This window comes from Enhydra lutris, unplaced genomic scaffold (genome assembly GCF_002288905.1).
Source record: "Enhydra lutris kenyoni isolate GAN:26980312 unplaced genomic scaffold, ASM228890v2 scaffoldscaffold4, whole genome shotgun sequence".
NCBI lineage: Eukaryota > Metazoa > Chordata > Mammalia > Carnivora > Mustelidae > Enhydra > Enhydra lutris.
The window spans coordinates 10,047,474-10,331,340 of record NW_019154088.1 but is presented as its reverse complement, the minus strand read 5'-3'; the positions used below and the strand labels follow the sequence as shown (position 1 = coordinate 10,331,340).

Below are 283,867 nucleotides of genomic sequence, written 5' to 3'. Positions count from 1 at the left end.
ACACACACACACACACACACACACACACACACACACACACACACACACACACACACACACACACACACACACACACACACACACACACACACACACACACACACACCCGGAGAAGACACAGCACAAAGAAGTTCCTAACGCTAGGACACAAAACCCTGCCCAAAGCAAAATAGGAATGGCTGGGTCCCAGGCAGGACAGGAAGGTTGGGTTCTCCAGCATCCAGGAGGAAAACTAGCTAATGGAAACTGGTCTTCCCAGGACTGGAGGTGACACAGAAAGGAACAAAAGGAAAGAAATTCACATCTGGGTTCAGTCTTCCTGGGGCTTTTGTGTACTCTGGGGTTCTGGCCATGGAAAAATCCTCTTGGTGTATTCCTCTGTGTATACTTCTCCTTTCTGCCCATATAGTATTTGCTTTAAGACAATGATTCTCAAGGGGGTGGAGGGTGGGGAGAAGGCAGAGCAGATCCCTTGAGTAGACAAGAAAGAGTGTAGTGTGCATTCATAGTTTGTAAGATTACCCGGCTAACTCTGATATGTTCCTCCCTCTGCCTCTTTGAGAACCACAGCCCAAGAAGTCACCCAGAGGGAAGAATAAAGCAAGCCGCATTGTAGGGGTCAGTGTGCCTTCTGTTGGTCCACCCAGGGGGGTAGCAAAGGGAATATGGTTTAAATTATTATCTTATCAATGGTGCATCCAATCTGGAATTATCCCAAGCTCTTTCTTAATCCATTCATGTTGTCATAACAGAATACCATAGACTGAGTGGGATCATAAACAATAGAAATCTATTTCTCACAGTTTTGGAAGCTGGGCGTCCAAGGTCAAGGCACCAGCAGATTTAATGTCTGGTGAGGGCTCATTTCTTGGTCCACAGAGAGTCATCTTGCTGTGTCCCATGCTGGCAGGATCAAGGGAGCTTCCTGGAGTCCCTTTTATAAGCACACTAATTCCATTCATAAGGGTTCCACCCCCATGACCAAATCATTTCCCAAAGGCCTCACCTCCAAATACTCTGACATTGAGAATTAGGTTTCAACACAGGAATTTGGGGGAAATACAAACATCCACTCTTCAATCTCAAAATCACTTTAGCACCACCCCCAGGGATTTCATTTTATTTAAGATATGAGTACCTTACAGAGAGATAGTATGATCCAAACCAAATTTTCTCTCCTCCAAAATTAGGATTATTATAAGAAAAAGGTAAAAGATTTGTCCTTGATTCATTAATTCAGGTAGTCAACAAGAATTTATTCAAGACTCTACTAGTTCTCTATTTCTGCTACAACAAATTACCAGAAATGTAGTGGTTTAAACAACACACTTCTGGAGCACTTGGTTGGCTTGGACAGTAGAGTGTGTGATTCTTGATCTTGGGGTTGTGAGTTTGAGCCCCATGTTGGTTATGGAGATTACTTTAAAATAAATAAGTAAATAAAATCTTTAAAATAAAATAAAATGCCACACTTTTATGACCTATAGTTCTGGGGGGTCAGAAGTCCACAGTAGGTCTCACTGAGCCAAAGTCAAGTTAGTAGTGGTGATCTCTTGGAGGCTCTAGGAGGGTATCCAGTTCCTAGTATTTTCCAGTTTCTAGAGGCTGCTCACATTCCTTTGCTCATGGCCCCTTCCATCTTCAAAACCATGTACGGCAAAGTCAGGGAGTCCTTCTCACACCATCTCTGATTTTCCCTCTTCTGCCCTCCCTCTTCTACCCACACAGACTCTCTTATAATCCAGAATAATATGCCCATCTCCAGGGTAGTTGATCAGCAAACTTAATTCCATCTGTAACCTTAATTCCCCTTCTGGCATGCTACCTGACATACTCACAGGTTCCTGAGATTAACAAGTAGACATCTTTGGTGCCATTACCTGGGGGCCACAAACACTTTCACAGTCTGGGTAATATCCCAGGGACTGTTCCAGAGAGTGGAAGTAGGACCAGTAAGTGGCAGTCAAAGTGCTTAGTTTGTTATTGCATGTAAATTATACCTTAACCAAGCCTTAAAAAAGTTAATAGCTTGACATTCAAGGCCCTTCATAATGCTTATAAAGTTATGGGTACTAATTATTAAGAGTTTACCGTGTCTTTTTTTTTTTTTAAAGATTTTATCTACTTGACAGAGAGAGAGAGATCACAAGGAGGCAGAGAGGCAGGCAGAGAGAGAGAGGAGGAAGCAGGCTCCCTGCTGAGCAGAGATCCCGATGCGGGGCTCGATCCCAGGACCCTGAGATCATGACCTGAGCCGAAGGCAGAGGCTTCAACCCACCGAGCCACCCAAGCGCCCCGAGTTTACCGTGTCTTTATGTACATTACCAACAATTATACTCATTATAACCCTCTGAGGCAAGAGATTCTCTTACCTTTCTATAGATGAAACTAAGGCTCAGAAAGGTGAAGTGAACTGTCCAGGCTCACACCTCTAGTCTGTGGCAGAGGCGGGACTGGAACAAAATCTGTGTGAACTCCACAACCTGAGCTCCAACTTCCAGCATCTTCCTTCATTACCTCCTCCACAAAGGCAGCCCATGCTCCAGTTTTAAGGAGCTGTCCCCAAACTGCCATGTCCACTCCCACAACCACATGTCTAAATGACCTGTTCTAAAGCCACGACCTCTGAGGAGCTTTCTTTATCCCCCTCTCTCACAAGCCCTTGCTTCTTCCTGGGGTCTCCAGCTCTACTTATCCCTTCCAATTGATCAGTTGTCAGTCTGTTGTACGGTGGTATGGTCTGGGTCACCCTCTTTCACTAGACTCTTATCTCTTCCAGAGCAGGAGCCTTTCTGATTCAGTTTTTTTTTTAAGATTTTATTTATTTATTTGACAGAGATCACAAGTAGGCAGAGAGGCAGGCAAAGAGAGAGGGGGAAGCAGGATCCCTGCTGAGCAGAGAGCCCGATGCGGGGCTCGATCCCAGGACTCTGGGATCATGACCTGAGCCAAAGGCAGAGGCTTAACCCACTGAGCCACCCAGGTGCCCCGTCTGATTCAATTTTGTGTCCTGGGGGTGCCTTGTCAGTTCATTGTGTATTGTTCATTCAAAACTGTTTTTTTGAGATACTTTGAGTCAAGATGGCTCTCTGAGTTCGCTCTTTTGCCACTCCCTCTGCTGTAAATACATAGCAGGGAGAGATAAAACACCAAAGAAAAAAGAAAACACCAAAATGATAGTGCTGAGTTCAAACACAAGATTATCATCTCTGTGGCCCTGAACTAAATAGAAACATAGCCATGAGCAGGACTGAAGCCTCCTGTGAGGATCCTAGTAGAGATGCAGGGGAGGCAGCCGGCACCTTAGGGGACAAAAAGTTCTTCAGTCCAGGTCAGGAGTTAGAGTCCGGTTCAGCGCTTATAGCCAGGGCTTGCAACAGTTCCTCCACCCGAGGGGAAAGACTGACAAACATAGCTCCTAAAAGCATTCAGAGACCTAGTCTCTTTGGTTTATAAAGGAAATGTGTGTACATAATAAAAGATTTAGAGTTGGAGGATAATAAATGCAATATATGACAATACTAGTGGTGTGAGAGAGGACTACCGAGGCAGCAAAATGCACCTGGGACGGCAAACGGAAAGCTCGTGGATAACAGCGCCACAAATCCGGGTGGCAAGGCATGCCTCTGGATCCACAAATTCAAAGCTGGCAAGGATAAACCCTGTCGGCTACAAGACTCGTGTGGGATCAGAATCTGTGCAGAGGGAGGCAAAGAGAAGGAACTCAGCTTTTGACAACCCTGAGAGCAGGGATACCCACAATCGGCAACTCTTGGTCGAAGCCAGGAGGGGATCCTGCAGGGTCCAGCAGGACTACAAAGATTCAATAAGGTCTCATAGTGATGGGACAGACTGGGTCTTACAAGCTCTTGGAACTATAAACAAAGCTCCTTCCAAGGGACAAAGCTCTTTAGCTCTTCAATGAGGGGTGATTGCTAGGAATGAAACCCCAGGGAGGACAAATAGGAAGAAGGTCCAAATAAAAGGGAGGGAGGCACATCTCAGAAAATCGAAGGCAAATATAAGGCCGACTTGGGGCTTGATCCCACAACCCTGAGATCATGACCTGAGTTGAAACCAAGAATCAGATGCTCAACCAACTGAGCCAGCCAGGCACCCCATAAATATTTTTTTTAAATCATTTTATTTATTTGACAGAGAGAGACACAGAGAGAGGGAACACAAGCAGGGGAGAGGGAGAAGCAGGCTTCCCGCTGGGCAGAGAGCCTGATGCGGGCTCGATCCCAGGTCCCTGGGATCATGACCTGAGCTGAAGGCAGAGGCTTAAAGAGTGAGCCACCCAGGTGCCCACCCCATATTTTTTTTAAAGCCACTATGTGAATACAATAAAAAAGGGAGCTCTACTCTAGAACTTGGAACCATATATTGAAAGAGCATGGCACGTATCTGGGTAAACAGTTCCAGAAAAGCCAATAAATGGTCTCTTGAAACTATTGGACTTGAAAGAAAAATAAATGGTTATTGGCATCCAGGCAAAAAAAAAAAAAAAAAGACCAAGGGGAAAAAATATTACACTTTTTGTTAGTTCACACTTTATCCAGAAAGTAATGGAGTAACATATTTAAGACAAAGACAGAAAATGTGAACCACAGATTCTGTATCCAACCAAACTGAGCTTCAAGTAAAAAGGCTACAGAGAAACTGTTAAGAATACTGCAAACACTCAGAGACTGCTGTTCCCATACGTTCTTTCTGAGAAATCAACCAAAGAAAGACCAGAGGGACACAGACATAAAGACTGGCAGCTGGAGTGCAGTTGCATGAGTAACCACTTTGACCACACCTAAGAGGTCAACACCTTAGGAAAATGTGGGGCAACAAGATAGAGGGAACCTGGACCCCAAATCGGCAGCTGGAACAGAGCTGCCTACAAACCTCAGATACTCTTCACATCCAGACAGCTGGATGAGTGTGAAAGAAACTCAGGTTTGGTTTGAGCCACTCTATTTTGTAGTCTCTTTGTTCTATCAATTTACCTTATAACCTAATAATATAGAAATTGGTACCTGGAAATGGGGCTGCTACCCTAACAATAATCTGAAAGATGGGGTTTTGACTTACTGGTAAGGCAGCCTGTGACAAACAGATTTTGAGAGCTGGATATTTGGTGACACATCAGATTTTGGAAAAACTCTTCCCTGTAAAAACTTGGAAGACACATCTATGGAGCTTTTAGCTCCAGGGAAAATGCTTGGTTGGAAAAAGCCATAATGTTAGTCAGTACAGCCCTTAGACCTGCCAAGTCAGCTCCCTGCCCCAGACATTTCCCTGCCTTGGGGAGTCCATGCTTTGATGTACCTGCCCTTAGTGGCTAGGAATGGCTGGGGCCACAAATGCCAAGCTGGTGGGAAATCCCAGTTTGGAACCAGGTCCCACAAGGGGCTAGGTGACCAGAAATGCCTTCCTCAGAATTTTATAAATCCCCCTCTGATGCCAGGGATTGGCCAGGACCAACAGCACAGTCTAGGTAGTGTGCCTGAGCCCAGACTGGACTTGGGTGGGCCCTAGGAAACATTTCCCCCCTTCAGAGCTCTCTCCAAATCTATATATACCCATCCAGGCTATAGTTGGTTTTTGTTTCGGGGGATTTAAAAAAAATTTTTATTTATTTATTTGACAGAAAGAGACACAGTGAGAGAGGGAACACAAGCAGGGCGAATGGGAGAGGGAGAAGCAGGCTTCCCGGTGGGCAAGGAGCCCCATGCAGGACTCAATCCCAGGACCCCAGGATCATGACCTGAGCCAAAGGCAGACGCTTAACGACTGAGCCACCCAGGTGCCCTGTTTTGTTTCTTTAGTTGAATTATTCTTGTCTGGTCAGTAAATGATGCTGGGGTTAGATATGCATAAGAGAAAAATGAAATTACCTTATACCATTCACAAAGGTAATTCCAGATAAAGACCTTGATTTGAAAAGAAAATCTTCAAAACTTTTAAAAGACTAAAAAGGAGGAGTGCCTGTATGGATCAGTCAGGGGGGCAACTGACTCTTGGTTTCATCTCAGGTCATGATCTCAGGGTCCTGAGATGGAGCCCTGAGTCGGGTTCTGTGCTTAGCTCAGAATTTGCTCTGGACTCTCTCTCCCTCTCCCTCTGCCCCTCCCCACTGCTTTCTCTCTAAAATAAATAAATAAATCTTTAAATATATACATATATACATATACACACATATATATGACCAACTATACGACCTCCAGGGTAGGAAACAATTTCTTTTTCTTTCTTTCTTTTTTTAAAGATTTTATTTATTTATTTGACAGAGAGAGACACAGCAAGAGAGGAAACACAGCAAGGGGAATGGGAGAGGGAGAAGCAGGCTTCCCACAGAGCAGGGAGCCAGACTTGGGGCTCGATCCCAGGACCCTGGATCCCAGGATCCAGGAGCTCCAGGAAGTAATTTCTTTAAAAAGTCACAAAAAGCTATAAAGTAAAATATTAATACATTTGACTACATTGACATTTAGAACTTTTGTACCAAAAAAAAAAAGAGAGAGAGAGACAAGTTGCAACCAGGAGAAGATTGTTTGCCTCATATATAGCTGATATGTGATTAGTCCAAAATACGTGAAGAATTTCTTTCTTTTTTTTTTGAAAGAGAGAGAGAGAGAGAGACAGGGCACACACAAGCATGTGGGAGGGGAGGGGCAGAGGGAGAGAGAGAATCTCAAGCAGGCTCCATGCCCGGGGCAGAGTCAATAGGGACTCCATCTCAAGACCCTGAGATCATGACCTGAGCAGAAATAAAGAGTTGGACACCCAACCTACTGAGCCACCCAGGCGCCCCAAGAATATGTAAAGATTATCTATAATCACTAAGTAAAATAAAACTGAGCCAAGACTATAAACAAAGGCAAGAAAGAAAAACGCAGTGTCCCATAAACATTTGAAAAGATGCTCAGCCTCACGAGTAAGTCTGAAAATAGAAATTAAGGCAGAAATGAGATATCAGGGCTGCCTCGGTGGCTCAGTCAGTTAAGCTTTTGGCAGGCTCAGGTCATGATCCCACAGTCCTGGGATCAAGCCCCCGGTCAGGCTCCCCAGTCAGGCTCCCAGCTCAGCCAGGAGTCAGCTTCTCTCTCTCCCTCTGCTTCTCCCCCAAACCCATCTCTCTCTCAAATAAACAAAATCTTTAAATGTATAAAAAGAAAAAAAAAAAAAAGAAATGGGATATCATTTCACACTCATCAGATTGTTAAAAATTAAAACATCTGACAATACTAAGTATTACTGAGAATGTGAAGCAAAAGGAACTCTCAGTTGCTGCTGGTGAAAATGCTACTTTTATAGCCATTGTGAGAACTTGGCCATATCTAGCAGAGTTGGAGATGTGCATTCCTAAAAACCAGCCTGAAACTCTCTCTCTCTCATATATGAAGGGGACCTAAGCAAGAATGTTCGTTGCAGGGGCGCCTAGGTGGTTTAGTGGATTAAAGCCCCTGCCTTCAGCTCAGGTCATGATCCCAGAGTCCTGGGATCGAGCCCCGCATCAGGCTCTCTGCTCGGTGGGGAGCCTGCTTTCCTTCCTCTCTCTCTGCCTGCCTCTCTGCCCACTTGTGATCTCTGTCTGTCAAATAAATAAATAAAATCCTTAAAAAAAAAAAAAAGTTCGTTGCAAAAATAAATAAATAAAAAGGGAAAAAAATGTTCATTGCAGCACTGTTCAAATTACCAAAAAACAGTAGAAACTAAATGTCCATCAATAGGAAAATGAAAAAAATTCTGTTGTGATCATACTATGAAGAAATAGCAGTTTAAATGATGAACTAGATCTACATATCAAATGTCAATAAAGTTTTTAAAATAAATTGATATATTTACATTTGGTTTATTGATATAGGAGTATAGTAAAAAGTATAAAACATGCAGGGGAAGATAGATATCAATTTCTAATAATGCGTATCTGCAGAGAGAGAATTAGGAATAAAATCGGGGCGTAGTACATGGGGGGCTTCAATTGCATCTACAATGTTTTATTTTTTCAAAAATATCAAAATCAAATACAAAAAGAGATTGAGATTTAGATGGTCTCAAAACTTTTGTGAACATTCAAAGTGTTTTCTAATTTTAAAAAATACTGAGGGAAGGACACCTGGGTGGTTCAGTCAGTTAAGCGTCTGACTCTTGATTTCAGCTCAGGCTATTATCTCCGGGTTGGAGGATCAAGCCCCCTATAAGGCTTGTGTGGTAGGTGTGGGGCCTGCTTGGAATTCTCTCTCTCCCTCTCCCTCTGGTTCCCTCTCTCTCTAAAAAGTAAATAAAATGATGGGGCGCCTGGGTGGCTCGGTCATTAAGCATCTGCCTTCGGCTGGGGTCATAATCCCAGGGTCCTGAGAAGGAGCCCCACAACAGACTCCCTGCTCGGTGGGAAGCCTGCTTCTCCCTCTCCCGCTCCCCTTGCTAGCGTTATCTCTCTCGCTGTGTCTCTGTCAAATGAACAAATAAAATCTTAAAAAAAAAAAAGTAAATAAAATGAAATCTTTTTTTAAAAAGAGGATAATACCCTCCACCCTAATTGTTAACAAGATGAAATATGTTAATAGTATGATTTTTTTTTTTTTAAGATTTTACTCATTTGACAGAGAGATCACAAGTAGGCAGAGAGGCAGGCAGAGAGAGGGGAAAGCAGGCTCCCCACAGAGCAGAGAGCCCGATGCGGGGCTCGATCCCAGGAACTCAGGATCATGACCTGTGCTCAAGGAAGAGGCTTTAACCCACTGAGCCACCCAGGCACCCAGTATGAAGTTTTTTTAAAAAGAAAAACCCCACAAAGTCGAGGCTCCTAGGTGGCTCAGTGAATTAAGTGCTTAAGATTCTCTCTCCCTCTCCCTCTGTGCCTTCCTACTCGCCAACAAAATAAAACAATCACAAAGTAAACAGTTGTGTTCACTAACCAAGCTAAAACATACCATGGCTGAGGATTAAAAATAATAAAGTTTACAAAGGTCCAAGAATACCTGGTATGTAGTACATGCTTGAACAGAGACTGTTAGAACAATAATTCTAAATGTCAAATAGTTTTTAAGTATCAAAAAAGGGGCCACGAGCTGATTAAAAGAATAGTAGGGTTGGAAGAAGGCTGTCCAGTTTCAGTAATATTCGTTGTATTTCTAGAAGACATTATCGATGCACTGCAAAACTCAATCTCCATGAGGTTTGACACTTTCCTCCTTCCAAGTTTGCAACTCAAGAGTACTGTGAGATAGTGCTGGTGAAATACATGCTCCGTTTTACAACGGGAAGTTTCAGCAAGCAGCAAATGATTCTGGCTACCCCCCACCCCGCCATTTGTTTTTTTTCCTCAGTGGCAGGATTAAGGTCCCTCAAGGTCACAAAGAAGAAAGTATTTCCTAACGAAGAAGATTTAAATGTTTGGAGGACCGCATGTTTTCATCCATTTTATATATGGACGTTATACATAATATTTCATTGTAATACAAGATTGCTGCTATGAAACTGAAAAAATACAAAATGAAAACTTGTCTATTGAGCTGGATATTCGTTTCCTTTGGCTTTAGCAGTTTCCTCCGAGTCTTCAGCTACCTTTTCCCCAGTAAGTGTCTGCAGACCTCGCTTCCATGTGGCCTGGCCATCGCTCCAGCCACCTGGCTAGGACACGTTCCAGCCTCCACTCTGCCCAGCTGGCTCCAGCCACCCCTCCCCTCCTCTGCCCTCCCGGGGGCGCGCCTACTGTCCACACTGCTCCTTAGCTCTTTTCTGGACAAACTCGGGGTGCTTTCCCAGAGCCTGAGCTCCCAGGGCGGAAAAACTAGAGCTCACGGTTCTTTTCTGTTCCTCGTGGCCAAGTCAATCCTGGTTGAAAGAAATTTTACCCCTAGAGAGGACAAACTTCGGACAGCTTTAACAAAACCCGCGCGGACCTCCGACGCGGGCGCCCGGTGCAGAGCGGCAGAGGCCCCACCCCGCCGACCCGGAGCTGCACGGCTCCCCCTCCCGGCGGCTCTCAGCGCCCCCGGCCCGGGAAGCGGTCTCCCCACCCGGCCGCGCTTCGCGGCGAGTCTGCAGCTGGGGCCCCTCCGATCCGCGGACAAAGAGGCCTGTGTTCCACCGCCCGGCCCGAGCCTTTCTCCGCCGTGGCCGGGGCGGAGCGAGCCCGCACGTGACCGTGCGCGTGGCCCCGAGTGTGGCGCGGTCCCTCGTGGACCTGCGGAGGCAGCACGTTAGGCGGAGCTAGGCCCCGGCCCCCTTGTCGGAACTCGGGTAGAAGGACCTTCACTCGGGATTTCTGGGAACCCGCCAGCAAAGGTCAGCCCAGGCCGTCTGACTTGAGGCTTTTTGGGTTCTCTGACTTGAAGTCTTTTGGGTTCTCAAGGGTCGAGATGTAAAATTCTTTTCTCCTTTTGAATAATCCTGGGTCCTCCTCCTCTCCTCAGTATCTTAGGGAGGACCCAAACAACTTCTCCCTTTTGCGTTACCCTTTTTTACTGGGAAAAACAGTAATTTGGGGGTAAAGGTGAGAAACTGTGCCTATCATTTACTGAACCTTGGCTAGTACGTGCCAGGCTCTTTTACAGTCCACAGATACTTTGTTTCAGTTAATCCTCAAAAGGATTTGTGAAATAAATTTTTCCCATTCTACTTTTCCATTTTTGTAAAACTGGGGTTAGGATTTTGTGCTGAGGGGCTGGGAATACTGCAATAAATAAAGCAGACAAGATCCTGTGCTCACCCAGCTTCCATGGGGGATAGGGTGGATAATCACAACTAATTAATTACAAAAGGGGAATGAGAGGCCTGCAGATAAATTCCCCAGGTGCCGAGGAATGGAGCTTTATAACCAGGGAGGCGTGAACTGGCCTGGGTTGGGAGAGGTCAGGAAGCTTCCAGAACTGTTGCAGTAGTCTGGGGAACAGGGGAGATCTGAGGATGTTGATGGCAGGAAGAACCCATTCAAAAGAGTGGAATCAATAGGACTTAGAAACCTGTTCATTGTGGGCGGTGACTGAAAAGTCAGTGCAGCCTCTCTACCACCTCTACCCTCCAACTCTGGGACACTGGAAAGATAGAGGAACTAGGTAAATTCCTGGGTTCTGATCCTGATTATGCCCCTTCTTGCTGGGTGACATCATGAGCAAATCACTCTGTAAAGCCTTGGGAGACCTGCATTCCTTCATTAGCCTGTTGGCATGTTATGCCCTATGATGGTGCTCCTTCAACTTTGAGGGAATATTGCAAAAAAAGGGTAAGAGGGATGTGTAGGAAAACTACACCATACATCTACAGTAGTGTAGCAGTGATGGTTCTAGCACATATAAATGGAATAAAGAGCCTAGAAATAAACCCCAATACACATGTGAGCATATGTATGACATATATGACAAACCCTGGAGATACATAGAAATGGATTTTTTAAAAAAGATTTTATTTATTTATTTGACAGAGATCACAAGCAGGCAAAGAGACAGGCAAAGAAGCAGGCAGAGAGAGAGGACGGGAAGCAGGTTCCCCGCTGAGCAGAGAGCCGGACCAGGATCACAACCTGAACCAAAGGCAGAGGCTTTAACCCACTGAACCACCCAGGTGCCCCCATAGAGATGGATTATTAAAGAAGTGTTCAGAAACTATAGATCGGGGGGGCACCTGGGTGGCTCAGTGGGTTAAGCCTCTGCCTTCAGCTCACGTCATGATCTCAGGGTCCTGGAATCCAGCCCCAGGTAGGGCTTTCTGCTCAGCAGGGAGCCTGCTTCCTCCTCTCTCTCTGCCTGCCTCCCTGCCTACTTGTGACCTCTCTCTCTGTCAAATAAATAAATAAAATCTTAAAAAAAAAAAAAGGAAGAAAGAAACTATATAGATCGTTCAACATACAGTGTTGAGACAATGGGTAGTCACCTGGAAAAAAAAAATTGGATCTGTATCTCACTTCTTTTAGACGACTCAAAATCAAACACTGAAAAATAAACTTTAAGAAGCACTAAAAGAAAATACAGGTTTCTAAAAACACCCCTGGAGTGGGGAAATCCTTTCTAAGTATCACATAAAACCTAGAAGCCACACACATAAACACTCACACATAGACATATTTGAACAAGCGCAACAAAAACATCACCTACGCCACATATCACACAGGAATAATTTTCTTTATATAAAATGAGCACTTACAAATTAGTAACAAGGGACCGACAACTTAGTAGAAAAGGATATGACAAACGGTTCACAGTAAAGAAGATCAAAATGGCTCTTAAACATGGAAAGATGCCTCACTTATTAAGAGAAATGGAAACTAAAATTACAATGAAGTATCATTTTCACTTACCAAATAGGCAAAACTCACCTCTGGAAGGCAACCTGGCAATATCAATTTAAAATGCAGATTCCTGGGGCACCTGGGTGGCTCAGTGGGTTAAGGCCTCTGCCTCCGGCTCAGGTCATGGTCTCAGGGTCCTGGGATCGAGCCCCGCGTCAGGCTCTCTGCTCAGCGGGGAGCCTGCTTCCCCCTCTCTCTCTCTGCCTGCCTCTCTGCCTACTTGTGATCTCTCTCTCTCTGTCAAATAAATAAATAAAATCTTTTTTAAAAATGCAGATTCCTCCAGCAACTTTTTAGGCATTTTTCTATGGATACATTCCTATGGATATATGCCTAAAAAATTCATTGCAGCACTATTTGTAATAGCCAAGTATTAGAAACAACCTAAATGTCCACTGATAAGGAACTTGTTAAATTATGACACAGCACATAGAAGACTGGAGATGTAGATGACAGCTAGGAAAAAATCTTCATAATATAGAGGCTCTGGAAGGTGTACTAGATTTGAATTACATCCATAAAATAGAAACAATAATTGTACCTAGTGCACAAGGCTGTTGTGAAAACTATAGTTAAAATACTTAAAGAGGAGCACCTGGGTGGTTCAGTCATTAAGTGTCTGCCTTCAGCTCAGGTCATGATTCCAGGGTCCTGGGATCGAGCCCCAAGTCTGGCTCCCTGCTCAGCGGGAAGCCTGCTACTCTCTCTCCCATTCCCCCTGCTTGTGTTCCCTCTCTTGCTGTGTCTCTGTCAAATAAGTAAATAAAATCTTTTTTAAAAAACAAATAAAATACTGAAAGCACTTAGGGGCGTCTGGGTGGCTCAGTAGGTTAAGCATCTGCCTTCAGCTCAGGTAATGATCCTAGGACCCTAGGATCGAGTCCCACATTGGGCTCCCTGCTCAGCAGGGAGTCTGCTTCTCCCTCTCCCTTTGCCCCTCCTCCCCAGCTCATTCTCTCTCTCTCAAATAAATAAAATCTTAAAAAAAAACACACACCAAAAGCACTTAAAATATTTCAGCTATTTACTTATACATACTGTTTTTTTTAAAGATTTTTTTATTTTTAAATAATCTCTATACTCAATTGGGGCTCGAACTCACAACCCTGAGGTCAAGAGCTGCATGCTGCACTGACTGAGCCAGCCAGGCACCCCACACATACTGTTAATAAAAAGAGCAAAGGGTTAGAACAGCTTGTACATTAACCTACCATGTGTGCAAAAGAAAAATATACAGATTACTGAAAATTTCAATCAAATCAGTAAACAGTGGCTGCCTCTGTAAAGAGAAACTGAGGGGCCAGGGGCAAGGCATTTTCATAGTCTGCCTTCCTTCCCTCCACCCCATCAACCCTCCTGTACTTTTAAAATTTTTTACCATGGGTATTTGACATCTATTCAAAAGATAAATTAATTTATTTATTAAAGATTTTATTCATTTATTTGACCGACAGAGATCACAAGTAGGCAGAGAGGCAGGCACAGAGGAGCAAAGCAGACACCCTGCCAAGCAGAGAGCCCAGATGCGGGGCTCGATCCCAGGACCCTGAGATCATGAGCTGAGCTGAAGGCAGAGACTTAACCTGCTGAGCCACCCAGGAATCCCTGTTATTTTATTTTTTTTAAAGTAGGATCCATACCATGTGGAGCCCAGTACAGGGCTTGAACTCATGTCCCTGAGATTAAGACCGAGACCTGAGCTGAGGTCAAGAGTCGGATGCTCACCCAACTGAGCCATGCTGGCATCCCAATAAACTCATTTTTTTTAAGTAGAAAACTATCAGTCAGATACACATAAAGAAAAAGTAACTACATTTTTAAGATGTAGAAATTAAACTATGCTCTCATGTTCTCCAACAGTGTGATTTTGCTATCATGACCATATATTGGAGGCATTGAATGATTTTTCAAATACATGCTGCACCCTTTCCAATTACTGATGCAGCTTGCACCAGGAAGTGTGGACCAGCAGCAGCAGCAGCAGCAGCAGCAGCAGCAGCAGCTCCTGAGAACTTGTTAGAATGCAGAATCTCAGGCCCCACCCTAGACCTACTGAATAGGAGTCTACATTTTAACAAGATTCTCGGGGGATCTGTCTGGGGGATCTTATTTGAGGCAGGAGAGGCACTGAGCTAGGCACATAATAAAAAAGAAAAATACAAAACAGAACAGAACCACTGTTCTACTCTTGTATTTTTTTTGACCCCCACTTCTCAAAATTGCTACAGTTCAATGATTTTGAAAAACATATTGTGGGATGCAAGAAAGCAAACACAAAATAATCCACCCTATATGACTCTATATGAACTTTGAAAAAAGAGCTACTTTCATCCATGATGTTGTAAGTCAGGAGAGAGGTTACCTTTGGGGAGGTGGGAGGAGGCAGAGGTTGGGAGGGGGCCCCAAGGGTTGTTTCTAGAGTGCTGGTAATATTGTCTCTTGATCTGGTTACTGGTTATTTGGATCTGACTGCTAAAATTCTTAAGGACTGTGTACTTCGGGTTGGTCTATTTTTTTTGACATGTTTCCTATACTTCAAAAAAAGGTTTTCAAAAAGTCTATTATCACCTACCTCAAACTCCTTGACCATGGAGGAGCCAAGATGCTAAGGGAAAAGAGATTGAGCTGAGAAAATTATTGACACAGATTTAATCACTGGTAGGTAACTCCCACTTAAATACTTACACACACACACACACACACACACACACACACACACACACACTCATACTAGAACTCCTTTTTTTGTTTGTTTGTTTGTTTGTTTAAGTAGGCTCCACGCCCAGCATGGAGTCCAATGCCAAGGCTTGAACTCAAAACCCTGAGATCATGACCTGAGCTGAGATCAAGAGTTGGATGCTTAACCGACTGAGTCACCCAGGAGCCTCCTGTACGTTTTAAAAGGTGCCTTCTACTGACCTGCATTCACCCAAAAGATAACGTGATCCTGACAGAGCTGCCTAAGGGTGCCCTCTGGAATGCTGGTGGGAGAGAGAGCCCAGGCTGTGCTCTCTGACTTTGCGGGTTTCAAGCCTGAATTGACCATTCATAGCTATAGAACCTTGGACAAGTTACTAACCCCCATTTCTGTCCGATCCGGGGATGATCATTATGTTGCCATCTTATAGGAATGCTCCCTGTATTAAGTGAGATAATATATATGAAGTGCTTGGTGCAGTGCCTGGCACATAATGGGAAGTCCATTAATTGCAGAGGAGTATTTGAGAGTAAAGCTCTTCTCCATCAGTAATTCTCAAACATTACTTCACAAGTAATCATTACTTGCAGTTAAAGCTAATCACAGCAGGAAACATTCTGAAAACCACTTCCCTGGAAGTGAATTCAGGTCTCACCATCCATGTGGGAACCAGAATCTAGAGTACCAGCACCAGGTTTTTCAGGATATTTGCTTTCAGAAGAACCGGCCCCATTCCATTGCCCTGAGCCAGCAGGGCGATACCTGTGTCCCTCCCTGTCTTCCCACACCCCTCCACAGAGAAAGGCCCAGTTCTCGTACCTCCTGCTACATGTTCCCACGAGCTTGCTCACAGAGCTTCTAAGCTATAGGGTGCCTGGATGGTCAAATAGTTAAGCAATTAGGTGTCTGCCTTCGGCTCCGGTTATGATCCCGGGATCCTGGGATCCAGCCCCACATTCCACATAGGGCTCCCTGCACAGCAGAGAGTCTGCTTCTCCCTCTCTCTCTCTGCCTACCACTCCCCCTGCTTGTGCTCTGGTCAAATAAATAAATAAATAAATAAAGCTTCTAAATTAAAGATTTCAGGTGGAAATAGTTGGAAGCAAACTTCATGGTCTTATTTCTAGCACACTAGAGGCATACATTTTCTCTTTGCCGTTTCCTCCCGGTTTCCCCTGGCTCCCAGCAATGGTATAAAGGTGAGAACAAAGTCTCCACACCCAAGGATAGAAGGAAAGTCTGAAAGAGGAAGAGACAGCCAAAGCTGTCTTTGTCCTTGTTCCAAGATAAAGAACTTTTTCAAAACATTTACGTTTTCAAAAGGTCAAGGGCAGCTTTCTCTAGGTGGTAGAAATACAGGTATTTGGCACTTTTTAAAAAAATGATTTTCTACACTTTCCTTATTGTCTACAATGACCATGTATTATCTTTAATGCAATTACCATTCTTTGGGGTATTCTTTAATTACCAAAGCATTTTGTGCTCTGTGCAGAAAACTTGGAAGGCACAAAGGAAAACAAGTCCCTTTAACTCACATCATGTAAAGATAACAGCTGTTAACATTTTGGCATATGTCTTTCCAGATTTTTCTCTACGCAGAGATGCTTCATTATTGCGATCTGGAAAAAAGTAAACAGTTAAGAGACAAAGCCTTGGGTCTTTAGCTCTCAATTTTATTTCTGTTTTTAAATAGCTTCTAACGGCTTGGAAATATCCCTAACAGCAGGGGCCTGCCCCATGCAATCCGGGGGCTCCCCTAGCCAGGACTGGGGTCTAGGCTCCAGTAACTCCCTCTCACCCACACCAGCCATCAGGCCTATATTCTCTCTGTATCTGGAGACTTGGGACAGAAGAGGGTCTCCAGTGAGAGGGAAAATTGGGACTAAGGGATGCTGCGTGGAAGGATTGAGCTCAGACACAGCTGCCTTTGTTAGTCTTAGGATATTTTGGGATTTGGTAGCATGCTCAGACAGACTGTGGGAGGGCGTAAAGAGGGGCCCCGGGACTCCTCTCTGGCCTCACGCGTTCCTGGGCAGGGCCTACAGCACCCCTTCCTCTTGCCGGGCTGGGTGGACTACCTTTACAGGCTGGGCAAACAGTAGCCTGCAGAAATTCAGCATGCCTTGCTGTGACCTGGTCAGCTGCACATGACTCCTGGCCTAGGCGGGATGGGTCATCAGGAAGGGGACGCAGACTCAGAACTGAGAGTGCCCCACTGCCTCCTACAACAGCACTTGGGACCTGAATGCATCAAACCCTTACCAACTCTCACCTACAGGAGCATAACACAAGGGCATCTCTCTGTGCGCAGAAACAACCCGCACACTTGAACCCCAAGCACAGGCAGGGCTGGGCCCCCGGTGGGGGGCGGTCAGAGACACCTCAATGCATGCACTGAAGCAGCAGGGGCTGCTGGGCCAGAGAGTAGGGGCCCAGAGGGCTGGATCTACCCTCCCCCAACTCCTCTCCACACCCATGGTAACCATGGAAACATAACCACCCCCTCCCGCCAGCTGCCTGGGTTTAGGCAACCAGGCCTGGCCCACCTCCACCCAGCCAAGGCCTGAACTGATGCCAGGCAGGCCAGAGTGGCCGCAGGAAGAACTGGGATTGGGCCATTTGGTCAGTCCAGGCTTCCAGCGCAGCTTGGGAGGACTACCACAGGAGCCTCCACGCCATGCTGCCTGGGCTAGGGTCAGCCGCGGCTTCATCGGCCAGCAGGATGGCCCCGGACACCTGTGGGCTAACAGCTACTGTGGGGCAGTAGCCCTTGTTGCAGCAGCAGCAGCCTCTGGGCCTCACCCACGGGGCTTTCCGGCTGCTGCTCCTCCTGCCTGGGCCGCTCAGCCAGCCCCCCAGGGCTGAGGATGTACCGACAGTCACTACTGGGGGTGCCCCCCACTGCCCCCACACCACTGCCATTCCCAGCCCCGCTGCTGGCCTGGTCCCCGCCAGGCAGCTCCAGGGGGCCTCCCTCGGCCGGCTCCTCGGCTCTCTCCAAGTTGATGTACAAGGGGTCCTGGCTAGTGGACAGCACGGACAGGTGGCCCAGGATGCTTTCCAGCTCCATCCGCAGGCATGTGAAGCTCGGCCGCTGCTTGGGGTCGGCGCTCCAGCACTGGTACATGAGCTCATACCTGGGCAGAAAGAAGCGGGAGGGGAGGCAGTAAGAAACCACAAGGGGAGGCAGAGGCCCCTTAAGCCTACAGAACCAGGATTTGGAAAACTTTTCCTAAACACGCCCATACGGAGCCCACACTTACTGTGTATCAGGCCCTCGTCTAAGTATTTTACATTTACTATTTAATTCTCACCATAACCCTGTGGAATAAATCAGTCCTATTTTATCACTGTGGAAACTGAGGGCCAGAGAGGTTAAGAACCTCAACCAAGGTCACACAGGTGGAAAGTGAGACTAGGCAATGGTGGGGGGGGGGGGCATGAGGAGTGTTTTTGCTTTGCAGAACCCGGCAGGAGTCACTGTTATTTTAATGGCAAGGATCTGAACAGCCGCCCTTTGTCCTAAATCCCCACCCACTCAGGATGACTTAAATCTTCATTGTTCATGGACATCTTTGTATGTAGAAAAGCTTCTAGCCCTCTCCCCTGGGGGAAGGAACACTTTTACACACACTTTCAGGAGCCTTACAGATTCCCTGAGGTCTTATTCCTGTTCCCGGGAACGCCTCAGGCTTAAGGAAAAAAAAAAAAAAAAAGAACTAATGGAAGGGGATTGAGAACAGACGCAGTCAGAGCAAATGCCTGACTCTCTTGTGCCCACAAACAGAAGCCCCAAACACTGTCCCACACATTGGCCCTCCTGACAGAGGCCCCCAGTGATGGGCGGAATGGTGCCAGACATCGAAGAGGCCATGGAAATGGTCCGGGGCCATGGGGATGTGGCCTGGTTGGGCTACATTGTCAAGGCTGTGCTAGGAGCCAATTGGCGCCTGTCCACCAGGCTGGCTGGTACGAGGCCAGCACCCGCCCTATTGACAACACTAGCTCTGGCCCAGGAGGAAGCTGAGCTGGGGCCTGGTCCCTGATGCCCAGTGGAACCTCTGCTGCTCCAGATGCCCAAGCAGGCTGCAACTACAGGGAGACCTGAGCTGTGCTCAATGAGAAGGGGTAGGGTCTGGCTCTCACCCTCAGATCTCCCTCTCACCCACAGTCCAGGATCTCCTTTAAACCTTCAAACTTCAAACCCACGGCTCTAGAGAAAGAGGCCCCCACCATTCAGGCTGGGCCTTCTTGTGCCTGTCCCTGTGTTTGGGCCACAGCAAGAAGTAGGGAGCAGATTCTTTGTCCGGATCACTGTGGACTATCTCCCCCTGGTACTAGCGAAAACGTCCTCCAGGGCCACAGGGAGACTCTGGCTTACACAGGGTGGGAAATACAACACTAGAACGGACAAAGTATGTCTGGCGTCATCGTTAAGAGGCACCTATTCTAAAATCACAGGGATCTAGGTTCACATCCCAACTCAGCTACTTAATAGCTGTGTGACTTTGGCCATGTTACTTAACCTCTTTAATCTTAGTTTCTCATCTACAAAATAGCGATAATGATAGTCTTTTCCTTATAGGGTGAGAAGGGGATTACCTGAAAGAATGCCTGTAAACTACCGAGCTAATGCTAGTCTTCCAGTCATGAGAGGTTTACAACCCTCCCCTGGTTGGGAGCGGGTATCCCGACCCTACCCCGCTCCCAAGGGTTCCGGGCTTTCAGAAAGGAAAGAAGGCAGTTCCCTTCTCCCCAGCATCTTGGGTCTCTCCACTCCCTTAAGAGGAGGCCAGCCTCCCGCACCCCCGCACCCCCCCTTGTCTAGCGGAGGAATGTAATACAGCAGCAGTTTTTTCTTGCCCTGGTGCAGTCTTCTCTGAGGGGGAGGGAGGGCTCAGCCTGGGAGGTTTTCTTAGACTAGCTGGGGACTGAGAAGGAGTGGGGGTGGGAAGAAGGTGACAGAATCGTGCGCTATTGCTCAACCCTGTACCTTCTGCCCTTGGGGGTTCCTGGTTCTTCCTGGAAACTGGAGAAAATAGAGTGTAAGAAAAGGTGGAACAAAAAGATGACAGGATGGGAAAGGGGGAGAGAAAGAAAACAGGGAGGTGGCAGAGGAAGAGGCAGCTTGGGGTGGGGGTTGGTCCTCCCTCTCATGACAAGGACATTAAACAAAGGGTCCAGTTGAGGTTCTGGGCTCCTACTGGACCAGCAGCTGTGGCGGCAGCCAGCACCTGAAACCCCAAATTCCCTCCTCCCCAAATCCCCTTCCCAGGGCACTCACACATCCTCTATACAGTCTGGAGGCTGTTTCAGGCGGTTTCCGCTGATGAGGTAGTTGTAAATCTCAGCATTCTCAATGCCAGCGTACGGCGTCTGCCCGCGAGTCATGATCTCCCACATGGTCACCCCGAAGGCCCACTGGGACGGAAGAAAGTTTGGAGGGGAGATGTCACTAGGTTTCCTGGGCAGGGCAGAGCCCTAAGCCAAACATACCTCAGGGCTCTAAGGGGGCAGCCCAAGCCCAAAGAAGGGACCAGGCTAGGTTCTTGAGGACTCTACAGGGCCGGCCACACTGCCGGCATCCCCACCAGACTTCACTGTGCCACCCAGCTCACCACGTCACTGTGCACAGTATACAGGTTGTCAGCCAGGCTCTCCAGGGCCAGCCACTTGACAGGCAATTTGGAGGCACAGCCCTGGCGATAGTAATCCCCGCTGTAGATCTTCCGGGAGAGCCCGAAATCGGCGACGCACACCGTCATGTCCTCTGCCAGCCTGTGAGGGGTGTTGGAGGATGGAGTCGGCCTTACAGAAACTACGGCATCTTGGCTCCCCAGCTGTCCCCACACACAGCACACACTGTCCCAGGTGAGAGCTGACCATGAGCTAGTCCTCCTGTCACAATCTGCTCCGTCCCCACCCCCCACCCCCCACCCCCAGCCCTCTAGAATTCACATACATGCAATTCCGAGCAGCCAGGTCTCGGTGGATGAAGTTCCGGGAGCTCAGGTACTCCATGCCACAGGCGATGTCCACCATGAACCGGACCAAGGTCTGCAGGGGCAGGTTCTGGTGGGCAGACAGGGCAAGTTCAGGCCTGATTTGCTCACCTACCCAGGCAGGGTAGGATGAAGGGGGTTCCCTGGCCAGAAAGCTTAAAGACTTGGGATTCCTGAAAGGAGGGGACTTAGCGGGGCTTCCCAAGGCAAAGAAGTTTTGGGAGACCTGATAGAGCATCCCAGAGCTCCCAGGGCGGAGCTCCAGAGGTCTCTTCTCCCAGAATGGCCCTGGCCCGGCCTAAAATTCTCAGCAGGGCTTTGTGAGGGAGAAGGAAGCCTTCTAACATCGAAAGGGTCAAAGCCAGGCTGCCTCTCTTCCTAACCAGTTTGGTCGGCCCTGCCCACCAAGCCAAACTCTCTCCCAGGGTCTTTGTCCCTTTGTCCCTTTCCAACTCCCGGCCAGTCCACCCCAGGCACTCACAAAGGGATTCTCCCCAATCCGGGAGGCGAGCAGGAAGGCGTGCAGGTCCCCGTGCTTCATGAAGGGCAAAATGACCATAGGGATGGGGAGACGGCCTTTGGCCCTGCTGCGGAGGCTCACCCCTAGGGACAAGAGAGAGTCAGGAGCAGGCACACAGCAGTCAAGAGACGGCTCAGGGGTCTGCATGAGTCTCCCACCTGCTAGGTCCTACTTCCAGCCCTGACTCTGTTACCTCCCTCTCTGTAGGTCCACAGTGGCCTACCTACTGGTGACCACCTAAGATGTGGCTGCCCCCAGATCTCTGCAGCATCTACTTGTCCCCTCCTTCTCCTCTGTTCACATGAGCAGTCTTTTAGCACAGACCTCTGGTACAGGGCCCACACAATAAACCCCTTACCTGGTGGGGGATCAGAGTTCAGCCAGGACCTTCCTCGCGATTTTGCTCCCTGTTTACTCACCAGCTAAGTCCAAACTTCTCTCCTATAGGCTGCCCTCCCACCTTGGGGGAGCACACTTTTAGCCCTATTGTGTATCTGTTGTCCCTCAGGAAGGAGCTCACCAACAAGCTTGGCCACGTGTGGGTGGTCAAATTCCTTCATGCAAGCCGCTTCCCTGAGGAACTCTTCAATGTCACTTGAAGCAATGATGTCAGCTGGAAGAAAAGGATGGTAGGGAGGAAATAAGGGAGATGTGCCCCCCAATTCTGGTCTAAGCCCGCATGCAGTGGGGCTCTCCAACCATTTCTCCACTTGCTAACAGTCTTCCCTTTGGTTCGGATAGCTGTAATCACCCTGAAGGAGCCCAAAGGACGGTCACTGCTGATGGCAGAAAGCAAAGGCGAGGGCACAAATGTGTGTGGGTTTATGCTTTTGAATTATTCACGTGGCACAGGCGGCATCCTAGTTAGTGCTAACTAACTCTTCTTGGAAAGTCTAGGGGCACAGCAGAGCCTACTTCCGGCTCAGTCACCTTTGCCACACTTCACTCCGTGTCTCCTACTCTCCACTCACCTTTCAGCATCTTGACGGCCACTTTCACAAAGGAGCCATCCTCCTGCTTCAGCTGGGCCTCCCGCACTGAACCGAACTCTCCTAGGAACAGATCCAAACAACGGTGAGGGTCCTTGCCCTACCGCTCCCACCACCCCCTTTTCTCCAAGGTGACCCACCTCAGGGACACAAATCACTAGACTCCGGGGCCACTGCAGGAAGACTCCCTTGTCTGCATCCCCAGCCACCAGTCCCCCAAACAGCCCACACTCAGGAGTCTTCAAGCATATCCTGTTCACAGGAGCTGTCCCAAGCCCACACCCTCAAAGCATGGGGAGCCATCGAAGACAACCTCCACTCAGCTAACCCCCACGCAGCCCCACACACCTTTGCCCAACATCCGGCCCAGGGTGAACTGCTGTTCAGGGATGAGCACGTCCTCCAACTTGTCCTTGAGCTCATCGCTGATGCCCAAGCTGTCCACTGTGGGGAGAGAGAAGGGGGGCCTCCTGGGCTCCTGACCCGCACCCCAGTCTCGGCCCTCAGAGCAGACATGAGCTTCATTTGGCTCTCCCACAGCCAGGATGGTAACCTCCGTGAGGGTAGGTCTGTGTTTCTTTTCACTGTTGTGTGCTCAGGACTCATGGATGCTCAGACACACTGGCCAAACTCATGAGCCAGCAAAAAGAATATAGCTAGGGGCATGAAGGCAGCCCACGTTTCCTAAGATTCCCATACTCACACGTGGCCTCAATGCGCTCAGGCCGCTCTCGATTGAAGGACCGGGCTGCCCGGAAGTGAACGGCTGGCTCCCCCCGGGCCATGACACTGTCAAAGGCTTGCCTAAGGGGAAACCCCAGAGTTGGAGTCAGCTCCAAGATCGTCTGTCACCTTTTGCTTTTCCCTCCTTGTCCTTACCCCCTTACCCGAACCGTGTCTCCTTCCTCCTCTTTCGAAGCAGGATGAGGGCCAAGGCCGCGGCTGTCACCAAGGCTGTCAGCACACCCAGGACCACAGGCACCCAGGATGTGCGGCTGTGGGGAGGACCCTGTTGGCCTATGGGAGGAGAAAGAGCCAGTGGCATGAGCGAGGCTGACAAAAGGAGTCCCTTTAGAACTTTCCAGTGATGGCCATCTGTCCTGGACAAGAGGTTTTCTTGGGTCCATAAAGGTCCTGAGTGGAAAGAAGCCCCAAAGGAAGCCCCAAGAGTTCCTACCCTGTCAGTAACAGGCCCTGGCTGTTGGAACCTACAAATCCACCAGGGAATTCTATGCTAGTGCTGTGGCAGAGGGAGGAGAAGGGCATATAGTTCAAATACCAACCCTGGCCTCAACAGCTGAGTCTTTGGATCTATTAGGAGCAAAGGTTCTGCCCAGCTCCTCCCACCAATCTAGGCTGCCCCTGAAAGCCAAGACCCGTCTGCCCTTCCCCTACAGGCCTCACCTGCATGGTCATGCGAAGGAACCACCAGTGGCTGACTCCAGGGCCCACAGCCAACCGCACTGGAGATGCACACACGCACAGTCAGGTCCTTCTGCGGGTCCCAGCCTGTCAAGTTGGCCCTGGTCCCCTCCACTGTCAGCTCACCCTAGAGCCAGGAAAAGACCCCATCACACATTTGAGTCAGAGAAGGAGGCCTCCAGAGAGGCCTGAATGCAGAAAGTGGTCTAGCTAGGAACCCAGGAGGCAAGGGACACCGTGGGTTCAGGGACCCCAGGAACACAACCTGCTGAGTCATCACATTCCCCTTCCAGGCTGCAGAGGCCTCCCCTGAACACAAACAAGGCTCAGTCCCTGCAGGCAGTGGCGGGGGCTGGGAGGGAACTAGGCTGGGGATAAGAGCCTTATCTGTGCCCTCCCCCAGTTTGTTCAGGAATGAGCTTCCTGCTTTACAAATGAAATGGTCACCACCTGATGCAATTCTAACAGGAGACAATCCAATTAAGGAGAGAAGCCTGCAGGGGAAGGTGGGGAAAAGTGGACTCTCTGGGATGCTGGGAAGCCCGCCCACCGAAGTCCCGGGACCCACCAAGGACAGCCATTTGGAAGCTCTGAAGGTCTTGAGTCCTGAAAGCTCACTCTGATACCCTTGGAGAGTTGAGGTTTATCTCCCCTTACCTGGGTTCCGTTGTCTTGAACCCAGGACAATTTATAAGGTCCCAGGGGGCCTTCCAAAGGGCCCTCAGGGATCACTTCTTCCCACTCCAGGATGAGGCCTGAGTCTGTGCGGATGGCATGGAGGTTCTGGGGAGCGCTGGTTGGGGCTGTACCCAAAGAGAGAATACCACTAAGAGCGCTGCCCTCCCCACCATCACCATCCCGTGCTAGCCTTTGGAACCAACTCTCAAGAGCTACACAGCTCAGACAGCTACAGGTATGGGTTAGAACCGGCCTCCCAGCTCTGACTGCTCTCACCTTTGGTCCTGTGGAGGAGAGGTAACAATGGCAGGCCCCACAGCACCCCACTAGGTACAGTGCTGCTCTTAGTTACTGCCTCAGCAGCATCCTTTACCCTTTCCCCCTCATAGTCCCGCCAACTCTCAGCAATTGCTAAGAGAACTCCAAGCAAGTTCCTTCCACAGGAACTTTGCACTTGCCATGCTGTCTTCCACAGTGATTTCCCCTAGCCCCAGTATGGCTTGTTTCTTATCAAACTTCTCTTTATCGGGGTATGCCTAGACACCCTGGGAGCACTCTTCCTCACCATACTATCAGATCTTTCCTAATTTGCATGTTTGCTCCACCCCCTAGAACTAAAGCTGCAGGGGAAGAGGCTGGATTCGTGTTCATAGGTATGCAGCAGACACTTGGTGTTTGCTGAAGGAGGCAGGACCCTCCCATCAGGTAACCTCTCTCTCCAGCAACTTCCTTCAGAACTGAAACCAACATTGCCTGTTCCCCACTCAGGCCCTGCCCAGCCACTCCGCCCCGTAAGTCCCTTACCTAGGCCCTTTGTCCGAAAGGGCACCCAGTCAGCATATGGAGAAGGCCCCAAGGCATTGGCACAGCGTACCCTGAGGCTGTAGTTGGTGGCAGGTGCCAGGTCCCGGAGGAGGCAGGTAAAAGGTGGCACGGGGACCACCACAGCCAGGACCTCCCAGCCTCCTGGAGCTTGTGTCACCTACAGAAGAGCAGCAAAATAACGATGATGAAGAGGAGGGAGACAGAAGATGGGACAGGCCTGGGTGGGAGCAGGGGGCGCAGGAAGGGGGGTGTATCTTGAGTTAATGCCTCCTCTAAGCCTATCAGCAAACACTTGCAACCCACCCCCTCCCGCCTGCCCCCACTCTAACAACACAAGGATCCTCACCTCCATGCCTTTGCAAATGCTGCTCCCTGGCCTGGAACTGCTCTTCCTAGCAAAGCCCAACTCATCTTTTAAAACTCAGTGCAAACACCACTTTTTCTGCCAAGGACTTTGCCAACTACTCCAGAAAACTCATACGCTTTCTCACTTGGTACATAACTCAGTTAGAAGAGCTCCCATTTATTATAACTACAGGCCAGTGCAAAAGAGTCAGTTTCTCAAGGGCAGAGTAACTGGGAGTCTAGGGGCATCGTGAACCAGGCCTTCACCTCACATTTTTTAGGGCGCCCACCACAAGAGTACAAATGGAAAGCCACGTACCATGTGGCTAAATATTTAAATGTTAGAATCAGAATTATTCTAATGAGAATTATTAAACAAAATATTTCCTATGATGATATATGGACAAATAAAGCTTCAAAACAACCTGGAAGATCAGTTTTGCATTTATAATCCCCTGATCCCTGGGATTCCCAAGCCAGAATGTGGTGGCATAAGAAAAGCCAGCCTGTGGGCCAAGGGTCTATACCCAGGGGAATACCAAATGCTCGGGTGTGGACAGTGCTGCCTGCATACCGATTCCCCTAAGGAATGGACTTGAGGTGCACCAACCATGCCCTCCTAAGGACAGACCAGGGAAGAGGCCTGCACAGGTCCTAGAAGCCGACTGGGGGCCATAGGGAGGAGGTCTTGAGTATCTAGAAAATGGTGTAGGGTGGCAGGTGGGGGAAGTGGGGGCAAGTAGCCTCATGATCTAGACGGGCATATCCCCTAGTCTCTACAGCCTCCTTGCCCAGGGGCAAGGAATGCAGCCAAAGGAGGGCCAGAGTAGGGTCCTCCAAATAGTCCAGCCCAGAGCAGGGGCCTCTCCTGCCTGGGGGAACTGGCTACAACAGTTTCAAAGGCACTCCTTAAATACCTCTGAGTAAAGAGATGAAAATAAACAAGGCTGCATTGCCTCTTGTTTTTGATATCACCTCACCCAGGCTTTCTACTCTCTAGGGCTTCGAACCCCCTCCAATCGCCTTGTTCTCTTTGGCATGAGTCAGGGGATGGGGCACGAGGGTATCAGCTAAATCAAAGGTTTGGGGTTTTGCGGACAGAAGAAACACCCCTCCAGGCATCTCAAATCTGCTCTAGTGATCTGCTTTCCAGCCTGAAGAATGTATGGGTTTGAGCCAATTTGCCCAGTCACTTGGTGGCCAGAGCACCCTGTGGGAAGGGGCAGGTTGGGCTGTTCCTGGTAAAGGGGCAATACCTGGAGAGAGCTAGGGACCCAGCCCTGAGGACAAGTGTAGGTCAATGGGATACCACTTCGAATGAAGCGCCACCGAGGCAGCCACAGAAAGAACATGGCCAGGAGAGCCTGTCCCCCCGCTCCCTACCTGGACTGTACAGGACTGGAGCAGGGCCCGGCCATCAGCACCTGGCGTCCAGGCCACGCTAGCATTGCTGCTGGAGAGCTTTGTCACTGTGATGTTGAAGGGGGCTGCAGGCAGTGCTGTGGACAGGAGTGACAGTCAGCACCCTGGACTTCAGTGCCCAGGAAGGACAGGAAGAAGCAGAAAGCAGGGGCGTCAAGCCTCAAGACCCTCCCTGAGGTCTGGGGGTCCCCCCACACCTGACAATGGCTACTCAGCACTCCCAGAACTACAATCATAAACAAGCCGAGAAGCCAGTGGGGGAGAGCTGCTCATACCAGGGAGTGTGTTGGCTGGCTGTGGGAAGAAGTCGCCTCTCTCTGAATCAGGGCCCCTATCTGACAGGAGTAAGATAAGATAGTGGGTGTGGTGGGGGTGCAGGGGCGGGGGGCACAGTACCTTCACCTTGGGAGAGACAAATGAGAGGCAGCCCCTACAGCCACAACCCATTCCCCCACACACTGGCTCCCTCCCTCCCGTCTTCTCTCCCTTTATGCACATCAACCCTTTGGATCTCCGATATCCTGCTAGGCGGTTTTCCCCAGCCCCATTCCCTCCACTGTGACTGGCAGAAGCAAGGCTGGGCATGAGCCCTGACCATCTCCTGCTGGCTCCCTCTCCACCTCCCTCTCTGCCTCCCTCCCAAGGACTCTGCTTCGTGATGGGAAATCTGCTGTGACGTCAGGTTTCTATTCTCATCTCAGCCATGGCAGGGTCTCAGGTGCTCTCACTAGGGATGGAGCTCTGCCAATTAACCCTTCATCCCTCAGATCCCAGCAGGGCCTCGGGAAGGCGGAACAGGGAACACCAAACGATTCTGTAACTTCATCTGCCGTGCACGCCCCTGCCTCACTCACCCTCCCTCCCGCCAGTCCTCCTACCTTGAAGGCGAACGGTGGCTGGGCGAGAAGAGGCCAGGCCTTTAAGGTTGTGAGCTTCGCAGGAGAACACCGTGCTCTGGGTCACCCCTGATGCCACAAAACCTTAGTCAGCGCCCCCTCCCCCTAGCAGCAATTCCCATTCAGCCTGGGACCAGGGAATGGGGTTTATGCAGGATCTGGATCTGAATATCCTAGAAGTCCCTCCAGCAAGAGGAAGGGGCTAGACACTGGGTACGACCAGGGACTCTGGAGTCTAATGAGCCTGGCTATACCCAGTGCTGGGGCTCTGTCTTATCTCCAGCACTGGGTGAATTGTGCAAACCAAACGAGGGAATTCACCTAAAGTGTGTGGCACACATGAAACACCCAAGAAAGGTTATACTACTCCCCCTGCCTCAATCCCACATATGGCACAAAGCTGCCTCCCCTCTCTGTTCATGCCTATACTGCACATTCCAGAGCCCTTCTCAGTTTGCTCTATACAGCAGCCCTATCATTGTTGATCTGCATTCTTCGCCCTGCAATAGTTCTCAGCTCCTTATGCATGTGTCTTGTCTCCCCAATTACACTAACTCCTTGGGGGCTGGACTGACGGCTTCTATTTCTTTTGTATTCCCGCGATCCCCCGTGGTGCCTAGCACAGTGTGGTGTGTGGAGTAGGAGTTCAGTGAGTGCTTATTATCTCACGGGCTACAGGGGAGAGTCCCAACCACGCACATCTGGAGAGAACTGAACCGAACCTTCCCTCTCATGGGCTCTAACCCAGCACATCATGAACAGACCCCCCAGCCCACCTCTTCTCAAGATTCATATTGGGGACTTGACACATCCAAACGTATCCCTCCCACCATCCAGCATGTGAGACCCAGCTCAGACTCCCAACTTCTTGAGTTAGTTCAAGCCTCGACCAGGAACATTAGCTTCATTTCACAGAGAAGTGAGCCTCACAAGCCTCGTTATATGCCTGAGAGTCTTGGGACCCAGGTGGGTATGCAGGTGTTGCTGCTTTGGGCCTAGCTGCGTGGAGGCATGGATAAATACAGTTGTTTGAGAAAATGTCTAGAAATTTCCGGAAAGGGCCATTAGGAGAAGAGCCTCCTGCTTCTTTGTGCTGCACCTCCTTCCCTTTGCTTCTCCCTGCCATTCCCCACTCTGCAGCCCTAGACTGTTGTCTTCTAGGCAAGTCGGCCAGACACTCCTGCTAGCTCTGAGTGGACTGGTTCCTGGCTCCTTCCCTTTGGAGGGATGGGGGAAATGGGTGCCCCTGGTTTCACATGACTCCTCTCCCAGGGCCAGCTGTGCACGGCCAGAGCTGCCGTGCAGGACAGAAAGAGGCTCCAGTGGCCTCGAGCACACCCAGTAGGATCGCCACTGATCAGCTCACCTGCCCAGCCCTGCACACCTGACTAACCAGCTTAGTAATGGTACAGCTCACGTCCCCAGGCCCCCAGGTGGGCTCCGGATACTCACAACAGCAGACCTGGTGATTTACACAGATTTGCACACTGCCCAGTCTCACCACCCCTACTCAAAGCCCCCTCCTGCGGCTGCTCACCTGTTACATTTAAAACAGAAGGAGAGGGGGCGGGTCCCCCAACCTTCGTGCCTCCTCTCCACCACACAATGGTAACAGGATCGGGGGGACCCACAGCCTCACAAGACAGTTGGAAAGGGGCATTGGGTGGCACTGCCAGATCTTTTGGCTCCACGGTGAAAAATGGCACACCTAAGGAGAAAGGGGGTTGGGGAATGAACCTTGCCCCTTCCTGGTTTCCAACTACCCAAACCACAAGTTTGCTACCATTTACAGTCCTCTATGCAGAAGGTCCTACAGGCCCCCTTAGGATTGGGTCAACCGCCAAACAGGTGGTTAGCTTGACGGGGGAGCTTCTCTTCTTTGGGCACCTTAGGAATACCCTTTATGCTGTCCCCTTGGACTCTTCCCAGACCAGCTCCAAAAACCTTCTCAGAGCAAGGGAGGAGGCAGAGGGTGGGAAGCTGGGGGAGGGTCAGAAAGGGAGGGGGAGTGGGTGGAAGCCTTAGCAGAGTTCCCAGATCCTGTTCGGGCCCTTTGTTACTTTCTTAGTCACTTTGTTTTCCTGGGCTGAACAGCTCTGAGCTCCCACAGCTGCGGATCCTTCCTCCCCTCCCCCATCCCTCCTCCCTCTCCTGGCCTTGCCACTTGGCAGAACAGGGTCCAGCCCCAGATGGGTGCTTAGGCTTGCGGCTCAGACAACTGAAACTTACTGCACCCCATAGATTGGAGGTCCTTACTGCCCCCTTAGCTGTGAAATACCCAGACTCCAGTAAGTGGGGTCTTCCGATGTCTGGGGTCGGCCTGGAGCCTGGTGCAGTCAGGCCCCAGAGGGCAATGGGGCAAATCAACTTCCACTGAGCTTTCTTCCGCACAGGTGTGGTCACTAGCAGCACATGCATCAGAGCGACATGCCCACCCATGTCTCTGCTTCCTCACCTTCTACCGTGAGCCACACTGGCTGGGAGGTCTCCATTTCACCCCCATCCTCCACCTGGCACCAGTACCGGCCTGCATCAGAGCGCTCCACTGACTTTAGGCTGTGGGAACAGGATACCAGGCTCACCTCCTAGGGTCAGGGGGTGGGGGGCGCAGCTATGCTGGGCAGACTCAGTGGGTTGAGCCTGCCCCCACTTCTGGAAGTTTTCTTAGGTTGCCAAATTAAAAAAAAAAACAAAAACAAAAACAAAAACCCACACCGCTGGGCATCAGCATTGCCCCCAGCTCCCAAGCCCAAGGAAAAAGCACAACTTGCCCCCAGGCTGGCATGCCACACCCTCCCCACCGTCCTGCACCTGAGGAAGCCAATCCAGTGCTGCTCACTGACTGGGATGTACACCTGATCCACACTCTGGACCACAGCCCCATCCTTCACCCACTGTATCTCCGGCTCCTCCATTCCCTCCACACTGCAGTTGAGCTTCACCGGCTGCCCCTGAGACACTGTCAGCTTCACCGGGGCTCCCATGAGCTTCAGGCCTGAGAGGTGGGAAGGAGAAGGTGTCAGCCCACTTGACAGGGAGACTGTCTCTGGAAATGTCCCCCATCGGCTTCCAGAACCTAGTTTCTGGGTCAGAGGGCTCATCCTCGGCTAATGGTCAAGAAAACAGAGGCTGGACAGTGTGGGCGGTAAGGTGGCCTGGGCCTAGGCTGGGGGAAGGAAAATGATAAGCTCTCCAGGCACCAATTCTGCTACTGCCAAGTTCCCCCCAGCTCTAAGGAAGTGACCTTTTCCCCAAACCTCCTGACTGGGCGATGTGAAGGTCAAGCGCAACCACCAAAAAGCCAGGCTAAAAAGGTGGGGCCCTCTTATACACGTGGGGCAGGTACTGCCCTGGGAATGACAGCTGCACCCATGGAGATCAACAGGCGGCCAGCTCTCTGCCGGCCCAGGGTGTCTGGCCAGACTTCACACTGCTGCTGGCATCGCGCTGTACCCCACCCGGGCAAATGAAAGGAGGCTGAGGAAGAGAAGGAGGGGGTGCTCCCCTGAAGTGGAGAACATATGGCTGCAGAACCACGTCAGATCAAACACATGGCAGCCTTCCTGGCAGCCATCCGCTCTATTAATACCTGAATGTGTGCAGGGGCGGGTGCTAGGGAGGTGGGAGGGAAGAGGGAGGGGAGGGGCCCTGAGCAGGGAGCCCAAGACCCCTGAGCTACTGTCACACCAACAGGAACCACCTTGTGGAACACTACCCTCTGTGTGCTGACAGACAGACACACATGCACACACACACACACCCCTCTCCTGATCTCCCGGTGTGTTTTTAAGCAGAGGGGCAGGTGAACTATCCAGATAGCTGAATCCAGTCCTGCTTCATCCTGCCCGTTGCTGTGAGACTCTAGGCAAATTCCTGGGCTCTCTGATCCTGAGATACACACCTTTCCCCTCTTGTAAATACTTGTCACTCTCTGCCTTCCCTTCCCTGAGAATCTCATGTGGCAGGGAGTTTGGTCTCAAAACCAGGTGCCAGCTCTGTTGCTGCTGCTTTAGCCTGTGACACAGGGCCGGTCACGGGGCAAGGAGGGATAACCTCACACCCCATACACACCCAACAGTCCCATAGGTGTGTCGTGTGAACTTGGGAGAGGCAGGTGCTGCAAGAAGCACTCGCTCCTACCACGGGCAAATACCTCAGTGGCCACGGGGGAACACAAGGATAACCCCCACAAGGACCGGCCACCTTGCTCCGGCCCATCCTCGCCAGCATTCCTGGGTTCAGGAAGCTCTGACTGAGTACAGGAACTAGCATGTGTCCAGATGTTTTCTGCGACTGGGCACCCTCACAGCCCCTGTGCCCAAATGGTGTAGGTGTGCCTCTTGGGCGCTGAGTCCAGCCCCTGCGGTTTCGGAGTGGGACTTTCCTGTGTAAGGCGGGCAGAATGGGGTCCCCAGGACTGGGAGGGGGGAAGCAAACAACTAGATACGTCGAGGCGGGAACATCCAGTTCCTAACACCGCTCCCCTCCCCCGAACATTCAGCCCACAGCCCCACTCCTTTCCCTTCCACCCTGCCAGAAGAGCCCCGGACGCGAGAAAGTTGGGGGTGGGGCCCCGGCCAGTGAACCAGCAGCGGACGCTGCGCTGCGCCCCCTCCCCCAGCCCCCAAGCCTCGGCCTTCCAGCTTGGGTACCCCCACCCAAGTCTCCCGCCCGCCCAGGCCCGGGGCTCGCTCCGCTGCGGTCCCTGGGCGCCCACCCGGCCGCGCCCCTCCGCAGCCCCCAGCGTTCCGCCGCCTCCCGACCAACCCCTACCTGCGGCCGCGGGCTCCGCGAGCAGCAGAGCGGCCAGACCCGCCAGGAGCAGCAGCGGCGGCGGCGGCGGCGGCGGCGGCAGCGGCAGCGGCGGGAGCCCCGGCCGCCCCATGCTCCGCCTCAGCGCCATCGGCGGCGACGCCGCACCATGCCGGGCCCGGCCCGCGAGCGACAAGGGAGGAGGGAGGAAGGGCGGAGGGGGAGGGACGAGAGAGTAGGGCCGCGGGAGGGGCGGGGGCCGGCCCGGGGGCGGTGCTGGGGCCCGCGCCTCCGAGACCCGCGCCCGCTTCGAGTCGCCCCGGCCGCAGTCAGCAGCGCGGGGTTCCCGGGGCCGCCGCTGGGCCACCGCGGTTCTTCCACAGCCGTCGCCGCCGTCGCCGCCGCCGCTGATTCATGTTCTTCTGCGAGCCGCCGCCTCCCCAGCCCGCCCGCCCGCAAGCCTGAGCTCGTACCGCCCCCCCGCGGAGCCTCGAGCCGCTGGCTCCCAGCGCCTACCCTGCCACCGCCTGCCCGGCCGGCCCCCGCCCGCCGACCTCCCCAGCCGCGGCGGGACCCCGGACCAGATTCCCCAGGGCCGACCCGAGCATCGGCCGGGTGCCCGGGTGGCGCACTCAGCCACGCCCCTCCTTTCCCTTAACACTCTCCAGCATCCTTTCAAACCCAGCACTCCAGATCTTGCTTTCAAATCTCGCTAAAACCTCTCGCACCCCAACTTTTGTCCAGGCTCTGATGCCAGAATCCCGTCCCCCATCTCATGACATGAAGCATCTCAGCCCCCTAAATTCCCAACCGTCAGAGCCCCCGAAATCGTGACTCAAAGCTCCCCCCACTGGACTTACTAACACTCCTTCCTGCCTCTTTCTTTAGTCTTTCACCCAAAATTCCCTTATCCGTGCTCCATTTCCCACCCCTTTTCCTCCAGGATCTTGGGCCTCCATTTCCCACCCCTTTTCCTCCAGGATCTTGGGCCTCGGGTCTCGAGTTTTCCAAGATCTTTTTGGTAGTCCTCACGTTTTATATCTGACATCCCCACTGCTACACCACACAGGCCAAAGCCCCCATGGTCGGTATCTTTGGGGGTTGTCATTCTTCCTAGTTGCTTCCTCTGCTTCTGCTCCCCACCCCCATCCCCTAGGACATGGTGTGAAAGTTGGCTGTGTCCTCACAGTATCCAATAAAACCTCAGCTATTATTAGCAGACCACCTTGCACATAGTAGGCATTCCATAAATAAACAGACAGATGCCTGTTAAATTAATGAATAATTGCCTCAGAGTTTGGCCTGCCCCACAACCAGTAATCACAGGGGTGGCTGTGCCCAAAGACATCCTGTCAGGCAGATGGAGGGCGGGTTCCAAACGCAGCCTACCAACTGTTTCCCCTCCCCTAGCCCTTGCCTCTCTACCTGTCCCCTGAAACCTACTCCCCAGTGCCCTTTCCAGAAGTCCTGGGAAGGGAGGAGGAACGAGCTACTCAGTCCCCTGTTCCCCCACAGCCTCACTGGATCTTTCCAGGGATTCTCATGAGCAGCAGGGGCCTTCCTCTTCCTCCACTTGGCCCCGTCAGTGCATGCTTATTAATTATCCTAATGATAGTAACAACAGCAGTGCCGGTGGCAGCCTCAGACCCAGCTCCAGGCGCCCTCAGGTGGCAACACCGGAAGAGACTCCAGAAGGGCTGTCAGACTTGGATGGCTGGGGCCTGAAGTCTCAGTGTAGCCTGGTGCTCTGCCAGTTTCCTTGGGTGCTGTGGGTGGGCTCCAGGACCCTTTCTTAAAGGAAAAGACTTTTTCTGTTCCAGAATCCACAGAGTTTGGGCTGAGTCGGGTCAGGGCAGGCAGACGGCAGTCTGGGGCTGAAGCCAGGTGCACTGGGGCCCTATTTGCTACTGCGGCAAAGTGGCTGCCGCAGCTCTGCACTTGGGCACTCATCACCCCTTGGGGCCCTCTCCACATCTCTCCCCTCTCCAGGGGACTTCAAGTTTCCAGTGCAAGAAAGCCTTCTCCTATTGACTCTGGTTGACGTTGGAAAGACTCTCTCCCAGAGGATGTTGAACGCAGAGCCCAAACCCAACCTTCCACTTCCCTTCTCCCCTCATTTCTTCCTTCCTTTCCTGAGCTCCAACGGGGAATCCAAGCCTGAGGATGACCCTTAGCTACCAGTCCAAATGGGCTTTTTGGACACGTGGATGCCACCGCTTTCTGCGCTCACAGCCTAGACAAATTCTTATCTCAGTGCAGGCCTCAGGCACATCACTCTTACCCTGGGGCGGCACGCTTTCCTGGTGGGGCCAGGAGCTCTGAGTCTGCTTTCTTTACCCCTGCTTTCGAGTCCTTCTCTATTCTTAGTATTTCTATTTGCAGGAGGAAGGGGAGACTGTGGGGTCCTGGTCTTGTGACTTTCTAGTTCCCACACAGAGTGCTTGCCTTCCTGAGCTGTAGCAACACATTCCTAACCTCTCTCTCTCTCTTTCTCAGCATGGTATAGGAACGTGCTTTAAGGGTATATGAGCAGGTGTGATTCTATGGAAGAAGTGTGTAGGTGGGTGAGAGGGTATGCATTGTGATGTACGAGGGAGGGTGTGCATTTGTGCAAACTCTAAATGTGACTGACACTTTGTGGGTGGATGGGGAGAAAGTAAGTGTGTGTGTGTGTGTGTGTGTGTGTGTGACTGAAGGAGGTTGGCTGCCTGTGCAAATACATGCCTGCAAAATCTTCCTTCCTTTCATAAATGCATTGCTTCGAAGGGAACTAATCAAATCAACAGGAAATGTATTTGACAAAATGTAGGTGCAGCTGTCCCAGGAGGTCCTGTCCTCAGAACAGAACCAGAGCCAGCTATGATCTACCCCAAGGGAGTAAGAAGGGACCACAGTGGAGAGGAAGGGCCAGCAGCAGCCCCTTATTGTATATGGAGCTGAGCTGGGCCCTGGCATCTCCCTTCTTGGGTGAAGTAAGTATCTGCCCACTCTGCCTTTTATGATCCAGGCCTGCCCAAGGAGGCCAAGGATAGAGAGGAGACACAGACAAACCTGGAAAGATAAACCATCTGCCCAGTGGACCCGGGTGGCACAGTCAATTAAGTGTCTAACTCTTGACTTCCAGCTCAGGTCATGATCTCAGGATCCTGAGATCCAACCCCAAGCCATGGTGGCCTCGAGCTGGACATGGAGCTTGTTTGAGATTCTCTCTCCCTCTCCCTCTGCCTCTCCCCACCCCCTCTCTCTAAAACAAACAAACGAACACACAAACAAACAAAAAACCATCTGCCCATAGTAGCAGAATCCCCTGATGGCAATTTCCATCAGTCTCAGGAAGAAGCTGCTTCAGCTTTCCATTCAGGGAAGAGGAGGAATGGACCAAGAGGGAATCAAGGTGAGCCATGAGGTCAACATAGTCTTGCTGCCCTGTGAGCAAGGATCCATTCTTTCTGGACTACTTACTGGTTCAAGAGGTGAGTTGGGACATGCCGCGTCCGGAATGGGCAGGCTGCAGACTGTGCTCCACATCCCTTTAGAAAAAGCCAGGAGGCCACTCCTTCAGGGCTTGGAGGCAAACTGCCTGCTGGTGTGATGGCAGGGGCGCTGGGGATGGCCCTCATGCCTGCCGAACACTGCTTGCCTAAAATTCCTGAGTCCGAATCAGTGCAACGCCTTGCCCAAGTGAAGATGGAGTGGAAAGGTAAATCCCTAGGAAAGACAGAACTTCAATGTACAGTCACTAAGGGACTTTCAAATGCTCAGACTTTTTTCCTAGAAGCAAACCGAGGAGGCTGGAAGAGAACAATAAGTTTGGGGTTTCTGAAACAGCACATGGGTCTGAACACATGAAAGAAAAAAATTGTCCTCTTCAAAATTTCGCCTAGGGATGGCCCTGAGGGCCCTTGTCACCTGGCAAAGGAAATATATGTGTGAGTGTGAGTGTATTTGTTTGAAGGTCTTATATCTAGCTGTCTGTGTTTCCTTTTTTGACCCTTTTTACAGCCTGGCAAGTGATACTTTTCTGGTTCTATTTTTTTTTTTAACTTTTTTTTTTTTTTTTAAGTAGGCTCCATGCTGGATGTGGATCCCAACGTGGAGCTTGAACTTGAGACCCTGAGATCACGACCTGAACTGAGATCAAGACTTGGATGTTTAATCGACTCAGCAGCCCCTAAAAAACTTTCTATTATGAAATATTTTAAGCATAAACAGAAATAGAGAGGAAAGTATAATGAATCATTCTGCTTCAATGATTATCTTAGCTAATTGTCTTCTATTGTCCCATTTCTTGGTGTTTTCCTAGGCTTTTTATTTTATTTTATTTATTAATGTGTGTGTGTGTGAGAGAGAGAGAGAGAGAGAGATAAAGAGAGCGAGAGCACAGATGGGAGAGTGAGAGGGAGAAGCAGACTCTGCTTCTCAGCGAGCCTGTTGTGGGACTCAGTTCCAGGACCCTGGGATCATAACCTGAGCCAAAGGCAGATGCTTAACTGACTAAGACACCCAGACACCCCTTTCTAGAGTTTTTAGAAGCAAGTCTTAGGGGCACATGCATACACACACACACACAGAAGAGGTGGGAGGGCCAGAAGAAGAGAAAGAGAATCTCAAGCAGGCTCCCTGATGATCCAGGCATGCTGGTTCATTAATTCCAACAAATGTAACCTGTTAATATTAGATGTTAAGAACAGGGGAAATGGGTCACCTGGCTGGCTCAGTAGGTTGAGCTGTGATTCTTGATCTTGAGGTCCTGAGTTCAAGCCCCAAATCAGGCATAGAGCTCACTTTAAAAACTGACAAGAGATGAACGGATAAAGAAGATGTGGTATATATATATATACATATATACACACACAATGGAATACTATGCAGCCATCAAAAAACCTCCAAAATCCTGCCATTTGCAACGACGTGGATAGAACTAGAGGGTATTATGCTAAGTGAAATAAGTCAATCAGAGAAAGACAATTATCACATGATCTCCCTGATGTGAGGAATTTGAGAGGCAGGGCAGGGGGTTTGGGAGGTAGGGAAGGAAAAAAAAAACAAGATGGGACCAGGGAGGGAGACAAACCATAAGCAACTCTTAATCTCACAAAATAAACTGAGGGTTGCTGAGGGTGGGAGAGGAGGGATAGGGTGGCTGGGTGATGGACATCAGGGAGGGTATGTGCTATGGTGAGTGCTGTGAATTGTTTAAGCCTGATGATTCACAGACCTGCACCCCTGAAGCAAATAATACACTATATGTCAATAAAAATAAATAAATAAATAATAAAAAATAAGTGGGGGGGGTGCCTGGCTGGTTCAGTCAGAAGAGTATGTGACTCTTGATCTCAGGGTTGTGGGTTCAAGCCCCACTTTGGATGTAGACATTACTCAAATAAATAAACTTTTTTAAAAGATGGGAGGCAAGGCCAACCCTCTCAGGTCCCCTCGCTCTTTGGGAGCTTTGTACTCTATCATTCAATAAACTTTATCCCCCCCCCAAAAAAAAATGGTGCACCTGGGTGGTTCAGTCAGTTAAGCGTTTGCCTTTGGCTCAGCTCATGATCCCAGGGTTCTGGGATTGAGTGGCATCTGCCTCCCTGCTCAGCAGGAGTCTGCTTCTCCCTCTGTCTCTCCCCCACCCTCCCCCCAACTTGTGCTCTCTCTCTCTCTCTCTCAAATAAATAAATAAAATCTTAAAAAAAAAAATGGGGGACACCTGGCTGGCTCAGTCAGTGGAGCTGGTGACTCTTGCTCTTAGGGCTGTGGCTTTGAGCCCCACGTTGGGTGTAGAGAGAGATTACTTAAAAATAAAATCTTTGGAGGTGCTTAGGTGGCTCAGTCAGCTGAGCATCTAACTCCTAATTTCGGCTCAGGTCATGAGCTCCAGTGGTGGGATTGAGCCCTGTGTCAGGCTCTGCTCTGGGCATGAGGCCTGCTTGGGATTTTCTCTCTCCTTTTCCCTCTACCCGCCCTCTCCCCCTACCCTTTATCAAAATAAATAAATAATCTTTTTAAGAAATGGGGAAACTATGTTTGGAGTAAATGGAAACTGTAATTTTCCTATAAATCTAAAACTATTTTAGGGGCTCCTGGCTGGCTCAGTCAGTGGAGCAAGTGATTCTTGATCTTGAGGTCACGAATTTGAGCCCCAGATTGGAGGACAGAGATTATATTTAAAAATAAGTAAATAAAGGGGCACCTGAGTGGTCAGTCACTTAAGCATCTCCCTTCAGCTCAGGTCATGATTGCGGGGTCATGGATCAAGCCCTTCATCAGGATCCCTGCTCAGAGGGGAGTCTGCTTCTCCCTCTCCCTCCTTCAGCTCCTCCCCCTGGCTCATGCTCTCTCTCTCTCAAATAAATTAATTAAATCCTAAAAATAAATAAATAAAATCTTAAAACTATTCCTCTTTCTTTCTTTCTTTTCTTTCTTTCTTTTTTTTTTTTTTTTTTGTCAGAGAGAGAGGTAGAAAGTGAGAGCATGAACAGGGGGAGCAGCAGGCAAAAGGAGAAGCAGGTTCCTCACTGAGCAAGGAGCCTGATGTAGGTCTCGATCCCAGGACACTGGGATCATGACCTGAGCCAAAGAGAGATGAATAACTGACTGAACCACCCAGGCATCCCTTAAAACTATTATAAAATAAAGTTTATTTTTCAAAAAAACCACATCCATAACCAATAATTTTTTTAATCCTTAATATAAAACCCAATTTGTGTTTAGTTTTCCCCAACAGTCTCAAAATAACATCTTCTTACATTAGGCTTATTTGAATCAAGATCCAAACAAGGACCATATATTTAATTGATAGTGTCCCATGTGTTTGTAAATCTGTAAAAGGTCCCCTTCTCTCTAGGACATGAAATTTATAGAAGACACTGGGTCATTTGTAGAATTTTCCACAATTTGGGTTTGGTTAATTGTATTCTTGTGTTATCATTTAACATGTTCCTCTACCACACATATTTCCTGTAGACTAATAGAGCTAGATCCTTCACTAGATTCAAGTTTAATTTCTGGCAGGAAGGTTTACTTGGGAAGTGTTTTATAACTTCCAGTTTCATCGGATCAGGAACACATTATGTCCACTAGTCTCACTTTTAGTGATATTCATAAATTGGCAACCTGATCCATCATATATAAAATCCTCATCAACCTTTTACCTAATAGTTTTATCAGTCATTGATGATCATTGCCTGGAGCAATTATTTCATTAGTGGTTGCAAACAATGATTTTCTACTATCATTCTTCCAGGATTTCTAGCTCCAGCTCCCCTCCCTTACTCCCCGTAACTTCTGACCAGGTACAGTACTATTTTGGAACCCAAGGATGGCTAAAACCTAGTAGCTGAAATTTACTGCTGCAGAGACTGTGAGAACTAAAGAAGGAGGCTATAGAATACCTGGAAACTTAGGAATGCAAATTCTTGGGTGCCTGGGTGGTTCAGTGGGTTAAGTCTCTCTCTGCCTTGGGCTCAGGTCATGATCCCAGGGTCCTGGGATCCAGCCCCTGCATCAGGCTTTCTGCTCAGCAGGGAGCCTATTTCCTTATCTCTCTCTCTGCCTGCCTCTCTGCCTACTTGTGATCTCTCTGTCTGTCAAATAAATAAATAAATTCTTAAAAAAAAAAAAAAGAAAGAAAGAAATCCAAATTCTTGGATCTTGTCCAAGACCTACTGAATCAGAAATTCTTGAGGGTGAGGCCCAGTAGTCTGTTTTTAATAAGCCCCCAAGGTGATTCTCATGCCTGCTAAAGTTTGAGAACCAATGGACTAACACTGGCTGCACTAAGATGGTCTTCAGTCAAGCAATGATTTACTAGGATCCTAAATTCAAGGCAATATGCTGGATGCTGAGTCCTATGGATGCCAAAAAGAAGGCCTGGTGCCCCCAAGGAGCCCACAGTCTATTCAAGAGAACAGCACATATACTTATGAAAGGTGACCCAGCAAGAGCTGATAACTGGCAATGCATTCCACACAAGCCGGCAAGTGGTATGGTGGAAGATTCCATGGAAAGTTCAGTGAATAGGCCTGGTTGGCAGAGATTTTAGGGTTCACTCCAGCTAGGCCTTAAAGGAAGGTAAAGACTATGGGGGTAGGAGGTGGGAGAGAAGAAAGGGAGAATTTCCAAGAAGAGACACTTGAATGAACAAAGGTGGGCTGCTCACGAAGGGGATCACCCCGTGGGCAATTCACCACCGCCATTCTTACAAGAGTTTCTTCATTAAGCCTCAACTTTCCTTTTACATGCTTACCTTCTTGCTCACCCATAAACGCAGTGGGGAGGTCACCTTGGTGTGTGCCGGTTTCTGGGTGCTGCCCACAAGCTTAGGTGCTGGGTTTAGGATGGGATTATCCGGACTGGTGAGTGCAGAGGGATGTCTGAAGTACACGTTGCCTCTGTCACGGGTGTCGTACGTGCAAAAGGGCTTGTGCCTACCGTACATCCAAAGGATGAGTGTTTTCAGTGTCAGCAGAGAGCCTACGTGGTGGGATATGGCAGGGATAGCCCAGTATCTTGGCGCTCAAGGGTTCCGAGTGCAGGGGCGCCTGGCTGGCTCATTCTTAAGAGCATGCGGCTCTCCATCACGGGGTGGAGCTAGGGTCCCACATAGAATGGAAGTCGAGATCACTTAACTAAATAAACTTTTTTTTTAAAGGGGGGGTGTGTGTCCCAGCGCCAAGCTGGCAAACCCCAGAGGGGGTGGAGCCAGACCAGCGAGAGGCGTGGCTGGGGTGCGGGGCGGAAGCTCGAATCCGGCGGCGGCGGAAGCACGGCCCTTGCGGGGCAAGATGGCGGCGCCCAGGCGGTCTTAGAGTAAGTAAGGGGCGACTCTGGAGGGACGGACTTCAGAGTTCCCCGGCTGAGGGCTGGCTACAGAGTATCCGGTTCCTTTGTGGGAGCCTCCCCGAGTGTCCTTGCTCTACATTGAAGTGGCCGCGGCCTCTTTGGTGTGGAGATCCCGGCCACGGCCCTCCATCCTCAGGCTGCATAAACTTGAGACTCGGTGATTTCTCTGTTGATGCGAGTGGTCCAGAAATGTCGGCGACCGCAGACCCCTAGGGGCAGGTGTCAGACCCGACAGTGTACAAGTCTTGTACTTCTTTGGTGAAATTTATTCCTAAGTGTTTTGCTCTTTTTGATGCGATTATAAATGACATTGTTTTTTAAATTTCATTTTTGATTGTTAATTTTGCTGGTGTATAGGAATACAGATGATTTTTATATGTTGATCTTTTATAGTCCAAGTGTTGGTTGGTTGGTTGGTTGGTTTAATAATTTGAACACCTTTAGGCCAGGCATAGTCTCTCTAGTTTGATACAGAATCATTATTCCCTATCTGCCTGGCTCCTGATGTTATTTTTCTTAGATTCCCTACAGTTGTTCCTGAGACTTTTTATCATCCACAGATTGTAAACAATCTTCAGTTGGCAGTAAATATTATTAGGCTGATGACTTCAAGGAGGGCTAAACAGGGAGGGGGTGGCAATAAGGTATGAATGAGAAGGAATGAGTTGATGTGAACCTAAGAAGTGTCTTTTCTGATGCACAATAAAGAAAGTCAGGGTTCAGTTGCAGAGGGCCCATCAACTTTATTGTTTGTAGGGTTGAATGAGAGGCAGTCCCCACACCAAAGCAGTGCTGGAAAGAACTGCAGGAGAGCAGCAGCTAGAGTGTCGAGATGCTGTCGAGACCAAAGCCAGGGGAGTCAGAGGTGGACCTGCTGCGCTTCCAGAGTCAGTTTCTTGCAACTGGTGCAGCTCCAGCAGTACAACTGGTGAAGAAAGGAAGTAGGGGAGGTGGCAACACTAACCTGGACCAGCCTCTGCTGCAGGACCGTCGGGATGTGGTGACACTGGACAGTGAGTGGCGGTGGATGTGAGGCTGAGAAAGAGAGAGGGTGTGGCCTCAGGGTCCTCTTCCTCTCCCTGATGTGGCTGGATTTTTTCCCCATCATTATTTCAAACACTGCATAACCTCTGTTGCTGCAGCCCCATTTTACATATGAAGAAACTGAGGTTCACAGAGGTTAAATATCTTGCCCAGGGTGACACAGCTTGAGCCAGGACCCTACAGCAGCTGCCTTTCTTTCTTTGGTTTCCTCCTGCCCTCAGTCTCTTCCTGGGAAAGAATGACTATCCTCACATCCGGGGTTTTTTTCTTTCTCAGACCTCCCAGATTTGCCCCCAGCTTTGGTCCCTGCTCCCCCGAAGAGAGCTAGACCCAGCCCCGGCTGCCCCCTGCCTGAACATGAGGACCCTGAAGAGAGGCTGAACAGGCATGATCAGCACATCACTGCCGTCTTGACTAAGATTATTGTGCGTCTCACCCTGGTTGAGTGGGATGAGGCATCCTGGGGCAGTGAGGATATTGGGTGGGTATGGTGAGCCATATGAGTAGAGGGTGATTCAGAAAGGTGGGATTTTATCCCCCTGCAGTCAGTTTTGGGCTGCTTTAGAATCACTGTACCCAAAGAAGCAAGGTGCATTCATAACTCCCTAGAGAGATTCCGAGTCATACAGAATTGGGGCTAGTGGGATAGTGTTCAGCCTGGGGAAATCTCAGTACCTTCACTACATTGTGCTTTGTTGCTGCAGGAACGAGATACAAGTTCAGTGGCAGTGAACCTGCCTATGCCCAGTGGTGTTGCTTTCCCTCCTGTGTTTCATCGCTCACAGGAGAGACAGGTAGGCAAGATGCTTAGGTGGTGTTTAGGAGACATTAGGTGAGCCTCATAGTGCCTGTTCTTCAGGCAGATAATCTGAATAATGATAAGCAGTTTCTCTTGTTAAGGCAGCACCATGCTAAGTGCTTTATACACATTACTTAATCCTCATAACAACCCTGTAAGGTAGGTAACATCATCCCCATTTTTCAGATGAGGACACTGAGACCCTGAAAAGATAAGTAACTTGTCCAACACCACATATCTAATAGGTAGAGGAACCAGAAATCCAACCCAAATTTGACAGACTTCAAGACCTGTCCTCCTGTAGAGCCCTGCTTTTTCTGAGGACTAGGGTTGTGATCCTTGGAGACTAAGCAAGTCGTTTTATCTCTTTGTTCCAGTGGCCTTAGTGTAAAGAGGTTGAGAAGAAAAGGGGGTAGTGAGCCATCAGTCTCCTGAGTTTTCTTCTTGTCCCATAGGGGAAGTCTGCAACATCTGGTAAGAGAAGCATCTTCGCCCAAGAAATTGCAGCAAAGAGAGCATCTGAAACCAGTGTCCCACCAGTTAGAGAAGTGTCTACCCTGGATCCACCAGATGGTAAGCTGGGTTTGAAGAGACTTGGGCTTGGCCTTTTTGTAATACACAATCATAGAGTCACCTTAGGGTATAAGTCTACCCTGTGTCAAATATGAAGGCGTATTTAGATGGCATTTGAGCCATCTAAAGAGAAAGCTGTCCATTATCCCCACTTACAGTATTGAGTACCAGTGGCTTGGGTCTACATCCGGATCTTAAGTGCAGGGGAAATGCAGGCCATTATTCGACCCTAGATGAAAGGAAGGAGACAGAGGTGTTTGTCAGAGACTGTAAAATAAAGATGTAAGCTGGAATTCCTATAATGATTTAATTAGCAAAAGAGCTGGGGGCAGGCTTCTGGAGGCAGACGGCTACCTGGACACCCAAGAAAAGAGAAGGTAGGATGTTTCTTAGGGAAGTATCCCTCAGAAAGGGGAAAAATGAGTGGAGAGGTCTCCATCCAATCCAGCCTGTGTTGCCTTACTGGGGGGGGGGGGGGGGGGTAAAGGGATGTCTCTGCTCTGTGCCTGGGAAATCTCTGGGGTCTCCTTCTGTCTCCAGGACTAATGGAGTTAGGGAAGAGGGCCAGAAGGCCTGGCTGGGGCAAGGCAGTGAAACCGATGGTACACTTGTTCCAGGTGCTGCTTCCTGTGAGGCACTCACACCTCGGGAGCAGGGCTCCTGCTGGGGCAGCCGTGGCTTCCAGGGACCCCATCTGGTCACCGGGAAGGGGCTCGGGAGCAAGAATGCTGAGCAGGAAGCCCAGACCATCCATGAAGAGAATATAGCAAAACTGCATGCCATGACCCCTGAGGAGATCCTGCAGGAGCAGCAGCGGTTGCTGGCTCAGCTTGGTATGGCACGCCGGGCTTCCTGCCGGGCCGGGTCTCGGAAGGGACCCCACTCACTGATGAAGGTCTGCTGAGAGGGCCAGACCTTTTGCTGGGTATCTGACTGCATTATTTCATTCTGTCCTCAAATAGGTCCTGGAAGGTAGGTAGTATACTAGTATATACTAGTATACTAGTCATTTACTTAGGGAAAAAACCCGAGCCTCAAAACTTGAAGAAATTCTCCCGTGGTCACATGACTGGTAAGGAGCACAGACGAGATGTAAACCCGGGTGTCTCGGATCTGACAGGCCCTGCTCTAAACCACTATATTGTGTATGCTGTACTACTCTAGGATACGTATGCTGTGTGATAGCTGCACCCTCTCTAGCACAGCTGTGACATGTTCATGGTTTCTGTTCACCCCCACAGTACCACTTGTACTTTGGGCTTGTCCCAAACTGCATACTTAGTGCCTTCATAGAACATACATAGATTAGGTTCCAGTAAATACTTGTGTGTAAATAAATTAGCTGAAAGCAAGAGAAATGGTTCCCTGAAATGCCTTCTCTTGGGCCCTAGTCAGCATTCATTCATTTATTCCACAGCCACTCCCCTTGGGCCTCTGACCTGGGGCCAAGCACAGGGGCGGGCAGGAACCTGGGTGGGCCAGAGGACTGAGAAGAATGGACAGAAGGGTGGGTGGGTAGGTCCTAGTGACAGGTATGGGTCATTGAGGTCCCAGGAGAACCCAGGGGGCTCAGGCCAGATGTGGGAAGGGGCTTGTCCTGGCCTTGGCACCGGCAGACAGGCAGTGTTCAGCAGGTTTCAGGTCTACAGGAGCCTGGGGAGGATCTGTCACCACTCACTCTCTCATCCTTTCCTCTAGATCCCAGCTTGGTTGCCTTCCTGAGGTCTCCCAGCCACACCCATGAGCAAGCAGGAGAGAAGACCACAGAGGAGCAGAGGCCAGGAGGACACTCTGTTGAGGTCACTGGAGAGGAACCCATTGTGCCAACTTTTGCAAGTGAGCCCAGGCAGGAAGATGATCTGGATCCAGGAGCCCCAGGTTTGGACAAAAGGGGACATCTTTGGGGGAATAAAAGCAGAGGAAAGTATCCCTTCTTCTAGGCCTGGCAGATGGGAAAAGAGAATCTTCTCTGTCCTTGCACATCTAACATTAATCTTCATTATTGTCTGGAAATCAGTCTTTATTTGTTGATATGTATGTTTTTCCTTCCTGGGCTTCCTGTTTTCTTGTCCTGTTACTGCTCCTTCTCTCCCTCCCCCAGTAAGTGGCAGCAGGATGTGACGGCTGAACCCTCCCCCAGCAGATCATCTCCACCCACCTTTATGGGAACCACCCCAGCTCTGGCTTTGTCCACCCCACGGTTTTCTGCCTCCACTGTCCATGCTGAGGGGGGAGACGGCAGGGCCCGGTCAATGGAGAAGAGGCTGACGTAGGTCTTACGAACATGCCAGACCTAAAGCAGAGAGGCCAGTGGGAGCACTCATTTCCCAGGACCTGGATTATTTTATTAGTGATTAACCAAAGAAGAAATTAGATTATGAAAGCCAGGAAGCTCCTGCCGCTCAGTGAGCTCCAGGCCAGCTGAGCAGGTCAGGTGAGGGTTGGGGGAGAAAAAGGAGGGTTTCCCAGATGTGTGTTTCTGTATCTTGCCCCACAGAAGCAGGGTCGCTACCCCTCAATGCCCCACTCCCCTGCTTCTTTAGAAGGTCAGTACTGGGGTGCCTGGGTGGCTCAGTGGGTTAAAGCTTCTGCCTTCGGCTCAGGTCATGATGCCAGGGTCCTTGGATCGAGCCCCGCATCGGGCGCTCTGCTCAGCAGGAAGCCTGCTTCCTCCTCTCTCTCTACCTGCCTCTCTGTCTACCTGTGATCTCTGTCAAATAAATGAATTAAAAAAAAAAAAAAGGTCAGTACTAGGCAATAGAGAACTGTGTTTTCCTTGATATATATGGTCCTCCCTTCCTCCTTTGCTCCCTCTCTCTCCTTTTCTTTACCTCCTTCTCTTTCTCTTGCCTCTCCCAGCAAGTACTTGGGGTCAGCAAAGGGTAGAGCCCAGGCCTGGGTGTGTTCTGCCATATCTGAGATATTTGCCCAATTCCCAGGAGTTCCAGCCCCTGGGCTGTGCCACTTAACTCTAGTTAAAGGCAGTGGCTGCCACACCCTTGGGCAGAGGTAGGTGTGGCAGCTGCGGGGTAATGGCTGGGACCCCAGGGGATCAGTGAGCTGAGCTCCTTAGGGAATATCGCTCCACTTCTATCTTCCTAGCTGTGGCCCTGCCTGTGACCCCCCACAAAGAATGGGTGCACATGGACACCGTGGAGCTGGAGAAGCTGCACTGGACCCAGGATCTGCCTCCGCTCCGAAAGAAGCGGACACAGGAGGTGAGGAGGGCCAGCCAGCCTACGAGGTGGGGAGCAGGCTGGGAGTGGCCGTGGAAGCCTTACCCATTGGGACCATATCACTTGTTCTTTCCCCCATGCTCTTGCCCCCAAACTCAGGCCCTTTTCCAAATCCCTGGAGCTTGAGGAACATGTCTCCTTTGCAGTCCTCCTCCTCTCCCATCACCCTGCCTGTCCCCTGGTGTCAAGGGAGTCCTGTTTCCACTCAGGGGTAGAGTCAGGACCCGAGGCCTTGGATGAAAGGTGAAGAGTGGGTGTAGGGAAGTTGCTGTGTCCCCAGCCTACAGTCTTCTTTCTCTTCCCATTAGAGGATGCAAGCCCGATTTAATCTTCAGGGAGAGCTCCTGGCCCCCGACGTGGACCTGCCCACCCATCTGGGGCTACACCACCATGGAGAAGAGGCAGAGGTGATACATGGGCCCAGGGAGGACTGGGCAGCTCTCAGCAAGTGCCTTTATCTGCCGTATGGAAGAGGACCTCTGGTCACTTGCCTTGGGCCTTCTCTGTAGCCTGTTCCATTTCATGGCCTTGCTGTCCATAGGTTCTTAAGCTCAAAATGTTTCTCCTCTTCCCTTCACATTCCAGTCTTGCCCGAACTTGCCAGTTTTATGTCTGTCACCTCCCCTGGTGCTTTCTACAGAAGAGGCTTGCTCCCTCTTACCTGTTCGGTCGCCACATCTTCCCATCCAGCCCTCACAGGGCGGCCATACTGATTCCCTCTGGGCCAACCCAGGCCACACCTTGCCTTGGAAAGTTTCCTGGCTCCCTTCTGACCACGGAATAGTCTTGGCTCGTTAGCCTGGCGAGGCAGCCCTTCGACAGTGTCTCCCTGCTGACCCTCTAGCTCTGCCTTCTCACTCCCGCCTCACCACTGTGGTGCTCTCTCCCCCGCAAACAGGATGTGCTCAGGGACCTCCAGGCTCAGGGCTCCAGGCAATGGAAGCTCCCTCTACCCACTGAGACAACATCACTTTTCCACATTCCGCCCCCCCTGGTTTTTTTTTTTAAGATTTTATTCGTTCATTTGACAGACAGATCACAAGTAGGCAGAGAGGCAGGCAGAGAGAGAGGAGGAAGCTGGCTCCCCGCTGAGCAGAGTCCGATGCGCGGCTCGATCCCAGGACTCCGGGATCATGACCTGAGCCAAAGGCAGAGGCTTTAACCCACTGAGCCACCCAGGCACCCCCACATCCCCCCTTTCTCTCTCTCCTATTCTCTTGTTGCAAGTTAAACACAGATTGCTGCATTTCTCCCTGTCTGCTTTATGCCGTGGTTACTTATGTGCAAATCTTACCTTCTTTACCAGTTTCTCTCCTTGGAGAGACGAGGCAAGAGATAACCACTTACTTAACTTTGTCTTCCCCTTGACAACTAACGCAGTGCCTGGGAATATAAGGGTTTCTGTTTATTGGTTGGGGGTTGCTGCCCCGTGGGTTGGCTTCTTCTGACATCTTGTCCCTGCCCCAGAGAGCAGGGTACTCCCTGCAGGAGCTCTTCCACCTGACGCGCAGCCAGGTGTCCCAGCAGAGAGCATTAGCGCTGCACGTGTTGGCCCAGGTCATCGGCAGGGTGAGTGAACTTCCTGACCCAGTCCTGCCTGCCCCCATGCCTCGCCCCCTACCCCGACCCCAGACTTCCCCACCTCCTTTTCATTCGACCCCAGGAGCCCATATAGCAGCTCTCCTTGGGACAGACTGGGAATGGGACAAACCCAGGGTCATCGGTGGGCAAGTGTAGGGCTTAGGACAAAGACTCTATAACTTCAGCATCCTCAGCCAGGTTTTCCCCTGCCCCCCAGGCCCAGGCTGGTGAGTTCGGGGACCGCCTAGTGGGCAGTGTCCTGCGCCTCCTTTTGGATGCTGGTTTCCTCTTCCTGCTGCGCTTCTCCCTGGATGACAGAGTGGATGGGGTCATTGCAGCTGCAGTCCAGGCTCTTCGGGCTCTGCTGGTGGCTCCTGGAGATGAGGTACACAGGGACAGACACGGAGCTTGGAGGCATCAGGTTCCCTACCCCCTGCTCCTGTGCACACCCTCACTGCAAAGGCTTTGCCCAGCAGAGCAGAGAAGGGGATGGCAGCAGCACTGTCTTCTCCTAAGAGCCCCTACACCCAACAGCCTTGTTTTCTTTTCTTAGTGCAAGGCTTCTGCTGACTACTCCTAGGCCCTTTTGGGGCCTGACTCCTTCCTCTTCTTCCCACCCCCTTCTCTTCCCTATGGCAGGAGCTCCTTGACAGCACCTTCTCCTGGTACCATGGAGCTTTGGTGTTCCCTCTGATGCCCAGCCAGGAAGACGAGGACGATGAGGATGAAGATGAAGAGCCTCCAGCAGAGAAAGTAAAAAGGAAGAGCCCTGAGCAAGGAAACCGGCCTCCATCTGACCTGGCTCGACACGATGTCATCAAGGTAAAGATGCTGGGCAGCTGCATGTGTCCCCCAACCTTGAGGGCGAGCACGTCTTTTGGGGATGGGGGGTGGTGCAGAAAGAGAGAATCCAAGCAGGCTCCATGACCAGAGGAGAGCCCAACATGGTGCTCGATCCCACAACCCTGAGTTCATGACCTGAAGTCAAGAGTTGGACACTCAACAGACTGCTCCACATTAGCGCCCCCACAGGGCAAGCACATCTTGGGCAAGAACGGTCACTGGGGCTTGAGGCCCAGCTGTGTGTGGCACTGGGTTTATCTCTGATCACCAGGGGCTTCTGGCTACCAACCTGCTGCCTCGGCTGCGCTACTTGCTAGAGGTCACCTGCCCAGCACCTTCTGTGGTCCTTGACATCCTAGCTGTGCTCATCCGTCTGGCCCGGCATTCCCTGGAGTCAGCCACAAGGGTGAGAAAGAGGAGAGGAGATGGGGAATGGGCAAAGAACCTAGCTGGGCCTGGGCCTGACCCTCAGCCTCCCTGCCTCCCTTTTCTTCCTGTTCTCCACAGGTCCTAGAGTGCCCTCGGCTAATAGAGACTGTGGTTCGGGAGTTCCTGCCCACCAGCTGGTCCCCCATGGGAGCGGGGCCTGCCCCCAGCCTACACAGAGTGCCCTGTGCCGCTGCCATGAAACTGCTTCGTGTCCTGGCCTCGGCTGGTAGGAACATCGCTACCCGACTGGTGAGCAGGACGAAGGTCCAGAGATGAAGGGCTGATGACAGGGCTGGGCTGGGGGCTAAGCATGGCCTCTGGGCTCTGGGTAACTGGCTCATGCTATCTTCTTCTTCACCTCTGATCCAGTTGCTCTGAAATGCAACAGGAACCACCAGCCGGAAACCTAGTCACTTGGAATGTAGTGTATTCTCTAGGCCCACTGTATTTTCGTTACCTAAAGAGCTCCCTCTTCCCTGACCAGGAGAGCCATGTAGAGATGGGCAGCCATCACCCATAGCCAAGTCGCCCTAGAAAAGGTGTCTAGCAAGTGCTTGCTAGAAAGAAGGAGGGGAGGGAGGGATGGCTGAGGTAGTTTCATCCTGGCCCAGAGCGAAGACCCCGTGGCACAAGAGGGGCCTGGAACAGGGCTGAATTGAGCCCATCGCCATAGCAAGAGAACGTGAGGCCGCTTGGGCCCGCAGCTGAATGGGATGCCAGACTCTGCCCTCTCGCCCTCAGCTGAGCAGCTTTGATCTCCGGAGCCGCCTGAGCCGCTTTCTAGCAGAGGCTCCCCAGGAAATGGCCTTGCCCCCAGAGGAAGCTGAGGCTCTGAACAGCGAGGCCTTCCGTCTGTGGGCTGTGGCTGCCTCCTATGGCCAAGGTGCTGACCTTTACAGGTGAGGAGAGATGGGAGGAGGCTCCCTTGTAGACCCCTCCAGTTGTGTACTTGGGCCTAATCTGATGGCCCAGCCTTGCTCAATGAGTCCAGCTCAGAGGGACGCTGAGAATGAGGAGGAGGGGATTCTGGGAGGAACGAAGGAAGCCTGGGGGCCAGGACTAGCCAGGGGACAGTAGAACAAAGCTGAGGTAACCACATTCTGTGCACGACAGCCTCAGTAGCTTGGTGAAATCCGATTTAAATCCCCTGTGGGAGGAAGCCTGGAAGGTCTACCTCTTTCCCTTCTGCCCCCAGCCTTCCTTCCCTCTGAAGCCTTCCACGAGTACCCAGCTCTGGGGCCTCTGCCTCCGGAACTGCCTTAACCAGCCTACAGATCCCTGGGGGAGCGCCCTGCCTTGTGTCTCCTGTTTCCCCATTCAGGGTCTTCATACACTGACGGATAGTAACTGTTCTCTCCCAGGGAGCTGTACCCAGTGCTGATGCGGGCCCTGCAGGCCGTGCCAGAGGAGCTCAGCACACAGCCCGCTCGGCCCTTGTCCATGCAGCGGATAGCGTCCTTGCTCACTCTCCTTGCCCAGCTGACCCTGGCCACCAGCAGCACCGCCCCTGAACCCAGCAGGTGGGTTATAGATAGCTCTGAGCTCCAGAATGGGGAGAAGCACTCCTTCAGAGGGAGAGGGTGGGTAGAGCTTATGGGGGCCTCGACGCATCCAGACCTTCACTGTGACCCCTTTTGGCACTCCTGTAGTGACAGTGCTGGGGCCAGTGTGTCGGCCACCCCTTCCTCGATCACTTGGACACAGGTGTCCGGGCTCCAGCCTCTTGTGGAGCCCTGTCTAAGACAGACCTTGAAGTTGCTGCCCAGACCTGAGATGTGGCAGGCCCTGGGCCCAGTGCCCACGGCCTGCCTGCTCTTCCTAGATGCACACTACCAGGCCTGGAGCCAGCAGGTGAGTGTGGCCTGCCAGCCTTCCTCTGTGCCCTGCATGCCTGCCTCTGTCTTTACACACCACCCTCCATCTCCCTCTCTGTTTCCACCTCTCCACCCCTACTTCCCCATTCCGCTTTTTCCTGCTCTCCATGTTTTTCCTCCCACCTTTCTTCCTTTTTCCCCCTCCACGTCCGTTGGAACTGCAAAGGAGCTGTGTTGGTGGGGATCAGAGACCCCCAAACAGCAGCTCTGTCTCCCTGGAGGAAGACAGTGGGTGTTGGGACAACCTGGGGGTCTTTTCTCTCCAGAGGGTCAGAAGGCAGAAGCCTCCAAACACTTGACTCTTGGGCTCTTAGAGTAATCGGCTTGGCCTGGGGACCCAGGGTCTAGGAGAATGGGTGTCTTGGGCTCTTAGCTCAATGAGCTCCTTGGTCCCCCAGCCAAGCCTGTGCCCAGGGGATTGGCTACAGGATATGGAGCGCCTGTCAGAGAGCCTGCTGTTACCCTTGCTGCGCACACCCACTCTGGGCAGCCTGTGGGATTCTCTTGGGTATGTACTGTATGTGGGGGTGGAGGTTGGGAAGTGGAGGTAGGGGGGAGGATTATGTACTTTTGGGTATGTACTTTGGTGGGGGGTGTGGTTGGGAAGTGGGAGCAGGGGGGAGGAGGCAGCTCCTTTCCCTGTGGGACTCCTGGGTCTAGCTCCCTCATCCATCCCAAATAGAACCTCTCAGCCAGAGGAAACCTGACTCCCTAGCGGGCAGCACTTGAGGGCTCTGAGGAGTGTGGGTACAGGTCCACATAGCCAGGTTCCTGCTGGCCTTGGTGGCAGACCAAGCAGCTCTTTTCTGGCCTGGCACACATCAGGCCAGAGCCCCTCTCAGCTCCTTCATTCTGCCTCCAGGAGCTGCTCCCCTCTCTGCAACCCGCAGTTCTGTGTTCGGGCCCCTGAAGCTCTCCCCAGCCTCGTGTCACTGGGCAGCACAGGAGGCCACCTTTCTCTCAGTTTGGCTGGCTCAGCCTCACCGTTCCCGTTCCTCACTGCCCTTCTCTGTCTTTTCAACACCTTGGCCCGGATCCACAAGGGGCTGTGTGACCAGGTAAGACCTAGGCGCCTGGTTTGGGGTCAGGCAGGGGGGTGAGGGGCATGGAGTGGCTATACGGCAAGAGTCAGAACAAAAGTTACCACTGGGGGAAGGGAGGTCTCTCCTGCCAGCCCCCATTTCTGTGAGTTTGTCTGGGGAGGGGGCAGCCACCTGAGGAACCCCTATGCCCTTTGAAAGATCAAAGTTCCCTTCAGAACTGAACAAGTTTGCTTTCCTTCAGCTGGCTGCCATATTGGCCACCCCGGGACTCCAGAACTACTTCCTCCAGTGTTTAGCTCCCATGGCCGCCCCACACCTCACGCCCTTCTCTGCGTGGGCCTTGCGCCATGAGTACCACCTGCAGTACCTGGCACTCATCCTGGCGCAGAAAGCGGTAGGTACAGCCCAATCCCCGTACCGCTGTCCTTCCCCCCACCTCCCATTAACCACCACCCCTCCCCACCTTCTTCAGAGCCTGTGCTGCTTCTGGCAGTCCATGCACACCCTCCTCTGCTCTAGACATGCCTAGGATCTGGGCAGCTATTCTCTGTGCACGTATCCTCACATCTCTCTGTTCTGTCCCTCTCATACCCCGCTTCTCTGTTCGTAGGTAACAGTCCAGCCAGATCTGGCCATCAACACCGCCCTCCATCACAGTATGGTCTTGGCCTTGCTGAGCCGACTGCTGCCCGGAAGTGAGCACCTTGCCCATGAGCTCCTGCTGAGCTGTGTATTCCGTCTGGAGTTCCTCCCGTGAGTCCAGGCTTGGTGACATCAACTCGGCCCTTTGAGAGGCTGCTGTGGGTGTTGATGAAGCAGCCCTAAATATGGAGCCAGGGGCCCTGGGTTTAACCCCCTTTCTTCCGTGGATTGTGCTCTCCGTGTCAGAGCTTCTGTTTCTCGTCAGTAAAGTGGGATGAAGATACCCACGCTAGAGAATAACAGTGAGATTCCCGTATGACCGCTCAGCTAAGAAGTGGCGTATAGACTAGCTGTATACATGTAACAGCTAATGGGGACCGAGTGTTTACTCTGTACCTGGCCACTTCTTAAGTACTTCTCTTGTGTTTTCCCTGTACTATGAGATAGGTACTGTTATCCCCATTTTACTGTGAGGAAACTGAGGCACTGAGAAGCCCCGTTAGCCTGTCCCTAGGCAGTGGACTCTGATGCCCACCCTCTTAATTACTACATGCACTACATAGAAAGTGATCAGGGAACAGGAAAGAGCAGGATTGACCTGGAACCTCTGGGAAGCCCTGGAGAGCTGGCATGGTGTCCAGAGCACTGTGGTTCGAGCGGTCACTTTGGGCTTTTGGATTCTGTTGCAGGGAAAGAGCATCAGGGGGTCTGGAGGCAGCCGACTTCTCTGACCGGCTGTCCTTTGGGAACAGCAAGGACTCAGGGTGTGGGCGAGGCGCTCTGCTGGCTCAGGCCTGCCATGACCTCCCCAGCATCCGCAGCTGCTACCTGACCCACTGCTCACTGGCCCGAGCCAGCCTGCTAGCCTCGCAGGCCTCATACCGAGGGGAGCTGCAGCGAGTCCCCAGCCTGCTGCTCCCTGTGCCGAAGGAGTCATTGCTGCCCACCGACTGGCCTTTCCTGCCACTGATCCACCTCTACCACCAGGCCGCAGACACTTCCCTGGGGCTCCCTCCTGCTGACACTATAGGCACGGCTCTGCAGGCTCTGCAGTGGGTGCTGGTCCTGGAGAGCTGGCGCCCTCAGGCCCTCTGGGCCGTGCCTCCCGCCGCCCGCCTGGCACGGCTCATGTGTGTGTTCCTCGTGGACAGTGAACTATTCCGGGAGACCCCAGTACAACATCTGGTGGCCGCGCTCCTGGCCCGGCTCTGCCAGCCTCAAGTTCTGCTGGACCTCAAGCTGGATTGCCCACTTCCCGGCCTGGCGTCTTTCCCTGACCTCTATGCCAGCTTCCTGGAGCACTTTGAGGCTGTCTCTTACGGGGACCACCTCTTTGGAGCCCTGGTTCTCCTTCCCCTGCAGCGCCGGTTCAGCGTCACTCTGCGCCTTGCCCTCTTTGGGGAGCATGTGGGAGCCTTGCGAGCTCTGGGCCTGCCTCTGACCCAGGTACTTTCTCAGGCCAGCAGAACCTATTGTGGCCTTCCTGTGCTGGGCCTGGGAGGGTGTCCTGAGCAGTGGGGAGCTTTGATGGTCCTCAGGTTCCTTACCTTCTGCTGGATTTTGACAAGATTAACAGAATCATGGAAAGGCTTTAACAGGGTATCTGGCATATAGGATGTATTGGTTATTATTAGCAAGCCACAACTCATTACTCAGTGCTACAATCTAGATGAGAGACATAGTAAAACCTAACAGAGTTCTAAGTTATTCACATTTTAGATGTTAGGTCAGGATTCAGGAAAGGAAAAGATCAAAGTGGGCTTCCCATAAGAAGAAAGCTTTGGGGAAGAAGCAGGGATTGACTTGGGTACTGAAGGGTGGGTAGAATTTTATGTTGGGGATAAGGACAGTATGTCCCCAGTGGAACACCATCAGCAAAAGCTCAGAGGCAGGAAAGAATATAACAGGGTGGGAAGGAGAAGGAGCCAGATTTCAGTTTAGGAACTTGTTGGGAACAAGCCTAATAAAGTCTTAGAGAGCCTCAAAAATCAAGCTAAATGGTTAAACTTATATAAGCTGTAGAGAGTTAACTTTCTTAAGGTTTGGGTTTTTTTTTTTTCTTTATAACTTATTCTGGTAAACTTAAAATATAAATATTTTAATAAATACATTTAACATGTATATAAAATAAGTCTTTTATATAAAGAACTAAAGAGAAAACTTAAAAAAAATTTTTAAAGATTTTTATTTATTTGAGAGAGAGATTACAAGTAGGCAGAGAGGCAGGCAGAGAGAGAGAGAGGAGGAAGCAGGCTCCCTGATGAGCAGAGCCTGATGCAGGGCTCGATCCCAGGACCCTGGGATCACGACCTGAGCCAAAGGCAGAGGCTCAACCCACTGGCGCCTGAGCCACCCAGGCGCCCCTACTTCTCCCTCTGCCCTTCCCAGCGACAGTGGTTTTCTAGTTTTTTGCTATTTGAAGTAACACCATGATAAACACCACTGGATATAAACTTTATCTCTTTCTCTCATAATCCTGTCTTTTTTTTTTTTTTTTTTTTTTTTTTTTCAGAGCACAAGCAGGGGGAGCCAGAGAGGGAGAAGCAGACTCCCCACTGAGCAAGGAGCAAGGAGCCTGATGTGGGACTTGATCCCAGGACCCTAGGATCATGACCTGAGCTGAAGGCAGACACTTAACCAACTGAGCCATCCAAGCATCCCTCCTTTTTTTTTTTTTTGAGATTTTATTCTTTAAAATAATCTCTTCACCCAATGTAGGGCTCGAACTTACAACCCCAAGATCAAGCGTTGCATGCTGTACTGAGTGAGCCACCCAGGTGCCCCTCTCATAATCATTTCTGCACGGAATTGAGAGTGATTTTTTTAGAGAGTTACTGGTCCAAAGAAAAGGAACTTTAGAGGGGCACCTGGGTGGCTCAGTGGGTTAAAGCCTCTGCCTTCGGCTCAGGTCATGATCCCAGGGTCCTGGGATCAAGCCCCACATCAGGTTCTCTGCTCGGCAGGGAGCCTGCTTCCTCCTCTCTCTGCCTGCCTCTCTGCCCACTTGTGATCTCTGTCAAATAAATAAATAAAATCTTAAAAAAGAAAAAAAAAGAACCTTAGAAAGGTTTCATAATATACTTGAGCAGTTGAATGTGACATTTTGAAAGTTTAATTTTAAGCAGATTAAACAAGTAGTGGTAGGCAGTAGAAATTTACTACTGCTTCCCAATTTCCCAGTTTTCCCTGCTTCCCAGCTCTTTAGTCTTTAACCTCAGTTCTTATGATAGACAGGAATAGATGTCTGTCCAGGACCTTATCTCTGCCTCACGATTTGGCTCAGGTGACTCTCAGGCCTCCACCCTGTTGTCAGCATGTCTCATTCCCCCTGTCACAGCTGCCTGTGTCCTTGGAGTGCTATACAGAGCCTCCCGAAGACAACCTGGCCCTCCTTCAGCTCTACTTCCGGGCTCTGGTTACCGGTGCCCTCTGTCCACGTTGGTGCCCTGTGCTCTATGCTGTGGCCGTGGCCCATGTCAACAGCTTCATCTTCTCCCAGGACCCCAAGAGCTCAGTAAGTTACATCCCCATCACCAGAGGGTGGAAGAGAGACTGCAACTGAGCTGCCTCTGGGTCAGCTGGGGAGGAGATGAGGGTTGGATGAGGGCAATGATGGGTGTCAGCCCTGGGCCCAGTGCCATCTCTCCCTCCCTGTTCTGCTTCTAGGAGGAGGTCAAAGCTGCCCGCAGAAGCCTGCTGCAGAAAACTTGGCTGCTGGCAGATGAGGTAGGATGGGGCACATCGTGGATGGGGGGAAATAGTAGGTCTTGGGGGACAGATCTCAACAGGATCTCAGTAGCTACTTCATAAAATTTCTTCCCTTTTTGCAGGGTCTCCGGCAGCACCTTCTCCACTATAAGTTCCCTAATTCTGCCCTTCCAGAAGGCTTTGAGCTCTATCCCCAGTTGCCCCCTCTGCGTCAGCAGTATCTCCAGCGACTGACCTCAGGGATGCTCGAAAATGGGGTATCCAAGGCCTAGTACAGTTGCTACAGATGGAGACTTAGATACATTCTCCTGGGGTTCACCAACACGTGCCTGGCCAGACAAAAGGATTCTGTGTCCTTATGGGTGCACAAGAGACAAAGGAACAGAAGGCTTGCCTTCCTGGAAGCAGGCCATTGGAGCTTTTTTGGAGCAGGGTGAGCCCTACCATTATATACTGATGTGTGAAGCTCAGGATCTGGGGCTTCTGAGGGTCTGTACTGGGAGTGAAGGGTGACTTAACTATTTAACCCTCTTTTGGGGACAAGGAAAACTATGGACATCTCTCCTTCCCCTGCCCCAGACCAGGATATATGAATGCTATAGATGTGTACTGAAATAAAAAATTTTTGTATCTCCTAGGAATCTGATTTGGACTAATTTCAGACATGGTAGTTCAGGATTGGTATGGAGGGATGGACTGTCCCAGGGGAGAAGCAGGACTTCTGTGAGAGATGGGGAAGTAAAAACTAAGTCCACATCTGGGACAACTAAAATGTGGGTCCCAGTTCTGGAGGCAAGCCAGGCCAGAGCAATTCTCTTAGGAAGGGGTACTACCTTTTTTTTTTTTTTTTTTTTTTTTTTTTTCAAATTTGACAGAGAGACACAGCAAGAGGGGACACAAGCAGTGGAGAGTGGGAGGGAGAAGCAAGCACCCTGCTGAGCAGGGAGCCTGATGTGGGGCTTGATCCCAGGACCCTGGGATCATGACCCGAGCCAAAAGCAGATGCCCAATGACTAAGCTATCCAGGTGCCCCAGGAAGGGGTACTTCTTAAAGGACTTTCGGCAGTCCATTTGGAGTATAAGTATCCTTAGTGAGGTCAGCATCTTATCTCCATATGGTCCATTAACTGCTATCCTGAGATATGAAGAAAGCAAAAACCAGACTGTGCAATAGTTGTCTGTCTTAATCCGTTGGGGCTGCTGTAACAGAATACCATAGACTGGATGCCTTATAAACAACAGAAGTTCATTTCTAAAATTTCTGGAAGCTGGGAAGTCCAAAATCAAGGCCCCGGCACAGTTGGTCTCCAGTGAGGGCCCACTTCCTGGTTCGTGGACAGCGCTCACATGGTTGAAGGGACATGGGAATCCTCTGCGGCTTTAATAAAGACACTAACCCTGTTCCACCCATGAGGGTGGCACCCTTATGACCCAATCACTTTCTAGAGGCCTTGCCTCCAGATACCCTCACACTGGGTATTAGAGTTCAACATATGAACTTGGTTGGGGGAAGGGGGAGTGGACACAGTCTGTAGCGCTGTCCTACAACTCCCCCTCCATTATGGACTTCAGTGGTGCCAGGGAAGGAAGAGCTGGGAAGGAGTGGATCACCATGAACTCTGGTTCATTGGTTCATCACTTTTGGTACGGTTTTTCGGTTCTTTGTCTAAATTCTAACACTTAAGCTTTCTTACAGTGTCATTTTCTGTGTGGGATCCTCGTGTTTACAGGTCATCGGAGTGAGTGCAGTGTGCCCTGTCCGTAGGTAGAGAGAACCACTTCCCATGAACAGAGCTGCTGGACACAGAATAATACAGTAGGTTTTATAAGCAACTACTGCATCTGCAAACAGATTGGTCCCCAAACCCATGTGACAAAAATTGCGGGAAGAATGTGTTAAAACACACTGCCCAGCCCTTCACCGGTGTTTCTGATTCAGTGGATCTAGGATGAAACCCAAGAATTTGTATCTCTAACAGATTTCCAGGTGGTGCTGTTGGGGCTATCTAAGCCCAAACACACTTGGAGAACCACTGGCTTAGTGGAACATTCGTTACCAAGTAAATTCTGGGATCTCACAGTGGGATACCCATGGAGTTCAATAGAGCATGGGTCTTACAGTGCTTCAGAATCACTGTAGTATCTTTACTTAGCACTATAGTCTTAGACAACCAAATAGCTAACCACTATCACTTCTTTTTTTCCCAGTGCTTTGTATATAGGCCTCAGCCTTTAAAATTAGTATTTCGGACAAAAAAATTAAGGAAGACACAAAACCACCTGCAGGCTGAGGACCTTCACAGTTATAGGGTCCCTTGTGGTTTACAGAGCAATTCCCCTTCATAGGATTTTATAGGTGGGGAAACGGTCTCAGAACAGTGCAACCTGTGCACCATCATTGTTGACTAGAAATACTAGTACTAGTGCTTAGATCTTTGAGATCAGGATCCAGGCTTTTACCCCATTCTTGTAAGAAATTGTGCAAAGGGAGCTCCTGGGTGGCTCAGATGGTTAAGCATGCCTTTGGCTCAGGTCATGATCCCAGGGTCCTAGGATTGAGCGAGCCCCACATCGGGCTCCCTGCTCGGCGGAGAGCCTGCTTTGCCCTCTCCCTCTGCTGCTCCCCGCTGCTCACGCTCTCTCGCGCTCTCTGTCAAATAAATAAATAAAATATTTTTTTAAAAATTGTGCAAAGGGTTAAAACAGACAGTGGAGTTGTATGAGGTGAACCTAAAGACTCATGTTTCTGAGGGTTTGAGGGTTTCTGGAGGTTCAGCCTTTCAGTCACAAAGGTACCAAAAAGACACAAACAATGGCGAGTAATGATGCCTTACTTGGGGCAGTTTAAAAGCACTTGCTGGGGCGCCTGGGTGGCTCAGTCAGTTAAGCTGAAGTGTCTGCCTTTGGCTCAGGTCATGATCCCAGAGCCCTGGGATCGACCCCAGCACCGCAGCATCTGGCTCCTTGCTCATCAGGGAGTCTGCTCCCCCCTCTCCCTCTGCCCCTCCTCCCTGCTTGTGTTCTCTCTCCTCTCAAAAAAATAAAATCTTTTAAAAAAAAGAGAGAGAGAGAGCACTTCCTATGTGTTATTACACATGCCTACACCCCACCACCAATGAACCACTCACTCCATTGCTCCTGATGTGAGAACCAGAAAGACCTAGAAGCCTGAGCAGGATGTCTGGGGTGTGGTTGCCCCTTTTTTCACCTCCTGCCTCAAAAGGGTAGGGGGCACTTTCTCCCCTACCTTGGGATCCAGACAACCCTGGGAGGGGTGCTCACAAGGCTCTTCCAGGAAGCTTAGGGACCTCGCTGCCCACATGCCCCGCCCTTCCCTCCTTCAGCATCCTGGGGTCTGAGGTGGGAGTGGCCAGGCGGGCTTTAGGATGACAGTGTCTAGCAAGCTGCTGGACTCCGCTATAAGGGGCGGTCAGGCGGAAGTGACACGGTCTTAGTCCACAGCCCTAGTTGTGGCAGGCTGAACAAGCCATGGACTGCTCCGGGTCACGGCTGCTGTGGCTTGAAGCAGCAGCTAAGTACCTCCTGTCAGTCAAGGAAACATCTGGCTAGAGGCATCTTTGGAGGCTTGGCAACAGCAGTTGAGACCACTGGGTCCTAGTGGCTCCACCAGAGGCCTGGAGCCCTCAAGGCCAGTGCTTCTTTCTGGGTCAGTGCTGCTGGTGAGTGGGCCCAGAAGCACGGTGCGGGCCTGAATTCAAGGTTCCCCATCACGCAGTGTGGGAAGGAGGGACAGGCCCTAGGGTCTCAGGAGCACCTGGGGGTGAGACCACCTAGCTAGGTCGAGGAAAGGTTGGGGAGCCTGCAAGACCAAACTCAGTGCAGCCCCCCAGGTCATTCACTGGGAAGGACTCCCCAGGGGAGAAACTTAAAGAGGTATCAGTCGGTACCCAGAGGCGCCTCAGCGACTGGATTTTGTCAGGGCTGGCTTCCAGGTGCTGGTGTGCCCTGGCTGGGTGAGTTTAGGAACATGACTGACCACAAGAGACAAGGGCTAGATGTTGAGAGGTTATCTCTTTATCGATCTTTATCTCTTGTCCCCATTTAACCACAGGCCCCCTCTCCCAACCCCGCTGTCTCGCTGTCACATTTCAGGAACCATTCTCTGCTCCAACTCAGGGTCCCAGGCAGCTTTTCTGCCATCCTCGCCCCTGTCACTGCCAGCTTCAAGATGCGAACATCACTGCCCCACCTAGTTGCTTAGAGCCAGTTTCTCCCCTAGTTCCCCCAGGTGAGCTCCAGGCTCTCCCTCCCTTCTCTGCTCACCTTACCAGGCCAGGTCAGATGTTCTATGACTCTTTCCTCCCTCCCCGCTCCAAGACACTGACAGGACTTGGCTGTTTTCATTCCGTGGGCCTGTGGCGGGCAAGGACCCACACAAACAGTGCAACAATGGGTGCCTGGGTGGCTCAGTGGGTTAAAGCCTCTGTCTTCAGCTCAGGTCATGGTCTCAGGGTCCTGGAATCCAGCCCCGCATCGGGCTCTCTGCTCAGCGGGGAGCCTGCTTCCCCTCCTCCTCTCTCTGCCTGCCTCTCTGCCTGCTTGTGATCTCTGTCAAATAAACAAATAAAAATCTTTAAAAAACAAAAACAAACAAACAAAAAAAAGAGTGCAACAAGGCATACACCAGCAGCAGAGTGATGGTGACAGTGGGTACCACCGAGCCTCAGAAAGGCATGCAGGTGTGGTGGGCACCAGCCACCAGCGAGTACCTCTAAGTGTGAAACAGGGGGAGGTGGGTGGTGACCCTGGTGTCTGAAGTTCTAAAGTCAGGGGACAGAAGGCCTCAGGTGACCACATTGTTGTAGGGTATATTCCACAACCCTGTGTGGCCCTAGCGACTTTGTCCCTTCTTCCAGTGGAACCAGGGTCGGTGGTAATGGTCGCCACTGAATTAGCCCGGTACCTAAGAGCCTGTTGCTTGCCACTGGAGAGCCCCTAACCAGCGGCGGCGCCCAGCGGTGGCTTGAGCAACCCCCCCTCCCCAATCTCCATTAAGCCTCCTAAAATAAGTGTAAAATCTAATCTGGCGTGCGGACCTAGTCTCCCCATCTTTTCAAAATCAACCACAGCCTCTTAAGCCCCTCAGATAAATTCTGGAGCCGCTTTTGTCACCAACCTGTGTCCCAAGCGAGCAGCGCTAGGATCGAAGGGCGAGGGCCACGGACTCCGCGCCTGCTTCTGTAGGATCTCAGCTTACGGAGCTGCGGGGGCCGAAGGCGCGGCGAACCACCTGTCGCGGGCGCACGGCGTCTTCGTCTCTGCCTTCTTCTCCCTTGGTCGCGGGGAGCCGCTTTACATCCTAGCTGGGCAGCAGGGAGAAGACGCCTGTCCCGGAGCGAGCGGAGCCGGTGGAATGAGGCGGCTCAAGCTCACCGGGGCTAGGGCCGGGCAGACCGAGGTCGCTCCTCGAGGTCCAGACCGCCGCGCTGTGAGGGGAGCGTCCCGGGCCCCGCCGAATTTGGCGCCCGCTGCCCGCAGGGGAGCCCGGAGAGCCAGCTCGTCAGCCTCGGAGAGTCTCGGGTCGCTGAGGAGCACGCGGCGACGGAGGGGGCCGCAGGGGTCTCGGGGTCACGGCGCTGGACGGGAGGCGGGGATGGCGGGGGTGGCGGGGTACGTGCTGGCCTCGGCGTGGTCAGCTCCCGCCCCCAGCAATCCGCGTTGGGGTCCCAAGCTTTTTGCTGCCGGCGCGTCCACACAAGCTCTTCGTCCCGGCCTTGGGCTCCCTGGAGTCCGTTCCCGTACTCGACGGTCCTCACTCTACGGCTGGCGCGCCGCATACTCCGTAGCCGCACGCCGGCTAGCTACAGCCCCCGGCTGGAGGCGGCCGGAGGAGGCGGGCGGGCCCACCTGCGGCGCCGGGACCGAGGCCGACTTCAGGCCTCACCTGAGACACTGGAGAACCGCTCGGTGGCGCCCGGGAGCAGGGAGAAAGGCGGCGCCGCAGGTGAGGGCGCGGGGGGCGGGGTAGGGGGAGGTGGGCGTGCTCCCCGACCCCGGTGCGGGCCATCACGCTGTCGCCCCGCAGACGGAGGGGGTGGCTGGACGTTGCGGGGGCCCCTTTTCCGCAGACAGGCGGCTCCTTGCAGGAGGGGGTGGAATGCGGCCGGGGCTGCGCGGAGGCCTGGGGTACGCTGCGCGGGGCCGCACTCCGGGGCTCCGGGGGCGGTGGCGGGGCCTGTACTGCGGGTGCAGTAGTTGGCGGCTACCCGGGTAGGTGCGCTCTCAAGGAGGGGAGCTCGGGGGCTCCCAGGGTGAAGTGTCATTGGAACCTTAGAACATGCCCTCTGAAGGACAGCTGGGGAAGGGGTTGAGCCCCGCTCAGGGCCCCAGGACAAGTAGAGTTAAGAGCTCTTGGAAAAGAGATTAAGTAGATGATCCTGGGTGGCTCTGTGGGTTAAGTGTCTGACTCTTCGTTTCAGCTCAGGTCCTGATCTTAAGGATCATGAGACTGAGCCCCACATTGGGCTCCACGCTCAGTGTGGAGTCTGCTTAAGATTCTGCCCCTCCCCCACTGGTGAGCGCGTGCACGCGCGCTCTCTTTCTCTCTCATAAATCTTTTTTTTTTTTTTTTTTAAGATTTTTATTTATTTATTTGACAGAGAGAGATCACAAGTAGACGGAGAGGCAGGCAGAGAGAGAGAGAGAGGGAAGCAGGCTCCCTGCTGAGCAGAGAGCCCGATGCGGGACTCGATCCCAGGACCCTGAGATCATGACCTGCGCCGAAGGCAGCGGCTTAACCCACTGAGCCACCCAGGCGCCCCTCTCTCATAAATCTTAAAAAAGAGAGGGGTGGAGGGATGGATGAGCCTGGTGGTGGATATTAAGGAGGGCACTTATTGCATGGCGCACTGGGTGTGGGCAGCAACAACGAATCTTGGAACACTGAGAAAATTAAATTAAAAAAATATTTTAAAAAAGAAAAGAGCTGCAAATCACACAAGCAGACAGGACTCCCTAGATTTTCATTTAAATCTGGGCCTTTTTATTTTTATGTTATTATTTTTATTTTTATTTTTTATTTTTTTAAATCACAACAGGTCTCCTTGCTCTACAGCAGTCCCAGGAACTTAGAGCTGGTTGAGTTAGCAAACTGAGCAGAGAGGCAGAAAGGCCTGGATAATTTTTTTTTTTTTTTTTTTTTTTTTTTTTAGAGAGAGAGGAGGGGCTGCTGAGGGCAGATAGGGAACCTTATGCAGGCTCCACTCCCAGCACAGAGCGAGTGGTGGGTCTTGCCTGGGGGCTCCACCTGGGTCTCCATTTCAGCACCCTGAGATCATGACTTGAGCCAAAATCAAGAGACCAAGTGTGAAGCAGGGGGAGGTGGGTGGTGATTCCGGTGCCTGATGTTCTATACCTAGTACCCTCTATACCTGAGGTTCAATACCCAACTGACTGAGCCACACAGGTGCCCCAGGCCGGGGTAATTTAAGTTAGTAGTTCTCAAAGTGTGGTTTCTGAACCAGTAACATTAGTACCACCTAAAAATTGGTTAGACATCCACGTTCTCAGCCCCTCTCCAACCTACTGAATCAGAAACTCTAAGGAAGACTCCTATCCTTCTGTGTTTTAATCAATCTTCTGGGTGATTTTAATACACTCCAGAGTTTGGAAATCACTGGTGTAAAGAGCCAAAGCCTTTGGTTCTGTCTAAGCCATCCTGTTCAGAAGTACTTTATACACATCTTCTCCATTCTCACAAAAATGGAACATGTGGATTGGGCCTGTCCCATTCTGTAGCTGAGGACATGAAGTCAGAGGATTTCAGGCAGACAAGGAGGTTGTCCCAGCCAGCCTGAGCCAGGCCTTCAGGCTCCTGCTGATGACTCCCACGCACCTGTCTGGCTCCTGGCTCCCACTCGGAGTGGGGAGCACCTGTGTTGTAATGCTAGTGTAGAAAGGGCCACACTAGTTGCACCTGGAGACAACAGCTTACCCCCATTCATAAGCTCACTTCCCATTTGTGTGCCACTTCCTCCCCCCATTTTGTAGCCAAACCCTCTATCACTTTTCAATTTCCAGGGAGTGATGCCTCAGAGAGTGATATCCTTTGGGTTGATGGAGAAGATGGGGTATCCCTCATACACCCCTGCAGTGAACCCTACCTATAGCCTCTGGCAGGTATTGGCCTCTAACCCTCCCGTCCCCCACCTCTCAGCCTGGCCTAGCCTTATTCCTCAATCCCTGAACCCACTCCCATTTGAGCCACCAACTCTATGCTGTGAATTATCTGTTTCTTGCACACACAGGAGTACTGGAGAACTAGGCTGTCAGTTGTGATGCCAGTATGGGGCATTCTGGGGTACTCTCCTACTCAGGCTCAACCTGTGAGCTCAAGGATCCCAGAAGAGGAAGTATGCAGGCTTGACAGAAGTCCTCCAGACCCTCCCCCCACCTCTTAAATGCCAGGTACTGCTCATTGTTCTAAAGTCCAGGACCAGGGGCACCTGGGTGGCTCAGTTGTTAAGCGTCTGCCTTCGGCTCAGGTCATGATCCCAGGGTCCTGGAGTTGAGCCCCTCATCGGGCTCCCTGCTCCTCGGGAAGCCTGCTTCTCCCTCTCCCACTCCCCCTGCTTGTGTTCCCTCTCTAGCTGTGTCTCTGTCAAATAAATAAACTCTTAAAATAAAATAAAGTCCAGGACTAGAATTCACCACGTGGCTGGAAAAGTGTGTCTGCCACCCTCACCCTGCAATAGCCATTCTTTTACTCAGTCATGGAGAGCCATGGAGAAGTGGAGATCTGATCGCACCTCAGGTCTGGTCATTGCCTTTTGAAAGACTGCCAATGGCAGGCAGGGCTCTGGTTAGCCAAATGCATGTGCCCAGGGGGCACGGAGCTAGCTGCAGATACCTGTCACTTGCGTGGGTAAGTCCCGCCTTTGTCCACTGTCTAGACTCCTGGGGCCTCGGGCTGGGAGGAGCAGAAGGGAACTGGGAGAGATGACTGGTGTGTGCCAGGCACCATTCCCAGGGCTGGGCAGGAGATTAGAGCTTCATCAGCATATGCTTTTCCTTCAAGGAGCATGTAGACTAGTGGTCTAGTATGGAGGGCTGATACCTATCTATATACCTACCTATTTTTCTATCTAGATATGAATCTAGATTTATTTTTTTTAAGATTCTGTTTATTTATTAGAGGGGGTAGAGAACACACATGAGAGAGAGCAAGAGAAGGGGGGAGAGGGATGCCTGGGTGGCTCAGTGGGTTAAGCCTCTGCCTTCAGCTCCGGTCATGATCTCAGGGTCCTGGGATTAAGCCCCGACTCAGGCTCTCTGCTCAGCGGGGAACCTGCTTCCCCCTTTCTTTCTCTCTGCCTGCCTCTCTGCCTACTTGTGATCTCTGTTTGTCAAATAAATAAATAAAATCTTAAAGAAAAAAAAAAAGAGCAGGGGGGAGAGGCAGAGGGAGAGGGAGAAGACTCCCCACTGAGCAGGGAGCCCAATGCAGGGCTCTGTCCCAGGACCCTGGGATCGTGACCTGAGCTGAAGGCAGACACTTAACCCATGCAGCCACCCAGGCACTCAGATATGTATCTAGATTTAGATATAGATATCTATTAACGTGACAATTGTCATGGGAGACTTAAAATGTTTTAGGGTTTCTCAGGAGGGAAAGGTTGCTTTTATCTAGGATCAGTGGGGAAAAAAACATCATGAAAAAGCTAACACTTGGGCTGAATCTTGTGGTATGGGTAAAATTTGGGGAAGAGGACAGAGAGGAGCTTCCCACTGGAGGTGTCTTTCTCCCTAGACCTGCCCACTCTACCAGGCCCTCTGGTTCTGTTGGTGACTGTCATTGTGACCTCTACACTAAGCCTCCTTATGGTGTGTGGGGTCCTGATTCCAGGTAAAGAACATCCAGGAGTAAGGAACATCTTCACTGAGCTGTGTGTGGGGTCCCAGGGACAGACATGGCTGATTTCAAGATCCCTGCTTCCAGCATGGGTTCCTCTGGGATTCTAAGTGTAGAAGCAGCTGTGCAGGCCCAGGGAAGACATTTGCCTTAACGGGTGTCTGGAGAGATGTCCTGGGTGGAGGGGTGGCAAAGCAGGTGGGCCAGATGAGTAGGTAGAGAGTTTGCCCTTCTTCTTCAGTGAACCATAAGAAGTGTCAGGGCCTGTGGGGGACGAGGCTGCCAGGCCCTGAGCTTGAGCTGAGCAATCCTTGAACCTCCATCATCAGGACAGTCCTCAACCCCTACCACTGCTAGGCGGGGTGTGGCTAGACCCAGCCCTGGCCTGCCCCCAGGGCCTACAGAAGTTTCCCCAGCCAATGTCAGCCTGCTTGGTTAAGTTCTTTCCCTCCTCTGAGAACCTATGCCCTCTGAATCCTTCCCACTCCCATCCCGTGCCCTGCTGTGCTAAATTATGGTTCATAGAGAGCATCAGGCCCCAAACCTCTGTGTTTGGGAGGAGACAGAGGTCAGAGAAATTCCAAAAAGTAACCTGTCCAAAGTCAGCTGTCATCCCCAATTCTGGGATGGCGGGGACCCTATGATTCCTTTGGAGCAAGGGTTGTCTCTACCCAGGGTGTCTGCAAGGACATAAGGAAAACCCCATCACAGACCCCCACCTCCACTCTGAGCCCAAACCTTCTCTCTCTTCTGCCCTGGTTCTGTGCCAGCCAACATCGCCTCAGTAGGGCTTGTACTTAGGGAGATGCTGAAAGACTTGAGTCTTCAGATAGGGCCACCTGGGCATGTAGGGGATGGCAAGAAGGGAAAGTAGGCACTAGCCCCTCTAGGACCATTCCCCAGGCCCAGCCACCCACGCCCTTCCAACCTGTTTTCCTACAGAGCCCTGGGCCATGGTACCTTTAGAAAAGTCCATGAGGGACTGGTAATTGGCCTTCCTGGGGACCCCAGCCCCCTGCAGGTGGCTGTCAAGGTGAGAGGGGTGGGACTTCTGAAACAGTTGCTGGAGCTAGGGTCAGCCCACTCTCCTGAAGTGTCTGGGGGAGCCCAGGAACGGTCTTCCTCCCCAGACCCTGCCAGAACTCTGTTCTGGTCAGGATGAGCTGATTTCCTCACGGAGGGCTCACCATTGGTGCGCCTGGGGCTAGCGGCCGGGGCGGAGAGTGGGAGCAGAACTCCCTTTCAGGACAGCTGCTCTTCACCCTGGGGTGAGAGGTAGCAGGTCTAGTGATACAGAACCTGTCTCCAGTTTTATGGAACCTACAGCCTGGTTCCCTCCCTGCTGGCAGCTCGGGTATGTGCACCCCCACCCAGCAAGTTCAGCTGTCAGAACACTGTGCGCTGTTGCGGCTTCGCCTCTGGACTGCCCCTCGCCTAATTCTGCTCCAGTTGATGTCTGGAGAGGATGTAAGGAGTGTCCTGAGGAACAGCCAGCCACACTTGGTAAGACCCTTCTCCCAGCCCACTGAGCCCATCTATACACCCTGTCTGGAGAGTGGGCAGGGGCAGGGCGCCTGGGTAGCTCAGTGGGTTAAGCGTCTGCCTTCAGCTTGGGTCATGATCCCAGGGTCCTAGGATTGAATCCTGTGTTGGGCTCCCTGCTTAGCAGGGAGTCTACTTCTCCCTCTGCACCTTCCTCCCCCAACTCCTGCTCATGCTCTCTTTCTCTCTCTCTAGAAATAAAAATTTAAAAAATAATAATAAAGACCCTGTCCTTGTGTCCTAAAACACACATGGACTAATGCACTCAGCCCTACCCAGGGCCAGCCATTACCTCTGGCCATGCGTGACCTGCTCCATCTGGCCCAAGACAGAGCCCCGGTCTGCCACTACCTGGAAGAAAATCACTTCATCCATACTTTGGGAGTGATCCTGACTCACAGGGTGTTGGGGAGCAGCTCAACCCTCTCCCCAAGGAACTGCTCTTCCATATAACTTTAATGGAAACAGATCAGGGCAAGAGCTTCTGAGTTCTGGTGGTGATGTTTTGCCTGCAAGGATGTTGCCACCAGGAGCTGCCTGCTGAACTGTACTGGGCCCAGCTGAGTGGCCAAGATTGGAGACTTAGGGTTGGAAAGAGATATCTACAGGTGTGGGGTCTAGGGAGGTGGGGAAGGCTGCTGCTCCAAGGGAGTTTACGGGCCCTCCTGTGGCACTTGAGCAGCTCATGGTGCTCCTTCTCCCTTCCCAAAGAGCTGCTTATTACAGAGAGGGCTGCCAGGCAGGTGGATGCCCTAGAGGCCTTCTTGGAGGGCATCTTCACATCCAAAACAAACTCCTGGTGATAACCCACCCAACCCCCTCTCTACCCTTGGGCCACCTCATGTGAGGGAAAGGGGGGGGGCTGTGCCTGATGGGCTTCATTCAGTTTCCCCCACTCATGATGCAGATCTTTTGGGGGTGCTGCTCTGGAAAGTCTCATTAGGCTACATGCCCTAGCCTGGGTGCACCAACCCGGACGTGCTGTACTTCGTTGCTGGAGATGGACGGATGGGCCCTCCCCGGGGCTCTCCAGGGCCTGTGTGGATGTGGAGTGTTGTCCAGGGAGGAAGTTCCTTCGCAGCCATGGGTGGGACGAATTCCTGCCTCTCCCCAGGTACCATATCATGACCCAGGGTTGGCAGCACCAGCCTGAACTCCACCCCAGTTTTGCTGGCATCTCAAAGCATCTCAGATACCGTATTCAGGTGTGGCCCCTGACCCACCTTGACCATGTTGATCTTGAGGGTCAGGAGGGCAGTCACGGAACAACGCTGTGGTCCCCTGCTCTCCTGCCCCGCCATTACAGGACCCTGATGTGCCGAATTCACCCCTGCCAATGGAGCTGGGGCCCATCCTGGAGCAGGAAGGGACTTCTGGGCTGGAGAGCAGGTCTTTGGAGCCCCACACGCCTAGAAACTGAATCTGGAGAGCTTAAAATGCTAGGGAGGGAGGCTCCTTGACCCCTGCCTGCCCTCTAGCCTCAAAACCTCCAAATCCAAGGACTTCCAACCTCAGAGGGGATTCCAAAGGAATCCAGAGGAATCCCCCTATGGCTCTTGGGCCCCAGGGGGCCCTGAAGGTGAGGACTCAGGCGCTGTCGGTAACAGTGATTCCTCCCTGCACTCCTCCTCAGGCTTCTAGGGAGCTTGTTATTCCAGTAGCCTCTGTCCCCTGCAGTCTGTGCTATGTGTCTGGGCCTGTCTCAGGCCAGCCTGGCACCACTAGACCCTCCATCCTGGAAACCAGCTCAGGCTTCCGGGAGAAGAGCTTGGCTCCTCCCAGCCTTTGATCTTTGGGACCAGAGGTTGAAACTGCCTCCTGCGGGAAGCCTTCTCTGGATTACCTTTCCCCCATGAGCATTCTTCATCTGGGCAGCCCCGAGTCCTACAGATGCCTCCAGTAAAGAGCTCTTCTCAAACCCTCCAGTGATCTGAGTGGACATGAGGGATACCAGAGAAGTGAGAAAGAGACCAGAGGAAGGAGGGGAGGAGGCCTGAGTCACCAAAGCTGGTGTTTTTTAGTTTTATTGGGAAAGGCTGTCCATTGTAGTGTGGGAGGTTAGACCAATAGATCTAGTGCCTGCGAAATAAAATTCGTTATCTGGCCTCTCTAAAGAGATATACAGCCCCCTCAGAAGAGCTGGGCCCAGGAAGGAGCCCATTGTCCCGGCCACCCCCCCCCCCCCCCCCCCCCCACCCCCTGTTAATTAGTGCCATCGTTTCCGGGAACTCTGGATCTTGTATGGGGGACAGCCCCCAGCACGTGCAGTGCGTCCCATAGTGGTTGGCACCTGGCCCTGCAGAACAGTGTGAACCGCCCCGCACCGCGGGGTTTCAGTCTCTCGCTGGCATGCATGGCGGGGACCCAGCCGAAGGTCTGTTAGAACGGGGGCTCAGCCTCATCTCTCTGCCAGACTGGCCAGGATGCTAATGAGATTGTCCAGCCCCAGCAAATAGCCGTCCTCGCGGTTGCCCTCCTCCCAGGGCCGCCGGTGGTCCAGGGTCTGGCCGTCGGGGAGGGGCGTGGTCTTGCCGAAGTCGATGAGCCACACACCCGCTCGATGACAGTGATCGTGCACGAAGAGTAGCGAGCTGCCGATCACCTGCCGAGCCCCACATGGTCACGCCGCAGCTCTTTCCTGGAGAAGACCCCCATCCCATTCCCGCTGTAGCCCTCACAGACCACAGGCCCCGTACCTGGACTACCCCCTCTTACCTCGTGCCTCCTAAAGAACTCAGAGACCTCCAGGGTGTCGCGAATCTGCTGCAGGCGGTTCAGATACCTCCTCTGGAGAGGGCAGAATAGGGTAGGAGGGCAGATTTACCAAAAACTAATCGAGCCTCCGCTAGCATCAGGGGCCACGATGCATGCTTGGCTTGGAGGATACCATGGTGAGGAAGACATAAGCCCCCGGGTGCGATAAATGCTACGATGGGGGTGACAGGTGAGGGCACCAGACCGGATGACCTAGGGGGCACCCCTCGGTTTCAGGTTCCCCAACAACTCAGGGTTCTAGAATCCGGCGCTCACCAGCACTTCCGCGTCCCCTTGCACAAACTCCTCGAAGACGCGAATCACCTGTTCCCGGCTTCGCGTGGTCTTAAAGTCAGTGCTGCAGGAGCCGTCGGCTTTCTGAAGGAAGTGGGACAGGAAGTGTCAGTGTCCCCGTGCCTCTCCTCTGCTGGAGGGGAGAGGATCTGGCTAGAGTGGCTGTACCTCCCAGGACGTGGGCTGCCGGGGAAGGCGGGAAGGCCGCCAGAGGAGGCCTCGTGGCGGGGGGTAGGGGTGGGGGGTCCGCAGGGAGGACAGACACCGCGCGGTGGGGTTAGGGCAGGGCGGGGGGCAGGGCGCTGCAGAGCAAAGCGGGCCTGGCCCACCTTGATGCCTTCGATGCGGAAGCCAAGCGTGGTGCTGGAGCTGATGCCTTCTCGCCACTGCATGTAGCGTGGCTTGGTGACCGCTCGCTGCGCGTGCTCCTCCTCGGTTGGAGCCGCGGGGTCTACCGCCAGCATCTTCTTGTACATGTCTTTCCGCAGCTTGGGCCGCTCGCGGGCTTTGGTCAGCTCCTCTTCCAGGTAAGTCCTGCGGAGGGGCAGGCAGTGTGTGTGTGTGTGGGGGGGGAGGCGTAAGGGAACGCAGACCTGGACCCCGTCCCGCGCGGTTCCGGGCACCCGGGAGAGGCAGGGCACGTGTACCTGACGCCCATCTTGCAGTCCAGGACGCAGGGTCCATCGAAGCCGTCGAGCAGGTCCTGCAACTGCAAGTAGCTCTCGCCATCGCGCTCCACCACGCCGTGGAAGGCGGGCACACAGCCGCGCAGCGCGTCCGCCATGAGCCGCGCCAGGCAGTAGCGCTCCGGCTCCGAGCTGCGCTTCAGGATCAGCCCGCTGGTGCCAGCCGCCTTGAAACTCCCTGCGGACTGGCACCAGTTAGCGCTGCCCGGTCCCTTCCTTTCCCGGGCACCCGCCCGCCCCGCCGGCGCCTGCCCTGTGCTCACCCGTGTGCCCAGCCAGCTGCACCCAGGCGTAGCGCCTCTTGAAAGGGCTCATGACGGGCAGATTCACCATGGTCCGGATCTTCTGCCAGTGGCTTTTCTGAAAGCGACAGGGTCCGGGCGTGCACGTTGGCATCTCAGCAATGCACAAGCTTTCCCTCCCTTGGTGTAGGGTCTCCTCCTGCCCCAGCCCACCGCAAGCAGCTAGGGCCCCATGATTCGTTCATTCAATCACTTGCTCATTCAAGGAAAGTGTATTGTGAGCCTGTGCAAAGGATACTGAGACGGGCACAGGGTGATGGCAGACATCCAGCTTCTCCATTTCCTGCGGAAAAGAGCCTGGACTTAATGTCAGAAGGCTCAAGTTTTCACCCCAGGTCTGCTCTCCAGCTGTGTGGGTAAGTTACTAAAGTGTTCTGTCAAGGATTTAGAACTTTCCTGAGCATGAGAATCACCTGATGGTCACCCATGTTCAAAAAAATGCAGACACTCAGGTCTGCCTCAGGGAAATTCTGAGTAGGTCTGGATGAAATTAAAAAAAAAATTGCATTTCTAACAATGCCTCAGGAGATTCTGGGGCCTGAGAAGCCTCTGAGGGTCGGTTTCTTCATCTGTAAAATGGGGAAATAGTCACTCTCACTGGGTTGTTACAAGTAGTACATGAGGCTTTAGAGTGACAGGCTCCCACCCCTGTGCCTCCCTCACGGACCCCATTTGAAGCAGAAGCTGGACAAATCTGGATATTGTTTCATTCATTTTGGACCAGTGGTTACTCTCATTTACAGAGATAAACATGGAAACAAATCTTTGCAAAGGCCCAGGGCAGAGAGGCTAGCCTGACAGGGCCTGGGAAAAGAATGACTGGGGACTTCCCAAGACCCTCTTGCTGTTCCTGGAGACCATCTCCCTCCTCACCAGTTGGCTAGGGCCAGGCTACCCTTGGTCTTCTTAATCCAGACCCAGAAACCTGAGAGCCTGTCATCTCACATGAAACTGTGGAGGAAATGGAGAGTTTGGTGTACCGCTTGCCTCACAAACATTGCTTCTGGCCTCCACCCAATCCTAAGAGGCTCTCAGACTCTGGACTTTTCCTTTGTTCACCCAAGACTCATCGGTCCTGTGCCCAACCTCTGAAGTACACAGGTTCACTCATCCTCGCTGTGTCTGCTGCCTCCTCCCAGGGGTGCTTGTTTAAGAGAAGTTATGTATGCATTGCAAGAGTTACAGGGCTGGAACTCAACTTAGAAATCCAGCCTCCCTGATCAGAGGAAGCTGAATGAGAGAGGGAGAACAGGTACATTGGCCTAAGCAAGGGAAGGCTGTTGACCAGAAAGCCCCTTCCCGTGGGGAGGCGGTGGGGGTTAGTGACAGAGCACTGGAATCTGGTGGCTCTATCACTTTTTAGCTGAGTGAACCAAAGTGAGAAATTCATCCGTGTGAGCCTGTTTCCTCTGGGAGGATAAGAACTGCTGCCATAACACGAGCCACCATTTACTGACCGCCTACTGCCTGCCAGGCGCTTCTCATCTTCTATCAGAAAGCATTGCTCCTGTTTTCCTACTCAAGTTCCTTCATGGCACACTAGGGTGTGATCACATGTCCAACCTCCAGGGATCTGGGGGTGTAGCCAGAAGCAGCCCACTGGAAGCATGACATCTCTTTCAAACTCCTTTTCCTCTTTAAATACATACAAGGTTTCATTCTGCTGCATAATAAATCCAAGTTTTATTATAAAACTCTCCCACCTCCAAATCCTCAAGTAAAATTCCAGGAAGATGTATGTGCCATGTGTATTCAGCGGCAGTCTTATACCCTCTTCCCCCACTTGTGATTTTCAAATTGAGCACATGAACATCAAGTGCCTGCTGTGGTAACATTATTGCCATTTTACAGAAGGAAGTCAAGTCCTGGAGGAGTTCACATCCCCTCACTCCAGGCCTTCAAGCAGCCCAGCCTCTGGCTGAAGTTCTCTCCCAGCCCAACCTCCTCCCCATGTTCCAATTACCCTGGCAGTTTCTGGAATCCATGCTACCGCCCAAACTCCCTTTGGGGGTCAAATGGGACTCTGGGTGAGAAAGAGCTTTGTAGGGGGTGCCTGGGGGTGGCTGAGTTGGATAAGCGTCTGACTCCTAATTTCAGCTCAGGTCATGATCTCAGGGTCAGGAAATCCAGCCACTCTTTCTCTTCGGGCTCTGTGCTGAGCGTGAAGCCTGCTTGGGACTCTCTCTCTCTCTCTCCTTCTCCCTCTGCCCCTCCCAGCTCGTGCTCTTCTTAAAATAATACAAAATAGGGGCATCTGGGTAGCTCAGTTGTTATGCCTCTGCCTTTGGCTCAGGTCATGATCCCAAGGTCCTGGGATCGAGTCCTACATCATTATTTAATACATATAGTAAACTATTTAATAATATAAACAAAAAATAAATTTAATAAATTATTATTATTTTTTAAAAATAAAATAGCTCTGTATAAGGTGAAGCAATTTGCAGCCACAAGGTGGTGTGTCTGCTCTCTCGGGACACACTGAGATCTGCCTGGGGACCCCTCTCTGTTGGATGGATACCTCTGTGTTCATCCAAAGGAATGGGTTTAATGGTAGGGTTTCAGGCAGCTTTAGGGGCCCATTGGCAGAATTCTGGGATCAGTGGGGCCCAAATGTCCTTAGAGGGACATTCGGTTGTTCTGTAGTTACCCCAGTGGAAGAGCGAGACAGCCCTGGGTGAGGTGCAAAGGGAGAACTGCACCGTCCTTTATTCTGGGATCTTGAAGGAGCAGTGTGTGGAGCCAGAAGATGGAAAGTGGGGTCAGTAGAAGAGGATTTAGTTCCTGCAACTATGGCTGGGTCCAGCCCTGCAAATTACAAAGGGCTTTCATCTGAGCCCCTCCCCCCAAGCCACCCCTTGAGGTTGGGAGGACAGGATTTAGCTCCCCTGCCAGCGAATGGATATGGCCAAACCTGGAAGGAGTTAATGCAAGCATCAATGAACTCACCACCACCCATCTTAGGGAGCTACCTCCTCCAGGGAACAGAATGCAGATAAAAATGCATGTATCCAAAAAGGCTCTTTAAGAGTCATTCTTCAGTGGGTGGGGATTTTGGCATACGAACAACAGCAGGGAAGATATTTTTGAGCAGGTAAGGCTTTTATTGTATGGATATCAGAAAGTAGATTTGTTATGTTACAGAGTGAAATTTAGCTGGAAAGAGGGCCAAAGCCCCGACCTCCTGCTGAGCCTGGGTCTGGGAAACCGACTCACAGCCAAGGGCTACCTGGCATCTTGGGGCCAAAAACCCAGGAGAGCTGACTATGTGAGTCTTTGAGGAAGTCACAAGGGCCCCTTCTGGTCTCCACCCCTGGGGCTGCACAGGGGAGCATCTCTCTCTGGGAAGGGCACCGCTGGACACTACCCTCCGACCGCTCCTTTAGCTAAGCTCCGTTTGGAAGGCCTGAGGACTCCTTAAATCACTCCAGATACTTAGTGTATCTTCTGCCGGAATGGACCCTGGTCCCTATACCTCCTGACTCCCACTCCCTACCTCTAACCACTCTATCTCTGGCTGAAGCCCTCTCCCAGCCCAACACCCTCCTCATGTTCCCATTGCCCTATCAAATCAGCACTCCCTGTGGTGGTGGGGTAGTGAGAGCAATCAGTTTAAATTTATAAAATGATTTGCACTAAGGTATAAGTGACCCACGACTTCACCCTCCCAGGGGCATTTGCTTTTTAAAAAGGAAGTCTGTTAACCTAAATTCAGCTCTATAATTAGTGAAAAGTGAAGTGTGGGAGTTCTGGGTCCAGGACAGGATGGCATCGAGGTCTCCTTACCTATCCTGGAGCCCTGAAAGAAGAGAACCAAGGGAAGGGGAGCCAAACACCCTGTCTTCTGCTACACCAACACCCCAACATTGTTTTTTAAGAGGCAGACAAGGCCTAAGAATACAGTCCTGCCAGCTGCTGTTGGGGATAGGCCCCCAACTCCTCTCCTGAAGTGTCTGGGTTTCCCCTGCCCACAACTTTCTCCTCTAGGAGAAGAGGGGCCCCAGGAGGGATGCAGGTTGCCCAGTCCTAACTACTCTTGGGCAGGCGGTGGAGAGGGAGCCCAGCCCCAGGCTCTGGACAGAATGTGCGGTGCTCCTAGGAGACAGAGCCTCTACGTCTTGAGTGAACCCGAGACATAACTCAAGACACCATGTGCCACGTATGACTGTGTGCCAGGCAGAGGCAAGGCAGAGCCTTCTCGGTGGCCTCTCGCTCCGAGCTAGCCCGTTAGGTGCCCAGGCCCGAGTGTGAGTGTAAGGGGCTGGCCAGACGGCAGCTCCCCAGGGCTGCTGCATGACCCTTCTCCCAGGCACATCCTTCACCGCCCTCCCACGGCCTCCGGTTTCTGATCGGGGAAGCCCTAAAGGCAACCTGGGCGGCGCTCTGTGCCTCTCCCGGACCGCCGCGAGGCAAAGTCCGCGCCGGGCCCTTCCACGCGGACGCAGGCAGCCTCTGTCAACAGCTACTGGCTTATCTGCCACCGCCGTGGCTGTTTGCCTTCGGGGAGGCCCCGGCGGGCTGGGGGTTGGGAAGGCCTGGGAGCCGCAGCCTTGGAGCTGGAAGGGCCCTCGGCGGCCATCTGCTCCAGCTCCTGGCCACGCCGGAAGACCGCGGAACTTGGGGAGGGAGAGATCAGCCGAAGACACCCGGGGCACAGCTGCTGACGGGTCCCCGAAGTCTTGACCCCAGCCGGGCTGCCTACGTTGCAGGCAGGCTTGGGCCTCGGGAGCTGCTCCGACTGGGGGCGGAAGAGGGAAGCGGGGGCGGGAGGGGGTGCTGAGATCCTGGCATACTTTCTTCTGCACCCGCTTCTCGGCTTGTCAGAGATCGGACCAGGGCAGTGGTGCACCCAGACCTACTGCTCCGTATTTCGGAGGAGGTGGGAAAGGAGTTCTCTCACTGCCCCACATTCCACCGCCCTGGAAATCCCTCGGTGGCACCCGCATCCCTGTAGGAGCCGGGGTTGTACTAGGAATGATCATGGATCAGGGGTATCCTTGGCTCGGGGGGAGGAGAGGGACTCCCAGCACCCTACACTTGCGGGTGGCGTGTGTGTGTGTGTGTGTGTGTGTGTGTGTGTGTGTGTGTGTGTTTTCCTGCTCTAGGAGACCTTTTTCCCTTATGTCCCTTAAAAATCACGCTGCCCTCTGGGTAATGTAAATTTCAACGGGTAACTGAGTCAGATCACTGCTAGTCGTTACAGGGGCTCCTCCGCCTCGTCCAGTCCGACAGAGCTGTGAAGCCCAGGTTCAGCAGGCGGAGACCGCGTCTCAGGGCTCTCCGCACCGCGCCCAGGCCACCCCAGCGTGCGTCCGCAGCTCTCACCGCCCTTCTGGGCGGGCCGGGAGCCACCAGAGCCTGCGGGGCGCCCTTCGCCTCTCTCTCCGCTCCAGGGACACTTGCATAACGTGGATCTAGAGCAACTCCTTCACGCTGACCGCGGGTAGTTATTTAAAATATTTGGCCTTGGTTAAAAAGAGGGGACAAGATGGCTATCCCAGGCGCTGCACACCCCTAAGGGGCAGGCACTGGGAATTACTTCGCTGCACCCTGACCCGGGTTATCCGGGGGTCAAACCTGGCCCCGAACAGCCAGGTTACCAGAGGCGGCGATTAGCAGGAGGATCCCCCTGCTGTCAGCCTCAGTTTACCTTCTCCCGGCTTTAATTAGGAGCAGTAAAGCGGGGAAGGGCTGCGTTCCACTCCCTGCTGGAGCCCCCAACCCCGAGCCCCTCCCTTCTCTGAGTCCACGCCTCGTGCGGGCGCGGGGAGCAGACGGCGGCAGCTCCCGAGCAGAGCCTGGAGCGCCGCTCCACTCCCACTCAGGAGAGGGAAACCGTGGCAACGGCGGGGGTGGGGCCGCCGCGCGGGAGAGGGGGCGGGGAAAGAGGGAGACTCGTTCGCCCCTCTCTCTCCGAGAGTTCGCCGGGCAAGTCCAAGCCCCTCCGATCTCTCCGGCCCCACTTTCCAGCCCGCAAGTCACGATCTGCACCCCCGCCCCACCTGGTGCCCATGGCCAGTTGCAGACTCCTCCTGCCTCTCCTTCTTAGACGCCCTAGGGCCCGGGCCGCGACCCGCCGATGGAAGCCCGGATTAAACTGCCAAGGCAGGAGGTCGGCCCGACGCCTCCTTGCTACCCCAGTGCCCCCGCTAAGCAGTGAGGGTCAGACCTCGGCGGAGGGAGCTGAGCGCCGGGGTCAGCCCTCCGCCAGCTCGGAGCTGGGTCTGCAGGGCACAGCCCCCGCGCCCCGCTCTGGCCCCGCCCCCGCGGCCCGTACCTGACCCACGTCCTCGCTGGCTTCCAGCTGCACGTTGCCGCGGCTTCGGCTCTCGCTGTCGCTCAGCAGATCGTCCTCTGAGTCCTCAGGCAGCGACGAGGAGCCAGTGGAGGAGAGCGACGAGGTGGAGAGGCGGCGCGGCTGCTGCAGGTGCGAGGAGTCCCCGGCCGGGAGCCAGCCACCCGCCGGCTCCGGCGGCCCGGGGCTGGCCGGGGGCACGTCCGGCTCCTCAGCTGTCACAGTCAGCTGCGGGATCACCGGGGCAGGGGGAGCCCGCGGAAGCCCGTTAGGGACCTGTCCCCCACGCCTCTTGGCCCCGCGGGCCCGGGGCTCCCCTGCGGCGGCGGCGGCAGCGACCGCCGCGCAGCGCGCCTCGAAGAGCAGGCGCAGCTCCCCGACACTCCGGCGCGGGGCCCGCTCCAGCCCCGGGCTGCAGGGCCCCGCGCCTCCCGGCCGCGCCATGCTCGTCGGGCCCCCGGGCAGGGTCATTTCCCTGCACGCGAGCCGCAGCGGAGCCCACCAGCCCGCGCAGCGGCGAGGACTGGAGACGCTCGGCGCCCCCGGCGCGAGACTGCCCCGAGGCGGAGCCTGCGCGGCCTGCCCTCCTGGGCCCCGCCTCGGCCGCGCCCCCCGCCCACTCCTTTCACTTTCAGAGAAAGCGCGGGCCTCCAAGGGCCCTTGCCGGGCCGGGAAGCTCCTTGTCGCTCCTCCAGGTGGCCGGGAAACCCAGACCTCGCGGACACAAAGCAGGGGCCTGGACCGCGCGGGCCCCCTGTGCCCGCCCTCGAGGAGACAGGAGGGGTCGCCCCGCCTCCGGGCCCCACGGTCTTGGAGGTGGTCCCGCTCTCGCTCTCCCGCCCCGTCCCTCCGGCTCCTTTCCGCGTTCCATCCATCCCTGGGCCAAGGCTTCCAGGTTTCCGGGCTTTCCTACGCTCCCGGGGCCCCTTCTGCGCTGAATGCAAGGCCATCAGCTTCCCGAAGAAGCCTCACCCCACGGCGTGCGCCTAAGTGAGGACTCTGTCCCGGGAACGATCTGAGGCCTCTTTTCCCCAAGCTCCCCACTCCCCAGCGGGCAGAGAACAAGGTCAGGGGGCGGGGCCTGAGTCTCTCCGGGTGTCCCGGCGGAGTCCTGGGCAGCATCCTTTGGCTACTGGCGGGCGGGGGCACCGAGCCCTTCTTCCTCCTTCCCCTATGGAGTTCGGAAGCTTGGAGTCCACTGTGTGACCATAAAAGCAAGTTGTCTCACCTCCTTGAACTACTGCTTCTCCTCCTCAAGGCTGTTGTCCATCTCACGGGATTGCTGTGAGAATACAATCAAATGAAAAGATGTAAAATCTAGAAAACCCTGGAATAGTTTTAGTGTGGGTGGTAGAAAGAGCCAGTCTCAGGTTGGTCACACTCTAGATGTGATCTTAAGCAGTCTCTTCCCTTTGTAGATTTAGGAGAACCTCCCCTGACCCAGAGCTATGGCTGTGATGGGAAAAGAGAACCCTGCTCCTGGTCAAGGGTTTCACACACTATGATGTGCTCATGGTGGCATCGGGATGCTCTGGTCTTCAGACATTTGACAAGTTAGTGGTCAGCTAACTGCAAGGCTGCTTTGAGTCGAAGTTTGTATTTCACGATATTTCTTGTCTTCCCCCAAATGCCACTGGTGCAGATCCCTCCTTAGGTGGCCAGTGCCTGTTGGGCGCCCTGTGGCAGGGTGTCCCAGAAGGACTGCTTCTGATACTGATGGAGACCAAAAGGAGACGCTTTCCTTCGCTTATCTCCTCTCAGCCAGATTCAAGGATGGCCCAGGAGGAGAGAAAAGGAGAGTTCAGAGAGAGAATGGGAAGCTCCAACAGAGAAGAAAGGAGAAGATCTTGGGGGAACTGATGAAGAAAGTCAAAGTGTGGAAGGATGAGTGGAGGGGAAGGAGGGAATGCAGGAGTGAAAGAAAGAAGGAAATACAGGAGTTTGAGTATTCAGGTCCTCTGGGGGGTCTAGGAAATCACATGGCGACCTCCTCTGGGACACAGAGGTCTCTGGGAGCCTGGGTGTGTGGGAGGGGTGTAATCTAGAGCTTGAGGGTCCAGAAGGAACCATGTCTCCTGCATTCACCCCCTCCCTCTTTGGAGGCTACCCTGGTCTTCAGTAGGACCCTCCTACTGGGTCAGGGCAGGGGAGGACTGGGGGCAAATCCAGGGTGGAAAGAGCCAGCAAGGAGGGACCATGTTTTGTGCACCTGTCAAAGTTGTTTGCCAGTCAATGTGTGGACAGTACTGGAGGCACAAACAAGGCAGGAGATGGATCTCTGTCCTGGCTGCCAAGAGAAAACTTAGGGGCAACTCCTTTTCTTCTTGTACCAGGCATTTGTCCTAAGCCCAGCAACCAAAGAAGAGCTCTTTGCCATACTGAGGAGGTATCCCACAGTGGAAAGGTGAGGGGAAACCTGGGAATACGTATTGAAATGAGAGTGTATTTCACAGATTTTAGAGTGGGAAAGGCCTTTAGATGCATCCTATTCTTCTCAAAATACAGGATAAGTAACAAAGGAGTTAGATGGCTCAATACCAGAAGGTTAAAATATTTGCACAGGGCCACAGAGCTAGTTGGTGGAAAAGCCAGAGAGTGTCTTGGCTAGGTCCCCTAAGTTCTATTCCTGTGCCATGCATACTTTCTTTTATTAGCATCTTGTAGTTCAGTCTCTAGTTCCTTATCCAATGAAGGGAGAGTCTGCCTCTACCTCCCACAGGCAGAAGGTAGAAGGCAGAAGGGACACCCATTGGGGGACAAGGTGAGGGGGTTCTCCTGTCCTCTTAGTTGAGCCAGAAATGACCTTTCACAACCTGGAATCCTGTTGTTTGTGCCTCAGTTTCCACAGTCTTTGAGGCTGTGAGTAAATGACTCTGCGAAGAACGAAGAACGTAGAAGGCTGTGGAGAAAATCAGACTACTATGTAGATGGAGGAATGCCTCTTCTGAGCTGTAAAAATGGGAAACGGGGGCGGGGGCAGAGAGGAATGTTTCAAGGTTTTGATGGTCATGAGGTGGCTGATCTGAGAGAGGCCATTGGTGTCTGACCTTATCCACAAGGCCAGCTATGTGTATCTGAGGAAAAAAATAATCTTTCTTCTTGTTCTCCATCTCAGTTCATGGATCCTCCTTTACCACCCCCCCCCCCAATGCCTGCTCTCTGGAGTATCTGAGTCTTTCCCCCTCCCCATGGCCTTCAGGATTTATCAGGCCTGGGAGCTACATACCTCCTAGGGGGTAACAACACTGGGCACAAGAGCTGGGAAAAGGGGGAGGGCTGGAAAATGGGGTGTGTGAGGTGAAGGTTTTCTGGGGGCCTGGTTTCATTCCACAGCCTGCCTCGTTTAGCTCTGCTCCTCCTCCCTCCACTCCCAGGACAGCAGGGCATCAGGATAAAGTTATTGCTCACCACCCCTGGCCTGGCAGAGCGCCAGTCTCTTCTTCGCAAGACCCACAGGCAGGGAGGGAAAAAGGATAGAGCTCAGCCTTTGCTTTGAGGGAACTTGAAAGCTTCCCAGGGAGAGCAGAGCCTCTCTGGTACGTGTAGTGTGTGTCTCTGTGTGTTTGTGGGTGGGGAGGGGGAGGAACAGGGTGGTGGCAAATCTTCCGCTGGACTAAGTGGTACAAGGTCTCATTCTGGTCAGCAACTCTGAGAGACATGCTCTGTGGGACTTGGTGTCTTCCAAGGGACTTAACTGACCCGGAGTTTCCAGCGTTTTGTGACGATACCTGTGATTCATTCATTCATTCATTCACAGAGCAAACTTCCACTGGGCAGCTTCCTCAAAGCACGCATTGGGCTAGGTGAAAGGGACGCAGGAATGAGTAGCTCCTATAATGACCTCCCTTCCTTACTTGGGGTGGTGATGTGTCGCTTTACATCATCATCTGGAGGAAGGAAGCCAGAAAGGACCCAACTAGAAAACAGGCCCCTGGATACTAAATGGCTGTTTCCGAGGGACTGTCAGTGAGACCTTGCCCTTTCAGCTGCTCCATGCGTCCCACCCATTCCCTAGCACCCTCAGTCTGATGCCCTTTTCTGCCCAGAGCATACTAGACAGGGCGCTGGAGGGCTGGCCAGAGCCAGGGCCCAATGGCAACTTGGGGGGAGGGAGGTAAGAACTGGAGGTCTCCTTCCTCCAGGATAAGGAGTGAAAGGCTGTTTTCACTTGACAACCCTAGAGCCTTTTCCTTGCTCCTGGGTGTCTCTTCCTTCCCATGCAATCTCTCACCCCATTATTGACAGACCTGGTGGGAATATGCTGGGTTTGCCAGCTAGGACAGTTTAGCAGGGCTAGGGATCCAGCAGCGTTTGCTGACCCTTCACCATCTGAATCACTGGTTTAAAACAAACAAAATGTGCCACCACGCCTGTGTATGCGCAGTAAGAACATTTTCTCTCCTGACACAGTTCAGAAGCAAGGTTTCCCATCCCTCCCAGGAGTCTGTGTTCCTGTGGTTCTCCCTCCTCCCTCTCTCCAGAACTCAGAACCCACAGGTCTCTCCCGATGGCCAAGTGGAGGCAGAGGGGCCCGAGAGCATCTGAGGTCAAGGATGCGGCTGCCGGTCGAAGGGACTGATCTGAGAACTCCCCATACCCCACGTCCCCACTAGGGCACTTCCCGGAATCTTGTACGTATGGCGTGGGTGCCTCCCCTCATTCCACTGGTGATACCTCTGCCGGCCAGACTTCCACGCCGGGTGCCCGGCCACCGAGTCCGCAGAACATCCGGTGGCCAGGAGAAACGAGGAGCCACCGGGGAAGCTGGGAGGGGGGAGCTGGTGCCGCTCCTCCTCCGCGCGGGCCGCGGGAGTTTAAAGCTCGGACCGCGCTCCCAAACCCGGGAAGTCGCCCGCATCCCGCTGGAGGCCACGCCTGGAGGAGCGCGCGCACCTGCAGGCAGCGGGGACCCGGAGTGGGCGAGCGGAGGCCGAGGCTGTAGGTTCGTCCGAGCCCCGCGGCGCACAGGCCCCGGGTGAGCGAGCCGCTGCCATCTGCCTCAGGCGCGTTTCTCGCGGTCTTGGGGCGCACTCAAAGGGTGGGCGGCCTGGGTCCCAGACCCGCGGGCGCTGCGGTCTGGGGGCAGAATGGGAGGGACAAGCCCCAGAACGCAGCGGCTCCGCTGGACAACCACCTTGCCCCGCTTCCTTCCCCTTCCCTCCACCACATTTACTGGGCGTTCTCTAAGTGCCGGGTGGCGCTGAGAGTTGGGGAATACGCGGCAGACACAAGTCACTTCCAGGCTGAGGGTGGAGACTCATAAATACAGTACAGCGTAGTGAGTGCCGCACTAGGGAGAGCCAGCAGAAGATGCTCCCAAACCCGAGTGGGAGGGGAGGTCAAGGAAGGCTTCCGGAGGAGGTGACCTTGGGGCTGAGCGCGGAAGGGTGAGGAGGAGTTCTCAAGGGAAAATAGTTGGAGACAGACGCGTGCATTCCTGGTCAGAGAGGTGAATGTGAGCCGAGCAAGATGCCACCTCCGCGCATTTTGCAAAGCAGGGTCACTGACAGCTAAAAAGAAAAAAAAGAAAAAAAAAAAAAAAAAAAAAGGTTCCGTGGGGCTAGAACTCATGACTCCAAGATCAATAGTTGGTGGCTTAACTAAGTGAGCCACCCAGGTGTCTCATAAAAATTTGATATTTTTTTTAAAGATTTTATTTATTTATTTGACAGAGAGATCACAAGTAGGCAGAGAGGCAGGCAGAGAGAGAGGGGGAAGCAGGCTCCCTGCTGAGCAGAGAGCCCGATGCGGGGCTCGATCCCAGGACTCTGAGATCATGACCTGAGCCGAAGGCAGCAGCTTAACCCACTGAGCCACCCAGGCGCCTCAAAAATTTGATATTTTAAAGAGGGTATTGAGGTTGTCACTGTGGGAAGGATCAGAACATTTTGTTAGTCTTCTTTACACGGATTTTCCGGTCTGGTACTGTTCTGTGTTTTAATGGCTTTTGGTGGGGGTGGGTAGGTGGAACCTCGCCATCCTTCTGATGGGGCGTGGTGAGGTGGGGTGGCCTTCCCAGTCACTTTCAGATTGGCCCGTCTGGAGAGGGCAGGCCGAAAAGCAGCTCTGCTCCTCTGGACTTTCCCCAGGCCCACCTCAGTGCCCACCCATCAGAATCTCAACCTGGAAGCAGAGCTTCTTGGCCCCAGAGGTGGGAGCTGCCTGGAGTTTCCAAGCCAAGCGCTCCAGCTTCTGGCCCGCTGCCCCACTCTGGCTGGTCTCCTGCCGCTTACACCCCCTCCCTCAGCCCCCTGCCCACTCCATGTGGACCCCGACCCCTGCAACTCTGCAGTCTCTCCTTCCAGGCAGCCTCTGCTCTAACCATAGCAGAGGAGAGCATAGCATTTATTGAACCACTTCTGGGGGAAGGTACACTTAATCTTTAACAGGATCCTAACAGATCTTATGTTAAAGACAGGGAAATTTGTGGCTCAGAGGAGTTAACTAGCTCAGCCCTAGGAAGTGAGTGGCTGAACTAGGATATGAACCCTACACTGAGCTTGCAGTGCCTTGTGACTCTTGGGTCTCCCCTGGGCCCAGAGCACCTTCTGGAATCCCTAAATGTGCCTAAGCTGCAGTAGCTAAGACCCCTGTGAGGGCCATGAAAGTCCACCTCCAGGTTCTGCTCAGCCAGGACTGGGGCTGGCCTGGGGAGCCTTACAGAGAAGCCAGGCTGCTCCTTGGCCCTCTTATAGTGGTGCTGTTCCCTCCAGCCCAACACTTCACTCTTCAAGGAACTCAGAGGTCCCCAGGGGTCAGTAACGTCACAGAAAAACTCTGTGCTAAGGGTTGATGGTCTCCTGGGTCCCAAGAATTGCTGGACACTGGAATCTGGGATTACCCAAGAAAAGCCCCCCACACCAAGGCCTTCTCTCCCCTCTGCCTGTGGCAGTCAGTTTTCTTTCTGTTCTGGGCTATGGCTGCCCTAGGGCACTGGATCTTGGGAGATGCACAGATAAGGCTGTCCTCTGGTAAGAATCCCCACTCTTTAGGGCCTAGAGATCCCACTGTTCCCAGCAGTCAGGCAGTGGGAGTGTTACAGAGTTGGGAGAAAACCTCGCTGGCACAGTTGCAGGGTGAACCCCAGGGACCCACCTCTCCCAACACCAGAGGTGGGCTTGGATTGGGCTCCTACCATTGGAATTATCACCTCCCCCACCTTCCCATCTCAAAAGTGCAGTAGATGATCCAGGATGTTGCTTCTTAAACCATGGTCAGAAAGGTTCGAAACACATCCTCCTGTGGGGCCGTGAAGCCCTTACAGAGTTCCCTATCGTGGGAGACTGAGAAAAGGATACTAGTATTTCTTCCATGGCCTCCAATCCCTGGGCTCCCCCTTGGCACTCATGATAAGCTGGGAACAGGAGAGCAAAGGAACTGTGCCCAGGTCACTGAAAGCTGGAAGCAGCAGCCTCTCCTTGGGGTGGGGCAGTATGAGGGTCCTACGAGGTTCTGTTAAAGCTGGTTGGTTCCAAGTTCCAAGCCAACTGGAGGTCTCCCTGGCCCTAGACAGCTTCCAGAGAAGCTTCTGGGGAACCAGGCTGCTGAAGAGCTAAAAAGAGCCACTTTAGGTTAGGGAGGTGTCAAGCTAAGAGAAGGGGAAGAAGGGAAACCAAGCACAAGAGAGGCTCTCTTGGACTTCCAAAACATGACTCTGAGAGTTGCCACTTGGGATGCAATCCTTGGACTAAATCTGATTCCCTTGTTAAAACAGGGTTGAAAGTTTATTTACAAATATCTGTACAGTTTGAGTGACAGGTCAGGACTCCACAGAAACAAAGAAAAAAGCATTTTGAAGGGAAGCTGTAGGCAGTAGAGTTTCCCTGCACCTGTCAGAACCAAGACAGACAAACAGACCTATACATCGTGAGCTAGGCTTATGGGCATTGGCTTTTTTGCTTCTTGGAAGGAAGTGAAAAATGTATAAAACAGCCTTAGGTGCCGCACCCTTCAACACTGAAACCACACGGGAGGTGGGGGGAGGCGTGGAGCAGGGCGCCATGGCAGCAACTCCCCAGCCTAAGAAATACTGAGAACTGCCAAGAAACCCTGCTGGGGGTGGGGGTGGGTGGGAGACCAAGCCAACAGCTTACGTCTGGTCAAGGTCTCGGTTCAGAGGCCCTGCCTCAGTGGAGATTGGAGAGGAGTCCTCAGTCCTGACTCCAACCACCAAGGAGACTCCTCAGGGGGTCCGCTGGGCGGCCTTTCTCCTGGCCCTGTGCTGGCGTCTCAGGAGCCCAAGTTTCCGCAGCTGCATGTGGGGAGTGGGGGTAAAGTGGCTACAGGTGTGATGCAGTTTTAATAAAAATTTTATTACACAGCCATAATGTAATCGACACTTCTCCAAATCCAAATGATACTAAATACAGATCTACATGGTGGATCAGAATGACTGCAGCAAATTAGATGGGTTCTATAATTTCATGTCTCTGAAAACCAGAAAGAGAAAACAGTCCAGGTTCGTCATGATAGGAGAGGTCCCAGCAGCCTCCGGGACTTCGCCGGAGTTCGGGCAACGGTTCGCGATCTGTGATTCCACATTTACACAACAATCTGTAAAGGCTTGCGGCCAATGGACTGTTCAAGTATAGATGATTTTAATGAGTCCACTGCCCACCTCTGCCCAACCGAACTGCAGCACAGCCAGCACAGAGCTGGGTTACAGTCTCAGTTCACCAGGTTTACAGTCACAATACTTTTTTTTTTAAACCATCCATTGCTGCTTCGTTTTCAAATAAAAAAGTGTAAACTAAGTTAAAGCAACACCGAGGCTCCACTAAACCCAGAAGAGTCACCAAGTTCATTTTTCCGTTTACATATAACTGAAGTCCGTGATTTCCCGTCATCCCACTTCCTGACAGAAAAGTAGGGTGAAGAAGTACAGAGCAGAGCCTCTAAGTTCCTCTCCCTCTTGTGGGACTCGGCCGCTCTCAGCTGTTTCTTTAGCTTAGTTCTTGGTATATATAGTCAGCTGTACTTTGTTCTGAAAAGATTTGTTAAATGCCACTTTTATTTACACTTGGAGCTTTACACCTGAGAATGATTATCAAGCCGTCAGCTTATCTCTTTTCAAACATTTCATAAAGACATACACACTTCTTTGCTGGCTTCCCCCTAGCTGCACAACAATATATATGCTTACCATATATATAGGTACACACACACACACACACACACACACACAAAACTGCACATGCTTGTAACATCTGCAACCGAGACCTTTTGGTGTTCGTTCTTGCCACAGTCACGTGGAATACTTTCTCTTCAAAGAAACAAAACGAAATATCATTCCTCCTGAAACAGCAAAACAGAATCACTAGGAAGAGACGAGTACGTGGGGGTGGGGAAAAGACACAGTCTATGTGCATCCAAGAAGCTGTGGGCCGTCCCCATGGTGGGAGCAAGACACGTGCACTGCCCTGTCTGGTACCTGGCTAGGGGGCTTCCCACCTGCCTGCCGGGACACAGCCTACAGGGCAGGGACCACACGGGGGTGGGGGGTGTGAGGAGTGTGTGGCGGGGAGGCTTTCTCTGAGGTGGGAGCGGAGTGGGGAAAGGGCTGTGGGGGAGGGGATGTTACATAGCTACAGCAGTCAGGCCTGTTTAGTAAGAAGAATCACATTTAATGAGTTTCTTTCTTGCAGTTTCAGATGCTCAAGTACAGCTGAAAAATATCTGAAACAGCTATAGACCCATGACAGACTGATACAAAGAGTACTGCATTTTTAAAAAAATGATAAAAAAATCCACACTTACAGACACATACATACACACGCACACACACGCACGCTCACGCTCTCTCTCTCTCAAACAGCCCCCCCCAAATGTACACTTTTTGGAAACTAAATTGGATTTGAAAACCTCTCTTCTGCAGAGATGGGAAGAAGAGAAAGATGAGGAGAGAGGAAGGAGGACTGCAGGTGCCCAGTCCCCACTCCCTCCACAAGGGTCCGGGGCCAAATGGTCAATGGTTGGGTCCGAGGCAGCCCTCGGGGGAGACTGCCTGGTGCTGCTGCTGTCGCCTCCAGGGGCTCCAGCAGGAATCCCAGCTCCACGCTAATACTGAATGTGTGCAGAGTGGCCAATGAACTGTGCTGGTTTGAAAACAAAAACAAAAACAAAAACAAAACAAAACAAAAAAGGGCAAACACAAATCTAAAGACATGGATAAAGCCCGAGAGAGCCCAGGCCCACACTGGGTGAGAGGCCCGGCGGGTGGGTGGGAGATGGTGCAGACAAGGAAGGTCTATACAGCAAATGGTTTATAGTACAGATGACTGGCAGTTCTAGAGTCTCTTCCCAGTTCTACTGCTGCTCCAGCCCAAAGAGGGCAAATCAAAGGAAAAGAGGAAAAGAGGACACTGTGACGGGGCATGCAGGGTCAGAAGCAGCAGGCTGGGTGCGCTCAAATAAGCCCTCGTCGTTTTTTGTAGTCTTCCAAGTTTAGCGATCTCCGTGGAGCCCCATCTTTGGCTGGTGGAGCCTTGGAGGTGATGGCCAAAGCCTTTGACTCTGTGGGAGAGAAGAGCCAATTGGCATCTGAGGAGCCCACCAGATCCTTTTTAGTCTTGCGAGGCACTCCTTCCGGCAGCCTGCCTGCCTGGCCCTGCTCCCTCTCAAACACGCCTGCAGCTGCGCTTACTGAGGCCTCTACAGATACAGACGAGTGGACACCCGCCCTGCTTCCCGAACATCGGACCTCCCTGCTGGCCAAGTCCAGCCCTGATGCCATCTGGTCCTCAGCCAGCTCTGCTCCCCCACCCTCACCTACCCGAGCTGGGAACTTGTAAATCAATCTTCACATCGAAATCATGTACTTTGAACAAATCTTCTGAGAGGTCGCTGGCTGACTTAGAATTCAAATCTTTATCCTTTCCCTGACCCTGCAACGTGAAGAGAAAAACTCATTATAAAAGTATAAATGCAAGCAGACTTCAAGAAGCAGCAGCCACTAACGGTAAAAAAAAAAAAAAGCTTTGGTTCAAGTTCATTAGCTCTCTCTGCGAAGGCCCTTTTCCGATTCCTTCTCTCAGAAGAACAGGAGAGGCCACAGAAGGTTTCTTTTTTGAAGCCTACGACAGGAAAGGGAAGGCTCATGTCAGTGGTGTGGGGGATGTGGGGGAGGCTTAAGACAATAAGCCACCTTCTGACCCAAGATTTCAGAAATTCCTGGGACAGTTTGGGCTCCACAGGAAAAGACCTAACTTAAGTGAAAAACTGCTTCTAAATGGGCAGTTTCTCCATTTAACATTTTAGTTTTCAAAGAGCTTTCACCTCTACAACCATCTGATCCTCATGTGTCATCAGCTTCTCCTAATTATCCCGCAAGACAGCAGAATAGAGTACTACCCCCATTTTACATGTGAGAAAACGTGGTTCAGAGGGCTACGTGTCAGTCACCTAATGCTGTAATCCAGGCCTTACTTAAGTAGTGGCGTTGGGTTTAGCATTTAGGTTGTCCGACTAAAATTCAGTAGTTATTTATCGTATTTGTTAAGAATCAGAACTGAGGGGGCGCCTGGGTGGCTCAGTGGGTTAAGCCGCTGCCTTCGGCTCAGGTCATGATCTCGGGTTCCTGGGATCGAGTCCCACATCGGGCTCTCTGCTCGGCGGGGAGCCTGCTTCCCTCTCTCTCTCTCTGCCTGCCTCTCTGTCTACTTGTGAACTCTGTCAAATAAATAAATAAATAAAATCTTTAAAAAAAAAAAAAAAAAAAAGAATCAGAACTGAGAACGGACTGCAGGTGGGAGGCGATGTTCCTTTGGGTGAGATGAGTCAGGCCTACGCCAGGCCGAGCATCCGGGCCGGCAGCCTTGCTCTGCAGGCCTCTGGGCAGTACCGTACTTGCCTTGCTCATTTCCTTTGGAGCATCTGGTAATACTCCAGAACCGTATTTTGCATTCAGCTGGGCCAAGATGGCAGCTTGAACAGCTGGGTCTCTGGACTGAGAGAGAAATTACATTATTTCAGAGAGTATTTAACACTCACACAGTGCTACGCCAGATTCTTTCACATCAACCACCACTAATATGACAAGCACAACAGTGGACCCATCAGCAGCTCAGTGGGGTTTTCCTCAAGGCAGCAAAGAACAGCAATTAAAGCTCTGAAGCCCAGCCCCAAGCTGGCCTGGCCCTAGGTGGCCCAGCCTCCACATTCCTCATGTCTGCTGCATTGGTAAACCCACCCTGACACTGGCGGGGGCGGGGGTGGGGGTGGGGGCGGACAGAGCAGGGAGTCTGGAGGTGTCTACAAATCCATGCCAGGTTTTCACTCTCTGTACGTCCTACAGCAAGATTTTTAAAAAATTGAAAAGAAAAAAAAAAGAGGTAGCCAGACCTAAGAGTTCGAGCCATGCAAATCCCACTAAGACAACATTATTTTTAACTTCCTTATTAATCTCCTAATGGAATTCATTTTATGTCCTAGAATCTAGGTCCTGACTAAAACGTCCTCTTTTGGCACTCACGTTAGAAACGATGGTAGGTTTGCACTGCCGCCTGGTAAAGGGATCCATCTGTTGGTTTTTCATGTTGTGACTTTCAGCCTAAAACAGACAGCGTGCATTACAGAACTGTGTCTTTTTTTCTCCCCCGCCTTTCATTTATCCTAAACTTACGTATAAATAGCAGTCTTTTCAAGGGCTAAAGAAAGTCAAATGTGGTCTATCATTGTCTTCCCTTCAAGAGTAGAGCAGATATGGGGGCAACAACAGAAAGAACGAAAGCAAAAGTCGATAAAAATGAACACCTGTGGAGTAGAGGCTAAGGGATGGGGAGGGTAAGATGGGCAGGAGACTACTGCTTGTCGTCATCAATTGATCAATCTTATGGGTCTGTGTGTGCACCCAGAGCCCATGTACGGGAAATGTACATGTTAACGTCAGTAATTAGAAAAATAAATGGGAACAAGATGTACAGAAGATTTCCTATCATTTTATTAATTAAAATTGTTTTCAGTGATCTAAATAAAGTTGTCTTACTCACCACAAGGGCCTTCTCAGACTCCACAATGTTCCACTCCCGGTTCCGCTGGTTGATGTAACTGTGGGGGAGTAAGAGGGTGAGTCAGTGGGCTGTAGAAGGAGGGAGGGAAGCCCTCAGCCCTGACCCTGAAGCCACATGGAACCAGCGCTGCGCGTGCAAGGCCACAGGCTGGCCTGATGATTGTGGCAAGATCTGTGGGTTCAGAATGGGAGCCCGAGGTTCTGTAACACACCTAATGGCGGATATGTTCTTGGTCCGCTGGCGGTCCAGGGCCTCTGCCCGCTCCTCCAGCTCATTCAGCTGGTCTTGGATCTGTTTGGCCTTGTCCTGATCCCCCAGGTCCTCAGCCATGGCCTGCACACAGAGAGACGTGTTAGTTTTTGGCTATGAAGGGCCTTGTATCATGTCTCCCCTTACTTCCAGCACAGGCAAGACAGCTCACATGATGAACAAATGACAGGAAATATGAAAGGACACTGAAAACAAACTTTACAAATGCAAGGTATAATTCTTATTATAGTAGTTAACACCCTGCTGTATCCTATCTGGCCCAGGGCCCCTGGTACAGGGATGTGTAACACTGACCTTGGAACTCAGGCCCCGTGGGGCTCACTCACCCTACCAAGGCTCACCCCCCATCCTGATGTGAAAAATGGAAAGCTGCCCACCTCAGCTGGGCTTGGAAGCATCATCTGTTCAGACCTAGTGCTGAGAGGACCCTGGCTTCTGTCTTATTACACACAAAACGAAAGGGACTAGGAAAGTAAAGGGAACGGAACGGACACAATTTACAGAAAGAAAAATGGCCAAGGGATGGTGCCTAGATGCCAGGAAGGCACCGTGTTGCTTCCTCTGGAGCCCAATCCTGCCACCACTAACTGAGCAGGGGATGAACAAGTCTGATTTCCACATCTTACAGGATAAGGAAGGAGATTCAAGTGCAAGTCCTCACCTTTTCCTTTAGCAGCTGAGTCTTCTTCATAGCATAGTTGGGTGGAGCTTTCCTGAACCTTTCCTTCTCTTTCACAATCTGTACCAGAGAGGAGATACCAGCAGTGAGGTATTCCTACACTACTTCTGCAGACAGGGTAAAGGAGCCATTTTGGAGGCTAGCAGCTAGTTAAAAGGGGGCTGCTCTTTCTATAGCAGTGTCAAGCCCCAGAGAGACAGAGCGAGTTCATTTCAAGGGATACCATGCTGCTTCCAGGGTCACAGAGATTCTTCTGGCACAGTCTGAAGGAAAATGCACCAATAAGCAGCAGCAGCCCAAGGACCTGGTACTGTAAGGCTAGCCACTGCCCAAGAGAACAGAGATCAAAGAACTTTACAAAAATGTTCTGGAGAAAGGAAACTCTTGAAGGACCAAGCCTAGCAGAATACAGATCCCTGAACTTGAAGTACACTTCTTTACTCTAGGACTTCAAATGAGAATGTACAGAGAAAATCTGGATGAACTATGAATAAGGTAGTTAATAGCAATATTCTCTCATCCTTCTGCAATAGTAGCATAGATAAAAACGTCTAGATACTGGGAAAGGAAAGAAAGTCACGATCTTCTTGAACACCAGTTCTTACTGAAAATTTCCAGTCTCTGGGGCACTAGGTTTCTTACCTCTTCAATGTCCTGATCATTGAATTTATAATTAAGAGCTTCTTTAATAGACAACTCCTTCTTATTGATTTCATCTAGAGTGGGCAACTGCATGCCAGCAGAGAACATCTAGACCAAAACATGACAAAAGGTCATTAATAAGAGATTCTGGAAACATTCTCAGATTTTTCACAAAGTGCTAGGTGCCATTATCCACTTACCGCTTCTTTCCATTTCATGAATTCGCTTTCAGTGAATTCTTGGTTTGAGACAAATTCTAGGCGGAACACTCGTTGGTCGTTGCCATGCCTACATAAAAAAGAGACAGCATCTCCAAGAATGGGTATGTTACCTGCAGTAGCAGCAAGGCAACCCAACCAGACTGTGAACCACCCATCTCTGTGGTTCTCAACCCTGGCCAGCGTTTAGAATCACCCAGAAAGATCTGTAGAAATTCTAATGTGAAAGCACCACTGTAGTTCAACTGAATCAGAATGATGAAATTAAACAAACAGTACCTCCCAGGCTGTTCTAATGGGCAGCCAGGATAAAGAATCACAGCTAGCATTGGGGAAAAAATGAACCTGGCCAGTGCCTCAAAAGCCCATTTACCATAAAATTTGTCACAGTTATCCGGCATCAAGAGTATGAAATATTATGCAGATACCTGAATGACAAGGAAACTCCATTCCCTTGAGAGAAAGCACACTGTCTTCTGACTGACTCCTATGGTGGCAAAGTTAAGTGAGTCAGTGCCATTCTCCTAGTGACAGTCACTCTCTGCATGTCATGGTCACTGCCTACCCCAACTGGCTCTTTTAAAACAGACCAGGAAAGATAATGGGGACAGGAGAAGGGAATGGAGACCACAGAGACCAAATGAGGCCACGGTACAGCCGAATCCATCAGCTGCTACCTGCAATGATCCTGGCAAACTGCTTCTACTTCTTACACTGGATCTCTAGAATTTTCAGGCTCCAAGAGGACAGGGATTTAAGTGTATCTACTTTATTTTTGCCTCTATCCTGATGCCCAGAACAGTGGCACGTAGCAAGCACTCGTAAGGATCATGTTACTGAAGAGGAAACCAAGTTCTAAAAGGCGGCTTGAACTGTCAAAGGTCAGGTTAGTGAGGGACAGAGCCAGGACCAGAAGCCTCTTGACCATAGTCACCAAGGACATGCCCGCAGGGCTCTGGGTGGCAGGGAGCTCCCAAATAGCCTTCTTCCTTTTCTGTGTCCTCCCACTTCTTGTCCCGGATCTCCCCTACCTTTCCCAGAGGTGAAGGGAGAATAAGCTTCCCTCCAAGTTCCCTCTAATAGGAAATGCCCCACGGGGCAAGTATGACAGCCCCACCAGGCAGTGCCCGTGGGCAGCAGTAGTAGAAGCCGTCCTAGCAGTGCCTTCCCTACCGTAGCTGTAGCCCTTTGTTTGTCCTGGTGCCACCGAGCTGGTAAACTTTGGCGGTTTCCACAACACCTGTGATCTCAGCCACCTAAGTGAAAGGACAGCAAAGCCAGTTAAAAAGAGACCCTTTCAGAGCTCTCCACTGCACTCCCACCTAAGCTGTGGATGAGTGACCCTGCACTGAGAGGACACCATAGCTTCCAAGTGCCCTGGGCCCCTTCCTCAGGTTTAGAACTCAGATGGCCAAGCACCAGGAGCCCTGAACACAGAGTGAGCAAGCGCCAGGAGAGGCGGCAGTTAGCCTGGTGCGGCTGTCAGGAGCGTCCCCTCTGACTTCATTCTACCTTACTAAGGGATGCGCTTCGGATCTCAGAGGTCACTTTTATTAAGCAAGTAAGAAGACCATAGAATTCAGTTTCTGTTTGTCAAGCTTTCTGGGACACAGCATGGCTGCTGGTCCTCACAGAAGGAGGTAAACACATATTAAAACCGTACAACCCAGGCTAAAACAAACAAAAAGAAAAGAAAAAAAAATAATCAAACAGCTATGTTCCAGCCATTCAGATCATAGAGGCAGTGCCAGAACTCACAAAACCACCTCTATTAGGTTGGAGGGTGGTTTTCTGTGTTTTTGTGTTTGTTTTTAAATCTCAATATAATTCTGCTTCAGAAGTCACTCAGTATGTAGCATGGAAATTTTTCATTTATTTATTTTTCAAATGAACAAAGCTTCCAGATTATGTAACTCCCAATGAATACTCCCTAAATGACTCTCTCCTCATTTTTATATGAATGGAAAAATAAAGAGAGTTATTCTAAATCTAAACCCCCCGCCACTGGGCTCCAAAGACTCTTTCTGGCAGCAGGTCATGCACAATCTCTGGTTACCTCAGACTGTCATTATTCTAAAGGCATCTCAATAAGAGTCTATTTTCCCATCAAATGGTAGCAGAAAAGTGACAGACTTGTTCAGCAGCTCCTACTCCCAGTCAAGAATCATTATATTTAAAACACGGACAATTGTCCATGGAAAGAAACACCAACCCGGTAAACTGGTTTGCTGTTGTGGTTTCCAATGCCAATCCGTACAAAACATCCTGTGACCGTTTTAGCAAAGAAGGGCATGTGACACCAACGCTCTAGCTTATGCCGTGATAATCGAACCCGATTCAATTCCTCGGGTAAGGAGACTGGTTGTGATTTGGGAGGGATCTCTTCTTTCCTGTGAGGAATAAAGGGTAATGGGAAAAGTGTTCCTCATAAAAACAGATCAAGGGGTGCCTGGGTGGCTCAGTCGGTTAAGTGTCCCCGACTCTTGATTTTGGCTCAGGTCATGATCTCAAGGTTGCGATATCCAGCCCCATGTTGGGCTCCATACTGGGCATGGAGCCTGCTTAAGATTTTCTCTCTCCCTTCTCAGTCCCTTCCCCACCCCCAGCCTCCGGCATGTGTTCTTTCTGGAAAAACAGAACAAAACAAAAAACCCCACCAACAAACAAAACAACAACAAATCAGATCAAGATACAGAAATACTACCAACTTCTTAACACTTAACCAAAGTACATGTGATTAACTGTAAGAGAAATAAATGAAGTCATAGGAAAGAGTGGTAACAGAACCCTGCTCCTATGAACTGTCTTCAGTGAGGCTGTCATTCCAGATAACCTACCAGAGTAAGAAAAGTAATGGAAACTCCAGGCCAGTCTGAGGGTGACATGAAGTTAGTGCCTACCTGCCAGGCCCAGACAAAACGTCCAGAGGTGCAGGCTAGGAGCCAAAGGCAGGAGCACATGTTTGGACTGCTTTGTTGGGGAACTCAGCTCCACAATTCAGGGTACTGAACCAAGTCGAAGTTCACCACCCAAACAAGAAGACTTTGGAAACTACACTAAGTTTCTCCCCAAAGAACCCACCTATCCTGACCACTAGACCGAAATATACATAAGCTTACTCCTCTTCTTCATCAGATGATGATGTTCGGGATGAGCGGTCTGACTTTTCACTGGACTTGTCATCCTCTTCCTCTTCCTCATCATCAGAGTACACCTCACTGGTTTTCAATGGCTGTTTTTTAGCGAGGAGCTCAGCTAAAAAGAAAGGGGAAATGTTTATCCACATTCTCTCAATAAGAAACTGAAACATCTTCTATGCTTGAAAAAGAACCAGGACACGGGAAGGGACTCAACAGACAGCCCTATCCTCTCTGGACTGCATAGTGATCACCGGGGTTACAGAAAGAACCGAGCTAAACAGGAGTTAAAAACATTCAGGCGGGGCGCCTGGGTGGCTCAGTTGGTTGAGCGACTGCCTTTGGCTCAGGTCATGATCCTGGACTTCCAGGATGGAGTCCTGCATCGGGCTCCCAGCTCCTTGAGGAGTCTGCTTCTCCCTCTGACCTTCTCTCTCATGCTCTCTCTCAAAGAAATAAATAAAATCTTTAAAACAAACAAACAAACAAACAAATTCAGGCACCAACTGTTGAGCTTTAATAGACAAAAAAGGGCTGGAAGTTTATTGCTATGTGGGCAGAAAGGGTTGCCAACTCTAATGAGTTACCTTTATTACACTCCAGATGTTTGAAGATGGGCAAGAAAGATGGGGAAAATTTTTGTGATGTCTTCAGACAGTCTTGGAGAAAAATTTTATTTGCAATTTAAAGTACTATCTGAATTAGCAGAAGACTGAAAACAACGCAAATATCTGCATAGGGGAGTGGCTGAATCACCCCTAGTACATCCACCTAAACAGACTACTATGCAGCTATGGAGGGACCAGGGTCACCTGGGTGGTGTAGTAGGTTCAATGTCTGGCGCTTGGTTTTGGCTCAGGTCATGACCTCACAGTTGTGGGAGAGAGTACCAGGTTGGGCTCTGCACTAAGAGTCTGCTTCAAATTCTCTTTTCCTCTCCCTCCCACGCACACTCTCTAATAAATAAATGAATAAAATCTTTTAAAAGATCTTTATTTTAGCAAGCGAGAGAGAGAGAGACAGCGAGAGAGAGCAAGAGTGGAGAGGAGAGGGAGAAGCAGACCCCCCGTGAGCAAGAAGCCCAACGTGGGGCTCGATCCCAGAACCCTGGGATCATGATCTGAGCCAAAAGCAGATGCTTAACTGACTGAGCCACCCAGGTGCCCCAAAATAAATAAAATCTTTAAAGAAAAGAAAAAAAGGAATGAGTCATTACACTACATCCTGAGTTAGAAAACGCTTTTTTAGAGGAGCGTTCAGTAAATATTTTAGGTTTGGGCTTCACGTGGTCATTATTTCAACTATTCAACTTTGCTGCTATAGATAAAAAGCAGCTACAATTATGAAACAAATGGGCATTGCTGCTTTCCAATAAAATTATATTTCAAAAACAGGTAGTTTAGAGGCGCCTGGCTGGCTCAGTAGGAGAATGCGACTCTTGATCTCCAGTCACGAGTTCAAACGCTACAATGGGTGTAGAGATTACTTAAATAAAATAAAACTTAAAAAAAAAAAATCATCTACCAATCACTATGTTATATAAAAACTAAGGAGTGACCTCTAGGATCTGTGGTTAGTGAAAAAAGCAATGTAGAGAAAAGTATGCATGGTGAGCTACCATTAATCTAAGATGGAAGGTGAATCTGCATCCTTTCATTTAAAAAAAAAAAAAGGATAGGATAGGATAGGATAGGATCTAAAAAATTTTTTTAAAAGGTTGCCTGTTACAGAAGGGAGGCTGGGGATGAAATAGAAAGGTATAGATACTAAATCTCTTTGAATATATCTTCTTTAGGAGCTTTGATTTGGAAACTTTGTTTTGTTTTGTTTCCTTAAGTAAGATTTTTGTTTCCTTAAGTAAGACCTCAGGGTCCAGGGGCGCCTGGGTGGCTCAGTGGGTTAAAGCCTCTGCCTTCAGCTCAGGTCATAATCCCAGGGGTTCTGGGATCGAGCCCCGTATCGGGCTCTCTGCTCAGCAGGGAGCCTGCTTCCTCCTCTCTCTCTCTGCCTGCTTCTCTGCCTACTTGTGATCTCTGTCAAATAAATAAATAAAATCTTTAAAAAAAATATTGTAAGATCTCAGGGTCCATGAGTTCAAGCCCCTTGTTGGGTATATATGCGGGAAATGATAAATCTTTTCAAAAGCAGTGCTGAGAAAACTGAACATACCATGTGAAAACAAAACAAAACAGAACTTAGCCCCTTACTCTATACTGTATATGAATCAAAGACCTAAATGTGGGGCATCTGGTGGCTCAGTCTGTAAAGCGTCTGACCCTTGATTTTGGCTCAGTGATCTCAGGGTTGTGAGATGGAGCCCTGGACAGGGCTCCAAATAAGATTCTCTCTCCCCCTCTCCCTCTGCCCCTCGCCATCCTCTCTGTCTAAAAACCAAACCAAGCCAAATCAAACCAAACAACCAGCCAACCAAAACCAAAAAACAAAGACCTATATGTAAGAGCTAAAACTATGAAACTCTTAGAAGAAAACATAAGGGAAATGCTTCACAACACTGGATTTGGCAATGATTTCTTGGATATGACACCAAAAGCATAAGCAACAAAAGAAAAAACATTAAGCGGGACGCCTGGGTGGCTCAGTTGGTTAAGTGGCTGACTTCGGCTCAGGTCATGATCACAGTGTCCTGGGATCAAGTCCCACATCGGGCTCCCTGCTCAGCAGGGAGCCTGGTTCTCCCTCTGCCTCTGCCTGCCACTCTGCCTGTGCTCACTCACTCTGACAAATAAATAAATAAAATCTTTAAAAAAAAAAAAAAAAAAAAAAAAAATAAGTTAAATTGTACTTCATCAAAATTAAAAACTTTTGATTCCAGAAATGGCGGCTCCACTGGGAGGTATGTTCTCCGGGCAGCCACCTGGACGCCCCGGGGACTCCAGGGGCCAAGCTTCGCTTCTTCAGGCCGTGCCAGGCCCTCCGAGAACTTCTAACAGCACCTTGGTGGATGAGTTGGAGTCTTCTTTTGAAGCTTGCTTTGCTTCTCTTGTGAGTCAGGACTATGTCAATGGCACGGATCAGGAAGAAATTAGAACTGGTGTTGATCAATGTATCCAGAAATTTCTGGATATTGCAAGACAGACGGAATGTTTTTTCCTACAGAAAAGATTGCAGTTATCTGTCCAGAAACCAGAGCAAGTTATCAAAGAGGATGTCTCCGAACTAAGGAATGAGTTACAGCGGAAAGATGCTCTGGTCCAGAAGCACTTGACCAAACTGAGGCATTGGCAGCAGGTGCTGGAAGACATCAACGTGCAGCACAAAAAGCCAGCCGAGATCCCTCAGGGCTCCTTGGCCTACCTCGAGCAGGCATCAGCTAATATCCCTGCACCAATGAAGCAAACCTGAGTCAGAGCTGATCTGAAGGTGATCTGGTGTGTGAGTCAGCCTAAACACAGTCTTGACAGACATCACTTCTTGTGGACATGACATTTTGGAAGAACTCTTTGCCAAAGAATAAGATGATTTTTGTTGATGATCTCACCTAAAATTTTCCCCTTTTTTTATAAGCGTTATTTTTTGAGTACTTTATAAAATGCCTATATAGTTTTGGTAAATCAAGTAAATTTTCCCATTTGTAGCAAAGTTTAGACTGTTAGTGTGATGCCACTTACAGATTTCCTTTTCATGTTCTTTTTTCTGTTTGTACTTTTTGTTTTTGTATGACTTAGTCTCTTTGTGTTTCCAGTTTTAGATTAGCTTGTATGATCTGATCTAAGAATCAGGTGAGGATTTTGTCTGTAGGCCTTTCATGACAATTATCCCTCAGTAGTTGTGCAGAAAAAATAGGTAAATTTGCATGTTTCAAGACTTTAAATTACCTTAAGAAGAAGAATCTAATACAGTGATATTTGTAATGCATCTGAGCTCTCAGAATGAGGATATTTTATAAATAGGTTGAAAGGATTATAATATCCTAAGTTAGTATAGTAATAATGTACAATCCTTAGGTTGATGTTGACTTTTATTTGGACTAACCTTTATATTTTGTGTGGTGTTTTTCCACTTTTTGGAGTGGAGTTGTGTAATAGGAGCAGTAATAAGCTAAGTTGTGTTATGTTCTCCAGTGATGAATCACTGTAAGGGGGCAGACTTTGTTTTCAGTGTGATGCTTGAGGCATATATGCAGTATGAAACATTAAAGCTTGCTATGATCATCTCTTTTCAAAAAAAAAAAAAAAAATTAAAAACTTTTATGCAATGAAAAGATACTAGCAAGAGTGAAACGAAACCTACAGAATGGAAGAAAATATGTGCAAATCATCTATACGATGAGGGATTAATATTCAAAATATTTGAAGAACTCAAAATTCAACAACAAAGAACATAATTTAAAAAATGGGCAAAGACGGTGCCTGGGAGGCTCAGTCAGTTAAGTGACTGCCTTCAGCTCAGGTCATGATCCCAGAGTCCCGGGATCAAGTCCCGCATCGGGATTCCAGCTCCACAGGGAGTCTGCTTATCCCTCTCATGCTCTCTCTCATTCACTCTCTCTTAAATAAATAAATAAAAATCTCTGAAAATACAAAATACAAAATGGGCAAAGAACTTGAACAGACATTTCAGCAAAGATACCCTAATGGTCAATAAGCACATGAAAAGATGCTCAAAGCCACTAATCACTAGGAAGATGCAAATCAAAATCACAAAGAAATACCACTTCATTCCCAGAAAGACAAGTCTTGGTAAAGATGTGGAAAAACTGGAACATTTATACTTTGCTGGTGGGAATGCAAAAAAACCTCTTTGGAAAACAGTCTGGTAGTTTCTTTTGTTTCTTTCCTTTTTAAAGATTTTATTTATTTGAGAAAGAGAGATGACAAGCAGGGAGGAGGGGTAAAGGGAGAAGGGGGCTCCCCAGCGGAAAGGGAGCCCAATGCGGGACTCGATCCCACGACTCTGGGATCATGATCTGAGCCCAAGGCAGATGCTTAACCTACTGAGCCACCCACCAGGTGCCAGTCTTGTAGTTTCTCAAAGGTCAAACACAGAGCTACTATATGCCTCAACAATTTCACTCCTAAGCAAATACTCAAGAGAAATGACAACATATGTCTACCCAATGACTTATATACAAATGGTCACAGCAGCATTATCTGTAATCGTCAAAAACTGGAAACAACCCTAATGTTCACTGGCAGGTGAATGGATAAAATAAACATATAAATCCACTGATGAACTAATATATATTACAACATGAATAAATCTAGGAAATAGCATGTACTTTTTAAAGAAAATATTAAGTGAAATATGAAGTGTCTAGAACAAGCAACTCTAAGGAGACAGAAAGTCAATTACAGGTTGCCTAAGACTGGGGGATGATAGGTCTCGGGTGGGGGGGGGCGGTGATGGCTAAGGGATACAAATTTTCTTTTTGGAGTAATGGAACATTCTAAAATTTACTGAGTTTTATCTCACAGCTTTGTGAATATACTAAAAGCCACTGCCTTTATACTTTAAATGAGTAAAGAGTATACTACCTTTGCCTTTTTCTTTTCTTTCTGTTTAAAGACTTTATTTATTTATTTGTCAGAGAGAGAGATAGCAAGCGAGCAAGCGAGCACACAAGCAGGGGATTCAGCAGGTAGAGGGAGAAGCAGGCTCCTTGCTGAGTAGGGAGCCCAACACAGGATTTAATTCCAGGACCCTGGGATCATGACCTGAGTTGAAGGCAGATGCTTAACTGACTGAGCCACCCAGGCATCCTATTACCTTTGTTTTATCTCAATAATGCTATTATGAAAAACAAAACAAAAACCTTTTCCCTCTGATTCTGAAATGGACTTATCAATATGGAGCTCAAAAGGGTAAAATTTACCCTTAAAAAAGAAAAAAGAAAAAAAAAGCTAGCTGTGTGTACTGAAAAGCTTAGAAGTAGTAGCCAACCCAGTAGCATGAGCCCTCCTTATGTCTAGACTATGGTGTCTAGTAACAGTTTCTCATAAAAAGACTCTTTAGAGAAATGGCAGATTCAAAATCCAGAAAACAAGGAAACTAATGACTACTGAGATCTCACATCAAAAGGACTCAGGCTAGTGACTAAAGATGGTACAATTTGAGAGTCGATAATAACTGAAAGGGATTAAAATACACAAAGGATGTTTAAATCCATGAATTCACATGATATTCAAAATAAGCAAATAGGGGCACCTGAGTGGCTCAGTCACAGTTAAGCCTCTGCCTTCAGCTCAGGTCATGATCCCAGGGTCCTGGGATCCAGCCCAGTGTGGGGCCCCCTGCTCAGTGGTGAGTCTGCTTCTCCCCTCTTCCGCTTGTGCTCTCTCTCTCTCTCTCAAATAAATAGACAAAATCTTTTAAAAAATACATACATATGTACAAACACACACACACAATAAGCAAAGAAACCACAGAGGTCACCTTTGGAATCTGCTAAGGTACTATCTTATTCTTTTGAAAACTAGTAATAAAAGTTTAAAAAAAATCCAGCATTTATTCTGCCTTTTTTATACAAAATGTACCTAATGATAACTAAATAGCTGATGAGAAGTTTCTTTTTATGAAAAGTAGACCAGATAATAAATGAAGAATGAGGGATTAGAATATCACCATTTTGCAACTCATAATGAATTAAATGATCCAGGTAATGATTACCAATGGCTGCTGGGATAGAACATATTACTATTTCCCAATTCTTCATCCTTCTCTGTACCCATGCCCTTTGCCATGTGACTCAGGAGTCCTCCCAGCCATTAACAATGGGCTTGTCATGTGACTACTTTGGCCAATGGAATATGCAAAGAGCTGACACCACACGTGCCAATGTCAAGTTTAGGCCTCAAGAGTTATCTCGCATTTCTGCTTGCCCTACTACCTTCCTACAATCACCAGGAGAAGAATGTGCCCTAGGTATATTGGTCTGAGGAGGGAGAGAGACAGGTGTAACAGGGAGAGAGACTGCTGGTCCCAACCTGCAGCCTGGAGACTATCCCAGCTAACATGCATATGAGGTAACCCACTGCTCAACTGCAGATCCACAAGCAGGAGCAAAGGCGTATTTATGAGTTTGGAGCAGTCTTTTATTTCACGTTACTGCGGCAAAAATAAGTGACAGAGCTGGTAATATCAAAAAATGTGAGACACAGGTATTTTGTGTCTCCTGATGGAAGTATACATCACAACCTAAAACCCGCCACAAAGAAACTGAAACAGAAACAGAACAAATCCGAATATGTCCAATTCCCTAGCTCTAACTACAAATTAGAGGAAATTCAAGATACCAGAGAAACACATTCAGCACCTCTATGGGAGGTAGCCAGCATCAGAGAAACTATAAGACGAAGAACCTCGTTTCTTCAAAATAAGCTGCAAGGGGAAAAAAAGAGATGAACAGGAAAACCTATACAGATTAAGTAACTTTGGGGACATACTAACAAATCACAATGTGTGGATTTTTTTAAGATTCTGATTTGAACAACCAAATTAGTATATTTTAATTATACAACTAGAGATATCTGAACACTGGCTAGATATTTCATAATATTAAGAAAGTCACTGTTACTATTTCTTAGATGTGATAATGATACTGTAGTTACTTTTAAAACAAAAGTGGTTATCTTTTAAAGACACGTACAGAAATATTTATGGCTGAAATACAGTGATGCTGTGATTTACTTCAAAATAACCCAATGAAAGAGGAGAATATAGATTTAACAAGACTGTTTATGACTTGATTGTTGAGGCTGGATGACAGGTTCATGGAGGTTCATTATACTATTCTCTGCATGTGTTTGGAATTACCCATAATAAGGACTTAAAAAAAAAGAGCTTATAAAAGAGGGTGAGAAATGTAAACGGGTACCAGAGCATCAAATCATATGATCATAGAGACAAAGTAGCCATTACATTTTCCCCACTGACCTGTTCTGTTCTTCCGTTTTTCTCGCTCTGCTTTTAGCTCCTCCATGGCTTGAGATTTCTTATCTAGTTTCTCATCCCGTTTGGAACGCCGTTCCTTGTTGTGGGATGTTACCTGGGAAGGGAAAAACATGTAGGATGGCTCTTTTTATTAACAGCCAATGACAACATTCTTCGTACCTAACAATTAATCATTCAGTTTTCCAATGGGAATCTATACAGGCTGCAGAAACTCGAACTTGTTTAGGGGAAGCGAGCATCCTCTAGTGGACAAAGTGGAGAGAGCACAAAGTCAACTCCTGTCTTATCTGGCTAATAAACAGAAAGCCGAAGAATTATAGGAATAAACACTTTCTGGAAGGCGACCCTAGATGGCTCATATTTGTGGATATTTTTAACAAGATTTCTATGATGAATGCAGAGATGACTAATTTTCTCAGCTACATTTATTACCAAGTCCAGGATGACACACACCTGAGTAAACCTCAGAACTAATCCAGCTACCTGGGATAGGATGTTTATCAACTTTCCCTTAAAGAATGCTCACACACCAGTGAGTTGTTTTTTAAAAAGCAGACTTGGAAAAAATTTAAAAAATAAATAAATAAATAAAAAGCAGACTTGGGTGAAGAATTCCTAAGGAATGAGCATGGCTAATGGTGAAATTGTAGGTCCAGAGATTGGTGAGCCTACAAGATAAAGACAGTATGTCTTGCATGAACTGAACTACGCTGATTAATATAAAACCATCTTTTTTTTTTTCCCTAAATAAAACCATCTTTTACACACACACACACACACACACACACACACACTCAAAACTGAGGTTTATTTTTTGGATAACAAGGAACACTGAATTTCCTACCTGAGATTCTTGAATCTGTGTCAGTTTTTTCTTTTCCTGCTCCTCTTCTTGCTTTTTCTTTTTTTCTTTTTTTTCTTTCTTTTTGGCTGTTTTTAGTTTTTTCCTGATTTCAAATCTGGTTAAAAGATATTTGTTTGGTTTTTAGATGACAATGAAGTATTTACAAAAACTGATTTCTATTAGATAGGATAAAGGAAATAAGTAGGGGAAGGAGTTGAATGTCTTGGTTTCCTGCAAGAAACTCCAATTAACCTTATAGGTACATTAAAAATATTGAGCGTAGGGCGCCTGGGTGGCTCAGTGGGTTAGAGCCTCTGCCTTCGGCTCAGGTCATGATCCCAGGGTCCTGGGATCGAGCCCCATGTCGGGCTCTCTGCTCGGCGGGGGGCCTGCTTCCCTTCCTCTCTCTCTGCCTGCCTCTCTGCCTACTTGTGATCTCTGTCAAATAAATAAATAAAATCTTTGAAAAAAAAATATTGAGCGTAAGTATACCAGAAGCACTTGAAAGCATTAAGCTGGAACAGACTTAAAATGAGAGAAAATATTCAAGATACTATTGTACCCTGCTGGTAACACACAGCTCTCCTTCAATCTTCACATAACAGAAAACAGTTGATTTCTGGATTAATTGCAATGATGTTCCATTAGAAACAGAATGAAACTACAGAGAGCCACTGTCCCTTTTTTTTTTTTTAAAGATTTATTTATTTCAGGGAGACAGAGAGACAGAGAGCTAGGGAGAGGGGCAGAGGGAGAGAGAGAGAATCCCAAGAAGACTCTGCTCTGAGCTTGGAGCCTGACATGGATTCGCTCTCACAGCCCTGAGAAGCTCAAATGACTGAGCCACCCATGTGCCCCTACTGTCACATTTTTTAAGGTGGTCAGGACAAAGACTGTGTATCCTAAAAACACCACTCTTGGGATGCCTGGCTGGCTCAGTTGGTACAGCATGTAATTCTTGATCTCCAGGCTATGAGCTTGAGCCCCATGCTGGGTGTAGAGATTGATTGATTGATTGATTGATTGATTATTTATTTATTTATTTTTTAAAGATTTTATTTACTTATTTGACAGAGAGAGATCACAAGTAGGCAGAGAGGCAGGCAGAGAGAGAGGAAGGGAAGCAGGCTTCCCACTAAGCAGGGAGCCCGACGCGGGGCTCGATCCCAGGACCCTGAGATCATGACCCGAGCCGAAGGCAGCGGCCTAACCCACTGAGCCACCCAGGCGCCCCTGTAGAGATTATTAAAAAACAAAATCTTTAAAACAAAAATTTAAAAAACCACCACTCTCCATCTTTCCTCACTAGGAAAAATGCCTCCCCCCTTCACCTCCACACCAGCAAACACAATGAATAAATATGCTGTGGATAAATACACTATTCTCTTCAACAAATGCAATCTAAGCTCCTTCCCTATAACAAAAATCAGGCTCTTATGAAACAAAACTATTTTGGGAGGCATGAATTCAAGGAACATTATGGAAGGAATACAGGAATATAATAAACATTAAACTTTTTTCATAACACTTTAAAATAACCCCAACTATTTTTTTTTTTACTTAATTTTTAACACAGTACACAAGTCTCTTTTGTTATATCCTTTACATTCATAATTAGGGTTGTTAATGAACTTTTGTAATGTGATATAAAGAAGCACTATTAATGAATTTCTTAAAAAAACACATAAAAACATTAAAGAAAAAACACCCACATAAAAACATAGTCCTAAATAACCAATGGGTCAAAGAAGGAACCACAAGGGAAATTAGAAAATAATTTGAGGACTGAAAATGAATGCACAACATAACAAAACTTATAGGATGTAGCTAGAGTAGTGCCTAGAGGGAAATGTATAGCTATAAATGCCTACATTAAAAAGGAAGATAGGGATAGCTGGCTGGCTGGCTGGCTGAGTTGATAGAGCATGTGACTTTTGATCTCAGGGTTGTGAGTTTGAGTCCCATGTTGGGTACAGAGCTTACTTAAAAAATATATATATATATTTTGAATCACTAACTTAACCTCTACCTTAACAGAGTGGAAAAAGAACAGCAAACTAAATATAAAGCAAGCAGAAAAAAAGAATTAATTAGAGCAGGAACTAACAAAAACACAGAATAGCAAAACAATAATCGATGGAACCAGAAATTGCTTCTTTGAAACGATCAACAAAACAGACAAAACTTTGTTTAAACAGGCCAAGAAAAAATGACAGAAGATTCAAATTACTAAAATCAGGTATGAAAGAAGAGACATCACTATGGACCTTACAGAAACATAAAAGATATCATAAGGGAACACCCTGAACAATTATATGGTAACAAAGTAGGTAATTTGGACGGAATGGAAAAAATCTCAAGAAAGCGACAAACCACCAAAACTGACTCAAGAAAAAAAAAAAAAAAAAAAAACCTATAAAAATCTGGATAGACCCATAATAAGAGATTGAAATAGTGGTTTTAAAACTTCCTACAAAGAAAAGCTTATGCCCACATGGCTTCCCTGGAGAATTTTCCTAAACACTTAAGAAAGAAAGAACTAACACCAATTCTTCACAAACTCTTTCAAAAAAGAGAAGAGGAAACACTTCTTAAATTATTCTCTGAGGCCCGTATTATCCTGATAACCAAAACCAGATAATGACATTATGAGAAAAGTAAGTAAAGAAAACGCAACAAAATAGTAGCAAATTAAATCCAGCAACTTATAAAAAACTGGATATACCATCACGAAGTAGGATATATCCAGATATGCAATGTTGGTTCAACATAAGAAAATCAATGTAATATAACTATTATTAATAAAGTACAAAAACCTCAAAACTATCTCAACAGACCCAGAACAAGCATTACACAAAAATCTAACAACTGTCTTGGTAAAAACTCCCAATAAACTAGGAATAGAAAAGAATGGGGCGCCTGGGTGACTCAGTGGGTTAAAGTCTCTGCCTTCGGCTCGGGTCATGTTCCCCGGGTCCTGGGATCAAGCCCCACATCGGGCTCTCTGCCCGGCAGGGGACCTGCTTCCCTTCCTCTCTCTCTGCCTGCCTCTCTGCCTACTTGTGATCTCTGTCAAATAAATAAATAAAATATCTTAAAAAAAAAAAAAGAAGAATAGAAAGGAACTTCTTCAAATGGATAAAATATATCTATGAAAAAACCACAGCTAATGAAACACTGAATGCTTTCCTTCACAGATCAGGAACAAGACAAGGCTACTCTCACCATTTCTATTCAACATCATACTGGAGGACAAGAAAAATAGAAGGAATCCACACTGGAAAGGAAAAAGTAAAATTTGTCTTTCTTGTAGCTCACACGATCTTATGCATAGAAAATCTTAAAGAATCTACTAAAAACTATTAAAACTAATAAATGAGCTCAGCAAGGTTGGAGGGGGCAGGATCAATATACAACAATTAGGTGTATTTCTATATACTTACAATAAACAATCCCAAAAAGAAACAAAGAAAGCAATTCAATTTACAATAGCAACCAAAAGACAAAATATTTAGGAATAAATTTAAAAAGTGCTAGCCTTTTACACCCCAAACTGGAAGACAAGTGTTCAAAGAAATTAAAGAATACCTAAATAAACAGAAAGATAACAGGTTCATGGATTGAAAGACTTTACTGTCAAAGTGGCAATACTCCCAAATTTGATCCACAGATTCAACAATTTCAATAAGAATCTCAAATGCCGGGGCGCCTGGGTGGCTCAGTGGGTTAAAGCCTCTGCCTTTAGCTCAGGTCATGATCCCAAGGTCCTGGGATCGAGCCCCGCGTCAGGCTCTCTGTTTGGCAGGGAGCCTGCTTCTCCCTGTCTCTCTCTCTCTGCCTGCCTCTGACTATTTGTGATCTCTGTCTGTCCAACAAATAAATAAAATCTTAAAAAAAAAAAAATCCCAAATGCCTTTTTTGCTTTTGCAGAAATTGAGAATCTAATACTATTATGCATATGGAAATGTAAAGGGCCCCGCGTAGCCAAAACAATCTTTTTTTTTTTTTTAAAGATTTTATTTATTTATTTTGACAGAGAGAGATCACAAGTAGGCAAAGAGGCAGGCAGAGAGAGTGGTGGAAGCAGGCCCCACACTGAGCAGAGATCCTGAAGCAGGGCTCGATCCCAAGACCCTGAGACCATGACCTGAGCCAAAAGGCAGAGGTTTTCAACCCACTGAGCCACTAGGTGCCCCACCAAAACAATCCTGAAAAAGAAAAACAAAGTTGGAGTACTCACACTTCCTAAGTTAAAACCTGACTATACAGCTATAGTTAACAAAACTGTGTAAGACAAACATATACATAAAAGGAATAGAATTGAGAGTTAACAAATAAGCATAAGTATATAATATGTTTATAATATATATAATTGATTTTTGACAAGTGTGCCAAGACTGCAGAAAGAACAGTCTCTTTAAGAGGCACAGAGACAGGGCGCCTGGGTAGCTCACTCATTAAGCGTCTGCCTTCGGCTCAGGTCTTGATCCCAGGGTCCTGGGATCGGGCCCCACATCAGGCTCCCTGTTCCGCGGGAAGCCTACCTCTCCCTCTCCCACTCCCCCTGCTTGTGTTCCTGCTCTCACGCTCTCTCTCTCTCTCTGTCAAATAAATAAGTTAAAAAAAAAAAAAAAGGCACTGAGACAACTAGATATTGAAATGCCAGTAATAAAGCTGGATCCCTACCTCACAACACATAAAAAAATGATCTCAAAATGGATCAAGGATCTGAAATTTTAAGACTCCTACAAGAAACCATAGCAGTAAATCTTCACGATCTTGGATTTGGCATATTCTCAGATATGACATTAAAAGCTTGAACAAGAGGGGCGCCTGGGTGGCTCAGTGGGTTGGAGCCTCTGCCTTCAGCTCAGGTCATGATCCCAGTGTCCTGGGATCGAGCCCCGCATCAGGCTCTCTGCTCAGCGGGGAGCCTGCTTCCTCCTCTCTCTCTGCCTGCCTCTCTGCCTACTTGTGATCTGTCTGTCAAATAGATAAATAAATCTTAATAAATAAATAAATAAATAAATAAAAGTCTAATGTTTAAAAAATAAATAAATAAAAGCTTGAACAAGAAAGGGAAAAAATTATACTTCATCAAAATTAAATATTTTTGTGTATCAAACAAGACTACCAAGAGAATGAAAAATACAACCTACAGAATTAGAGAAAATATCTGTAAGTCATATATTTGATAAGGGTTTGATAAGCAGACTATACAAAGAACTCTTACCACACAACAGCAAAAAGACAAATACCCCAGTTAAAAAATGGGCAAAGAATTTGAACAGATTTTCTCCAAAGATATAATAATTGCTCAACAAAGAGATCATAAGACGCTCATATCATGAGTCAACAAGAAAATGAAAATAAAGACCACACCGAAATACTACTTTATATCCACCAGGGTAGCTATTATCAAACAGCAGGGAAAATAACAAGTGTGGGCAAGGATGTGGAGATACTAGAACCCATACACAGTGCTGGTAGATGTGCAAAATGGTGCAGCTGCTGTGGACAACAGTTTGATGGTTTCTCAAATAATTAAACATAAAATTACCATATGACCCAGCAATTCCACTCTTAGGTCTATATCCAAAGGAACTGAAAGTAAGTACTCAAACAAATATTTGTACGCAAATGTTCATAGTAGCAAAGGGTGGGAATAACCCAAATGTCAATCAATAGATGAATAAACAAAATGTGGTAGATACATTTTATATACAAAGAAATATTATGTAGCCATAAAAAGGAATGAAGTACTGATGTGCTATGTGGATGAACTACTAAAATGTGCCAAGTGAAAGCAGCCAGTCACAACAGACTACATAGTGTATGATTCCATTTACATAAAATGTCCAGAAATAGCCAAATCTGTAGAGACAGAAAGTAGATTAGTGGTTGCCTAGGGCTGGAAGGCTTGGGAGGAAACAGAGAAATGACTAGTAGTGATATAGGATTTCCCTCCTAGGTATTAAAAATGTTCTGAAATTTATTGAGATAAAGAGCTTTGTGAATATATAAAAGCCACTGAATTTTACACTTTAAATGGGTAGATTATGGTATATGAAATGTATCTCAATGAAGTTATTTTAAAAAGTTAATAGCTTATTATTTACACAATATGCTTACATGTATCATCTCACTCAAGGCTTATAATAATCCCAAGGAAGAAGCTGAGGCAGGAAGAAGGTAAGTGACTTATTCAGATCACCTGTCCAGTGAGTTGTGAACTGAGCCTAGACAAATGTCAGTTTTTTTCACAAACAAACTACCTTTAAAACTACCTGCATCCACCTTAAAATAATTTTTTTAAGTGAAATAAATTTTTTTAGTCTAATAAATTTAAAAATAAGTAAATAAAGCCTTTAGAACTGCCTTCTTAAAAAAAAAAATTTTTATTTATTTGACAGAGAGAAAGAAATCACAAGCAGGCAGAGAGGCAGGCAGAGAGAGAGGGGGAAGCAGGCTCTCTGCTCCGAGGCAGGGCTCGATCCCAGAACCCTGAGACCATGACCTGAGCCGAAGGCAGAGGCTTGACACACTGAACCACCCAGGTGCCATTCTGAGGACTATTTTATTTCTAGAGGAAACAAACATGTTTATTTTTACTGTGAGATTACGTTATGAGATAAGGAAGAAGTCTGGTCATTTAAATATGGCAAAAGTAATTCAGAAAATACTGAAGTGGGGTACTTGGGTGGCTTAGTTGGTTAAGTGTTTACCTTCAGCTCAGGTCATGATCTCAGGGTCCTGGGGTCGAGCCCTGTGTCAGGCTCCCTGCTCAGTGGGGAGCCTGCTTCCCCCTCTCTCTCTGCCTGCCTCTCTGCCTACTTGTGATCTCTGTTTGTCAAATAAATAAATAAAATCTTTAAAAAAAATTAAAAATTAAAAAGAAAAAAAAAAGAAATTTTAAGAAGTTTCAAGTCTTGAATTCTGGGAAGATGGGGCTCTGAATATGAATTTTATCATTAAGGAATTAATTACAACATTACCTTTTTTTCAACACCTCCCTCTTCTCTATGCGGTTGAACAGTTCTTGCTCTCTCTCCTTCTCTGTCATCTGCTCCAGACGGGCCCGGTCTTCCTCATCGCCCATGAGGTCTTCCCCATAGCCATCATGGAATTCTTCATCTTCTGAGGATGAGTCGGAATCTGAACTGGAGGAGGAGCTGTTGCTGTCAGAATCTGACACCTCACCTACAGCAAGGTCCAAACATAAGATTAGACTACGCTACAGAAGCCTGAGGCCACAGAGATGACCCCACAGTGTTGATAATCATTGCCACCCCTCCTTGTATTGAGGTAAGCTCTATGCCCAACACAGGACCTAAACTCGCAGCCCTGAGATCAAGACCTGAGCTGAGATCGAGAGTCAGATGCTCAACGTACTGAGCCACCCAGGCACTCCTCAGGCTCATAATTTCTTAAGTTAACCAATTATTACCATGAGGGTTGAAAAATGGTGACTTTCAACAAGTTCTTCTATATTTATTAGTTGGCATTTAAAATATTCAATGTTTTAATGAGTCATTACACTGGTGAATTCTCAATGAAACTGGATCTTGACAGGATAAAGGATGATGGAAAAAGACAGTATACATTACAAATGAATATTAAGTTAAACCGGCAATTTAACAAGAACTCTGCTTGACTCAATTTAAGCTAACATTCATAGGCAATGTGCTTAAAACCAGGTTTGGCCCATTCTATGCAGGCCAGTTTGTACATAAATGTTATTTCTTAAGAGAAATGTAAAGTTTAACATTCTAGTCCTGGAACAAGTTCACCTTCATCCTAGGTTTAGCAAAAATTCTGGAACTGGTTTCAAAATAAGAACATTTTTCCACTGAGTTTTGTATGTGGTTCAAGAATCTTCCTCTTCAGCCAGATCACGTATGTGTAACCAAGAGGAAGGAAAGAAAATGCAGGGTATTTGTAAAGTGCGTGAAGACTCTAATGCAGGGACTCCTCACAGGTTTGCTGGATGGGCTTTAGGCACCTCACTAACCCTTGGGAACTGTGTATTTCTCTTGCTTCATTCAAATTCTCAAAGGATCCATGACCACTGTGAAGGTTAGGGACCGCTGCAATAAAGATGGAGGCCATGCTGTAATGCAGCCCTGCCCCAAACCTCCTGCCCCAGTTCTGATTCTGTAGCTTCAACCTGACAAGAGTGGGAGCTCACCCCCAGGTCTGGGCCACATGGCTCACCTTCCTCAGGGGCTGAGCTCTCAGCAGAACTGTCTTTATCCGAACTGCCTGAGGAAGCAGTTTTGTTGGCTTGTTTCTTCATGGTTCCTTTCTTCTCTATTTTTCTGGCCTTTCCTTTCTTCTTATTTTTATTGCTCCCAAATGTCCACTACAAGGAGAAAAGAAAGAGGAAAACTGAAACAGGGACTTTATTGGGAAAAGCTGGAAGAGTCAAGAGTCAAATCTCTGATAATCATCAAAATGATTCTAAGAGTCTCTACTGCTTTCAACCCAAAACAAATACACTGTATATGAAGAAAGATGGATTTTTTTTCAAACTTTTGTTCAAAATTTGTTAAGTTCCAGTTTGTAATTTCTTAGAGATGGTAGATAATGGACATAACAAACATAAAATTTAAATAAAGTATTTTTTATCAAAACAGAAAAAACAGGTATGAACCTTATGGCAAGTCAACTGAGCTAACGAACTTAGATGGTACAGAAAATAGCTTCTATGGGAGGCCTGGGTGGCTCAGTGGCTAAGTGTCTGTCTTCGGCTCAGGTCATGATCCAGGGTTCTGGGATCAAGTCCCCTACTGGGTTCCCTGCTCAGCAGAGAGCCTGCTTCTCCCTCTACCTGCAGCTCCCTCTGCTTGTGCTCTCTCTCAAATAAATAAAATCTTAAAAAAAAAAAAAAAAAAAAAAAAGAACACAGCTTCTAATGTTTCTAATGGCATAGAGGGCAGTCATTGCTAAGGGTTAGTATGTCTGGGTTTCAATACACACAGGATGGTTTAGTTCTGAAGAGTCCCAAAAAGGCAGGGGATAAAGCCTGTGAGCAGGAGAGAACTGCAGAAAGCACAGGGAGAAAGGATGAAGGCCAATCTCTGGCATGGATGGTAGCATTGGTACCAAACTCAAGGAGGCAGAGAGTAAACGACATTATTATATATATATATATATATATATATACATATATATATACACACACACATACATGTGTGCATCTTTTTTTTTTTAAACTGCGTATGTAACATGATAACATAATGTTTAAATGTGATCAAAAACAGGAGATCCTACAGACATAAGGAGCTTGCAATTTGGGTTAACAGATAACAGGCAGGCAATGCACAGTTACCTCAAGGCCAATAAGACTGTCTTCATCAAGCACTTGAATTATAGAAACGAAAGATTATATTGGTTGTTTTTAAAATTCACAAGAACTATTTGATTATATTGGGGTGCCTGGGGTGCAGTGGGTTAAGCACCCGACTCTTAGTTTTAGCTCAGGTCGGATCTCAGGGTTGTGAGGGCGAGCCCTGTGTCAAGCTCCCAACCTAGCATCGAGTCTGCTTAAGACTCTTTCTCCCTCTCCCTCTCATTCCCCTCAATTAAATAAATAAATCTTAAAAAAAAAAAAAAAAAAAGACTGTTAAAACTATTTGGTTATATTAAACCATACCTCATTTGATAGTTTAACTTGCCAATTTTAGGAGGATGACTTTAGGTGAAAAGTACTTTACTTGGGCGCTTTATCTTATGTACTACAAAAAATAATCTTCATCTTTCCAGCATCACATTGAATTACAGATCTAGTATTAACAGAAAATTTCTACATCTACTATTTAACAAAAGTACAGTTTTTCCTTTTCCTATAATGAGATGATAAATTAATTTCCTACCTCACAATAGTTAAGATCAGAAGTGAATTTATTTTGGAGGGTTTTTTTGGGGGGTGGTAGAGGGGTAGTTCTGGTGGAGTTTCCATCCTAGAAAGGTCCTTATATGCTATTCTTAAAAGCCCAGTCTGCCAGATTAAAATATTGAAAAATCAAAATATTAAAACTGCTTTCACATTTTAATTTACTCTTAATTTTTAAAAAAGATTTATTTGAGAGTAAGAGAGAGGCAGGAATGTGCACATGTATATGCACATGAGCAGGGGGAGGGGCAGAGAGAGAGGGGGAGAAAAACAAACTCCCTGCTGCGTGGGGAGTCTGATGCAGGGCTCCATCCCAGGACCCAGAGGTAATGACCTGAGCTGAAACCCAGAGATGGACGCTTAACCGACTGAGCCACCCAGGCGCCACTACTCTTAGTTATTTTAATTGCCATTTATTTTTATACATAAAAGCCAGGAAGAAGGGAAAAGTGGAAAAAAAAAAAAAGTCACATGTTCAAGAAAGATGTATTAAATGAGTGAAATTTCTTTATTAGTGAATTTACCTCTCAAACTTTAACATTTCAACACCTCAATTATTATTTAGGAAGAAATCCCAATGCTTCACCTCTGAAGTCTACTCTTCAACCATTTCAAATTTTAATCACTCAAGGAAGATAATTATTAAGTCAGTTTGAAAGAATCCAAAGGGTTCAATTTCTTAGTCAACTGAGCTAAAATGTATCAACTTCCCATGCTGACAATACACATATCTCTACAGGCAATAATGTATAAAACACCTTTGTTACTGGCTTTGGTTACAAGAAATAGCACAACCACACAGGTAGTAAGTAGTCAGCAGTTACTGGTTGGTTATGAAACCTCTTCTAAACAGGGTGTTGTGGCCCTCTGTCCTTCTACATATGAAGCGGCCGAGAGGGTAGAGGTGGAGATCCCAGTGTCATATGTGTGTTAAGAGTGGCTAGGTCTATTTCTGCCTACAGATTTGGGTTTCTCATGGGCAACAGAGTCAATTCTGCACTCCCTAGAAGAGGGACAAAAGTGTCTATGAGAGTAAAAAAGATGAATGTTAAATCAAGTCACACAGGTGAGTCGAATTCAGGAGGTGCCAGGAAGCTCCCTGGCTTCCTTATCCTTCCCCCTCTACCTGCTTCAATCTGCTACTACCAGCCTAGCAACCATCACTCATTTGCAGTCTCCGATGTTTATCCCTTGGGGGAGGAGGAGGAAAGATAAGAGTAAAAATAGAAGAAAATAAAATGCTTTGACTTCAAAAGGGCTTTCCTGGCTGAATCTGAGTGGGAAGGGAACCTCTTTTTTCCTTCCAACAATTTCAGAAGAAATGAGACAATAAAACGACCTCATCTGCCATGATGCTGACTCAATAGGGTCTGCCATGCCACTTCAAACATCCAGCGTCATGTATATGTGACAGGGCTTCAAGGGAATTATAGTGACATAGGTGATTTTACTTTAAAATGCGGATTCTTGGGGCGTCTGGGTGGCTCAGTCGGTTAACCGTCATATTCTTGGTTTTGGCTCAGGCGGTGATCTCAGGATCAATATCAAGCCCCTTGACAGGCTCCATGCCTATTAGCCCAGTCTACTTTAGATTCTCTCTCCCTCTGCCCCTCCTGCTCATGCTCTCTCTCCAAAATAAATAAATCTCAAAAACAAACAAGCAAACTTCTATTTCACCACCCAAAGATAAATAATCACTTGAAATTTGGGGCCAGTCTCAGCAGGAAGCCTGCTTCTCCCTCACCCACTCCCCTTGCTTGTGTTCCCTCTCTCGCTGTGTCTCTCTGTCAAATAAATAAAATCTTTAAAAAATTTGGGGGGCCAGTCCAATTATTATTTACGTGTTACTACTTAATATAGAGAAATACACTCAAATGAGTTCCAATAATCTTCCAAAGATATTTTTTCTGGAGAATAGATCATGCTTATTTTTTGTTTATTTTATTCTATTTTGATTTCAGTATAGTTAATATACAATTATATTAGTTTCAGATCACATTTGTTATATTCTACTTTTACTCCCATAAACTATAGGTTCCTGAATATTTTTGGCCTAAGCACCTATTTTGTTTTATTTTATTTTTTTTAAGATTTTATTTATTTATTTGACAGACAGAGATCACAAGTATGCAGAGAGGCAGGCAGAGAGAGAGAGAGGAAGGGAAGCAGGCTCCCCGCTGAGCAGAGAGCCCAATGCAGGGCCCGATCCCAGGACCCCAGGATCATGACCTGAGCTGAAGGCAGAGGCTTTAACCCCCTGAGCCACCCAGGCGCCCCTAAGCACCTATTTTAAATATTTGCCCAGTATCTCTTCTCCCAAGATCACAGTCTCTGATAAACCATAAAGGACAGGGTCTAAGCTTATGGCAGGCAACATCAATATAGAAATATCTTAATCCAGTTATACAACCCAGAGGTTGCTCCCCAGTCCCTGCAAAAGACTTATTTTGCTGACTTTAAGAGAGAAGGTATATGAATCCTTCTTTCATTGCCAGTGTGTGTTAGTAAATGGAGTCTAAAGAATAAAGGACAGGATTAAAGGAATGCTCTGAGGCTTTCGCCATCCAGCAGAGAGTACAGGAAATGACCAGGCATTTTATTATTTTTTTTTTTAAGAGATTTATTTGTGGGGTATCTGAGTAGCTCAGTCGGTTAAGCGGCTGCCTTCAGCTTGGGTCATGATTCCACGGTCTTGGGATCGAGTCTTTCATTGGGCTTCTTGCTCAGCAGGGCCCTGCTTCTCCCTCTGCCTGCCTCTCCCCCTGTTTGTCTCTCTCTCTCTCTGACAAATGAATAAACAAAATCCTTAAAATAAATAAAAGATTTATTTACCTGAGAGAGAGGATCTTCAAGCAGACTCCCTGGTGAGCAAAGAGCCTATGGCGAGGTTTGATCTCACCAACCAGGAGATCATGACCTGAGCTGAAACCAAGAGTCGGATGCTTAACCAACTGAGCCACCCAGGCACCCAACTGGCATTTAAAAATGTGTTTGGGGAATTGCGACTCTTTTACTGAAAGGCAGGCTCTGTTATGACCTAGTAAGTGCCACACAGAAGGCAAGCATGAGAAGATAAGTGCCTGCGGAAGGGCATCTGCATACAAAGGCCAGAGTGACCCCAGTGAGAGCTGCTCAGAAACAATCTGGGAAAGGGTGAGGATGCGTTGCCAGTCAGGCCTGTCACACACACGACTTCCTGCTTGCCCAGAGATTCTACGTGGAGGCAGGCCCACACACACCACCAGGGAAGCATCATGTAGACAAGCAGTCAAGAAAACCTCAAACAGAGACTGGAAAGAAGATGTGTTGTTTTTTTTTTATTTAAGATTTTTAAAAAAAAATTTATTTATTTGACAGAGATCACAAGCAGGCAGAGAGGCAGGCAGGCAGAGAGGGGCGGAAGCAGGCTCCCTGCCAAGCAGAGAGCCTGATGTGGTGCTTGATCCCAGGACCCTGAGATCATGACCTGAGCCGAAGGCAGAGGCTTAACTCACTGAGCCACCCAGGTGCCCCAGAAGATGTGTTCTTAACTACTAAATTACACAAGAGGAGCACTTTGACTCTCACTGATGTAACAGATACTATAACGGGCAGCATGATCTAATGATACAAGGAGGGTTAGTACTACCCAGCCCTGTGCTAGCTTGAGCATGTGGAGGTGGTCTAAGCAGGTCCTACTCTGGGAAGCAGTTGACCTTACTGGCATCCGGCTGACAGACTGGAGGAACACGGGGTGGCAAGTGGTTGTTCTGGACTTGGGTAGCACTGAGATGCATCCTGGGGCAGAAAAGCAAAGAAACTTCAAGACTTCAGAGAGGTTATCTCTAATGGGCAAGGAAGATCATATTCTAGGTCTCAGGCTCCAGAGTAGAAACTACAGCAGGGCAGTTATTCTGAAATGAGTTTATAAGTAAAATAAAATACATCGAGGTAAGAAGTGTTCAAGAACAGCTGGGCTAGTGATTAAACCACACTGGGATTAGGGGTTAAAAGAACGGGAATATAGCCCAATCCCTTCATCTGAGAGTGTTTCCTTATCTGTAAAGTAGGAATAATAATATTACCTTGATCACCTATCAGGGTAGTTTGAGACTCAAAGGAGACAGAGTAAGAGAAGTACACAGAGCACATCAGAAACCATGAAGTTCTATATAAAGACAGGATACTATTTTATGATGGGAAAAGAAAACCAGAACTTTTATTAACATGTTCTAATATCATATCTGAAATAGGGGGAGTCCACATGATCTCTATGATGCCTTAGATTTTTAAAGTTGTAGGAATCTTCATGAACTGAGTGGTATAATAAGTCAAAACAACTATCAAAAGGATTCTATAGTCATTATTCTAGACTTTGACAGTGGCCAGCAAAGAAGTGTGTGGGAAGGACAGGGTTCCTGATCATGATGTTTTTTTCCCTGAAAGTCAGTGGAGTTAAGAGTAAATGCAATGTAACAGAATATTAAAGAGTATGAAGGATATGAAGAATATGAAGGATAGCTAAAGAATATGAAGGGTAGCTCAGCTTTCTTTGTCCTTCTACTGTCTAATTAAAGTACAATCACGTATCACACACGTGATTACACAATCACGTAATCACACAATCACATATATTTAACTGGAAAATTTGACATCAAATCCCTACATTCAGTCACAAAAACTTACACCCTGACTATGGAGATAAAAACAAAAGTGAAACAGCAGTCATACCCCCACCCCCCAAAAAAGTAAAAGATAATCAGTAACTCCATTCCACTGCATGGCTGAAGTGTCAGAATGTAAACAAGTTTGAGCAAGTGGTCCATGAAAAGGACTTCATTTTTCCCAAATTCTTATGATGAGATTTTATGGTATCTAGACAAATGAGGTGCTACTGTGTGGTTACCTACATAGCCAAGAACCAACATGTGAAAAAAAAATGTCTGTAAGCAATCCACAGAGCTTTTGCTAAAATTAAGTACTCAAACAGAGTATTTGTAGCAGGTCACCTGGGTTCCTAACCCCAGAGATCAGATGCAGGAAGTTAGGAGTAAAGAGACTACCAAAAGAGGAGAACAGTGGCCACTTCTTAACACTCACAAAGGAGAAAGAAAAGGTGTAGAATGCACTACACACAGCTCAGTACTCTGGAAGTCCTTATTTCACAATGCAAGAACTGCCATTCATAGTCATGACTAAATCAGCAAGGAAAACTATATAACAATACCTAGCAAAAAATTTTTCAAGTAGAGTGACTGTCTAGATTTTCAACAGTACTGGGGTAATTCATCTACATGTAACATCTTGTTCTAGAGGTATGGTGTGCACTCCACTAAACCAGTATCCACACAGGAAAATACTAGCTTAGCAAGGGAGGCCTTTCTGAGAGCTCGTGCTAATTAGGTATTATCTGTATGGTAAAGCAATCACAACATGCTCTTGGATATCTAGGTCGACTTCCCCGACAAGTTGTTACTAAATGAATTTATAAGCAAAAGTTGTTATCATTTTCAAAATGTTCTATTAATAAAAATACTGGAACCAGCAAGAGATAAGAGAGTGGGAACAGGAGTGCAACTAGATCCAAGTGAGAGAATCTGAACGATCAGATAAGAAAAAAAGAGAAGAAGCCTCAGAAAGAAAGTAGAGCAAAATGAAAGCGGGGCGGGGGGAAGCAAGAGGAGAGCAATGTCTTCAAAGAGGCGAGTGGCGGCATAATTGCCACCAAGAAGACTGTTGGAAGTTCTGGGGAAGAAAAAACAGGTGTGACAAGTACTATAGGGCTGGGCCAAATGCTTTTATTTCTCAAAAATGTTCAAAACAAGACTATACACGAAACATTAAAAGATAACTCTCGCTTAGGCAGAGGGTATTAGAAGATAATTCAGCTGTTTCTTACTTTGTCTAATGTAGTTTTTTTTGATTCTGAATTAAAAAGGGTTTTGGTTTTTCAATGTGATTTTTACTAGTAACAGGTAAGGAAATTGGGGCCTCCTTCTTATCTAGCTGAAGCTGTTTCTATGAGATCTGCCATGTTTTTGTGTGTGTGGTTTTTTTTTAAGATTTATTTTTTATTTTATTTTTTAAAAGATTTTATTTATTTATTTGACAGAGAAAGATCACAAGTAGGCAGAGAGGCAGGAAGAGAGAGAGAGAGAGAAGCAGGCTCCCCGCCGAGGTAAGAGCCTGATGCGGGGCTCGATCCCAGGACCCCGAGACCACGACCCAAGCCAAAGGCAGAGGCCCAACCCACTGAGCCACCGAGGCGCTCCTAAGATTTTATTTATTTATTTGACAGACAGAGGTCATAAGTAGGCAGACAGGCAGGCAGGGCGTAGGGGAAGCTGAGCAGAGAGCCCAATGTAGGGCTTCCCCAATGTCCATAACTGCCCCCCCCCCCCGCACTGGCAACCCTCAGTTTGTTTTGCAAGATTAAGAATCTCTTATGGTTTGTCTCCCTCCCAATCCCATCTTGCTTCCATTTTCCTCCCCTCCCCCCAATCCCTAGGATCATGACCTGAGCAAAAGGGAGACGCTTAACTGACTGAGCCACCCAGGCATCCCAAGGATTTAAAAAAAATCTTTTTTTATCCTTTTTGGACAGTTTGTTTAACCATCCAAGATAATGAAATATTTACCCTAACTCTGAGGTGCTAAGTTGTAGCCTGGGCCAAAGACTGATATGATAATACAAACCAAAAAGGCACTTTCCATTTTTTTCTTTTTAAGATTTTAATTATTTATTTGACAGAAAGAGTGTGAGCAAAGGCAGGGAGAGCAGCCAGACTCCCCAGTGAGCAGGGAGCCTGATGTGGGACTTGATTTCAGAACCCTGGGACTGTAACTGGAGCCAAAGGCAGATGCCACGCAGGCATCCCAAAAAAGCACCTTTCCGAATGACTGTGTTATAGAGGCTGCTATTCCAAGTCAGGGGTTGGGGGAAGGAGACTGGAGTGGACCCTGGGATCCAGAGGCAGCAGCAAGAGTGAAGAACTCTGTGGGGAAAAGTTCTTCAAAGTCTCATTCCCCACTGAGCCGGGTACAGCTTGTTCTCTAACAAGCACATAAGCAGTTGGGTCACATTCTAAAGTGAAGACATTTAGACTTGGTTGAGTAGCTGTGACTGTTATAAGAGAACTTTATTTATATATTATACATATATAATTTCTATTTATATTAACATATAATGTATTATTTGCCCCAGGGGTACAGGTCTGCGAATCATCAGGCTTACACATTTCACAGCACTCACCATAGCATACACCCTCCCCAGTGTCCATAACCCAACCATCCTCTCCCTATCCCTCCTCCCCCACTGGAACCCTCAGTTTGTTTTGTGAGATTAAGAATCTCTTATGGTTTGTCTCCCTCCCAATCCCATCTTGTTTCATTTTTTCCTCCCCTACCCCCAATCCCCAGCCCTGCCTCTCACATTCCTCATATCAGAGATCATATGATAATTGTCTTTCTCTGATTGACTTATTTTGCTCAGTATGATACCCTTTAGTTCCATCCATGTCGTTGCAAATGGCAAGATTTCATTTCTTTTGATGGCTGCATAGTATTCCATTATGTGTGTGTGTGTGTGTGTGTGTGTGTGTGTGTATAGATACACACACACACACCCCACATCTTCTTTATCCATTCATCTGTTGATGGACATCTAGGTTCTTTACATAGTTTGGCTATTGTGGACATTGCTGCTATCAACATTCAGGTGCATGGGCCCCTTCAGGTCACTATATTTGTATCTTTAGGGTAAATACCCAGTGAGCCTACTGCTTTTCTAAAAGACTGAGTTATTTTATCAATTTGAGAGGAATTATTATTCCTCATTAGTTAATATAGTATATTAAAAATAAAAAAGAAAAAAAACCCACATATTCATTACCTCTTGCTATGGAAAGCAATTTTAAAGATTTTATTTATTTATTTGACAGAGAGAGATCACAAGTAGACAGAGAGGCAGGCAGAGAGAGAGAGAGAGGGAAGCAGGCTCCCTGCTGAGCAGAGAGCCCGATGCGGGACTCGTCCCAGGACCCTGAGATCATGACCTGAGCCGAAGGCAGCGGCTTAACCCACTGAGCCACCCAGGCGCCCCATGGAAAGCAATTTTAGATTAAATTATTTAAGATTAAGAGAACTTCACTACAATCAGAATACAATCATTCCTAATTTGCAGATGCAGGACACTGATAAATATTATTCTAGATGGTAATTAAATTTCATTATAATAAAGACATTTTTTTTTACTTCAGTGGAACTTTTTTTTTTTTTTTTAAAGATTTTATTTACTTATCCAACAGAGAGAGGTCACAAGCAGGCAGAGAGAGGAGGAAGCAGGCTCCCTGCTGAGCAGAGAGCCCTATGCGGGGCTCGATCCCAGGACCCTGAGATCATGACCCGAGCCGAAGGCAGCGGCTTAACCCACTGAGCCACCCAGGCGCCCCAACTTCAGTGGAACTTTAAAACAAAATTAAGTACACTGTTAAAAATATTTTCCTGGGATACCTGAGTGGTTCAGTCACATAAGCGTTTGACTAAATCTTAGCTTGGGTTCTGATCTCAGAGCTGAGTTCAAGCCCCATGCTGGACGTGTGTGTGTGTGTGTGTGTGTGTGTGTGTGTGTGTGTCTCTCTCTCTCTCTCTCTCTCTCTCTCTCTCCCCGTCCCACTCCACCCCCAAGACTTCAGGGTATGAGATTCAAAAGAAAGGTGGTATCTAGCCTCTTTCCAGGAAATTACTCTGCTCAGCAGGGAGCCTGCTTCCTCTTCTCTCTCTGCCTGCCTCTCTGCCTACTTGTGACCTCTGTCTGTCAAATGAATAAATAAAATATTTAAAAATAAATAAATAAATAAAATAATCAAATGAGGAACACATAGGAGGGCTTCAAAGACCTTTCCCTTCATCCCTCTCTTCCATTAAGGTTCTAGAGCTTTTAGGGCCTTGTTTGGTGGTGCACAGTTTGGGAAAGTCACCTTGGTTTAAACAATGAACAGCTGAATTTTCCTCCTAAAAAATTACCACCATCACCCTGAGGCTGTTGATTCAATCTGTCCAAAGAAAGCTTCTTGTCTTTCTAAATTATTTCCCACTAACACCACTAACATATGGCATTCTGGTTTTTGTGTGTGTGTTTTTTTTTTCAATAATTTTATTTATTTATTTATTTATTTAATTTATAGCTTTTTATTTATTTATTTATTTGACAGAGATCACAAGTAGGCAGAGAGAGAGGAAGGGAAGCAGGCTCCCTGCTGAGCAAAAAGCCCGATGCAGGGCTCGATCCCAGGACCCTGGGATCATGACCTGAGCCGAAGGCAGAGGCTTTAACCCACTGAGCCACCCAGGCGCCCCTTATTTATTTATTTTTTAAGCCACAGTGAATATGGGGCTTCAACTCAGGACCCTAACATCAAGAGTTGCATGTTCCACTGACTAAGACAGCCAGCCACCCCAACATAAGGCATTCTCTCTCTCTCTTTTTTTTTAAAGATTTCATTATTTATTTGAGAGAGAGTACTTGCATATGAGTGGGGAGGGGGCGGAGGGAGAGAATCTTCATGCAGACCCCTTGCTGACCACAGAGCCCAGTAGGGGGCTTAATCTTAAGCCCTGAGATCATGACCTGAGGCAAAATCAAGAGTCCAGTGCTTAACTGACTGGCCACCCAGGCATCCCCAGAATTTCTTTTCTAGCATGAGAGTGGAATGAAAACAATGACAAAAAAAAGATAAAATAAAGAGATGAAGACTAACAGGTTGTGCTGCTTCTTTTGCAACAGGGCTGGAAACAAGTGACTAAACGATGGTGGCTAGTGCCATGCAGAGGGACCTACTAGGTAACAGACAGCAGAAGGAAACATAAAAATTCGAGAGCTTTCCTTATATAATTTTTTTGCCCCTAAGAAGTTCTGGTACATCTCAGGCATTAAGGTCTCAGTTTAAGGAAAAGAGGCTGTCAAGAGGGGCGCCTGGGTGGCTCAGTGGGTTGAGCCGCTGCCTTCGGCTCAGGTCATGATCTCGGGGTCCTGGGATCGAGCCCCGCATCGGGCTCTCTGCTCAGCAGGGAGCCTGCTTCCTCCTCTCTCTCTGCCTGCCTCTCTGCCTGCTTGTGATCTCTCTCTGTCAAATAAATAAATAAAATCTTAAAAAAAAAAAAAAAAAAAAGAGGCTGTCAAGAGTCACCAACTCAGGGCCCTCAAATACAACTCAGTCCCCGGGACGATGCCCTCCACACCCACCTCGTCATCACTGTTGGACGTCTCCGAGTCTGAGGAGGCTGCAGGCTGACTCACAGGCGGCTCCTTCTCCTCAGAGTCACTCCGCTTCCGCTTTGCCAGGGACAAGAGCTCCTAACAGGGCAGAAGCAGACACATGAGTTTTTTTCAACACAGAAAAAACATTCAAGAATAGCAAAATGCCCACCATCCCTAGGTCTCTTCTACCTCTTTGTGCTTTCAATCAAAAGACATCATCATGGGAACTTTTATCACACGAGTAGACAGGCTGCCAGTATTCCTAAGCACTAAAGAAATGTTTTCAAAATTTGTCCCTTTCTTCTTAACGGGAAATGTATGTCTCAAATGGGAAAATGACTGGAGAACTGAACTGGAGGTTATTCCCTAATTGCCATCATTTCCTCTATAAGCTACAGAAGTACTGATTCTTCGGAACTGATTTGAGAACCATATTTTCAAAGGTAATTTGCTCACTGTTCTTACTGGTATAGCTAACTAATGCTCCAAGCATCCTCTTAATGTAAATCATGGAGAAACTGGATTTGTGGGACTATACTGAATAAAGCTGACAAACTACAATTTTCTAAGATAATTATTTTTTAAGTGGGTTTCATACCCAACAAGGAGCCCAAAGCGGGGTTTGAACTCCTGACCCTGAGATCAAGACCTGATGTGAGATCAAGAGTCAGATGCTTAACCAACTGAGCCACCCAGGAGCCCTTCTAAGACCATCTTTTATTCTGAATGCTTGAACCACGGGGGGAAATAAGTATATCTTTGGTGTTTAAGATTTCATTTATTTATTTGACAGAGAGAGAGATCACAAGTAGGCAGAGAGGCAGGCGGGGGGCGGGGGGGAAGTAGGTTCCCTGCTGAGCAGAGAGCCCAATGTGGGGCTTGATCCCAGGACCCTGAGATCATGACCTGAGCCAAAGGCAGAGGCTTAACCCACTGAGCCACCCAGGCACCCCTATTTTTGGTGTTTAATCCAGAGCATGAAAACAGCAGTAAGTGTTCTGGCTTCTACATCAGTATCCTAATTGGACAACCCAAATGTTCCCACTCACGACTATGCCTTGTCCTGGTATTTATGACAGATTACAGGGGGAGGGATGTGCCACTAACTGTCATGGCTAGAACCAGACTTTGCTTTCACATGGTTCCTCTCTCCTCTTACTTCTCACCAACTCAGTCCAGTCACTCAAACATGCTACAAAAGGAAACTTCTCTAGTTCCTGCCCTCTGTAATATCAGTACCAGTTTGAAATTATACTGCCCTATCTAACATTTAATCTTTACGACAACCTGAAGGTAAGTATTGTCATCATCCCCATTTGAAGATGAAACTAAGCAGCAGGAAAGGTTAGAAACTTACTCAGGGTAACACAGCTAGTACATGAGAGAGCGAGAATTCAAACCAGGGCAGACAGAACCCTACCTTGTAATTCAGTCATGGTTTACCACTCTAAAACATTTTCCCTTCTGCCAACAAAGAGAAAAATACAACTAATAAATACTAGTAATGTTATTTATTGATGATGATGGTGCTATACAATTACAGGTCAAATGCCAAGATGGATTTTAAAGTAATAGAGTGCTATAAAGTATCTGTTTTCTTCTTCCAGTCTCTTTCTATTTTAGGAGTATACTCCCCTGGCCAGAATGAGAAAATGACCTTCTCAGATTAACAGCTGACCTGCTCTCTTCCTTCATAAGCAGTCAAGAAATGCTACTCTTCTCATTTCACTGAAGAGAGGTACCACACCAACTTCCTCAAAAGGCTGAAGATCATAAGAACACTCAACTTTTTCATTCCAAAATAGTAACTCCTATTGACCAAATGCAAATTACAGCAATAAGTACGTGTGTTTACTGTGTTTTAAAAACTTGAGGAGGCACCTGGCTGGGTTAGTCCATGCAGCATGGCTCTTAATCTTGTGGTTGTGGGCTTGAGTGCCCCCACTGGGTATAGAGATTAAAAATAAAATCTTAGGGCGCCTGGGTGGCTCAGTGGTTAAAGCCTCTGCCTTCGGCTCAGGTCGTGGTCTCAGGGTCCTGGGATCGAGTCCCGCATCGGGCTCTCTGCTCAGCGGGGAGCCTGCCTCCTCCTCCTCTCTCTCTCTGCCTGCCTCTCTGCCTACTTGTGATCTGTCTGTCAAATAAAAAAAAAAAATAAAATAAAAAAAAAAATAAAATCTTAAAAAAATAAAACAAAGGGGCGCCTGGGTGGCTCAGTGGGTTAAAACCTCTGCCTTCGGCTCGGGTCATGATCCCTGGGTCCTGGGATCGAGCCCCACATTGGGCTCTCTGCTCAGCGGGGGCCTGCTTCCTCTTCTCTCTCTGCCTGTCTCTCTGCCTACTTGTTATCTCTGTCTGTCAAATGAATATATAAAATCTTTAAAACAGGAACAAAAACAGGGGCAACTGAGTGGCTCAGTTGGTTATGCATCTGGCTGCAGCTCCGGTTATGATCTTGGGTCCCGGAACTGAGCCCTCCAATAGGCTCTGTGCTCAGTGGAGCATCTGCTTGTCCTTCTCCCTTGTCCCTCCCTCCACCCACGTGCGTAGGCACATGCCCACGCTCTCTCTCTCTGATAAATGAAATCTTTTTTTTTTTTTAAAGATTTTATTTATCGGGACCCAGGCATCCCGATAAATGAAATCTTTAAAAAACATAAATAAATAGGATGCCTGGGTGGCTCAGTCAGTTAAGCAGCTGTCCTCGGCTCAGGTCATGATCCTAAGGTCCTGGGATCAAGTCCCGCATCGGGCTCCTTGCTCTGCAGGGAGCCTGCTTCCCCCACTGCCTGCCACTCCCCCTGCCTGTGCTCACGCTCTCTGAGTAAATAAATAAATAATAAATAAAAATTGAAAAGTTAAAAAAAAAAACCAGGTGTAATTTACATATAGTACATTTTATCCTGTATTATGTATAAATTCTAAGAATTTGACAAATACATACAGTTTAACCATTCCCACAATCAAGATATAGGACAATTCTATCATCCCCACAAATATTGCTATAATTTGCATTTGGTCAAGAGGAGTTATTGTTTCGGTATTAAAAAAAAGTAGAATGTTCTCACGCTCTTTAGCCTTTCCAGGAAGTCAGTGCTCTTTATATCCCTCCTCCATCCTCCGACAACCACAGACCCGTTTTCTGCGCCTAAAGACAGATCTGCCTATTGCAGACCACATAAATAGAATCGTATAGTATGCAGCCTTTTGGTCTGGCTTCTTAGCATAATGCCTTTGAGATTCATCCAAGTGTCAGCACATATTGTAGTTTGTTCCGTTTTCTCGTTAAGTAGTATTCCATTGTGTGGATGTACCATACTTCACCAGCTGAAAAACATCTGGGTTGTTTCCATTTGGAGGCAATTACATCCTCATATGTAGGTTTTTATGTACATGTAGGATTTTTTTATTAAAGATTTATTTTATGGGTGACTCGGTTGGTTAAGCATCGAACTCTTGATTTCAGCTCAGGTCATGATCTCCAGGTTCTGGCTGGGACTAAGCCCGCATCAAGGTTCCTACTCAGAGTTTAGTCTGCTTCAACCTTTCCCTCTCTCTCTGCCCTTCCCCCCATGCTCGTGCTCTCTCCCCTAAATAAATTTCTTAAAAATCTTGGGGCGCCTGGGTGGCTCAGTCTTGGACATCTGCCTTTGGCTTGGGTTGTGGTCCCAGGGTCCTGGGATCGGCCCTGCATCGGGCTCCCTGCTCAGTGGGAAGCCTGCTTCTCCCTCTCCCACTCCCTCTCCCACTCCCTCTCTCACTGTCCCTCTGTGTCAAATAAATAAATAAAGGGGCACCTAGGTGGCTCAGTGGGCTAAGCCTCTGCCTTTGGCTCAGGTCATGACCTCAGGGTCCTGGGATCGAGCTCCTCATCAGGCGCTCTGCTCAGTGTAGAGCCTGCTTCCCTCCCGCTCTCTGCCTACTTGTGAACTCTCTCTCTGTGTGTCAAATAAATAAATAAATAAATAAAATCTTAATAAATAAATAAATAAAATCTTTTAAAAAAAAATCTATTTTAGAAAGAGAGTGCGTGTGGGCAAGATAACTTGAGTTGGGCAGGGGGTGGGTGGCCAGAGGGAGTAGGAGGGAAAAATCCTCATCCCTACTAAGCTTGGAGCCCAATGTGGACCTTGATCCCCAGACCCTGAGATCATGACCTGAGCCAAAATCGTGTCAGATGCTTAACTGCCTGAGCCACCACACAGGCACCCCTAAATATAATTTTTTTTAAAGATTTTATTTATTTATTTGACAGACAGAGATCACAAGTAGGCAGAGAGGCAGGCAGAGAGGAGGAAGCAGACTCCCTGCTGAGCAGAGAGCCTGATGTGGGGCTGGGTCCGGCATCGGGCTCAGTCCCTGGGATCATGACCTGAGTGAAGGCAGAGGCTTTAACCCACTGAGCCACCCAGGTGCCCCTAAATGTAAGTTTTTATTTCACTTGGGTAAATACCTAGAATTGGGATTGCTGGGTTACATGGTAATTGGCATATGGCCTTTACTGTTATCTTTTCCCCTACATTATCTTAATGCAAATTTATAAAATTTAGAAAGATTTCTGGTATGTAATCTCTTTCCTGACCCTTTGAGGTTCACAGATGCACTAGAAATCTATTTTAATACCAACTCATTTTAACAGGGATTTAGATAACTATCAATCAAATCCTATCCTGAAACATTAACTATTAGTAGACATTCATTAAAAGTTACTACAACTTAAGTGTTAAAATGTTAACATTGCCTTCCTGTTAAAGTTCCCCTCTATACTAAAAACCTAACAATGGCTCTCCTTCACCAATGAACAACTGCATCTGATAGACACAGACCTCCTACGACACAAATACCATATTAACCATAGTATGGTGACAGCAAAGAACTTTTTTTTTTTTTTAAGATTTTATTTATTTGTTTGACAGAGAGAGATTACAAATAGGCAGAGAGGCAGGCAGAGGGGCGGGGGAAGCAGGCTCCCTACTGAGCAGAGAGGCCACTGCGGGACTGGATCCCAGGACCCTGAGATCATGACCTGAGCCGAAGGCAGAGGCTTAACCCACTGAGCCACCCAGGTGCCCCAGCAAAGACCTTCTTAACAGTGTGATATAAGCCCTTTCCACAAGTTAAGATTTGTGCAGGAAGTTACTGGGGGAACCCATGTCAAGGTTCTCTTTATAGTCAAGTCTGCTAGTCTACTTAGGGCTTGTAAACAGGTAAACAGAACAACGTGCAACAGAAAGGTCTTTCGAACATGCACATGTGAAAAGACCGTCAGACTGACCACCTGTAGGGGTGACTGATTCAACACCTGGACTTTGAAAGTCAATCTAGAACTGATTCACGCACCGGCTCTCCTGCCAGCTGGATTCAACCGTACCATGCTGTTGAGATAAGTCTGTGTGTCCAGTGGCTCTCTCCCGTCACCATCCCTATTTCATCTCATCCAGTAAAAATCTTCCCTACTTATCTCGGTATTCATCTAAGGGAATGGTAGTCGGGGGTGACAGCATGGCATATAAAATTTAAGCTGAACTACAGATCTGGCTAAATTAAGGCCAATGCCCAACATACTGCAGGTATGGCTGTGTAGGATGCCCCATCTGGCTTCTAGAGTTTCATTAACATTAACGTTGCTCAAAAGCCGTATTTAATATTAAAATACACTGCCAAAATTGAGACCCTAAAATAAAGCAAGTCTCACAGCACTAACGTAATCTTTGTTAAAATAGCATTATTCTGGTTAAGGTTAGACTTCTAATCCCATCAATATGTGAAGATTCATAAACCTTAACATTTAATCCCCCTCCTCATCATTCACAGTATACATTTTGTGATGTCATATCAGGATCAATTGGTAGTAAAGCAACCTAGCTCCCTCTCACTTACTTAAAGGAAATTAAACCTCATCTCTTTAATCAAACCTCCCATGATCACATCAAAGTGGGATAAATATTCTGCACCCCAGAAATGAGACTAAACCCTATGGATAGGCCTCAGAGGTTTTTATGGCTAATTAGCATGCTGAGCTCTTTTTCCCTTATTCATTCCACAAACTAACTACTATAAATAATTTCTACCAGCTAGTATGACCAAACATCTTGGTTTGCTCAGGACTGTCCTGGTTTTAGCACCGAAAGTCCTGAATTCTAGGAAACTCTTCAGTTCCAGGCAAACTGGGATAGATGGTCACCTGACTACCAGCACCTATCATGTACCACCAAGCTCTGGGGAAACAGTCATGAAAAAGGATACATAGTCCTTGACCTCATGAAATTTAAAACTGAGTGAGGGAGACAAATAATAAACAGAAAAAACTCACTACATCTCATGATAAGTGCTAAGAAGAAGAGAATCAAGTGAATGGGGAATGTATCTGAGATACAGTGATCTAAGGAGGCTTCTCTGAGGCAATGACATTTAGGCTGAGACTAGGAACTTTGAAGGAGGGCAGAGAGGTGCAGTTTTCTGGATAGACATCTTCAGATGGAACAGCTAAGGCCCTGAAGCTGGCAACAGCTTGGCTTAGTCAAATAACTAAGAAGAACCAGTGGGACTGGAGCTTGGCAGGCAAGGGGGAGAAGAGCAAAAGGTTGGTTACAGGTAAGAAGAAACCGGATCATTCCAGGGTTTATAAAACAGGACCAGGAGCAAGCATCTTATTTGAAGGCAATGGGAAGTCACCAAATGGTTTTAAGTGGAGTAATCATCCCCAGAGGGTTTTTAAAAGAGCTTTCTGACTGACAGAGGAACAGACCAGAGGGGCCAGAGCAGAAGTGCGGGAAGGAGTCAGAAGGAATCCATAGGAATGTCATCAGAGTGGATGGTGACCTGGACATGAGAAGTAGTCACAAGGACAAAGAGAAGAGGAAGAACTAGAGAGATAATGAGGAAAAGAGTAGAAAGTCACATATGTTTAAATCTGAGATATTAGGGCACCTGGATGGCTCAGTAGGTTAAATGTCTGACTCTTGATTTGGGCTCAGGTCATGATCTCAGGGTTCTGAGACTAAGCCCCATGCTGGGCTCTGCACTGGGCATGGAGCCTGCTTAAGATTCTCCCTTTCAGGGGCGCCTGGGTGGCTCAGTGGGTTAAGCCACTGCCTTCGGCTCAGGTCATGATCTCAGAGTCCTGGGATCGAGCCCCGCATCGGGCTCTCTGCTCTCTAGGGGAGCCTGCTTCCTCCTCTCTCTCTGCCTGCTTGTGATCTCTCTGTCAAATAAATAAATAAAATCTTTAAAAAAAAAAAAGAAAAAAAAAAGATTCTCCCTTTCAGGGCGCCTGGGTGGCTCAGTGAAGCCTCTGCCTTCAGCTCAGGTCATGATCTCAGGGTCCTGCGAATTGAGACCCACAATGGGCTCTCTGCTCAGTGGGGAGCCTTGTTCCCCCTCCCTTTCTCTCTGCTTCTCTGCCTACTTGTGATCTCTCTCTCTCTGTCAAATAAATAAAATCTTTAAAAAAAAAAAGATTCTCCCTCTCCCTCTGCCCTTCCCCATCTCTCTCTCTTTCTCTCCCTCCCCCCACCCTAGAAAAGAAAAGAAAAATTTTTGAGATGTTAATTCCTACTCTTTCTTTCATAACAAAACTATCCATAGAGGAACAGGATTCCAAAGGTGGACACTTGGTTACCTTTTAGGAGTAAGGATTGGAGCCACTGTGTATATGTATGTTTTTGGGATATGGAGGTATTTGTTTTGCTGGAACTGTTTCAACAAGCATCTACTATTTTTATTTTTTTTTAAGATTTTATTTATTTGTCAGAGAGAGAGGGAGAAGGAGAAAGACAGCAGAGGCAGAGGGAGAAGCAGGCTCCCCACCGAGCAGGGAGCCCGACGTGGGACTCGATCCCAAGATCCCAGGATCCATGACCTGGGCTGAAGGTAGACACTCAACCAACTGAGCGCCCAGGTGTCCCACATTAATTTTATTGAGAGAGAGCAATAGAGTGTATGTGCACACAAGTGGGAGAAGGGGGAGAGGGAGAGAAAGGGAGAAAAGCAGACTCCCTGCTGAGCGTAGAACCTGATGTGGGGCTTGGTCCCAGGACCCTGAGATCATGACCTGAGCTGAAATCAAAAGTCGGACGCTTAGGGATTAGGGTTAGGGACTGTTAAGTGTCTGCCGTAGGCTCAGGCCATGATCCCTGGGTCCTGGGATCGAGTTCAACCTTGGCGGGGGGGGGGGCTGCTCAGCAGGGAGTCTGCTTCTCCCTCCCCCTTCTGCTCCCTCTGCTTGTACTCTCTCTCTCTCTCTCTGGAAAAGAAATAAATAAAATCTTAAATTAAAAAAAAAAGAGCTGGACGCTTAAATACTGACCTACCCAGATGCCCCTCCACTATTTTTATTGAAAGAAAATAAATCCAAACAATTAATAGATATATATATATATACACATATGTGTATATATATATATATATATAAGCCCTTCCGACTTAATTCCAAAGTGGCAGTATAACAATCTTTCATATTTCACATGATTGCCACTAAATGTGGCAACTTCCCCTTCAACTCTCCAGCCAAGTAATTATAACTGTAGATAAAATACTGAGTTGTATAAATGCCCACATTACAGAACTGACAGAATCATTTTTCAACCCATTTAAAAGGCACCTAAAATTAAAAAAAAAAAATTCTACTATTGTTACTTGTTTTTACTTGGTTCCCTTTTCTAATATACTTTCTAACTAATGCACATTTCTTCTACCCCTTTAAAGAAGGGGTATCAGTATTACAGTAGAGGGGCTGGAGTCAGAACTCCCAAATTGACACTCTTATCTCTGAGTAAGCCTGCTGTAACCAGAAAAGTCAGAACACTTCCCACCACAGATAGGCCAAGTAGCATTTGCATATTCAACAAAGATTAAGTGCTTACTCCCTGTAGGCATTATTTTTTCTTCTTTTTAATGATTTTATTTATTTATTCCAGAGAGACAGAGAAGCAGAGGGAGAAGGACAAGCAGACTCTGAGCTGAGTGCAGAGCATAATGCAGGGCTGGATCTCAGGACCCCAGGATCATAACCTAAGTAGAAGTCAAGAGTCGGACACTCAACCAACTAACTGAGTCACCCAGGCAGCCCAGGCAGGCATTATTTTCAACTACCCACTCGACATCTCCCCTTAGATCTATCACAGACAACTTTAAACTCTTCACCTTTAAATCTCATCTTCCCCCAAGTTCCCTATCTCATGCCAGGAACAACCAGTCATCAAGTCCTCTCGTTTTATCTTGAATATTCCTTTCCATCCAATCAAAAGTACTTCAGTTGTCTCTGTAAGTACCAAACCAGTCCAAATCAGACATTCATTCAGCAACCACTGACAGGATACCTGCTGCACACCAGGCACTGGCCTAGGTGCAGGGATATTATAGTGAACAAACAGCCTTGCCTGCCTGGAGCTTCCATTCTAGTGGAACTAATGCTTTCCACCATCTCTCACATGGACTCCTCTCTCTGCCACCTAACTGATGTCCCTTCTCCAAATTACTTTCCACATAACAGCCTAAGCAAAGTGTTTTTGTTTTTCTTTATTTTTTTTAAAGATTTTATTTATTTATTTGACAGAGAGAGAGGGAAGCAGGCTTCCCGCTGAGCGGAGAGCACGATGTGGGACTCGATCCCAGGACCCTGATATCATGACCTGAGCCGAAGGCAGAGGCTCAACCCACTGAGCCACCGAGTCATCCCTTTGTTTTTCTTTAGAGAGAGAAAGAGAATGCACACACACAAGGGACAGCACAAGCAGGGCGAGGAGGAGGCTCCTGGCTGAGCAGGGAGCCTGATGTGGGGCTTGATCCCAGGATCTGGGAAGCACAGCCTGAGCTGAACGCACATGCTTAACAGACTGAGCCACCCAGGTGCCCCAAAGCAAACTTTTTAAAAGACAAACCTGACCACCTCTTCAAGCTTAAAAACCTTCAGTGGTTTCTCATTACCCTCAGAATCAAGTCCAAAGTCCTTAACATTGCCAACATGGCCCTACCAATAACTTTAAAACTTTTTAACCCCAGCTCACAGTAAGATCAATTCTACCTCATGAGCCAGTATACTCGTACATGTATATATGCAAAATACAGGTTACAGAAAATAATACTCCTTTTTACTAAGTCTGACCATGATGTTTTCTTTTTTTAAGATCTTTTTTTAAAGTAATCTCTACTCCCAATATGGGGCTCAAACTTACAACCCCAAGATCAAGAGTCACATGCTCTACTGACTGAGCCAGCATCCCTGATGTTTTCTATTTGATTCAATTTCATTTTCATTTTTAATGCTGGTTTTGATTCACTAAACTGACTTTTCCATCTTCAAAGGCTCCAAACAGGGTCTACTAGAGTTTCATTTGTACCTTCTCTTTCCAACCTGTTATACTCCAGTCGCTGTGTGTTTCTTTCAGTTTCATTAGGGTGCTAGGTCCTTCCTGCCTCAATGCTTTTGAGCATGCCAGTCCCTCAACCATGAACACACAACACATCTCTGTACTCTTCATCTCCTAATCTTTTCCTTAACACACATTCCAAATCCGTGTGTTACTCCCTCCGGAGTAGTCTAGGGCCACTTGCCATGCTCTCACAGTATCACTGCTCTTCCCTCACAGCCTCTAATGAAACTGTGATGAAATGACTCTGAGCAATGCCTGCCCCACACTCACCCCCTCCTCTCTGTCTCCTCTAATCTCCTTGAAAGTAGAAACTGTTTCCATTTTGTTGACCCAGTAGCCTCAGTGCCTAACACTGTCTAACACATTTGTTCAAAGATAAACAATCTCTGCCCTTGGGGAACTTACAGTCTAGGAAGGGAGCAATAAATACACCAACAGATCTGGTGTTGAGTTTTTCCTAAAAGCTTCTCTGTTAGAGCTCCTGTTAGACTCAATCTTCCCTGCACAGAAAAGGTGAGTGAAATTAACAAATGAGTTACATCAAGCTGGATGCAACATTAGGACACAAGTTAAAAGCTTCACAAGCAAGGTGCCTGGGTGGCTCAGTCCTTAAATATCTGCCTTTGGCTTGGGTCATGATCCCAGAGTCCTGGGATTGGGTCCCACATCGTGTTCCCTGCTCAGCAAGAAGCCTGCTTCTCCCTCTCCCCTGGCTTGTGTTCACTCTCTCACTAACTCTCTGTCAAATAAATAAATAAAATCTTGAAAAGAAAAAAACCCAAAACCAAAAACTTCATTCTTCTCGCAAGTTTTTCATCCTAGACTTCTACAAAATTCTGCTCTAATATAAAAAAGACCACATGGGTGCCTGGGTGGCTCCGTCAGTTAAGCCACTGCCTTCAGCTCAGGTCAGGATCCTGGAGTCCTGGGATGAGTCCCACATCCAGCTCCGACACCTCTCATGTTCTCCCTCTCTCTCTCCCAGTCCTCTCTCTCACAAATAAATAAAATCTTAAAAAAAAAAAAAAGACTACAAAAGAGGCACAACTTTTAAATTTCCCAATTTAAACTGGCTGCATGGCTTCAGTCAGTTAAGCATCTGCCTTCAGGTCAGGGTCCTGGGATGAGTCCTGTGTTGGGATCCCTGCTCAGCGGGGAGTCTGCTTCTCCCTCTGCCTCTCCCCTGGCTTGTGGTCTCTCTTCCTCTCTCTCTCAAATAAATAGAATCTTTAAAAAAAAAAAAAACTTCCCAACTTTTATAGGGAACGTTTACGGAAGGATACTTTGAAACAATGGTATTTTTTTTTTTTACATATAATATGTAAAAATAACTGCTAGAAAATACTTAGGGGCCTTTTCTTTCTTTCTTTCTTTCTTTTTTTTTAAGATTTTATTTATTTATTTGACACACAGAGAGAGAAATCACAAGTAGGCAGAGAGGCAGGCAGAGGAGGGGGCAGGAAACAGGCTCTCTGCTGAGCAGAGAGCCCAATGCAGGACTCGATCCCAGGATGCTGAGATCATAACCTGAGCCGAAGGCAGAGGCTTAATCCACTGAGCCACCGAGGTGCCCCGGACCTGTTCTTTCAAAGACAAATTTAATTATTGCTACTTCAAGTATATAAGCAGAGAAAAAGAGGACATGACAACATCACCATTTTAAATAAGAGAGGATATTATGAAATAAAGCATTCCAGTACGCAAGTAGCCCAATTTTTTTTCTTAAGGCAGAGTAAAGTTTTCTTAAATACTGAGTTGTATTGATCTGAACAGAGAATGCTATTCCTTTATTATCTTGGATGCTTTTCATTTTATAAGACCCACTGCATAAATATTATTCGTAATGACTCACATCCATTATACCCATGGAAGTACATGACAGGGTAAAAAACAAAAACAAAAACAAAAACAACAAAACCTTAGGTTTGCCTCAAACTCTTTTCCAAGAGGCACCAAAAGCAAGTATCTTGAGGATTTGCAATTTTAAAATGTTCAAGATGGGGCACCTGGGGTGGTGGTGCAGTCAGTTAAGCATCTGACTCTTGGTTTTGGCTCAGGTTGTGATCTCAGGGCCGTGCGATTGAGCCCTGCATCCAGCTCCATGCTGAGTGCAGAATCTGCTTAAGATGCTCTCTCCCGGGGCGCCTGGGTGGCTCAGTGGGTTAAAGCCTCTGCCTTCGGCTCGGGTCATGATCTCAGAGTCCTGGGATCGAGTCCCATGTCAGACTCTCTGCTCGGCAGGGAGCCTGCTTCCTCCTCTCTCTCTGCCTGCCTCTCTGCCTACTTGTGATCTCTGTCTGTCAAATAAATAAATAAAATCTTAAAAAAAAAAAAAAAAGATGCTCTCTCCCTCTGCCTCTGCCCCTCCTGCTAGCTCTCTAAAATAAAGAAATCCTTTAAAAAAATGTTGAAGGGTATGCCCAACATAAAAAATAAGGTCACTAAGAGGTCACATGTAAAAAGAAATCCTTCAAATTCTCAAAGGTCTGAGTTTTTAAAATCTTTCAAAGTTAAAACAATTTAAACTACTCCAATTCAGTTCCTACACACCTCTCTTCAAATCATGAAAGGAAAAAAGGAAATAGGTCTCAATAAAAAGCATCCCAACAATTCAAACAGCTTCGAGATTTAGAATAGCCAAGAACTTTGCTACCTCAAACATCTTTGTCCAGTTTTCTTCCTGTGCACACAGTACAGACAGGACAGAAGGCTATTTCTCTCCCAAACCACACAGAGTGTCTTACCAAAAAGATTAGCTTGCACACAGACAGTAGTCTCAGTCGTTAATATAAATGAGTACCTGGGCTGTATCTGGTAAAAATGCAGAGCCCAGGGCTCTATCCCCTGAGGGTCTGATTCAGTAGGTCTGGGATGGGAGCCCCTGCAAAGTACATTTTAAACAAGCAACCCAGGCAGCTTCTGACACAGACGGTCCTCCTCCCACCACCAGGAAAAATCAGCATAGTAGGTTCACCTGCCTTACCTTCAGCAAGGACTAAGTTGGAAATAATATTTCTAACATAATGACTTTTACTCCCATCTGGAAAACCTGGGAACAAGGACCTCCTTTCTAACTGCTACACTCTTACACTAGACACTCAGATTTCTTATGGTTTTATCTTTTCCACAAGGACCTTACAGTAGACAGCAAATATGATGTTATACCCACAATGAAGACCTAGAACTAGATGGAGCAGCCCAAGGTTGCTTGGTTAGAAAGGCCCAGATGCATTGATTTTATTCTGAGGATTCCAAAGACCCCCAAACCAGCCTGACTTTGATTTTCTCCTAAAGGTCTTTGGTGAAAACTTCTAGAGGGCAGAGATCTTTGTTTTTCACTCCTCTGAGAGGCTGGTGCATTGCTGAAAAGACAGAAGGCACAGGCGCCTCTGTTAGGATGTGCAGGGAAAGGGAGTTTTGATCTGGTTCCCATCTGATAAAAGAATGCCACCTAACCGTGGCTGAAAGGAAGAAAGTTGAAATTGCTGTTAAATTCTATTAGGTATTACTTACAAATTTTATGCTAATTTCTTTTTATAAACAGATAAGAGCAGGGTTTAAAGTTGCAATCCCAGTGTCCACTTTGGAAGAGCTAGCTCTCTGTGGATCAGGTAAAACCTCTCTACCACAAAAGGGAGCTCTGAACTCATTTCATTTGTTAGAATTCTGTGGGCAATCATTACAGACAGAGTAATTTGCAGCTTAGTTCATTCACCATCAGAACAGATGTCTTAGAGTGCTTTACCAAGGAAGCTCCCAAATAATCTTTTTAATTGTTATAACAATTTCCTCTACACTACTGAATGTACTTTACAAACATGAATTCTAGCAACAAGGAAAATGACCACAAAACATCATTCTCATTTTGCACTCTGAAAAATTAAAAGACTAAGAAATTGAGTTGGTATAGTGAAGAGTATGTGCCTTACTATCGTGAAGATTTGGAGTTCAAATTCTAACTCTACCAGTAACAAGTTGTGTGAATCTAGGTAAGTTTCTTCTTCAACCTCCATCTTCCTCATATGTAAAATGGAGAAAATGACACAAAGTTCACCATAATCTGAAAACTTGACAATATAATATAATATAAAACTTGACTAGTTCACCCCAAGCACTACGTAAATGGTAGCTGGTGTTTTTACTGGAAATACCCACATTTCTAAATTAAAAAAAGAAGAAAAAGTTCTAATCCTCATAAGTGCCAATCTAAAATTATCAAACTTTTCCAGCCAAGAATATATTTTTTATATTTTTGTAAATTTCAGGAGCCTTTCATAAATTTCAGGAGCCTTTCAGTGAGAACATTTTCAACTTACCTTTCAATTCCTATCCCCAAACAAGGTTTTCTCCCTTTGATGAAACCCCACTACTTTCCCACCTCATACCATTTTCAAAACAGTCCTCTTTTCTTAAACATATTTCCAGGCCCTTCTTCTTAAAGTCCACCCATTTCACGCCCTAATACTTTAGTCCTGAGACCTGTGGCCTTATACAAAGAACCCCCAAGAAGCCATTTATACAAAAGTCTTAGTTTGCAAGTGTTCATACCAATATTAATTCTTACAAATACTTGATCCTTTTAATAGCCCAATTAGATACTCAAGGCTAATACTGTATCTAGAGTTTACAGTTACAGACAAAAGATACATAGCTAGAAAATAGCACAGCCAGCCTAGAACTCAAAATTTCAGATTCTAAATTCAGTACTCTCTCTTCTTTTTTTTTTTTTAAAGATTTTATTTATTTATTTGAGAGAGAGACAGTGAGAGAGAGCATGAGTGAGGAGAAGGGCAGAGAGAGAAGCAGACTCCCCGTGGAGCTGGGAGCCCGATGCGGGACTCGATCCTGGGACTCCGGGATCATGACCTGGGCCGAAGGCAGTTGTCCAACCAACTGAGCCACCCAGGCATCCCAGTACTCTCTCTTCTTAACTTATAAAGCTACTACCTCTTACATACTCTTTGTATCATTTGTTCACAAAACATGGAGGGGGGGGACTCTCTTTCAATCTTCTAGTATCACTAGAGCACTGCTGTAAAAGACAGCTTCCTCCCTACAATATTTTCTAGAGCATAAAAACAATTCAACCCCAAGACAGTGAGACCAAAAGTTACTTTCAATCCTGCACAATCTTCAAGTAAGAAAGAATTCTGGGATGCTGCATGAAAAGAGCCAAGAAGCCTCAGTCATAGCCCTTCCAAGTTCTCCTATATATTTCTCCACTTTTGGCCTCTTTCCTTCTCCCAAGAGTTTTCTTTGGTCTGACACCTCAACGGGGACCCTTCTCAACCACAAACGACCCTAGTTGCCAAACAGATTTGTGTCCACAGCTAAGTCTTCCTCATCAAGCACGGCACAAGTTCCCCGGAACGTTTAAGGGTGTCTCTCCTCCAGGTCCACACCTCTAGTCTGAAAAACTTCATCTTCCAGAGCCCGCACCATCTCGCCCCCCGCCCCCACCACCCCCACACTCACCCTTGCACCTCCTCCAAAATCTCCCAGCCTCCCGGGTTGGCGGGCGATACTTCCTATCTCTCCGGGCCCGGATCGCCGGGCCTGCAGCCCGCCGCCCCGATCTGACCCCGGCAGATCACGGACCCCTCTGGTCCCCCGAGCCCGAGGCCCACCAGCCTGGTCCCTGCCCCGCCTCCCCGCCCAAGGCGCCAAGTCCTCGGGGTTCCGTCTCCAGGCCCCGGCCGGACTCTGAGGGCCCCTGGTGCTGCGGAGAGGACAAGAAAGAGGTGGCAGCAGAGATCAGGGTACGGGGCGGGCCGGGAGCTCCGGCCGGGAGGCCCCGGGCCCGGCCGGCTCCAGGCTCCCGTGGCCCGGACTCAGCCCTCCCGCTCCGCCGGCCCGCGCCTCCGCGGCCTGCCCTCACCTGATCCAGGTTCTCATCGCTGCCGCTGTCCTCCGTGTCCGAGTCGATCACGACGCGGCCTTTCCGCTTCTTTACCATGGTGGTCCCCCGGCTCCCACGCCGGACGCCGCCCGGACTCCCCTCTTGCCCGCCTGCCAGTGGGACCGCCACTGCCGCCGCCGCCGCCGCCGCTCGACCCACACAAAGGCGACCGCGCATGCGCGCTCCGCTCCGCCCCTGGCCCCGCCCCCCGCTCGTCGCACGCCGTTCGCCGGCGCCCGGTGCCCCGCCCTGCCCCACCCCCGACGCAGCGTGGGAGGTGGGCCCCCGTACAGGGTTGGGTTCCGGACAGTCGACAGCGGTCCTGTACTCTGCTCGGGCCTCTGGAAGCTTTGGGTGTGTCTCCTGTGCGGGGCCGGAACTTGGTGTGCTACGTACCTGTAGTGAACTGGCGCTGCAATCATCTGGGTCTGCTCTGACAAGCCTTACAACTGGCCTGCACTGATGGAGTGTCAAGTGCGCCGTCAGGGGCTTGCTCGCGTGGAAGACACAAGTCGGCTGGACCACGCAGAGGGCACCAGTCAGGGAAAAGCCTGCCTACCTGGGCTGTGCCCGTGACACCTGAGCTGGAACGTGGAGGATGCATCCGAGTTACCCAAAAGAAGAACAGAAGGAAGGTTGTCCCAAGCAGAGAACCGCATGGGCAAAGGCCCGTAGATAATTGAAAAAATTGGGTTCAGGGAACTGAAAGTTCATTATGGAACAGGGAATATGGTGTGTGTGGAGGGACTCAGGGGCCACATCCTTCAGTGCCTAATAAGTTATATTCAGAAGTTTGAACCTCAGTATTGAAAGACTTTAAACTGAAGAACGACGTTATTAGCTTTGTGTTTTAAAAAGATTACTCTGGGTGCAGTGTGGCGAATGAATTAGAAGGAAGGGAGACCAAGGGCAATGAGGCCACTTAAGCTGTTGGTGTCATTACGGCAGGCGATGATGGTGCCCCAAACCAAAGAAGAGGCAATGCAAATGAGGAGAAGTGGATGGATTCTGCATAATTTGGAAGGTAGAATTACCAGGACCTGAATATTATTTGGGAGAGAGTGTAAGGCGAGGTCCCAAGCACAAGTGATCTCTTAGATCTTGGCTTAGGAAGCTGATGGTGAGTGGGCCCTTCATCAATATGAGAAACACAAGTGTAGAGGAGGTTTGGGAAACTGGTGTATGAAGGAAAAAAGTTCAGTTTTTAGCTTGTTGAGGTCAGTTAATTAAAAGAGCAACCTCAGGGGCACCTGGCTAGCTCAGTCTGTAGAGGATATGATTCTTGACTTTGGGGTCATGAGTTTGAGCCCCATGTTGGGCATAGAAATTACTTTAAAAAATAAAGGGCAATTTCGGAGGTGATTTCTTTGTGGGATTTGGAATATAAGGTAGGGAACATTAGCAATAATAATTTGAAAATGTTCTCAAAACTTTTGGGGAGTCATTAATTCTTTGTTCTGCAGTGAACTTGGGAGTTAGATCCCAGTCTTCCCTGGGCATTACTGGATACAGGCAAGCTGATAAGTTTTTTCTCTCTGGCTCCCTTTTTCTTTTCCCCTTTCCTGTCTAAATTTTATTTTCTCCAGTAAGTTATAGTATCATAAGTGTGTATGCCTTAGAATAGTAATAAAAGAATATATCAGACGTAGAGGAATCCCTGGAACTAAACACATATCTAGATATCCAATTTGCTGCCGCATGAAAATGCATTCAGGATTTAGAGAAAATTAAGGCCCAATTCCCTTTTTACTCCAAAAGATTTTTCCTAAGATATAACCCCTTGACCTCTCTCCTCCAACATATTCTTGGAACTGACCCCATGGCAAGAATGACTCAAATGACCAAGCCGGTTTCCCTATTTCTAGCCACCCTGAAGTTTGATGCCTTTCTGTGAGGACCCTCTTTAAATGTGTTAATAGAAAAAGACCAAGGGTCACCTGGGTGGTTCAGTTGGTTAAATAACGACTCTTGATTTCAGCTCAGGTCATAATATCAGGGTTGTGAGAGCCCTGTGTTGGGACTCCACGCTAATGGTGGAGACTGCTTAAGATTCTCTCCCTCTCCTTCTCCCCACCTCCCTTCCCCCTTGCCCACTCTCGAACATGTGCTCTCTCTCTAAAAAAAACTTAAGGGGCACCTGGGTGGCTCAGTGGGCTAAAACCTCTGCCTTCGGCTCAGGTCATGATCCCAGGGTCCTGGGATTGAGCCCCGCATCGGGCTCTCTGCTCAGCAGGGAGCCTGCTTCCACCTCTCTCTCTCTCTGCCTGCCTCTCTGCCTACTTGTGATCTCTTCCTGTCAAATAAATAAATAAATAAATAAATCTTTTTAAAAAACCCAAAACTTAAAAGACCATAGTAGGGGCACCTGTGTGGCTCAGTTGGTTAAGCCTCTGACTCTTGATCTCAGGGTTGTGAGTTCAAGCTCCATGTTAAAAGACTGTAATATTGTCAGTGACCTATGACTGCAATTAAGAAAGATAGGCTTTAGGGCACCTGGCTGGCTCAGTTGGGAGAGTGTGCAACTCTTGATCTTGGGGTTGTGAGTTTGAGACCCATGTTGAGTGTAGAAGTTACTTAAATAAATAAAACCAAAAAAGTATGTTCTTTATTTGATTGAAATCTATTGATTTTGCTCTTTCTTCAAGGAGTCATCAAATGATTCATATACTGAAGTTAGTCCATATTGAGAGTAAACAGTGTCTTTTTTTTTTAGATTTTATTTATTTATTTGACAGAAATCACAAGTAGGCAGAGAGAGGGAGAAGCAGGCTCCCTGCTGAGCAGAGAGCCCAATGCAGGGCTCAATCCCAGGACCCTGGGATCATGACCTGAGCCGAAGGCAGGAGGCTTAACCCTCTGAGCCACCCAGGTGCCCCTGTCTTTTTTTTTTTTAAGATTTTTTTTTTTTAAGATTTATTTATTTATTTGACAGATCACAAGTAGGCAGAGAGGTAGGCAGAGAAAGAGAGGGGGAAGCAGGCTCCCCGCTGAGCAGAGAGCCCGATGCGGGGCTTGATCCCAGGACCCTGGGATCATGACTTGAGCCGAAGGCAGAGGGTTTAACCCACTGAGCCACCCAGGCGCCCCTTTAAGATTTTATTTATTAGAGTGTGCGCACAAGTGTGCACGAGCAGAGTCAAGAGGAGGGTCAGGGGGAGAGGGAGAAGCAAACTCCCTATTGAACAGGGAGCCTGATGCAGGACTCAATCCCAGGACCCTGGGATCATGACCTGAGCCAAAGGCAGACGCTGAGCCACCCTGGTGCCCCGAGAGTAAGCAGTGTCTAGATTGAATGAATAAACATATTATACTCTAAATTTCCTCTTGAGTTGGCTTCCCAGAGAACCCAACCCTTAGTAAAGTGAGGATAATGATTATATCTGTCTCTTTGGGTTGTAATAAGGTTTAGATTAGTTAACATATGTTGAAAAAGTGCTTAGAGTACTTCCTGGCAAAGAGTAAGCACTCAGTAAATGCCAGCTATAATTGTCTAGGGAGGAACTGTAGGAAGAGGGTTGAGATAGGAGATTTTTATTTTTTAATTTTTACACTTTGATGCTTTTGAGCTTTTTACATTGAGTATGAATTTTTTATCATAATTTTTTTATTTTATTTTATTTTTTTAAAGATTTTATTTATGTAACAGACAGAGATCACAAGCAGGCAGAGAGGCAGGCAGAGAGAGAGGTGGAGGCAGGCTCCCTGCGGAGCAGAGAGCCCGATGCGGGGCTCGATCCCAGGACCCTGGGATCATGACCTGAGCTGAAGGCAGAGGCCTAACCCACTGAGCCACCCAGGCACCCCTTATCATAATGATTTTTTTAAAAGATTTTATTTATTTATTTGTCAGAGAGCACAAGCAGAGGGAGTGGCAGGTAGAGAGAGAAGCAGACTCCCTGCTAAGCAGGGATCCCAATGTGGGACTAGGTCCCAGGACCCCAGGATCATGCCCTGAACTGAAGGTGGAGGCTTAGCCGACTGAGCCACCCAGGCATCCCTCATAATGGGTTTTTAACAGTTTTGTGGAAATAGAATTTTTTTTCCCACTATAAAAATTATTCCTACTGGAGCACCTAGCTGGCTCAATTGGTGGAGCGTACAACTCTGGATCCCAAGGTTGTGAGTTCCAGCCCTACAGTGGGTGGAGAAATTACTTAAAAATAAACCTTAGGGGGGAAAAAAAAAGAATGTGGTAATACGTGCGTGTATGTGAACATTGAGAGAAGGTCTGGGGAAACCATTACTGTGTATGTTTACCATGGTTTTTCTGTTTTGTTTTTAAGGTTAGATGGAAATTTTTTTTTAAAGATTTTATTTATTTATTTTAGAGAATGAGAGAGAGCGTGAGATGGGAGAGGTCAGAGGGAGAAGCAGACTCTGAGCAGGAAGCCCAATGTGGTATTCAATCCCGGGACTCCAGGATTATGACCTGAGCCAAAGGCAGTTGCTTAACCAATTGAACCGCTCAGGTGCCCCCCTCCCTTTTTTTAAAAAGTAGGCTCCATGCCCGGCATAGAGCCCAACTGCCTGGATGGCTCAGTGGGTTGGGCGCCTGCCTTTGGCTCTCATCATTGTCTCAGGGTTTTGGTTGGGATTGAGCCCTGCATTGGGTGCCCTGCTTCTCCCTCTGCCTCTCTCTCAATAAATGAATAAATCTTAAAAATAAAAAAAGAGGGGCGCCTGGGTGGCTCAGTGGGTTAAAGCCTCTGCCTTCGGCTCAGGTCATCATCCCGGGGTCCTGGGATCGAGCCCCGCATCGGGTTCTCTGCTCAGCGGGGAGCCTGCTTCCCTTCCTCTCTCTCTGCCTGCCTCTCTGCTTACTTGTGATCCTTGTCTGTCAAATAAATAAATAGAATCTTAAAAAATAAAAAAAAATAAATAAAAATAAAAAAGAGGGGGACACTTAACCAATTGAGCCACCCAGGATGGCTACACGGTCCTACACAGTGTTGCAGGGTCCTTCTTTTGGTTAGCGGACCATTTGCTTATTTATTTTTAAGTTTTTTATTTAAATTCAATTTAATTAATATGTACTGTACTATTAATTTCAGAGGTAGAATTCAGTCATTCATCAGTTGCATACAATACCAGACCTTTTCTTAATTAATGAGTTCAGGGTCTGAAAATTAGCTCAGATGCAAAGGTGGGAGAAGGATGTCACTTTTTATTGGGGCAGCTGCCCTCAGCCGGTTAACCACCCGACCTTGATTTCTTCTGATTGAAAATTAAAGATTAACCCTGTTAGCCCTTGGAGATGCTGTATTCTGTTAACCATCTCCACAAGTCTCTGAGGTTCAGGCAGCCTTGGCTGTCACTCTGCCCTTTCTGCTATTAGAATAATTGTATCTACCTGGCTCCTTAACTACCTGGTAGTTAAGTGCTGCCACCTGGCCTCTTGTTGCGAGTTCTATCACCCCATTACTGTTGTGAGCCTGGTTTTGTAACAGTCTCTCCTACTGTCAGTCCTGGCCTGCATTTTTAGCACGTAGTGAAATTTCAGTGATGCTGTTGCACCTCTTTACCATCTCATTCCCTGTGGCTTTAGTAAGGGGAGTATCCTCTTGATCTTCCCATGGAACGTAATCGTTCGGTGGGAATCCCAGCCTTCCTACAGCACATCTACTTCACTGTGCTTCCCTGAGTTTTTAAATCTGTTCCTACACGATGTGTCCTGGCAGTTTTGACATTTTTTTCCCCTCTTTGTATGGGTTGTAGTTTTTCACACTCCTAAGAGCCATTCTGGTAGCATTTCCTGGGGCCTTGGCAGAGTGATAACTGTTGTATCTCAGGAGAATGTTTCCAAATCAATAAATTCTCCCTAACCCAATTTTATGGTCTGGTTCTCTTGATCAAGCACCTGCAGAATCCAGTCCCTTGTTACTCCCCCAGCTCCTGGCATTTTATGTGTGGCTAGTTCTTGCAGTTCCTTTGGGGGATAGCACCTTAATGAGTCCCAATAAATCCCTCACTGGGTTATGTACCGTTTTAACCCTGGTTATCAGCCTAGTATCCAGCAGGGAAGTAAGAGCAGCCTTTGAGAAGGGTACCTGCAGTCTTACAGGGTCTGGTCTTCTGCATTGTCTACAAAGAAGAGGGAAGCACTAGATGATGGGCCATTTTTGCACATTCAGAGGGTGTAGGAGAAACTGGGAATTCAAGATCTGCAGGGGCACCGATCAGATATCTCCATCCCACATGTCCTATTCCCGTTATTTCCCAACTAGGATCTTTAGCCAGCTTGCCTTACTTGGGAGTTTAACATCATTGGATCTTAGACTATTGTGTTAATTATCCTGGTCCTCAGCTTTCCCTGCCCTCCCACTACAGGTGATGAAGCCCTCTTCATATGCCCTTAAGGGGGCCCTCTGGCTTTCACATTTGGCTTTCAGTCACGGTGACCCAATTTCACTATTCTTATAGTTACTCTGGCCCCTAAATTTATTTTTTTTCTTTTTTTTTTAATTTTTTTTAAAGATTTTATTTATTTATTTGAGAGAGAGACAGTGAGAGAGAGCATGAGCAAGGAGAAGGTCAGAGGGAGAAGCAGACTCCCCGCGGAGCTGGGAGCCCGATGCGGGACTCAATCCTGGAACTCCAGGATCATGACCTGAGCCGAAGGCAGTCGCTTAACCAACTGAGTCACCCAGGTGTCCCTGGCCCCTAAATTTATTTGGTACATCCCACCAATTAGTATGTTCCCTTCTGCCAGTATAGTATCCCCATTCACCAATGATAAAATATTTAACAGTTTAACCAAATCTTCATTTCCAGCTGTGTGTTAAGTGACCTTGTTTCTATACATCCTTTCATTGCCTGCTTTCTTGGATCAATCCTAGTACCAATCATTGTAGGTTGGATTCTCCAAGAAGCAGACTCTGAGATGGAGTTTAGTGTGCAGGATATTTACCAGAGAGTGTCCCTGGGAATTGACAACCACGAAGGAGAGAAAAGTGGGAGAAGTTGAGCTGTAGTGTGTACCTGACAACAGCGTCAACTAATCACATGGGTAATCCGAAGCCAAAATAGATGGTCAGTTGTCCCACACTGCGCTGAAATGTTCAGACCTTTATCGCCCTGCCTCAGTCATTCATTAGATATAGGCCATGTGGGAAGGCTGTGACCTTGAGCACAGGGTCTCTCTGTAGTTAGCTGGACGCCAAAGTATCTGAAAGCTAAAGGCCGTCAGCTGGGCCAGCAAGTCCTCTTTACTGGATGTCACATCTCTGTGTCCTTCTGGACACTGAGGCACAGAGAGGTTCCCAAGGCCACACAGTTAGTAAGTAATGGAACATGTCTGACTCTAGGGTGGCGCTCTTAACTGCTGTCAGCAATTCTGTGCCTCTCCCTGGCAGACAAGCAACTCCAGCCTGCTAACCTGGAGCAACCAGGAACCAGCCGGCAGGAAAGAACTTTAGGGGAAGGCAGGTGCAGCTGACTTTGAGTAGAGAAGAGAGTGGCAGCCTGGGGAGACTCTGAACTCAGTGTTCCCCAGGCATAATACCATGCTTTTCTTGCCCAGCTCCTTCCTTTTTCTCTCTGCCTCTTACCTCTCTGCCTTGGACTGGGTGACTCTACTTTTCAACCCAAAGTCATCCCCTAATGCCCCATTGTGAGTATGAGATCATATTTTCCTACCCACTACTCTCATGTACTTTGTGTTTATTACTACTAGAGGATGGCATGGTAAAACTCCTTTGCTGCACTGTGCTGTTGTTGTGTGGGGTTTTTTGTGGGTTTTTGTTTGTTTGTTTGAAGAGGAGAAGATGGAGAACAGGAAAAAGAAGAGGAGGGAAAAAAGAGGAAAAGATGAAATCAAAAGGAGAGGAAGAAGGTCAACTCCTGCTGTGTGGAGGGCAGAGTTTAAGACCAAGGTTTCTTTCAGCGTCTCCTCTGGGGTCTTTATTCATTCAACAGGTTTGTTTGGGTGCCAGCAAGTGCCATACATTTCTAGATTCTGTTCCCTTGAGTAAAATATAATTTGGAGAGTTGGGTGGAGAATGTGAGGTGCATTTCAATCACTCGCAGGCCCTTTTAAATTTATGTTTTAAAGTACAAAATTAACACATGCCCGTTGTAAATAACAAATCCAAATACAGCAGTGTATTTCCTCCCAAAGAGGAAGCTCTCACCCTCATGCCCCTTCTCTCCCAATCTCACTCCCTAAGAGTAACTGTAGGACCAATTTGATACCTATTGTGCCAGACCTTTTGGGACACATAGGTAAACACATCCAAAACCAGAATTGGGCAATATGTAGTATCCTATAATATAACCTCTCCCAGCAATGTTAGACTGGCTTGACAGACAGCCCTAGGGGTACATGGGGGTCTGAGAAAACACCTTGGGAGACTACAAGGTAATGTCTACCTCATCGGCCTGCATGCATGATTAAGTTGCGCATGTCCAATGGGACCTGGGCTTCCTTGCATGCAGGTGTTCCCTCTGCTAAATGAGAACTGATTTTCAGACGTTATGAAGACAGCCCTATCTCTGGCCTCTCTCAGTATAGCTGCATGATTCATAACCTTTTGTTCCTACCTCAGTACACATAACAGATGCTCTCTATATTTGATATGTACATACCCTGAATTGTCCTCCATAATCAAAACACACACACACACATACACACACACACTTCAAGAAGGCATGTCAGAATCCCAGTGAGTGAACAGGATGTTTCCATAAGGATAATCTTATATCTTTTTTTTTTTTAAGATTTTATTTATTTTGAGAGAGAGTGGGAGAGGGAGCACAAGCGGGGGAGGAGCTGAGGCAGAGGGAGAGAGAGAATCTGAAGCAGATTTTTTGCTGAGTACAGAGCCCAACACAGGGCTCCATCTCACAACCCCGAAATCATGACCTGAACCAGCCAAAACCAAGAGTTGGACACTTAACCAACTAAGCCACCCAGGCTCCCCCAATAACCTTATGTCTTTAAAAATTATTTTTTTTAAAGATTTTATTTATTTATTCGACAGAGAGAGATCACAAGTAGATGGAGAGGCAGGCAGAGAGAGAGAGAGAGAGAGAGAGGGAAGCAGGCACCCTGCTGAGCAGAGAGCCCGATGCGGGACTCAATCCCAGGACCCTGAGATCATGACCTGAGCCGAAGGCAGCGGCTTAATCCACTGAGCCACCCAGGTCCCCTTTAAAAATTATTTTTATAAGTTATTTGGTCACTTTTTAAAGTATGATTATTCATTAATTGAGACCTGTATCAAAACTGATTGTGACACACTCAGAAACACGAACGCAAATGAATTCCGTAATTTATTTTATTTATTTATTTATTTATTTATTTATTTATTTATTTGACAGACAGAGATTACAAGTAGGCAGAGAGGCAGGCAGAGAGAGAGGTGGAGGCAGGCTCCCTGCGGAGCAGAGAGCCCGATGTGGGGCTCGATCCCAGGATCCTGGGATCGTGACCTGAGCTGAAGGCAAAGGCTTAACCCACTGAGCCACCCAGGTGCCCCGAATTCCGTAATTTAAATTCATACTTTATCAAAAGCCAAACTTGTGGTTTATTTAGCAACACAGGATTCCCTGACACATTCAGGCGTCACACATTCAACTGAGCACCTGGTCGATGCCAGGCACTGAGCCGGGTGCCAAGAAACAGAGGTGAACAATGCACCGTCAGTGGTTACGATCTAGTAGAGGGTTATTGAACTTTCCTAAGAAGCACAGCAAAGCTTATTTTCACTCAGGCAAAGTCTGTTACTGTGGCTCTCAGAGATGCTCTAGAACCACGGTCCTCTTCTTGTTGGATTAGCAATGCAGGGGGGTTCAATGTTGTGGCGCATCCTTCTCAATAAATGCTTTCACAATAACTGCAGCAGGGAGAGAGAATATCAGATGGTCTTGAAATTGAAATGAAATGCTCTGGCCTGAAATTGATAAATGTCACTTCTCCTAATCCATTGGCAAGAACTAGTTGAATGATTGCCTAATCATAAGGAGGCAGGGAAGTGTTATCCTCTGATGTACCTGGAGGGAGAGAAAAACTAGATTTTGATGAACACTTGAAAATTCTACCTTGTATTAATAATTATATGACTTGATCATAACACATTTCATTTCCTACTGCGGGTTCCAGTAAAAAACTCTGAGAAAATGCTCAGCCACTTTCTTCTCTCTCTGCCCTCCCCACATCCAGCAGTCACAAGAATTGTGGAGAATTAGCAGACCTGTACTCAGAGGCCAGTTCTGCCACCCCCCTGCTTCTGTGAAAGTCAGGTCACCTAATCTCTCTGAGCTTCACTCTCATCAGACCTCTGAGGGGGGAAATAGTATCGGCCTTACGAGATTGTGGTAAGGCATGAGAGACATGATAGAGTAAATTTCTGGATCCAGGCTTGACGCTGTGTGTGAGTTTGGTCAGTAGAAATTGTCCCCCTTCTGTCAAGAAGAACTCTTACGGGACGCCTGGGTGGCTCAGTTGGTTAAGCAGCTGCCTTCGGCTCAGGTCATGATCCCAGCGTCCTGGGATCGAGTCCCACATCGGGCTCCTTGCTCATCGGGGAGCCTGCTTCTCCCTCTGCCTCTGCCTGCTATTCTGTCTGCCTGTGCTTGCTCTCTCTCCCTCTCTCTCTAAGAAAAAAAAAAAAAAAAAGAAGAACTCTTACACTTTTCTAGATGTAATGTCTGTTGCATAACTCCGTGCCTTTGGGCCTGTGTGCTTCCTTGGGACTGATTTTCCTCCTCTCATCTGCCTGTTAAACCCTTATCTCAGGGGCACCTGGGTGGCTCAGTGGGTTAAAGCCTTTGCCTTCGGCTCAGGTCATGATTCCAGGGTCCTGGGATTGAGCCCTGCATCGGGCTCTCTGCTCAGCAGGGAGCCTGCTTCTTTTCCTCTCTCTCTGCCTACTTGTGATCTCTGTCTGTCAAATAAATAAATAAAATCTTAAAAAAAAAAACTTATCTCAGTACTCAGATCACGTCCTTCTTCTAGGAACTGCTCCCCAAGGTGAGCAAATAAGCAGATAGGATACAGAGGAGTGTGGATAATGAGCAGGTACCCTGTAGAGAGCCTGCAGATATGGTTCGAATCCCAGCTCCACCACTTCATCAGCTATGAAGGCCTGCGAGTAGCAAGTGACTTAACATCTCTAAGACTAAGTTTACTCACCTGTGAAATAGGTAGGATATTCCTACTTACTTCACAGGATCATTGTGAGGATTAAAAGGGAAAATGCCCCCCAGATGTTAAATTCACTGTCTGGGCCCTAAGCGTTCATGACACCCTTCTTTGTGCCACCCCTGTACTTGGTACCTGCCTCTACTGTAATTTCTCTCGCATTGTGCTGCTCTTACTTGTTTGGTGCCATGCCCTGTGCTAGACTATGTACTTGCTGAGCACTGTCCCAGAGTTCAACAATAATATCGAGATTTTTTTCTTAATATCTAGCTTGGGAGTTTTTAAAAAAATCCCAAGCATTATGCTGAACACTTTACATATATTATCTCACTTATTGTTACTTTTTTTTAAAGATTTTATTTATTCATTTAACAGAGAGAGAGAGATCACAGGTAGGCAGAGAGGCAGGCAGAGAGAGGAGGAAGCAGGATCACAACCCTAGCTGAGGGCAGAGGCCTTAACCCACTGAGCCACCCAAGTGCCCCCTGAATGGGTCTTTAATCCTGCCATTACTATTTGTCTCTGTACCTTGATTTTATTTTCTCTTGCTGCAAATCATTTTCCTTCCCAGTGTTACCAGTCAGCTCATGAGTATGTGGTAAATACATACAATGGAATATTAGTCAACCTTGAAAAGGCAGGGAATTCTTTTTTAAATTCTTTTTTAAAATTTTTATTTATCTATTTGAGAGTGAGAGAATACATGAATAGGGGGAGAGGCAGAGGGAGAGGGGCAAGCAGACTCCCGACTAAGTGGAGAGCCCAACATGGGGCTCGATTCCAAGACCCTGAGATCATAATCTGAGCTGAAGGCAGATGCTTAACTAAGCCACCAGTGCCCCAGAAAAGGAAGGGAATTCTTTTTTTTTTTTTAAGATTTTATTTATTTATTTGACAGAGAGAGACACAGCAAGAGAGGGAATAGGCATGGGGAGTGGGAGAGGGAGAAGCAGGCCTCCTGCTGAGCAGGGAGCCGGATGTGGGGCTCAGTCCCAGGACCCTGAGATCACGACCTGAGCCGAAGGCAGAGGCTTAACCCACTGAGCCACCCAGGCCCCCAATAAATAAAATCTTTAAAAAGAAGAAAAGAGGGGGCACCTTGGTGGCTAAGTCATGACCTTGAGATCATGACCTGAGCCAAAGGCAGAGGTCTGAGCCACCAGCCACTGAGCCACCCAGCTGCCACAGAAAAAGTATATTTTAAAGTACATGACAAAAAATCACTACTTTCAAGGTTTTTACCCTCCCGTTCGAGAGAAAAGGCTTGTATGCCTAGAGCAATGAATGAGCACCTTAGTCATGTTTATAATCTAGTTTTCACTTGAACATAAGTGCCGGTGTCACAGTATAAAGCATAAATATTATAGGGTGTCAGAAGGAGAGCAGTCATTATGAGATGAATGCATTAGGGAAAGTTTTTAAGGAGAAGATGGGATTTAAGATGTGTTCAGAATAGATGGAGTCACTGTATCAATTAGCACCTATTGGTTGGAAGTGGTAGAAACCCAACTTAGACTAATTTAGGTAAAAAGAATTTATTGTGCTTAGAAATCAGGGGAAGACTAAAAGCCAAGCCATGGGAAGGTAATAGATGCAGCTGGGCCTCAGGAACTACCGGAACTGGCAATATACATGCTGAATGGGTCTTTTTTTTTTTTTTTTTTTTTTTTAATTTGACAGAGATCACAAGTAGGCAGAGAAGCAGGCAGAGAGAGAGAGAGAGGAGGGGAAGCAGACTCCCCGCGGAGCAGAGAGCCCAATGTGGGGCTCGATCCCAGGACCCTGGGATCACAACCTGAGCTGAGGGCAGAGGCCTTAACCCACTGAGCCACCCAAGTGCCCCCTGAATGGGTCTTTAATCCTGCCATTACTATTTGTCTCTGTACCTTGATTTTATTTTCTCTTGCTGCAAACCATTTTCCTTCCCAGTGTTACCAGTCAGCTCATGAGCTCAGCAGGAGCCATCAGGGTTAAAAGGAGTATTTTCCAGTTTTACTTCAGAAAAACCCTGGGAATAACCTGATCTGCCTGACCACTGGACCAATAAGCTAAAGCAGGAGGAGGAGGGAGTCCTAGAGACCCTTGAGACCAACTGCTGGAGAAGCAGAAAAGGGAGAAATGCTGAGCAGAAACAGTGTTAACTGATTATGAGGAGGAATGAGTGTGGTTTAGGCAGATACCAGTTGGGCTGAGAAATTGAGGGTAAGTACGAGTAACATACATGGAGTAGGGGATTATGGAGGGTTTAGAATTTATGCAGTGGAACATCTAGAGGCCAAAGGAATCTGGTGTTCAGCTCTGGGTGCCACATTTTAAAGTGGAAAAAGATAAACTGTTGTGCCCAGAGCAGGGCAATCACTAGACTGAATGTCCGTTTATATAAGGGCAGTAGCTCTCAGGGTGTATCTGAGTTTGGAGGGAGGGAGTGAAAGCTCGAAAGATAGCAAAGATAGGCTTTAGAGTCAGTGAGAAGAGGTTTAAGAGGTTTTTAAGGCAAGGATTTCCAGCTTAGAAGGATGTGGGCATTTAAAGAAACGGAATGTAAGAGGAGTTAGGGTAAATATGATCCATTCAGATTCAGACATACAGAGTTTGAGATGCCAGTGCTGTATCCCACAGCTGGAACTGCTGTCAAGAGATTGGAAATATATGCTGGGATTTACGGAAGATCAAATTGCGCATAACTCATATCTGAAACTAGAAAAGAGGAAGGCACAGTCTGGGCTCTGGAGACAATCTGCATTTAACGTCGTGGGAAGAGAGTCAGTGGAGGAGGCAGCTGGGGGAAGGTTCGAGAAGGCTAAGGGAACTAGGCAAGTGCGGAGTGTAGAAAAGTCAAAAGCAGGATTTCAAGAAAGAAGAGGTGGTGTGGAAACAAGTGGTGGAGGAAACTTGGAAAAGCCAATTGTGTTTGGTGAGGTCAACCTTGGAAAAGAACGGAGTTAATTGTCATTCAGATATTTGCTGAGAGCTTAATTCCTGCTAGTGCAATGCTAATTGCTAAGGACTGGAGGAAGAGCACCGTTCTGGACCCAAGAAGCGCACGGTGTGGCAGGGGAAGTGAGAAGTGAATGAATACTTAAGATACAATGTTGAAAGTGCTCAAACTGAGGGGTGCTCAAAATACAGAAGTCCTGCGGAGTGGGCGGCCTCCTGAAGGAGGCGGGGTTTGCAGTCCAGGTGCCAGGTGGGTCTCCTGAAATTCCGCGCGATTCTAGGGGATCGGGTCCTTTGAGGCCACGGACAGCTCTTAGGCGGTTGTGGGGAATGGCGGCCCCGGGGAACGCTGGCGCCCGGGGGCGAAAGGATGTTCGCAATATTTGGGTCCTATTTGAAAGGTGCGAGGTGGAGATTGCAGCCTGAAGGAGGAATGCAGAAAGGAAAGGAGAAAAAAAGCTTTTCTAAATTCTCCCCTACTTTCTGGGTAAGCAGAAAAGATCAGGAGGGGTGGAAGCCGAGCCCTTTGGAAGGCTAATCGACCGAAAGCTTCAATTCGCCGGGCTCAGGGAACCTTGTTACTCTTCTCCCGCCTGTACTTCGGCCGGAACCCTAGTGCCCTAAGGCCTAGTTCGACGCCGGACTAGAAAAGCAGATGGACCCACACGAGGAAAACGGAGTACCCGGTCGGGAAAAGCGGGGACCCGGGTGGAAGGCGCTGTCGGGCTCCGGCGGGGAGACCAGCGGACGCCGTCGGTGTGTGGGGAGCAACAGCCCTAGCAGGTGAGGATTGAGGGGGCCGCCTCGCCGCGGCCTGCTCCGGACCGCACCCCTGAATCAGAGCGGGAGTTAAAGACCGGGGCTCCAGAGTTTCGTTTTGCCTGTTACTAGCTGTGTGACCTCGTCATTTATTCTTGGAACCTCCTTTTCTTCGTCTCTGTAATCGGCATAATAACAGAACCTCTCAGGGTTGTTGTGAGGCGTCAGTGAACTATACTTGGAACGGTTCCGGGCGCTTGGTCAGCCCTGGATATACAGTCTGGACGAAGACAGCTCTCTTTTAGCTCCGTGGGTTACGCGGCGGTCAAAAATTACCAATTTCGGCCAGGGGTCATCCAGTTGATGAAAGGTTTTATTTTATGTTTTTTGGTAAAAATACTAAACAAAAATTTATAATTAGCGTTATATTATTAGAGAAGTAACGCACTACTGAGGACTTCGAAGATCCGGTGAATATTATTACTCATAATCCCATCATCCTGCATACGACTTTAAGCCTTCTTTTTTTTCCTCCCTCAAATCTTTTTTTTTGGTACACTTTTATGCTTGTAATATTAGTTTACATGCAATTTTGATTCCTCCTTATTTGCAACTTAGTAGTGTAGCCTACGGATGGGGTTCACAAGAATCATTTTTGATTGTACAAATTCCATTTTATGGATTTATCATTTGTTTCCCAAATTCCTTTATGTGTAGAGATAAAATTAAACACAATCAGTGAGGAAAATTGAAATATTACCTATGATTCCAGGACCTCAGATCAACTTTTTAATTTTCCTAGTTCTCTCCTATTTTTTTTTTTTTTTAAGATTTTATTTATTTATTTGAGAGAAAGAGAGCATGGGGCGGGGGGAAAGCAGAGGGCAGAAGAAGAAGCAGACTCCCTGCTGAGCAAGGAGCCCAGTGAGGGGCTGGATCCCACGACCCTGGGATCATAACCTGAATCAGAGGCAGATGCTTCACCTCCTTGAGCCACCCAGGTGCCCCTATAGTTGGTCTTTTTTTTTTTTTTTTTAAGATTTTTATTTATTTATTTGACAGAGAGAGAGAGATCACAAGCAGACAGAGGGAGAGGGGGAAGCAGACTCCCTGCTGAGCAGAGAGCCTGATGCGGGGCTCCATCCCAGGACCCTGAGACCATGACCTGAGCCAAAGGCAGAGGCTTATCCCACTGAGCCACCCAGGCGCCCCTATAGTTGGTCTTAATAGAGCTGAGGTTATTGGCCATGGATGTGAGTAGAAGGTCAGGGAGTTGGGCCTTGTGCACTATTTTAGGAGTTTGAATTTCTGTGTGTGTGTGGGTGGGGTTATTGATGACTTATTATAAGGGGAGTACAGTCGTATTTAGACAAATTCCTTTTGTTGCCAGTCAAAGGATGGTTTGAGAGAGGTAGAGATCAGAGTCAGGGGTGCTTTGGTACTTAAAGAGTGTCTAATGGGCCAGTGACAAGGGCTTCACCTGGGAGGTTGTTAGAAATGAAGATAAAGGATGTCTGAGCTGAGTTTCAGACATTAGCTAGGCAAATTCCACAGAGGACAGATTGCTGAAAGCAGCAATCTGTCAAGGCCTGAAGCTGAGAGAGGGACTACTGGTTGGCACTTGTTGGACTGCGAGTGTTTGTGAGTATTGGAGTAGAGAATTGGGATGGGACTCAGGTGAGGTTGGGGAGGTGAATTTTTGTTCTTCCTCTCTCCTGGTCTTTGGGCCAAGACAGGAGAAAGACAAATAATTTGACAGTGCATATTTTATTCCTTTTAGGGGTGGCTGGAGTAAGTAGGAGAGAGGACTATTTAGCCAAAGTTGTTATTTTACCAGAGCTATAGAACTTACATTGCTGATGTTTTGTTGTTGTTTTTTAAGGATTTTATGTATTTATTTGAGTGCACGATAGTACACGTGTGAGATAGAGTGAGTGCATGCATGTGTGCCCACGGGCAGGGGTGGGGGGGACAGAGGGAGAGGGAGAAACAGAACCAGGCTCCCCGCTGAGCATGGAGCCTGATGAGGGGCTGGATCTCAGGACTCCGGGATCCTGACCCGAGCCGAAGGCAGACGCTTAACCCAGTGAGCCCCCCAGGTGCCCCTATTGCTGTTGTTTTACATGTAGAGGCAGGAGCATGTAGTAGAAGGGCATAAGACCAGGGTTCTGGTCCCAGCTTCCGTACTGGTGAGCGTTGTGAGCTTCGGCAAATCACTTCACCTGTTGGTGTCTGTTTCTTAGAAGAAGGAAATATCTACCTCACTTGTCCTACAGGATCCTTGTGTGCATTCAGTGAGATAATATGTCAGGTGGTTTGAGATTGTTAAGAATGACATTTAAATGTGATGGTATTAGTGTTATTGTTTAGGTTCTAGATTTGGGGAGCTCAGATAGTGACTCAGAGTCCAACCCTTGCTACTCAAAGTGTGGACCAAAGTGTGGAGCTTTGTAGACATGAAGATTCTTGGGGATGTTACCAGAGAACACTCTTATAGCCATCATTCCATCCGATCTTCAGAAGAATCCCTTAAGGTAGGTAGAGGACACATTAACACAGCCTTACCCCCAAGAAATTAGAGACTTGAAAAGATCAATAGCTTTACCTGAGGATAAAGAAGTTGATTAGGTTTAGCAATCTGAAATTGCCAGTATTCACAATACTCATAACCTAATAAGTGGTCACGTTTTCTGACATACAGTGCACACTGTAGTTCTTCTTTTTGTAGATGAAGTGCTAAAACGTCACTTAGCCTAGGTCTGGAGTGAACTAGTTGAATATCTATTTTAGGAATCAATGATTTCTTTAAAAATCCAGCATAAAAATTTAAGATTGACACAAGTGGGTTGCCTGGATCACTCAGTCATTCAGCATCTGCCTTTGGCTTGGGTCATGATCCCAGGGTCCTGGGATTGAGCCCTATATCGGGCTCCCTGCTCAGTGGGAGGCCTCCTCCTCTCTTTCCCACTCCCCCTGCCTGTGTTCCCTTTCTCACTCTCTCTCTCAAATAAGTCAATAAAATCTTTAAAAAAAAAAAATTTTGACACAACCTTGGGACACCTGCCTTTGGCTCAGGTCATGATCTTGGGGTCCTGGGATCAAGTCCTGCTTCAGGCTTCCCGCTTGGCAGGGAGCCTGCCTCTCTCTCTGCCTCTGCCCCTCCTCCCGGCTTATGTTCTTTCTCTTTCTCTCTGAAAAATAAATAAAATCTCAAAAGAAAAAAAAGATTGACACAACTTTTTGAAGTGCGTAATTGAATTATTTTGGGGTAAATAACTCCATAAAGGAGGCCTATGTTTCTTTCCCTTTTGGCATTTTTTCTCAAGGTAATTAGATGCTTTACATACTCTGCAAACAATATTCTGCTCATAGTAAGGCCCTGGGTAAATGTTTACAGAATTAGAAAATAAGTTCCTGAATTTCACAATACATGATCTGTGTTACATTTGAAATTGTGATGCATTCATTGCTGTCCTGGTAACTGTTCAATGTCTTTTCTGTTTTAGGTGGAATTGGCCCATTTGCTGAAGTTTCTTTCCCTCATAGCCCAGGGAGAAATTTACATTTGGACTTTATCTTACCATGGCTTTGGTTCTCAGGTTTCTGAATGGCGCTTATATTTTCAGACATTGCCCAAAGCCATATGCCTCATGTCCATATTTGGTTACCCGCTTTGCAGACTATTGTTCTAGTAGTCTTCAGAACCCCGTGGCTGCTTCTGGTAGAACCTCCTCTCAGAGGAAATCTGAAGGGGATTTGCAAGGACATCACCAGAGAGAAGTTGCTTTGGATATAGCATCTCCTGAAGAAAAGCCTGAAGTTAGTTTTGATAAAGCAATTAAAGATGAAATAAAGGACCATTTTAGGCGTTTGAAGGATGATATTGTGAATCATTGGATAGGCCCTGAAGGCCGCCCTCTGCATGAGGTCTTGATGGAACAAGCCAAGGTTGTCTGGCAGTTCCGTGGAAAAGAAGATTTGGATAAGTGGGTAGTGACTTCTGATAAGTCTATTGGAGGCAGAAGTGAAGTGTTCCTGAAAATGGGCAAGAATAATCAGAGTGCACTGCTGTATGGAACTCTGAGCTCTGAGGTGCCTAAGGATGGGGAAAGTGGCCGCAGTGGGTACTGTGCAATGATATCCAGGATTCCAAGGGTAAGTGAAGCCTCAGTGCCTCAGTTTTCTAGTGAACTTTGGTGAATTTCACTGTAGCACGAATAGAACCGTAGCATATGGCTTTTGTTTCCGTAAATGAACACACCTGGCAGGTCATCTGTGTATGGCGTTAAGTAACTGTTGGGCACAGGTATAAAGCTGAAGCATAAGGGGGACGTGGTTCCTGAAGAAGGGGTACTTGTTACTAGGCATCACTTTGGGCCAGGGTGGGGCCATTCTTAGTTTGAGGAGTCCTGAGAAGTCAGACGTTTAAACAGTGATTTGGGGAGATTTGCATCTTCTCTAATAGATCACAGATCCTGTGATGGTCAGGGTTCCTTAGAGTAGATGGAGGGTCACCTGTGGCTTTATTTTTTTTAAGTAAACTTTTTATTTTAGAATAGTTTTAGTTTTATACAAGAATTGTACAGAGAGTCCAGAAAGTTCCATGTGTCCCTCACCCATTTTCTCCAACTGTTGCCATCATAACTTGCTGTAGTACACTTATCACAACTAAGAAACCAACATTGGTACATACTATTAACTAATTCTGGATACTATTTGGATTTTACCAGTTTTTCCATTTTTTTGTTCCAGGATCCCACCTGGGACACCACATTACATCCAGTTGTCATGTCTCCTTAGGCTCTTTAGTCTCCTCTCGTTTGTGATAATTTTCTAGTCTTTCCTTATTTTTCATGAGGATGTGAGAAATCCTGGCCTGGCATTTTGTGGAATACCCTTCAATTCGGGATTTTCTGATTTTTTTTTTCTCCTGGTAGGTCTGGGTTGTTGGATTTTTTTAGGAAGAATACTATAGAGTTGAAGTACCCTTCTCATCACTCTTATCAGGGGCTCATGCTAGCAACCTGACTTAACACTGATGGGTTCACAGTGACCACCTGGCCAAGATAGTGTTCCTCCAGTACTCCATTGTTAAATTACTTTTTTTCTTTTTCTTTCCATACACTGTTTGGAAGCAAGTCAGTAGGTGTGTCCTATATTCAAGTCGTGGGGTAGGGCATGGGATTAAGTTGTATCTCTTGAAAGGAGTGGTATTTACACAAAGTATTTGGGATTCTTCAGAAAGGAAGATTGATTTATTCTCCCACATTTATTTATTTAGTCAGGCAGTCATTTTGTGTGGCTCTCAAACTTCCGGTTATAATCCAATACTATGTTATTTACTTTGTTGCTCAAATTGTTTTAGCTTTGGCCATTGGCAGCTCTTTCAGGTTGGGTTTTGTTCCTTTGACATGCCTCTATTTTTTTGTTTTTTAGCACTTTCTTGCACTACAGGATACTCTAAACACATCTTGTATTTTCTCTGTCCCAGCACTAGAATTAGCCATTTCTCAAAGGAGCCCTTGTTTGTTTTTTTGGAGCTGTGGGTGCTTGGGTATACTTGTTGCTACTGGGTTGACATTACTTCCAGGACCTCTTAGTGGACACGGCAGGAAATACAAGGATGTGCACCAGCCCCATCTAGAGATGTGGAAACATGCCTGTAATTATTTCTATATCTGTAGTACACTAAATATGAGTTCATGCTGTGCTCTGACTCTAATCTAGTACTATGTGGTTCATCCTGGGCTTCTCCCTCTTGCCTATCTATAATTTCCCTCTATAATAGTGGGAAACCTGTCTCCCATCCTTACCATCAGTTTACCTATGAATTCAACCCCAGGGTACATGCAAAGCAGTTTTAGAACTTTTATCCCATAACTCTGTGAGAAATAAGCTTACCAACCAGAATACAGTGTTTGTATATAGTTTCTTTTGTCTTTAGCCTTATAGTTTCTAATCACAACACTGTTTTCCACAGTTACTTTGGTTGACTCCTTTGTCTTACCATCAACCTGTGGCTTTTTGCAAATTTGCTGACCAGGTGTTATTCCAGGGCTGCCTGCACAGGCTCCCATGCCTGGCCTTGGCCACAGCCCCTGGATGTTTGCTTGGATATTGTGCTCTAAGGAGAATGGCAAATGTTAGGCATAGTCTTAGGCTTCCTCTATCCAGATAATGATGAGAAAGAAAGATATGTGTTGTTGGAGAGACATATGCTTTCAAAGATTTTTTTTTTTTCCCAGTGCCTGAAATCCACAGAATGGATTTGGTCATTCCACAGTAGAAAATAATTCTGCAGTTAGATACACACTGGGGGGTATTGAAAATAGGTGATAAAATTTATTAAGTGTGCCCTGCCAGTCCTTGCACTACTTTATATATGTTTATATATAAATGTATATAAATATATACATCTATCTATCTATCTGTATCCCTCTCTCTATATATTTACATCCCTTTAATTCCTCCCAACTCTCCTCCAAGGTGTGGTCATCCTCATCATATAGATGAGGGAACTGAGGCTTTGGGAGATTTAGTAACTTGTCTAAGGTTATATAGCTACTTGGGCACCAAGGTGGCTCAGTTGGTAGAGCGACGGACTCTTGGTTTCTGCTCAGATGGTAATCTGAGATTGAGTCCCGTGTGGGACTCCAAGCTCATGTAGAGTCTGCTTGTCCTTCTCCCTTCCCCTCTGCCCCTCTTCCACACACACCCTCTTCATGCTTGGTGTGTGTACCCACTCTCTGTTGTTTTTTTTTTTTTTAAGGTTTTATTTATTTGTCCAAAAGAGAGAGAGAGTGTGCAGCGCACACAAGTAGGGGAGCAGCAGGCAGAGGGAGAGGGAGAAGCAAGCTCCCTGCTGAGCAAGGGGCCCAACTCAGGACTCTATCCTAGGACCCTGGGATCATGACCCATTTAACCCACCAAGTTAACCGACTGAGCCGCTCAGGTGTCCCACTGTCTTTCTCTCTTTAAAATAAACAAATAATACCTTTTAAAAAGTTATATAGCTAGTAAATAATAGTTCATATGTGAGCACTGCTCTTCTTGAAATCAGATTACCTTTGAGATTGGTATGAATAAACACCTTTGTTAATTAACACTACGTTCCACTTTCCCTGCAAGAGATAGTATAGATAGTTGTTAAGAATACAGACTTTGGGGCGCCTGGGTGGCTCAGTGGGTTAAAGCCTCTGCCTTCAACTCAGGTCCTGGTCCCAGGGTCCTGGGATCGAGGCCCGCATCGGGCTCTCTGCTCAGCAGGGAGCCTGCTTCCTCCTCTCTCTCTGACTGCCTCTCTGCCTACTTGTGATCTCTCTGTCAAGTAAATAAATAAAATCTTTAAAAAAAAAAAAAGAATACAGATTTTGGAGTTAAATGGCACTGGATCTGCCACTTCCTAGTTGAGTGCTCAGTTTCTTCATCTGTAAGATGGAGCACAATGATAGTACCTATCTCATAGGGCTATGAGGATGAAATTATGCCCTCAGAGTGAGTGCTTAGGGTAAGGTTTCCATGGATAGTAGCTATTTTTATAAAACAGTAGTTTTAAAACTTCACCTCTTTCATAGGTTTCCTATCTATGGGAAGGCAGCTGTCATGTACACTCAGAATCCATTGCTCCATAGGACCAGGGAAAAAAGGTACATAGTGTCATTCATTTCCATTCATTGATACAATCGAGTGCCTACCACACGTCAACACTGTCCTGGGCCAATCATGTCTTGAACATTACCTTAGAAACAAAACTGTGTCAGTATTTTGTACTAAAATAAGAATCACCAGATTTGTCTGCCTCCTAATGGTGGTAGAAAAGTCAGAAAAATGCCTAGTGGATCCTTTTGATGCTGCAAAAGATAACGACTCACATTTTGCTTTTGGTGGAAAATGAAATGAGTTAATTTTCCTTTCTGTATTGTAGGGCCCTTTTGAGAAAAAGAGGGCTTATGATTGGTCCCAGTTCAACACTCTGTATCTCCGTGTACGTGGAGATGGTCGGCCTTGGATGGTGAATATCCGGGAGGACACGGATATAATCCAGAGGAAGAATCAGATGTACAGTTACTTCATGTTCACCCGTGGGGGGCCCTACTGGCAGGAGGTCAAGGTAACAGTACAAATTCTTACTGTGTATGAAAATGAAGTCTTGAGATCATGGTTACACTGTTGTTTGGTTCATTTGTTTTCCTTATTAATCCTTCTTGGAAGGTGTGGAAAGGGAAAGAAGATAACTGACTTAAGGGTAAGATTTATATAATTGATTTTTTCTTTCATTAATATAAATGCTAGTTTCCTAACCAGTAAATATTTTTTATAAAGTCGTGACTAGGTCCATGCTAAGTCATGGATACATGTCTGCTCTGGGCGCAAGTAGGTGTTTAACTTTCTGCCATATTCTCTCTTCCAGGCAACTCCCTAAGAGCAATAAATGCTTCCTATTTCACAATCATGAAATTTTTATTTATTTCTTGGTAATACAATACTTTGTGAGAAGAAGCTTTGAGAAATTAAAAAACGTTAGCCTGAAGGAAAATAAATAGAAATTCAGGGAATGAATTTCAACTGCCCATTCTTTTCTTCTGCCTACTGAAAGATTTTTAATCCTTAAACTCAAAAGAAAGTCCCCATTTTGCTTATACTTAAACCTAAGGGTCATTCTGGATTCCTTTCTCCCTCATCCCCCATATAGTCTGTTAGCAAATCTTATCACCTATACCTCTGAAATACACCCAGAGTCTGACCATTTCTTGCCCGTCTCTCTCACTGTCATCCCAGTGCCTTTGGATTACTACAGCAGCTGCTTTATTGGTTTCCTTTGCTCTCTTGCCTCCTAAAATCCACTCTCCACATAGCAGCCAGAGTGATCTAACAGCATAGTACAGATTACATCACTCACATGCTTAAAACCCTCTGGTGGCTTCCCCTTACAATCAGATTAAAGCCCAAACTCCTGAACATGGCTTACTGGGCCTATAGTATTGGACCCCTGTCTTTATCCTGCGTCTCCCGCCTACCTCCATACTGGCCCCTTTCCTATGCGTCACACCCAACAAGTTCACCTCCCTCTCAGAGCCTTTGCACTTCTTGTTTATCTCTGGTATGCTCTTCCCCCATAGTCTCACCTGCTTCCTCTTTTCTGTCCTTCACCTGTCAGGTTGAAATTCACCTCAGAGACGTCTGACCCCTGTAGCTAGAGTTGTACCCTGTAACCCAGGTACTTTGAGTGACATTACCCTGTTTTTTTTTCTCTTTTTCCTTTTTTAAGATTTAATGATTTGAGGGGTGCCTGGGTGGCTCAGTCGTTAAGCATCTGCCTTTGGCTCAGGTCATGATCCTGTATGTTTTGTAATATACGTTGTTTACTGAATTTTACATATAACTTTCTGCTGAAATATTTTTACGTTTTTAATTTCTGCTTAAATTACTATATAAACCAACCAGATTTTAGTTATTTCATCCTTTATTATTGTACATTTAGATTGTTTTCAGAATTTTGTACTGTTGTACCAAACTCTGAAGTAGATAACCTTATTTTCTTAGGATATATTCTTAGAAATAACATTCCTAGAATAAATGATTTATTTTTAAGGCATTTGCACATTGCCATATTATTCTATGGTATTACTATTTAATTGTTAATGATTACTTTCTTCCCTGAAAATACATAGAGTCCTAATTTTTGTCTGGAAAGAATAGTTGTTTGCAACAGCTCTCTTTAAATTATTGAGGGAAAGTGATGGGGAAGAGATTTTTCTTTTATTAGAGTATTATTGAAGTACTGTGTTATATTAGTGTCAGGTGTGCAACATAGTGATTCAGCATTTATATATATTACTCAGTGCTCACCATCATTAAGTGTAGTCACATGAGGTTTTTTTTTTTTCTTAAGATTTTAGTTATTATTGGTGCCTAGGTGGCACAGTGGGTTAAGCCTTCGCCTTTGGCTCAGATTATGATCTCAAGGTCCTGGAATCGAGCCCTGTGTCAGGCTTCCTGTTCAGCAGGGAGCCTGCTTCTCCCTCTCTCTCTCTGCCTGCCTCTCTGTCTACTTGTGATCTCTCTGTCAAATAAACAAAATCTTTAAAAAAAATTTTTTAGTTATTATTTAAGAGAGCAAGCCTGCATAGGCAGGGGGAGGGGCAGATGGAGAGGGAGAAGTAGACACCCCAGAGTGGGGAGCCCAATGTCTCTATCCCAAACATTGAAGGCAGATACTTACTGACTAAGCCACTCGGGTGCCCAAGAGGTTTTTGTTTTTTTTAGATTTTATTTATTTATTGACAGAGATGGCACAGGTAGTGGGAGAGGGGAGAGAGAAGCAGACACCCCGCTGAGCAGGGAGTCTGATGTGGGACTCGATCCCATGACCCTGAGATCATGACCTGAGCCGAAGGCAGAGGCCTAACCCACTGAGGCACCCAGACGCTCAAGAGGTTTTTAATTAAATGTTACTAATTGCTGTTCAGTTGTTCATGAATAAGTCTCCTGTAGTAAATAGAAGTGAGATGCTCAAATATTTACTCTGATTATGGAGAGAAAACAGGAAAATGATGGAAAAATTATATAGTTTACTGTCACTTATAGAGAAAGAATTGCGCATCCTTTTCTTTTATACAAGATGTAATGTTCCTTCTTAGCTTTTATCCAGCCAAAAATATCCAGTTCCCTTGGTGTAGACAGTGGTTTTAGAGAATTGTGTCAAAAAGACAGAAGAGATTAGTTTGCGGAATGGTGCAGTATGTGACACATGACACATGATAAGCGGGTAGCCTTGATTCCATTTCTACAATGTTTTGAATAATGAGGTAGTCGAACTGCCAAACTAGGATGCAAAATGAGAAACTGATTGAGGGGGGACCTCTCCAGGTTTGTTTGACAGGAATGAAGGGAGCGGGGGATCTAGGATATGACCATATATATGTATGTATGTATTTATTATTGATTTATGACTTATTTATTTACATTTATTTATTCAGATTTCTTTATTTTAGAGCGAGTGAGCATGAGCGGGAGAGGTAGAGGGAGAGAGAATCTCAAACAGACTCCATGTTGAGCAGGGAGCCTGATGCAGGGCTCCATGCAGCACACCACCCTGAGATCGTGACCTGAGTGGAAACCAGTGCTTAACTGACTGAGCCACCCACATGCCTCTGGATGTGACTGCATTTTAATCTGCTGTGTGACCAGTGTGATCTTGTATAGTGGTGGGTTAGAATCTGAGTTTTTGAGTTTGTTTTTATGTCAACAAGTGCTTTTGGTGATAAATAATCTGAACAGCACATTTTTTTTAAACATTTATATTTTTTGGCTCAAAAATCAAAACCTAAAATGATGTACAGTGAGAAGTCTCACTCCCACTCGTGTCCCCATCCACCCTCTTGCTGCCCACCCTGGGTAGGTAGTCACTTTTCAGTAGTTTCTTGTGTAGCTTGGCAGTTACATTATGCAGATATAAGCAAAAATAAGTACTTACTCCTAGTTTCTCCAATTTTTCCTACTCAAAAATAAAAATAGCACGCTTTGGGCATCTTCTGTGCTTATTTTTAAAATTTAAATCCTAGGGGTGCCTATGTGGCTCAGTGGTTAAGCGACCGACTCTTGTTTTCAGCTCGGGTTGTGATCTCAGGGTCATGAGATTGAATCCAACATCAGGCTCTGTGCTGGGTGTGGAGCCTTCATAGGATTCTATCCCTCTGCACCCCTACCCCTCTAAAAAAATAAATAAAATTTAAATCCCAGAGAGCTTCCATATCAATGTGTAGAGTTATTCTCCTTTTTTTATTATTTTGTTTGGTATTTTTGGTTATATGGAAATCCTATAGTTGATTCCTCTATTAATAGATACTGGGTTGTTCCCAGTTGCTATAAGTTTTTAAAATTTTTTTTTGAGGTGTTATTTTTTTTAAAAAAATTTTATTTTTAAATATTTTATTTATTTATTTGACAGAGAGCAAGAGAGGGAACACAAGCAGGGGAAGTGGGAGAGGGAGAAGCAGACATCCCGCTGAGCAGGGAGCCGGATGCATGGCTCAGTCCCAGGACCCTGGGATCATGACCTAAGCCAAAGGCAGACGGTTAATGACTGAGCCATCAAGACACCCCTTTGAGGTGTTTTTAAAATTTGTGTTTCTACTGTGGATTCTATCTTCTTCACTAATATATAGGTTTTTCCATTGTATCCTGTGTGAATCTGCATTAAGAAAATAGCTGCATAGTGTTAAGTGTATAGATGCACCATAATGTAACCATTCCCCTATTTTTCCTTTTCCTTTTTTTTCTATTAGAAAAAGCTACATCTTTTTTTTTTTTTTAAGATTTTATTTATTTATTTGGCAGAGAGAGAAATCACAAGTAGGCAGAGAGGCAGGCAGAGGGAGAGGGGGAAGTAGGCTCCCTGCTGAGCAGAGAGCCCCGATGCGGGGCTCGATCCCAGGACCCTGAGATCATGACCTGAGCCAAAGGCAGAGGCCTAACCCACTGAGCCACCCAGGCGCCCAGAAAAAGCTATACTTTTATGTATTTGTCAGAGTTTATAACATATATTCCTAAAAGTGAAATTGGTAGGTCAGAGTTACAGCATTTCAAAATTTGCTAAATACTACCATTAGTGGGGCGCCTGGGTGGCTCAGTCGGTGAAGTGTCTGCCTTCAGCTCAGGTCATGATCCCAGAGTCCTGGGATCAAGCCCAACATCGGGCTCCTTTTTTGACAGAGAGCCTTCTTCTCCCTCTGCTTCTGCCTGCTGCTCCCCCTCCTCATGCTCTTTCTGACAAAAAAATAAAATCTTAAAAAAAAAAAATTGCCATTAGTTTTCTACATAAAACATTGCCATAAACTTAGCAGCTTCAAACGGCCCATGTTTATTAGTTCACAGTTCAGTAGGTCATGAGTTGGGGCTTGGTATAGCTGGGTTCAATGCTTGGAGCCTAGAAGGCTAAAATCAAGGTTGTCAACTGGGTTGTATTCCTTTCCGGAGGCTCTGGGGAAGAATCCACTTAAAAGTTCATTGTAGTTTTTGGCCAGATTCAGTTCCTATGATTATAGGACTTTCTGTACTGGCTGTCATCTGAGTGCCAGTCTCAGCTCCTGGAAGCTTCCTGCAATCCTTGTCATTTTGCTTCTGCCCTTTTCAGCCCCAGCAGTGAAGAATCTGCTCCCAAGAGATGCTTTTAACCTCTTTTGCCAGTCCTCCTGTGGGCTCAAGTGATTAAGTTGGGCCTTCAGAGGATAATCTTCCCTATATTAAGGTCAGGTGCTTTGGGACCTTCCTCAGCAGCAGATGTTAGGGTGAATACCTGGAAGGTGTGTGGATACAGAAGGTGGAAATCTTGGGGCCCTCGTAGACTCCTGCCTCCCAGTTTCGGGCTAGTCTCTGAGTCGTGCCAGTCTGTACGCCTACCAGTAGCATACAAGTGTGCCCATTTCTCCCCGTCCCCATGTTTCCATTGATTGTTAAATCTTAGTCACCTGTGAAAGCTTTGTAGATACTAGTTTTTGTCCATAAATGTTGGAAATATTTTTTTCCTAATTTATCTTTTGCCTTTGCTGTCAAAAAATTAAATTGTACTCTTACCATTTTTCCTTTGGGATTTCTGGCTTAGAAAGGTTTTCATCTAACACTATTTCAATTAAAAAAATATATCTATGATCCAAATGCCTGGCCACTTGCCATAACTGTAAATTAGAACTGTAAGATTAGAATCAAAGAATGTTAGAATTAAACTATCACTGCAGTTCCATTACAGATGCCTCAGTTGCTTGTATTTTAGCTCTGAAGTAAATGGTTTCTCTTTTCAGATTCCTTTCTCCAAATTTTTCTTCTCTAATCAAGGAAGAATTCGGGATGCCCAGTACCAGCTTCTGCTTGACAAGGTAGTATTTTCCTAAATATACTTTCACTCAGAGCTGTGATCTTTAGTGAAACAAAACTCCTGTGAGGATTTCAAGTCCATTTTGAGGGTTGGCAATGAATGGCAAATTCTTAACAAGGTCATCCCAGGTATTCCACACACAGACTGACTCAGACCTGTTCTATGAACCAAACCATGCAGGAGGACTTGAAGTGTGGTCATCTTTTCAGCTTGCCTACATTTAATTTAGCTCCAAAATAAGAGAACAGTATTCCAGTTCAGGAGGGCTTCAAGGATCCTCCATTAGATATCCATGCTGTCCTCACCAGTCTTAAGTGGCACTACTTTAAAGAAAGGGAAGAGGAGTAGAAAGAAAATCAGCCCTCCACTTCCTTTTATGATTTGCTACAGCATAGAACTATGGTATACTTGTTAAGGCCTGATAGTGTAAAGACCCAGTTATATTAATCACCTTATGGAACTTAAACTCCAGGAACAGTGTCAGTGTATGAGATTTTGATCAGTTTCTCTATTTTAAATGTAGATCTCTTCTATTGGATTCACCTTGGCTGATAAAGTGGATGGTCCATTCTTCCTGGAAATAGATTTTATTGGAGTGTTTACAGATCCAGCCCACACAGAAGAGTTCGCCTATGAAAATTCTCCAGAGCTTAACCCAAGACTTTTTAAATAGAGATGGTAATTTTGTAGTACCAAACTAAGAGTAGCAGTATCCGTGATGACTGAGACAAATAAAGTATTTAATGGCTTTCATCCAACAGCTGGTATGTATTCCCTGAGCCAAAGGTAAATGCTGTTGCCAAGAGGGGCCACACAGTGAGACGCAGCATGAAACTAGGTTCTAAGCTATAACTTAATGCAAGTCCTGATGTGGAGGTACTATGTAAAGAACTTAACTGTTTTGGGTTAAAATGATTTGTTAGGAACAGTTCCTACACACATACACATTGCCAAAGCAAGCAGCCCTCAAAATGACTGTTGAGGTCCTTCTCCTACTCTGTTCCTTGTAGGTTCTTGTGTTTTTTTTTTTTATTTAAAGATTTTATTTATTTGACAGAGTAGTAGACACAAGTAGGCAGAGAGGCAGGCAGAGAGAGAGGGGGAAGCAGGCTCCCCACTGAGCCAGATGTGGGGCTCGATCCCAGGACTCTGGGATCATGACCTGAGCTGAAAGCAGAGGCTTAACCCACTGAGCCACCCAGCCGCCCCGGTTCTTGTTTTTTTTTTTTTTTTTATTTTTATTAAAAAAAAAATTTTTTTTTAAGATTTATTTATTGGACAGAGAGAGATCACAAGTAGGCAGAGAGGCAGACAGAGAGGGGGAAGCAGGCTCCCCGCTGAGCAGAGAGCCCAATGTGGGGCTCAATCCCAGGACCCTGGGATCACGACCCGAGCCGAAGGCAGAGGCTTCAACCCACTGAACCACTCAGGCGCCCCTGGTTCTTGTGTTTTCTAATCCATCGTTGGAGGAAAGGAGATTGCTAAAGATTGCTATACAATCCAGTGATTTTTAGTATATTCAGACTTGTCGATTTTTATCACAAGCTAATTTTAGAAAATTTCTATCTGCCCTAGAAGTAACCTTAATACCCCTTGGGCAGGCATTCTTTTTTTTTTTTTTAAGATTTTTTTTTTTTTTTTGACAGACAGAGATCACAGGTAGGCAGAGAGGCAGGCAGAGAGAGAGGAGGAAGCAGGCTCCCTGCCGAACAGAGAGCCCGATGCGGGGCTCGATCCCTGGGATCATGACCTGAGCTGAAGGCAGAGGCTTTAACCCACTGAGCCACCCAGGCGCCCCTTGGGCAGGCATTCTTAATTCCCACCCCCTGCCCCAGGTGTCTACTCATCTGCTTTCCCATAGGTTCAGCGTACCTGGATATGTCCCACAAAGACAATTATGTAATATGTAATCTTTTATGTCTGGCTTCTTTTCACTTAGCATAGTGTTTGTGAGATTCATCCATGTTGTAATATTAGGACTTTATTTCCTTTTAAGTGCATCATTTTTAATCTATTAATGGACAACTGGATTTTCTTTATTTTTTGGCTACAATGAATACTACTGTAAATATCAGCCTATAAGTTCTTATGTGGACATGTGCTTCTTTTTCTTGGGTATATACCTAGGAATAGAAGGTCATGTGCCTCTTGTGCTTCAATGTTACACATGCCATTGCTGGGTAATGTAGTAGATTATATATATATGTATATATATAAAAATTTTTTTTTTTTAAAGATTTTTTTTGGTTGAGAGCACAAACAGGGGGAGCAGCAGAGGGAGAGAGAGAAGCAGGCTTCACACCAAGCAGGGAGCCTGATGAGGGGCTCGATCCCAGGAACCTAGGATTGTGACCTGAGCCGAAGGCAGTTGCTTAGCCAACTGAGCCACACAGGCTCCCCTGTGGTAGACATATTTAACTTTAAGAAACTACCAACCTGTTTTCCAAAGTGATTATATCCTTTTACCTTCTTAGCTGTAGTGCATTTGATGGTGATTTAATTGACCTGATTCTGCTTAAGAGCAAAATCTGAGTTTATTCATCACTAGGAGTATGCCAACCTTCTGTGGGCTTGTATATGTTTAACAGTAAGTATAACAGAGTTGGACATGTGCTATGAAAAATACAAGGGGATGACCTGGTCATTTCTCCTTAGGGTGAGAAGAGGTGGTCAGGACAGATGCACAGAGTATAAGTAAGCTTGTTAACCTTAGCTGGTCAACTCAATCATGAAGTAATTTACAAAGAATCTACCACCATGAGAAAACATTTATGAAAATCTTGAACAGTACAAAGCTCAGAAGGTCCACCTCAGTGCAATAAACATGGCTAGGAGGCTAAGCAACTCTAGTCTTTTCCATGAAGTAACTCTGACAGAGCAGACCAATCCTTGAAGCAGCAATCCTCAGATTTCAGTATGGCCCTGTTTATTTTTAAATAAGTCAGGCTAGAATGAACTGTAGAGTTTTTAAGAATATATTGAGTGACAGAGGGCAATTACATCAAGTGATCTGAACAAACTTGCATAGGTAACAAAACACTACTCGAAGTAGAATATGCCATCACTAACCCATTTGGTTCCCTGTTTCATTAAGACTACTTGATTTTCTAGAGGAGGAAGAGGTGGCTTTCTCAGCTTGTTAGTGGTCCAAGTTCTACTAAATCTTGTGGGAGAACTACCTCCCATCAGGTAAATGCTTCTGTCTAGAAGAGGATTCCAGTTCTGTCAGCAGAGGGAACTTGACATTAAAAATCTAGGTCAAGAATCTATAGGATGAGTCACTGGAAAACTGAATTGTACAGAGATAGGTAAAAACCATTTGAAAGCATCTGTGAGCTTTAAGGTTAGTAACATCTTTTCAGGGATGTAGCATGTGAGGAAAACCACCAACACTACATAGATAGTGAACAAAGCAGAAGAATCTTTTGACTAAAGTGGGGAAGACAGTAGAAAAAAAATGTTTACACTAAAGAAAGGGTTCAGAATAAAATACTATTTACAGGATGTTAAAAAATTAATCTTCAGCCATAATGAGGCCTCTCCGAGCTCCTAAAACCTTTGCTTTCTTCTCCTTTCGTCTTTGCTCATGTTGTTTCCGTTGTTCCTCCCTAAAGGGGGGACAGGTACACATTAGGGTCTAGTGAAGCTCCACAAAAGTCCACTTTAAAGCACCTGTCAGACTAGTATCTAAGCTTAAGCTGAAATCCAGTATAGTTGTACAAAACACACTTACAGGACACTGTCCTCTAGCTAGTGCCCTATGGAAACCACAGCTCTATGTCCCTTGTGTTAAAAGGGCTAGGAAAGTGGCATTTTCCTTTTTATGTTAATGCAGCATTCTAAAATTAAGCATGGAACTGGAACAAAAGACACCTCGGTACCTCTGTTTTAAATGAGAAATCTCTGCTTTTGGAAGTCAGAGGTCAGGCTCAAAATCAGTCTGGTGGAAGTACTAGAACTAGGGTCTGCTGATCTAAGCCACTCTGTTTCTGGAAGGGATTGGGGATTGGTAGGAGGGGTTGGGGGAGGCTAGTTTTATGTTAAACTTAAAAAAAAAAAATCATGAAGTAATCGCTACACCTAAGGTGGGGCTCAAACTCACAATCCCAAGATAAAGAGCCACATGCTCTTCCAGCTGAGCCAGCCAAATGCCCCTATGTTAACAATCTTAATAGCAAATATAGGTAGTAAATAAATGTCTTGGTGGGAGCTGGATATAGGCAAGTCAAATGATGGGTAATCCTGTATCAGGATGGTTTTGTTCAGGGAATCAGCTCAGCCAGGACCAGCTAAAACCCACAGCAAGCTTTGGGCTTCAGTTTTCACACAGAAGGAAGCCTCTAAGGATCATCCGGGGATTTCTTCTGGCTAAGGCCTTGAAGCCTAGTAAGCCTGGTTTCCCTGGGACTGAAGAACTTACACCTGTGCACTTGGATCGGCATCTGGGGGGACATCCAGGTACACTGTTGGGGCTGGTAGGTCATGTGAGAGCAGGGTCTCCTTGTGTATCACCTGTCGAGCTTTGGAAACAGTGCAGTTGCTTGGGCCCCTCCTCCCAATTACTGAATTAAAAAACCACTGTGGTGGGCCCTAGGCATGTATATCTTCAAGAAGTCCTATATGTGATCCCACGACTACCTTTTCTTAAACACCACTGTTAATGACACTCTGTACCTCAGAGGCTTTGCTTTTACATACAGTCTTTCAAAATTAAAATTACTGTAGTACTGGGTAATTATGTACTCACCTAGTCTGGAGAGGAGGTTGTTTGTAAGTTTTCTTGTGGAAGCTAACTCTGTTTACATGTTCCTTCAGAGAATTATTTTCTTTAGATTGACCCCATGGTTTCAGTTTGCCTGGTTTAGGAGAGAAAGATTTAAGAAGATTCTATTTATATTACCTGTTTTATTCTCTTCATCTGAGGCTACTTGCTATGAATATTTATACTTCATTTTTATTGACATTTGCCTGTATAATTCCATTAGTTTTAGTTCCTATTCCACAAAATATAAATTGTATTTTTCCCCCTAAAAACAAGGTTTTTTTTTTTTTTGTTTTTTGAAAGATTTATTAAGAGAAAGAGCTCGTGTGCACACATGGCCTGGAGGGGCAAAGAATCTCAAGCAGACTGCTGAGCACAGAGCCTGATGTGGGGCTTAATCTCAGGACCCTGATATCATGTCCTGAACTGAAATCAAGAGTTTGACGCTTAACTCACTGAGCCACCCAGGCACCTAGAGAAGTCTTACTGTTTTTAAAGCAATTCTAGGGACGCTTGGGTAGTTCAGTCGGTTAAGCATCTGCCTTAGGTTCAGGTCATGATCCCAGGGTGCTGGGATCAAGTCCCATGTTGGGCTCCTTGCTCAACAGGGAACCTGCTTCTCCCTCTGCCTGCGGCTCCCCCTGACAAAATTTTTTAAAAAAATATATAAAGCAATTCTGGAATTATGGAAGGACCACATGAAGTATTGGTGGTGGTGGTGGTTAGTATTGGTTTTAAATGGATATATGGATGCTTTAATGTATGCCCAATTTATATGGGCATTTATATAGCCAATAAACGTCCCAGGTTGTTGGGTGGGTGGATTCCAGCCTGGGATCCTTCGAAAGTTTTAAAGAAAACATTCATTTGTCCATAGGCCAATTTCCAAGTTTCTTGATTTTTGCCTGAAATTTTATTTCTTTGCTGTAACACTGATTAGAAGTTATGGCTTTGATTTACAAAAATCTAAGTGAGTTGATTAGTATTTGCTTAGTGGATAGTCTTTTAAATTACGGTCAAGTGGACCCAGGGGGAAGAAATTCTAGGTGGCCAAGTACAGCTTTCCGCTGAGGCATTAGAATTTTCCACATCCTCAGACGTAGAACTGTTTAATCCTACGTCTTTGGCATGTCTCGTATCTCGGAGCATCTGCACGTACCTTTGTGTGGCTCATAGTTGAGGGGACGAGACAGACTTGCTTTGAGATCAAACACTGGCTTCTTGCTGGAGACTGGAGTCTGTGCTGCCTGAGTTGTCAGCCTGAATGGTGTAACAACTACAGAACCAAGGAACAAAACCCCAGGGCTTAATTAGGGGAAAAATAAAAGGCCTATATGGTTTTTTGTTGAAGTACTGTTTCTCAGTCTTAAATATATCATCTCTGTGAACAGTCTCAAACATGTAGTTTTAAAAAGGAAAGGGGGGAAAATAACTAAGGAAAGCTAATCACTGAGGCTTCCCTTGTGAATAGCTCCCCAAATAGTCTCAATATTAGGCTGTTTCCTAGAATCAGCTGGGAGTTGAAAATCCTGTTTAAATAATTGGGTAAATGTTCAGGCTGTGTCCCTCATATTATTTACCCTTCAAAAATATGTTGTTAATAGTTTAGTGGTGATTACAGGGTCAGAGGAAACAGCAGTGCAATCTCTGGGTGCAGGACTATAGACGCTCTTTATATTTTCTTTATAACTTTTTGTATTTTTCAAGTTTTCTATGATGAACACTCATTTTACCTTTCAAAATCAAAGTGAAATGTCTTCGGAAAAAAATGTTAATAGTAACATTTTCATTCACATGGATATAAAGCCTGCAGGAACCTAATCAGATATGGCAGACAAGATTTGTGGCTCTGGTTGTCAGGTAATAGAAGCGGTTATTTCAAAATGTGAATTTTTGTACTGTAAAGTTAATATACTAGAATGGTAAGACTCAGTAAGCCAAATTTTCGCTACAGTTGGGCACCATGTATCAGGCACATTTTATTAATTCTCTCCCATCGCAGGCTGTTGTTGAATGTCAGCACTTGCATGTAAGTATGAATAAGCAACTAAGATTTAGGACCACGCAGTTAAGTGAGAAAAGCACAAAACCCCTCTGCGTTCATCCCGTGGTGTGGCTGTCAGGTGCCAGCAGTGGGGGAACACAGGCCATCCACAGTGCCGAGCAGTTTCAGTAGCTACCATTCAAGCTGGCCAGTATACCCCAGTCCATCTGAGCTCCAGAGAACCGCTCTCATACATACAGGAGACATGGTTAAGAATGGTCATGACACTAAACAAAAGCTGGAAATACCCACATACATACTGCTTCTGGACTCACTTAAAATGTAGCTGTCAGCCTCACGTTCCTGTCTTTAAGGTATGAAGAAACGCTCATAAAGTCTCTACGTAGATTATTAACCGACAGCCTCAGAGGAGTTGGCGAGCCTTTCTATGTGATCATGGCTCTTGGCTGACGTATTCAATGGGACTCTCAGGAGAATTTTGACATAGTTCTAAAACAGGCCTCAATCTCCTGGTTGTAGTTTTTTTTGTTTGTTTGTTTTTTACTTTGTACTGCTACTGCAGTATTCTTTTGAAAACCACCTAGTCCTTTTAGGTGATTAAGTAGACCATGTGTAGAAGAGTGTCCATATGGCTTAGTCTGGCTTACAGAATCTATTAGTCCATTGTGTGGCATTTATTCCACCAACTCTGGGATCCTATTAGTTTCACAATCCTGGAAGGCCAGTCAGAGGCTGTAATGAATACTGTGATCCTCCTTCTAATCCCGGAGTCCGGGAATGGGCTGAATGCTCTTCAGGGAGGGTCACTGTCTTAGGACTCCTTATAGCAAGATGGAGTCCTCAGGCAGATACCTGTTTTTTGTCCGTGTCTCTGGCATTTTCTTCACCCATACAGAATGAAAAATATGCTATGCTCAAATTTTTGCTTTGGATTTATAGTTATGGAGAAGCTTTCAGTAAACAAATACACTTAATAATTTGAGGAAGTTACATGGCTTAAAGATGAACCAGAGTTGTTTTTTTGTTTTACCAGAAGTGGAATTCCCAGTTGTGGTCTTTATCTTGTATATCCCGAGCACAGCCTGGCCTTTTGGGGTACTCCCAGATATGGTCACATGTGGAGACTTTCTGGCTGGAGTCTTGGTCAGTGAACGCTTATGCTCATTATCTTTGGTAGCAGCTGAAAACCTGAACAGGACAGTGGAGTACCAAACATGAGTGTTTGTGTGAAGAGTAACTTGTGTCAAGCATAAAAGCAAAACCACCTGTGAAAGGGCTCAAATATAGACTTGTTACGTGAATGAACCTCTTTTGCAGAATAAACATTTTACAACACTTGATTTGTAAAATATGGTTTTGTATTCACTGCTTTCCTTGCCTTGCCCAGTGACAGGACAAGGTAGAGCTCCAAGGGAATGCCTTTGGGGCTCAAATTACAGTTTAGGAGGTACTTCAACCACTCCCCCTTTTTTCCTCCTGGTGACGGCCTGTCAGGGAACAGGAGACTGCTGTGCCAGATAAGTGATGGGGACAGTCTTCCTAGTAAATGGTCATTCATTTAAATGGTACATAACCCTGTTCTCCTGGCAAATTGCCATAAATTTATTCCACTGATTATGATGCATATTTCTTATGAATTTTAACATCTGAAATTGGGATGTGTTTCATAATTAGTAACACATGATAACTGGCAGTGGGTTTTTTCTTAGTGGTTCATAAAGTAATGAGTCTCCATTTGATGGTGTCTTAGAGTCAGCGAAACTCAAGAAGGACAGACGTAAATATACACGATGGTGGTGGTGGTAGGTTAACAGAAGACAACTTCTGGACTTGCAACTAAGATGTGGCAGTAATCCTGTATCAGCACCCCAAATTATGAGGTATCAGCATTACCTTTCGACCCAGTTAAGACAACTGCGTGTTAGGAGAGGTGCCATGAAGTCCAGGCTGCTGTGAACACTACACTGGAGCAAGGACTCGCCCCGACCATGCTGTTCCTCAGTACTATTAAATACAGTCAGAACTGCCACGTAGAGGTACCTCACGTTCCACACTAACTCAATAGGGTTCCAAACTTCAGGGCATTTTTAAGGTCTAAACACTACATCAGATAACTGCAGGTGTTGGGGAAGTATCACCAGGTACCAACACTATTAGACGCTGCGAACACCCTTTAAAAAGGAGAGAATAGGGGCGCCTGGCTGGCTCAGTTGGTAAGCATGCAACTCTTGACCTCAGAGTTGTGGGTTCGAACTCCACACCAGGTGTGGAGGTTACTTAAAAATAAAATTGGAGGGGCGCCTGGGTGGCTCAGTGGGTTAAGCCGCTGCCTTCGGCTCGGGTTGTGGTCTCAGGGTCCTGGGATCGAGCCCCGCATCAGGCTCTCTGCTCAGCAGGGAGCCTGCTTCCTCCTCTCTCTCTGCCTGCCTCTGACTGCTTGTGATCTCTGTCAAATAAATTAAAAAAAATAAATAAATAAAATAAAATTGGAGTGCCTAGGTGGCTCAGTGGGTTAAGCCTCTGCCTTTGGTTCAGGTCATGATCTCAGGGTCCTGGGATCAAGTCCTGCATCGGGCTCTCTGCTCAACAGGGAGCCTGCTTCCCCCTCTCTCTGCCTACTTGTGATCTCTGTCCAATAAATAAATAAAATCTTTAAAAATAATAAAAATAAAGGAGGCCTGAAGATCTTCATCTCTGGGAAAGTTAAAATGGGGACTACCCTGTGTCAGGGAAAGTACAAAAAGAAAACAGGGGTTAGCGGGGCACAGGGTAACTCACACTGCAGTACCCAGTGGGTTACAAAAGTTACACTTTAGGACTAATCAGTTATTTTCTATAGGTATTTAGCTTCAACTTTACATTTAAGTCAATGGAAAAATTTCTCTTTACATGTCTTTATAGGCATACGTTAAACTAATAAAATGAATATCCATATATACCTTCTATCTTTACTTACAAACCCAATGTGAGCTTAGAGAAGTTTAAGAAAACCCGAGACAAATTTAAAGAAAAAAGATTAGAGCTTATAAAAACCATCCACTTATTTTCCTCTCTCCATTCTGATCCCCTTCTGCCTTCTTTTTCATCAACGTTAAACATACTTGATGTCACCCACCTGAAATGATCAGGAGGCAGTAAAGCTTTGAGACCTCCTACTCGATTACATATTGGAGCTCTTCTTACCTGACGTTCATTTTAGTTGCCGAGAGCATGGAACGCTTGGCAGAGCCCTTCCCACACAAGGTGCTCCTACCCGTAGCGCCCAGTGGCCGGCCCTGTGAGCGGGGCTGGCTGGTGGGAGTGCAAGCCAAGGGGAGCCTTCCCCGGAGAGGAACTGGAGTCACCACTGCGCCCTTGGTGGCCGGCTGCTTCTGCAGAAAGATACCACACCATGTTCAAGTTGGGCTTCTTAGCACTGTCTCTAGAGCAGCTTCGTTCATCCCGTTGTTCCATCCCCACTTTTTTTTTTTTTTAAATTATTTATCTGACAGAGAGAGGGAGAGAGCAAGCACAAGCAGGGGGAATGGAATGGCAGGCAGGGGAGAAGCAGGCTCCCCCGCTCAGCAAGGAGCCCGATATGGGGCTCGATCCCAGGACTGGGGATCATGACCTGAACTGAAGGCAGTTGCTTAACCAACTGAACTACCCAGGGGCCCCTCTATCCCTAATTTTAACCCCACCTGTATCTTTCATTCTCACCGCCTCATCCTTTTCCTCCCTACCAGGTGGGCAGGGCAGTTGCTTGTACCTGTATCGCTATGGCGACCGAATCAGAAATAACTTCTGGTTGTGCTGAGTCCTGTACTACAGAAGCCTTTCCCAGCTGCCATGAACCCAGGTATTTTCTGACTAAAGAATGTGGCTTAAACATGGTTTAAAAGTCCCCTATGGCCAGAAAGGAAGGATAAATAGCTTCTCTTGGATATAATATCTTTGAGAATGTGACAAGCAGTTTATTAAATACAAACTCAAAGAACCACCTATTATGTAATTAACACACAGAATCTACACATAATTTCACTCCTGTCCCCACAGCCCCCCCCACCACGAGTTCTTAAAGTTCTTCAAAACAAAAAACCAGAAACAGAGGGAGGGAGGGAAACCCTCCCTTTGAAATGGCTGGGGAAGGTCCACCTAGGTTATCATTTTTTAGATATTATCAGAGCATAAAGAATAATGATGTCTATCACTGGTTTAAGCTCTTACAAGCAAAAGAAATACAACTTTGTGAAGGGACAACAGTGGTGGGACTACTCCTATTGATGAGGTGAAGCCAAAGACAGAAAAATTCTGATATCCTAGGAAATACAAGCATTCGAGAGAATTATGTCAACTTCTCAACATATAAGCAGAAGAGATTCTAATGTGACACAAAGTTAAAACTTACTAAAATACTTAGTAAACACACATCTATACCATAAGGCCGGAGCCCAGGTTAGCTATATTAAGCACATGGTTCTATTTAATCACACTTTTTATGCTGCCTTCTATCTTTCCCCCAAGATTCCCACTTTCCATGCTGCGTTGCCTCACGGTTCACTTGGTGTCAGGACCATCAACTCTGCTTCTTTGTTCTGAACTACTTATAATGCAGGAATGAGTCTACTAGCCCTTACCCATCTGACTTTTTTTCAGGTAGAATATTAAGCCATTGGTTCTAGTAGTACTAACTCGTTTTGTTAGCAAATATGTAACCAATTCCTCTTTCTTTTAGCAATAAAAACCCCGTTCAATCCTAACAAAGCAAAGAGGTCAATCATACCGTATTTGAAAAAAAAAAAAAAAAAAGTGGGTTAAGGATTAAATATAGGGGAAAATAATAAAAGGAGTACAAACATAAGAACTTATTTTTATGATCTTGGCAGAGGCAGGGTGTGACACATAAAAAACGCAGACCCTTAAAAAGAACAGTTGGATAAATTTAAGAAAAAATCCTTTGCAAGATAAAAGATACCATTAATATAGTTAAAAGATAAACTGAAGGAAAGTATAGTATAGAATATATAGCATTAATATAAATGGCTAACAGATGGGTAAAAATTAAGAAAACACAAATGCACAAAAACATCCCAGCCAATTATATAAACATATGATCAAAGAAAGGTCAACTGGAATTTTTTCATATTAATAGAGATTTTAAAAATTCATCATTCCCACTGTTGGCAAGATAAACAGGCATCTTGGGGCACGAGGTTACTGATGCTTGAAGAGAGCCATCTGGCAACTAAATCAAATAGGTCTCCCTGCCCGAACTGTAAAAATCAAGGAGAAACAGGTTGTGCCCAGGATGATTTTGTCTAGGATCTCTGCTTATTCGTTATTATCCAACACTGTCCAATGATCAATCCCAAAACATGTCAGCTGATAGGAAATTTTTCTTGACAGCTACGGTGACATCACTATAATTGTTTTTTATTTTCCAGTTTCCAAATAGATCATACCAAATAACCCATCTGAGAGATCTATTCCTTACTGGGGAGTGGGGATGAGATTTTAGAACTAAACTCATTCGGGGGGGGGGGGCGGCGGGTAGCTGTAAAAAAATAAGATGACCTACTCATTTATTAAACACATCTTCAGGGCTACACTCAAGTTTAGGGTTGAGATACCTGTTCTGCCCTAATTTTTGCCTGGAAAACTGACTAACCCATATTATGTAGTATAGAAAACTTGTTCAATCAAGTATTTCAGTAGACTCGGCTTCATGGAAGGTGAGGGAATGCCTGCTTGTAGGCGTATGTGCAGCTAGCTTGTTCTCATGCAAAAACAAAAACAAAAAACAAAACTAGAGGTCTACTTCCTGTAAATCATCAGCAAAAGCCAGGTATTCAACTGTCAATGTAGTGATACCTAGCCCTTGCTAATATTTAAGCAAGTGTTATTAGGGGCACACTGAGTATCTCTTTGCTGATTTCCACACCCTGCTGTTGGATCAGTAGGCAGCAATGGAGGCCTTCAAATGCCATGGCTTGGCTTTGTCCCTGTTAGCTGGTTGGGAAATGCTAGGTTAGCAGTGGTTTTATAAAGAGTTCAAATGAATGTTACTCCTTTAGATTCAGCTTCTAGGGTGGCCTGCTTATCCCTCTCCTGCTCCCTGTGCTTGTGGTCCCCCTCTCACGTTCTCTCGCTCTCTGTCAAATAGATAAAATCTTTTTTTTTTTAAGATTTTATTTATCTATTTGACAGACAGAGATCACAAGTAGGCCGAGAGGCAGGCAGAGAGAGAGGGGGAAGCAGGCTCCCTACTGAGCAGAGAGCCCGACGCAGGGCTTGGACGCAGGGCTCGATCCCAGGACCCTGAGATCATGAACCTGAGCCGAAGGCAGAGGCTTAACCCACTGAGCCACCCAGGCACCCCGAAATAGATAAAATCTTAAAAAAAAAAAAAAAAAAAAAGTAGATTCAGCTTCTAAGAAGCTTATGGTGTGTTTTTTGTTTTTTGTTTTTAAATTATGTAGAACTTGTCACCTATTGTGTTTCTGTGTTGGCATTTGTATCAGGAAACTGAAAACTCAACTGACTGACACAGCAGATACTGTCCCTGCTAACAGTACTCATGTTCTGCCCCTTTCCAGTCAACTTTATACTGTTTTGTGTTGAAATACCAAAGACTGCCTCCAATTCCTCTTGAGAAATAAGCACATTGTAGGTATTAATGAAATTCTAAAATAGATGTTCCCCAGTCTTCTGTGTGGCTTCTCTTGACCACCGGAGACCACGTAAAAGAGTAACAGGATATTGTCAACTCACTGCTCTAAGTCAGCCTCGGGGCTGACTTCATCACCTTTTCTAACTCGAAGGGACCTTGAGTTCCCCAGCACCTGGACTAAAGGGATCCCAGGAGCTCAGTTACTAGGGAGGCCATAAGTAAGCCACGGCAACTCAGTCCTTTTTCCTTTACATGAGAGACAGGGAATGAAAATGCCTTCACCCGTAAATCAGCCCATCCTCAACCAAAGTAATAAGCACAATGTGTGAGTGCTGAAAACAGAACAACTTACTGGTGTTTTGAATTAGTTCTTTATAGTGAGGACTTCTGGTTTTATTCTGAGAGTTCTGAAAATTCTTATGGTGGGAGAAGAAATTTCTGATAATAAAGATATATTAAACTCAAATCCATTCCACTGGTAGAACAATAAAAAGCTGGCTGTATTAGCTAAGGTATTGACATGAAAATCAAACAGTTTGGGGCACCTGGTGGCTCAGCGGGTTGAGCATCTGCCTTTGGCTCAGGTCACGATCCTAGGGTCCTGGGATCAAGTCCTGCATCGGGCTCCCTGCTCAGTGGGGAACTTGCTTCTCCCTCTGCCACTCCCCCTGCTTCTGCTTTCTTGGTCTCTCTCTCAAATAAATAAAAACTTTGACAAAGGGACGCCTGGGTGGCTCAGTTGGTTGGACGACTGCCTTCAGCTCAGGCCATGATCCTGGAGTTCCAGGATCGAGTCCCGCATCGGGCTCCCGGCTCTGCGGGGAGTCTGCTTCTCTCTCTGACCTTCTCCTCACTCATGCTCTCTCTCACTGTCTCTCTCTCAAATAAATAAATAAAATCTTAAAAAAAAAAAAAAAAAAAACTTTGACAAAAATAAAAACATAAAGTCAAATAGTCCAGTCCCATTAAGAACATAATTTGGGGGGCACCTGGGTGGCACATCAACTGAGCATATGACTCTTGGTTTTGGCTTAAGTCATGATCTCCAAGTCCTGAGACCAGGCTCTGAGTTGGGCTCCACGCTCAGTGCTGAGTCTGCTTGGGATTCTCTTTCCCTCTCCTTCTACCCCTCCTGCTTGTGCTTGTTCTTTCTCAGATAAATCTTAAAACAACTACAACAACAAAAAAAAAACCCACATAATTTTATCAGCATACCTTCAGTTCATGAAATGCATTGTGTTCTTCAAAATTTTTCTTTTTTCTCTCAATATATTGATCGATGGACTCCATTTCCTTAAAATGAGCCTCGTGAAGCTTCTTAAAGTCTAGAATGTTCCCCCAAATATAATAATTAATAACAAGACAAATCCATTTATTCACCTTTCCTTTGTCTTTCTGTTAACACTTATTCTCTTCTCTGCATCCCTGACATTCAACTTCAACATCATCTTTGCTAAAACTTTAATTTCAAATCTTTCAGTTTTTGTAAACTTAGGGACAAAGTATATTTATCTTATTAACTATTCAACGTATACTGCTCTCCTCTGTCCATTTCATTGTTAACTGACAACTTGGTTTAATCCACAGAACAAGAAAAGAGTAAGATTTTTCATTTCCCCTCACCAGTTAATCAAATGGCCTTTACTTAATCATAAGTATAACATTTTACAATGCTTAGAAAGCTTTATACCAAGGATTGGCAAACCTTTTCTGTTAAGGGTCAGACAGTAAATATTTTATTTAGTCTTTGTGGCCACATATGGTATGATCTCTCTCTCTTTTTTTAAAATACAATCTTTTAAAACTAAAAAACATTCTTAGCTTAAGGGTTTTAAGACAGGCCAGGGCTGGCAGCAATTAGCCTGTCCCTGCTCTGTGCTATTCTGATTAAGAATATTCTTGAGAGGCCTAGCTGGTCAGTCAGAGGAGTGCGTGACTCTTGATCTTGGGGTTTGGGTTCAAGCCCATGTTGGGTATAGAGATTACTTTAAAAAAACAATAAATATAAAAAAAAATTTAAAAATTAAAATTCTAATTAACTATGAAGTATATATCTTTAATATCTTTTTTTTTTTAAGATTTTATTTATTTATTTGACAGAGACCACAAGTAGGCAGAGAGGCAGGCAGAGAGAGAGGGAGGAAGGAAGCAGACTCCCTGCCGAGCAGAGAGCCCGATACAGGGCTCGATCCTAGGACCCCGAGACCATGACCTGAGCTGAAGGCAGAGGCCTTAACCCACTGAGGCACCCAGGTGCCCCAAGTATATATATTTCTAATATGTGCTGAGCAGCATTCTAAGTACTATAAATACACAATACCTCAACATGCTATGTACCACGCAATAGATAACAAGCAATTACACTTTTAGATATGGAATCCCTTAAACTTATTACTGAAAAAAAATTTAGGGGTGCCTGATTGGCTCAGTCAATAGAGCATTTGACTCTTGATCTTGGGATCGTGCATTCAAACCCCATTTTGGAGGTAGAGAGATTACTTAAAAAATTTTAAGAAACATAATTACAAGGTGGACATTGTACAAAGTACTTTAGAGACATTCATTTGCAGAGATTTACTGACTACCTGCCATGTGCTAGGTGCTATGCTAGGTCATCAGAGGTAGAAAACTAGTCTCAATCTATATATAAACATATCTTGTTTTACGGCACTTTGAGATACTGGGTTTTTTGTTTCTTTTTACAAATTGAAGGTTTCTCACAACCCTCTCAAGAGCCAGCTTTCTAACTGTACTGGCTCACTTCATGTCTCTGCATTACCTTTTGGTAATTACTGCAGAATTTTCACCTTTTTCATTATTGTTAAGTATTTGTTCTGGTGATCTGTGATCAGCGATCTTTGATTTTATTATTGTAACTGTTTTGGGGCACAGCAAGCAATGCCCCTATAAGACCACAAACTTAAATGTTGTGTGTTCATTTGCTCCCATGGTGGCCTCGAGGTTTTCAGGTGAAATAGCCTCATTGCTGATACAGAGAAAGGCTGAGTGGCCTGGGTTAGAAGACCAAACCAGCCACAGCGCTCTCTTACACCAAATCCTAATCCAGAGCAAGTCCCTAATGCCCTTCCATTTTGTGAAGGCTGAGGAAGTTGGGAAACTTCGGAAGAAAGGCTGGAAGCTAGCAGAGGTCAGTTCGTGAGGTTCATGTCTCTCCCAGGACATAGAAGTACAAAGTGAAGCAGCAAATGTCCATGTAGGAGCTGCAGCACATGAGCCAGGAGAGCTAGAGCAGTAATGGAGGTGGCGGCTGTATGAACACTAGAGTTTCAATGTAGCTGAGACAGCCTTCTATTTCCAGATGACATCTAGAACTTTCACAGCTACAGAAGTCAATGTCTGGCTTCAAAGGACAGGCTGACTCTTGAAAGGGACTAATGCAGCTGGTGACTTGAAGTTGAAGCCAATGCTCATTTACCGTCTGACAATCCTAGTGCCTTTAAGAATTATATACTGCACCTACTCTGCCTGTGCTCTAGAAATCAAATAACAAAGCTTGGAATGCACATGTTTACAACATAATTTACTGAATATTTTAAGCCCAATGTTGAGATCTACTGCTCAGAAAACAGATTACTTTCAAAATATGGCTGCTCGTTGACAATGCACCTGGTCACCCCAGGGCTCAGTGGGAGATGTAGGAAATTAATGTTGTTTTCATGCTAACACAGCATCCATTCTGCAGCCATAAATCAAGGAGTCATTTAGACTTTCAAGTCCTATTTGAGAAATAGACTTTGGAAACTATAGCTGCCATGGACAGTAATTCCTCTGATGGGCCTGGGCAAAAGTGAAAACCTTCTGGAAATGATGTGCTGTTCTAGATGCCATTAAGAATATTTGTGATTCATGTCAAGAAACCAAGGGGTGCCTGGGTGGCTCAGTCAGTTAAGTGTCTGCCTTCGGCTTGGGTTGTGATCTCAGGTCCTGGGATCGAGCCCCACATTGGGCTCTCTGCTCAGCAGGGAGTCTGCTTCCCCCAGGGTCTCTCTGCCTACTTGTGATCTCTGCCTGTCAAATAAATAAATAAAATCTTAAAAAAAAAAAGAAAAGAAAGAAACCAAAATATCAGCACAAATAGAAGTTTGGAAGGAGCTGATTCCAGCCCTCAAGGATGACTTTGAGGAGCTCAAGACTTCAGCGGAGGAAGTAACTACATTGTGGTGGGAATAGCAAGAGAACTAGAACGAGGAGTGGAGCCTAAAGATGTGACTGACTTGGTGCCATCTCATGATACAACTCATGGATGAGGAGTTGCCTCTTACAGATGGGCAAAGACAGTGGTTTCTTGCGATGGAATCTACTCCTGGCGAAGACGCTGCGAAGACTGTTGAAATGACAACAAAGGGTTTAGAATATTCTAGAATATTTAGAATATTTAGAATAAATTCAGTTGATAAAGCAGCAGCAGGGTTTGAGAAGATGGACTCCAGTTTTGGATGAAGTTCTACTGGGAGTAAAATACTATCAACAGTACTGCACTCTATAGAGAAATCATTTGTTAAAGGAAGTCAGTGGTTGGGGCAAACTTCACTGTGGCCTTGTTCTTAGAAACTGTCGCAGCCCCCCGCCGCCCCGACCTTCAGCAACCACCATCCTTCTCCCTCGTTCAGAGCCATGCACACTGAGACAAGACCCTTGGCCAGCAAAAAAGATGACCACTTTGCTGCAAGTTCACATGGTGGCTAGCATTCTTTAGCAATGAATTATTTAATTAAAATACATGCATTGTTCTTTGAGACGTAACACTTATCACACACTTAAACTATAGTACAGCATAAACAGAACTTTTCCATCCCGAGGACACAAACCCATTGGATTCCCTTTACTGCAGTCACGGCTTTAGGCGGGGATCTAGAACTGGAGGGCCAACTTCATCGACCTGACAAAATAGGTAGTATATGCACTCCCACTGGAAAGTGAGGAAGTGGGTTTACCGAGGCTAAGAGGCCCCTGGTCTCAGAGCTAGAAAATGAGAGAAGATGGATGGCAGGCCCAATTCCAGCATTCAGGCCTTCAGCTGTCCCTGCACACTGCGTATTTGGCGTTAGCCCAAAGGCGCCAACTATTACTTTGTTTCTGTGTGTGTAAAACTTACTTGGAGTTGTGCTTATAGTTCTTTTGCTTTTTCCAGGTTTGGAAAACCCATCTGTGTAGAGAGACTTCTTTCCTTCTGAAGGTACCTTCGAATCTTCATTACCTAAATCTAAAGAAACAGAACTAATCAAAGATTTCGAAACAAGTTCTCCCTATTAAGAAACGTCTAGAAGCTGGGGGCGTCTGGCTGGCTCAGTCAGAGTGTATGAGTCTTGATCTCAGGGTTGTAATTTCAGCTCCCATGCTGGGTGTAGAGATCACTAAAATAAATAAAGCTTAAAAGAAAAAAAAAAAAAGGTCTCGGGATGCCTGGGTGGCTCAGTGGGTTAAAGCCTCTGCCTTTGGCTCGGGTCATGGTCCCAGGGTCCTGGGATCGAGCCCCACATCGGGCTCTCTGCTCAGCAGGGAGCCTGCCTCCTCCTCTCTCTCTGCCTACTTGTGATCTCTGTCAAATAAATAAAATCTTTAAAAAAAAAAAAAAAGGGTCTAGAAGTTAACATGGCACTTTCTTGTGATGGGGTGTGCTAAGATGGTGGGAAAAATGAGCACAAAGAAGTAGTTGTAGCATCACTACAATTTTAGCTCATACACTTCAAGTAGGAAGAAATTTTATGCTTCCTTGTATAGAAGTTATGTAAATAGATCAGAAATTTAATGGGCGCCTGGGTGGCTCAGTGGGTTAAGCATCTGCCTTCAACCCTGGTTATGATCCCAGGGTCCTGGGATTGAGGCTTGATTGGCCTCCCTGCTCAGTGCTGAGTCTGCTTCTCTCTCTGCTCATGCTCTCTCTCAAATAATTAATTAATAATTTAAGAAAACTTTTTCAAAACTTTTGCTATGAACAGATTATTGTAACTCAAACAGTAAAAATCCCACAATCCTAGGATGGCTGGCTGGTTCAGTTGGTAGAGTGTGTGACTCTTGATCTCAGGGTTGTAAGTTTAATCACCAAATTAGACAAATAGGTGTAGAGATTTCTTAAAAATCAAATCTTAAAAACACACCCACACACCCCCCCACACAATCCCACCAACCTAAGAAACATCCTTACCCATGAGCATTTCGGCCTATTTCCTCAGGTCCTCCTCTTTCCTACTAGTTTTTATTCTTTAAATCCTGTTGAAATCAGGGTGTATGTATTGGCCATTTTCCCTTCACTTATGACCACATTCTGTTATCTTTTCCAACTTGAGGCAATCTACTTAAAAATATCCAAATGGATTTTCAAGAACTACTATGTATAATCATGTCCCTCAGACGGGAGGTTTCCCAGTGCATCCATAAGACATCAAAGAGTGCCGGGGTAGGGCAGGAGGGCCTGCAGAGGCTTCTGCTTGGAGCTGGCCTCTAAAACCAGAAAGGTAACGTTCCATGCACAACAGGATATTTATGGAGTCAGAGTCACTCCTCGCCAGATACTACAAATGGGAAAAAAAAAAAAAAAGCCACTTCACAAAGGGGCAACTTCTTAAGGTCATCACAAGCCACCATCTGTGCCTTCTGGGAGCAGTGACTGAGGATTACTCTGTGGGATCCTGCCGCATGTCCAGCTTCTAAATTTTTTTTTTTTTTTCTCCAGCATCTAAATCTAAACCTCAGCACTTACTAGACAAACCAAGGCCAAGGACCCAACAAAACTGGCCTGTATTAAAAAATGTAAACATCCAAAATAAACAAAAATCCTCAAAGACGAAGGAACATCTGAAGATGTTCCAGATTAAAGTAGACTAAAGAGATAGGACACTGAATTCCCAGAACCAAGATTTTCCTTTGCTTTAATGGGCATGACTAGAATAACTCATGAAACCTAAATGACGTCATCTCTAGAACAGCGTTGCAATTCTTGCACTTCTAGTCTCAGGATCGTGTTAGACTCTTAGAAATTATGAAGGACTCCCCCTATTTTTGTTTACATTCTATCAGTATGTGCCAGTAGATATTACAATTAAAACATTAAAATATTTGATACACTAAAAAATGTACTTGTTATAGGTTAACAAAAACATTTACGAAAAATGGCTAAAATTTCTAAGACAAAAATAGCGAGAAGATGGTATATTTTCACCATTTACCAAATGTCTGACTTTAAAGACAGCTGGATTCTCTTATCTGCTTTTGCATACGCTATATTATGATGTATTTTTTTGTTTGAAGTACATATGAAAACAAATCTTGCCACAAACAGGTGTTTGAAAGGGGAGAGTATTGTAATATTAAGCCTTTTCAGAGAACAGTGAATAGTCTTTTCTGATACAATGCTAAGTACCACTTGACAAACAGTTTCTCCCCCCCACCCAAAGATTTTATTTATTTGACAGAGAGATCACAAGTAGGCAGAGAGGCAGGCAGAGAGAGAGGGGGAAGCAGGCTCCCCACTGAGCAGAGAGCCCGATGCGGGCCTCAATCCCAGGACTGAGAGATCATGACCCAAGCCGAAGGCAGAGTCTCAACCCACTGAGCCACCCAGGCGCCCAACAACAGTAGTTTCTTAAAGGTTAGTTGCATACGTGGAATATGAACCCCTTCCAATGAGCTTTTTGTACTCCATACACTTGTACGAGAAAATCCTGTGTTTGTTTTATTTTAAGCTCTAAGCCCAACGTGGGGCTCGAACTCACAACACTGAGATCAAGAGCTGCATGTTCTACCAACTCAGCCAGCCAGGCAGGTGCCCCTAAAGCCTAAAGGAACACTTTTCTGCATCTGACTCTCAGGGAACAAAATGTAGACAATACCTACATGGATGTATATGTGTATAGAAATATAAATAGAGAAGGACCAAAGGAAATGCTGCAAAATGTTAACATTTTGGAGATCAAGAACATAGCAACACTTGGTACTGTTCTGAAATTATGTCAAAATAAAAAGTCAAAAAAAAAAAAGTTCTTACCAGAAACTATGTGATCCTATTTTTGTTCTCCCTATTGCATGTGTTTCATTAGGGGAACTTAATGTGTCCCCCCGTTTCTCCATGCTCTTGAAACCAGGTCCTGCAGCTAAATTTCCCTGACAAAAAGATGGGGTGGATGCTGGTAATTCCACCCCCACTTTTGACTCTTGGTCACATTTCTTTATATCTTGCTCTAAATCATGATTTTTTTTTTATAATTTTTAAAATTTATTTATTTGACAGAGATCACAAGCAGGCAGAGAGGCAGGCAGAGAGAGAGGAGGAAGCAAGCTCCCCGCCGAGCAGAGAGCCCGATGTGGGGCTCGATCCCAGGACCTGGGATCATGACCTGAGCCGAAGGCAGAGGCCTCAACCCACTGAGCCACCCAGGCGCCCCTAAATCATGATTTTAAACTGGGCTTAGGAGGCATATGCATCTTAATTCCCCAGGGTGTTGATTAAAAAATTGCAGGCTTGGGGCGCCTGGGTGGCTCAGTGGGTTAAGCCTCTGCCTTCGGCTCAGGTCATGATCCCGGGGTTCTGGGATTGAGCCCCGCATCGGGCTCTCTGCTCAGCAGGCAGCGTGCTTCTTCCTCTCTGCCTATTGTGATCTCTGTTAAATAAATAAATAAATAAAATCTTAAAAAAAAAAAAAAAATTGCAGGCTCCCAGTCTCAGTCAGAATCAGCAGCTCTACCTCCAGGAACTGTCGACATTTAGTAAGACAGTCCAAATTCTGGGGAAGGAAGAACGGGTTAGCATTAGAAATTCTGCACATCACTGCATGGAGGGCATGGGAGTGGGTCGCCTTCTCTCTCCCCCTCCATCAGGCCCTGCCCTGCGGCGCAGACAGGGCTGCTGCGGGGAAGCGAACATGAGACACCGCGCAGTGGGCAGGTTTCCCGGGCAAGGAACTCATGAAGCCCCCGGTCCTGTTGGGTTTGGAGGAACTCAAGGTTTCTGGTCTCCTTGAAACAAACTTTTAGTTGACACAGTTTGGGGAAGAGGTTTTTAGAAGGTTAGAAACTAAGGAAAGTATACATTTACCAAAATAAAAGCACCCCCCCTCCACTAAAGGGAGACTCTGAGGTTCCCCTTCAGGAGTCGTGGGGGAGCAGGCACGCACACAGCTCCGTGCACTGGTATCTGGAGCAGGCCTGAAGGAGCTGGTGGGGAGGAGGAGAGCCCACATTTTATCTGCATAGATATCAACTTGCCTAAACTGTCCAGCTACCACTATTACCCTGGTTTTTCCACAACAGTACTGAAGAGGACCTGATGGTCGACTGTGTTTAGTTTTCACTTCGGCTGTCACTGTAGAACACTTAGTTTTACAGCATGGCGTTCTGGTTTGAATTGTGTTCTTCAGAACAGTATGTGCAAGTCTTAACCTTTAGTGACCCTGACAGGACCTGAGGACAAAGTGTCTGGTTTGGGGGTACTTTGTTAGGTCAGTCCTAGGAAATGAATGCACAGGGATACCCCTGGAATCTCAGGCTTTCGGTTTGGTTTTCCTTATTTGGCATACCATTTCTTCTTCTTTTTCCTGAGGAAACGGCATTCTCCTCTCCTTGGCTCTCATCTGGTGGTGAAGGCACTTCTGCAACTGTTCTGAGATCCTGGTGTTCCTGCTTCTCTTGATTCTGGAATTCAGTGTGATCACTTACTTTTATCTCTGAATGATCCTGCCACAAATATTAAAAGGGAAGAAAGGATTTAAATGATGAAAAGTCACCACTGCCTTCCAAAGATCGGCACCCACATTGGAAAGGGGCTAAAGGAAGAAAAGTAGGAGAGAATTAGATTTCTGAGTGGCAGAGATGGGAAGAGGACCTACTAGGGCCCAGTGAAAAGCTTAAATAGCAAGATAAGCTCTTCTACGAGACCAGTGCTCTAACCCCTGAGCTACGGAGCCCCGCTAAGATAAGCTCTTCTAGGGGTAAATGGATAGTCTAATGGCTGAGGGACTCTATGGGGCTAGAAAATAAAAATTAGGACTATGTCCTGTAAAGTTACATTTGAATGAGAGAATAAAAAGTAAAATCAGAGTCTTCTCCAAGTAACTGAGGGAAGGCTCTGGCTAATCCCAGGACCATTCTGCTGAATGACCAACAGAAGAGTGATCACTAGGTCTGAGGCCAGTTGGGAAAAAAAAAAAAAAAAAAAAAAAAAAAAAATCCTACTAATGTTGGTTTCTCTTTCCTTCTTACCAGCCCTCACTTAGGGGAGCACTTCCCTCACTTTCATATTTCCTAAACCCATATTGAATTTGTTCTTACTCCTCAGTGAGTACTTCCCACGTGCCAGCACCCAGGGTGTGACGACCCGTCTAGACTTGGGTCTGTGCTTTCACGGAGCTCACAGCACAGAGTTTACAACCGTTTGGTATCATAAGGAAATTCAAAGAGAAAGTTTCCCAAGAATATACCAATTTTGGCACAGGTGGTGGTCAGAATTTGCACACGTCCATTCACCTGAGTGTCAGGGTTCCTGAGGACTGTCCTGCACCTTCTCCTGGTTTTGGTGCCATGACCAAGCGGCTCCCTCTCAGTTTGTTCCTGGCCATGGCTCTGCAGCTCTGCCTCCTCACAGGACGATGCAGAGGTCTGACTTCCATCGTGGAAAGAAAGATATTCATCTGCCACGTCCTATTTTTAGGGTTACAGTGTTCAGGAAGAATCAGAATTTAAACTGAATAGAAAACATATTTTCAAAAGTTAATTTTAAAACGCTCTTGTACTAAAGTATAGGCCAGGACACGAATTTGAGAGCCTTTGGAAAGAAACAATCAGGGATCCCCGGGTGGCTCAGTAGGTTAGGCATCTGCCTGCAGCTGAGGTCATGATCCCAGGGTCCTGAGATCGAGTCCTGCGTTGGGCTCCCTGCTCAGTGGGGAGCCTGCTTCTCCTTCTGCCTGCCGCTCTCCCCACTTGTGCTCTTTCTCTCAGACAAATAAAGTTTTTTTTTTTTTAAGATTTTATTTATTTGACTGAGAGAGACAACGAGAGAGGGAACACAAGCAGGGGAGTGGGAGAGGGAGAAGCAGGCTTCCCGCTGAGCAGGGAGCCCGATGCAGGACTCAATCCCAGGATCCTGGGATCATGACCCGAGCCAAAGGCAAACGCTTAACGACTGAGCCACCCAGGTGCCCCAAAAAATAAAATCTCAAAAAGAAAAAACGATCACACTTAATAACCCCAGCTTAAAAACTAGGCTAAGGGGGCACCTGGGTGGCTCAGTGGTTAAGCCTCTGCCTTCAGCTCGGGTCATGATCTCAGTGTCCTGGGATCAAGCCCCGCGTCGGGCTCTCTGCTGAGCGGGGAGCCTGCTTCCTCCTCTCTCTCTGCCTGCCTCTCTGCCTACTTGTGATCTCTGTCAAATAAATAAATAAAACCTTTAAAAAAAAAAAAAACTAGGCTAGGAAAGAATTCAAAGTTTTCTTAATATGAGTAAGTAAGCAAATTAGCATTAATTTTCTTTTGAATATACACAAAGCAGAGTACTAGGCAGTATGTTCCAATAATTACAGCTAATATCACAACTTCATTGGGATATTTACATGGGTTATCTTACTTATTCCTCAAAGACTATAAGATATGCATTAACATTATCCCCAGTTCACAGAGAGGCAAATTGAGGCTTAGAGAGTCTAAAGTAACTTGTCCAAGGCCAGAATAAGAGAGGAAGGTAAGAATGACACCTGTACTAACAGAAACTAAAAGAGCTCCATTATTAGAACAGAGTGGTACAAGGATCAGATTATCCCAAATAGACTTGCTTATGTAAGAACACATTGTTTGATAATAGTTACACTTTATAATAATGGGGGGCGGGGGAAGACTAGATTCATGATTCAACGCATGATGCAGAGAAAATTAACTCTGCTTATCTTTTTGATGGGGAGGGAAATGAAACCTGATTGTTTTTTCACACACAAATGCAATCTGGATGGGTCAAAGTTTTTTTTTTTTTTTTTTTTAAGATTTTATTTATTCACTTCAGATACAGAAAGATCATGAGCAGGAGGAGAGGCAGAGGGAGAAGCAGGCTCCTCACTAAGCAGGGAGCCCAATGTGGGGCTCAATCCCAGGAACCAGAGATCATGACTTGGACCAAAGGCAGATGCTTAACCAACTGACTGAGCCACCCAGACACCCCTGGGTAAAAGATTTAAATGTAAAAATGAAACTATGGAAGCACTAGGAAAAAAAGTAAGCGAGAAATGATCATGAGTATGAGGAAGGCCTGTCTTCAGCAGAAGACAGAAGACAGCAGAAGGCCTGTCTTCTTACCTACACAGTATAAAGGAGAGGTTTGATTTGCTTCTGGTGTTTTTGTTTTTACACTAAATTCTAATTAGGAGCTGATCTGAAATACACCTGTGGCTAAAAAAAAAAGAAGTACTGAAGAGATTCTAATGGAAAGCAGTTGCTTCTCCACCCCAGCCCTCCCATTTCTAGGGCTTCCTTCACTTTAGGTGGTCACTTAAAGATCACATGGGGTTTGCCGGGGTCGGGGGGTGCCTATGCATTTGTGGCTGCAGCAGCTGTTTTCAGTGTCTATCATGGGCTACAGTTTAGCTCACTGGTCCCACGCTCCTCTCCCATCTTCCTCCCAAGAGCAATGTACCCCTTCACTCTATTACCTTTGCTCCGCTAAGGACTCTGAAACCTTTACATCTTGTCCCACACCTACACAAAGCCTCCTGTAAAATCTAAGTACAGAATCCTTATACTTCCCTTCACCTCTTGTCCTTTTTTGCTCAATGTCATCTATTCTCTAACTTGTTAACATTTATAGCTTGTTATATAACCTTAATTGAATCATCTGTGCCGTGTCTGTGTAGCTTGATTCTAGTTGATAAATCATTTAGTTCTTGAAAGGCTTTTTTTCTTAGACCTTTTTGTTTGTTTTCTGGGTCATCTGGGTCTCCGTTAGGGTCTTCTTTTAGGGAGAGGATCCTCTTTTAGGGAGAGAGGTGCTCTCTCCCACTGCAGCCTTCCCCTCAAATGTCTGGTGACTGTTGGCTGTCTATCCTATTTCAAAAAAACAAGGCAGACCTCATCAGAGGCTTGGATGTGTGGCAGGGCCTTATCTGGCAGGACCTGATCCACTAGGGTCCTTACTCGAGGAGGAGGCTGTTATGCAAGGGAACCACTGAATGCCAGAAGACAGAAGCCAGAGCTTGATGCCATCAAATTTCCTTGCAGAGAAGCCTTCCAATATTCTACCTGGTCCTGACACCTGGTGCTCTGTGTGTGGCAGGGGTGGGTAGAGTGCTTTGTATCCTATTTTTACTCCACTGCACAGGGCTGCCTGGACCCCACCCTCTGAGAGCTGACTGAGCGGGCCTGGAGTATGATGAGTGCTATCTACCACTATTTGTAAAAATCTCCTCAAATGACTCACCCATATATCCTGTAATAAGAACCACAATATAAAATAAATGTGGGAGTCCAAGAATAATGAGGCTTAGAGAGCAACGGCAGATTTTAGACAGAAGTAAAATAATGCAGAAGTGACACAGTTGCAAGTGATGCAAGGTCTAGGATGAAGAATGGCAAGGAAAGGTACAGGAGCTAAGGAATGAGAAGAGCGTGGTACAGCACACCAAGCTGCACCTGTGAATTCATTGCAAGTGACAGGTGAAAACATCAGTTCAAAGGTGGGGATACAGGAGAGGAGAAAGATGCTATCTGGATCCTGCTTCCCAACTCCCTGGAGAGGCATGGTGAAGAAAAAGAAGCTGCTTCCACTATACAAGTGACACCCTCAGGTTACTCGTACCGTTGGACTACAGGGACACTTTTAAAATGCTTATTTAGCCCTCCTGCAGGGACTCCCTATTAGAAGAGGGCAGGACAGGTCCAGAACTGTCCTGTTTAGATGTCTGTTAGCACAGTCCTGAACATCGCTGGTTTTAATCCCATGCACCTTAAACACAGGCTAGTCTGGGAGGCGGACAGTGATCAGGGAGGTGTTCATTCCCAATGCACCATGATGCACCTGTAACAGATTTGCCTAACTCCGAGACTGACGGAGGACTCGTGGTCAGCAGTCCTTGGAACACAGCCAAACGAATCCACATACCAAGCTGCTCCAACTCCTACAGTTAAGGCTGACCCGAAGTACAAGAATAAGTCTTCCATAAGGAGTGATGTCCCACTCACTCAGATAGGACCAACACCTGTGCATTCCCTACGGGAGGATTTGGGGGGGGGTCTGGAAGTTTACACATCTGTCATTGGTAGCATCAATGATCTCTTTGCTGTGCACTTGGGCTGTGTTGACTCCCCCTGCAGCTTTAGAAAAACCAACTCTTTTTTGTATCAGGTCTTCTCATCTAAGCTCACTATTGAGGGGCACTTGGGTGGCTCAGTTGTTTGAGCAGCCGGCTCTTGAATTCAGCTCAGGTCACAATCTCGGGGGGCCCTGGGACTGAGTGCTGCTTATTGGGAAATCTGCTTAAGGATTCTCTTTCCCGATCTCTAACTCAGCCCCTGCACACGCTTATGCACACGTTTCTCCCTAAAAATAAATAAACCTTTAAGCTCACTTTTTTTTTTTTTTAAAGATTTTATTTGAGAGAGAGACAACATGAGTGAGAGGGCACAAGCCAGGGGTGGGGAGTACAGAAGGAGAGGGAGAAGCAGACTCCCCACTGAAAGGAGGACTGTGGGATTGCAGGACCGTGGTATCATGATCCCAGCTGAAGGCAGACGCTTAACTGGCTGAGCCACCCAGGCGCCCTAAGCTTACTATTTAGATTCAACACTTAGGAGTTCTTTATCTAACTGAATTTGGACTATCATCATGCTTTTGTGAATTTTTTTCAAAATGGAATGGCCCCTAAGATGTTAAATTTGAAATATGATAGATATGGGATGATTTTACTCTATTAACTACTAATTAACTATTAATTACTCTATTAACTACCATCCAAACTAAAGTCTTGATTTCCAATGGTACTAATCATCTTATTTTTTTTAATTCATTTGAGAGAGATACAGAGACAGAGCACAAGCAGGGGGAGAGGCAGAGGCAGACTCCCGCTGAGCAGTGAACCGGACATGAGGCTCTATCCTAGGACCTGCAGATCATGACCTGAGCTGAAGACAGACACTTAACCATCTGAGCCACCCAGGCACTCCTTAATTATGTATTTTTTTTTTAAAGATTTATTTATTTATTTGACAGATGGAGATCACAATAGGCCAGAGAGGCAGGCAGAGAAAGAGAGGAGGAAGCAGGCTCCCTGCTGAGCAGAGAGCTTGACTCAGGGCTCAATCCCAGGACCCCGGGATCATGACCTGAGCCAAAGGCAGAGGCTTTAACCCACAGAGCCACCCAGGTGCCTCTTAATCATGTATTTTTTTTTTTTTTAAGATTTTATTTATTTATTTGACAGAGAGAGATCACAAGTAGACGGAGAGGCAGGCAGAGAGAGAGAGAGAGGGAAGCAGGCTTCCTGCTGAGCAGAGAGCCCGATGCGGGACTCGATCCCAGGACCCTGAGATCATGACCTGAGCCGAAGGCAGCGGCCCAACCCACTGAGCCACCCAGGCGCCCCATTAATCATGTATTCTTAATCATTAAGAGAGTTATATATAAAAAGAGGGATGGAGATTTAGTTGATGTAAAATCTTAAAGCTAGAATTCAAAATTGATCTTTTTGTTGTCTATTTTAAGTTAATTAAACCTGGAATCACAAGAATTTTGCTGTACATTTTTAATTTTTACTTATGTTTATTTTTTAAGTAGGCTCCACACCCAGCATGAAGCCCAGTGCAGGGCTTGGAAACATGACCCTGGGATGAAGACCTGAGCTGAGATCAAGAGCTGGATGCTCAACTGACTGAGCCACACAGGCACCCCAAAAGAATTTTGAGTACTGGCAGTTTTAAATGTTTATAACTTGGAATATAAAGTTGATAAAGACAGGGGGAGTTAGTAGCTAGGATTCTCAATTCATATTTACATTTATCTCCATTTCCAGATAGATAATGCTCTTCAAAGCACAGGGCCTTAAGGCCTTTCTGGATTTTCCGCTCTCTCAAGTTTAGAATCCTCACCCTAACGCAGCATCTGTGGACTAGGTCAGGCCCTGTCAAAACCTTCGGTCTGAAGCAGCCATGACGGCCCCTCTCCCACCACTCTGGTTTCCGGAGCACCACAGACCACTCTCACAGGCCCTACTTCATTTCATTTTCATAACATTCAATTCAGTAGAGCAGGTACTATCTCCATTGTAAAGAACAGGAAACTAGGAATAAAGGCATTTCAGTTTTTCAAGATCACATAAAAAGAAATGACAGAACTGCTACTTAACATGGATTTTTTGGGCTTCAAATCCTGTTCCTTCCTTGCTCATACCAAGCTAGCTCTTGTAAGGTTTGGCAACTAGTAATTCATAACCCTTGCATTTTTATGAGAACATCTTATTCAGCAGGTTACTCACTACTAGGCAGGTTTTTTTTTTTTTAATAGCAAATAGTTATTATCAAAGGATTTATTATTACTTAAAACGATCTCTTTGGGGATAAATAGCATGTCATCACTGGTTGTGTTTACTGCTAATTAAATATAATGGTCTTAGTATTTAATAGGTGGTAAAAAAAATATATATTACTTACCTGATTCTCATTTTCTTTTTTTGCCTCATGTTTAAGGTGGGCTTTCAAGGCTTTTAGCAACTTGTCTGCCTGCAGGAGAGTTCGAGACTTTATCAGTAGGGCCAAAAAAAAGTAAGCAAAAAAGATAGGTTATTAACTTTCCCGTTTTTGAGGATAATTATTCTCCTATTCTAGTATTCCTCAAATGTCCTCTGGGCAGGCTCCGCAGAAGAATGGGGAAGTGAGACAGGTTAAGAGGCAATGACAACAGATACCCTGGGCTAAGCACCAACATAAGGATACCCACGCTGTTGTGCACGAGACAGCTGGGCTCGGCCAAGGTCTAGACAGCCGGGATAGACTTGAGCAGGTAACTGGACACACCAGTTCTAAGATGAAGACATGATGTTTGCGGCTGCTGAGGTCTGAAGGATAAATGGGGCAGAGGTGGCCACAGGGAAGGGGTAAATTGCCTGCGAATGAAAGAAGGAGGGTGGAGTTTGGGGAACTCAAGTTCACTATGGCTAAAGCATGGAGCTGCTCAGGGAAGGGGAGGGAAGACACTGGAGAACGTGGGCAGGGGCCGATCCTGCCAGGCCTTGTAAGCCTGTTAAGCGTAGGAGCTTTACCCGCAAAGGGCAGCTTTGGAAGAGTCTAGCAGTGCCAGACAGTGACCAGTTCTGCATTACTCAGAATGATCACTCCAGCAGGACCACATGCAGGATGCACTGGATGGCAGAAAGGCAGAAGCCAGCAAAACAGCTGGGAGGCCAGGAGAGGAAACCAGGAAGGACTATGGCCTGAGCTAGAGCAGGACTAAGGCAATAGGGACATATTCAAAACCTTTTTAGGAAGTAAAGTCAGTATGAAGACAGGGGTTGAGGAACAGTGAAACTGTATTACACCCAGCTCCTGGATTGGGCAGCTGATGTAACATGGTGGGGATCTCTCAGACCAGGAATTCCAAACACAGGCAGGCTTGAGTGGGGGGTGTGGTGGGAGGATGGTTCCAGGTCTCTGGGGGAAGGGACTCCTAGTTTCTCTTCTCACCCTGAGAAACCCTTCCTTCCTGAGAAATACTAATCTGATTGATTAGTTTCTTGGGCTTTTGAAAGGTCAAGCATATTGGTTGGGTTGTTTTTTCCTCTTCTTCCACTCAGGAAGTGGAGAACCAGATATTTCCTTCTCAGTGTAGGCCCAGCCACCACAGCTCATACCATTTATCTTTGACCAGGTGTCTAGGAGAGAACGGCAGGGATCCGGATTTGGTTTGGGGCGTTAGGAGAGGCTGTGCTTAGGTGTGAAGCCCATCCCTCAGCCGGTTTACCAGTATGCCCTGTGTCAAGGTCTCAGGCACCACACCAGCTAGTAATAAAGTGGCTTTTATTTTCTACTGCTGTTGCTCCTTGAATGTCTCTTGGGGCCTTCTCCGTGAAGGGGGTCATTGGTAGGGCAGAATTCAGGCACTCTTGGTTCTTCATTTTTTTTCCACCAACCACTTCACTGAGGTATGATTGACCTACAGACATCTAATATACACAATGACATGTATTTGGTGATATATACCCGTGAAACCATTACCACTGTCATAATCTTCTCTGTCACCAACAGTTTCCTACCACCCCCTCTGTGTTTTGTCTTTTGTTTGGTTTTAAGAACCCTTCACGTAAGATGATAGCACATTTTTAAGTAGACCATACAGTAATGTTAATCATAGGCTCTATATTGTACAGGTTTCCAGACTTAAAATACCACAAAACCTCAGACACGTGACAATGATGAAAGGTGCCTGTGGCAGAGCCAGGTGAGAGCATTTATCAGGTTCAATGCTCTGGGTGAGGCTCATGAGGGCCAAGCAGGAGGTACACGTGTTAGGATCAGCAGGTCAACAAGCACTGATCACACTGCACATGGTTCCAGGCACAGGAGAGACAGTGATGAGCCAAAACACAAGGTCTCCACTCTAGGAACCTCCCGTGGTGGGCTTGTCTATTAACGAAGCTCAAAAAATGATAGGATATCAGGGGCTACCAGAAAATTAACCTGGGGACTGGAGGAGGGTGCTCCCTGAGGTAGGAGGGTCAGGAAAGGCCTCTCAGAGGTGGTGACTTTTCAATGGAGATGTGAACACGAAGAAGCAGCAGGCCAAGATGTGGGAAAGCGCATTCCAAGTAGAGGGTGCACCAAGGCCTGAGGTGGGCTGGTGAACTGTAAGGACAGAAGGAAGCCAGTGTCGTGGAGCATGGTAATGGATGCTGCTTCGGGCTCCCTGCTCAGTGGGGATCTGATTCTCCCTCCCCCTCTGCCTCTCTCCCCTGTTCATGCTCTGTCTCAAATTAAAACAAAAAAAAAAAAAACCTTTTAAAAAAATGTCAAGTCCATAGGAAAGTTGAAATAGTATAATAAACAATTTTATCCTCCCCACCTAGATTCAGCAATCATTAACACAGTCTCATAGTAGCTCTATAGTAATGTATTTCTTGCCAACTTAGTTGAAAATAAGTTCCAGCCAACACGATACTTTCCCACTAAATACATCAGCCTCATCTCCCCAAAACAAGGGTTGTTTTCTTACATAACCTCTAATAAGTTATCATACCTAGGAAATATATTAATTTCCTAAAATCCTCTGAAATGTAGCACTCAAATTTCAATTTCCTCAATTTTTAGTTTTTTAAAAAATTCCCCTTCAAATCAGGATCAAACCCAGTTTCTCACATTACATTTGTAGGAGTCTGGATTTTATTTTAGGTGTGAGGCAAGTCAATGGCGGTGGCACTGAGCAGAAATAGTGGCGTGTTCAACGTTTCAAATATTGCCTTGATTACAAGAGAATAACTACCCGGAGGCAAGAATAGAGGCAGGAGAGCCGCAGACAGGCTGTGGCCTAGGTCTGCAGCACTGGTGATGGTAAGCAGAGGTCAGACTTCAGGAGTGAAAAGTAGTGAAAGTGGTTTAAGCAAATAAGGAAGATTCAAACCTGCCAAATAGCAGGGTTGGACAGAGATGTATCACAAGCTTTGGAAGATGCAGAGCCTTGTGGCCTTGGTAAGAGCCGTTTCAGTGGAAAAGAACAGAGAAATTGAGCAGAAGATTAAGGACAAGTGGTCAGGAGAGGTTTTTCGTTTTTTGTTTTTTTTTTTTTTAAACAAGTTAAGACATTTTTTTAAGAGTTTTATTTTTTATTTATTTGACAGAGAGAGATCACAAGTAGACGGAGAGGCAGGCAGAGAGAGAGAGAGAGAGAGAGAGAGAGAGAGAGAGGGAAGCAGGCACCCTGCTGAGCAGAGAGCCCGATGCAGGACTCGATCCCAGGACCCTGAGATCATGACCTGAGCCGAAGGCAGCGGCTTAATCCACTGAGCCACCCAGGTGCCCCAGGTTTTTCGTTTTTTAAGATGGGGACTTTTTTTTTAAGATTTTATTTATTTGATAAATACAGATCACAAGTAGGCAGAGAGGCAGGCAGAGAGAGAGGAGGGGGCAGGCTCCCCGCTGAGCAGAGAGCCCGATGTGGGGCTCGATCCCAGGACCCTGGAATCATGACCCAAGCCGAAGGCAGAGGCTTTAACCCACTGAGCCACCCAGGCACCCCTAAGATGGAGACTATTAAGACTTGATAGCATCCTTTAGGGAACTGAGCCAGCTGAGCAGGAGAAATTGATGTAGGGGAGGAGCTAAGTGCAGGTGCGCAAGCCCCGGAGGTGGGAACAAGGATCCCTGGCACAAATGGCTAGGCTGCCCTCAGAAGAACATAAAGTACAATGGGACAGCTGGGGGATGGCCTAAGGGTTTGATGGTGGAAAGATGAGGAAACTCTCTGCTGACTCCATCTATTTTTCCAACGACCTATGAGGAAAAGTCATCAAGTGAGGGAAGAGAGCCAATGTGAGAAGACAGCACTTAATTGTCCTCAAAAATGGGAAAGTTAATGACTACCAAGGAAGCATATGGGGATCAAATGCTCATTTTATGATTTATGGTCATAAATATAAGTTTAAATATAAGTTCAGTCAACAAGCTTAGGTGATTTTCTCCAGGCAGGATCAGCTGGTTGGGTACAGAAAAAAGGTGGGGGGGCATAAATGCAACACTATTATTATACCCAACAAAATGAACAATACCTTTATTTAAGATTTTATTCATTTGATAGAGAAAAGGTCACAAGCAGGGGCGAGTAGGAGAGGGAGAAGCACACTCCCTGATGAGCAGGGAGCCCACAATACCTTCACTTAACTAGTTCAAGTTTAATTTTCTTCAATTGTCTCAAAACTGTCTTTCTATAGCCGCTTATAATAAAGCCTTATATGGTCACCTCTTTCTGGAAAATAGGTACCTCTCAAAAAGTCTTTATTGACACCCACTGTGTGCCAGATACTGTGTGCTAGGTAGGTAATGGGGTCTGTAGTGACCAGAAATATTTCATTCACTATTCCACTCTGAAAACAAGGGATAAATTGGCTAACCCAGATCAGATGCCTCAAGAGAACGAACGACAGGTGGGGCTTTTAGAAAAAGATCTCTGGGGGCGCCTGGGTGGCTCAGTGGGTTAAGCCGCTGCCTTTGGCTCAGGTCATGATCTCAGGGTCCTGGGATCGAGTCCCGCATCGGGCTCTCTGCTCAGCGGGGAGCCTGCTTCCCTCTCTCTCTCTCTCTCTCTGCCTGCCTCTCTATCTACTTGTGATCTCTGTCAAATAAATAAATAAAAAAATCTTAAAAAAAAAAAATCTGTTGCAGTGACTCTTCAGAGACCCAAATGGTTGTAGGGCCTTAATGTTTATTTATTTATTTGATAGAGATCACAAGTAGGCAGAGATGCAGGCAGAGGGAGAGGCAGGCTCCCTCCTGAGCAAGGAGCCCGGTGCGGGGCTTGATCCCAGGACCACAAGGTCATGACCTGAGCCCAAGGCTTAACCCACGGAGCCACACAGTTGCTCCATGCAGGGCCTTAATGTTACCAAGAGCTCTGAACACAGGAAGCCCCCCCTGTAACTCTCTTACCACTATTTGGAGCATTATTCTAGTACTGCCAACAAGTGACTATTCAGCATCTCCCATATACTGCACTTAGTGTTGTAAAGACCTTCCAAGGAGTGTGTCTGAGATTTTTTTCAAGGAACTTAACATGTAGTGGAGAGGATAATGTAATACACAAATAACCACAGTGTAAGGTGAAAGCCTGCAAATGCTCAAAGAAAGTACCTGACATTAAACAGTTTTAAAAGCGCACAGGATCCTGGGATTACTAGGGTGGACCTGTGGCCAAGGGACTGAAGCGGAGGACATGAAATGTCAAGTCAGTGATACTTCTGTTGGACTCTGAAGAGCAGCTAGAAATTATTAATGCAAATAAAGACGACGGAGAAAGAAGGGAATCTGAGGCCAAAGGACCAAAGTTAGCAAACAGAACATTACCGCAACAGTAACACAAAAGAACGATCATTCTAGGTCAGGCCTGAGTTATAAAAATTTATCCACGAGGTGGTCCTCTAAAAGTCATCCTTTCTTCCAGATCCTCCAGTAAAGTATTAAGAGATTTGGGGCTCATTTACAGTTCACAGGATTGTGACTGTTTCGAATTTCCCAGAAGCCAAAGCAATTACTTCAGCGACTGCCTAACGACCTGAATTAGACATAGCATCCCTGAGTTTTCGGGGCGTGCATTTCCTAAATTAATTTCAGAGTACTTCCAATAACACCAAACCGAACAAATCCTTCTGAAATCAAGGCCTATGTGAACCCTCAGAAAAATCAGCCTCAAAATAAGGTGAATACTTTGGCCCCCTCTCCGTTTTGCGTAGTTGGAGGAACAGGAGGCTCAGTCCCCGGGGTACCCGTTCGGTCCCTTCCCACCATGTCTACCGGAGGCAGCTCACACAACCCCGCCCGCTACCGGCTCCGTACCCTCAGGTTAGCCCGGAGGCCCAGATTCTTGGCTAGGATCTGAAGGTCGCTGTACTTGAAGGAGTCCAGCTCCTCAAGGGAGGGCATTGCCCTGGCGAGCTGCATACAGGCGACCACAGTGAGGACTCGTACTCCACCTTCGGCAGCACAGTTCAAAACTCTGGCGCCACTCTAAGCGTTACCGAAACCGAATTTTATAGAGAGTTTAAATTGAAAATGCTGCAGTTCTATTGGCTAAAAATACCCTGAAGGTGGGGTTTCCTGGCGTTGACCAACAGAAACGAAGATTCTCCTCGCGTCTGACGCACGTTTTCCCCCACCCCTCAACAACACTTTGGGGCGGAGTCCTGGCACACTATGTCCAATGAGGAAGCAGGAATCGTGCTTGGGCGGGCCAGGTGCGTGTTCGAAGCGGAGGCGCGAGCTGCGGAAAGATGGCGGCTCGGCCGCGGCGGCATCGTTCGCGGTGTGCACAGCTTCCGGGGGCTGATTTTTGTGATGCCGCTAAGAAAACAACTGACAAACACTCTTGTACGACTTCTATGGAGTGGGACACGCAGGTAGTGAACGGGTCCTCGCCGCTTGGCCCCGCAAACCTGGGGGCAGAGGAGCTGCCATCTGGCCCGCGGCTGCCGTCGTGGCTGCAGCCCGAGAGGTGCGCGGTGTTCCAGTGCGCGCAGTGCTACGCCGTGCTCGCTGACTCTGTGCACCTTGCCTGGGACCTGTCGCGGTCCCTAGGAGCCGTGGTCTTCTCCAGTGAGTGGGGGCAGAGTCTGAGGAAGGCGGAGGAGGTTCCAGAGAGGGGGTTCCCGCTTTCTCACGGGACGGTCGAGAGAGAGTGGTGGAAAAGAATGGCGGGGGGGGGGGGGGGGGGGGGGGGGAAACCCCCTGGGGGGGGGGGGGGGGGGGGTTGGGGGGGTTTGGGGGGGGGGGGGGGGGGGGGGGAGATTTGGAAGGAAACCCCTTGGCCAGGGGTGAGGACAACTTTTCATGATTTTTGTGGCCATGATGAATCTATCTGTAGCGGGTAGGTTTTCCCTTTCAAAGCTTCACAAGTACTCTTTCCTTCTGACCTGTGTTTGTCTTCCTAGGAGTCACAAATAACGTGGTTTTGGAAGCTCCCTTCCTAGTTGGAATTGATGGTTCGCTCAAAGGCAGGTACGTACTGGGAGATGGATTCTAGTCCCTCACTTAGTAAGACTGAGGAGCATGGAACAGACATGCACAAGGGGGAAATTGTTTGCTCTTATTTGCGCCAGAAGAGAAGTTTATTTAGTTCTTACAGTGAATTTGAAGGATGTCTCTTTTACCTATTTGAGACTTGTAGGAACTTGATGTGTTAATGAAATGGCAAGATTGTATTTATGTGTAGATTTTATGATCTTTCTGAGGGCCACGTCTCTAATGGTTTGTGCAGGTTAAGTGAGGCTAAGAAGGTTATGTCTAGTATGGGAAAAGGGAGAAATGTACCTTTTAGTGTATAGTGAGAATCATTATAAACTACAGTTCTTTGAGATAACTAAGACTTTTAAATATGCATTTTACTTGGAGTTTGTATTAAGCCATGGTAGGAATATTTCCTGTCATCTAGGGAACCTAGGGAAGAACACAAGTTCTTGTGTTCTTCAAGGACTTGAATACTGTGGATAAACTTTGCATCTATTTTGTGCTGTGATCTACAAGTGACAACAAAGTGCTCAGTGAATTATTACAAGGCTCCTTAATTTTGAGCGTTGGCTTTTGCAGCATAATAATTCATTCTGACCTCAGTTTTAGGGTTAAAAAAGGTATAGGAATTCTTAGTTGCTTTGTTCAGTAACGAGAAAGAGTTTTACAGTTCCTCTTTCCCAACTGAAAGACACTAGCTATCCTTACCAGAGTGTCTTTCCACCCAAAGGGAACAGGGAGGAAAAGAGTGGTGGCTTACTTGTAATTGGGTTATTTGGGGCCAGAAGCAGAAGCTCTCCAATTATCTTTCTTAGAATAGAATAATGCATCTAGAAACATACTGTCCAACACTACCGTAACCATTAGCCACATGTAGCTGTTGAGCACATAAAATGTGGCCATCCTGAATTGAGAAATACTGTGAGTGCACAATACACATTGGATTTTGAAGACTCTTCCTTTTTTTTTTTTTTTTTAAAGATTTATTTATTTATTTATTTGACAGATCACAAGTAGGCAGAGAAGCAGGCAGAGAGAGAGAGGAGGAAGCAGGCTCCCCGCTGAGCAGAGAGAGCCTGATTCGGGGCTCGATCCCAGGACCCTGGGATCATGACCTGAGCCGAAGGCAGAGGCTTTAACCCACTGAGCCACCCATGCACCCCAAGACTCTTCCTTTTTAAAGAGATTTTGTTTGTTTGATATATATAGAGTATAAGCAGGGGGAGCAGCAGGCAGAGGGAGAAGCAGGCTCCCCACTGAGCAGGGAGCCTGATATGGGGCTCGATCCCAGGACCCTGGGGTCATGATCTGAGTTGAAGGCAGACACTTAACTTACTGAGCCACCCAGGTGTCCTGGATTTTGAAGACTTGATACAAAAAAATTAATAGTTTAAAAACATTGATTACATGTTACGATGATATTTTTTATATATTGGGTAGTATAAAATGTATTAAAACTAATTTCACATGTTTCTTTCAAATTTATTTTTAACAGGACTAATAGAAAACTTTAAATTACTTATGTGGCTCACATTTTATCTCTACTGGAATTACTGATCTAGATGGTTTATAAAACACTGGAGGGAAATTCCAAGTAATTGTGTACTTTTAGAATTAGGAGAGCCATGGGACTTGGCAGGAAGGGATTTATTACCAGGAAATGGTTCATGTGATTATAGAGAGTGAGAAATCCCAAGAGCTGTAGTTGGCAAGCTGGAAAGACAGGAGAGCAGTGGTTTAGATCTAGTCCATGTCCACTAGCCTGAGAACCAGGAGAGCCAAAGGTGTAAGTTCCAGTCCAAAAGCCAGAAGGCTCTAGACTGAAGAAGAGCCTATACTTCAGTTCAAGTTTAAAGGCAGGGGGAAAAAACAATGTATCAGCTTTAAGCTTAGGCAAGAAGAATTTCCCCTTACTCCTGACAGGGTCAGCCTTTTTGTTCTATGCAAGCCTTCATCTGATTATGAGGGTCACCCAAATGGGGAGGACAATCTGCTTTACTCAGTCTACTGATTCAAGTGTTAATCTCATTCAGAAACATTCTTATAAACACATTCAGAATAATGTTTGACCTAATAACTGGGTACCATGTAGACTATAAAATTTAATCATCCCATGTTAACTTGGCACCCATATGCATCTCCTAAAACCATACTTAGTCTCCAGATAAAGACAGTTACAAGGGGCGCCTGGGTGGCTCAGTGGGTTAAGCCTCTGCCTTCGGCTCAGGTTATGATCTCAGGGTCATGGGATTGAGCCCCGCATTGGGCTCTCTGCTTGGCGGGGAGCCTGCTTCCCCCTCTCTCTCTGCCTGCCTCTCTGCCTACTTGTGATCTCTCTCTCTGTTAAATAAATAAAATCTTTTAAAAAAGAAAGAAAGAAAACACACTAATCCTTTCTCTAGAAAAGGAAGTAAAGTCCTTAAATAATGTTTACATTTCTTTGATTTCTCGTAACTTAAATACTGTGATATAAAATTAATAATACTTAAATAGAATGATATTGTTTGATATAATAGTATGATATAAAGTATAATTTTATGTTATATAATAAGGGAATAGAGAAGAACAGAGATAAACACTCAGACACACAAACCTACTCATAGGGGCACCTGGGTGGCTCAGTGGGTTGAGCCTCTGCCTTCTGCTCAGGTTGTGATCTCAGGGACCTGGGATCGAGCCCCGAGTTGGGCTCTCTGCTTGGCGGGAAGCCTGCTTCTCCCTCTCTCTCTGCCTGCCTCTCTTCCTCCTTGTGATCTCTGTCTGTCAAATAAATAAATAAAATCTTTAAAAAAAAAAACAAAAAAAAACCCCAAAAAACAAACAAAAAAAAAACCCTACTCATAACAAAGGAGGAAATACTCATGGCAATTACAGTATTCATTTCTGTAACTAGTCACTTGGTCATAGCTGTATTTGTAACTACCTTCTTTGACTACCTATCTGTATCCTCTTTTGCCTTCAGCAAGCACACAGCTGGTCATAGTTCCTTAACCGGTGTGGTAATCAAACCTTCATTTTGAGCCATTAGCAGTAAGCATAATTTTGGGATTTTTTTCACATTTTTGCCCTGTGCCATAAATTAGTTTCTGTCAGACATTTTTCTATAGGTACTGTGCTTTATCTGGTACCATTAATTGCTACCTAGGGATTAATTCAAATTAATGCAGCTTTATTTCATGGCTAGTTTTCTGATTACTGTATTCACAAAAATACAGTACTATATGTGTGGTTCAGGACTTAATTTACCAATGAGTTGGGATACTGTATTGCTTGGTCTTTTTTAGTATCCATTGACGTGAATCTTTTTCGTTATAGTCATATGATTTTATACTCTATTGATGCAGTTTTACTGCATAGTACGTTTATACAAATAATTTTTTCCCTTACCAAACCATAAAATTGTTTTCGGGGATGCCTCGCTGGTTTAGTTGGAAGAGCATACAACTCTTGATCTCAGGGTTGTGAGTTTGAGCCCCATGTTGTGTGTAGAGAGTAAATAAATAATTTTCAGTACATGCCTGATGAAACATAATTAATTTTTTTCTTAAAACATTTCTTTGTAGTATTTGGGATGCCTGGGTGGCTCAGATGGTTAAGCATCTGCCTTTGGCTTAGGTCATGATCTCAGAGTCCTGGGATCCAGTCTTGTGTTGGGCTCCCTGCTCACTGGGGAGCCTGCTTCTCCCTTTGCCTGCCACTCCCCGGTTGTGCCCATGAGTGTGCTCTCTCTCCCTCTCTCTCTCTCTGACAAATAAATAAAATATTAAAAAAACAATAAAACATTTCTTTGTAGTATTTGGATATGTTTTATGACCAGCAGATATGGTAAGTGATTTACCCAAGTGGTGTAACTAGAATCATTACCTGTTTTCTCATCTAGTAATCTTTGAGAGGATAAAAGAAAAGAAAATAGGTGACTTGGTAAGGTAATAGCATTTTTGTTTTTTCTCTTTTGGCATTTTATCTGGGTATTTTTTTAAAAAATATTTATTTATTTATTTGACAGACAGAGATCACAAGTAGGCAGAGAGGCAGGCAGAGACAGGGGGTTGGGGGGGGAGCAGGCTCCCTGCCGAGCAGAAGCCCGAGTCGATCCCAGGATCCTGGGATCATGACCTGAGATGAAGGCAGAGGCTTTTTTTTTTTTTTTTTTAAGATTTTATTTATTTATTTGACAGACAGAGATCACAAGTAGGCAGAGAGGCAGGCAGAGAGAGAGGGGGAAGCAAGCCCTCCGCTGAGCAGAGAGCCCGATGTGGGGATCGATCCCAGGACTCTGAGGTCATGACCTGAGCCAAAGGCAGAGGCTTAACCCACTGAGCCACCCAGGCGCCCCTGTCTGGGTATTTTTTTAAGTTAATTTCTTGTTACATCTGCAAAAGAAAAATCCTGATTTGAGTTTGATTAATAAATTTTTTAGTAAACCACAATCAACATGATTATTTTTCTTAAGCTAGGATTGGTTTAACTGTAACTAATTTATATGTTCATGTGTAGTTTTATATGTTCAAATGTTAATCTGATTAGTTAGCTCTTTTTTCTCCTTTTCAAATGTAAATTATTCTATAAGTGACAGTTGTACATCCATAATAATCTAGGATGTAATTATATTAAAAGCTGAGTTAACCTTTCTTGAATATGACATTTCTTCAGTCTCAGTCCTATTATAGCACAGTTTTTAGGAGAACTGGTTCCAGAGACTGGTTATTTTATATTTCTTCTCTGATTTTCTTACCAATATTCTGTTTTTCACTCCAGCACTTACAACCTTTTATTCTGTACTTCCTGTGGGATTCCCATTGGTTTCCATTTGTATTCTACCCATGCTGCTCTGGCTGCCTTGAGAGGTCACTTTTGCCTTTCCAGTGACAAAATGGTATGGTAAGTTGACTTAGATATTCTTTATCAAATATATTTTAAAAGGGCTTCCAGAGTGTTTGTCCCAAAGAAAATGGTAAAGCAAGGCAGTGGGACCAAAATATAGTTTCATAACATTATACTCATTTTAGATGTCTTATAGTCATACCATGTCTTAATAAGCTTACCATCAAATAAATGAGAGGATATTCTTTTGTTATAGAAATTTCTGGAAGCTAAGTTTTTTGCAAAATAATGTTGTAATAGATACTTACTAGGTTTGTGCCCAGCCCCTGTTTTCTTTCCCTATAGAGTGGGACCTTGTGGCCATGTTTTTTATTATGTGTGATACCACTCCTAGGTGATGGGATCAAGAATGAATATCTGACATAAGCTAAGCCAACAGACTTTCTACTCTAGGAATTTGAAAGAAGGATCCAGAGACACTGGTCATTTGTAGATGGTAATGGGGCTGAAGTTGGGAAGTGAAAGCTTGAGGTTTAAGGTCGCTACTTTCTATGTTATGCATGTAGATGGGTGAAATCTTATCTGCAAAAAAGAGTGAAGCCGATAGTTACCCGAAGAAAAGTAAAAAAAATAATAGCCATGTGGCCTCATAGAATCAGATAAAGTACCATACTTGTTCCTTCTTAGGTAGTACTTCGGATATTTATCTTCCTAATACTACTATCACTTAAGCTTTTTTTGTTTATTATAACAAACTGGAACATTTATTTTAGTCTTTCCTTGACCATTAAAAACAAAAAACCTGGGACACCTGGGTGGCTCAGTTGGTTAAGCAGCTGCCTTCGGCTCAGGTCATGATCCCAGGGTCCTGGGATCGAGTCCCACATCGGGCTCCTTGCTGGGCAGGGAGCCTGCTTCTCCCTCTGCCTCTGCCTGCCTCTCTGTCTGCCTGTGCTTGCTCGCTCTCTCTCCCTCTGTCTCTGACAAATAAATAAAAAAAAATCTAAAAAAAAACCAAAAAAAAAACAAAAACAAAAAACCCAAAAACAGCTATTGATCACCTAGTTTATGCCAGTCATTACACTCACCTCACTGAGTTCTTAATAGAAGAAAACTGGGACTCAGAGGTGGAGGAGCTGAGATTTTAACCTGGTCAACTTCAAAGCTCATTTTTGTTTCATTAAACATAGAGTTTTCTTTTTCTCATTTAATGTGCTTAGATCAGTGTTTCTAGCTGAGCTATGTATGACTAAATGATAAAACTCATAAGTAAAGCTTGTTCTTCATTCATGAGGTTGTTCAAAATGCATTATTTTGTTCACTGCAAATTTTCTTTTTTTGCTTCACTGCAGATTTTCACCAGGAAATATATACTTGAAATGGGTTGAAAATTTACTTTCAATCAATTTCTTCTTAAATAATTTTTTAAAGACTTTATTTAAAATAAATAAATTTGATAGAGTACAAGTAGGCAGAGAGGCAGTCAGAGGGAGCAGGAGAAGTAGGCTCCCCACTGACCAGAGAGCCCAGTGCGGACTTCATCCCAGACCCTGAGATCATGACCTGAGCCAAAAGCAGAGGCTTAACCCACTAAACCATCCAGGTGCCCCTTAAATAATTTCTATCTAGAATTAAGTTTAAAGAGGGGGGGAAAGTATTTATAAATGTGTGCTGTTAGTAACCTCAAATCTTCTTTAAAAACAGTTACAAGTAGTTGTTCCAGTTGAGCTCTAATTGATTTTTTGCTTAGGGAAGTTAAGTTTTTTTGTAACAAAAATTTTTTAATATAAATTTTTAAAGTATAATAGGAATTTAAGTAATTTCTTAAGCTTTAAAATGAGGAGTTGGGACTCAGAGGTCAGTATATTCTTTTTGATTAAGTAGAAATTAGGCAAGCATAGCTATCCTGAGTCTGGGAAGATAATAAATCTATGTCTGTGTGCATCAGAATGAATTGCTAGCAAAAGAAAACGTGACTGACAGTGGCTTTAAGAAGTAAGGGGTGGGGTGATTGGCCACTCCAGGAGTCCTCCAGTGGCTCAGCTACAATAGGGTCTGGATCAGCATCTCTGGTTCTCTTGGCCTTTTCTTCTTGGGTGCTACTACAGTTATAAGTGTTATATCCATAGCCAGTAGCATCCCCAACCAGAAGGAAAAGGATATGGGAAGTGGGAACACAGGGAATGGTCTCATTTTATCATCAAAAATGTCCTTATTATTGGCCAAAACTATGTCACATGATTGCCTTAAGGTGGGAAAGCAAATATGTGAGAGGAGGGAATAAGATTGCCGCACTTAGAACAGTTCTGATTCACGTCCTGTGATTGAGCATACTCCTGCCTTAAACACAATCTGGGTTCTGGGTGCCTGGGTGGCTCAGTCAGTTAATCTGCCTGCGGCTCCGGTATGATCCGCAGGTCTTGGGATTGAGTCCCGCATGGGGCTCCCTGCTGTGTGGAGAGAAGCTCCCTGCTTCTCCCTCTGCCTCTCTTTCTCTGTCTCGCATGAATAAATGAATAAAATCCTTTAAAATAAAACAAAATCTGAGTTCTGTTAACAACAAAGAAGTTAGGAATGGCTACTGGGGTAGGCAACCAACAGTGTCTGTCACCATATGATTACTTTTCTTCTAACCGCTATACAATTTAGTTATTTATGTTACCTGGTTTATGTGTTTGTCATGGGATAATTTTTTCTCATGTATTCCCAGCTGGCAAAGGGTGAGATGAGACACAGAGTCTCGGATGATTTCTTAATTGAGAATTTGTTTTTCCTACAAAATACAATATAAATGTTGAAATGAAAATCTGTAAGGAGGCTGTCTTTGCCTGACATTGCTTTAGAGGACAAGTTTGGTTCATTGATAATCTTGTATGTAGTATGATACTAATATTTTCTCTATATATTTTCTATCCAGCTATCAGTTAAAAACAAAAGCCATAGTAAATGCATCTGAGATGGACATTCACAACTTGTCTCTACCAGAAAAAGTTGCAGAGGTAAAATTTCATGATGGTTGGATGTTTCCTGTAATAATACCTCAGAGATATTGTGGGTTCAGTTCCAGACCACCACAGTGGAATAAATACCTAAATACAAAGCAAGTCAGATTATTATTTTGGTTTCCCAGTGCATATAAAAGTTATGTTTACACTATACTATAGTGTACTAAGTGTGCAATAGCATTATGTCTAAAAAAACAATATACATACCATAATTAAAAAATACTTTATTGCTAAAAATGCTAACCATCATCTGAGCTTTGGGGGAGTTGTAATTTTTGATCACAGTTCACCCTAATAAATATAATATTATTTAAAAATTTGAAATATTCTGGGATGCCTGGGTGGCTCAGTTGGTTAAGCGGCTGCCTTCAGCTCAGGTCATGATCCCAGCGTCCTGGGATTGAGTCCCACATCGGGCTCCTTGCTCATCAGGGAGCCTGCTTCTCCCTCTGCCTCTGCCTGCCATTCTGTCTGCCTGTGCTTGCTCTCTCTCCCTCTCTCTCTCTCTGACAAATAAATAAATAAAATCTTTAAAAAAAAAAAATTTTGAAATATTCTGAAAGTTACCAAAATGAGACAGAGCATGAAGTGAGCAAATGGTGTTGGAAAAATGATACCAATAGACTTTCTCACACAAGGTTGCCGCAAAGATAATGTGTAGAAAACACAGTATCTTTCAAGTGCAATGAAACAAAGCACAAGAAAATGAAGTATGCCTGTATAGACAACTCTTGGCAGTTTATTCCAATGAATATGGTGGTGATGAAATGGTGTAATACTCCAATTATCAATTATCCTTTATGCCTGCTTTGGCATCCCTTATTGAATTTTTTTTAAAAAATATTTTGTTTATTTGACAGAGGGAGATAGTGAGAAAGGGAACACAAGCACAGGGGAGCTGGAGAGGGAGAAGCAGGCTCCCCGCAGAGCAGGGAGCCCGACATGGGGCTTGATCCCAGGATGCTGGGATCATGACCTGAGCCGAAAGCAGACATCCCACAACTGAGCCACTCAGGTGCCCCTCCTCACTGAATCTGAACACAAAGCCAGATACTGTAAGGTCCAGTTCAAGAGGAAGAAGGAAGCTGCTTAGCTCCTGCATGTCCCATACTTTTCTCCTCTGTGCTGGAAATGGACACCATTATCTTTCTTAGATTTGTCTGTCCTTTCTTTCTTTTTCTCTCTTTTAAAAAAGATTTTATTTTTTATTTTTTTCTTTTTTAAAGATTTTATTTATTTGACAGAGAGAGATCACAAGTAGACAGAGAGGCAGGCAGAGAGAGAGGGAGGGAAGCAGGTTCCCTGCTGAGCAGAGAGCCCGATGCGGGACTCGATCCCAGGACCCTGAGATCATGACCTGAGCTGAAGGCAGCGGCTTAACCCACTGAGCCACCCAGGCGCCCCCAAAAAGATTTTGTTTTTAAATAATCTCTACACCCAACATGGGACTTGAACTTAAACCCGGAATCAAGAGTCATAGCTCATTCTGCCGAATGAGCCAGCCAGGTGCCTCAGATCTGTCCTCTCTGTAGGCACTTCATGTTTACCTGTCTCAGGAAAGAGTGGTGAAACATCAGGAATTCTTGTTTAAGTGGATTTTCCTAGGTGGTTGGTAGTTTCGAGGTTGAAGAAAGCAACTTTGTTTTGGTAGCTTACTAGCCTCTCTAGTGGAGGAAATTTGGCTGTAACTTTACTACCCTCAGAAGAACAACCTTAGAATTTATTGTTCATTTTGTTTTTAGTATTGTTAATTGTTTATTCCTTGCTCATTATACATTTTGTAACCAATGGCATATATTTTCCAAAGTTTAAGTATCTTTTAGGACAGGGGAAGAATGATTTTTGGGAATATTGTTTTGCTAAGCTCATGAAACCATGTTCTAAGCCAGGTGTTGACAAACTTTTTCTTTTTCTTTCCTTTTCTTTTTTTTTTTTTTGTTTTTAAGATTTTATTTATTTATTTGACAGGGAGAGACACAGCAAGAGAGGGAACACAAGCAGGGGGAGTGGCAGACAGAGGGAGAAGCAGGCTTCCCGCTGAGCAGGGAGCCTGATGCGATTCGGGGCTCCATTCCAGGACCTTGGGATCATGACTTGAGCAGATGGCAGATGCTTAACCGACTGAGCCACCCAGGTGCCCCAAACTTTTTCTATAAAGGACCAGATGACAAATATTTTCAGCTTTGTAACCATTCATTCTCAAGTACTCAACTCTGCCCTTGTAGTGCAAAAGCAGCTGCAGACAATATAGAAACAGATGAGTGTGGGTGGGTTGCAGTAAAACTTTATTTACATAAATGGGCAGCAGGTTATCCAGTCACCGTGAGCCAACTGTCACTCTAAGCACCCAAGTTGATGAGAGGGGTCAGTAACTATTTTCTGTGGTATGGGAGATAACTTCTAGAATGGCGGCCTGAGGAACTCTGTGGCCACTCCACCCCCAGCAAAACTGCCATAACTGAATAAAATTACAAAGGAAACAACCATTTTAAGCCTTAAGAGATTTTCCTCATGGCATAAAGCAAGTGAAAAGACATTTATTTAAGAAAACCTACAAAACCTCTGTAAGAATAGTGAAACCTGTGGCATTTGAGCCTGCTCCCTCTTATGCCTTTCTCTCTCAGAAGAATGGAGGCTCTGAGCAGCTGTAGCCAAGAACACAGGAATGGTTTTTACTCTAGCTTCCAGCTGAGGGGTGTGATATCTTCCCAGGAGGGGCAGGCTATCAGTAATTCTCATCAGATGCTCTGTTCCTGTCAAAAATGGCCACTTAACAGGTGCAAGTTCTACCACTGGCACAGCAGGCTAAGTACTAGGAGCCCATTCACCCTTCCCTCAGCTTACATATGGGGCAGAGGTGTCGCAAAGGCCGAGGTAAGCCAAGAACAGAAGTTGGCGCCTATACCCAGTGCTCTGCTTGTAAAGCGAGGGTGTCATTCCCAGAGACGCTCCTAGGCTAAGAGGCAGATTGTAAAAACTGCTCCCCCACCACGCAAGGAAACTGCTGCCCAAAACAGTGGAGATTTTGAGGTAAGCAATTAAGAGGAAGCTGATAATTCCATGATAGCAATAAGCTAAGCCATAGATTAGTTAGAAGGTTACCGGACAGGATCAGGGAAGAGACAGCCAAGAAGAGCCCTCCTGGGGTAAGAACAACAACAAAAAAAATGGCTCGGGATCTTTTAAAGACTACCCCTGCAAATGTGGGGAGGGGGGTCCTGAATTTAATTGGATTAGACTGAGCAGTTTAGGTCCCAAGGCATTGTCAAAAGCTCTAGGGCAACAGTCCAGCAATTAGTGAAGGCAAACAGCTTGACACAAGATCAGGGGAAATCAAGGAGACACGGAAAGAGCCTGCTGAACCCACGTTCTTCCAGGTGACTGCACATGCTCAAGGTTCTGTTCTCTGAGGACTGACAGCAGTCTCATGGTGGGGAAGACAGGTATCACGGAATAGCCTAGCCCACCCACTGAAACAGATAGGAAGACACAATAAGCTGAGGAGTGGGTGTTTAGTATCCAGAGTTGCTGTAATAAGTTATTTAAAATGTCCAGTGTGCAGAGTGCCTTGCTGGCTCAGTTGGAGGATGTGTAACTCTTGATCTTAGGTTTGTGGGCTTGAGCCCCATGCTGGTTACTTAAAATAGTAAAAAAAAATTTTTTTTTTCAAATATCCAGTTTGCAACAAAAAATTAGAAAACACTCAAAAATCAGAGAACACTCAAAGAGGAAAGTATGACCCATATATGGGATAAAAAGCAGGCATCTAAAACTGCCTATGAAAGGGCCCAGATATTGGACTTAGCAGAAATAGGTCCAAAAAACTAAAGGAAACTGCTTAAAGAAGTCAAGGAAGGTATGATGACAATATCTCATCAAATAGAGGATATCCTTAAAGAGTTAGAAATTATAAAAAAAAAAAAAAAAGCACCAGTTGGGGCACCTGGGTGGCTCAGTTATGCGTCTGCCTTCTGCTCAGGTCACAATCCTGGAGTCCTGGGATTGAGCCCCACATCAGGCTCTCTGCTCAGCAGGGAGTCTGCTTTTCTCTCTGACCCTCCCCCTTCCATGCTCTCTCTCATTCTCTCTCTCTCAAATAAATAAATAAAATCTTAATAAATAAAAATAAAAAACCAGTTGGAAATCCTGAAGTTGAAAAGTACAATAACTAAAATGACAAATTCACTAGAGGGACTCAACAACAGATTTGAGTTGCCCGAAGAAAGAATGAGTAAACTGGAGATAGACTGATGAGATTATAGAACCTGAAGAAAAAAGAATGAAGGGAGATGAACTGAATTTAAGACATCTCTTGGGCACCATCAAACATGCCTAAATATTCTTTGATAAAAGGAATACATACCAAAGGAGTTTTGAGAAGTAGGAAAGATATTCAAAGAAAAAATAGTAGAAAAATTCCCAAATTTGATGAAAAACATTAATTTACATATCCAAAACCTCAACAAGTCCATGTAGGATAAACACAGAGATACATACCCCAACACATCATAGTAAAAATGAGGAAGAAACAAAATCTTAAAGGCAACAGAGAAATGATTCACCATATCCAGGGGTACTCCAATATGACTAAGAGGCTCTAGAGTTACCTATTTAATTTAAGCAGCATTTCTTGAATTTTATTTTTGTATCCTGTGTGGTATTAAAAAGATTTAGTGTATGATGCAAATTATGTCAGAAATAAGGTTTTTGGAGGCGCCTGGGTGGCTCAGTAGGTTAAGCCTCTGTCTTCGGCTCAGGCCATGGTCCCAGGAACCTGGGATCGAGCCCCGAATCAGGCTGTCTGCTCAGCAGGGAGCCTGCTTCCCCCTCTCTCTGCCTGCCTCTCTGCCTACAGTGATCTCTCTCTGTCAAATAAAATAAAACCTTTAAAATTAAAAAAAAAAAAAAAAGATTTTTTGTTGTTAACCTGATTTCAACATAAGATTGTTATCCGTAGGGACGCCTGGGTGGCTCAGTTGGTTGGACGACTGCTTTCAGCTCGGGTCATGATCCCGGAGTTCTGGGATCGAGTCCCGCATCGGGCTCCCGGCTCCACGGGGAGTCTGCTTCTCCCTCTGACCTTCTCCTCGCTCATGCTCTCTCTCACTGCCTCTCTCTCAAATAAATAAATAAAATCTTTAAAAAAAAAAAAAAAGATTGTTATCCGTAATTCTATATTCAGTGATAACTTTATTTCCTAAGCATATGTTGTATGCTAAATACCATTAAGTTTGGTTCTTGATTTAGGTAGAACTAGCTATAGTTCAATAGTTCAACAGAACTAGATTCAATAGAATTATTGAAAAGTACCTATTTACCACAAACACAGGTTCTTTTTTTTTTTTTTTTTCTTTTTTAAATACAGGTTCTTAACCCAACAACCAGGGCTACTTTTGAAGGCCTTTAGCAGAATATTGAAGAAAGGCATTTGTTACTGTAAACAAAGAAGGAAAAAAGAGTTTTGCTACTAGAAAAGGAGGTGAAGACTAGTTGATGCTGCTCTCCACAAACGTTCTTACCCGCCTTATTCTTGTCTTCCTTCCTAATACTTGCCATTTAGACCTGGTGAAAAGCCGTAGAAGGAAGGAGACAGAGAAGCAGTGATGCTCAGCAGTGGCTGTCTTTTTTCATATGAAACTTTGTATCTGAGGATCTTACTGTGCTCTGGGTTTGTTACATAAAGTTCTTTCAGAAATAGGAAAAGCTTATTTATGTAATGTGTTCAGACATTGCCAGTTCTCAATCACTAGTTTAAAAAGTGGCTGGGAGTGGCACCTGGGTGGCTCAGTGGGTTTAAGCCTCTGCCTTTGGCTCAGGTCATGATCCCAGGGTCCTGGGATCAAGCCCCGCATCGGGCTCTCTGCTCAGCGGGGAGCCTGCTTCCTCCTCTTTCTCTGCCTGCCTCTCTGCCTACTTGTGATCTCTGTCAAATAAATAGATAAAATCTTTAAAAAAAAAAAAAAGTGGCTGGGACATCTGGGTGGCTCAGTCGGTTGAGTGTCTGCCTTCGGCTCAAGTCATGATCCCAGGATCTTAGAATCGAGCCCCACATCGGCTCTCAGCTCAGCAGGGAGCCTGCTACTCCATCTCCCTCTGCTTGCGACTCTGCCTACTTGTGCTTGCTCTCTGTCAAATGAATAAATAATAAAATCTTAAAAAAAAAAAAATGCCCTGATACCTGTTCATTTTCCTTCTCAGCTGAAAGAGAAGATAATGTTAGCACATACTCACTTAAATTCACTGATGAAGATTCTGAAGGAAGTAACTCCGGACCAGCCCAAGTCAAAAAACTGATCCAGTATTAAAGCTTAAGTATCAGGTTCAGGCCTTATTACTATCTTCTATCAACAAGTGCTATTTGATCAATTCTCGAGAAAGATCGGCTTCAAGAAGGGATGGGAACTGGTTTATTGTGCTTACCTCTAGGCTGATTTTCCAAATGATTTGAGAAGCTGCTTAAGATGAGAAACTAAGGAAGCTTCCGTCCAGGTTTTATAGCTATTTGCCTTATGAACTTATTTTAGCTTGTCAATGTCATAAATACTTATTTCTGAAAACCTATTTTACTGCAAATTTAGGTTGATTAGGAAGCAATGTCCTGTGAATGGTCTGATATAAAGATGCAAGGTTGTTAGGAAAATAGAGTTGTATTTAATGTTGACTACTGTAATTTCTACATGGAGCAGTTGTTATGGTGAAGACCGAGAAACCATTTTTTTTCTTACATAAAATATAGGTACATACATATTCTGTAGATAATATTCAATAAACTAACTGGATAATGTGCAATTTCTCTTTCTCTTTTCATTTCTAAAGTAGGTAATAATGAGAGGAATGACAATGAGAGGTAACTGGGTGATAATGCGAGGAATGCCAAACATCAAACATTCACCAAAATGCTGGTTTTTCATGTTTTGCTTTATGCAGCACTTAGGTTCAGTACCTTATCATATTATTCATCTATTTAAAGTATACTGACTTCTGGGGATAAAAGGTAGGCAGAAAGCAAAAAGAGCCACTCTACCTGCACAGAGTTTATAATCTCATTAGAGGTGGACATTCAAATAACCACATGAATACATGTGAAATTACTACTCTGTCTTGAAGAAAAGGGACATAGACAGCTACCAGCATTTATGGGAGGTAACAGACCTGGTGGGGGGGCAGTGGTCAAGGAAGGCTGTTTTGAGGAAGTGACACTTCAGCCTTGGTCCAAAAGAGTAGGAGTTAATTAGGGAATGGAGGGGGAAACCTGTGCAAAGGCCCTTAAAGGAAGACGTGCAGGAGGTGCACCAGTGGCCAGAAACCAGAGGGTGCAAGGACTTACTGGTCTCCTGAAGAATGTTTTTATCCCAAGAACAATGGAAGCCCTTGCAGAGTTTTAGAGGCAACCACCTACAGCAGGCTTGGCTTCACTTGTGTAGAACTTCCTAATGGTTGTGGAGAATGGGTTTATAGGGGCAGCAGGCAGACCACTGAGGGGCTGGCAAGAGCACAATCCAGACATGGTCTAGCCAAGTGTTGATGCATAGAAAACTGGACTTGGTTCAGATGTAGCTAGGAGCCATTTTCTTATTCTTTCCATTTCTTTCACTTTATACTGCCTTAAGGCCATTTCCCTTTAAAATGTTTTAAACAAGGAAATTCTGATTTGCTTTATGCTTTTGAGTTGCAAAATTTGATTCCTTATGGAATCCTTATTTATATAAGGGTGAAGACTCTGGCAACAAACAGTACCAGAAGAACTCTTACTTTCTCCTAAAGAATGGACCTAATAAATTAATACTATATTGAATCATTCTGGGGTTTTTAATTGTCTGTGGGTACAATCTTAATTGTTTTGCTTAAATTCTAGATTTGCTGATTTGTCAGAAAATTTAATGGAAAGTTAAATACTTAACATCAAATTAAGCTGGCTGGTTTTAAATAGCACCCCCCCCCCAAATAGAATTTACATGCTTACTCTAGAAAAAAAATTCATAGATGTAAGACAGACAAAAATAAAGGGTGCAAAGTACACTTCCCTTTTCATCTTTGAGAGGCATAGGAGAGCATGCTGGGAAGCGAGCAGGCTCTGGAGCCAAACTATTTGGATTCACATTGTGGTCTGGATATGTATTAGCCATGAATATGAAGAATTTATTTCAACTCTTCCTGTAAAATAGGGATTGACAACTAGGGTTGGTTTCTACTTTTCTGGGGACAGCATCCATAGGCATTCAGAATGGTGCTGCATTTGACATACCGTTGAAGGCTGTCCTACAATACAGCCTCTAACAAAACTAGGCTGTCCCAAATCCCTGGTAATAGAATCGTTTATCTTTACGAAAGCCCCTAAATCCACATGTGGGATATGCATAGGCTGACTTCAGGAAGGCCAATTCGGTGAGACCTGCAGTTCTTACTAGGTGGTCTAGAATGAGAAAACGCATCTGCAGGGCCTGGGGTAGTTTCACGTGTGCAGAAGCAAGTGTGCTTTCCTTAGTGAGGGGCAGAAAATCATTGCAAAAGTGTTGAAAGCACAAAAACAGAGTTGGAAAGCTAAATTTAAAAATGAAGCTACTTGGAATAATAATAAAAAAGAGTGCAACTTTTGATCTCAGGGTTGTGAGTGAGTTCAAGCCCCGCATTGGGTGCAGAGAGAAAAATCTTAAAAAAACAAAAACCAAAAAACAGGGATATAGTGAAGATTAAATGAATTAATGAATGCATCAAATATAATTACAGCAGTGCTTAGCACATACTAGGTGCTCAGTAAATAATAATCTTTATGCATATGGATGTACATGTATAGACATAAAGGCAGTTCCATTTTTCATATTATTCTGCAACCTGCTTTTTACACAATAAATGTCACAATTTTCCATACTAGCCCATACACAAACTACCTACATGATTCAGTGAAGTGAATATATCAGAATATAACCATCTTATATTGGATCCTTATACCTATTTTTACAGATCTGTACTGGTATTTCTGTAGGAGTGATTCTTACAGTGGGAAAAGTCAAAGGGCATGTCCATTTATAATTCTGATATTATGCCTTCTATAAATGTTAATTCATGAGACTAATTGATAGTCTCACACATGGTTGACTTTTTAAACAATCCTTTTAAAGGATACCTTCAGGTGGTATAAGAGTTCCTATGAAAGTCTTTCAAACATCAATGACTGACTGATATTAACAGATACTAAGTCTACTTTGCTACAGTTTGAAATAATTTGGCACTGTGTATATGTTGAATAAGAGCATTTTCAAAATTCCATAGTTTTAAGAAAAGTAAAACTGCATACTGAAGTTCTTCCTGAGTTGTAAACTTTTAAACTCCTGAGTTAACAGCAGAAACTATCTCCATTTTTGTAACCCTAACATCTAACACAGTACCTGGGAGTGGAGTATATCAGTGTTTGCTAAATGATTAGTCATAAATCACAGGAAGGAACTATTATTACATTAGTAATCGTACTACAAAAACCACATAGCTTTTGTTCCTCTTTACTTGACAGTAGCCAATCCCAAGGAAGTTTGTAGCATGTACTTTCTTACTTTAAACTTAAAAACTTTCCCCTGAATCAAGAAGGATCTCTTCTTTTTTTTAGGTAGGCTCCATGCCCAGCGTGGAGCTTAAATTCACAACCCTCAGATCAAGACCTGAACTGAAATCAAGTGTCAGACAATTAACCCACTGAGCCACCCAGACTCCCCAAGAAGGTTCTCTTTTTTTCTAGATTTTATTGTCAGAAAGAGCACACGAGCACAAACGGGGAGCTGCAGGCAGAGGGAGAACCAGGCTCGTGACCAGAGTCGAAGGCAGCAGCTTAATCAAGTGAGCCACCCAGGCATTCCTCTCTTCTCAATTAGTGTTAAGCCTCTTTAGTCAAGATAGCTAATATTCAATACAAAGCATTTAAAATGGTTTATATATTTTAGATAGGAAGGATTCCCTGCAATAGCTTAAACATTATTTTACTTAGCTATTTCCTTATCAAAAACTAAACATTTGGGGTGGCTCAGTTAAGTGACTGCCTTTGGCTCAGGATGAAGCCCCATGTCAGGTTCCCTGCTGAATGGGCAGTCTTTCTCCCTCGGCCTCTCCACCAATTGTGCTCTCTCTCTCAAATAAAATCTTAAAAAAACTAAACATTTGCTCATACCTAGTATAAGGTGAGCCCTCAGGGCAGGGAATGAGGGATGCCTGGGTGGCTCAGTCAGTTGGGCGTCTGCCTTCGGCTCAGGCCATGGTACCAGGGTCCTGGGATTGAGCCCGCATCGGGCTCCCTGCTCAGCGGAGAGTCTGCTTCTCCCTCTCTCTCTGCCTCTCCCTCTGCTTGTGCTCTCTCTCTCTCTCAAATGAATAAATAAAATATCTAAAAAAGTTAAAAAAAAATAGGGCATGACCTAAGCTTAAATGGAATGTCTCTTTGTTCACATGGATTCCACTTCCCTTGGTCTACAGCAGAGATTGCTACAACTTGGTATCAACGCCCAGATCTTTGGTCTTTCCTGACATCTGGAGCCTACCTCCCCAGATCTCTGGTTTGGCTCCTCCCATCTCAATAATCTACTGCATTATTAGAAATTACCCATTCTGATATACCTGGGTGGTTCAGTTGGTTAAGTATCTGCCTTCAACTCAGGTCATGATCCCAGGGTCCTGGGATCAAGTCCTGCGTAAGGCTCCCCGCTCAGCGGAGAGCCTGCTTCCCACCCCCGCTTATGCTCTCTCCCCGCTCTCTGATGAATAAATAAAATCTTTCTAAAAATTAGTTTAAAAAAACTACCCATTCCAAATAATGAGTAACACAGTGGTTTCAGTGCATTCTCAGCCCATGCTGCTTTATTGCCAATATATATATATATACACACACACGCGCGCACACACACACAGGTGCAGAGTTTCCAACTCGTATAGCAGTTCCCTTTTACATCAAAGAATAAAATTTCTGAAATCCCAAGGATGCATAGATTAAAAAGCTGCCTTTTGTAAGACTTTATAAACATTCAGTGAAATGCTTTTTAACATTGTATACCAATGGTGTAATGAAGAAAATACAGAACAGCAAGTAGAAATAGTGAGCAACTGTACTTATAGGATGCTAAATAAAAATATGTGAATGATACTGTAATATAGTAGGACTCTGTGACAGGTGGTTTTAAGGTAAGTGCCAAGACTCTTACTGTTATTTAAGGACTGACCATAATGTATTGCCATTGGGAGGAAAACTGATGGCACGGCATACAATCAGCAAGGGAGAAAAAAACCTTTTGAATTGTCAGTAACTTTACGATATCTATTTTGATTTTAAAGGAGGTTTAGGCATAAAAGTTCCTAGAGAAATCTGTGATGTTTGGTTTTTTAACTATATGCTTTTGTGGAATAATGGGCACAGAGTTGAGAGAAACTCCTCCCTATATCTTTACTGGTTTTGTTGGTTGGCAGATGTAGTCAGTAAGTGACAAGAAGCAAATTTACAAATGGGAAATAATTATCTCACTGCCTATATTTAAGTGGACACGAAACATTGCAATGACTGTAAGTCTAATTCAGTTCTGAACTACTAGAAAGTTACCACTTACACTTAAATAATTCCCAAAGACATTTGGAGTGAAATCCCACAGCAAAGAGGACAGGTTAAAATGGCTTAAGAAAAATTATTTTTCAATCACAGAAAATGAAACCTGGGAGGGGCCTAGTATGAATCATCTGGTCTAACTCTGAATTATCTTCTGTTTATGCCATTCAGCTACGAATTCCATTTGTATATTATTTGTCATGATCATTTGCACTTAACAGGGTTACTTTCAAAGTCAGGAATCTAATAAAAAATTTTAAGCTATCACAATAAACTGTTTTCTTCATCAAGCAAGGAAATAAATGGCAAGGTTTTTCCTTTTTTCAAAAGTGGAAAAACCCGCAGTTTACCTGGCATCAGAAGCATTAGGCAACAAATTATGCAGTCTGAGCAAAAATATCATGGATAAACCCCTGGCTATAAAATTTTAAAAACAAAACATTTCTATAATACAGCAACAAAAGAAAACCCAAACCAAAGATTTGTTGGTATTTTTAGCACTGTTTCCACACAATGGAGTAGTCTCCTTTGCTGCAAGGAACCTTCATGGCTGGCCTGGTTGGTACCAGCAGCATCCCGAAGAGTTGGCTGGTTACCCGAAAATCCTGGAACATCTGAAATATGTGTGTATTGCTTCCATTCACTTCCAAGATACGAGTTTTAAGAGATCCAAACATAAGACACGTAAATTTTATCAGTCAAAGCCCATACTTCGTTATTTTATATATTCTACACTGCTAATTCCCTGCTTTCATACTCTTTCTGAAACTCTGCACCTTTCTGATTAATATAGCCATAGCAGCTTATTTATTCAACATGCTTAGTTTGTGCCTTTGTTTTGCTTTTAAACATGCTTGCGGACTAAGGGAACCAGGCAAGAGGTTAGAAGGTGAGCACTGTCATGCTCTCTATTCCTGACAGTTTGAATGTCTTGTGGTTGCCCCTGTTTATCTTCTAGCTTCCATTTTCAATGGAAGTTAAGATAATCTTTAATTAGAAAATGAAAATAATCCTAACAGTAAATTCAGACTATTGGTTTAAGTCTCTATTGCTTCATTAATAAATGCATAAATATATCTACTAGTCACCACGTAACACTGGACATTTTCAACCATGCATTAGAAGAGCAGTACTCTAAAATCGGAGTTCTGGGCCTGCCACTATTGCTTGCACTTTTGTTCAGACCCAGTTTTAATAAACATGCAGAAAAGACCCCGATTCAGAGGAATTAGGGGCAATAACAAGGATGCATGCAAGTTTCAACTGAAAATGTGGGTTAAGAAAGTGATTGCTTAGAAATGCAGGCAGGGCAGGTGCTCCACATCACAATGCTGCTTCAGAATAGAGGTACAGTCATGCACAAAAAGGTTAAAATGAGGACCACTACTTAATTACAAAAGGCTTAATTGCAAATGCTGGCCCTTTTGGGTAGAGAATGATGTAAAAACTCTGGGAAAAGAAAGAGAATTGAGAGATGTAGAGTCTTTTGGAACCGTAAGTTTTCTTGGCCATTTATTGACAGCTATAGCATAGAAGAGCACAGGTTGTGTAAAGATGGTGAATATGCTCTTAGGCAGAATGGTTTCTGATTCACATTAATGAACTTTATCTGCACAGCCCCTGGGGAAAAGGAGTTTATGAACAGCAGAGCTGATATATGTAAACTCAAAATCAATGCCCTGAAATTTAGCATGGACTCCTGCTTTTGAAAACTATCGGCCAAGGGATTCTTCCAAATAGGGTATGGTTAACAGCCAAGCAATGTTCTGAATAAACTAGAAGCAATTTGCTTGTACCAGCAGCACCATGAGAATGTAAACTCCTGGAGGCCAAGGGTCTCTTCATATTTTGCATATCACAGGTACACAAGAGTAAACATCAGACTACAACATTGAGAAGTAATAACCGCATAGAGACTACAAAAACTTGTAGCACATTTTAGCATTTACAACTATTAACGTGGCTGTTAAGGGTGGTCTTTGTTTTAAGTAACTAAATTGTTGACATCACTATAATACACAGCGGTGTCCTCATGATCGTGCAGATGACTGAATATTGCTTGGTTATTCCAATGTCTCTAACACCAACTGATGGCATAAGACATTTAAAGAGGAGCTATAATCAATTTAATATAATAGCCTTCTCCCTATCCTCTGGAGTTGCCATAGAAGAATTAAATATTCAAGAGGCACTATTTTTAAAAATTCATTCTACTTTTAGTTTTTTCCTCTGGGAAAACAAGGAAACACAGACCTAATCTTTTCAGGCACCTTCAAGGTGCTAAATGGCCAAAATGAACACAAGGTAAAAGGGAGTAAGAAGTCAGCTTCCATTTTACTATTATATCCTGATGGGAGGTGTGAGGTTCCTTGGATCAAAACACTAGTTTGCTGGGCTCTTATTAAAATAGTCACAGGGGTGCCTGGGTGGCTCAGTGGGTTAAAGCCTCTGCCTTTGGCTCAGGTCATGATCCCAGGGTCCTGGGATCGAGCCCCCAATCGGGCTCTCTGCTCGGCAGGGAGCCTGCTTCCTCCTCTCTCTCTGCCTGCCTCTCTGCCTACTTGTGATCTCGGTCTGTCAAATAAATAATTAAAATCTTTAAAATAGTCACAGACCAAAATCCTCAGCACATGTACATAAGACAAGGTTTATAAAACCAACATGCTGTCTTTGGCTGTTCTGTTCAATCCTTTGCTTTACATCTTTAAATTCTAACTCCCCTAAACTAACCACAGGCATAAGGAAAAGCCAGCTATCCAAGTTCTTGGTTTGTTTTTAACCCAAACACACACATACACGCACACACCACCCCCAAACTTTTCCATTCTTAAAATGCACCCAGAGAACTAAAGGAGAAAAGAAACAGTGACAGAGCCCCAAGTAGGCTCTTCTATAAACGCCTGTTGCTGAAAAGTACATCATAAGCAAAATCCCCACTCGATGGCGTCCGTGGGGCTACATCAGTAGGAGTGCATTTGTTTCCAGGTTAATTAACCACTAGAAAAATTTCATTCAATGGCTCTAACCCTCTGCTTTAGGAAACAAATAGGGTCTCTAACCTTTAACTTAAACAGAAGTTGCTATTTCTCACACAATGATATATTCATATACATTCAGTTTTTAAAGTACCTTTTATATGTTCTTTGCCTAAAACATCTTCCTTTGGTGCAACTCTGCTGGTCACAGAGGTTCACCAACTCAAGTAGTAATATTTATTTCTATTGTACAACATTGCTAATACAATTTGCTATACATGCAAAACTGTTATTGCTACTAAGATTCTACCTCTTGAAAATCATTATTCGTTTTATGGCTTTTATTTTTTATTTTTTTGCAATAAGAAATATCCTTTCCTATATACTGTGCTATTTTGCATTCATTATCTTTTCAGAGGTATTTTTCAGAATATTTAAATGCTTTTTTGGAAATGGATTCTCCCAGGCGCTGAACTACTAGAGCCAAGAGTACAACTACTTTAATTACACTCTGATCTAAACCGGGGTCCCTGGATATCTGCTGCTGCAGAGTCTACTTGCTTGAGCTACTTGTGTACTGGAGACACGTTAGTTTTGTCTCTCATCATGGTAACTGTAAAATCTGTGTCAATAAATCCTGAACTCTCCTAATACTGAGATTTAAAAATCACCTCAGAAAACTGCTCTTTTCAAGTTCTCAATGCAGCTTTTAGAGGTAGGTATTTCTTTTCCACAGAAAGCTATCTTACGCTTTTGGGACAAAACAACTTTTATTTTTACAAGCAGGAAAAAGTGAAAGCTGTCTGAGGTGGCTTACTATAACCAAGCAAGAGAGACAGTTATTACATAACAACCTGCTCAGGCTCCATCTAGCTACATTCCAACTCTTATGAAAAGGTCTGGAATCCCAACAACACACAATTCAGGTTGTGAAACAGGAAAAGCCCGTGACAAATTAATGTAGGACACTGAACTACTGACCAGCGTTCTTCCAGAACAATTAGCATGCTGCAGACAGGAAATATAAATGGTCTGCAGGTTAGAAAAGTATGTGACTAACACAGCATCTCAGTAACACATGCAAAATAAAAAATAATTTCTTGATGCAAAAGGAGTGGATTAAATAATAAATTTACAAGACATACCATGTGAAAACAGCATAAGAACAATCTCATCTCAAAGAGAACAAAGCAGAATCATGAAATGGGGCCTCATTTTGATATGAGGTTTCATAAGACACGAAGGCAGCTGGTTTCCAGCTACCTCAGAGAAAGCTTCACTCTCCTCAGACATGGTATTTTACACTGTAATCCCACAGTTCTATTCATAACTGAGTCTTTTTGGCCTTAATCTCCTTTCCCCAGGGAGAATATCATGATTCTGGTATTTATGAAAAAAGAAAAGTCTCGATTTTCCACTCATTTTACACTATTGGTTTTTATCAATAATTCATCCTGGAGTTTAAATTATTACTAGGCTCATGCACTAACCCCTAACATGGCACTACAATATGCTACCAAGCACTAATGCTTACAAAACTATACACATCTCAAAATGGAAGACATTGGTGATTTTGTTGTTCTTAAACAACTTGTAACATTTGTCCACAAGTATTAAAATATACATATATATATATTTCTATTGCACATATCCCGTTTTTAACTTTTTAAAAGAAAAACTGCCAGCTGACATGGATGAGGAAAGGGAAGTAAGTAGGCACAGCTACTGATCGAGGTGTAGTCCTGCCTAAAATTACAGCTTTTCCCATCAAGAAGGGAACAAAATAGCCCAAGGGGAAAATGTAGGCATATTAAATAAACACTGGGCTAGTACAACTGGCATAGACCCATTTTGTTAGATGCTTTCTGGTGACAACCACTAAAGATGCAAAGAACAACTTGAATGAGAGCATTTAACAGTGGTTTTAGCTGTGAAATAAAAAATACAAAGCAACTGGAGAAGATGAGTCTGATATATACTCAAACAAATGGAACAGAGATGGTTTCACTGGAGCTGACAGTATAAAGTCCCTATCCTCTGCCAAATGATCTTACCCAAAACACTGCAAAAAGGACATGGGGAAGATGGATAACAGAAAACTAAAGATATAAATTCTCAACATACCAATGGGACTCATGTATGGAGGTTCCTTTCTGTCTTTAACAACTCCAAAATAGTAAAAGCAAATATCAAGAAGTTGACTGAGAAGTTACTTAAAGTTACCTTTATCCAAAGTTATTTCTATGCTGTACCACTCAGTATTTGCCCTCAAAGGAAATTATATCTATATTATGTAATTATTTTTACTAAAAAGCTTTCTTATGCCAATTCATATAGGTTGACCAATTTAACTAATCACTAAAAGTACTCAACAATTAGCACTTTTGGCCATTTCTGTCACTGCTAAATTTTTTAGGGTAAATTTGCCCTAAGTTTTTAGTATCACAGCATGAGTGACCCTAGGCAAATTCCCTAAATCACAGATTATGACCTAAGGCAATTTGTTCTTAATTGCATCTAAGAAGTTTCAATTTTTTTCTCACAAAGACTCAGTTTTCTTCTTCTTATGTAAAGAGCTGACAATTCATACAATGGTCCTCTGTTGATCTGGAAGCAAGAATAGCTTTATATTACTGTCTGTTCATCACATGGTGTAAGCTTTACAGAGAAGAGGAAGATCCGTATTTTTATTGAACTATTTTTCTTGTTTGAGGTGTTTTCCAGACCCTGAATTTCTTCTAAATCAACCACGAATTTGGGAACATTGCTACTGAAGTCCATTCTCTGATGAGTAAGTTCAGTTCCAACTGGGGAATGTTACCTGAGTCCCAGCCTTTACAGCCTAACATTACATCTCACCTAAAAAAATAAACCAAACATCTGAGTACCCATCTTGGGTCAAAGGAACAAAGTTATTTATGTTTTTAGAAAACAGAAGCTACAGAATGTAGATGCCATAAAGTCAGATGGAGCTGCATAAGGTATTTTTGCTTCTTTTTTCTCAGGAGAAAGGAATTCTCTGGAAATGTTTTTGTTCCCCATTCCTCCATGCCCAAAGTTGAAGGCAGGTCATACCAGAGGATCCACCATATTTTCTGAACAGAAAAACCACTTAAGCCACACTTGTTCCTGCTTAGCAGCATGTTTCCATGTCTCAAGTGCTATGTAAGAATCCACAAAAAAGAATGGAGTAATTTGCAATATAGGAGCCTCTCATCTGAGGGAGGTGAACAGGGTTCCATCACTGGACTTGAAGCTGTTTTGTTTCCTTTTCCGAACTTTCAGTAAACTCAACCATGCATTCATACGGTTAGCAAATGTACAATGTGGTCCTTCCTTAGAAAAGTGAAAAATCATTTAAAAATGCGAAATGTCCAAAGACTTCTGAGACAGAAACCAGCAACAGCTTCCTTCTCTAGGAGAAAAATCCCTCTTCTCATCCAAAATATAGATTTGCACATGTGAACGTATATTTGACAGACTCTGTTAACCTTGAATCATTTTGTCTTTATGCTTCTTTATCACATCAAAGGTTTTATTGCAAAATTGGGCTTTTGTTCTTTTCCAGCAAATGTACTTCAAAGGATGAGTCACGATTTAGATATTTAATATTTGTAGTTTTTAAGCATCTCTTTCATTTTATATTAGAACACATATTTGAAATTTACTCCTTGCGGATTCGACTGTGCTTATGACAGTGGCCGAAAATGGAAGACATTAAAAAAAAAAAACAACCCAACCAACAAAAAAAACCCCTGAAACCATCCATACTTGCTCTGTATTTAGTCTTCTTGTTTGGAACAAAAAGTAAAGTATTAACATACACCAGCATCTAAGCACCTGTTTCAAATTAAGCATCAGTTTCAGCTTCCAAAATAATTTCTTTGTAATTAAGCAAAAAGCAGAACATGTGTGTCAGTTGCTTCTTTCTTTCTGGAGAACTTGGCAAGACAACTGTATCCTAGGAGCCTCTCAATGTTGAATCTGAGAAAAGGAACAAAAAGAAAAGCAGCCTTTCCCAATCCAAACCATGGAGGTAAAACATGTAGAGAAGAGATATCCACATTTCAAGAATAGGGCAAGTGGCTGGATAAAAGGACTACTTACTCCAGGAGACAACACAGAATACCTGGAAATAAAAAATAAAAACAGGGAGGTTAAGACAAGTACTTCTGCATGAGCTCACTTTTAAAGATGATATTTAGAAACACATAGAAAGAAATTTTAGATACATACTGCCTAAAAGAAAACGTCCAACCATAACACCAAATTCAGAATTGTCATCAGAAAAGCAGCAATAGTCAGAAAAAATATATAAGCACAATACAAAAAAGTTAGATTTATGGAAAAACTTGTATTATAAAATAAAAGATACACATGTCCAAGGGTTCCAGGGTGGCTCAGTCAGGGCATCTGACTCGATTTCAGCTCCAGTCATGATCTCAGGGTTGTGAGATAGAGCCCTATGTCGGGCTCAGCACTGATTCTGCTTGAAATTCTCTCTCTCCCTCTGCCCCTCAACATGCTCACATGAACTCTCTCTCTCAAATGTATAAATCTTTAAAAAAAGAATATTACAAAGCTGCAGTAATCAAAACAGGCACAAAAAAAGACACATAGGTCAACAGAACAGAATAGAAAATCCAGAAATAAATCCACAATTATACAGTCAATTAATCTTCAATAAAGCAGGAAAGACTGTCCAATGAGAAAAAGATGGTCTCTTCAATAAATGGTGTCAGGAAAACAGGACAGCTACATGCTAAAGAATGAAACTGGACAACCTCCTTTTTTTTTTTTTTTTTTTTAAGATTTTATTTATTTAGGGGCGCCTGGGTGGCTCAGTGGGTTAAGGCCTCTGCCTTCGGCTCAGGTCATGATCCCAGGGTCCTGGGATCGAGCCCCACATCGGGTTCTCTGCTCCGCAGGGAGCCTGCTTCCTCCTCTCTCTCTGCCTGCCTCTCTGCCTACTTGTGATCTCTGTCAAATAAATAAATAAAATCTTTAAAAAAAAAAAAAGATTTTATTTATTTATTTGACAGATAGAGATCACAAGTAGTCAGAGAAGCAGGCAGACAGAGAGAGAGGAGGAAACAGGCTCTCCACGGAGCAGAGAACCCGATGTGGGGCTCGATCCCAGGACCCTGGGATCATGACCTGAGCCGAAGGCAGAGGCTTAATCCACTGAGCCACCCACTGGACAACCTTCTTACACTATAAACAAAAGTAAACTCAAATGTATTAAAGACCTAAATATGAGAACCGAAACCATAAAAATCCTAGAAGAGATCACAGGCAGTAATGTCTCTGACATCAGCCATAGTAACATTTTTCTAGATAGGTCTCCTACAGCAAGGGAAATAAAAGCAAAAATAAATTATTGGGACTATACTATACAAAAAGCTTCTGTACAGCGAAGGAAACAATCAACAAAACTAAAAGGCAACCTACTGAATGGGAGAATATATTTACAAATGACATACCCAACAAAGGGTTAGTATCCAAAATACATAAAGAACTGATACAACTCAACACCAAAAAACCCCAAAATCCAATTAAAAAACGGACAGAAGACATGAACAGACATTTCTCCAAAGATGACATACAGATGGCCAAAAGACACATGAAAAGATGCTCAACATCACTCATAATCAGGGAAATGAAAATCAAAACTACAATGAGGTATCACTTCACATCGGTCAGAATGACTAAAATAAAAAATGTAAGAAACAAGTGTTGGCAAGAATTTGGAGAAAAAGGAGTCTTCTTGCACCATCGGTAGGAATGCAAACTGGTACAGTCACTGTGGAAAACAGTATGGAGGTTCCTCAGAAGTTAAAAATGAAACTACCCTGCAATCCAGTAATTGCACTACTAGATATCTACCCATAAAATACAAAAACACTAATTCAAAGGGACACATGCACCCCTATGTTTATAGCACAGCAACATTATATACAATAGCCCAATTAGGAAGCAGCCTAAGTGTTCACTGATAGAAGAATGGATAAAGATATGGTATATATATACACACAATGGAATATTATTCAGCCATAAGCTGAATGAAAGTCAAAAGGCCAAAAAGCAGAACAAGCCAAAAAGAACGAAATCTTGCCATCTGCAACATGGATGGAGCTAAAGAGTATAATGTTAAGTGAAATAAATCAGAGAAAGACAAATGCATTATGATTTCACTCATATGTGGAATTTAAGAAACAAAAAGATGAGCAAAGGAAAAAGAGAAACCAAGAAGCAGACTCTTAACTACAGAGAACTGATGCTTGCCAGAGAAGTGGGTGGCAGGATGGGTAAAATAAGTGATGGGGATTAAGGAGGATAATGGTGATAAGCACCTGGTAATGTATGGAATTGCTGAATCACTATACTGTATATCTGAAACTAATATAACACTATGTAATCTATACTTGAATTAAAGTAAAGGCAAATGTAAACTAATTCAGAATCAAATCAGGAGGAAGAGAATCACAGAATTTGCACTTGTTGCAAAAACAACAGAAGTTAGAGTAAAAAAATAGAGAAGATCCACAGAAGGGCCTTTAGAAACACCATGGGCTGGGTGCCTGGTTGGCTCAGTGGGTTAGGCCTCTGCCTTCAGCTTAGGTCATGATCCCAGGGTCCTGGGATCAAGTCCCACATCAGGCTCTCTGCTCGGTGGGGAGCCTGCTTCTTCCTCTCTCTTTTTCAGCCTGCCTCTCTGCCTACTTGTGATCTCTATCAAATAAATAAATAAAATCTTAAAAAAAAAAAAGAAAGAAATACCACCAAGGAGAGAGATGCAATTAAAAAAAAAAAAAAAAAAGAAACACCATGATGAATAAAGCTGTTTCATTACAGAACCTTACTCAGGCCAATTCAAAGCATGTACCAGCCATTAGACTGTTCTGCAATTATTATTATTATTATTATTTTTTAGGATTTTATTTATCTGAGAGAGGGAGAGCAAGAGAGCACAAGCAGGGGGAGCAGCAGAGGGAGAGGGAGAAGCAGGCTCCCTGCTGAGGAGGATCCTGGAATCATGACCTGAGCAGAAGGCAGCAGCGGACTGAGCCACCCAGGTACCCCCTGCAGTTCAATTCTAATGGCAAGATAACTCGCAGGATTGTTGAGGGGGAAAGAAGATACACACTAGTTCCTTCCAGGAGGAAATATGCTAAAAGAATTCTATGTAAACCAAATAAGCACGAAAGAGTACCTTTTCCTAAAAGGGAACCTGTTTAGACTATCTTATAAACAAATTCCTTCAACAATACCTACTAATAAAAATGTATACATTCATCATATATAAACCCCACCTTCCCCCCAATCTATATCTTCATATTAGGCAATAATGCTAGAATATCATAAGCCTGTTTTCTCTTCAAAAGGCCCAATTTCAGGTGTCTGGGTGACTAAGTTGGTTAAGCGTCTGCCTTTAGCTCAGCTCACGATCCCAGCGTGCTGGGATCAAGTCCTGTGTTGGGCTCCCTGCTAAGTGGGGAGACTGCTTCTCCCTCTCTCAAATAAATAAATAAAATCTTAAACAAACAAACAAACAAACCCAAATAACGAGTTTCACATTCACTCAGTCACCATTCAATTTTATTCACTCTAAACACAAATATGGATCACAAACTATAGAACCTATTGAAAAGTGAATGAATAGTAGTAGCTTAGTCCGAAAGCCGTAGTTCTGACCTAAGATCTACACCACCTTCCACCATATCTCTTTTGACCCCAACTCTATCTCTATCTCCTCCTTCAACATGTGCTCTAACCACACCGGACTCTGCTCGTCCTAAAATGTCAGGCATTCTCCAACCTCAAAACCTTTGTACTGAATACTCCCTTTGTGAGGACTCTTCCCCAGGTATCCACATAGCTAGTCCCCTCTCCTCAAGTCTTAAATGTCATTTTCTCAGTAAAGCCTACTTTGAGCCCTGTTTAAGATTATACTGTCCCTCTGGGGCGCCTGGGTGGCTCAGTGGGTTAAAGCCTCTGCCTTCGGCTCAGGTCATGATCCCAGGGTCCTGGGATCGAGCCCCACATTGGGCTCTCTGCTCAGCAGGGAGCCTGCTTCCCTTCCTCTCTCTCTCCCTGCCTCTCTGCCTACTTGTGATCTGTCAAATAAATAAATAAAATCTTTAAAAAAAAAAAAAGATTTTATTTATTTATTTGAGAGACAGCAAGCAAGAAAGTGTGAGTAGGGGGAGAGGCAGAGGGGGAGAGAGAAGCAGACTCCCCACTGAGTAGGGAGCCAAACATGGGCTCAATCCCAGGACCCTGGGATCATGACCTGAGCTGAAAGCAGATGCTTAACCGACTCAGTGACGCAGGTGTCCCAAAGATACCCTTTAAATACAGAAGCACCTAAATTTATTCACAACAGTTCCCTGCAGATAGATACTTAGATTGTTACCAATACTGTGCTATACCAATGTCAAGTTTCTATTACTATCTACCTGGATTATTTATTTTTAAAAAGATTTATTTATTTGAGGGGCGCCTGGGTGGCTCAGTGGGTTAAAGCCTCTGCCTTCGGCTCAGGTCATGATCCCAGGGTCCTGGGATCGAGCCCCGCATCGGGCTCTCTGCTCAGCGGGAAGCCTGCCTCCTCCTCCTCTCTCTCTCTCTCTGCCTACTTGTGATCTCTGTCTGTCAAATAAATAAATAAAATCTTAAAAAAAAAAAAAAAAGATTTATTTATTTGAGAGAGTGTGTGTGTACACATGGCGCACGCTAGGAGGAGGAAGAGAGAGGATCTCAGTCGTCACAATGCCCAATGTGGGGCTCCATCTCAGGACCCTGAGATCAGGACCTGAGCCAAAACTGAAACTAAGAGTTGGACACTTAACCAACTGCACCACCTAGAGGCCCTCTATCTACGTGGATTTAATTAAGGTTCTAAATTCAAGTAACAAAGCCTCTGTTCTAAAGGCATACTGATAAAAACTCTAGCACCTGAATTTGTCCCAGCAGTTTTTATTTTTTTTCTTTTATTCCTTTTCTTTATTCCTTTCCTTTTCTATATCATAATACAGATCTTCCTTATGATCTGAAAAACCCATCCTAGGTTGAAAATATCCTAAGTCAAAAATGCATTTAATACAACTAACTTAGGGGAACCTGGGTGGCTCAGTTGGTGAAGTGTCTGCCTTCAGCTCAGGTCATGATCCCAGGGTCCTGGGATCAAGTCCCACATTAGGCTTTCTATTTAGCAGGGAAGTCTGCTTCTTCTGCCTGCCACTCCCTCTGCTTGTTCTCACTCTCTCTGCTTGTTCTCTCTCTCTGACAAATAAATAAAATAAAATAAAATAAAATAAAATAAAATAAAAATTCACCTAACTTACAAACCTCATAGCTTATACCTTAAATGTGTTAGAATACTACATTAGCCTACAGTTGAGCAAAATAATCTAATCTAAAGCCTATTTTATAATAAATTATTGAATATCTCATATAGTTTATTGAATACTGTACTGAAAGTAAGAAAACAGCTGTATGTGTACTGACTGTTTACCCTCGTGGATCACATGGCTGACTTACAGCTGTGGCTTGCTGCCAGTGTCCAGCACCACAAAAGCATCACACCACATACTGCTATCCAGGGAAAAGATGAAACTTTAAAAGATGAAATATGGGGCGCCTGGGTGGCTCAGTGGGTTAAGCCTCTTTCTTCGGCTCAGGTCATGATCTTGGGGTTCTGGGATGGAGTCCCTCATCAGGCTCTCTGCTCAGCGGGGAGCCTGTTTCCTTCTCTCTCTCTCTGCCTGCCTCTCTGCCTACTTGTGATCTCGCTCTCTGTCAAATTAATAAATATATCTTTTTAAAAATTAAAAAAAAAATAAAAACTGAAATATGGTTTCTACTGAATGTGTACTGCTTTCACAGCATTGGAAAGGCAAAAAATCATTAAGGCAAGCGCGCCTGGGGGGCTCAGTGGGTTAGGCTCTGCCTTCGGCCCAGTCATGGTCCTGGGATTGAGCCCCGCATTGGGCTCTCTGCTCAGCAGGGAGCCTGCTTCCCTCCCCGACTCTCTGCTTGCATCTCTCTGCCTGCTTGTGATCTCTGTCAAATAAATAAATAAAATCTTAAAAAAATAAAATTGTTAAGGCAAACCATCATTAATCAGGGACTGTCTGTATAGTTGGAATTTTTTACTTACCTTTTCTTAAAATTTGTTTTTATTGTGGTAAAATACACATAATATAAAATTTATCATCTTCACCCTTTTTAAGTGTTCAGTTCAGTGGTATTAAGTTCATTCATACTGTAGTGCAAGTATCACCACCTTCTACCTCCAGAACTTTTTTCATTTGCAGAACTGAAACTCTGCCCCCATTAAATAGTAATGCCCAATATCCCCCTCCTGAAGCCCCTAGTAATCACCATCCTACTTTTTGTCTCTATGATATTGACTATTCTTTTTTTTTTTTTAAAGATTTTATTTATTTATTTGTCAGAGAGAGAGAGAGAGAGCGCGAGAGTGAGCACAAGCAGACAGAGTGGCAGGCAGAGGCAGAGGGAGAAGCAGGCTCCCCGCTGAGCAAGGAGCCCGATGTGGGACTCGATCCCAGGACGCCGGGATCACGACCCGAGCCGAAGGCAGCAGCTTAACCCACTGAGCCACCCAGGCGTCCCTCTTTTTTTTTTTTTTTTTAAGATTTTATTTATTTATTTCACACAGAGAGAGATCACAAGTAGGCAGAGCAGCAGGCAGAGAGAGAGGGGGACGCATGCTCCCCGCTGAGCAGAGCCTGATGTGGGGTTCGATCCCAGGAACCTGAGATCACGACCGGAGCCGAAGGCAGAGACAACCCACTGAGCCACCCAGACACCCCAATTTTGACTATTCTTAAGTATCTCTGTAAGTGGTATAAAATATTTTAATCCTTAAAGCAGCTGTACACTGATTTCCATGTAATATAATCAATGTATATGACTAAGCAGATGTTATGAGTTGAACTATGTCCTCCCCAAATTCATAAACTGAAGTCCTAATCCCTAGTACCTCAAAATGTGACCTTATCTGGAATTGGAGTTAATAGAGTCATTGCAGATATAATTAGTTAAAATGAAGTCATACTGGAGTAGGGTGGGTCCCTAATCTAACATGACTGGTGTTCTCATAAAAGAGAACTTAGGACACAGACACACACACACTGGGAGAATGCCATGTGAAGACTGGAGTCATGCTGCTACAAGCCAAAGAACTACCAAAAGTTAGAAGAATGGCCTGAAACACAACCTTCCCTAGTACCTTCAAAGGGAATATGGCCCTGCAAACACCTTGATTTTGGATGTTTGATCTCCAAAGCTATGAGACAATATATTTCTGTTGCTCTAAGTCACCCAGTTTGTTACAGCAGTTCTAGAAAACTAATATAGTAAGTATGAACCCTATTTTACAAATAAGGTTACTGTCAATTATTAAAGTATGTATTATCTTTTGCTCTTTGAGCAACGGAGCATACTTACATCTGTGGTAAATTCAGAAAATAGCAACACTTGGCATAGAATACACTAAAACCTAGGAATATTAAAGGTGTACTGGAAAGCTTTAGAAATTATTAAAGACTGAAATATCAACATTTATCTATAATTAAAACAAATGAATATATTCTAAAATTTGCCTAGTAGCATTTATATTTTATCATTTGATCATTAATCTAATTAAATCTGTACCGTTTTTCTTTATCCAATAAAAATTACTGGTTTGGGCAAATGATCAAGTTCTTTTTAAATATTTGATATACTCTTTTTGTTGAAAATGTAAGATTTTGCTTAGATGTAAATGATTTCTAGTCATGGGAGTCATGGGACACCTGCAGGGTTCAGTTGGTGAAGTGGCTGCCTTCGGCTCAGGTCATGATCCCAGGGTCCTGGGACAGAGTCCCATGTAAGCAGGGAGCCTGCTTCTCCCTTTCCCTCTGCCCTCTACAGCTTTCTCTCTCTCAAATAAATAAAACCTTAAAAACAAATTTCTAGTCATTTTTGATGTTCATTTTCTGTTGAAGCTTACTGTCCTACTTCCATCTAGTTATTTTTCAAGCTGCTTGAACAGTATCTGGAAGTATCGGCCCCTATTACTCACTTGCCAAATCCTGAGTTCAGATTTTTGCTTTCTTCTTAAGATGAATATAAAAGCACCTGGAAGCCAAAGAAAATGTTCTTCCTGTGATAAGGAAAAATAAAAACAACATTATGGTAAGGATACACCCCTCACTTGTATTATATGCTTCTTTGTGGAAAACTATTTTAAACGAATGAAGTTATTATTATTATTATTTTTAAAGATTTTATTTATTTGTTTGACGGAGAGAGATCACAAGTAGGCAGAGAGGCAGGCAGAGAGAGAGGAAGGGAAGCAGGCTCCCCGTGGAGAAGAGAGCCCCATGCGGGGCTCGATCCCAGGACCCTGGGATCATGACCTGAGCTGAAGGCAGAGGCTTTAACCCACTGAGCCACCCGGGAGCCCCGAATGAAGTTATTTTTTAAAAACATCACTATGGGGTGCCTGAGTGGCTCAGTCATTTAAGTGTCCAATTCTTGGTTTCCCCTCAGATTATGATCTCATGGGTCTTGGGATCCAGCCCCAGTAGGACTCTGATCTCAACCCGGTGTGTGTGGGTGTGTGTGGGTGGGTGGGGTATGTGTATGTGTGTGATCCAGCCCCAGTAGGACTCTGATCTCGACCCAGTGTGTGTGTGTGTGTGTGTGTGTGTGTGTGTGTGTGTGTGTCTCAGCGTCTGCCTGAAAGATTCTCTCCCTCTGCCCCTCTCCACACCTGTGCTCTCTCTTTAAAATAAATAAATCTTTAAAAAAAAAATCATTATCGGGGTGCCTGGGTGGCTCAGTTGGTTAAGTGTCTGCCTTCCGCTCAGGTCATGATCCCGGGGTCCTGGGATCTCTGCTCAGCAGGGAGTCTGCCTCTCCCCGCCATCCTCTCTCCCTCTGTGCTCTCTCTCTCTCAAATAAATAAATAAATAACAATCTTAAAAAAAAAAAAATTATCAAAAACTATTCAGGGGCGCCTGGGTGGCTCAGTGGCTCTGCCTTCAGCTCAAGTCATGGTCCCAGGATCCTGGGATTGAGCCCCTCATCAGGCTCTCTGCTAAGCAAGGAGCCTGCTTTTCCCCCTCCCCTCTCTCTGCCTGCCTCTGCCTACTTGTGATCTTTGTCTGTCAAATAAATAAATAAAATCTTAAAAAAAAAATATTCAAAAGGAACAGTCATAAGTTACTCTCTACCTGCACTGGCACTAATTTTTTAAAGATGTCAAAACTCTTGAGGGACGCCTGGGTGGCTCAGTGGATTAAGCCTCTGCCTTCAGCTCAGGTCATGATCTCAGGGTCCCGGGATTGAGTCCTGCACTGGGCTCTAGTCCTGCACTGGGCTCTCTGCTTGGTAGGGAGCCTACTTCCTCCTCTTTGTCTCTCTGCCTGCCTCTCTGCCTGCTTGTGATCTCTGTCAAATAAATAAATAAAATCTTTAAAAAAAAAAAAAAAAACACAAACTCTTGAATCTGTGGTTCTCAAGTTTTTATGGTACACTGTTCCCACTAAGAATCTGATGATGCTATGGTCCCTCTTCTCTCAACAGACCTTTGCTTTAATATAGATGACCACACCCCTCTGTTGTAAGGTAGGAAGGAATAATGTTCTGTTCCTTTCCTCTGCCCTGTGTATTTTCTTTCTTCTTCTAGATGAAACTGAAAAAAATACTCCTGACAAAAGCAAGAGAAAAGTCTTATTTATAAGGAAGCTATTTCTTTATCAGGTATTTCCAGCTTTGCTAAATCAAGGACCAGCAAAGAGCACACCAGAAATATTAATTCCTATTATGTTATGTCAGTAGAACTGAACCCAACTAACAAGCCAATTCTAAATAGGCTTCGTCAATTTAGAAACCTGGTAACAGGAAACTTTCCAAGAATTTAACTGAAAGACTGAATGAGGAGTTATAAAAATCCACATTATAAAAAAAATCCCATAGACAAGAACCGAATACAAATGACTTGACAGTATAATATCTGGCAACCCCACCACATTACACAAATTACATTCTAATAATATTTCCCCAAACTCTTTCTCATTATCTCTCTAAATAATAAATAAAAATTTACACTGGCTCTTTTAATTCTGGAAAACAACTGTGAATTCTACCGGGACCTACAGTCAGTCGAGATTAATGCGCCATTAAGCAATTACCAGGTCATACAAGGACAAAGATGCTTACTCGGATCTTAAAACTTTTAGGGGTGCGAGTGGGAATGAATGGATGGGTAGCAAGAGAACGTGAATGATAAACACAAATGAAAATCCCGGGGGGAGAACCTGTTAAACCAAATCTCAAGGTCAACGGACCAGGACACAAATTACTCAGGGCCCTAACAGGCCTCGACTGATATCGGAGACTCAGGCAAAACAGTGGACACGAAGCCGTGAGGTGAAGGATATAAATAAAATCAATAAAATATAGGTATTCTTTAAAAAATAAACCGTTGGACAACGCAGCAGTTGGCAGATACACACCCGCGTGGGTGCACTCACCGGGGAACAAACCGAAAGCACAAAGGCGGCCAAAAAGGCACTAAGAAGGGCAGCGGCGGGTAGAGGACGAAGTGTTGGTGCGACACACCCCGGAACGTTTGCACCGCCGCCCTGGGCAGCTCGGAAGGGAACCCGCGCCAGGCCGAGGCTCGCGCACGCCGCAGAGGTAGGCTCCGCGCGCTCCCATCCCCCGGCCAGGCTGGGCCGCGCCACCTCCTGCTAGTTCCCCGTCGCCTGCCTTCTTCGCTTACCTCGCACCGACTAGAAGAAGCACTGGACACTCCGGGGGCCTTGCCGCCCCCCGGCCCAACGGCCGGCTCGCAACTGCACGCCTCACTCCGCCATCTTCGCTCCTTCCCGAGTCCGCCAACCCTGCGGCAGCTGTTTCCACAAGCCCCGCCCCCACTTCTGCCGCTGAGTCCTGACTGGATAACGACTTGCGCAAGCGCACTCTCTTCCCGCTGTAGGCTGGTTGGGATGGACGTCTGTCAATAGTGCTGACCCCACTCTTTTAGATCGTTTTTTTTGGGGGGGGGGGGGGATTGGTTCCAGGGTTGAGGTAACAGGAAAAACATTTTTGTAATTCGCTTGTTAGGAATGCAAAATTATTTCCGCGTAGAAGCTGTGTCACTTGGGGGAAAGGTAGTTTGGCTAGACCGCATGACAATTTTAAGCCACCTTAAGTCAACTATACTGCTAATAATTTCATCCTTGGACCGGGAGCTTTTAACCCCGGACATAATACCATACCTAGGCAGACAGTTTAATAGCTCTAGTTTGTATCTGATTGTGTCTGACTCGTTTTCCATTCGTAAAGGGCCCGAACGTCAGACCGCTGTTTCGCTGTTTCCAGCTCTGGTGAATACAGGCGAGCAAATTAGTTTTGCTTAAGGATCCTTCTGCCAAATGCCAAACCGTTATAACTGACAGTTTTGTTGCTTCCTACACTCAGCTGTAGGGCTCTTGAGATCCTTTGTAAAGGGATTGTTCCAGGAGAGGCACGTAGGGTAATTAGAACTTGCTATTACACGGTGCCACGGTGGCTCCCAGGTGAGAGACATTGGTCCTCAACCACCACTAAGGCTGTCAGATGGGCTGCTTCCTAGAAGTATGGATTCCTAAGGCTGCATCTCCCTGAGATCCAATTCCTAAAGTCCTCGGATGAAGCTATGGAGTCTTATTTTTACAGAAGCTAATTATAAAGGGCAACTAAGGGAAAAACCTTCACTTAAAATGGGGGCACCTGCCAGGCTCAGTCAGAAGAGCATGCTACTCTTGCTCTCAGGGTTGTGATTCAAGCCCCGCTTTGGACGTGGAGCCTACTTAAAAAAAAAAATCATACTTAGTGGTGAGCCTTCATACTTTCCCTTTAAAGATCAGAAACTAGCCAAGGACAGAGGCTCCATTCACCTCTATTCAACATTGTACCGGAGGGTGTAGTCAGTGCAAAAAGGCAACAAAAGGCATCCAGATTGGAAGAAACGAAACTGCCTTTATTTCCAGGTGATGTATGTGATCCTCTGTTAAAAATCATAAGGAGCATGCACAGAACAAAAACAAAAGTACTGGAATTTTGGGATACCTGGGTGGCTCAGTGGGTTAAGCCTCTGCCTTAGGCTCTGGTCATGATCCCAGCATTCTGGGATCGAATCCCGCATCGGGCTCCTTGCTCAGCAGGGAGCCTGCTTCTCTCTCCGCCTCTGCCTGCCTCTCTGCCTGCTTGTGTGCTCTCTCTCTCTCTCTTCCTCTCTGACAAATAAATAAATAAATAAAATCTTAAAAAAAAAGTACTGGAATTTCTATGTTTAATGAGGTTGCAGGATACAAGGTTAAGTATTCAAAAATCAACTATTTCTCTACACTAAGAACAAAAATGAAATTAACAAATGCATTCATAATAGCATCAAAAAGAATAAAATACTTAGGAAAAAATTTAGTAAAACAAATCCAAGATTTATACGCCAAAAATATAAAATATACTGAGAGAAATGAAGATCTAAAGTACAGAAACTTTCCATGTTCATGGTTTGTCAGACTCAGTATTAAGATGGCAATTCTCAAATTGGTTAGATTCAATGCAATACCTGACAAAATCATAGCACTTGTGTGTGTGTGTGTGTGTGTGTGTGTGTGTTAGAAATTAACAAGCTGATCCTGAAATATATAAGGAAATACCAAGGACACAGAACAGCTAAGCCAATCTTGAAAAAAAAATTGCCTGAATTATACTACCCAACTTATAACTGACTACAAAGCTACAGTAAATGAGACAATGTAGTATTCATGAGGATAGGCCTATAGAATCAGTGGAACAGAATTGAGGGTCCAGAAACAAACCCTTACATTTATGATCAATTTTTGACCAAGATGCCAAAATATTTCAATAGGGAAAGGATAGTGTCTTCAATCCAGGGTATTGGCAGTGTCAACTGATACGTAGTTCAGTTATTAAAATATTAAAATACTTACACACTTCTCATTTCCCTTAACCCAAGTTTCCCTTCTACCTTCTCTTATACTCAGAACCCCTAAGACTTACCCTCTATCCAGCAGCTGAAGGGTTTACTGCCTAGCATTGTAGAAGATCTATCTTTAGGACTAAACTCCAGCCATACATTCTGATAGATCAGTGCAACACTAGCTAAAATAACTTCCCATTATAGATGTTTGTCTTCCTAGAGCACAGGCAACTAGGAAAGAACCAAAAACAAACCATAAAGCTGGGATAATACAGACTGTTTCTCATTAATTTCATTAACAATCATGCCCTTCATGTTTAAAAATTCAGCAGACGTACCTGTGTTCCTAACAACAAAAACAAATACAAAACACAAGCACACACAAAAACAAAAAATAAAATAATAAAAAATACTTTTTAAAAGATTTTATTTATTTATTTGACAGAGAGAGAGTGTGCCCAAGCAGGGGGAGGGACAGGCAGAGGGAGGAGGAGAAGCAGGCTCTCACTGAGCAGAAAGTCCCTACGTGGGGCTCAATCCCAGGACCCTGAGATCATGATCTGAGCTGAAGGCAGATGCTTAGCCAATTGAGGCACCCAGGTGCCCCCCAAAATAAAAAATATTTTTGTAAAATACTGTTATATATATACATGGTGAACCTAGTAATTATGTTATGAACAATAGGCAGAAATTCTAGATCATTTAGGTAAACTTCTGTTGTAATTTAGGAATTCTGCAAGAGTCCTGACAAAAATGGTCCTTCAAGATTTTGCTTAAGCAATTCTAGCAACTAAGAGCTAGGGGATACACTAGTTTTAGCGATATCCTTGATATCTGGCGATATCAAATCCTCATTTGAATAGTTTCGTAATTATTGAGAAATTCTTCCTTAGGAGTGCCTGTCTGGCTCCGTTGATAGGAGTATAAAATTCTTGACCTTGAGGTTGTGAGTTCAAGCCCCATGTTGGGGGTAGAGATTACTTAAAAATTTTTTTTAAAAATCAGTTTAAAAAAATTCTCGGGTGGTTCAGTTGGTTAAGTGTCTGACTCTTGCCAACTCAGGTCATGATCTTGGGATTGTAAGACTGCACCCCACATTGGGCTCCACACTAGGTGTGGGGCCTGGCTTAAGATTCTCTCCCTCGGGGCGCTTGGGTGGCTCAGTGGGTTAAGCCTCTGCCTTTGACTCAGGTCATGATCTCAGGGTCCTGGGATCGAGCCCCTCATCCGGCTCTCTGCTCAGCAGGGAGTCTGCTTCCCCCACCCTCTCTCTGCCTGCTTCTCTACCTGCTTGTAATCTCTGTCCAATAAATAAATAAAATCTCTAAAAACAAAACAAAACAAAAAAACCCAAACCATTTTAAGATTCTCTCCCTCTCCCTCTGTCCCTACCCCCACCTCTTAAAGAAACAACAACAACAACAACAACAACAAAAAGAATTGTTTCTGAAGAGGGTGTCCTGACTGGCTCATTGGTAAAGCACATAACTCTTGCTCTTGGGGAGTTTTGGGTTCAAGCCCTATGTTGGGTGTATAGATTAGTTAAAATCTCTCTTTTTTTAAGGATTTTATTTATTCATTTGAGAGAGAGACAGAGAGAGCACAAGCAGAGGTAGAGGGAGAGAGAGGGAGAAGTGGACTCCCAACTGAGTAGGGAGCCCAATATGGGGCTTGATCCCAGGACCTGGAGATCATAATCTGAGTTTAAGGCAGACGCCAAACAATCTGAGCCACCCAGGTGCCCCTACTTAAAAATACAATCTTTTTGGGCGCCTGGGTGGCTCAGTGGGTTAAGCCGCTGCCTTCGGCTCAGGTCATGATCCCAGGGTCCTGGGATCGAGTCCCGCATCGGGCTTGCTGCTCAGCAGGAAGCCTGCTTCCCTTCCTCTCTCTCTGCCTGCCTCTCTGCCTACTTGTGATCTCTCTCTGTCAAATAAATAAATAAAATCTTTAAAAAAAAAAAAAAATACAATCTTTTTAAAAAATTGTTTCTAAAGTAGTAGTGTATATGTTTTTGGAAGTAAGAGATTTTCTTGCAAATTAAACACTTAAAAATGTGTTTAATGGTGCTTTATATCTATTATACCAGCCAAGAGAACTTACCTGATTATTATTTCTGCAGCCACATTCAGGTATAGGATATACCAATTCACTTAACCTGGTTCAGTTCTTAAAAAGACTGCAAAGGGTGATGGGAAGTGTCAAGACCATGCCTTCAAAGTCTTCCTAATTTTGACAAGAGGTCAGAATCTAGTGGTTGGAAGACTGAGGAGTAAGAGAAGAAAACTGAGTCTTGGCATCTCAAGATGAAGTCCTTGATCAGGTTCTACCTGAGGTTAAGATATCAGGCTAGTTACTTACTCCATCTTAAAAGACAGGAGGCTCCTCATTGTGGTCCGCTCCATCCCAGAGCTGGGAAGAACCTGCCTGCAGTACCTCACAAAACTATAGGTAAATCTCCCGTCACTCTTCGGTGTGAAAAGAAAAAGAGGAAAAGAAAAAAGTATCTCTAAATTGCAATTTGAAGTTTCTACTAAGCTAGATGTTAAACAGATCTGTACTGGAAAATACCAGCCATCTTCAGTTTGAATCATTCATTGACTCAAAGCTCAGTCAAAATAATGTGAATTTAGGGAATTTCGGTCCAGTAATGACTTCCTTCCAAGCAGTTCTGCTCTCAGTGTTTAGGAAACAGGATAACTACCTGGTTTGTAATTTAAGAAGACCAGTTTGTAAAGGCAGTCCTCTCTGAGGCATCTCTGCAATGAATTTTTGCTCTAAATCCCAATCAATCACATAATCTATTCTAGTATTTTATGTTTAAAGATGTATTTATTTATTGAAGATTTTTATTTATTTATTTGACAGAGAGAGATCATAAGTAGGCAGAGCAGCAGGCGTGGGGGGAAGGAAGCAGGCTCCCTGCTGAGCAGAGAGCCGATGCAGGGCTCCATCCCAGGATCCTGAGATCACAACCTGAGTCAAAGCTAGAGGGTTAACCCACTGAACCACCCAGGTGCCCCAAGATTTATTTATTTTAGAGAGAGAGCACAAGGAAGTGGGGGAGGGGCAGAGGGATTAGGAGAGAATCTCAAAGACTCCCCACTGAGTGTGGAGCCTGACACAGGATTTGATCTCACAATCCTGAGATCATGACCTGAGCTGAAAGCAAGAGTGGGTTGCTTAACCAACAGCCACCTGGGTGCCCCATATTCTAGTAAGTATTTTAAATACAGAACCTGATAACATGATTCTAAAGGCAATTTAAAAAAAAAAGATGACAGTAAAGAATATTCCAAAAAGAAGAATGAAGGTAAAATAAAGTAATTCAATTACTTGTGGCAGCTTGGCATTCATTTCTTTGGAGACATATCAAAAGCTTTAGGTATATGTCCAAACCTTAACCTAGTAATCCCACTCCTGTAAAATCTTTTCAAAGAAAAGAGCTATGTGCATTATATGTGCTGCTTCCCTTCCTCTCTCTCTGCCTGCCTCTCTGCCTACTTGTGATCTCTCTCTGTCAAATAAATAAATAAAATCTTTAAAAAAAAAAAAAAATACAATCTTTTTAAAAAATTGTTTCTAAAGTAGTAGTGTATATGTTTTTGGAAGTAAGAGATTTTCTTGCAAATTAAACACTTAAAAATGTGTTTAATGGTGCTTTATATCTATTATACCAGCCAAGAGAACTTACCTGATTATTATTTCTGCAGCCACATTCAGGTATAGGATATACCAATTCACTTAACCTGGTTCAGTTCTTAAAAAGACTGCAAAGGGTGATGGGAAGTGTCAAGACCATGCCTTCAAAGTCTTCCTAATTTTGACAAGAGGTCAGAATCTAGTGGTTGGAAGACTGAGGAGTAAGAGAAGAAAACTGAGTCTTGGCATCTCAAGATGAAGTCCTTGATCAGGTTCTACCTGAGGTTAAGATATCAGGCTAGTTACTTACTCCATCTTAAAAGACAGGAGGCTCCTCATTGTGGTCCGCTCCATCCCAGAGCTGGGAAGAACCTGCCTGCAGTACCTCACAAAACTATAGGTAAATCTCCCGTCACTCTTCGGTGTGAAAAGAAAAAGAGGAAAAGAAAAAAGTATCTCTAAATTGCAATTTGAAGTTTCTACTAAGCTAGATGTTAAACAGATCTGTACTGGAAAATACCAGCCATCTTCAGTTTGAATCATTCATTGACTCAAAGCTCAGTCAAAATAATGTGAATTTAGGGAATTTCGGTCCAGTAATGACTTCCTTCCAAGCAGTTCTGCTCTCAGTGTTTAGGAAACAGGATAACTACCTGGTTTGTAATTTAAGAAGACCAGTTTGTAAAGGCAGTCCTCTCTGAGGCATCTCTGCAATGAATTTTTGCTCTAAATCCCAATCAATCACATAATCTATTCTAGTATTTTATGTTTAAAGATGTATTTATTTATTGAAGATTTTTATTTATTTATTTGACAGAGAGAGATCATAAGTAGGCAGAGCAGCAGGCGTGGGGGGAAGGAAGCAGGCTCCCTGCTGAGCAGAGAGCCGATGCAGGGCTCCATCCCAGGATCCTGAGATCACAACCTGAGTCAAAGCTAGAGGGTTAACCCACTGAACCACCCAGGTGCCCCAAGATTTATTTATTTTAGAGAGAGAGCACAAGGAAGTGGGGGAGGGGCAGAGGGATTAGGAGAGAATCTCAAAGACTCCCCACTGAGTGTGGAGCCTGACACAGGATTTGATCTCACAATCCTGAGATCATGACCTGAGCTGAAAGCAAGAGTGGGTTGCTTAACCAACAGCCACCTGGGTGCCCCATATTCTAGTAAGTATTTTAAATACAGAACCTGATAACATGATTCTAAAGGCAATTTAAAAAAAAAAGATGACAGTAAAGAATATTCCAAAAAGAAGAATGAAGGTAAAATAAAGTAATTCAATTACTTGTGGCAGCTTGGCATTCATTTCTTTGGAGACATATCAAAAGCTTTAGGTATATGTCCAAACCTTAACCTAGTAATCCCACTCCTGTAAAATCTTTTCAAAGAAAAGAGCTATGTGCATTATATGTGCATATATATATGTGCAATATATACATATTATATATGTATCATTATAACATAAAATTGGAAACAATAAACAAGGCAATAATTACATGCTGTATCAAGTTTGTAAAATATAAAATATATATATGTGCAATATATACATATTATATATGTATCATTATAACATAAAATTGGAAACAATAAACAAGGCAATAATTACATGCTGCATCAAGTTTGTAAAATAGTAACCATTACTACAAGTTAGGAAGAACAGGCAGCATAGGGAAATATTACAATACATTAATTTTTTATTTTTTATTTATTTATTTTTTTAAGATTTTATTTATTTATTTGACAGAGAGAGAGATCACAAGTAGGCAGAGAGGCAAGCAGAGAGAGTGGGGGAAGCAGGCTCCCGCCAAGCAGAGAGCCCGATGCGGGGCTCAATCCCAGTACCCTGAGATCATGACCTAAGCCGAAGGCAGAGGCTTAACGCACTGAGCCACCCAGGCGCCCCACAATACATTAATTTTTTTTTTAAAGATTTTATTTATTTATTTGACAGACAGAGATCACAAGTAGGCAGAGAGAGAGAGAGGAGGAAGCAGGCTCCCCACTGAGCAGAGAGCCCGATGCGGGGCTCAATACCAGGACCCTGGGATCATGACCTGAGCCGAAGGCAGAGGCTTTAACCCACTGAGCCACCCAGGAGCCCCACAATACATTAATTTTTTAAAGCTGATATAATCTCTGGTGCCTGGGTGGCTCAATTAAGTGGCTGCCTTCGGCTCAGGTCATGATCCTGGAGTCCTGGAATTGAGCCCCGCATCAGGCTCCTTGCTAAGCAGGGAGCCCACTTCTCCCTCTCCCTCTGCCTGTTGTTCCCTCTGCTTTGCTCTCTTGCTCTGTCAAATATATAAAAATCTTAAAAAAAAAAAAATGTTCCCATCCTTTAAAAAAACCAAAAAACAAAACTGATATAATCCTGTGTTATGTTCCATTTATGTTCAAATATGTAATGCATGGATAGACCAGAAAGAACAAGAGAAGTCAAGTTGGTTAAGGAGATTTTTTTCCCCAAACTGTATTTAATGCTGTAATGTTTTTACAACGATTTTACAGTATTATGTTCTACTTTAATCACCAGACTGTTGTTCCTTTGGCCATGGCCAGTAACATTCAGCTTTTCCCAAAAAGGACTGCTTGGTCCTTCATCTAGTTTCCACTTTCACTGAATCCTAACATTAGACTTAAAGTGAAACAAAGCTTAAACACCATGCAAGTCATTTGTAACAGACTTTTGAGGCAGATGGATGGGAAAAGAGGGTATCGTGTTAGAATTTGTAGACCTGATTCCAGCTGTTATTACTGCTCTGAGTCCTGTGGCATACCACTAACCCTAAAGAAAGCTATTTGCACCCTGCAGACGAGGCAGTCACTGAGTCTTTTTTTTTTTTTTCTCCTTAAGTAGGCTCCACACCCAGCACGGAGCCCAGTGTGGTCCCAGACTCATGACCCTGAGATCAAGACCGAGCTGAGATCAAGAATCAGGTGCTTAAATTAAGCAACTGAGCCACCCAGGCACCCCAAGTCCCTGGATCTTGAAGATGTGAAAAGCCATGTAATAACAGCTGGGTATAATATGTCATTGAGGCTGCACATGCACAAGGGGGTGGATGACTTAGTAACAAGCAATAAACACATAACCCATTTTTAGGCCTTTCTACATTTAAAAAGCCAAGAAGTCCAGAACAGAAATGGAATCCTCCCTGGAGTGAGTGGGAAGTGGCCAAGGCAGCAAACCTGGCCCAGAGGCACACAGTGCTGACCCCTAGATGAACACCCCCACATCGTGTGTCAGGGCAGCAGCAGAGCAGACATACGTATTTGATGGCACAAACATAAACCTGAGTAAGGGAAACACAGTTTGGGATTTTAAAACTTGTAGGAGGGGACTGGGTTATATAAAATTCTTTAAAGACACATGGACAAAAGGTTTTTTGTTTTAACCACAAGTATTTATTGATGGATCAAAGAATACAATTTTAATGGAAACAATAAGGCACAACCGTGGATTAAAACAGTTTGCTATACAGCCAAAAGGAGGAAAAGCCCCATCTTAAGAACTTTAAATATGGAAGTCAAGGAGCCTCTGAAGTACCTCTCTAAAAGATCAATGTCAGAAAATTCTTCCCCTTTCTACATTTCCTATATTACATCACTTGATCACAAAGTCAGACTGATACTTCATCAAGAATTCCCCAGTCATTCATACTTGAGTCATCCGGCCTGGCCACTCCTGTTTGCCACTCTTCCCAATCCCTCTGCAGCATCTTGTTTTTGTTTTTAAACAATTCCCTTCCTCAAGTACTGAGTGCACATCTTGGATAGCCTTCCAAAGCAAGGAAACAACCAAGTGAGCAAGCAATGCGTCAGAGACAATCAGCCAAGGGCAAACACATAGACGAGGAGACTGCTAAAGATAGGATGACGACAGCCTGATTCACTGAGGTCTGTACTAAGCTGGAGGGGCACAGAAGTTGCTCTGGCTCGTGCAGAGGCCTGTCACACCACCTCAGATCGTGCCACTGATGCCAGACTCCTTGCTTCTAAGAGATGAGTAGTGGTTTACAAGAGGAACTAGGAAGTCAATGTAACCAGGCAGCTTCTGATAACAATACATTCAATGCTTTGGACCTCGTTCAGGAGCAGACTATGGCTTCCAGCCTTAACATTTGCCAACTGTAAAATTCATTGAGAATTTTGTGCAAAACTTCAAGACACTGAGGACAGTCTTTAAATCTCTTGAACTGGGATAAGGTAGGCACTTCTGTTAACACTGCTCATCCTATTTGGAAATGGGACGTGAAACACATTCCAGGGCACATAACACTGAGGCATTAACCATGGTGCAGAAGTGGGGGTACGCCAGGGTTTTAGAGTGCCCGGGCTCCTTGATCAAAAAGCCACAAGAAAGTTCCTCAAGCGTATTGTCAGGGCAGCCATTCTGGTGGTGATGGTATCCCCAAACTAAGCAAACCTGCAGGTATACGGCCCTTTTCTGAGGAGTTAACACTGTACTAACAAGAGTAGCCATGTAGTTATGTATGTTGAGAACCAGAGGCCAGAGGTAGAGCGACCCAGGTGAGCCATCTAGAAGCCTTGGCTCTACACCGTGCACCAAGGCCTCCACCTTTCAACAAGAACACCTAACCAACAGCCCTTTGATGATAGAGCAGAGTGCAGGGGACCAAAAGATGATCATTCTTCAGAGAGAAGTGTTGGTTATGGAAAAGCTCCTGGAGAGGCAACATCCCAGAGACCCATTTAAGAATAAAGGTAGACAAAACCCGCCAGATCGCCGCACTACCCTGCCAAGTCAGAAATACGTTTCACAGGCACAGCTTGGGGTGCCGAGTAAAACAGGGGGACTGAAGCTTAGTGAAGAGCAGGGAGACTGAAGAACTAAGTGAATGGTATGTTGGGTGAAAGAGGAGGAGGAAGCAAAGGACATACAAAAAAGGCTGGAGGAGCATGCCGAAGCCCGGCTGGAGGGAAGGCAGCAAGGCTGTCGTCTATATCCAGTGAAAGAGCTTTGCTGGTTGGTTCTTGGCATGAATTCCCTCTCTCACTTTTTCAGACTGGATGGACATATGGCCTTCAGCAGCAAACCAGGGAAGATGATATTCAGAAATGGAGATAACTGGTGAATGATACGGAACAGAAATGGACGGGGGTACCATTCTGTAATGCCCTGTTTATGCACCGAAGGCAGGTTTATGTTGACAGGACATGTCTGGGGTTGTCATGCAACAGCAGTAGCGCTTTGGGAGAAGGGGAATGATGGGGTGGAGGTGGGGCTGGTGGACAGGACGACTCTTGAGTTCCAGTTCTTAAATACTAGAAAGCAGGGAACAGTTTGGTCTCAGTCCTTCAGTGAAGAAATCGGATGCTCATTTTCTGTTCTACATCCACCTTCTCCAAAACCTGCAGGGGGAGAAAACCCCCAAATCCAATTATGGTTATGAAGGTCAAAACAGGAGATACTGTCCCAAGTTCTTATCTGAATGTTTTTCTCCCTCCCTTCTATGCAACAGAATTTCCCAACTTCTTCAGACTTTTTCAAACCAAGAGGGGACTGACTGACCTTAACAAATTCTGTGAAAGATATGGCGCTGTCCCCATCCTGATCCGCTTCCTGGATGGTCCTATCTGCGATGCTGCCCAGCTGCTCATCTGAGATGTTTACTCCAACCATCATACGAAGCACCTACAGGACCAAAAGCCACGAATTACAGGAGACCTAGGGGTCAGGAGGGCTCTTTTATTTTATTTTAAAACATTTTATTCATTTATTTGAGAAACAGAGTGTGAGAGAGCATGAGAGGGGGGAGGGTCAGAGGGAGAAGCAGACTCCCTGCTGAGCAGGGAGCCCAATGCCTGGATCCCAAGACCCTGGGATCATGACCTGAGCTAAGGCAGACACTTCACTGATTGAGCCACCCAGGCACCCCAGGAGGACTCTTAAAAAAAAGATTAAAGAAAAAGCCACTCCCACCCTCTTTTCCTTTGAAGTCCTCAAATATAACAGCTAGAAAGCAGAAACCCTTGTCTTCTCATCTCGGCCATTTGAGACAATGAGATGAGCAGAACTCTCTGGCAAGGTCACTGGATATGAAGGCAAAGCTTCACTGGGGGGAGAGTCCTTTGCATTTTGCTCTTCCATTACTTTTTGTCAGGAATACAGATAGATATGAGGCTCTGGTGGTATAGCAGTCATCCTGGGACCATGAGGTGAAAGTCCTCTGTGTTATGCATGCCAGAGCAAGAATACAGAAGCCCAGTTCCTGGACATCACATAGGTTCAGTATCAACCCAGATAATCTACCCCCAGACTTCTTGCTGCATGAGGCAAACTAGTTCCTTATTGGTGTAAGTCATTTTGGGAGGGCTTTCTAGGAATCCCACAGGAATGCAGTCCTCTCCGAAGCAGCTCATTAACCCAGCTATTCCTATAGCATAGCCAAGAAACATAAAGATCTTTGAAGGGGTAAAAACTAACCCCTTCTTTTTAGAAAAACAACAAGCACATTTAAAGGACTGTAGTCAAGAGAATTTAACATGTTTCATCAAATCTGCTTCACACATAACAAAAAAACTTTTCCCCCAATTCTGCTAACATCTTCAGAGTGTAAATGTACTTTGAAAATTGTTACTTTAAGCAAAATAAGCAATGGTAGTGACATGACTTTTGGTATGAAATGGGGGAAGGGTGCTTTTGTAATGCCTCATATCACTGCTCTGTCTTCAGAGCTAAGAGCTGAACTTTTCTACACAAGAGAGAGCCCTTCTGGCCCAGCAGTTCACGGGCCTTCCTTTCCATCCTTCTGCAATCTCATGACATAGATTTTTAAAAAGTAAATCACAGGATTTTCTGAAAAGAAAAACAGAGCTGAAATACCAATTTGCATCAATACTGGTTATTTTTTTTTACAAACTGATTCTTGAAAATTGGAAGTTGTACATTTGGGAGTACAAAGACAGACACTGGAAGGATTAATAAAAAGAGGCATTCTTGGGGCACCTGGGTAGCACAGTTTGTTAAGCGTTTGACTCTGGGTTTTGGCTCAGGCCATGATCTCAGGGTTGCGAGATGGAGCCTCACACTGAGGGGGGCCCATTCTCTCTCTCCGTCTCTCCATGTGCGCGCACACGCGCGCACACACACACGCACGCACACACACACACTCTCTCTCTCTCTCAAAACAAACAAAAATTTTTTTAAAAAGATGCAATCCTGGCAAAAATACAGAATGGCCAAGCCATTTACCATTTTCCCTGATTGTGTGTGGCTGACTAGACAAATTCATCCTCAAATAGCAGCTTCTTCAGATCTCAGTCCAATTTTTCTCTGAAGTATTTTATTTTTAGAATTAGAGAACTGTACGGAGCATGTGTGCTCTGTGGGGAGAGGAGTGGTGTTGTCTGAACAATCACTCATCCAGGCTATTAACGAGGACAAGAGCATCTAGAAGTGGCTTGATCCAGGTCCCAGCAACCAGTGGCCCTCACTGTCTGCCAGGCTTCTGTGGCCAGTTAGCTCTCAACAGAGTTACTCAGGGTTCCAGATGGGAATTTGATTAGCAAACAGGACTTTTATTATTACTATTTTTTTTTAAATAAAGATTTTCCTTATTTATTTGACAGAGACACAGCGAGAGAGGGAACACAAGCAGGAGGAGTGGGAGAGGGAGAAGCAGGCTTCTCACCAAGCAGGAAGCCCAATGTGGGGGCTTGATCCCTGGACCCTGGGATCATGACCTGAGCTGAAGACAGACGCTTAAGGGCTAAGCCATCCAGGCACCCCTACTACTTGTTTTCTTTTCTTTCTTTCTTTAGATTTATTTATTTATTAGAGAGAGAAAAAGAGAGAGAGCGCACAAGCAGGGGGAGGTGCAGAGGGAGAAAGAGAATCTCAAGCAGGTTCCCCCGTGAGCATGGAGCCAGACATGGGTCTCAAGCCCATTACCCCAATCACGACCTGAGGTGAAATCAAGAGTAGGACGCTCAACTGACTGAGGCAGGCACCCCTATTATTACTACTTGCTAATGTCTGGTAAGGTTTATTGTTTATTCCTTATATCAGTGTAAGAAAGCTCCCTTCTATCTCTGTTTTTCTAAGAACTTTTTTTTTAAAAATATGAAACACTTCACAAATTTGTGTGTCATCCTTGCACAGGGCCATGTTAATCTCTATATCGTTCCAATTTACTATATATGAGGCCAAAATGAGCACTTGCTAAGACTTTTTTTTTTTTTTGCTAAGACTTTTTAAAAAAATCATGAATGGATGATGAATTTTATCAAAAATTTTTTTAAATAAAGATTTTATTTATTTGACAGAGATCACAGAGCAGAGAGGCAGGCAAAGAGAGAGGGGGAAGCAGGCTCCCCGCTGAGCAGAGAGCCGGATGCAGCACTCGATCCCAGGACCCTAGGATCATGACCTGAGCTGAAGGCAGAAGCTTTAACCCACTGAGCCACCCAGGCGCCCCATCAGATACTTTTATTCTGCGGAAAAGACCATGGAATTCTACTTTAATCTGGTAAGGTGGCAAAATTGATTGATTGATTTTCTAATTTTAAATTTGAATTTCTGATTTAAACCCACCTTGGCTAAAATCCAGACTCCTTTTTATACACTGCTGGATTCAGTGTGTCAGTATTTTGTTTAGAATTTTTACATCCATGTGCATAAAAGAGATTGTGCTGTAATTTTCGTTACTTATGTAGTCTTCACATCAAAGCTACACTAGCCTCATAGAGTAGAGCAACTTATCTATTATGGTGTAATTGATAAACAAATACACTATACATATTTAAAATATGCAGTCTGTTCCATTTTGACATATGTAGACACATGTAAAACTATCACCACAATCAAGATAATGAACATATCCATCATCCCCAAAAGTTCAACCAGGACTTTTTATATAAAAATCACACCAGGAAAATAGCCACTTAGCCTTCCCTTAGGATAAACTCATCACAAACTTTTAAGTATCCACTGAATAGTTAAGAACTATGCATCATAAAATATTTTAGATACGGCAGTGTCTAGAAAGGCAAACTTTGTTTTCTTCTCACTTTGCTAAGATATTCATATCCTCTTCCCGCTAGGATAAAACTAGTTCTCTGTCACCACAGCAGTCCATGAACACGTTTGTCCTAAAGTCACTTCAGGCCTGAGGAACACTCTAGTGGCACTGACTGGCACTCCAGCATATGATCTCCTCACCCCTGCCTCTGGTTTTTTGTTTTTTTGGGTTTTTTTTCCTCTGGCTTTTTTTAATCCTAATAATAGAAAATAAATCAATCTACCACTCCCAAAAATATTTCTGGCAGCCAGATCTTCTGGGTCAGAGGATGAAAACATTCAACTACAAAAGGACTGCCTCTGTCTTTTCTCCTCAGAACTGAGCAGTCCATGCATAGCCATTTTCAAAAAGTACATTCCTCTCAATGAAGATATCCCCAATCTGAAAGCAAAGAACACTAACACTGACCTGCAGACTGTTTTGAATTTTGCTCAGACACAGAAATGTTGGTCCTTAATCTGGCCTGAGTAATTTTCAGCTTATCAGACTTCTTAAGACACTGAATGAGTTCAGATTTATTTGGGGGTGAGTGGAACCCACTTTACTTTTTAGTAAATTGAAATAGACAAATCTCCCTAGGAAATTCCTGAATGTATTAGCTTCCTAGGATCCTCCAGAATCATTAATATTAAATAAAAGAAAAAAGGAGAACTTTCTCCCCTCTAAACTTATATTTAAGGAAGTGGGGAAGACAAGAGGAAGGCAATGCTAGGAGGACGAAATTCTAGTCACTGCTAGTGGGAGGACAGGGAATTGTTCTCAGGAGCAACAAAGGACAGCAGTTGGCTCTGTACACCGGCCCGGCAACAATTCCTTGACTCCTATGTCAAGCTCAAGGACAGGTGGGACAGCAGCATTTACCTAAGTGTCATCAGAATGACCTGGATGTCAATAAGCTGATATAACAATAATGGAACTATCTGACTTAGACCATCTCCAATAGTGCAAGTAAGAGACGTTAAATTGGCTTTTAAACAACAAAAACATGTATTTTTGAGAACTCAATGAGCCACTGCGCATTTCTCCGGGATCATCGGGCTCTGCCTTATATCTAAGACGGTACTCTGTATCAGCAGGTGCTTTAAGGAAACACTTGCTGAAAGAACAATTCCCACCCAAAAGGACAAGCAAGCAGAGCCCAAACAAGTTGTCCACAACCATAAGCAGCTCTCCAACATACCTGTAACAGCTCATCACGGGAAATCTTGTCATCTTTATCCAAGTCATAGAGTCGAAAAGCAACTGGTAGGGGAAAACAAGAAGTTACTGGAAATTAGTAGTGTTTTGCCCCTTCTCAAGGAAGTAAATTTATAAAGAACACTAGATAGAAAACTGACAGCAAATACTGTTTCAAGAGTAACTTGACATGACTTTCAGAGCTTTTAAAGACACTGTAACATTTAAGAAACTGAAATGCAGGGCACCTGGGTGGCTCAGTGGGTTAAAGCCTCTGCCTTCGGCTCAGGTCATGATCCCAGGGTCCTGGGATCGAGCCCCACATCGGGCTCTCTGCTCGTTAGGAAGCCTGCTTCCTCCTCTCTCTCTCTGCCTGCCTCTCTGCCTACTTGTGATCTCTCTCTGTCAAATAAATAAATAAATAAATCTTAAAAAAAAAAAAAAAAGAAAGAAACTGAAATGCATCTCGTAGTTGCTGACTTCTTAACCCTGATAAAATAGGGCCCCTCTTCAGGCAAATCAGAAAACTTAATAAAAAGAAACAACTGAATTTTTTTTTTTTTAACCTTAGAATGTTTAAAAAAAAATCTGTAAGTGGTTCTATACGTGAGGTCATCTCACAAAACCTGCCAAGTCTACTGTGCACGGCACAGAGGGAGCCAGGAACGGGAGCCCTGCAGGCGAAGGAGCTGACCACACAAAGTATTGCTCTGGGAAAACGGCCACTCTGGCAGATCTGTGCCACGTTTCAAGTAACAGCCTTCCATGTTGGAACCCTGAAAGTAAAGAACTTTGCTTTCAAATAAAAATGCCAAGAATTTGATGGTCTTCTGGCCTTATCATGTTTCTCTCTCTTTAATATCACGTCAGTCTTCTGGAAACTAGAATGAGAGAATTCAGAAGAGCAAAAATCATTCAGACAGTGCCACGTTGCTGAAGAGCTACCAGGTGAGGAGTGTCCTACCATTGGATGATTTTCCTGGCAACAGTGAGAAATCGTCACACTAAGTGACTGCCTTGTAATTATAGCTGAATCGAGTGTGGTTTTGAGGCTCGGAATCACAGTATGCTACTAAGATTTTTGGGGTTTGGTATGATGCTATGAATACGCAAAGGCCAAAACACACTGTTCTAGTTACTGAGATACAGATCTTGTCCTCTGCAGCTCATGATCCTCTCACTTTAATACATTTGCAATGTTATCATACATATGAAATGCTGGGGAACAAAAACTATGGCAGTTATGCCTTTCTGGTTCAAGTAACATTTAAACATGGTCCTGAAAGACAGACAAATCTGACAACAGGTGGGATTCTAAGCAGAGCTTATACTAGACACAAAGGCATTAGAACATGGATGAATATATCAGTGTTAAAACATTACCCCTCTCCTCCCTGCCCTCCTCTGCCAAAAAGGAGTGAGTCTACTAAAATTTCAAGTAAAAATTTTAGAAGACTTTAACTTACTTGCTGTAAGGTACATATTTGAATTCTAGAGGGGGAGGGGCACCTGGCTGGCTCAGTTGGTTTAGCATGTGACTCTTGATCTCTGGGTTGTGAGTTCAAGTTCCACATTGGGTATAGAGATTACTTAAATAAATAAACTTAAAAAGAGTCCAGAGGGGGAAATAACTAGGAGACTTTCTCTAATGTTTGCTTTCTTTAATTTGGTTAGTTGATTAACTTTATATCAAATTTGAGAATTTATATGCTTAGGAGGTTTAGATCACAAAGGAAAGAGTTGCAAGGATCATTACTATTCCTAAAGGAGTATTTTTTAAAAACATTTTATTTATTTATTTATTTGAAAGAGCGAGAGCCCAAGCAGGGGAGACGAGCAGAGGGAGAGGGAGAAACAGACTCCCTGCTGAGCAGGGAGCCCAATGCAAAGCTCAGGACCTAGAGAGCATGACCTAAGCTGAAGGCAGACACTTAACTGACTAAGCCACCTACATGCCCCTGGAATATGTGTTTAATATACTCCCCAGACAGTGAACACACAGACACACACATACCTGTATATGTTGTCAAGTTTAAAATACATGAAATGTGTTATCTACTAAGCACTCTATAGGATGATTTCGGAATGGAAATACGTTTGCTATATAAACCATAAACATCTGTTCCAGAATTTTTTATTTAAACAACCATTTATTTTCATTTTTATATGAAATTTTTATTTTATTTTATTTATTTTTAAAGATTTTATTTATTTATTTGACAGGCAGAGATCACAAGTAGGCAGAGAGGCAGGCAGAGAGAGAGGGGGAAGCAGGCTCTCTGCTGAGCAAAGAGCCTGATGTGGGGCTCGATCCCAGGACACTGAGATCATGACCTGAGCTGAAGGCAGAGGCTTTAACCCACTGGGCCACACAGGCGCCCCTATATGAAATTTTTAAAAGATTTTATTTATTTATTTATTTGACAGAGAGAGAGAGAGGGAGAGAGAGAGAGATCACAAGTAGGCAGAGAGGCAGGCAGAGGGGGAGGGGGAAGCAGGTGCCCCACTGAGCAGAGCACCCGACACGGGGCTAGATCCCAGGACCCTGAGATCATGACCTGAGCCGAAGGCAGAGGCTTAACCCACTAAGCCACAAAGGCACCCCAATTTTCATTTTTTTAAATTAACCTCCACACCCAATGTGGGGTTCACACTCGTGATGTCCAGATCAAGAGTGCCATGCTGTATGACTGAGCTAGGAGCCAGGAGCCCCTGTTTCTGAATTTTTTAATCAGGTAACTGTTATAACATATCTCCTGTGTTCTGTATTTACAGAAGCCTGAACTGCTAATTCCTTTTCTTTTCTTTTCTTTTTTTAAGGTTTATTTATTTATTTTAGAGAGAGTGGGAGAGAGAGAACAAGTGGGAGTAGGGGGAGGGGCAGAGGGAGAGAGAGAAAATCCTTCAGCAGACTCTCTGCTGAGCGTGGACCCTAACAAAGGGCTTGATCCCAGGACCTTGTGATCATGACCTGAGCTGAAAAGTCAGATGCTTAACCGAATGAGCCCCCCAGATACCCCTGAAACTGGTAATTCTTTTTTTTTTTTTTTAAGATTTTATTTATTTGACAGACAGAAATCACAAGTAGGCAGAGAGGCAGGCACAGAGAGAGGGGGAGGCAGGCTCCCTGCAGAGCAGAGAGCCCGATGCGGGGCCCGATCCCAGGACCCTGGAATCATGACCTGAGCCTAAGGCAGAGGCTTTAACCCACTGAGTCACCCAGGCACCCCGAAACTGGTAATTCTTAAAATTCAGCTTCCAAAGACTGAATGTTTATATCCCCCCCCCCCCACCAATTCCCATGTTGGCTCTCAATTCCCGGTGCAATGTTATTAGGAGGTGAGGCCTTTGGGAGGCAATTAGGTTTGGATCAGGTCCTGAGAGTAGGGCCCTCATGATGGAATTAATGCCCTTATAAAAAGAGGAGACAGAAAATTTCTCCTCCTCTGTCTCTACCTCCCTCCCCATACGACGATACAGGAAGAAAAAGGGGGCCCTTCTGGGTGAAGCCGGAAGACCCTCACCAAGAACCTGAGTGGGCTGGCACCCTGTTCTCAGACTTCCAGGCTCCAGAAATGTGAGAAATGTCTGTTGTTTAAGCCACCCAGTCTATGGTGTTTTGTTACAGCAGCCCGAGCAGGGGAAGGTATCAGCAGAGAGATAAATGCAGCGACTACCTGATAGGACCTTTGAAGAAAAGCCGCAGCATTAGTAGTGGTTTCTTAACTGATGTGGATTCCTATCAGGCAGTTCTGGCCCTGAACCAGCAAAAACATTTTCCCCAAGATAACGAATGGTCAAGTGCGTAAATGACTGAGCCATTTTAACATTTGTCTCTTTACTCTTCTCATCTCTCTTTTAGCTCCCCCTTCTTGGTCCTATGATTTGGACTCCTCCAATCCAGAGCTATCTTCTTGCATCTCTGCTTCCATGGTTTTAATTAAACGCTTTCTAGTGCTCGTGATTCCTGAATGTCCAACTCCAGCATGGACCTCTCCTCTGAGCTCCTGACACTGATGTCAAAGCAATATGGTACACTGGTTAAGACTCTGGCTCTGCTAAATTCTGGCTCTGAGGATTATGAGCTGTGTGAACCTGAACAAGTTACTTGACCTCGTGGTGCCTCAGTTGCCCAAAAGGTAAAAGCAAAATGAGGATAACAGAATTCACCTCACAAGGCTGTAAGGACTAAATGAGTTAGTATACAAGAAGCACTTTAGGGGCGCCTGGGTGGCTCAGTGGGTTGAACCTCTGCCTTCAGCTCAGGTCATGATCTCAGGGTCCTGGGATCGAGCCCCATGTCAGGCTCTCTGCTCGGCGGGGAGTCTGCTTCCCCCTCTCTCTCTGCCTGTCTCTCTGCCTACTTGTGATCTCTGTCTGTCAAATAAATAAATAAAATTAAAAAAAAAAAAAAAAGCACTTTAAACAGTGCAGGGCACCCAGTAGGTGCTTAATAAATGTCACCTACCTGCCATTACCTCTGTGCCTTCCTTTCACACCACTCAGTTCTTTCTTGGTAAAGCTTTGTTCTCTGAACATTCCAAGTACTCATTTATCCTGGTTGTTCCCTGTGCCTGGAGCTATTTTCTGTTCTTTGCATGTCTGGCTCATTCTTAGCTCAGAGAGACTTTCTTTCACTCATGCAGTGGCACCCCTCACCGCTTTCTCACCTCACCTTATCCATTTCCTTCACAAGACTTGCCACAATCATAAAGTTTGTTTCTTCATCTGTCACTTCGTCTTTTTTTAGAAGTAGGCTCCATGCCCAGAATGGAACACAACATGGGGCCTGAACTCACGTCGACCCTGAGACCTAAACCTGAGCCAAGAGCGAGAGTGGGATACTTAACTGACAGAACCACCCAGGCGCCCCCATCTGTCTTTTTCCATGTAGTCTGTCTCCCTTATTAAATCATAAGCTCTATGAAAGCAAAGACCTTATCTGATTTATGCATCATTGTATCATGGGACTAAATTAGTGCCTGGTATATAGTAGTTGCTCAAACATTTGCTTAATGAAAGACCAAATGAATGATCTCAAATTTTTACCTTTTAATCACCGATTCTTAAAAACACAAAACAAAACAGTGGTTAAAATATACATAAAATGTACCATTTTGACTCTTCCACAATGTACAGTTAAAACGCTTTCACACTGTTGTGTAACCACCACCACTGACCATCTCCAGATGAAGAAATACTTCTTCATCTTCCCCATGGAACTCTGACCCATTAAACAATAATTCCCCATCTCCCCCTGACTCTAGTCCCTGACAACCTTCTATGAATTTGGGCTACTTTAGGAACCTCATATAAGAAGAATCAAATAATATTTATCTTTTTGTCTGGCTTATTGGTTTTCTTTTCTTCTTCTTCTTCTTCTTCTTTTTTTTTTTTTTTAAGCATTATCCATGTAGCATGTAGCAGAATCTCCTTCTTTTGAGGCCAAATGTTCTATTCTATGTATATAATGCATTTTGTGTATCTTTTCATCTTTCAATGGACATTTATTTGGATTGCTTCTACCTTTTAGCTGTTGTAAATATGCTGCTCACTGTTTCTTCTTGGCTACTCTCCCTAACTCCACTTTACAATATTCCTCATCATCCAAATAAAAGAGCTTCACGCAGACTCATTTCCCACATCATTCATTATGTGTTATAAAAAAAAACTTCAGGGGCGCCTGGGTGGCTCAGCTGGTTAAGGATCTGTCTTTGGCTCAGATCGTGGTCCCTCAGTCCTGGGATCGGGCCTCATGTTGGGCTCCCTGCTCAGCAGGGAGTCTGCTTCTCCCTCTGCCCCCCTTCCTGCTCATGGTCTTACTCTCTTTCAAATAAATAAAAAGTCTTAAACAAACAAAACTTCAATAATTTAAGAAGATAATTAGAACATCAACAGGGAAGCTCACAGACCTCTCCCTTCGCATAAGGTGGGTGGTCCATTTCACACAAGACAATATAACCTCCGTAATTTGAAGAGGAAAGCAATCAGGAACCATTCCTCGGAGACAAGAAGATTAGTACTATGTGTGCTTGGGCATGTGCCTGCATAGGTACAGTTCAGCCCTGGTGGTTGCCCTTGACATAATGGTCTGACTTCATTCTCTTGCCTGTGGATATCCAATTTTCTTAGCACCATTTGTTCAAAAGGCTGTCTGTTCTCTTTCTACTGAATAGTCTTGGCACTCTTGTCAAAAATCAATTGGCAAGGTGGGGCGCCTGGGTGGCTCAGTTGTTAGGCATTTGCCTTTGGCACAGGTCATGATCCCAGGGTTCTGGGATCCAGCCCCGCATCGGGCTCTCTGATCAGCAGGAAGCCTGTTTCTCCCTCTCCTACTCCCCCTGCTTGTGTTTCCTCTCTCGCTGTGTCTCTTTCTGTCAAATAAATAAATAAAATCTTAAAATACTGTCAACTTTTTTCAAAGAAATGGAACAAATACTCCTAAAATTTGTGTGGAACAAGAAAAGACCTCGAACAGCAAGAGGAATGTTGAAAAAGAAAACCAAAGCTGGTGGCATCAAAATTTGAGACTTCAAGCTCTATTACAACGCTGTAATCATCAAGACAGTATGGTACTGGCAAAAAACCTGACACACAGATCAATGGAATAGAATACAGAGCCCTGAAATGGACCCTCAACTCTATGGTCAACCAATCTTCGACAAAGCAGAAAAGAAATGTCCAAAGGAAAAAAGACAGTCTCTTCAACAAATGGTGTTGGGAAACTGGACACAGCATTCTTCTGCCCAAGCAGAAGAATGAAACTGGACCATTTCCTTACACCACACATGAAAATAGACTCAAAAGGAATGAAAGGCCTAAGGTGAGACAGGAATCCATCAAAATCCTTGAGGAGAACACAGGCTGCAACCTCTTCGAACCTTAGCCGCAGCAACTTCTTCCCAGAAACATCGCCAAAGGCAAGGGAAGCAAGGGCAAAAATGAACTATTGGGACTTCATCAAGATAAAAAACTTTTGCACAGCAAAGGAAAAGACAACTGACAGAATGGGAGAAGATATTTGCAAATGACAAATCAGATAAAAGGCTAGTATCCAAAATCTATAAATAACCTTTCAAGGTCAATACCCAAAGAACAAATAATCCAATCAAGAAAAGGGGAGAAGACCTGAACAGACATTTCTGCAAAGAAGACATGCAGATGGCCAACAGACACATGAAAATGTGCTCAATACCACTTGGCATCACAGAAATACAAATCAAAACCTCAATGAGATACCACCTGACACAAGACAGAATGGCTAAAATTAACAAATCAGGAAACAGATGTTCGTGAGGACGCGGAGAAAGGGGAACCCTCTTACACTGTTGGTGGGAATGCAAGCTGGTGCAGCTACTCTGGAAAACAGTATGTAGGTTCTTCTATGAAGGCAGAGCTACCCTACGACCCAGCAATCTCACTAGTGGGTATTTACACTGAAGATACAAATGTAGTGATCCGAAGGGGCACGTGCACCCCAATGTTTATAGCAGCAATGTCCACAATAGCCAACCCATGGAAAGAGCCTAGATGACCATCACCAGATGAACAGATAAAGAAGATGTGGTATATATATACACAATGGAATACTATGCAGCCATCAAAAGATGAAATCTTGCCTTTTGCAACTATGTGGATGGAACTAGAAGGTATTATGCTAAGCGAAATAAGTCAATCAGAGAAAGACAATTATCATATGATCTCACTGATATGAGGAATCTGAGAAACAAGATAGGATCATACAGGAAGGGAGGGAAAAATGAAACAAGACGAAACCAGAGAGGGAGACAACCCATAAGAGACTCTTAATCTCAGGAAACAAACTGAGGGTTGCTGGAGGGGAAGGTAGTGGGAGGGATGGGGTGGCTAGATGATGGACACTGGGGAGTGTATGTGCTATGGTGAGCACTGTGAACTGTGTAACACTGATGAATCACACACCTGTACCCCTGAAACAAATAATACATAGTATGTTATTTTATAAAAATTAAATAAATAAAATCTTTTAAAAAACATAATTAATTAAACAAATCTTTAAAAAAAAAGCATTCTGCAAGATGTCCTTTTCTTCTTTAACAGGGAATTAACTACCTGTTATTCTTATGTAAATATCTCTTGTTAAAAATTCTTCCCAGGGTGCCTGGATGGCTCAGTTAACATCTGATTCTTGATTCTGGAAAAAAAAATTTTTCCTTCTGGGACACCCGGGGGCTCAGTCCATTAAGTGTCTGACTCTTGATTTCAGCTCAGATCAGGATGGTCCTGAGAATGAGTCCCTGAGCTGAGCTCTGAGACTGGCAAGTAGTGAGCTTCTCTCCTTCTCCCTCTGCCCCTCCCCCAGCTCATGTACAGGTCCTCTAAAATAAACAGATAAAATCTTTAAAGAAAATGGTTATGATGATAAATTTTAGGGCAACCCTGTCAGGTCTTCTCCCTCTTCAGGAGTTTTGTACCATCACTTTACTAACACTCCATAAAGTTTGCTTTGCTGCCCACCAAAAAAAAAAGAAAAAAAAAGATGATGAATTCTATGTTATGTATTTTTTTTTTACCATAATTAAAAAAAATCTTCCTTAGTGCCCTCGAACTCCTAGGTACTGTGTCATAAATGTGCTTTAGTATATTTCTGGGATCCAAAATGAAATATGGTTCCTAAAATGTCCTCTTTAGCATACAGTGGGATTACCATTACGCTCATTCTGTTCTTATGGCCTGATACTACATGACTCTTGAGGTGAGGGTCAAGGTGCTGCAAGTCAGGCAGTCACGGTGTACGGTGGCTGCATCTTGGATTTATTCCTTAGGTCTTGTTTAAACATGCTGCGGACCCAAATGTAGCACTCTAGTATATCCCTTACAGCATTCATTTTATTAGATTGAGTCCAGCTTTTTCCAGCCTATCAGTATTTCTTTTGGTTCTGATTCTGCGGTATCTTATCTTCACTATACCTCTAAGTTTACAGTCAACCAGAAACTGGTTTGTTAGTGAATTCTAATTTCTTCTCTCAAGACTAAATACTACTTGAGACAAAACCTGTTTCACTATGTGATACACCTGAAACTACTATTTTATATGTCAACTATACTTCAATAATAATAATTTTAAAAAGACACAGAGCTGTTCCACAGCCTCCAATGTTATATCTATTATTTAATTGGGACGCCTGGGTGGTTCAGTTAAGCGCCCCACTCTTGGTTTCAGCTCAGGTGATGATCTCTGGATCCTGAGATTGGACCCCACATCAGGTTCTATGCTGAGCAGGGAACCGGCTTGGGGATTCTTTCCCTCTGCCCCTCCCCCTGCTCATGGATGACACACACTCTCTCTCAGATAAATAAATAAATCTTGAAATAAATAAATAACAAAGAAGCACATCTGTTACTCTGTCACAAAGTTGCCCTAATACTTTGGCAATTGGGGAGTCTGGGTGGCTCAGCCAGTTAAGGGACTGCCTTTGGCTCAGGTCACGATCCCAGGGTCCCAGGAATGAGTCTTGCATCAGGCTCCCTGCTCAGTGGGGATTCTGCTTCTCCCTCTGACCTCCTCCCCTCTCATACTCTCTCTCACTCTCAAATAAAGAAAATCTTTAAAAAAGAAATACTTTGGCAACTGCATTTCAATATAATTGGTTTCCTTTATAATCCTATGTATTTGCTTTTATGGTTTCAAAAGTATTCTGAGATGGGGTCAGTAGGATTCACTAGACTGCCAAAGGAATTCATGACTTAAACAAATAGAGTCCCTCCCTACCCCTAAAAGTAGAGCTCATGCAGAGAGGGCATTCAGGTAACCGGTATGTGTTAGGTCTGATGACCTTTAAAGTCTCCTCTAATCCTGGATTAGAAAAGCAAGCATAGTTTCATTCTGTGCTTTCACAGCAGCACAGAATGTCTCTTAATGGTCTCCTTAACCTACTCACTTGATTCAGGGATTCTCTCCCTCCCTCTGCAAATCGTTCCAACTGACGTGGTGGCACACTGCGTACTTGTAGCTAATGGGCAACACCTGAGTGTCCACTCCACCAGCTACCCTGGAGGCTCTCCAAGAGTCAGGTGTATACATGCCCTACAACTGGGCTACCTGTACTGTTAATAAAAACTACATATAATTAATAAAAAGTGAAACATGTATATAAAAACAAAATTATTGTTTCTGAGAAAATTACTTCTGAGAGACTCAAAATTAAGTTACCGGAAATAAAAAAACAAACACCTGCTACTAACGTAAAGTGTGGCAGAACAAGCACAAGAGATTAAGGAAAAATGTAAACAATAGAAAGATTCTATTTTCGGAATGCTTTACGAGTATCTTTAAGCTCTTTCTCCATTTAAAAGAAACTGCAACCAGAAACCTCAGACTACATACATTATAGATGTGCTCTATATAAAACGTTACACAACTCCCATCAGCAGACTTTTACGAAAACAAATAAAACCCAAAATTCTTAGTCCCACACCAAAAGATCGGGCAGTGAATGTTTTTTTAAATATTTTAAGGTAAATAAAAAAAAAAAAAATGAAATCTTGCAGTTTGCAACGATGTGGATGGAACTAGAGGGTATTATGCTGAGTGAAATAAGTCAATTAGAGAAAGACAATTATCATATGATCTCACTCATATGTGGAATTTAAGAAACAAAATAGAAACATGGGGAAGAGAGAGAGAGAAAAAAAAACAAGATGAAATCAAACAGGGAGAAAAACCTTAAGAGAGACTTAATCATAGGAAATAAACTGAGGGTTCCTGGAGGGGAGTGGGGGGATGGAAGGATGGGGTAACTGGACATTAAGGAGGGCATGTGATGTAACGAGCACGGGGTGTTATATAAGACTAATGAATCACTGATCTCTACCTCTGAAACCAGTTAATACATTATACGTTAATTAATTGAATTTAAATAAATAAATATTTCAAGGTAAAATAAAATATTAAACCATGTACCCTCTTCTGTGATTCTATGCTAGAGCTGGGTTTTTCAATTATTTTTTTTTAAGATTTTATTTATTTATTTGAGAGAGAGGGAGAGTGAGAGAGAGCATGAGAAGGGAGAAGGTCAGAGGGAAAAGCAGACTCCCTGTGGAGCTGGGAGCCCGATGCGGGACTCCATCCTGGGACTCCAGGATCATGACCCGAGCCGAAAGCAGTTGCTTAAACAACTGAGCCACCCAGGTGCCCTCAGTTATTATTTTAGTCCTGGTCTGACAACACCGAGTAAGAAAATTTCTATTATGCTAATGTCAGAATCAGGCAAACATGTACTAAACATAAGGTGAAACCCTTAAAATGTTGAGAAACAGGTTTTGTCTCAAGTAGTATTTAGTCTTGAAAGAAGAAATCAGAATTCATGGGGCGCCTGGGTGGCTCAGTAGGTTGAACCTCTGCCTTTGGCTTGGGTCACGGTCTCAGGGTCCTGGGATCTAGTCCCGTATCGGGCTCTCTGCTCAGCAGGGAGCCTGCTTCTCTCTCTCTGCCCACTTGTGATCTCTCTGTCAAATAAATAAATAAAAACCTTAAAAAAAAAAAAGAAATCAAAATTCACTAACAAAGTATTCAATACATTTGAGAACAATTCATTGGAGTTCTATTTTCTTCTACATTGCTTTGTTTGTACTTAAGATTTCCGCTCATTAAGGTACATGATACTGTGGTAAAGAAGAGTAGTATTTTACTATTTGGCTCAAAAATCTTCCCTGTCTTGTATAACAAAACTTATTTCAGTGCTTCTGAAACTCTTTACCCGAAATATCAAGAGAGGAGTAAAATCATTGTCCCCTAGCCAGGGAGATCAGACGATGTAGCCCAAAGGCTACGAGTTAAAAGACTCATGTACCCATCTTTCTTCTTCCTCTTTCTTCTTCTTCTTCTTCTTCTTCTTTTTAAGTAATCTCTCTGCCTAACAAGGGGCTGGAACTCATAATTCGGAGATCAAGAGTCACATGCTCTACTGACTGAGCCAGACAGGCAGCCTGCATCTTTCAATGTGTAAATCTGGCATTATATTCTATGATTTATCTACATTTCTCAATATTAAAAAGCCTTTTATTTTTCTTTAAATCATTGAATACAAACTTGATGGGCCCCATATATTCTGTGGCTTTGAAGACCTCTCTGTATACCACAGTGCACTCTTGTAAGAGAAGCTTAGGCTCACTTAATACAATACGATTTCCACTTCAATTTTAACTTGTGTTGAATGAAAAGAGAAGTTCAACTTCAATTTCTGGAGAAGTGTTGTAAGGGATTAGGCAATCCCATACATGAATCAATAAGGGCAGAGGGAAATCTAACAAATAGCCAAGGAAAGGAGGCAAGAGGCAAGGGGAGAAAAGTTAAATCTTGTACTAAGCCAGCTGTGTACTTCTACTTGAGTCACATTCAGTATCCATCAAATTCTAAGATCAGCTGAGACTGCCACTCTTCCTTACAGGTGGGGCTAGGTCTCATTTACTGTTGTTGCTCTAGCACTCACCACACTGCCTGGTGCATGGGAGGCATTCTATGAATTTTAAGGATAATATTAGCGGCTAAGTTCTTATTGCCAGGTACGTGACATATTTTAACTCATTTAATCATCACAACATCCTTATGCAAAACCCCTTAACATCCCATTTTACACAAGACGAAACCAAGGCCCAAAGATTTTAAATAATTTGCCAAAGACACATGGCCTTTCGAAAAGCAGCAGAGCTGGGATTCGAACCCGGTCCATGTCATTCCACAGTCTGAGCTCTCAATCACTAAGCTCTAGCAAATGCTCGCTCAATGAATGAATGAGTAAAATAAATGATTTGTAAATGCAAATAAACGCAAATATTTTAAGCCAGAAAACTTTATCTCCTTACAGTGCAGTTTGTTGCTTCGGCTATTGAGTGGTTCTGGTCCATTCACATCTTTGCTCTTTTCATTATCCTCAATGGGTCGAAAATGAGCCAAAGTTCTCATGAATCCGCGGAAGTTTACCTGGTCCTCTCTGATTGGGAAACAGAATTAAAAGAACACCATCTCAATCTGAGTGATTCTTTCTTATGAATCCAATATGCTGACAACAGTTTTAGCTAGAGTGGCCGAAAGTCCATTTAACAAGGTCTTTTCCCATATGCACAATTCTTTAGGGCTCATATTAAGTGTCACCTCAACCTTGTGAGGTGGGTATTATTTTTCCCATGTTATAAATGATTAACCAGACTTAGTTAACAACTCAGCAGTCACCTACTCAAGTTCCTTATAGCTCTTTTCCCAAAAAGGATTTCAAGCAGCACCAAGGGCTACATTATCAGGCAAGCCAGAACCTGAACTCACTGCTTCAGACTCTAAATCAAGCAGTAAGTTAGCTATGCCAACCCAATGACTCCCCAGCCACTTCTCATGCTTCCCTTGCAGTCACATCCACCTAGTAATATTTTAAGGTTCAAGTATACTATGGAAATGCAGCATCTAAAATAAAAATTTTGCTATAAAAGCAATAAATACATTTTTAGAATATGAGGGGAAAAAAGTAGAAAAATACCACTCCTGTAGCAATTACAATTATTACTATCTTTTCTTCTATTCATTTTTCTATGCCTTTTTGGTAATTGTGAACATACTGCATATACAATTTTCTATTGTGCTTTCTTAGACTTTTAAGCACGTCTTCAACCAATATAAACACTTTGAAAGATTTCAAATGTCTGCAAAATCATTGTGTTATGATTTTATTATCCCCTCATAAATGGATAGATTGCTCATGATCATAATGTTGCAAAGACTCTTGTATAAAGCTTTTCTGGTACTTGAGACTAGAGAAAAATCTTTCTATTGTGCCACAGGCAAATCAGCAACCCTGAGAGAAATCATTCTAAAACTTCAGTGAACAATGTACTTCAAAGAAGAATATCCAACGTGACAAAGTTATTTATCTGTGGCAGTCATGGAAAGAACAGGTTGCGTGGTTCCTGTGACTACCTAAAAGTAAATCCCAGTCTTTTTTTTTTGCCCCACCAAATCGCTGTGGTATGTCGTGTCTCTTAAGTGCCAGGCAGACACAGAGATCAGTCTTTCTGAGGGTGCATTTCAAAAGCTAGCTCATGAGCCCACTGTACTCAAAAGAATTACCGTTAGTTTTTGAAGCCAGGTAGACTGCAAATGGAGCAGTAGATCTGGGGAATCAAGATGTGGAATAAGATTTGAAGCAAATGCCAGAACAACAGATTAATGAGTATAAATATTACTGCCATAGGTCTCTGAGTAAAAGGGTATACTGAATATCAATGCTGCACTTTCCAATCTCATTAAAAAAAAATTCCACTTGCATAAGACTAGGGAGAGAAGAAACAAAAAACCCAGAAACTGGGTATCTGTATCTTATTAGAGTGATTAGCAGAAGGGCCTCTTGCCGAGAGTTTAGTAGTGTGGCCTGGCACAGGCCTTGGCTTCCTCACGCACACCTGCCTAGCATCCTGAGCAGAACATTGCACAGGACGGCAGGTGATACTGTCATAGAAAACTGCTTCCCACAAACTGGTTTTCCTAATAACCAATGCTTACTACAGAACTCTGAAAAAAATGTTGGCAAAATGACTCCACTGGGTTTACTTTTCATTACAAGAGGTTTGGATACAAAGCATAGTTGTGGAAGTTCCAATGCTGGACAGGATCAATGCTATGTATGGGCTAAGGAGGAAGTAGGAAAAAAATAAAAATAAAAACACCCAAGATTTCAGCACAAAAACTACCAGAAACCAACAGGGCAGTTCATGGAGAAAAAAAGGAAAAAATGAAGAAGGGCAGGAGATTCCTCCTGGTCAACATGAATCTGAAGAGAGCAAGTTTCATTTCATTCGATTCCTGTCTTCACATAAATTAGCTGCTAGGCTTCCCCTCGCCCCCCGCCCCAGCCCAATCACTCAGCTTTACTGAATGCCCAAATTCTCAACTGCAGATTCTTCCGCTCTCAGTGCAGTTCTAAAATTTCCTCTCCATTTTATCTGATAATATCCTCGCTGACACTGAGTCTCATTATTAAGAAATTGGCAACCACTGAACTTTTTAAAGTCCTTTGGGTCATACAGATAAGTCACAAGGAACCAGGAAGAAACTGTTAAAGAGATTACTTAAAATAACATAATAAGCTTTATTCAGAAAAAGGTACCTAATCAAATCTATGAATATTTACTCAGGACTTGGAAGTCAGTGTATTGGGTAGTGAAGCGTATCAAAAGCCTAGACAAACCCAAATCTGTTTGACAAACTGTGTGTGGTGGAGGGGACTGTACCCTTAGCCAATGTTCTAAAAGAAAAATAAAGGCTGTGGAAATGTTCCACATTAAAGGAGGCCGAAGAGCCATGACAACTGACCCAGAATGGATCATGTACTGGACGGGGGGGGAAGTACTATCAGGGAAGTACTATCAGGAAGTACTATCAGGAAGATTAAAATAGGAATGTGATTGATATATTAGAATAAAATAGACAATGGGAGAAACCGGTGAAGGTGGTCAAAGGGTACAAACTTGTAGTTATGAGTAAGTTCTGGGAACATCACGTACAACATGGTGACTACAGGTAACAATACCTTTAGTGCTGTCTATTTCAAAGTTGCTAAGAGAGTGGATTGTAAAAGTTCTCATCATACAAAAACAGTAACTGTGTAAGGTGATAAATGCATTAACCTTATTGTGATAATCATTTCACAATATATACATATATAAAAACACTGTGCTATATACCTTCAACTTACACAATATGACATTTCTCAATAAAGCTGGAAAAAAACAAAATACATAATATTTTATATTAGTATTACAGCAGCTGATCGGTGCTATAGGTGTAAATTACACACAAGATTTCAAAGACTTAATATTAAAACGAATGTAATATATTAAATATATTGACTATATATTAAATTATTTTAAATACATCAGATAATAAAATACATATTGACATAATTAACTTGCTTATTTTTTACTTTTTTTAATGTGGGTACTAGAAAATTTATAATCACATATGTGACTTGATTATATTTTCACTGGCTGGAACACAGGGAGACAGAGAGCATATGCCAATGAAATAAAAGGTTAACGATGTAACCAGATGCATCTGGGTGAAAGACATACAGGAGTTCTTTGTATTTTCAATTTTAGCAACTTTTCTCTAAATTTGAAATTATAAACAGAGATTAAAGACAATTTTGAAAATAGGCTCATATACCTATCCCTATCAGAAGAGAAGTCTAGAACAACCAAGTTAAGGATGTCCAATATAGTCAGGAGGATTGTGGTCTAAAAGGGCCCAACCAATAACATTATTCCGGATTTGCCTCAGCAAGGAAGCCAACAACTGCAGGGACTCACCCCTCTGGAAAGAAGGCATTGATGATCCGGTCCCCCAATGGATTGATGGCAAGTTCCGGAATTCGCTGGAAATCTTCCCGGCTGCCAAGAGAATCACCTTGAGTTAGAGACTATTGGCCCTTAGCAGGAATTCATTCAGTCATGCAAGAGTACAACCTAGCAAGAATATTACCTCATGGAATTTACTTCTGTGGCAAATTATACCAAATAAGTGCAAAGAATAGCACTTTAGTACCTGCCAAGTGTTTCTTGCACCAACTCAGGAGTGGAAGAAGCCAGATTCGACTATGCCACATTCCAGTGAATTCAGCACACAAGTTACGTCAATAAAACAACTAACAAGCAAATACTGAGCTGTCCCTGTAAATCATTCTTTGAACATTACCATTTTGTACTTAGTTACTAAGTTTGGAGTGAACAGCAGCGCCAACTATCAACACCACAGAGCTTGTGTATAGTAGCAAAAATCCTGGACCCTTGCTAGGATCTACAACATCTATAAAATGCAAGGAATTCTTAGGCAGTGTCCAAGGAAAGAATTAAGTGTGACAACTAAGTGATTTCCATTACTTCCTTGCTCTGATTCTGGCCTTTTCTCCATTGCCTTCTACAGACCCAGACCACAGAAATATTTAAATCTTGATCCTGAAAGAGCAGTCATCCTCTCACAACTTGGAAGTTATGCTGAGATGAATATTATTAGCTGCCATTCGCTGTATATATACCACGTGCTGCTCTGTTTATACACATTATCTCATTTCTTTAGGCCAACATTTTATTTGTATTCTTTTCAAGTTGAGGAAACTGAGAGGCAGTGAGCTAAAGTAACTTGCCCAGTGCTATGAGCTAGTTAAGTGGCAGAACTATGATTTACGTCTAAATTTAAATTGAAGTCAAATACATGTTCTTTTTTCTAAAACAACAACAACAACAACAACAAAAAACCCACATTTCTGGGGCGCCTGGCTGGCTCAGTCAGTAGAGAGCATGACTCTTGAGTTTGAGTCCCACGTTAGGTGTAGAGATTACTTAAAAATAAAATCTTGACAAATAAAATAAAATGAAATAGAATAGAATAATAACAAAAACACAGGGTGCCTGGGTGGCTGTCGGTAAAGCATCTGCCTTTGACTCAGGTCATGATCTCAGGGTCCCAGGACGGAGTCCCATTTCTGCTCTCTGCTCAGTGGGGAGTCTGCTTCTTGCTCTCACTCTCCCTGTGTCCCCCAACCCACTTGGTCCTCTCTCAAATAAATAAAATCATTAAAAAAAAAATCCACAGATTTCTTGGGGTGCCTGCATGGCCAAGTTGGTTAAGCAACCAACTTCAGGTCAGGTTATGATCCCAGGGTTGTAGGTTTCAGCTGTACCAGACTCTGTACTCAGCAGGGAGTCTGCTCAAGGTTCCATTCCTTCCCTTTGACCCCCTCCCCTTGCTCTCTTTCATGCTCTCAAATAAATAGATAGATAAATAAATAAATAAATAAATAAAATCTTCTTAAAAAGTTGTTCACTTATTTGAGAGAGAGAGAGCACACAGCAGCAGGGGTAGGAGCTGAGGGAAAAACAGACTCCCCACTTAGCCAGGAGCTCAACCTGGGGCTCGATTCCAGGACCCTGGGATCACAACCTGAGCTGAAGGCAGACACTCAGCTGACTGAGCCACTGGGGCATCCCAATACACACACACACACACACACACACACACTTCTTTAGCATATCAAACACTCTGAAAGAAAGGTGCTCGCCCAAAAAATGTTCAATAAGTAATTTCTAAAAATTTCTTAGTTGATATTCAGTGCCAAGAATATAAAACTGTCTATAACATATCCATACTCCTCAAAAATATGGATGTTATGAAGGACAGAGAAAGGCAGATTGCTCCAGATCATAGGAGACACACGACTGAACTCAATGCATGATCTAGACTAGGAATAACATTGCCACAAAGGACATTACTGAGCTACGTAATTCCATACAGAATATGGAATTATGTAATAGTATATAACTATATCAAAATGCTAAATTTCTGGGGCGCCTGGGTGGCTCAGTGGGTTAAAGCCTCTGCCTTCGGCTCAGGTCATGATCCCAGGGTCCTGGGATCGAGCCCCACATTGGGCTCTCTGCTCTACAGGGAGCCTGCTTCCCCCTCTCTCGCTCTGCCTGCCTCTCTGCCTACTTGTGATCTCTGTCTGATAAATAAATAAAATCTTTAAAAAAAATGCTAAATTTCTTGACTTTGACACAAGAATGTCACAATGAAGTCTGTGGCAAAATATTAACAATTGGTAAATCTAGATTTCAGGTATGTAGAAGTTTTTGTATTATTCTTGGAACTTTTCTATAAGTTTGAAATGAGTATTTCCAGATAAAAAGTTAAAAAAAGTAAAATAAAAATAAAAATATAAAACTCAAATAAGCCCCACTCTTGCCTTCAAGATGTTTACTATCAGAAGAGATAAAACTTATTCCTCTACCCACTTTGTACTAACTGCTAATGAAATACCCCTATTTTATCCAGAAGCCTTTAATACCATGTTTCTCTTAGAACGGTTTAACATTTAGATGGTGCTAAATTAACTGAAGAAGTTCATCTCCAGCACATCTGGTGGTGACATAGGTTGAAACTGACCTAGGGGACTAAATGCAGGGCTCTGGAACAGTAACTCTGAATTCTAATCCTCCTTGATCACTTAGGGTAATAATTTTTACATCAATGAATGAACCAGAAGAAGACACTGCTTAAGATGATAAAAGATAAAGGATGTTACAGAGGTCCTGATTATTTGATTCCATAAACATGTACTAAGTTCTTATTACATAACTTGTTCTGTAATACAAAGTCCAAGTTATCACCCAAAGTGGTTCCTCTTCCTTGACAGAGGTTAAGAAACAATAACTACTCCCTTTTAAATGAAGATTAAGGCTCATTTGAATTGCATAGCCACATACCTCAGCTTAATGTCTAACAAGCTGGAGTAATTTTAGCTGAGAAACAGCACAGTTTAAATACCATGTCTAATATCAGGCAGTGAGTACACAATCCAGCCTGAACTTCAGTCTCAAAAGGGATCTAGTCTTGGAATTCCAATGTCAGTAAGACCAAAACCTGTCCTTTGACACTTTTTTTTTAACTCTACTCTTGGAATTTAGATTGTTTATACAATACAGTTTTATAAGACCAAGAGGAATACTGTTGATAGTATCAAGATTAAAATGAAAGAGTAAAAAACAATAGTTTGTAAACTGCTCAATAATACACAGTTTGTTATTATTAGTTGTTCTATAGCAGAATGGAGATCACATGGGCAATTTTTTCTAAAACATAACTTAAATTTGTCCACTGACGTGAACCTAATAGAGAAAAATATATACTCTAAGCAGCCCACACACGGAAGATTTGTTCAAAATCTGTGTGTACTCATAAAAAAGCATGCCAATATTATATTGTCCCTTACAGTATACCTGGGAAAATCTTCCTCAAAGATTTTTTTTTCCCTCAAAGATATTTTAAGAAAAGATATTATAACTGGAAGTAGGCAAGTCTGAGCATAGAATCATATATAACAGCATTCTTTTTTTTTTTAAAGAGTTTTATTTATTTATTTGGCAGAGAGAGATCACAAGGAGGCAGAGAGGCAGACAAAGGGAGAGGGGGAAGCAGGCTCCCTGCTGAGCAGAGAGCCTGATTGTGGGGGGAGGAGCTCGGAGGCTTGGGTGTCCCCAGGACCCTGAGACCATAACCTGAGCCAAAGGCAGAGGCTTAACCCATTGAGCCACCCAGGCGCCCAATATAACAGCATTCTTTGTGGCTAAGAAATTCCCAGTGAAGAGTGGTTTTCCAGACCCTCAGAAGGAAAAGGCTGTTTGAGAGACTTTTAGTAACCAGAAGGGCCAGCCCTCTACACTGATCTTCAGTATGCAGGTTCTCTCTCTGACTAGAAAATCAGCCTCAGTTAACTGTTTGTATTTCAAGCCCCAGGGTGGATGGTGAGATGACTTATATACATAATGAGGACATTAAAATCTATTAAAAGGACATACTTGAGGGACATACTGAACTAAGGAAAGTGTTCCATATTTAAGTGATAAAATAGAAATAAATAACTTATTATTTAGATTCAACACTGAAATAATTTCCATTATCTGAAGCATTTAACTAATAGTTTACTTTATTTATATTTTGTAATCTCTACACCCAACATGGGGCTCAAACTCACGACCCCAAGATCAAAAGTCACATGTTCTTCCAACTCAGCCAGCCAGGCACCCCCTTCTAATTAATATTCTAAATTAAATCAGTAATACAATTTTGTTGTTATCTTGATAATAGAATCATGGAAGTGTTAACAGGTGCCAAATCGTGTCTCTGCCAATTGTTTTAGCATTCCAGGGCCAGACCCGTTAAGCTGCAAGGCTGCATGTGACTTTTGATTGAACATGGTAGGCACATACACACTGACCTTCTCTCATTCTCTAAAACTGCCTGAAAAGTCAGCAGAAACATACACACGGAACATATCCCTGACATAAACAACCAGGGTGGGAGGAGTGCACTAGTAAACAAGGGATTGTGCCAAATTCTGGAAGTCAGGAAATCAATGCAAATGTAGTGACAAGTAAGTCAGGGTAGAGGGCCCATGAGAAGGCTGCAATGGAGCGGAGAGCCATTCCGCCCTGAAGAATCTCAGCAAGGCACCATACTCAGAGGTAAATGAATGAACTCATTCAGGGTAATGAGTTAAAGGAATTTTTAAAGAATAGGCCAGCTGCCCATTGCTGCTAGTCCCCATCCTAAGAATATAAAACCATTTGTCCCCAGGAGAAAAATGGAGAAGGGTTATGGAAAGAAACGGAAAGTCCTACCTGGGTAGGGCTGCAACCAAATATGAGAAGTTGGCTTAGGGGGAACATAGTCCTTTTATTTGGGGTTAGGGGGCCACAAATCTGTCCCTTTGCTCCTTGACCACATACCCTAAAGTGAAGTCTACCAACTTACTGGCCCTGCTCAGAGAACAGAGGGCTTGAAGTCAGCCTTTCCATCCAGGAAAGACCTGTGAAGAAACCAATCACAAATAAATCCATGCCAGTTTTCTACAGTACTCCATGCAGGTGTTTTCATGAATACGAATGGACAACCAAAGCTCACCAGATACTATGGAAAAATTAATAGCATAAAAGAGTAGAATCAAGATGAATAGAGATAATGATAATTCAGGGAACACTGAAAGTTCTGAAAGATTCTTTTTTTCTTTTTAAAGGTTTTATTTATTTGACAGAGAGAGAGAGAGCACAAGTAGGCAGAGCAGCAAGCAGAGGGAAAGAGAGAAGCAGACTCTTCCACTGAGTAGGGAGCCCTATGGGGGGCTCGATCCCAGGACCCTAGGGTCACGAAGGACCCTGGGATCATGACCTGAGCCAAAGGCAGCCATTTAACCGACTGAGCCACCCTGGGCCCCTGAAAGATTCTAATAAGGAGCCCAAAACACATTTGATACATTTTTACATCTGTAAAGCAAAAATAAGCTACTGTGAGAGAAGAGAGGTCAGAGAACAAGAAAGGTTCTCCGAAGTTAAAAAATAAGACTATGGACTAATAAGTAAGTACCATCAAAAGAACTGAAAAACAAATGCAAGGATTTCTTTCAGAAAGCAAAGGAAAAAGTCAAATAGGAAATATGAGTGAAAAGCTGAGTCTTGATGCTGCAATAACCAGCCAACAGATATCCCATGCGTATCTGGGATGCCTGGGTGGCTTAGTTGGTTAAGTGGCTGCCTTTGGCTCAGGACATGAATCCAGAGTCCCAGGATCGAGCCCCACATTGGACTCTCCACTCAGTGGGGTGTCTGCTTCTCCCCCCACCTCCCCGACATGGTCTCTCTGTCTCTTACTCACTGTCTTAAATAAATAAATAAAATCTTTTAAAAAATAATAAAAAAAAAAGATCAAAAAAGAAAGGAGGGTGGGGGTAATAATAAAAGAAATAACAGAAGAAAACTTCCCAGCTAAGGGACATATTTTTAGATTAAGAATGTTCACCTAGGGGCGCCTGGGTGCTTCAGTGGGTTAAAGCCTCTGCCTTCGGCTCAGGTCATGATCCCGGGGTCCTGGGATCGAGCCCCACATTGGGATCTCTGCTCAGCGGGGAGCCTGCTTCCCTTCCTCTCTCTCTGC

General features: G+C 45.2%; 10 protein-coding genes and 1 long non-coding RNA gene across 19 annotated transcripts in view; 5 read left to right on the top strand and 6 right to left on the bottom strand.

Moving 5' to 3' along the window:
• Positions 1-16,527: 16,527 nt before the first annotated feature.
• On the bottom strand, positions 16,528-32,998 carry LOC111160099 (TYRO3 protein tyrosine kinase). The gene is made up of 19 exons (XM_022522936.1): positions 32,854-32,998; positions 30,892-31,075; positions 30,536-30,636; positions 29,618-29,788; positions 28,063-28,149; positions 27,146-27,261; positions 25,397-25,574; positions 24,572-24,717; positions 23,897-24,041; positions 23,380-23,509; positions 23,196-23,296; positions 22,841-22,936; positions 22,475-22,555; positions 22,024-22,116; positions 21,465-21,586; positions 20,944-21,053; positions 20,600-20,759; positions 20,266-20,402; positions 16,528-18,118 (listed from the first exon to the last, which is right to left on the bottom strand). The coding sequence occupies exons 1-19, from the start codon at positions 32,981-32,983 to the stop codon at positions 17,725-17,727; spliced, it is 2,682 nt and encodes an 893-aa protein (XP_022378644.1). The 5' UTR covers positions 32,984-32,998; the 3' UTR covers positions 16,528-17,724.
• Positions 32,999-41,616: 8,618 nt separating this feature from the next.
• LOC111139979 (RNA polymerase II associated protein 1) lies at positions 41,617-58,076 on the top strand. Of its 2 annotated transcripts, XM_022492375.1 has the most exons (25): positions 41,617-41,640; positions 42,430-42,686; positions 42,994-43,142; positions 43,422-43,511; positions 43,972-44,089; positions 44,707-44,922; positions 45,788-45,967; positions 47,192-47,307; positions 47,634-47,732; positions 48,793-48,894; positions 49,124-49,291; positions 49,546-49,728; positions 50,021-50,155; positions 50,257-50,427; positions 50,920-51,077; positions 51,540-51,698; positions 51,828-52,029; positions 52,451-52,560; positions 52,915-53,110; positions 53,337-53,489; positions 53,706-53,848; positions 54,427-55,183; positions 57,075-57,251; positions 57,404-57,463; positions 57,568-58,076. In XM_022492375.1, exons 2-25 carry the CDS (start codon positions 42,506-42,508, stop codon positions 57,715-57,717), a joined length of 4,173 nt encoding a protein of 1,390 aa, XP_022348083.1. In that variant the 5' UTR covers positions 41,617-41,640; positions 42,430-42,505; the 3' UTR covers positions 57,718-58,076. The 2 variants fall into 2 exon arrangements, with proteins under 2 accessions (XP_022348083.1, XP_022348088.1); XM_022492380.1 differs by lacking the exons at positions 41,617-41,640; positions 42,994-43,142 and having other exon boundaries at positions 42,632-42,686.
• Positions 58,077-62,819: 4,743 nt separating this feature from the next.
• On the top strand, positions 62,820-70,278 carry LOC111159607 (leukocyte receptor tyrosine kinase). The gene is given in 20 exon segments (XM_022522148.1): positions 62,820-62,894; positions 62,945-63,410; positions 63,492-63,517; positions 63,520-63,676; positions 65,486-65,584; positions 66,176-66,325; positions 67,215-67,310; positions 67,558-67,702; positions 67,704-67,750; positions 68,261-68,349; positions 68,447-68,508; positions 68,666-68,819; positions 69,138-69,260; positions 69,375-69,466; positions 69,570-69,589; positions 69,592-69,609; positions 69,612-69,660; positions 69,770-69,898; positions 69,973-70,063; positions 70,165-70,278. Coding segments are annotated over 20 exon segments (2,202 nt in total).
• Positions 70,279-70,870: 592 nt separating this feature from the next.
• LOC111140320 (inositol-trisphosphate 3-kinase A) lies at positions 70,871-79,657 on the bottom strand. The gene is made up of 7 exons (XM_022492610.1): positions 79,169-79,657; positions 72,856-72,952; positions 72,554-72,770; positions 72,236-72,440; positions 71,889-71,990; positions 71,574-71,645; positions 70,871-71,460 (listed from the first exon to the last, which is right to left on the bottom strand). The coding sequence occupies exons 1-7, from the start codon at positions 79,655-79,657 to the stop codon at positions 71,257-71,259; spliced, it is 1,386 nt and encodes a 461-aa protein (XP_022348318.1). The 3' UTR covers positions 70,871-71,256.
• A 7,599-nt stretch (positions 79,658-87,256) lies between these two features.
• LOC111161337 (RTF1 homolog, Paf1/RNA polymerase II complex component) lies at positions 87,257-142,475 on the bottom strand. Its single transcript, XM_022524933.1, has 18 exons — positions 142,278-142,475; positions 126,012-126,122; positions 114,109-114,256; positions 112,890-113,094; positions 105,895-106,009; positions 105,033-105,144; positions 97,122-97,257; positions 96,215-96,392; positions 95,176-95,258; positions 93,985-94,072; positions 93,785-93,892; positions 93,125-93,202; positions 92,405-92,526; positions 92,173-92,230; positions 91,656-91,733; positions 91,035-91,130; positions 89,958-90,069; positions 87,257-89,698 (listed from the first exon to the last, which is right to left on the bottom strand). Exons 1-18 carry the CDS (start codon positions 142,473-142,475, stop codon positions 89,592-89,594), a joined length of 2,133 nt encoding a protein of 710 aa, XP_022380641.1. The 3' UTR covers positions 87,257-89,591.
• Positions 99,975-100,892, top strand: LOC111161348 (mediator of RNA polymerase II transcription subunit 28). The gene has a single exon (XM_022524943.1). It carries the CDS (start codon positions 99,975-99,977, stop codon positions 100,500-100,502), a length of 528 nt encoding a protein of 175 aa, XP_022380651.1. The 3' UTR covers positions 100,503-100,892.
• Positions 142,476-157,100: 14,625 nt separating the features above from the next.
• Positions 157,101-172,015, top strand: LOC111162186 (NADH:ubiquinone oxidoreductase complex assembly factor 1). Of its 2 annotated transcripts, none has more exons than XM_022526414.1 (5): positions 157,101-157,158; positions 160,641-161,289; positions 165,059-165,244; positions 170,934-171,008; positions 171,531-172,015. In XM_022526414.1, exons 2-5 carry the CDS (start codon positions 160,717-160,719, stop codon positions 171,678-171,680), a joined length of 984 nt encoding a protein of 327 aa, XP_022382122.1. In that variant the 5' UTR covers positions 157,101-157,158; positions 160,641-160,716; the 3' UTR covers positions 171,681-172,015. The 2 variants fall into 2 exon arrangements, with proteins under 2 accessions (XP_022382122.1, XP_022382131.1); XM_022526423.1 differs by lacking the exon at positions 157,101-157,158 and adding an exon at positions 159,635-159,668.
• A 2,391-nt stretch (positions 172,016-174,406) lies between these two features.
• Positions 174,407-207,104, bottom strand: LOC111138596 (nucleolar and spindle associated protein 1). Of its 6 annotated transcripts, none has more exons than XM_022490619.1 (12): positions 206,945-207,104; positions 201,062-201,130; positions 197,174-197,181; positions 194,891-195,038; positions 193,957-194,113; positions 189,540-189,632; positions 185,639-185,748; positions 180,958-181,145; positions 178,805-178,962; positions 176,929-177,045; positions 175,755-175,863; positions 174,407-174,615 (listed from the first exon to the last, which is right to left on the bottom strand). In XM_022490619.1, exons 1-12 carry the CDS (start codon positions 207,047-207,049, stop codon positions 174,522-174,524), a joined length of 1,356 nt encoding a protein of 451 aa, XP_022346327.1. In that variant the 5' UTR covers positions 207,050-207,104; the 3' UTR covers positions 174,407-174,521. The 6 variants fall into 6 exon arrangements, with proteins under 6 accessions (XP_022346327.1, XP_022346342.1, XP_022346323.1 ...); XM_022490634.1 differs by having other exon boundaries at positions 180,958-181,142; XM_022490615.1 differs by having other exon boundaries at positions 194,903-195,038.
• A 274-nt stretch (positions 207,105-207,378) lies between these two features.
• LOC111162176 (Opa interacting protein 5) lies at positions 207,379-222,724 on the top strand. Of its 2 annotated transcripts, XM_022526391.1 has the most exons (5): positions 207,379-207,700; positions 208,036-208,102; positions 212,870-212,992; positions 215,853-215,934; positions 222,139-222,724. In XM_022526391.1, the coding sequence occupies exons 1-5, from the start codon at positions 207,379-207,381 to the stop codon at positions 222,232-222,234; spliced, it is 690 nt and encodes a 229-aa protein (XP_022382099.1). In that variant the 3' UTR covers positions 222,235-222,724. The 2 variants fall into 2 exon arrangements, with proteins under 2 accessions (XP_022382099.1, XP_022382109.1); XM_022526401.1 differs by lacking the exon at positions 212,870-212,992.
• A 7,351-nt stretch (positions 222,725-230,075) lies between these two features.
• On the bottom strand, positions 230,076-245,404 carry LOC111160155. Its single transcript, XR_002641458.1, has 3 exons — positions 245,291-245,404; positions 242,582-242,662; positions 230,076-234,619 (listed from the first exon to the last, which is right to left on the bottom strand). It is a non-coding gene; the product is annotated as an uncharacterized LOC111160155 (long non-coding RNA).
• A 10,379-nt stretch (positions 245,405-255,783) lies between these two features.
• Positions 255,784-283,867, bottom strand: part of LOC111160400 (calcineurin like EF-hand protein 1) — a 43,411-nt gene continuing 15,327 nt past the window's right edge. Inside the window, exons 3-7 of the mRNA XM_022523499.1 lie at positions 277,693-277,773; positions 274,204-274,331; positions 261,365-261,426; positions 256,674-256,796; positions 255,784-256,513 (exon numbers count right to left, since the gene is read on the bottom strand). Of these exons, the coding sequence (XP_022379207.1) occupies positions 256,460-256,513; positions 256,674-256,796; positions 261,365-261,426; positions 274,204-274,331; positions 277,693-277,773 (448 nt within the window). The 3' untranslated portion in view covers positions 255,784-256,459. The remainder of the gene's footprint in view (positions 256,514-256,673; positions 256,797-261,364; positions 261,427-274,203; positions 274,332-277,692; positions 277,774-283,867) is intronic.

Bases quoted from the DNA above. Each gene is read 5' to 3' on its own strand.
- LOC111162176 (XM_022526391.1), top strand. From the start codon at position 207,379: ATGGCGGCTCGGCCGCGGCGGCATCGTTCGCGGTGTGCACAGCTTCCG. The intron at 207,701-208,035 runs GTGAGTGGGGGC...TTGTCTTCCTAG, and splicing joins AGGAGCCGTGGTCTTCTCCA to GAGTCACAAATAACGTGGTT. The intron at 208,103-212,869 runs GTACGTACTGGG...TTTTCACTCCAG, and splicing joins GATGGTTCGCTCAAAGGCAG to CACTTACAACCTTTTATTCT.
- LOC111139979 (XM_022492375.1), top strand. From the start codon at position 42,506: ATGCTGTCGAGACCAAAGCCAGGGGAGTCAGAGGTGGACCTGCTGCGC. The intron at 49,729-50,020 runs GTAAAGATGCTG...TCTGATCACCAG, and splicing joins CTCGACACGATGTCATCAAG to GGGCTTCTGGCTACCAACCT. The intron at 50,156-50,256 runs GTGAGAAAGAGG...TGTTCTCCACAG, and splicing joins CCCTGGAGTCAGCCACAAGG to GTCCTAGAGTGCCCTCGGCT.
- LOC111138596 (XM_022490619.1), bottom strand. From the start codon at position 207,049: ATGCAGCTCGCCAGGGCAATGCCCTCCCTTGAGGAGCTGGACTCCTTC. The intron at 201,131-206,944 runs GTACGGAGCCGG...ACTCTCCTGCAG, and splicing joins GCCTCCGGGCTAACCTGAGG to GCAGACAAGTTGCTAAAAGC. The intron at 181,146-185,638 runs GTATGCTGATAA...ATCTTTCTGCAG, and splicing joins ATGCATTTCATGAACTGAAG to AAGCAGCCGGCCACCAAGGG.
- LOC111161337 (XM_022524933.1), bottom strand. From the start codon at position 142,475: ATGCGCGGTCGCCTTTGTGTGGGTCGAGCGGCGGCGGCGGCGGCGGCA. The intron at 114,257-126,011 runs GTGGGTGTGGAG...TTCTCCTTGTAG, and splicing joins CGTCCAACAGTGATGACGAG to TGGACATTTGGGAGCAATAA. The intron at 91,131-91,655 runs GTGAGTGCCAAA...TTTCTCTCTCAG, and splicing joins AACCTACCATCGTTTCTAAC to TCCAGAGACCCAGCTGTTCA.
- LOC111160099 (XM_022522936.1), bottom strand. From the start codon at position 32,983: ATGGCGCTGAGGCGGAGCATGGGGCGGCCGGGGCTCCCGCCGCTGCCG. The intron at 24,042-24,571 runs GTAAGGGGAGAT...TCCTGGCTCTAG, and splicing joins TTCAAGACAACGGAACCCAG to GGTGAGCTGACAGTGGAGGG. The intron at 23,510-23,896 runs GTGAGGCCTGTA...CTCCTCCCATAG, and splicing joins TCCTTCGCATGACCATGCAG to GCCAACAGGGTCCTCCCCAC.
- LOC111140320 (XM_022492610.1), bottom strand. From the start codon at position 79,657: ATGACCCTGCCCGGGGGCCCGACGAGCATGGCGCGGCCGGGAGGCGCG. The intron at 72,771-72,855 runs GTGAGCACAGGG...GCCAGTCCGCAG, and splicing joins GCAGCTGGCTGGGCACACGG to GGAGTTTCAAGGCGGCTGGC. The intron at 72,441-72,553 runs GTACACGTGCCC...GCCCCTCCGCAG, and splicing joins GACTGCAAGATGGGCGTCAG to GACTTACCTGGAAGAGGAGC.
- LOC111161348 (XM_022524943.1), top strand. From the start codon at position 99,975: ATGGCGGCTCCACTGGGAGGTATGTTCTCCGGGCAGCCACCTGGACGC.
- LOC111162186 (XM_022526414.1), top strand. From the start codon at position 160,717: ATGGCTTTGGTTCTCAGGTTTCTGAATGGCGCTTATATTTTCAGACAT. The intron at 165,245-170,933 runs GTAACAGTACAA...TTCTCTTTTCAG, and splicing joins CCTACTGGCAGGAGGTCAAG to ATTCCTTTCTCCAAATTTTT. The intron at 171,009-171,530 runs GTAGTATTTTCC...TTTTAAATGTAG, and splicing joins ACCAGCTTCTGCTTGACAAG to ATCTCTTCTATTGGATTCAC.